The sequence below is a fragment of the Mustela erminea genome, chromosome 8 (assembly GCF_009829155.1).
Source record: "Mustela erminea isolate mMusErm1 chromosome 8, mMusErm1.Pri, whole genome shotgun sequence".
Taxonomy (NCBI): Eukaryota; Metazoa; Chordata; class Mammalia; order Carnivora; family Mustelidae; genus Mustela; species Mustela erminea.
In genome coordinates, this window is record NC_045621.1 from 17,599,638 (window position 1) to 17,872,480 (window position 272,843).

Consider the following 272,843-nt stretch of genomic DNA (forward strand, 5'->3'; position numbering starts at 1 on the left):
TGATATTGAACATCTTTTTTTGTGTCTGTTGGCCATCTGTATGTCTTCTCTGGAGAATTGTCTGTTCATGTCTTCTGCCCATTTTTAAATTGGATTGTTTTGGGGTGTTGAGTTGTATCAGTGCTTTATTATATTTTGGATACTAGCCCTTTATCAGATATGTCATTTGCAAATATCTTCTCCAATTCAGTAGGTTGTTTTTTAGTTTTGTTGATTGTTTTTTTCACCACGCAGAAGCTTTATTTTGATAGTTAATTTTTGCTATTTTTACCCTTGCCTCAGGAGACATATCTAGAAAGAAGTTTCTATGGCTGATGTCAGGGAGATCACTACCTGTGCTCTTGTTTAGGGTTTTTACTGTTTCAGGTCTCACCTGAATAAACTCAACTCAATAAAATAAACTCAAAATGTAGGTCTTTAACACATTTAGAGTTTATTTTTGTTTATGGTATAAGTAAATGGTCCAGTTTCATTCTTTTGCATGTAGCTGTTCAGTTTTCTCAACACCATTTGTTGAAGACACTGTCTTTTTCCCATTGGATATTCTTGCCTCCTTGTTGAAGATTAATTGACCATATAATTGTAGGTTTATTTCTGGGTTTTCTATTCTGTTCTATTGATCTATGTGTGTATTTTTGTTCCAGTGTGTATTTTTGTTTTGCTTACTACAGCTTTATAATATAACCTGAAATTTGGAATTGTGATACCTCGAGATTTGTTTTTCTTTTTCAGGATTGCTTTAACTATTTGGGGTCTTAGTAGTTCCATATGAATTTTAGGATTGTTCTATCGAGTTTTGTGAAAAATGGTTTGATGTTTTGATAGGGATTGCATTGAATGTGTAGATTGCTTTGGGTAGTATAGACATTTTAACAATACTTGTTTTTCCAATCCATGTACATGGAATGTCTTTCCGTTCTTTAATTTGTGTTGTCTTTAATTTCTTTCATCAATGTTTTCTAATTTTCAGAGTACAAATCTTTAATCTCGTTGGTTAAGCTTATTCCTACATATTTCATTATTTTTTGGTGCACTTATAGATAAGATTGTTTTCTTAATTTCTCTCTCTGTTGCTTCATTATTAGTGTGTAGAATTGTAACAGATTTCTGTACATTGATTTCATATCCTGTAACTTTGCTGAATTTGTCTACCAGTTATAGTAGTTTTTTGGTGGAGTCTTTAGGAGTATTATATATAATATCCTATTATCTGCAAATAGTTTAAGTTTTATTTCTTTCTTACCAGTTTGAATGGCTTTTATTTGTTTTTGTTCTCTGATTGCAGTGGCTAGGGCTTGCAGTACTATATTGAATAAAAGTGGTAAGAGTGGACATCCTTGTCTTATTCCTGACTTTGGGGGAGAAGTTCTCAGTGTTTCCCTCTTGAGTATGCTGTTGGTTGTGAGTTTTTCATATAAGCCTTTTATTATGTTGAGGTATGTTCTCTCTACCCTACTTTGTTGAGGGCTTTTCTCATGAGTGGATGTTGTACATTGTCTAATGCTTTTTCTGCGTCTATTGAAATGATCGGGGTGCCTGGGTGCCTCAGTTGGTTAATGTCTGACTTCCACTCAGGTCATGATCCCAGAGTGCTGGGACAAAGCCCCACATAACATCAGGCTCCCTGCTCAGTGGGGAGTCTGCTTCTCCCTCTGCCCTTCATCCTGCTAATGCTTTCTCTTGCTCTCTCTCTCTCTCACATAAATAAATAAAATATTTTAAAAAATGATCATATGGTTTTATCCTTTCTCTTATTGTTGTGATGTATCACACTTATTGCTTTGTGATTCTTGAACCACACTTCCGTTCTGGTAATAAATCCTACTTGATTGTGGTGAATGATTTTTTAAAATGTATTGTTGGATTTGGTTTGCTAGTATTTTGTGGAGAATTTTTGTATCTATGTTTGTCAGGGATATTGGCCTGCAGTTCTCATTTTTGTGGTGTCTTTATCTGATTTTGATATCAGGGTAGTACTGGTCTCACAGAATGAATTTTTGAAGTTTTCCTTCCTTTTCTATTTTTTGGAATAGTTTGAGAAGAATAAGTACTAACTCTTCTTTAAATGTTTGGTGAATTTGAGAAGCAGGGTGGGGGCTGTGGGGGGTAGGCAAGGAAAAAATGAAACAAGATGGGATTGTGAGGGAGACAAACCATGAGAGACTCTTAATCTCACAAAACAAAGGGAGGGCTGCTGGGGGGTGGAGGAGTAGGGAGAGGGTGGCTAGGTTATGGACATTGGGGAGGGTATGTGCTATGGTGAGTGCTGTGGAATGTGTAAGCCTGATGATTCACAGACCTGTACCCCTGGGGCAAATAATACATTATATATTAATAAAAATAAATAAGTAAATGGTGGAATTTGCCTATAATGCTATCTGGTCCTGCACTTTTGTTTGTTGGGAGGTTTTAATTACTAATTTAGTTTCATTGCTGGTAATTGGTCTGTTCAAATTTTCTGTTTCTTCCTGGTTCAGTTTTGGCATGTAATATGTTTCTAGGAATGTATCCATTTCTCCTAGGTTGTCCAATTTTTTAACATATGATTTTTCATAATATTTTCTTACAACTGTTTGTATTTCTGTGATGTTAGTTGCTATTCCCCCTCTTTCACTAATGATTTTGTTTATTTGAGTCCTTCCTCTTTTTTTCAAAATGGTTAGACCTTTGATATCCCTCCCTCAACCAGTTGAATGTGGATCATCCATGGATGTGTGATCTTGGGCATCCCTGGTAATGATAATACTCTCTGCCACTGAAACAGTCCCTAAATGGACTGACATCCGAGGGTATCTGCTGACACCATTCCCAACAACTAGGACAAAAAGCCCTTATTTAAGGGGAATTCTGGACATCCCAGTTTCATGTGAATTATACTATCTTTTTGCTATTTTTGTTTTTTAAAGTAAGTTCTATGCCCAAACTGTGAGATTGAAAGTTGTATGCTCTACCAAATGATCCAATCAGGTGTCCCTATTTTTGTTGTTTTTAATGTTGCTCTATAGCAATCAGAATCATAGAAAATTAGTTTAGTTAACTTTAGTACTACAATTAAGGTGAAGGTTATTTTCTTTTTCAAAACCAGCCTCTGCAATATTCAAATTCTGCATACAAAAGTTAACATGTAAGAATAGATCTTGTTCATTTCTTTCATTGTTGTCTGTTTATTAGTAAGAACTAGGAGGACGATATATTTGTTTTTTTCCAAGACATTTCTGGTTTAAGCCTCCTTTCTTGGCTTAAATATTAATAGCAACTGTTTCACTCTCAAAAGTTTCTCAGTTTGGAAAATAACTTTTCTGTTCTCCTTATTAAGATCCTCTTAGTGCTTCTCACTGCAAATGGGCACTATTCTCAACCGCTTTACAATGGGAAACAAAAATGCCGAGCTTTATATCCCTATAGAGGGACCTGCTCTCTTTTATTAGTTCCAGTTAAAAAAAAGTTCATACAAGGCAAGGAGGTCTCCTCTCCCCACTCCTTTTAAACATTATACTAGAAGTTCTAGCTAATGCAGTAACACAGGAAAAGGAAATAAAAGATATATGGATAGGGAAGGAAGAAGTAATACAGTGTTTGTTCACACATGATATGATCATCTATGTAGAAAATACCAAAGCATTAACCAAAAAAATTCTGGAAGCAAGTATAGCAAAGTTGCAAGACACAAAGTGAATATACAAAAGTCAACAGCTTTCTGATATACTAGCAATGAATAAGTGGAACTTGAAATTAAAAAACACAATACCTTTTATATTAGTACCTTCAAAAGTAAAATACTTAAATGTAAGTCTGCCTAACAAAATATACAATATCTATCTGAGACAAACTACAAAACCCTAATGAACAAAAACAAAAGAAAGATATTTCGTGTTTATGGATAAAAAGACTTAGTATTGTTAAGATGTTAATTCTTCCCAATTTGGTCTGTAGATTCAGTGTAATTCCAATCAAAATCTCAGTTGGTTATTTTGTGGATATTGACAAAGGTGTAATCCAAGAAAGAAATATGATAAGCTAGACTTCATTAAAATTAAGAACTTCGCTCTGCAGAAAACAATCAGTGTCAAGAGAAGAAAAAGACAAGCCACAGATGGAAGAAAATATTTTGGGAAAGATGCATTTGATAAAGGACTGTTATTCCAAATACACAAAGAATGCTTGAAATGCAACAAAAAGAAAACAAACAACTGAATTTAAAAATGAGTCAAAGACATGAACAATCATCTCTCCAAAGAAGATATACAGATGGAAAGAAATGTATGAAAAGATGCTCCATACGGTATACCATCAGGGAAATACAGATTAAAGCAACAATGAAATACCATTACACACCAATTAGAATGACCAAAATCTAGAGTACTGATAGCACCAAATGCTGGTGATGACATGGAACAACAGAAGCTCTCGTCCATTGCTGGTGGTAATGCAAAATGGAACATACACTTTGGAAGGCAGTTTGGTGGTTTCTTACAAAACTAAACATATTTTTACCATACAATCCAGCAAGCATGCTTCTTGGTATTTACCCAAAAGAATTGAAAACTTATGTTCACACAAAAACCTGCACACAGATGTTTATAGCAGCTTTATTCATGATTGCCAGAACTTGGAAGCAACTAAGATGTACTTCAGTAGGTGAACGGCTAAATAAACTTGTGTTTTCAGATGATGGAATATTATACAACACTAAAAATAAATGAGCTATCAAGCTATGAAAAAACATGAAGGAACTGTAAAATGCATACTAACAAGTGAAAGAAGCCAATTTGAAAGGGAAACACAATACAGGATTCCAACTACATGTCATTCTGGGAAAGCCAAATGTATGGAGATAGTAAAAAATTCAGTACTTGTCCAGAGCTGGGGCGAGAAGGGGTGAATAGGCAAAGCACTGAGTATTTTTAGGGCAGTGAAAATACTCTATATGATATCATAATGATGGATATATGTCATACATTTGTCCATATCCATAGAATGTACAACAACCAAGAGGGATAGTTATGTAAACTATGGACCTTTGGTGACTTGGTGTCAATGTAGGTTCATCACTTCTAACAAATGTACCTCTGGTAGGGGGATGTGATATTGGACTGCATGTGGTATGCATGTGTAGGGAGAGGGAGTATGGGAAATTTCTGTACCTTCCCCTCAATTTTGCTGCAAACCTTAAGCTGCTCTAAAAAAGCTTTTTTTTTTTTTTTCTAAAAAAGTCTTAATAAAAAAAATCTCAAGTAAGGACTTGATGAGCCATAGTAAACTAATCAAGTGTGCCTGGAAGGTGAAACACCTTGAGTGGTCCATCTTAGGGCAGGTACCTGACTCTAAATGAACAAACTATGGCTGGATTTGTAGAGGAACTTTGGGAGCAAGACGATGAAGTGTGGACATAATCTTGGGAACTGATTTCCTAGAAAACTTTGATAAGTGGGGAGATCTCGGAGCAGGGAACATATCCTCAGAGGGCCCACTAAAAATTAATTTAACACTATGTGATGTGCTGCTTGTTATTTGCACAGAATTTATCAAATTTCAGATGCTACCCCTTCATGAAGATATTTTAGGACTTGGAAGTTATGTTCACCTTATCCACATTGCTTATGACGTTAAAGTCTTTGAATACATCCTCGCTCATTCTTTATCTTGCCAGATGGTATGGTCCTTATTTTTTAAGGTGTTTTCTCTGGCAGCAGCTTGGTAATTTAAAATCTATTCGTGGATCACATTTAATTCCTTTTGAGGGTTTGTACACTATAGTTTGTTGTAATTTTGACAATATCAATTTTGTTTTGTTGTCATTTTTTTAAAGATTTTATTTATTTATTTGACAGACAGAGATCACAAGTAGGCAGAGAGGCAGGCAGAGAGAGAGAGGAGGAAGCAGGCTCCCCGCTGAGCAGAGAGCCTGATGCGGGGCTCGATCCCAGGACCTGAGCCAAAGGCAGAGGCTTTAACCCACTGAGCCACCCAGGCACCCAGTCCTGCCCTTCTGTGCCTCCTGTGAGGCTTGTGGGCCTTTGCACTCCACGGCTCGGCCCGATGTGACCGCATACTGTGGCCAGGTCTCTTGTAGCCCGTTACAGTTGGGGGCTGTTCCTGCAGCCTGACTCCCAGAATGAGGAGACACATGGAGCACAGCAGAACTCAGCCTCAACCAACCTGCAGCCTCTGTGTAGTCCGAGTAAGAAATAAATGCTGGTTGTTGTAAGCACTGAAATTTGGGGGCTGCTTGTTACCGCAGCAACCAAGCAACACTAGAAAGCAAAAACACAATGAATCTTCTCGATCATCCCAGGACCCTGAGATCATGACCTGAGCCAAAGGCAGGGGCTTTAACCCACTGAGCCACCCAGGCGCCCCTGTTGTCATTTTTTTAGATGAAATCGTTTTATTCAGGGGACAGTCAATTTCAGTCTGTTTCCCACATTGGAATTGAAGGAGTTTGTGTATGTGTGTGAGAGTGCGTGCATGGATCTGGGTGTTATTGCCAGCTATAATTTGGATAATATTCCATGTGTGGGGGGATATTTGATGGTAGGATATATAGCTATTTAGATATATAAATAGTTTAGGTTATTTATTCCAAAACTTACTTGTTGATAATAAAATCCTTTTATTAGTTTTTGTGGCCATGTCACATAGCCGCAGGAAATTTGTTTATAGTTTATCTCTGTTCGCCCAAACATTTTCTTACATGGAAGAACTCAGTGTTTTCTGCATGATAGGGCATTTCAGCATGCAATCTATCCCACAGATAATTTATCAAAATAGCAAATAAAAAGCCTTAAAACTTGTTTCTGGAGAATCCTTGAGTTTCTCTTTTCGTTCTGGAGAAGTGATTGTGTCTATCATTTGTTCTCTGTCTCTGACCACGTCTGTATCCATGACATGAATAGTCAAGCCCCATGATAAGCTAACAGAGATAATCCAGCCAGCTAGGTTTTAATTTATATGCTGGAGTATAGTAAATGGCAAAAGGTGAGCAAAACATGTTTTGTGATCTAAGGAGCTCTATAAATGTTAGCTGTTCTTTTTGCCTTAGAATAAATAACAGAAAACAAATATGTAATGACTCCTGATCAAGGTTTAAGCTTTTATAGTTATATCTTTAGAAACCTCAAAATTTTAATATGTTGGCAAAATCTAATATTGTTTAATAGGGTAGATTAATAACTGTTGCCAATTGTAATATTGATCAGATTAAGTCTAATGGGTGACTATGTGGTTAATTTAAAATTTAGAAAAAATTAAATTCTCTTGTAAGTAAGGATCTTGGCCCTCTCTTGTGAAGTGCTACTTCAATGTCAGTAACCGATGTCTAGACCATAAATAGGTTTTGTTTTGGAATTATGCAAATAATTGTATAGAATGTCTATATTCAGAAATCTCTAATGCAGAGTTACAGACATAATTCAGAATAGTTCTGTGTGCGGATCAATATATCAGTTTTTTTTTTTTAATGATTATTTATTTATTTGAGAGAGTGAGAGAGGGAGATTGAGAGAACGAGTGGGAGGAGGGGCAGAGGGAGACGCAGACTTCCTGTTGAGCAGGGAGCCCGATCCAGGGCTTGATCCCAGGATCCTGGGATCATGACCTGGGCCGAAGGCAGACGCTTAATGGATTGAGCCAGCCAGGTGCCCCTATGTCAGTGGTTTTAAACAGACAAAATAAAGTCTAAAATTGTATTTGTAGCCAAGTGCCATGACTTAAAAATATTATAGATTCTTTCAAGAGACTGTTGCAGGTTTTTTGTTTTGTGGCAGTTGTGGAATAGATTATGCAGTACCATGTTTTTCAGTTTCATTTTAAACAAACCAGTTGTTAATTAAATGTGGAACAGGTAGAAGATTGAATTTTAGTAATATTTTTGGTGAATTTTATTATTACACTTGATAGGTTGATAGTATTGGTGAATCATTCTGGTATGGTTGGCAATTTCTGCTTTGGAGTCGGGCTCCTGACCCAGCTCTGCTTCCCAGTAGTCACATGACGGCAGGCAAGTGAGTCTCAGTTCCCTCATCAGTCAAAATGGGGGTCATAACAGTAGATCCTTCATAGAATTGTATGAAATTAAATGAGATCATCCAGATAAAGTGCTTAACTCAGTATGTGGCACATAGTAGGTGTTGTATAGATATTTCTTCTCCTTCCTCCTCCTTGTTATTTTGTTATTATTTTGTTTTTATTCTTTCCTGTGTTCCTTTCTGTTTCTCACCAAATTTGGGACTCTCTAAAATAGGATTTAAGAAGCTGCAGCTGCTGAATTCTGAAGATACACTGAAGGTACTACAAGAAATTCACTAGATGAGAAAATTACCTCTTGGAAATATTTGAGACATGAAAGACAAGAGAAGTAGGAGAACAATAGCTATTCTATTTGGATGGATTACCTCCAGACATGTGTGGGACCACCCTCCGCAGTACTTTTCCTTCCTATTGGGCACTCCCAAGCTGCAGCGCGAGGCTCTTCTATGCAGCCGAACTATAGAACTGTGTGTAGAGGGACTGATCATACTGGGACCCAGATCTCGTAGCTAAACCTTCTTTGCCTTTACAAAGCAATGTCATGCGGGAGATAAGAAATGAATTACATTGTCGAATGACCAGGATTTTTGCCAGTTTTTGTTTTGTTTTGTTTTTTGTTTTTCATTTTTTAAAACAAACCACGTACAAAGCATGATGGAAAGTACTGGAAAGCCTGGAGAAAGGAAACCTGAATTCAGTCCCGGCTCTGCCACAGATTGGTGTGGTCTTGGCAACAAGCTGAAACTCTGCTCCTTTGTTTCTACAATTGTACGATAATAACTTTGAATTCCTAAAAGATCTCAAACATAACTTCTGGCTCAAATGTTTTCTAATTCTATATTTTCTTAGGTTCTGTGGAAATTATACTAGACTTCTACTTCTTCTTTTTTTTTTTTTTTTTTTTGGTATCCCTTCTTGTTCAAGGTTAACTTGTGAAAAGAGCAGATGTAGGGAAAAAGACCTTGGGAACAATACAATACAAGACTTGAAATCAGGGTTCTAATTCAAGTTCTGATGTGATCTTGGGAAACCCCTTGACCCACTGCATTTTAACCCTGGCTGCACATTGAATTAATCTAGGAGGATTTTAAAAATACTGATGTTGGCTTCCACTCTTGAAGGTTCTAAATGGTCAGGCATCGATAAGTCGTTAAAGCTCTCTAGGTAATTTGGATGTGCAGCCAGGAGGGAGACTCACTGCAAAACCAGTGAGCCTTAGTGTCCTCACACCTAAGATGGAGTGTCTAAAAAAATAGTAGTAATTGCCTTCACTATGTCACAGAATTGAAGATCGAATAAAATAAAACAGATGAAAGCACTTTGTGATGTGTAAATGCATAGTAATTATTAAAGCAGACATTATTAAAGGGCTTAGCTATTGTTATTATGCAAATGTTAGGGATTATCATTGGTATATTAATTCTGCTGCTGGAGTTCTAACCTTTTCAGATAAAATTCACTTGCTGTCTCTAGAAGTAGTTGAGGTTTCCGCCTACCTACTCAATTAGTATGTGGCAATTTCCTTCCACTGTTTTGCTCTGTGACACAGTGAGGGCTTAATGATTACCTGTTGACTCAGATTATTCCTAATAAACATAATTCTTCCAAGTTTTGCATGGCATATGTCATCACCACGAATCATCAGGACTTGGTTGTTTATCCCTTTGTGCTTCAGCTTGTAAATGCTCCAAACTGTGGGATAAACTAGCCCAGTGTTTGTGTGGTGGGGAAAAAAATTAAACTGTTTTTCAAATGTATCCTGTTCTGTCAGGAAGTCCTAATCATCCTTCATTTTAATGTCAAATCTGTGAAGAACTTAATTTTAGGTTTCTAACAGTGGTTACTTTTCTTTAGATATGTTCATGCTTCGACAGTCTGATACATTTTTGTTCAACTATTCCACCAGAAATGCCTGTGGCCATTGCAGTTTTGGTAATACATTCTTTCCTCCCTGCCCCAGGACTGTTGGAATAAGTCACATCTTGACTTCTGAAGTTGTCCTACTGTGGTCAGTCCTTCAGAATGAGCAGAGGCATATTTAACATAGACTTGTGGGCTTACTTTTCATGCACTTGAAGGTTGTCTGAGACATCAGGCGTGGCCCTGTGTCTGGAGACTGTACTTGCTACATCAGAGCCTCCTCAGGACTGACTTTTGAGGAGTACAGCAGGTCACGGATGGTAACAGGCTCCAGGAAGGGCTGTCAATGTGTGTGTTCCCCTGTCCCCTGACCTGTCATGGCTGTAGCATTTATTCAGCATTTCCCTGCTCACCAGGAAATACATCTTGGCAAAACAAGAGAGCAGTCTGGGATCTTTCAGTATCTGTATTTTTTTTTTTTTTTTGTGGGGTGGGGGAAGTGATTTCTGGTGTCCCCTCCATTGTCTAAGTCTAGGAATTATCTCTAGATGGAGGATTGCTTCTCTCCTTAGGAATCCCTTCAAGGGATGCGTGTGTATTAAGAATTAAACAATTGCATTGCTGATGAGATGGATAGCTAAATTCAGTGAAGAGGTGGCTTTTTGGGAGTTAGAACCATGTCTATTATTACACATGCTTTTCTGCTCCCAAGCAGACGAGATAATGCAGTTGATGAAAAATGTTAAGCTTAAGATAGATATTTATACACACATGTAGTTAAAAATGGTAGGTTGACAAACGAGAGCCTGCAGGCTGCATGCTTTTTACATTTTTAAGAGGGTTGTAAAAAAAAAAAAAAAGAATATGCGTCAGAGACCATATGGCACACAAGGCCTAAAATATTTACTATCTGGCCCTTTATAGAAAATGTTTGCTGACCCTTGAACCATGTGCAAAGCACTCATAATAGATCTCCCTCTTTTTTCACTTTCCCTGAGAAGCACATTGTCTTCTGTCCTTGGGGACAGTCATTTCTACTGGTAAGATCAGTATTCACAGCCATTCTAAAAAGAGAAGGAGAAACCTTCCAGAGCGGAATCTGTCTCAGGATCTGCCCCCAGCCAGCTCTGTCAAATGGGAGCTGTGCCACGCCTCGTCTGTGTTCTCGTTGTGGCTTCACTCCATGGACCACCCCTTGGCCTCAGTGCCAGCCACCAGTTTGCTGCGTGCCTTCTTCGACCTTGGCTTTTTGGCCACATGATTATTCCACTCTACTTGCTCTTGTAAATCTGCTCTGTTCCATCACCTCTTTTTCTTTTTCTTTTTCTTTTTTTCCAGCTTTCGCCCTCCGAGGCCCCTTTTATGTGATTCCTTTATCTGCCTTCTCCCTCAGTCTCAGCCCTTTAGGGGCAGGTGCCTTCCAAATCTAATATTTCTACCTCTTTCTTTTTTTAAAAAAACATTATTTATCTATTTGAGAGAGAGCGAGAGAGCGAGAGAAAGCACACGTGAGCAGTGGGGAGAGGGAGAAGCAGGCTCCCTGCTGAGCAGGACCCTGGGATCATGACCTGAGCTGGAGGCAGGTGCTTAACCTACTGAGCTATGCGGGTGCCCCCCACCCCTACCTTTTATGTGCTCCAAACCAGGCCCAGTTTTCTCACTGGTTACAAAGTGGGTCCATTTTTGCCCCTGCAACAGATTATAGCAAAGAGAGGACTTCTGGTGTCTTCCAGTACCAGATGAGCAGAACCATGTTTGTGAGCAGTATGGCTGTTCTTTCTGGGCACTGGTCACACACACCCTTATTTGTGTTCACTTGGTGTCCACATCCTCTGGAGTAATTTCCTTCCTTTGGACCTTCTGGCCTGTTGCCTTCACCTACAACTGCGGCAGTTTCTCATGTCTGCCACATGGACCTAGCCAGTCCAGTGGTCCCTGATGCCAGTGGATACTGCACACATATCTAACCAGAGATGTCCCAGCACTCAAACTTCTGGTATACTGCTATCTGCATTCGAGTCCAGCTTGCCGAATCCTTCCCTCTCCTGCCTGTGACTTGTCCCTCTACTCAACACACATTCATCAAATGCTGACTCCATTCTGGGTACTATGTCTTAGGCTCTGGGGATCAAGGATGACCAAGATGCAGCCCAGTTAAGCATTTTTTTTTTTTTTTTTTTTACAGGGGAAGGGTAGTATGCACAAACAGGAATATAGAGCAAAGAAGCAGGTGGCAATTAACAAAGTTATTAAATATCGGGAGAGCACAGAAAGTATTTGGAACAAAACTGTATAACCATAAATATTCCGAGCTACATAATGAAACTATTACTAAATCTAACATACTATCTACTTAAAGAATATTTGATTCTGTTTTTAACCTTCCCTTAAATGTATGGTTTAAGGATCAAACCTCTGGTAAATTTTTCTGAGGAATTTACTCTTTCTCTAACTCCCGATCTCATTTGCTGATACATTATCTTGCCTCCAGACATGTCTGCAAACATTCAAGTTCTACAAATAAATGCAGTCGTTTGATTACAGTGCAAAAGACAACATCCTGCTTTGTGAAAACTCCTGCTCCTTATTTGAAACTGAAATGAGTCCTAATGCTCTTCCCCAAGTACATGGAAGGGTGGCTTAAACTGGTGGGTGTTCGGTTGGTCCAGGTTGACATGTAGCTTTATTTATCGGAATTGGCTTTGAGACGCACTCAATTGGGAGACAGTCCTTTAAAAAAACAGGATCTCAGCATCTTTCTCCTTTCATTTCCTTCTTTCTTCTCATTCCTTGTATACCTCCTTTCTCCCAAGCCCTTGTTCAAGATTTTACTATTATATATATGTTATATATAATTATTATATATATGTAATATATACAATTATTATATTATATATGTCATTATATCATTATATCGGATATAAGCCAGGACATGCTTGTCTTGAGACACACCCAAGAACACTGATGTATAAGTAGGAACTATAGGAAAATGGGAGTGTTCACCAGCCTGCTACACTGTGACTACTGCAAGTTACCACACACTTCTGGTTTATTCATTCATGACATATTTTCTGAGAGCTTTCTCTGTGCCACAAATACTATGCTAGGTGCAAGGGACACAAGACTGAGCTAAAAGGAACATTATTGCTGCCTTCATTTGGGGGAAGAAGCATCAGTTACAAGCTTACATTAATAAACGTGTAATAGTTAATATCTTCGCTCTGATACAGAGAGGAAAAAGTAATACTAGTGTTTAGCCCCCACCAACTCTGTGATCTTTGATCTCTGTATATGTGTCTGCCTTCCTCTCTCCCTTTGGCTCTCTCTCTCCTCCCTCCCTCTTCCTTCTTTGTTTAGTGGGGGTTGTTGGGTGGAAAAATTTTCCCATGTACTTCAAAGGTTCCTCTGGCAGGTCTAAGAGGTACATTGACATGAGACAGATTAAAGGAGAAAAATAGATTTAATTTCATACATACAGGAACTCCACGTACATGAGAGTTCTAAAGACAGAAAGGTAAAATGAGATATATCTGCTCTCCTGGGCTAAGGAATGGGATGGGTTCTGGGGATTCAGAGGGTAGAGGGCAATTCTCAAGGCAATAAGAGTAAGAGCAGATATTTGGTAATGAGTTGTTTGCACTGCTGTACAAGGGGTCACTCAGAAAAAAAGTTATCCCTGGTAATAAATCTTATTCTGGGAAGGACCGCCAACTTAAATTCTTCTAGGCAGCTAAGGAAGATGCACAACTTTCTCTTGAGCCCACCGGTTTTCCAAAATAGTCCACATGCCAAAGCGGCACATTTTGAGAAGACTTGTTCTGACCCTTTTGGTGTGGAGAATATGGCTAACAACACTAAGCCCTGTCATCTCTATGGTGAGATACACACAACATGCGCACACACAATTTTTTTCTACTTGTGGAATTCTGGCTCCGCCACAGTATATGTTATAGTCTCCATTTTAAAGACAAATAGTGGAGCAAGACAATATTGTCACTTGCTTTCATTGGATGGATGAATAAACGAATGCTTGCATTGTGGGAATTTGGGGGCAGAACTATGCCACAGGCCCCAATTTGAAACCAACCATGGTAGTTAGTGCCTGCTAAACTTACCTAACTCAGGGACTTTCGATGTACTTTTTATGTACTTTTTTTTTTTTTTTCCCCAGCAGCAAGAGAAAAAGCTCCTCCTTTCTCTGCAGAAGTTAGGACTAGATCTCAAAATTTGAAATGTGTCCTCTCCAATGCATATCCACCCACATGGTTCTCAAATGATGGATTTGCCCAAATAGCTGCCACACACTTAGTTTCTAATCTCCGTATTTCTTGCCTACAGAATTTCTGAATCTTCCCAGATAAACCCAGTCACGCTTTCTGAACTTTTGAGCAAACATCTTCTGGTAATTTCTGCTTTCTGCAAAACCCCTAGGCACAGGCACAGGGGACAGGCGGGGGTGGAGCGCCCCAGCTCTGGGGATTCCTGCGCAGGAGGTCTGGCTCTCTGCGAAGCAGCCCAGCTCAGCGCGCCCTCCAGCCCCCGCCAGCCTGCAGCCAGCAAACGTGCCTCAAAGCCCTCACTTCACCCGCTAGGAGTGAGCTGAGTGAGAAGCAGCGCTATTTTTTACCTCCCTGGACGCAATCCTTTATATTTATTTGAAGAAAGGACATAAAAGATTAAGAAGGAAATGCTTGGCCTTACTTTCTCCCGGAGGAGGGGGTTGGAGTAGGAGGGGGAGTGGAGTATGTAAGATTTGCGGTGGTAGAAGTAGGTAGATTTCTCTGGCTGGTTGTTTTCTCCAGAGCATCTTTGTCTCTGGCCAGGAAACCCTCTCATTCTTTTTCTTCCCCTCTGGCTAATCTCTGATTGTCAGCCTTCCTCCTCTCCTGCCCCCACCTCTGAAGATGCCACCGTCACCTCTGATGCTGCCTGGGATGCTGCATCACTCTGCTGCTTCCCCCCTTCGCTCCCCCCGCCCCCCCCTTCCCTCCACGATAAAGCATGCGCAATGCGTCCTGTGCCTGGCAATAGCAACAGCATCAGTATCAGCATCAGCATCAGCATCAGCATCAGGAACCGAAGGCGCGCTCGGGCGCGCTCTCGAGGGCGGGGCGCACGCCCGCTCCGCGCGCCCCCGCGCCGCTCGCTCTCACGCGCCGTCTCAGCGTCCTCAGCCCCAGCAGCAGCCCCCGCAGTCGCTGGAGCGGCCGCGCCCGCCGCAGGGAGGGAGGAGCATCTGGGGAGGCTCCAAGTTGGCGGAGCGACTAGGACCCCCGGACTCTTCAGCGGCCGCCCGGGAGGGGCTGAGAGGCGAGCAGGGGAGGGGGCGCCGCCTAGCCTCTAGTCCCGAGCCCCGAGCCCCGACCCCCTGCCCGCGGCCGCACCATGCGCGCCGGGTCGGCGTGATCGGCTCCGCCCGCAGCCTCCCCGCAGCCTAGCCCGGCGCTCTCGCCCGCCACACTGAGCGGCGCCCGGGAGCTATGAGCCATGAAGCCGCCCGGCAGCAGCTCCCTGCGGCCGCCCCTGGCGGGGTACAGCCTTTCCCGAGCCTCTCGCGGCCCCTCCGGCGGCCCCGCCGGCCCGGCGCCTATCCGCGCCCTGGCCCGCGCGCCGCCCTGCCGCCTGCTCCTCGTCCTTCTTCTGCTGCCTCCTCTCGCCACCTCGTCCCGGCCCCGGGCCTGGGGGACTACTGCACCCAGCGGTGGGTATGGCCCCGGTGCCCTTTGCATTGCCTTGCCCGCGGGGCCCTGCAGAGGAAAGCGAAGGGCACGCGGGTCCGTGCGCTCCGGACACGTCCCGGGCTCGGCCTTTCCCAGCCACCCTGCCTGCCTCTCCACCCCTCTTTCCCCAAGCCCCGGTTCATGCCAGTTCACTTTCTGAAGTCCATTTCTGTTGCATTCACTAAAAACCCGTTCCAATTACTGCCGGTTCCACTGGAAGGTATTTAGTGGATGCGGGGTCCCTCAGCGATCTCTGCAACTTGGCAGAGGGGAAACCAGTGGCCGGGAAATGCAGCGAGGGAGCAAGTTGCTTCTTGGGTGGAGAGCCTGAATGCGAATGCGGGAGGACGTAATGATAATTAGGGGTAATGTGTTGTTTCCTCAAATCGCCTACTGGGTTTATTCACTGCCGTAGGAATTAAGGTGGGGGAGGGAAACTTTGGAGGTATAAACCTTTGGTTTGTAATTCTCAAAATGCTTGTCATTATAATGAACAGTTAAGATAAAATGATAGTCAATACATTGATGATTGGAAATCACTGGAAGCAGAGAGCTGGCCTTGGCAGAAAAATAAGGAATTGGAAAGCTGCCAGGATCTCCTTCCCTCTATGGCAAAAGATTTTTGCTCATCTCAAAGTTTAAAGCAAAAGGAATTGCCTGTTTTGTTTAATAAATAAATTAACAACCCATATCCATGAATTCAGCACTCAAGTTACCTCAGGAGCGAGCGTTCTTAGCTCTCGGATGGGATACTCCTAGTCAGAGTCCCATGGAGCTCCTGTAGACTTAGAGAGGGGGTGGAGATGAGGGTCAGAACCTCTGGGCATGTTCATTTAATGTCTTCTTCAAGTCCATGCCGCCCACCACCCCTATCCCCCATATTTTGAAGTATAAGACTGGTTAGAAATGTACATATAAAACACAAATAAAAAGAAATAGTACATTACTGTCTAAGCCTCATTGGCTGTTAACCTATCCAGGCCATTTCACTGTTGCGATAACTTGCTTTGCTGTTTCTCTACTTCTTACCTGCTTATACACAGAGAACTTTGTTTTTGCAATTAATGGAAAAACACATCGTAGTACTTATGTACTTAAAGGGTATATGTGTGTATTTGTGTATCTTTGTGCGCTCCCTCTACCTCCTCCCCCCAGCTCCGCATTGGAATGAAACTGCAGAAAAAAATTTGGGAGTCCTGGCAGATAAAGACAGCACATTGCAACAGCATAACAGCAGTAATATCAGTTACAGCAATGCAATGCAGAAAGAAATCACATTGCCTTCAAGACTCATCTATTACATCAACCAAGACTCAGAAAGTCCTTATCATGTTCTGGACACAAAGACAAGACACCAGCAAAAACATAACCAGGTAGGCGTGGGTCTGGGTATGCAAAAGGAGCTGCCATGAAGAGTTTTCCTTTGAATTGATTTTCTGCCAGAATCTGATGTCACAGATTTTACTGCAGCATTTTATTGGTAAATCAATTAATATTACTGTAGGGAAGAAACTGGAGGAAATAAACCTGGGATCTCCTGTGACAGGATTGCTGTCTGTTTTTTTCTCTCTGACTCTCCTGTGGAACTTAAATTTTCTCATGGCTTTTAAAATTCCTAGCTGGAATGTGGTCAGGTGTCTTTCAGGTGCATTGGGCACTGAGCAGGAGTTGAGTGAGCATGTTGATGGTCCTGACTTACATCGTGAGGCTTTATATAAGGGTGCAGGGTTCTTCCTCCCATGATGAAAACTGCTTTCAGGTCGCACACACAAGATTGCTGTAACAGGCTGTTTGCAGATTCCCTATCAGTTCCTCACTTAGAAATTGAGTGTTTAAATTTAATTTTAAATTTCTTTAATTGATCGGTAGGAAATGATGCTCTTTTTTTTTTTTTTTTTTTTTTCCTGATGTGTTTTCAGTAGGCAAACAATTTGACATTTGAAAAGATAATGGCAAACTGTGTAAATAATGTAGAGACCAGTTGGGGCCAGCATAGTCTTTCAGGACTTTATCTGCATTCATTGCAAGTGGTTGCTTTACTTTGAAGATGGTTCAGAAAGTGGCACTGATTTTTAAAAAGGCATTCAATGGAAGATGAAGGGGCTTCATGTTCAAAGAGTTTGAAGGATCTTTTTGTCTTGCTTACTGTTCTTTATTTGAGTTAGTAGTATTTTGGACAGATTTACACAATAGGTCAATCATCAGTGCCTCTTTTCTTCATCAGGACCAGAGAATAGAGTCTGTATGTCAAGAATTTACTCTGGGCTAAACCTGTCCAATGGTGAAAAGTACTGTCTAAGATCTAGAATTTAAGAGAAATATCTGTGGTTTATATCACTGTTTTTGTTAGTCTTCTGAAATATAGATAAGTTGTAATGGTATTTACTCCCATTTTGCAAATGGGAAATTAGAAATTTAAGGCTCTTGGGTGTGTTTCCCAAGATTGTAAAACAGCTAATATGAAGTTCAAGAAGCCCGAGTATTTCACTTTTATTATTTTCTACAAGTCAGGTTTCTGAGAAAATGCTTCCTTTGTATTGACTATTATTGGAGCAGATAATTTTGTTTCATAGTATTATGAAGTGGCTGTTACCCATCTATGACATCAGCCATGGGTTGACTCCTGGATCCTGCCTGCCCATTTGTCTTGTCGATAGGAGGAGTGGGTGGTGACTTTAAGGAGGAAGAATCGAAAAGCCTTTTGATAAATGCATTGGGACCCATTTTATGGCTTTCCTAATTAAGGAGATCTTCTACGGTTGAATGGCAGGTTCTCAAACCCCAGTGCCTTTGCATAGGGTGCTGGAGGAATTAAAAAGCAAACAAAACCAAAAACTTCCTTAAAGCCCATTTCAAAGAATGTTCAAGCCCTCCTGAGCTGATACTAAAAAAAAAAAAAAAAACCTCAGTGGAATATTTTTATAACTCAAATTATGGAAGCAATGGCTGATGCCTGCCTACTGGTGGAAAGTTACGTGGTTTGTTGGGTGGAACATGGTTTGACTACTCTACACTTAATTTTTATGGTAATAAGTTTTGTTAAACTTTCTCCTGCCACTTATATAAATTTCTCACTGTGAAACACGTACTTGCAGTTGAAATGATTCTTCATTTCCACCCTCCATGGGGAAGGGGGCTGTTCTTTTATCTCAGAAAAAAAATGTTTACATGGAAATGATATATGAGAGCATTTTTCTCCTTTTCTTATGAGTTTAATTGAACAAACAATTGTTGCACATTTGTGCAAAGGAGTAAGCTAAAGATTCAGAGATAAGAGATAAGGAGTACAAGGATGAACAAGACATGGTCTGTCCTTCAGGTGACACAAAAATGAGATAAGCAAGATTCTAAAAGGTGCTTCCATACAGGTATAAACAGTATCTTGTATCGTGGATGCCCTGAAATTTCCCTTTGTATTGTGATTTCCTTTTGTTTTTGTTTTTGTTTTTTTGTTTTGTTTTTAAGCCTCTCTTGAACTAGTTGACAAAAAGTATGCCATATGTTTTCTGCTGTATCTTAGGATGACTTGCCTAATAATAGTGATGAGAGATACTTGTCGGTTTAGCTGCTTTACAAATGTTTCAGCAAGAGAGAATCTATAGAATTTCATCATTTTTGGTTTTATAAAGGAAGTTTTGATTTTAATATCTGTGTATTAGGTACCTTTTTTCCTCTCCTGATTTCATTGCACTCCAGCACATTTTAATGAATGCCTTAGAAATGCTGAATCACTGTGCCATTCTCCTGGATCCTTAGATTGGGGGTAGAGGTGAAGGGAGAAGTTCCCAGATCTAGGTTGCAAGGCAGGACTTTGTATTTATTTCATAAATATTCAGGGTTGATCAGTCCTTATTACTTTACAACTGTGAAAGTGAAAATGTTATTAACTCTTTCAAAATTTGTGAGTTTAAAAACAGATTGTGCAGAGCACCTATGTAATACCAGTGTTTCTGAAAATCTGAAAGTTCTCTTTGTCAGAGATTGTCAGGAACCTTTTTATCTCTAGGCAGGGTGATGTATAACTTACTGTCCAAATAGCCACTGTGGAGAGTGACAGTAAGCATGCTTAATAATCCTGCTGGGATAATAGGCATAAACCAAGATGCTCCATTGCAGATGGGGCATGTGGTCACCTCGGAGCTAGATGGTTGTGTTCCTTGAGTTTTGGAGCTTACCGCAATTCAAGTTTCTTTGTAGACAGTTTTGTTTACTGATGAATTATTGTGATTTTTTTTTTTTTTTTTTTACTTGCCGGGAAGTCAGTTTACCACCTTGTAGATGTATAAGGATATGAAATGGAAAAATTCAGTTTTATTTTGTTACCAAGACTTGTCTTTTTTATGTGTAGAGATTTGTATAAGCAAAAATGGAAATTTATGATTGCTGAATGTAAGTATTTTTGAACCACTAATGCAATGTGTTAATGCAGTGGGCCATACATTTTAAAAAGAGGGAGAGACGATTTAGATTTATTCATTTATTCATTCACTCATTCATTCATCCATTCAGAGATAATCCTATGAGGTCTGTTTCTAAGGAAGTTAATGAGCTTGTAGTGGAGGAAAAATAATTTTCCTTTGACCCTTCTAAATTCTTGGCTGAACCTGCACCGTGCAATAAAAGATTAACAGGAGGAAAACAGACAGAAGTTTCTAACATGTGTATCTCCTCTATTTACTTGGGAGAGACCCAGGAAAACTGAGTCTCTCTCCAGAAAGGCCCACATCACTAGTTTAGACAACATCTCCAGCTAGAGACAAAAGAAGATGTTGGGGTGAGAGATGGGGGCCCAGGTGTGGGAGGCTGTCAGGAAAAGCACCGTAAGCAATGGCAAGGTAAGTCTCCGCCTTCTCCACTGATGAGAGTTCCTAGAGATTTAGAATCATTGTCTTCTTGATACAGAGAGAGAGAGAGTGAGCGAAATAGAGAGACCCTTACAAATGGAGATTTCTTATAAAATGTAAATGACTCTTACAGAAGGACTTCTACTCCCGTTTTCAAAACTTCTCCTGTGTCGGCTGTTTCTTAGAAATAATCAGCCTAAAATAATCCTTATGCCAAAGAAGCATATTTTAGGATGGTATATTCTCTCCCCCTCAAACCTTTTCCTGAAACTTTTCTTTAGTCAAAAATTACTTGCTTTGCATCCTACTCCCTTAGGATTCTTTTCTCTTCCTGTAGGGAAGGGATGGAAGACGTACCCTATGCACAGCACGGGGTCTAGGAAAGACAGAAGTCATCTCCTTTGACTTTAGTTGCCCTGCACACAGAGCTTCCCTACTGTGCGGGTGGGGGGGACGGCGAATTAATTAATTCTTAATTAATTAAGACAATTCTTAATTCTTTTTTTTTTTTTAAAGATTTTATTTATTTGACAGACAGATCACAAGTAGGCAGAGAAGCAGGCAGAGAGAGAGAGAGAGGAGGAAGCAGGCTCCCTGCTAAGCAGCCTATGTGGGGCTCTATCCCAGGACCCCAGGATCATAGGGGTAGACCTGAGCCGAAAGCAGAGGCTTTAACCCACTGAGCCACCCAGGCGCCCCAATTCTTAATTCTTAATGGAATTAAGAATATGCAGATTATGACCTGCAGAATGAGGGCGCACCAATCACCTGAATAGGGATCCTTTAGTACCTGAGCGGTCCTCCACCCCAGATCGTGGATGAACAGGAGATAGAGAGCAGAGTAGCAAACTCCTACTACTTATGAGGTGGTTGCAGCTGAGGTTTTTAACTTTTCCAGGTCTTACCTCCTAAGTGGCTATTTTAAAGATACTTATTTATTTTAGAGAGAGAAAGTGAATGAGTTGCAGGGCGGGGCAGAGGGAGAGGGAAAGAGAAACTCAAGCAGACTCCCAGATTGAGTATGTGGCTCCATCTCACGACCCTGAGATCATGACCCGAGCCAAAAGCAAGAGTTGGATACCCAACCGACTGAGCCACTGAGGTGCCCCTAAAGATTTTTATTTATTTATTTATTTATTTAATTTTATTATTTTTATTTTTTATCTCTGCACCCAAAGTGAGGCTTGAACTCACAACCCCGAGATCAAGAGTCATCTGTTCCACTGATTGAGCCAGCCAGGCACCCCCTCAGTGGTTATTTTAAAAGGTGCTCCGGGAAAAGCAAAGCAGGAACTAAGCGTGGGAATCCTAAACTCAAGGTCTTATCTAAATATTTGTCCAGACTCTGGGTGTGAGTTTGCTTATCATGCTGAAAAACGCCTAAGCAGCGACTCAGAAACAACAAAAAAATGTTATTTTTCTCATCCCAGTTGATCCGGTGTTAATCTTTAGGATATTAAACTTGAGGGAAAATTCTAGGCACTGTCAGGATGGTGGATAGTGAAAACCACTGTCAGAGTTTTGGTCACCCAGCACATAAAACATCTGAGCAGAGCAAAAATGCCAGTCAGCGGTATAAATGAAGGTTCGAAATCCTGTCCATTAACCATTTCCTTCTTTTGTTGAGATCTGGCCAAGAAAATAAAGCCCTTGGGTAAGGTTAAGGTAGTTGTTCAGTTACAGACTTGGGTGAGGTTATGAAACATGTGTTGGGCTGTCTTTCATAAGTTTCTCTGAATTTGTCCAGAATTATCAGTATACATGCAGCAGGTGGTCCCCTTTACAGCGCATATACCTTCCTTGGCCAGTAAGTAATCTGAGGCTAAACGGTTACCCCAAACCGTCTCTGCTCAAGAACCACGTTGTCACTGCATTAAAATTAGGCTTTGGGGCACCTGGGTGGCTCAGTGGGTTAAAGCCTCTGCCTTCGGCTCAGGTCATGATCCTAGGGTCCTGGGATCGAGCCCCGCATCGGGCTCTCTGCTCTGAGCCTGCTTCCTCCTCTCTCTCTGCCTGCCTCTCTGCCTACTTGTGATCTCTGTCTGATAAATAAGTAAAATCTTAAAAAAAAAATTAGGCTTTGGTGTAGGAGCCCAGTGTGTTCTGACAGGGTGGCTGACAGGCTGGTGTTTACCTTAGTCATTTGCTTTTGGGTGCCTAATGCAACGGCACCTAGCTCTCAGTCCTTGTGATGGTTAGTACCATGTCTGCGCCTGACAAAATGTGGGTGAATGCTGTACACTTTTGATGTCAGGGAGGCAGAAAGACAAAGTAAGGTTTCCATCCAGTGGTTTGAAAGGGTAGTCCCAGGGAGACTAAAGACAGATGGGATTTCCCAGGGGCCAGCGGGCATGCAAATGCGTTGGAAGTGGAGGGAAAGAGAAGTGCATATACGGAGAACCACGTATGTGTGAGATGCCTCAGGGCCTTAAGCCCACAGTGGACATCAACTGCTTGATCAGGGTACCTGGAATAAGTTGAGGTTTCCCCTGAATGGCGGGGCCTTGAAGCCCAAGACCATGGATATCGTGTTCCTGGGGACACAGTCTGGTTCGTATTCATCCACAGGGCACTGGTACCTGGGGAGATGGGAGGATTGGAAAAGGACGTGTGAGGGCTCCTGCCAGGTGCCACATGCTGCCTTGCAAAGTGTCCCACATGGGAGAAGCTGAGCACTGCACAGAGCTGCAGGACAGGCTACAGGGACCGGTAAAGTGGCTTCTGTGGCCAAATGGGGGCGGAGTCAATAAATCAGCTGTGTAGACCGCTAATGGGAAAGAGCCTTTGTGGAGTCCAGTGACATGCCCAGCAGTTACAGCGGCCCTTCAAAGTGAGCTTTACCTTCTGCCCATTGTATAACAGTATTAAGACTATTGGAGGGCTTGAATGGGAGCTGTGAGTGGGGGCCGTAGAGAGGTACCCTCTAAGTGTACATCTTCCAGAGGGTGTAGAGGGGTCTGCAGTGGCAGCGGCAGGATCTGCAGCCAGGAAGGGGTCCTCTCAGTGGAAATTAACTTCACAGACTCCCAGGAGGATGCATAGTGTGGGCCGATCTAATGGGTGTGGTGAAGGCAAGCATCTGAGCGAAGGGTTTAAAGGGGCCTCCAGAAGGGTCTGAGATGTCCACATACCTTGGCCTTCCCAAGCTCAAAGGTGCAACAGACAACAACTTGGCAGCCACAACTTCGCCTCACACCTGAGCAGCAAGCATAGCAATAAGCAAAGGGTTCGGGGTAAACATACAGTTAAGTGTGAAATGTCGCTCAAAGGGGTCAGTGGCAGGGAATTCATATAAACAGGTATCTGGTTCAGCAACCAAGTCCTGGGAAGTGCTTGCCCTCAGCAGCTGCTGCGACTTCCTGGGTTTCATCTCTGCTATAGTGGAATGTTGCAGTGTTTGGGATGAGGTTGTAGGTTTGGGCATTGTCACCTCCAGCATTGTCACAGGTGGAGGGAGCCATCTGGAGATGGGTGCCCCTCTCAGGAGGGGAACTGAAGGGTCAAGGGGTCTAGTAAGGTTGCATATATTTGGGGTGCCCAGATTAAGTTCTGCTTGAACCATCAGGAGCATTTATTGGTATCACAAATTCTCAATAAATTTTGGGGATCCCTGGGGTGCACCTCATAAATAATGAGGCAGTACTGTTCTCTAAGGAGGTCTCCATCCATAGATAGTAAGGGTTGGAGGGGCACCTGGGTGGTTCATTCAGTTAAGCGTCTGACTCTTGGGTTTTGGCTCAGGTTGTGATCTCAGGGTGTGAGATCAAGCCCCACATTGGGCTCTGCACTCAGCGTGGAGTCTGCTTTTCTCTCTCTCCTTCTCCCTCTACCCCTCCTGCTCATGGATGCTTTCTCACTCAATAAACAAACAAACCTTTAAAAAAAATAGTAAGGGTTGGAGGCACCTATGTAGCTTGGTTTAAAGAAAATTTAGTTATATGCTCCTGACAACTTAACGTTTGGCTCTATATTACTAGAGAAGTGTCTGAACTACATAAGCCAGTCAGCCAATTAGGTTTGAAATTAGGGCCATGTCCTGATCAGCGCCCAGAGGTCAGGATGCTGGTGAGTATGTACGCAAGGCTGGTGGGCTTTAATAAAGCTAGAATCCATACCTAGAAGCTTTTGAGTACAGCCCCTCTAAGGGCTGGCTTCCAAGTCTTGCTGTCCACCCCCCGATGCCGCACTAGGGTGCAAGTGAGCGAGTGCTGTATGGTCCAGCAACTTTCTCTGGGTGGAAGAGAAGCCCCATGATCCAGATGGCACACAAGGCGCAGAGTAAGGCCAGCAGTAGTGAGCATCTGTATTTTACCATTGTGCACCTGTCCATTGACTGCCCCATAGTAAAGATTTATTGTCGGTCAACAGTTCAGGGGTAGCTTCCTTCAAAGTGCGGCAGGGCTGAGTGGTGTAATTGTATTGCCATGCTGTCATCTTCTGATGTTGCTGGTGTCAACCAGCCTGAGTGCCTCTTGCCCTTGTAGAGCTCCACACCATCCTTCTGTGGGTCCAGTTGCAATTATTTTTACCTCCTTTGGGGAGGTATGGTTAGGAGAAATGAACCATCCAATAAAGCCACTATACATTGGACTTTCAGGAGGAATTTGCATATCAAGCTTGTAAGTGTGCGCCAGGAGCAGTATGGCGGGTCGGTGTTTTTCTAATGGGCCAGGACTATGACTAGGGTGTTATAGCTGACCACTTGTCCCTGATTAGGTCATCAATGAGTACTGGAAGGAGAGATGATCAACATTTTAAATCTGTAAAGAGACTCAAAAACAGTTGTGGAAAATGTAGATAATATTGTCCTGTAAGATGAAAGCATCAGATTCCCCCTTGATCACAATCACAGGCAGCATGGCCCAATGAGTCCACTTGGTGTGAGGATCATGGTGGCCATGTGGCCTAGAGTCTGAAGTGGTAAATGCCCCTGGCAGCCAGAAAGCCCATTTAGGAGTCTGATTACCGCCTTGTAACAGAAGGAGCAACTTGAGAGATGAAAGTACCACTGCAGCCCTGTAGGAGAGCCCAGAGCTAGCCCAGTGCTCTGATTCACGAGAAGTCAATGAGATCCTTGATCTGAGTCAATGATGTCTGCAGGGATGAATGGGACAGGATGTATTTAGAAAAGAAAGAGATTATCTGCTCCATAGCGATGTTCCTGGTGGGTGTAGCAAGCAATAGGCCAGTAAAGGGATCCACACATGCGGTTGTAAAGTGGATAGTGCCCACTGATAGAGGAAATGGCCCCAGTGAAAGCCACCTGTCAGAGACTACAAGGGCATAGACCTGAAGCATGACAGGACCGTGTGCAGTGTTTGGTTTGGGAGCATAATTTGCTTAGAATAAGCAGAATGCCCTGTGGTGGGTCCAGGTCACTGGGGCAGCAGCTCCCCCATAAGCTGAAGAGAATATGGGACCATTTGGCCAGGGAATAAGGAGCAGGGAAGTGGTGACTAAGAAAGGTCAGAATGGTAGAACCAAGGATTGATTGATGCATGTGTGTGGAGGGCCAGAGGAAGGCTGTGGTTTGGTGGTTCCGTGGTGGCGGTGGTGGGTGGAGCAATGGAGGCTTTGGTTGAGAATTGGTGGCAGAGAGCCCCAACTGGTGGTGACCTGGATTTGCACCAGGCCTGCCACTTTCAGGTAAAGATAGTCCCTGGAATCGTAGCCTTTGAATGTGCTGAAAGGCAGGTAACCTTAACTATAACTAGTGCCTGGCCAGTGTCTCTTCAAATTGGGTTAGCCCGAATGGCATGGTGTTGAATGAGAAAATTATTCTGCTGCCATTGCTCGATCAATAACTTTATTCTGTTAGCAACTTCCCATGAGTCAGTAAAAATATGGACAAGAGGCTTGTCATGGGCAGTGGTGCTCTGCACAACCGTTTGTATTGCTACAAGCTCAGTGAGCTGCACTAACTCAATTGGCCATCTTTGATAAACATGGTGCCACTGGCAGAATGGTACACTGCTGCTCTCCAGTGAGCTCCACTGGGTACGGTGATGGTGCTCCACTGGGTACAGTGATGGTGCTCCACTGGGTATGGTGATGGTGCCGCCATTGGGAAAAGACACAGACTCTCCTTCTCATTCCATCAGCTCTTCCAGGGGCTACCAGAGACTTAGGCAATGAAGACATTGTCCATCAGTTCTTCAAGGTCTGTGGGCAGGGGACTGAGGAGTGGGAAAGCCATATCCTCCTGTAATTTGGAAAGACACATCACATCGGGTTTAGCCTGTTCCTGAAGGTACCATGTCCATTTTATCAAAGAGGCATTTGTCGCTGTGTGAGCCATCGTTGGGAGGCATCCCTTGTCCATAACATGATGGTAAGTTGGGTACACAGGAGAATGGGCTTCATTACCACGAAGGCCTCTGTTTCTAAGAAAGGCAATAAGTGAACAAAATTGATGTTCTAAGGGGGCAGTGAGCATCTATGAAGGGCAGCTGTACAGTGCAGAAGCCCGTAAGGCAGCTAGGAGGTGCCATGTTTAGTCCATGGGTAGAATCCGAGATGCATAGTGCATGGTGGCCAGTGCCTCAACCCATGGGGATCTGGAGGTCAACTGATGGACTTGATCTTTATGTCAGCTGTAAGGCTGTTGAACTCCTCCCCCCAAATGTGGAGGATTTGCATGTGGTTGCGTAAATGTATTTAAAAATGATGGGTAAGCATGGTATGTGTTGTTTCCAAAATATGACATGTTGAGCTTGCTGTAGTTTGGTGGGGGGGCCGGATAGTTACCAACTGATGTTTAACCACAAGTGGAATTTTCCAGGCTTTAGAGGACCAATAAATACTCAGAAACTACACAGTTGTGGCTGGCTCTTGAATCTTATGTGGGGCAGTAGCCCACCCTATGTTGTAGGTGGATCACCAGCCTTGTTGGAGCCTCTCTCACCCCATCCTCTGAGGGGCCGTGCATTAGAAGGTCATCAATCCAGCGCCACATAGTGCAAGCATACCATTGTAAGGGTATTCAGGTCTTGCTGGCAAAGACTATGGGCAATAGTAGACTGTTAAGAGAGCCCATAGGCAACCAGGTGAAGGTATATTGGATGCCTTCGAACATGAAGGTGAACTGCCGTTGGGATTCCTTGGTGATTGATACTGAATAGAACCTATTAGCTAGATCCATCAAGGCCAAAGTAGTCTCCTGGAGCCCTCTGCATGTCCTTACTTAACTGGAAAATGTTGGGGATAGGATTCTGAGCTTCCACAATAGGAGTACCTGAGCACTTAAATTTTAGTAGTCAACTGTAGGGTGCTACTCATTAGTAGTGGGATTTAATATTGGCCAAAAGGGAGAATTGATAGGAGAAATGGTGTGTTTAATGACTTTTCCTTTAGTAAATTTTGCATTATAGACTACAGTCTCCCAGTCCCTTGTCACAAGTGATATTTGGGGACTATTTACCATCTTAATAGGGAGCTGGCAGTCATATGGACTCCCAATGTACAGCTCCCACTAGAAAGTTCAGGAATTTGGGATTATTCCAGATGGAACCACGGCATGTCAAGGCAACCATACCTGTAATGGGATAGGGTAGGACCAAAGAAGCCTTTAGCACTAAAAGATTTTTCATAAAGATTGTTCCAATAGTGACATCCAATGGAAATTGAATGCCTTCTACTCTTCTGTTATGCCTTATAGTTTGAAGGATGCCCCTGGCTTTATGTTTGGAGGGGTTCTTAGGTAGCACTGTAATTTGGGCTCCAGTGTCAGTGAGAATAGTAAAATGTTGCCTATTACGTGTGTCACAATGGATAATTACAGATGTTATCAGAGGGTTAAGTTCAGAGAACTGCCGAGGGCAGGGGCCTTGGCAGCAAGTTTCAGAGATAAGGATATGGGATTCCAGATCCTGCTGCAGGGGCTGGAATGTTCCGAGATGTGATGGCATCTGCCCTTGGTGGAATTGTGGGGAGGAGCTGACAGTCCCTTGAGGTGCCCTCAGTGCCCAAGCAAAGGCTTCTAACTTGTTTTTGGGCTGTCCACAAATTAAGTCATTATGGACACCAGATCTCCAGAGTTGCCAATACAGTGAGGCCTCTTGGTGACCTTGAGAGGGAGGGAGCTGGGTCAAGGCAACACTGGTCAGTAGAGACTGAAGAGGGGCCTAGAAACTCCCAAATTCCCAAAGGGCACCTTCATTGGGTTCCTGGCTGAGGGGTCAGCAGGTTCCATTTGCCTTTCCCAGCAAAAGATTTGAGCTTCAGGAACACTCATTTTCCTGTCTAGCTACAACACTGATGAAGTCTTAAGCCTGTTGTCCTGTATCTAACATTTTTATGGGTTATAACAGCATGGCCTTATAATGAAGGGGAGTGCCCTTTAAGAAGAACTTAGGTCCTGGCTCCAAGGGCATCTACTCTGGGTTGGAAGTGGTCAGGGGCTCTCTGGAGCATGATGTTCAGCAAAATGATATACTCATTAAACCATTTCAACTTTACACAAGAGAAGGTGCACTTTATCTGGAGCTGTCCTCTTACAGTGAGCCCAGACTCAGTAATAATACGACAGACTGACGGGCCCAGTGCCAAGCCACAAACATCGAAGTCAGGAGAGGCAGAGTGTCATTCTTCTTATCCCTGGGGGCTCTGGAGGTGTGGGGTGGTCTCTTCCTCAGATTCATCCTCTCTTGTCTGGCTTGATGTATTTGGGAGTGCCCTTGTTGTGGTGACAAATCTGGGGGCTTTCTTGTGCATCTCTCTTGTGCATCTGAGCTTCTGCAAGCAAAAGCTTGAAGCCAATCAGTGCCCTTCCTCCCTTCCCTTTGGACATATTTTTCTAGAAAATGTTGCATTTGTATCATGGCATAGTTAGGTGTCTTTGTTTTTCGTTCATGCTGGTTGTCATTGGATGTTTTGTTAGGATGCTAGGACAGAGGCTGTCTCTTCCCGGGCTCATAGTTGCTGCTTCCTTTTCTAGGGTGTCCAAATCAACTTCTGTGGGGTTGGGGTTCTCCTCCACTAGGGTAATATTAGCCGGTATATTTGGGAATGCCCCCAAGCCCCAAGAATGTAGCTCTAGTAATTAGGAATGAAGGTATGCCACTGTGCTAAGTAAAGCCCAAGCCATCTTACATCTTACAAGTATCTGGTAGTTTTTTGACCTCCTCTGGGAACTTAGGAAGAGCTGGTACCATGTGCTTGGGGGCCCTGCTTTTATTAAGAATTTTATTAAGAATTTGTTTTGTGGGGCACTTAGGTGGCTCAGTCATTAAGCATCTGCCTTCGGCTCAGGTCATAATCCCAGGGTCCTGGGATTGAGCCCCACATAGACTCCTTGCTCAGCAGGGTACCTGCTTCTCCTTCTTCTGCTTACCCTGCTTGTGTTTTCTCTCTCACTGTTTCTCTCTGTCATACAAATAAATAAAATCTTAAAAAAAAATTGTTTTCCCATACCATGGCAAGGGTGGGACTTCTGGTATCCCATGGAGTTGAGGGACAATCTGTGACGGCAGCAAGGAATGCAGCAACGTAGAAGAAGTTTGCCTCAGCAGTGTTTGCCCACCATGGTGCCATGATCCCCCTGGTAGAGCTGTCACGGGATAGGGCTGGTTTCCCAAGCTCAGTACCTGGTCCTGATCACTTGATGCAGTGGGTCCAGGAGCTGGCCTTCCCTTCGGGCACTGACCTAGGGAATCTCTCCTTGGTTCCCAAGACTTGATAGCTGGAGCCCCTGGTTCCTGCCTGAGGGAGAGGATCAGAGCCCTATCATCCTTAGTTATCTCACCTTGGCTCAATCCTAGAACTTTCCATGTAATTATAGCCAATCACCTCCAGACCCGAAGCCCCGAAGGTCTTGTTTAGAGACTATTGGGCAACTCGCCCACCTAGACTGAGTCCTGCTTGTTGGTCTGTGCAGGGGGGTCTGACCTTTGACTGCACCAACAATCTCGGTAGGGGATTCGAGGCAATACCTGGCAGGAGCAGTACACAACGGCACAAAGCAACAGCACAGACCACGAGCAAAGGAGTGCTTCTTTCCTGGAGAGGCTGAGTAGTCTGGGAGAGGAAATCAGTCAGTCATTTGCAGCTCAGTGGCATTGTTTTTTTTGGGCGGGGGGAGGGGCAAAAATTGCCCACAGTCCCAACCTCATCTCCAGTTGGAAATCCTACACTCAAGTCCTTACCTAATGTCCAGACTCGATGCAAGCAGGGTTATCACACTGTAAATGCCTGGCAGCAATTCAGAAAAAACAAAAATTCTTTTCTTCATCAAATCTACTCTCTACCACCCCAGACTGAAGGGAGAGAAAAGAGGTGTTTAAATGAATTTAGATCACGGTGATTATTATTGCACCCTACTCAACATCAGAACAAGATTGGTTTCACATTTCCTGACCATCCAGCTACTCCCTTGTTCTTGGTGTAGGGCAGCTGGAAGAGTTACAGGGTCCTTTCTCAGAACTGATAGAGTGGTGATTATATGGTTATACAGTAATACAAACTTTTACATTGGCCTCAACTTTCTTCCCAGGCTTTCCAGGTGTTCTGAAGCAGTCATTACAAAATTGTAGTGTGTAGAATACAGGCTTGTAATGGTTTTGCTTGTAATGCCTGGTATATAGGAGGCTGTCAGTAAATAGCTGTTGAATGAATTGATGATTGAGCACTCGTATGATAGAAAGAGCACAGTGCTTCCTGTGAAATTCTGTGTTATAATCAAATTGACAATTCAAAAGAGCCTCAAGTTACTGTTGAGAATTTTTGGCACAGTGACAGATCAGTAGGAGAGATAATTTTGATCTTGAGTTTTGAGTGCTGCATAAATTGCACTGTATGTTTACATTACCTAAAATAGTGAAAATATCTGTATTGACAGTTCTTAGATTGTTCCTATCACTGTCACCCACTATTCTTCATTAATGTGGAGCTGACCATGTGACAGTTTTGTGCTTTTTTTCTTTTTATTGCCATGGGTTAATTCTCAATGGTGGAACGAGAGGTGTGTCCACCTATATAGTTCCGGATAAATCAGATTTACGTCTGTGGTACATTAGTTCTGCTTGGTTCACTAAACGTTTATTGAATGCCTTTTGAATCAGGCACTGTGCCAGACTCTGGGAAAAGTGGCAAAGAGTATTACTGAGTCCCTACCTTTGCTCATAATTGAATGGCCTTCAGAAACAACGCAATTGGTGGTGTGTGGTTCATGTCAGTGCAGTTGGTAGTTGTAAGAACAAAAATATGTGGGCACCCAGGAAAGTCAAAGAAAATGTTGTGGAGGGAGAAACAATTGAGCTGGCCCAAAGGAGCAGTTAGGAGGTGAGTTTTCGGGAGGTGGGGAGAGGGTGGTGGGTTAAGGAGGGGAAGGAGACTTCCAGAGTGAGCAGCCGAAGCCTCCAGCCGGCTGAGAAACAGTAAGGAGTTCAGTGTGGTCAGTGTGAGAAGGGAAAGCCGAGGGTGGGAAATCTAAAAAAATTGGGCATTAGTGTTACATCTGTAGTCAGTTAAAAAAACAAACAAACAAAAAACTAGGGGCGCCTGTGTGGCTCAGTCAGTTAAGCGACGACTCTTGATTTTGGCTCAGGTCATGATCTCAGAGTTGTGAGATCAAGCCCCACATTAGGCTTTGCACTGAGTGTGGAGCCTCCTTGAAGTCTCTCTCTGCCTCTGCTCCGCCCCTCCCATCCCCCCTTATGCTCTTTCTCAGAAAAATAATAAATAAATAAATAAATAAATAAATAAATAAATAAACTAAGTCCTCCAGAAGCCCAGTAATGGACATGTTTATAGATGGGACAGTTGAGATTTATTTAATTGGTGTCTTCAAGAAGGATGAACAGCTGGTCAGCGGCAGACAGAGCCTGGATTTAAACCCAGGTCTCATCCTTTGCAAAGCCCATGCAGGAGAGACGACGGTCCATGGGAGTGGTGGGGGTAAGTGTGCAAGCCCGTGAAGAGTGTGAAGAGCTCAGGGGTTTAGATATTCTGATATGAGAGGTTAGATCTCAGAGGGTGAAGCCCCGAGAAGTCAGGAGGTGAGTGCATTATTTTTCCGGTGTTGATTAAGGGCCACTTCTATGGCTCCTCAGGGAACTTACCTTCTCTTACCTTATGGGATGAGACAGACCTTCATTCAACACAACGAGAGCAACACCAGCGACAGTGACACAAAGATGTCAGGCACTGACAAGTGCTTGAGGATGAAATAATGTATGTGTTAGAAGATGGTGAGTGTGATGATTCCCTTGACAAGTCCAAAGACTGGGCCCATTGTCTCGGGTGGGAGTGACCCACCTACGGTCCCTCCTCTACTGTTGACTTCGTTCCCCTCCCCCTCCCTCACCGCCCACTCAGCCTTCCTTGTTCTGCTCCTTGCCTGGCCCCAGGAGGTGTTTCTTGGATTCTTCTGTCCTGTGAAGTCTGGACCGTATTTGGTCACTTCACCCTGGACTGATGGGGCGGCCACTGGCTCTTTAGCCGTCTGAGCTAACGTGTACGTCCCAGGTCTGTCTTCAGTGCATGTTTCTCAGAAGCCTTCCTGCTCTTTCTGCTCAGGGCTTGACTCATTCCTGCGAACTATGAAACTACTATGTCATCCTGTCTTCACTTGTTCTCAGGTTTCTTTAACAGATCGGGCCTCTGTCCTTCTCTCTGGAGCCAGTCAAAAAATGATCCAGGACCATGGAATTGCCCCATGCAGTTGCCCAGGGGTGGTGGCACCACCCCCCAGTCTGGGAGTCCAGTCAGGCAGGAAGAGAGCTGTCCACCTGCCTCCCTCATTTTCCTCCGTGGAACCTTTGTTTTTCTAGCCACCTGACAGTGATCCTGGGGAGTCATCTTTGACTTTTTCTCTCCTTCATCTTCTGTCTATAAATAGTCACTTATTAAGTCTTGACGTTTCTCCCTTGAATACATTCTTCCTCCTCTCTCTGTATTGTGTTCTTGTCATTACCTCTTGTCTCTCTCTGTCAGTCTGTCAGTCCCACTGCTGACAGATGAATCTCGGAACACTGACTTCATCCTGTGACTCCCTTTACCGACACTCAACAAGCATGGTTTTAGCTTGGGGGATTTGTCTTGCTCAGTGAAGGAGAGAACATGAAGCTTTCTAGAGAAGAGCTTCCCTTCTGTATACTGTACACACGTTTGCTGTTCTGCAGTCCTTTGGCATTTTTCCAGGCCTGTTTATGCAAAGGTCAGCCCATGGCAGGAGGTAGTTTTGTCTGGATGGTTCCACTTGTATCTGTCCAAACTCCAGGGCTAGTTAGGGAAAATCCTTGTGATCAGTGGCCACAACTGAATCTGTCCGTGATGTGTCTCAGGCTTTTGTTGTAGGTTCAAATACTGTTAAATTCCTGCTTTAGAAGACCCTGTCTTCTCTGTCTTTAAGATCTGAGTAATGAATTGTTCCTAGAGTATAAGGTTTTCTGAATAAAAATTTTTTATTCCTCTCCAAAATGTACGTAGTCATAAGGCTTTATTCACACAAAGTATTCAATTGACAAATGACGGGGGTACCCTTTAACCTTATGATAGACTCATTCATTCACATAATTCATTCATTCAAAATCCAATCAGCATCTGAATTTTGTAGTTTTATAAAAGAGGCTTTGTGTTTAGAATTTATATAAATTTCGTACAATTTTAATCAAAGCTAATGCTAGGGATTCTATTATAAAAAGGATAGCTCCAGTTACTATGTTTTACTCAGAATAATGAAAAGTTAAGAACAATCATGTTTATTCATAGCCAATTAGGATAGTTTTTGCTTTTTGTAGAATAACATGAAAAGTGCATTCTTCAACATGGGACACCCATTCTGGGACGGAGCCAAACCTGGCTTGGTGCTCTGAATAAGGTTTTCTTGTTTTTGTTTTGTTTTTATTTTTGTTTTTATATATAGGTGCTTCTTCTGGCTATAGAGTAGACAGAGGCTACTTTCCCCATCTGGAACATAACAAATTAATGAATTGATGAATTAATGAATTAATGAATTGAAGGTCTACTTTCAATTCTGTTTTGAAAGATATTTAGAGAACACAAAATGTTCTCTATTTAAAAATGAAAAGGATGGAAATTCAAGTAAGTATCCTCTACTGATAGATACTAATTATAGAGAGTTAAGTTCAAAGAAACCAATGAACAGAAGTATAAATAACACCCTATAACTAATGACTATATTGTTCTTTTAAAATTGTTATTTATTTATTTATTTTGGGTAGAGGGGAGAGAGCACACGCACACAGTGGGAGGCGGGGGGCAGAGAGAGGGAGAGAGAGAGAATCAAGCTTAATCAAGCAGGCTCCACCCCAGCACGGAGGCCCTCCCGGGGCTCAGTCTCACAACTCTGTGATCATGTCGTGAGCTGAAATCAATGGTCAGCGATGCTTGACCAACTGAGCGACACAGACACCCTCTACTGCTCTTTAATTTGATCTATTTTTCTATAGTCGAGAATGTTCACTTTTTTCTTATCTACATGGTGTGTCCACTTGAGGGACTCAACCTAGCCCATTTTTAACCCTCGGGAGGTAGTGAGAACAGGCTAATCACATGCTCTTACATCACTTCCTTTTGCCCTCAGTGGGGCTAAAGATTAATTTTAGAAGTCAAATCTAAGTGCACCTAGAGGCGTTTCATAAAAAATATTCCAGCGCCACGAATACATTGATATTTGGATATTTGCAGATGGGCTCCATTAATAATATAAATCAATCAACACTTAGGGGAGTCCCTCATCTTCCATGTGTCTTCTCGCTCTTTACTGTTTCAGCTAAGTAGAATGCACTAAATCAACTTGCAATTCATGCTGCAACACACTGGTGATAGCAAAGATAATATATTACCTTTGTAGCGAATCTAAACAGTTTCTTAAAGTCATTTTCATATCTATTATCTCACATAGCTCTCACAACAACAGAACAGGTTATATTATTAGTGATTATTATTTCTGTGTTCTAGATGAGAAAACCAAGTCCAAAGAAGTCAGGTCAGTTGCTCTGGGTCTTGGTAATTGTTGGTGTGACCAGAATGGCTTGAACTTCCAGTCTCTTATTCTTTTATTACACAGTATTTGTGGGTTGAACAGGGAAGTTTCTGTCCCTTTTAGACAACTTTCCTCTCTATAAAAGGGATCTATGAACTAATTACACCCTAGTACACAATCACACATACCCTGGCCTTCTTCTGTAACCAATTGTGGTTTTTTTTGTCCTTTTTTTTGGCTCCCCCCCAAATGAGAACTCTAGATAAATAATCTTGTTTAAAATCCTGACCTTTTTTACAGTATGTTGCTTACCTGCTTACCTTTTCTTGTTATACTTCCTTGGCTTTCGTTTTTTCCTCTCTCAGATTTCCTTCCATCTTGTTAACTGAACCAAGGGTGTTCCGGTGCTCCCAAATTATAAGTTAGACATTTGACCATTTTAGAAAAGCTTTTATTTTTTTGGAAAAATATTCTCCAGCATAGGAGTCTTCAGCCTGAAGAAACAGGTCTTTGAAACAAGTTGAATTTAATAAGAACTGGTTCACTTACCCTTTTTTTTTTGTTTTTTTTTTACTAACATCCAATTTAAACTATTTGTCAGCATGTGGTAACCAGTGTTCCTACACAGACATGATGTTATGTCAGTGCAAAGCAGGAAAATTGGCACTTTAATGATACAGGGTAGGCATTTATTTGTGGGATAAATATGATTTCTGCTAGGCTGTTTCGAATGTCAGATAGTGACTTTCTTTACTAACTCATTTGCAATGTCGTGAGGGAAGAATGGTTGGGGAGTCAAGGGTCACGTCTGCTAATATCATCAATACTTATCAATAACATGGACATAATGATAGTGTTCGCCCCAGAGGTTGTGCCTGACTGAAGTGGGATGCCCATGTAAAGTGGTTGGCATAGTAGCTGGTATATAGGAAGTATATCATTTACTCAGTAAATGATACTCATTTATTACTAAGTACATGTCTAGGGAACCCAAGCTATGAACTGCTCTTTTATGAATAAAGATTGTTTTAGTCAAAAGAAGGTGGCTTAGAAGTCATTGTAAGGACATTTGTGGGGAAGGGTGACATTCTGGGTGTCCCTGGTGTCATGGCTGCAGGTGACCGTGACTGAGTCATCTCCAATGAGAGCGGCATACTTAGGTAGGAGCGAATACCCGAAGATGTGGGGTGGTGCCTTAGGGCTACAATCCTCTAAGCCAGGTTGAAGCAGTATTATGTCAGCATGGTGTTTGTACTCTAGGGGATAGAGGAGTCTTCCCTAAACCTCTGCTAACAATCAGGCCTGGTCGGAGCTGGCTACAATCAGGCATTTTGTTGTAAGGTCAACTGTTTTCCTTGTGGAGCTAATTACCAAGGTGGGGATGGTGTGGCTCCACATACTATAAATAGCATGAATTTGTATGATAATTTCCCTAAGGAATGTCCCAATTAGATAAACATCCTCCTCCTTCTCCTCCTCCTCCTCACTCCCCAAGTCAAGTCTCCACACAAAACAGAACCCCAGAAGTACTGTCATCTGCAGTTGATAGTTTTCTTGGCTTTAGAATGAAATGTAATAATTATAAAACCATGTCAAACGGAATAGTATATAGACCTCCGAACCAGAAGCATTTAACTGGGTGAGAATATCAGAAGTACAGTTCTGGTTCTTATTTTTTTCTTTTCTTTTTTTTTTTTTTTGATGCTGCGATATTCCTTAACATGCTATCACCAGGAAATGTGAGCTTTGCATCTTAGCTGCCTTTTCTTATTTTTTAAAGATTTTTATTTTTTGACACAGAGAGACACAGAGAGGGAGGGAACACAGCAGGGAAAGTAGGAGAAGGAGAAGCAGGCTTCCCCACTGATCAGGGAGGCACATGTATGTGGGGCTCGATTCCAGGACCCTGGGATCATGACCTGAGCCTAAGGCAGACACTTAATGTCTGAACCACCCAGGGGCCCTGCATCTTAACTGCCTTTAACCAAGAAGAATTCACATACTGACTCCCTTTCTCTTACAAATTATGGCTAAAAACAGTGAACCATTTTAACCATTTTGGGTGTATATTTCTGTGGCATTAAGCAAATTCACATTATTGCGCACCAACACCACCATTCTTCTCCAGACTGTTGTCAGCTTCTTCAGCTGTAACCCTGTCCCCATTAAATACTAATTCCCCACCCCTTTCTTTCCCCAGGCCCTGGCAACTACCATTCTACTTTTCCTCTCTGTGAATTTGACTATCCCAGGTACCTTATAGAAGGAAAATCACACAATATTTATCCTTTTGTGATCAGCTTATTTCACTTAACATAATGTCTTCAAAGTTCATCCATGTTGTGTACCATATATCGAAATTTACTTCTGTTTTAAGGCTGGATGATATTCCTTTGTATGTCTTTACCACATTTTGTTTATCCCATCGTCTGTTGATGGATGCTTGGAATGTTCAATCTTTTGGCTGTTGTGAATGATGCTGCTATGAACATGGATGTATAAATACCCTTTTGAGTCTCTGCTTTCAGTTCTATGGGGTGATACCCAGAAGTGGATTTGCTGGAGGTTACAGTAATTCTGTTTTTAATTTCTTGAGGAATCACCACATGTTGCACAGCAGCTACATTGTTTTGTTTTTTGTTTTTGTTTTTGTTTTTATTTATTTATTTGGCAGACAGAGATAAAACAAGTAAGCAGAGAGGCAGGCAGAGAGAGAGAGGAGGAAGCAGGCTCCCTGCTAAGCAGAGAGCCCGATGTGGGACTCGATCCCAGGACCCTGGGATCATGACCTGAGCCAAAGGCAGAGGCTTTAACCCACTGAGCCACCCAGGGACCCCAATAGCTTCATTGTTTTATAGTTTTACCAGCACTGCAGGAGATTCCAGTTCTTTTTACATCTTTGTCAACACTTGTTTCCTGTTCTTGTTCTTTTTGACATCAACCATTTTAATCCTAGTGGTTGTAAAGAGGTATTTCATAGTGGTTTTTATTTGCATTTTTCTGATGATTAATGATGTTAAGCCCTTTTTCATTTGCTTATTGACTCTTTGTCTATCTTCTTTGGAGAAATATCTGCTCAATCCTTTGCCCATTTCTTAACTGGGTTGTTTTCCTATTGATGCGTTGCAGGAGTTCTTTATAAATCCTGGATATTAATTTTTTATCAGATATATTTTCTCTTATTCTATGAGTTGAGCTTTCTACTGATAGTGTACTTGAATGCACAAAAGTTTTTAATTTTGATGAAGTTCAAATTATTTTGTTGTTGTTGTTGCCTCTGATTTCCATGTTGTATCCAAGAACTCATTGCAAAATCCAATGTCATTAAGCTTTCCCCCATATTTTCTTCCCAAGAGTTTTACAGTTTCAGCTCTTACACTTAGGCCTTTGATTCATTTTTAGTTAATTTTTGCATATGGAGTAAGTTAAGGGTCTAACTTCATTTTTTACATATGGATATCTAATTTTACCTTTACCATTTGCTGTAAAAACTGTCTTTTTCCCATTGAATGGTCTTGGCACCCTTTACCAAAACCATTTGATCATAGCATGAGGATCTATTCCTGGGCTCTTGAGTGCATTGGTCTATATGTTTATATTTAGTGCCACACTATTTTGATGACTGTAGCTTGATATTAGCTTTTTCAAGATTGTTTTGCTTACGTATAGACCCCTGAAATTCCATATGAATCTTAAGATGGACTTTTCAATTTCTGCAAAAAAAAGTCACTGTTTTTGATAGAGATTGCACTGAATCCGTAGATTGCTTTGGGTCGTATTGACATCTTAATAATATTGAGACTTCCAATCCATGGACCCAGGGTGTTTTTCCATTTATTTGTGTTTTATTTTCTTCATCTGTGCTTTTGTAGTTTTTCAGTGTCCAAGTTTTTTACCTCCTTGGTTAAGTTTATTCCTAAGTATTTATTCTTTCTGATGCTATTGTAAATGGAACTGTTTTCTTAATATCATTGTAGGAACTTACATTGTTCATGTATAAAAATGAAGCTAATTTTTGTGTGATTTTGTATTTTCTAACTTTGCTGAATTCATTTATTAGTTTTAGTAGGGGTGTGTGTGTGTGTGTGTGTGCGCGCGCGCGCATATGTACGTGTTTCATGCTGCTAGCGTTTCTCAGAATTCTGAGATTCTGGCATGTTGGAAGATGAGTAAGAATTATCCAGAAATAGTTGGTGTGAGGTGATTCCAGGAGAAAAGAGTTTTTGAAAAATAGAGTCAGGGAAGGGCCTAAGAATGATGTTCCAGAGAGATTCTTGCTGCTGGTGAGATCATGCTTGATGCCCTCTGATTTATCACCAAGAAGTCCTTGGTGGGAGTTTCTGGTCGGGGGTGGGGGGGTGTTCCAAAGAACAGTCTTAGGAATCAGAGGGAAAGGAATGTTACCGTAGGTGAAAGACAGATGACAAATTTGCATATATAAACACATACACCTTCACTTGTAAAATTAGTGTAAATATATGTGAAAAATTAGTAGTTACTCTACTCTATTTACATGGTTTAAGAATTCAGAGTTCATAAAAGAATAAAATGAAGAGTAAAACTCTCTCTCTCCCAGCACTCCCCAAAGGCTGCTAAATTTTTATTTTTAGTTCTTTTAACGTTGAATAATTTATTTCTGCCCTATTTTTGGACCCATCAACCTAAGATATTATCTTTTCTCTGCTTGCTATGAAATGTGAAGAATATATCACACTATGTTATGCACCTTCCTTTCTTTCCCTTACCTCTTGATTTTTATTTCTTACATATTTTTAATTTTTTGGTAGTTTTAGCAGTGATTTTACAGTCAAGACGGGCTCTGAGAGGCAGGGTTTAAGATTAGAATTAGTAGTAAGTTGCTGCCTTCTGCCTCTGGAGAGACCCGGGGGGACAGTGGAAGGACAGGGAAACACAAGTGCTCTCCTTCAGTGAACTGCTGGAAGTTCTTTCTCAGCCTTGGAAGGTTGATGGAGAGGGAAGGAGAGAAATTCTGTGGAGGAAAGATTGTGTATTTCCTCCGCCATTATTTTGTAAAGGTAAAAAGGGGCCAGAGGATGAAAGGCCTATTAGGATTTTGTTCTGGTTGTAATGGGAAGCCATTAAAGTGAATTTTAAACAAAGAAATAACATTATCTGATTTGTTTTTTAAAAAGATTATTCTGGCTGCATCAAAGACAATGGGCTATAGAGGGGCAAGCGTGGCAGCAAGGAGACCACTTAGGAGATGCTCACAGTTGTCCAGGACAGAGTTTCTGTGGCCAGCACTGGGATGGTTGCAGAGGAGTTACAAGGAAGTAGTTGGTTGGGGTGTATATTAGAAGTAAGCTTCCAGCTTGTTGATGATTTGAAGGTGGGTAGACTAGTAGAAGGGAGGAGTTGTGGAAGACAGAATAATGGCCCCCCAAAGATGCCCACATCCTTATCCCCAGAACCAGTGAATATAATTACCTCACATGGACAAAGGTGGCTCTAATCACCAAATTCCAGTGTGTGGAGGGATTCCCCACACCAACAAGCAATTCTCAGGACACAAGCAATTCTGACACTATTTACCCAGAGGTAACAGCAGATCCCACAGGTTAAAGGATCTGTCCTACAAGACGGCTTCACATCCTGGGTCACTCTCTCCAAATCCTCATGTGTTCACCAACCTGAAGGCTCTCTGAACTCTCTCTCTCCTTTTGGGTTTTTACTGAGGTTTCATTACATAGGTATGATTGATGAAATCATTAACTATCAGTTAACCTCCAACTTCTCTGTCCTCCTGAGAGATCGAGGGGTGGAAATTTCCAAACCCCTGTATGTGGTTGGTTCCCCTGGAACAAGCCCCTGTCCTTAGATGCTTTCCAAAAGTCATCTCATTAACATAAACCCAGTTGTGGTAGAAAGGAGCCTGTCATGAATAACAAGACATCATTGCACCTTTATGGCTCTGAAGTGATTTTAGGGACTGAGGACAAGAGACCAAATATTATGACAAATGGTGTTCCATTTGCTTTTATCTCAGGAAGTTCCAAGGGTTTTTGGAGATGTGAGCCAGGAACTGTGGATGAAGACCAAATGTATATGAGAAATATCTTTTGTTCATCTAAATGACTAAATATATGTACTTCTTATAAGTCATGATAGAAAGAGACCTTGTAGGTGTGACTAAGTTAAGGATCTTGATACTGGAAGATCATCCTGGAATATCTGTGTGGACCCAATGTATTCCCAAGGGTCCCAAAAGTCAGAGTCAGAGAAGGAGAGGTCATGATGGAGGCAGAGGTTGGAGCCATGTGAGGAAAGACCCAGGGGCCAAGGAAAACAGGTATCCTCTAGAAGCTGCACAGGTCAGGAAACAGATCCTCCCCTTGAGCCTCCAAAAGGAACAGCCTTGCTGACACCTTACCTTTAGACTCTAGACTTTGATTTTGGACTTTGGATCTACAGAAGTGTAAGATAATAATTTTTGTTGTTTTAAGTCACAAAATTATGGAAATCTGTTATAGCAGTAATAGGAAATTAATACAGAAATCAAGAATGACTGTAAAGCTTTTTCCTGGCATGAATTGTTATTATTTTCCAATAAGGAAAGGGCTGGAGGGAAGTTGAAAAGAAGGCTAAGAGAAAAGTCTGCCCTTCTGGCAGACTTGGTCATCTGTGTGGATATGTTGAAGAGTAAATTGGCCATGGTCTCAGGGACAGTTTGGAATGAGATGTCAATATGGGAGCCACCAGTATCTAAATGATATTTAGAGACCTGGGGTTTTATGCCCATGGAGAAAGCACATTACATTAATCATGGCAAGACGGCTTAGTAACTTCTAAACGGAAGCCACATACTGACTTATTCCCCCTCATTTCTTGCTGTTTAAATTACAGTTGTTTTCTTTTGAGTCACCAAATGACATTTCAAATGATAATAAGAAGCTGCCACTTTGAGAGGAAAAAAAAAAAAGCCACATTAAGCATCCTTCTAGAAGATCAAGTTTCTGGACTGTGTAGATAGTTGCAGTATTTCTTCATTATTTTTGGAAGAATACAAGTGAGCTCATTTAACAGATTTAAACCTAAGTTTAATTTGGGGGGATTTCTATGGTATCAATTTTAAGAATTTGCTTCTTGGTTACATAACATTTAACTTTTGAAAGAGCCAAACTCCCCTTTTCTGTTGGTATCAGCTGCTTCCTGCTGTTTTGTTTCAAGGGCTTTGGTGGCAACTGAAAATGAACTTTGAAATCAAGGTTAAATTTTGTATAAAGGCAATGCATCTAGAGGAATCTACATAAATGCATGTATTTCCTGAACAGACTGATCAAGGTTTCTCAACCAGGGGCAGTTTTGCTCTCTCCAGAGCACATCTGGCAATGTCCGGAGATAGACTTGGTTGTCATACTTGGGGTGGGATGATACTGACGTCTAGTGATTGGAGGACAGGGATGTTGGTAAACATGTGGCAGCACAGATTCATGCAACCTCAAATGTCAATAGTGCTGAGGTTGAGAAACCGTGTTCTAGAACTTTTGTAAGCTCTAGGCTAGGAAAATGGGAACAATGTTCTTTCTATCCTTTAACATAAACACTGCTTCCTACATAAATCTAGTTGTGTGCTGAGACTTTATCTTTTGTTGCCGTGACATAACTACTACAATATTCTTGCAGACTCTATATTTTCTATTTTATGAGAAACTAGCTAATTTAGTGTTACCTGGAATGGAAAGCAGAAAGAAAAGAGTTTGCTTGAAGTCTTAATTTAAATGGCTCTTTTCTTTCTTGGCTAAGATAAAACAGTGTTAAATGTTACAGTCTTAGATTTGTGGAAAGATTTTCATATTCTAAAAGAAGTTTTTTTTTTTTAAGACTATTTATCAGGTATTCCTAACATCATGCTCTCTCCAGTCATGATTAATTAGATACTTTCTTGGTAGAGTTATTTGCTTATTTTAGGTAAAAGAAAATGACCTAAAATAACTATGATTGAAATAAAATGAAATTTTAAAAATTGCTTTATCTCTTTCTTATTCTTTGAAACTATTGAAATTAAAAACATTGTGATTTTAAGAAAATATTGAAGAGAAATTTTTTCCCTGTCATTTGGTAATATAAGTAGCAGCCCAAAGAACAGATGTAGGAATGAAGAGATTTATACAATGCTCTTACGTCTTATTTCTAATTTTTGCAATATAAACTTTAATGCCAAATTGACTAGAGACTTTGAGAAATGTGCATTATCTAGTAGGGCATGGGATATACCTTAATTTCTGTGACTTAAGGTCAGGCCCCTAAGGTGGTAGATATAGTTAGTAAATTAAAATCAATAAATGCGTACCTTTAAAAATCTCTAAAATGAGGTGCAACAACAATTGTATACCTAAAAGCAGTGACACATTTAAGATATTAAAAGAAGTTAAGATAGAATGACTTCCAGAATATGGAAATCGTTTTGTGGGAAATCAAAGATCAGCATTGTGTTGTTTCTTAAGAATACTTAATATGTATTTATATACATCCATGCATGCAATCTGTGTGGTTTGTTAGTGAACTACCCTCTTCATTTGCTGATCATTCTTTTATAATTTTAGCACATACATACAAGACATATAAAAGTGATGCTCTTGGACTTGAATTCTTTTGAGGGAGTTTGTGGTGCATAATATACCTCTTGGGTTCCAAAGTGGCACTGTTTTAATTGAAAATGTTATTTTAAAACCCAGTGAGTGGGTTGCTTTGTACGGATCTCTACAATAACCCTCCCCCCCCAAGATATCTTATTTTTCTCCTTTAAGCACTTGCTGTTTCAGACAGTAAGTTATCTGGTGAATTATACACTCCTCACTAGTTCTTTTACTGGAATATTTTTGTGTCCCCAATATTTTTTTTTTTTTTTTTATCAGAGAGAGAGAGAGGGAGAGAGAGCAAGCACAGGCAGACAGAATGGCAGGCAGAGGCAGAGGGAGAAGCTGGCTCCCAGCCCAGCAAGGAGCCCGATGTGGGACTCGATCCCAGGATGCTGGGATCATGACCTGAGCCGAAGGCAGCTGCTTAACCCACTGAGCCACCCAGGCGTCCCTTGTGTCCCCAATATTCATTCACTTATTCACTCATTCATTTAGTGCTTATTCACTTACTTACTTATTACTTCTTTTTTTTTTTTAAGATTTTATTTATTTATTTGACATACAGAGATCACAAATAGGCAGAGAGGCAGGCAGAACGAGGGGGAAGCAAGCTCCCTGCTGAGCAGAGAGCCCGATGTGGGGCTCAATCCCAGGACCCTGGGATCATGACGTAAGCTGAAGGCAGAGGCTTTAACCCACTGAGCCACCCAGGTGCCCCTCATTTATTACTTCTTAATTCACTTAATCACTCAATAAACATTAATTGAAAGGTCTATCTTTGTGCCTTGTATCTATCTGCCTTCTCCGTGTCTCCACTTGCATGTATGTATAAGGTGCATATCAAACTTAGTGGTCCTGAACGGAAGTCTTGAATTCTCATTCCCACCTTCTCCAGAAAGTGTTCCCCATGTTGATACGTTGCTTATGTCTTCTGGTTTTTCAGGCCAAAAATCCTGGGGATTTCCTTCTCTCCTCTATTTCGTATCTCCTCTAACCACATCTAATCTGTAACCAACTCCCATTGACTTTGCTTTCACTGCCTACCCAGAATCTGACCTCTTCCTGTCAATTCTGATGTTACTCCCAAGTCTGCCATCACCTCCTACCTGGATTATTGCCACAGTCTCTTAACTAGACCTTCTCCTTGTTCCTTTGACCCTCCAACCCTCAGCCACTGGGTGATTGTCAACACAATAGTCTGAGTGAACTTTAAAAAATGGAAAGGAGATCATGTCACTCCTTAGCTTAAAATCCTCAGTGATTTCCTATTTCATGAAGAGTAAAAGGCAGAGTTCTTAACAGTGGCTAGAAGGCCCTACACAACTGACACCTCATTGCTTCTCTTATTCATGCCTGTGATACTCCCCTTAAGTTGTTCCACTTGACCCAAATTGGCCTAGTCTTCAACATACCAGATATGCTCCTGCCTCAGGGCTTTTGCAACTTACTGTTCCCTCTGCCTGGACTTCTCTTTCCCCAGCTATCCATGTGGATTATTTCTTCACCTCCTAAACTTTGCCCCAATGTCACCTTTCAAAATCCTCCTTTGTCCCCCCCCCACTTAATATTATCACATCTCCATAATATACAGATCTAAATTTTTGTACCTCTTACCTACTTTATTCTTTTTGCCTACTTGGTTAAATTTATTCCTAGATATTTTATTCTTTTTGGTGAAGTTGTAAATGGAATTATTTTCTTAATTTCTTTTTCTGCTTTTTTATTACTATGTAGAAATGCAACAGATTTCTGTATATTGATTTTGTATTCTGAAACTTTATTGAATCCATTACTACTAATAGTTTCTTTTTGTCTGTCTGTATTTCTTTCTTTCTTCCTTTCTTACAGAATCTTTACGATTTCCTATAGAGTATCATGCCATCTACAAGTACTGCAATTTTACTTCTTCCTTAACAATTTGGATGCCTTTTATTTCTTTTTCTTGTTTGATTGCTGTGGGTAGGACTTCCAATACTATGTTGAATAAAAGGGGTGATTTTCTTGTTTGATTGCTGTGGGTAGGACTTCCAATACTATGTTGAATAAAAGGGGTTAAAGTAAATATCTTTGTCTTGCTCTTGATTTTAGAGGAAAAGCTCTCCATTTTTCACAGTTGAGTATGATATTAGCTGTGGGTTTTTCACATATGTCCTTTATTATGTTGAAGTATGTTCCCTCTAGACCTACCTTGTTGAGAGTTTTTATCATGAATGGATGTTGAATCTGGTCGAATGCTTTTTTGTGTCTGTTGAGATGATCATATGGTTTTTATCTTTCCTCTCATTAATGTGATGTATCACATTGATTTTTGAAATATTGAACCATCCTTGTATCCCTGGAATAAATCCCCTCTGATTGTGGTGTGTGATCCTTTTAATGTATTGTTGAATTCAGCTTGCTAATATTTTGTTGACGATTTTTGCATCTGTGTTCATTAGGGATATTGACCTGTAGTTCTCTTTTTTGGTCATGTTTTTGTCTGGTTTTGGCTGCGGGGTAGGTCTGGTTTTTTTGTTTGTTTTTGTTTTTGTTTATTTTTAAAAGATTTTATTTATTTATTTGACAGAGATCACAAGCAGGCAGAGAGAGAGTGGGGAAGCAGGCTCCCTGCTGAGCAGAGAACCCGATGTAGGGCTCGATCCCAGGACCCTGGGATCATAACCTGAGCCGAAAGCAGAGGCTTTAACCCACTGACCCACCCAGGTCCCCTAGGTCTGGTTTTATAGAATGAATTTGGAAGTTTTCTCTTCTCTTTTATTTTTTGAAATAGTTTGAGAAGAAAAGGCGTTAATTCTTCTTTAAATGTTTGATAGGATTCACATGTGGCTCCATCTGGTCCTGGATTTTTGTTTTTGGGAATTTTTTGATTACTGGTTCAATTTTATTACTAGTAATCACTCTGTTCAAGTTTTCTGTTTCTTTCTGATTCAGTTTTGGAAAATTGTATATTTCTGGGAATTTACCCATTTATTCTAGGTTGTCCAATTAGTTGGCATATAATTTTTTATAGTATTCTCTTAGAATTCTTTATATTTTTGTGATGTCAGTTGCTATTTCTCTTCCTTCATTTCTGATTTTATTTGAGACCTCTCTCTGTTTTTTCTTGATGAGTCTAGCTAAAGGTTTATCAGTTTTTTTTTCTTTTAGACAAAGCAGCTCTAGATTTCATTTATCTTTTCCATTGCTTTTTTTCATTCTCTGTCTCATGTATTCTCCTCTAATCTTTTTTTCTTTTCTTTTCTTTCTTTTTTTTTTTTTTAAGTAGGCTCTGTACCTATTTTGGGGCTTGAACTCATGACCCTAAGCTTGAGAGTCACATGCTTCACCGACAGAGCCAGACAGGTGCCCTCTGCTCTGATTCTTATTATTATCTTTATTTTCTCTACTAACTTTAGGTTTTGTTTGTTCTTTTTCTAGTTCATTTAGGTATAAGTTTAGACTATTTATTTCAGACTTTTCTTGTTTCTTGAGGTAGATCTGAATCACTATAAATTTCTTTCTTAAAATTGCTTTTGTTGTGTCCCAAAGATTGGACTGTTCTGTTTTCATTTTCATTTGTCTCCATGTAGTTTTTGATTTTTTAACTTGATTTCTTCATTGACCTATTGGTTTTCAGTATCATGTTGTTTAGCCTCCATGTGTTTGTGTTTTTCCAGTTTTTTTCTTATAATTGATTTTGCAGTTTTAGACTGTTGGAAAAGATGCTCAATATGATTTATTAAATTTCTTAATTTATTCTTAAATTTATTGAGATTTGTTTTGTAGCCTCACATGTGATCTATCCTGGAGAATGTTCCATGTGCACTTGAAAAATATGTATTCTGCTGTTTTTGGATGGAATGTTCTGTATATATCTGTTAAGTCCATCTGGTCTAATGTGTTGTTCAACCCATTGTTTCCTTGTTGATCTCTTCTATCTGAATGCTCTCTCTATTGATATAAATGGGATGTTAATGTCCCTTACTATTGTTGTATTGTTGTCGGTTCTCTCTTTTTACCTATAGAATTTATCATCTAATTTATCATCTAATTTATTTGTTGATTGTATTACTCCCCACTGCTCCCCAACACACACAAAAATGCAAACTCTGCTTGAAACATGGTAGATACAATAATTATTTGTTGAATCAGTAAATTATTTCATATATGATGTAGATGCAAATGAGGTAGCACTTGATCTGAGACAAAGATATATTCCAAAGTACTACTTCTATTTTCATATGTTTTCAAGATTCCATGTAATTTTGGATTCTTATTTGGAAATTAAAATGGAGTTTTAATGAACCTAAAACATTCTGTAGATATGGTGAAATCTATCATTGCTTACTAAAATGGGCATGATATTCTGTGTTACGGTTACTATTCTAAATATTATAGTTTTAAAAATTACGTGGCTACATGCTGAATTGTTGGCATTTTTCAGAATTCTGTGAAAGATGAATGTTAGAGAAAATGAGGTCACATCAATATTAGTGTTTCCATATCTAGCTTTGAGTAAAGTATGTGTATCATACTTATGCCTGTTTTGAGTAAAACTGTGGTGCTTGACAACTGAGATTCTATGTCCAGGAATAGTTCTTAGTAGTGTTACTTAGGAAGTCTAACGGCACCCACATGTTTGTAAAATGGGAAAATCCATTTTTGGGTTGGCCCCTCATTTGATAGTTACTCTTACCATCCAAAAGAGCAGAATGCAACCCATCTATGGCCATAGCTAAGGTCAGAATTCAGAACAAAGGAAAAGAACCAGACACAACTGATAACCAGAAAACACAAAACTCTGTCTAATCCATAAATGTAGAAGGAGCTGGGTCCTTATAGACATAAGGAGGATCAACCCAGTAGCATACAACTTGTGACACATATCTTGCAGAGAATAGTTAAGGAAAACAAAGACTGCTTAGGAATACCATTGTCACAGAGCTGTGTATTTCTGACGAACTCATAAGTGTAGCCTGAGGGATTTCTTCAACTAGAAATAATGGGGTTGGTAGAGATCCAAACACAAATCAGCTCTGAGCAAGAATAGTGGGAGACATACCAATGAGGATCAATAGAATAAAAATATCTTAAGAGACCAGAAATCTGGTCTGGATAGGTCTGTTTAGCTTCCTTTGGTTCTACATTTTCAGTAGTTTCTTAGGAAAACTGGAAATTCGTACTTGAATTTATATCATTTGTGATTTGCTGGATTTAAAAATGCTCAAGTGAACTGTGTAATTACTCTATCATAATTTTCTTTTTGTATTTCAGATTCATTCATTGTTAACTAATCCTTGTGTGGTCATTATAAAAATCTCAGTTAAAGAATTTTCTTTCTCTCTGCATAGATATTTGAGCCCACTGGGCTCTTGTAGCTAGCATTCCAAGGACCAGAGTCGACAGACAGGAAAATAAGCCTCCTCATGAGGGCTGTCTTACAGAAGCCTTTCTTCTTTCAGGGTAGTATTGATGTTATATAAGCAAATTAAAAAATCTGTCATGTAATGAGTCACTGACATTCAGCGTGGAGCTTGGTGTTGTTTGTTTTTTAAAACTTACACTCTATTTCTATTCTTTTATTTAGATTATTTAGTGGGTGTTCAATAATTCTGGCTGGAAAGACAAAATATGTTCTTACTTTATGACAAAGAGCGTTAGCAGAGAGAGAATCACTCCTTGAGGTTGTGTGGTTTGGTGATGTAGGAACTGATGAGAAAAAAAGGTGAATCATACCTCAGCTACTAGATTAATGCATCAAATTAAATGTTACTATTCAGGAAGGCAGCAGCAAGAAACGGTTTCCATGGTAACTGTTGTCATAGTTGTATTTTACTCATCTTTCAGAAAATATATGAAAGCTAAATAACATAGCTGTAGTGATACTTTTAATGATTTGTCCATATTCAAAGAGCAAGAGCTCTAGTGGCTTATGATTTCGTCTTTCTCACGAGTTGGCAGTGTCAGCTCAGTATCCAGCAAACATTAAATACTAGGGATAAATGTATAGGAGACAACTCATAGACATGTCCAAAGATGTTTTGTCACTGAAGATATATTTTTCCCGAGTTCTTCTGAGTTACGAAATGATCACTAAGGAAGATCTTAGTGTGTCTCTTTAGGGCTAAAAAGAGCCCCCCTCTCAAATATTATTAGCTTCTCTTCTTTGCCTGGCCACAAGGAATTTTAAAAATAAATTTTTATTGCACCTAACTCATGATTTATTCACTGGAGTATCTGTTTGGATTATCAATGCCCATTTTCCTCTTTCTCTTCAGGATCTGTCTTATCACTTCAAACCCAGTGAGGATAGGTAAGAACAGGGAAAAAGGTGAAACTGGAATCTCTTTAAAACTGGTTTATTTAGTAAAGCACTCTTGGGAAAGATTTGGTCAGAAGTTAAAACTGAACATGCTGTCCTTTTTTTCTGTATCATCAGATTGGATAATTGAATGTTGGCTGGATTTCCCTCGGAACTAAAGTTCTGTCTTTCTTGGCTAGGTTGGCTCAGAGAACAAGGTCAAGCAGTGACATGCTTCCATCACTGGGAGATGTTGATCTGTCCGTGTCTTATGAGAACAGTGTGTGTTGCTGCTGTTTTGGTGATGTTTCTGAAATGTCCATCACGGTGGGGGCTCCAGCTTCCTAGTGTAAGGCTAAAGATAGCTTGGGTAACAAAATACACTAGTATTCTTTTGCACTTGTATGTGCTCACATGACTTACTGATCTCGTGAAATGCTGTAATTTATAATAAACTGCCGTGTTTTAATTCCTACCACAATTCGGACTGCAGTTTAGTGTTCCAGAATGGAAGTTCTCCTGCGTTTGACTTAAAAAACATGTTACTTAAGTCTCTGTTTGTTAGCAAACACTTAGACACACTCTGAAATTTCATCCTATGAAATCAATTTTAAGGCTATCTGAACTCTACCTATCTTTAAATGCCAAGAAAGACTTCACAGGAAACTTTTCTCAGCTGTCTGCAACTTTCAGTGTTCTGGCCCCTTAAATTTAATGTGCTTGTTACCCAGACTGTACATTGGGCAATTAATCATTCCTGAGTTTTACATGGCATCTTTACAAATAATATTCATTATTATATTATTTAATTGAAGTATTATGTTTCTTATTCTTTGTGGTTTCTCATCTCCTTCTCCTTACTGCATTGTAAACTTTGATATAAATACTAATTCTTCTTGATCTTTACCTTGGCCCCATTATCTCACACCAGGTTGGGATTCAGTGCAGATTTGTTAATGGGTTAACCTGTAATCCTGTGAATTGGAACACGCTAGAAGGAAACATGATGATATTCTCTCCCACAAGCTACCTATTTAAATGCATCTTGGGAAGAATTTTCAGCAAATTACCTTAATTTGTAAAATTGCCTTCGTGTAACATTTGCAGCTGTTCCACATCTCAGGAAAATGATTCATATTATTTTAAAGACATGACAACGTGAACAAAGTCAAAGCATAATGCCTAATGGTAATTAGCAATAATAAATATAAAATTTGCAAATTTTGCAGAGTATAAATGCACATTGGATTTTCTAGAAGGTGGCCAGCTCTTTTGGGAGGGAACTTTTAAGGTGGAGCTGACTGATAACCTTTCCAAAACAGTAATATAGTTTTCTTCTTTTTTCTCTTTCTCCTCCTACTTTGCCCACTTCTTCCTAAATTATTGAGCTGTTTCCATGTGGCCAAACTTTTCTTGGAACTTTCTGTTACATTATTATATAATTTGATCCTCATCCTCATCCTATTGGCAAGCTATTATTATTATTAATGTTTTAATAACAGAAAAACACTGAGGTTTGGAGCAGATGCGGACTTTTGGTGTGAACTTGGCACTTTTTCTCACTGAACTGAAGCAGACACTTCATCTTTCTTCTTTTGATGTGTGACCTTGAACAAAAAATCATTTAACTTCTGTCCTTCTCTAAAAATGTTTTTCTTCTATAAAAAGGCAATCAAATATCCGTTTACTACCTCAACTGCACAGGGTACCATATTATTCTGATTGGTTGAGATAATTAAAACACAAGAAATATAGGGCATTATTTTTTTAGTTATTGAGAGAGCAAGTGCCTGCACAAGCAGGGGGAGGGGCAGAGGGAGACAGAGAGAGAATCCCAAGCAGGCTCCATGCTCAGCACAGCGCCAGGCGTGGGGCTCGATCTCACTACCCCGAGATCATGCACGGAGCCGAAATCAAGAGTTGGACACTCAACTGACTGAGCCACCCAGCCTCCCCTAGGGCATTATTATTTTTATTATTATATATAAGAGTCTCGATCATTCTGGTGATCACCAATGTGCTAACTTAGGATAAGGGATTGGAACTAGGTATAATTAAAAATGGTCAGTTGATGTTTCCTTTTGGACTTTCAAACTCCTAAGGTATATTTACGTATTTGAGTTTTTACACTGTACAGGAAAAAGTTCCACAAGCTAGATTTCTGTGTTTCTTGAGCTGTGGAGGATAGACCCAGATTAGTTATTTATGGGAAAGCCTCTATGATCTAAAGAAAGGGATGCCTTTTCCTCAAGTTTATTCCAGTTTAAACTTGATTATTTCTTATTTTAATTTAATTATTCAGGTCACTGGATTCTGTGTCTCCTGTGACGCAGAAAGCGGAGAAAATCACTCTGTAGAACCACGTTGGTACAAGGCTCCATAATGAAGCTTCTTCCTTCAGCAACTCAACCCATTACAACAAAGCAGGCTCCTTCTAGGATGAGAGTAGCTGCTCTCATCCTACTTAGTTGGTGAATTTCCAAATCCACCTTCTCTGAAACACCATCTCATGTCCTGAACCTCAAAAGAAAGTGGTGTTTGAGAGTCTATGAAGTTTCCCCACTATATTTGAAGGAAAGGGAGTTGAAACTCTTGGAGGGTCTATTGAAAAGTCAAGAGTAGGGGCAAAAAACCAGAAGCAAAAAAAATAAAGGAAGAGGAAAACCGTTCCTGAAAAGGTTATGGTTTATATACACAGATGCAAACACACACTATAAGTAAACTATTTTAATGAACATAGAATGAACAACATTGTTGCAGTGAGGGAAAGAACAAAGAAAAAAATGACCTACAGTCTCACTAATAATCAGCTACTTTGCTGTTTTACTTTGTCCATGATTCTGTCCACTAGGAAAGACAGTTTATTAATCCTGTGTTCTAACTCTAATGACAGCATTTTGTTCTTTCTAGCACCTTCTTTCCTAGAAGCCCACGACCCTCTTCTTTAGGAGACAGAGCTGGAATCTTCCCACTAGTGTCTGCTTAGGCCTGCTTCATTCTCTTCAGGGCTTCTGCAGTCCATTTGTAAAACATGTGCTTGTTTTATTGTTATGCTACTCCAGATAAGTTTTCTTCATTACCTAAATAAGTGTCTCCCTAAATAAACTGAATATATGTTAAGAGCAGGAGAACTTCTTCCAAAGTTTCTTCTGTTTCCCACACCATGCACGTAATAGAGTGTACTAAAGCACATCACTTGCTCAGATGACGTTATGATTGATTGCATCGATACCTTAATTCAAGTTGCTCACTTTCTACTGAATTATGACATTTAGTCTCATAATATTTTCTGAATTCTGGGAAAGTGTAAACTTTCCACCCCCTATATTTAGTTTCAGTTATGTGTGCTCTCTGTAGAACACACGAATCCTTGCCAAGTAGTAAAAAATACCGATTGAACACTCATTATGTGTGAGGCATTTTTGCACTAAAACATATGTACTTGGGAAATGCCTGATTTCTATTTCTGTAAGTAGAGAGGGTCATCATTTTCTCTTGTCTTCGTGTCCATATTCACGTCAACTGTGTTAGAATATTAAGTCCCAAAGAAATGTAACCATGTCTCTTCAGCTTATGTAATATGCACGATTGCTCAATATCATAACATTGCTTGATGATAAGCTGCAAAGCCAGTCTTCACTGGGAAACTGACCATCTTCCAAAGTTATTTAATATGATATACCATGAGGTGCCATTTCGTAAAAGGGGGGGGACTAGAAAAACAAAAGCACATTGTTGAATGTGTAAATTGCTCTTTAGTGAAGGAGGTTTGTGTATATAATTGAGTTTAGTTGTTTTTGTTTATAGAACTCCTGTAATTTCCCTGTGCCAGATTCTGAGTCAAAAGAAAAATATCAAGGTGCTTAGGCAACAGCTGTTCTCAGCCCTTCAGGGTGGTAATTCTGAGCCCAGGGATGTGCTTATTCTTGTCAGGAAATGATGCTCTTTGACTGTAAAACCCAGCATTCTTACCCCAGTGCAATTACAGTGACTGTCCTTGTAAAAACAAGTGTTAGTCATCAAGTCTGTTTAACAGATATACCAAAGGAGAAAATAACTCATTATGACCTTATGTGTGGTTTGTGAACTTTTCTCTGAAGTATTCCTATGATCCAGTTGTGTGCTACTGAACACGTTTCTAACCCTCACTGGACGGTTCCTTCTTTGTAAAAGAAGAGCAATACTTGAGGTAGCCTTTGTATTTTCAAGGGTTTTAGTGGTCCTGGTCAGTTAGTCATCTCTAAAATATTTAATAAGCTAAGTGATGTGGCTGCGTATTATAAAGCTTTCTACTCATCTTGGCCATTCTTCTAATTTTTTTGGTCATTTGGAAGAAGTAGGTTAATATGAAGTAAAAATGAAGAATATCCAAAAATGTAATTTGGAAAACAATAATGAGGAGGACTTATTTTACCTGATTTGAAACATATTTAAATTTGACAATTGTCAAAACTGCATACTATTTTGTTAAATAAAACATGATCAGTTGGTATGGAACGCAGAGATTCCAGAAGTTAAAAGCTATTTTAATCATGTCTAAGACAGAGGAGAAATAAAAGAATGATAGAGAAAAGTAGCATTTGTCGGGTACTTATTTTGATATAGGGAAGAATCTATACTCTGTACAAATGCTGAATATATAACAATGGAAAGAGAAGGCAACATAAGAAACATAACGTACACCATTGTATTTATTGAAATTTTTAAACATGGATACAGATATATCAGATGAGTATACCAATTCTCTTTGAGGTATATGCAGGAGGATGAACGCTTGAGGAAATCTTCAGTCTTTTTATAGGAAAATGTGCTGCCTCTTTGCATTACAATAAGTTAAAATGTTAAAACCTTCTTACTGATGAAGGTACTACAATCGGATTTTTTTCTTTCCCTATGGAGAAACAGGGATGTTGTTGATGGCATTGTGATTATTTCAGTTGTTGTAGAGAATAGTTTGTCAGTATGTTTGTATCATAATTTTGTTGTTAATGGTGCTGACAGTGGTGGTGCTGGTGCTGATGGTGGTGGTGCTGGTGCTGGTGCTGGTGGTGGTGGTGCTGGTGCTGGTGCTGATGATGGTGGTGCTGGTGTTGATGGTGCTGGTGCTGGTGGTAATGGTGCTATTGCTGGTGGTGGTGGTGGTGGTGATGGTGGCGGTGCTGGTGCTGGTGGGTATGGTGCCAGTGGTGGTGGTGCTGCCGCTGCTGTTGGTGGTGAAGATGGAGGTGCCGGTGCTGATGCTGGTGATGGTGGTGATGCTAAGTCGTGTGCCACACACTGTGCAGAGTAAGCATGGAACGCATTTAGAGGCAAGCTTGCTATCTTGACCACACATCTGTCTGTGAGATCAGGCATGTCAATGAGCACATCACACAAAGCCCACCTTTTCAGATTCAGTGTTTGACATTTCCTCTAAAAGTTATTTTCTTTATAGGCCACATTAATTAAAAAAATTTTTTTAAAAAGGCTTTTTTCCCATACTCACTTTTAAAGCTATTTTTGCAAATGTTTTCCACCGTGCCCTGAACATCTCTTCTTCTCCTGGCAGGTGGATTCTTAGTCATCTTTTGGAAATTTTTTTTAAACTTCACCTTGTCAGTGAATGGTTCCTGTGGCCCCTGAAGCCTGCTGAGGGTCTCCCTGCTTCCCCGAAGACAGCCCTTGAGGGCAGGGGCTGTGTCCTAGACCTCTTTATGCACACAGTGGGACTTAATAGATAAAAAACAAAAGGAAAATCCCAATATTAATGTTATTTGGTAGCACCTTCGTTAAATTCTATTAAACTGAATCTTGTCACATTGACTCATAATCAACTTATTTAATGACAGTCAAATTGTGTTACTCCCACCAAGTCTAGAACATGGGGTAAGTGGTTCCCACAAGCTACTTTATTTTACAACAGGCTTTTGTTGGGGTTTGTATTTGTCTCATTGCTTATTTGATGTAAGGTCAGCCTTTTAGTGGTTACTGTCAGGTCTTTTTAGTGTTTATAAAGTTACTCAAGAAGGTACATTTATCACCTTTTTAGGGCCAGGGTGACATTAATGAACTCTAATTTGCTCTTTAATATTTTTTTAAAAGATTTATTTCTTTGACAGAGAGGGAGAGAGAAAGATAGAGAGTACACAAGCCGGGAGAGTGGCAGGCAGAGGGAGAAAGAGAAGCAGGCTCTCCACGGGGCCGGCAGGGGGATCCCAATGTGGGACTCGAACCCAGGACCCCAGGATCATGACCTGAGCCGAAGGCAGTCATTTAACCAGCTGAGCCACCCAGGCACCCCTCTTTAATATTCTTAAAAGAAAATAGGCCTAAGGGCTTATCTTATTGCTCAGGAAGTAAGTTTTCTTTTTTTTTTAAACCTTTGGGACTCAGAAATGGAAAAATTTCCCCCTGTACAAATTATTCATCAAAATCTTCATGTAAAAATTAAGGCTTCAAGACACAGAATGAATTTAGATTAAAGGGTATATGATATTTGTGTCAGAAGATAGAGGTTCTGCTGCTGCTGATGGAGACCTCATTTAACAAGACAGTAATTTCTTTCTCTGTCATGTAGTTGTCTGCATGCAGGAAGCCCAGATCAAGTGCGATGACCCTGTTCTACATGGTTCTTTGGGGTTTGGTGTGGTGTGCCAAGGTGTCAGGGATTTGGGCTGCTTCTTTCTTATTGCTTTGTATTTAAAATTTAATATTTGTTAATTTCCTTTTTATTTTGTATTTTGGTTATTATAGTGATTATCCCATCAGCAGTTGTGCTTGACTAGGGACCACGTCATAGATGATTTGTGACACCACTGAGCCTTAGGAATGAAGTCTGCAGGAAGGATGTTTGTGATTAGGGAGAGGGAGCGACTGTAGGTGTTGCATTTATCCTTCTTTGTTCGGTTGTTGTTGTTGTTGTTTTTGTTTTTTTCTGATGGAAGATAAAGGAGAATTTTATCCTGGGTGGTACTTTAACAAAGCTACATTGATTCATTAATTTGCATTTTTTAAAGATACTTCCATGAACTAAATTAATCTTCAACATTTAGTACATATGACTCATGTTTAGATGAGATAATCTTTGTATTTTGAGTTAAGGCACAATAACAACAGTATTTGTAAATGTTGACCCTTAAAGGGGACAGAAACTCTGAATATTCACAAGGGGCATGGTTCTAAGTGCTTTCCAAAGGGAAAAGGTTGCATTTTACTGACACATTCTGCTGATACACCATTTAGAGAAAGTTCCAGTTTCTGATGAAGAGCCGAGCACTGACATGATTTTTCACTTAGGTGTACAGAAAGAATTTATTAGCTTTGTGCACAAAAATAGGCTGAAATCAAGCCTTAATTAGTCAGCCTTTTGCATAATTCATCATAGTCACTTTGAAAGTCCAGCTGAATATGCTCTTGATTTTTATCACAATGGGTTCATTTTAAAGGACTGATTGTCTTTTATTAGTTCTTTGCTACACAGGTATTTATGTCTTCCAAGTGAAGCCACGACAATGTACCTAGTACCTTTTTAAAGAAATGGATTGTTACACAAGAATCTCAGAAGAAGTGCATCAATCCATAAAAATGTTTTTCTTATTTAATATCATTGATATCCATACAATCAGCTTTAAAGACAGGAAAGGAAGCTAAAGTTCTTTCTGTCTCTTTGAATCCATAGGCTGTCCATCTGGCCCAGGCAAGCTTCCAGATTGAAGCCTTTGGCTCTAAATTCATTCTTGACCTCACACTGAACAAGTAAGTATTTAGTTATAATAATCCTGCTAAGAAGCAAGTGCAATAAAACTTTACTTCCTAATGATGCTTTAGTCAAAATAGTGCCTTTGTTGAAGCAATTGATATTTTCTAGCGATTATGTCATATTGCACTTAAAGAAAAATATAAAAGCCTGAGGTTAATTCTTTTTTTTTCTTTTCCTGAAAGAAAAGGCATTTAACATTTAACTTGTTAAATATCTCAGATACAGTACTTAGTATGATTTTCGATGGAATAAATATTGAAGTAATGCTAGTTAATTAAATGTTAACTATAATGATTACTATATATAGGAAGCATGATAAATCACTGACTCAAGTATAATTAGACGTAAGTCTAGAAATTTCTTCCATTTTACTTTTCATTATGCAGTTTGCATGGCTTTCGTACAAAGAACAAAGACAGTGATAACTTGTAATGCTGATGTTGAGAAGGTTCTTTGCTTTGTAATTTTCTCTAATACAGTTTCTTAGGGATTTGGTCCTGATGAAAATTTACTTAGCTTTTCTCTGAGCATGAGTTTATGTTGATATTTAAATGCTGTTTCCCAAGTTGGAACCAGTTGTACAGATACCTTTGTACAAAGCACGAACAAGAGCTATTTACTTAAGCAGGACTCTTTAGCTTCTAATTGAGCGAGCAGTGAGACTTTCTTTGGTGAAAGATATGTCCTGTATGATTTTCTGTAACTGAGGGAGCTCCAATCATTATTTTACATTCTTAGCAGTATTTTGACCAGGACGGCATCTTTGCCAGAAAGACACCACGTAATGCTATCAGACACTGTAATGTAGGTGACCACAGTCAATATCTGAGAAATTGCAAAAGAGTATCAAGAACAACTATTAAATTTCTTGTATGCTAAATTCTGTGAGCTCTGCAGAAAAAAGTGCAGAGTCAGCATGGGTGCTCCTTACTCAAGTGTTATTGCAGCTTTAAGTCAGAATGAATCAGCAGAACTCAGAATTTCCTGCGGTAAAGGTGTTGCAGGTTTTCCTCTTTGAGTCTGCTGGGCATTGGTTGAGTGTCTTTCATCCTGCTGTGTCAGCACTGTACCTGCCCAAGAGATTCGTCTTGCCAAATCTTAAACTATGTTGAGTAGCAAGGAATGGCTAATTTTAGTTTGTTTAAGGCCCTCTATTCCTTTAACTTTTACTGCAATGGAGACTGCCATTCCAGGCTGAAGGGTGGTGATAGCAACCAACATTGCCATGTGTTTTGAACATGAAGACATCATGGCCACAACAGAGCCCCCCATGACCAAGGAAGGCTCACTTGGAGTGTCCATTGGACATAGAGGTCTGAAGACACCTCAGAACATTATTGATCTCTAGTATTAACATGCAGAGGAATCAAGTTGAGTACATACTCTGAGTGGCCCTTGCCTTGGAGAGCTTATAGTCTAGTTGGGAAACACTGATAGATAAATACATAATTTTAGAAGAGTGTGAGATTTGCTGTGCTAGAGATAAGCATGGGGTGCTATGCGAGCACCAAAGAGGCAGCTCTGCAGGCAGGAGGAGTGTCAAAAGTCATCCTGGAAATGGTGACGGTTGAGCTAAATCTTGGAGGGCAGGAGTTCATGAGGGAGAAGTGTTGGGGGTGGGTGGAAGAGGGAGAGGAAATGGAGAGCTGTGTGTAAACAGAGGAAAGAGTGTGTGCTAAGGAGGCAGGGGCATCTCGTTTTGTGGCATGTTCAGGAAGCATGAGATTTTTGTTGAACTTCTTGGTAAATTACAAGGCGGAGGCAGAGGGACATGAGTCAGGATAGGTAGGCCCAGGGACATCTCAACTCATGGAAAGATCTTGTATGTCATGCTTAAGATCTTGGTCATTATTCTCTGGAGTCTGAAAAATGAAGTAAGGGGAATAAACAGAAGTTCTGCTCTCAGAAAGTGCTAAGAGGCACAGAAAGGAAATGCTCTCAAGAAATCTTCAGTTGATAAAAATCATTAGGAAAACTTGGATGTAGATAACACAGCAAAATGCAGAGTTAAAGTTGGCAGGTGCCTTGTTTGGATAGCTAGGCAGAAGGTTGTATCCAGATGAAATGGGCAACACAGGGAACAACTGGCTAAATGATGAAGAGAAAAAGCTGTGAAATCGGAATTGATTTGAAGGGTTTGGGACATACATGAGGCCATGTTTAGGAGATCGGTGGTGTAATACTCTGAAGCTAAGGAAAGAGTTGGGGACTGGAGGGGCACATGGGTTGCTCAGTTGGTTAAGCTCAAATCATATCTCAAGGTCCTGGGATCGAGCTCCACATTGAGCTCACTGGTCAGTGGGGAGTCTGCTTCTCTCTCCCTCTCCCTCTTCTGTGGCTTGTGAGCACTCTCTCTCTCTCTCTCTCTCACTCACTCGGTCTCTCAAACAAACAAACATATAAATAAATAAAATCTTTAAATAAAAGAGAGAGAGAGATGGGGGCTGGAGACTGTAGGGAGTTATTCCCATATAATGTTAATAATGACCAGGACGGCGCCTGGGTGGCTCAGTGGGTTAAGCCGCTGCCTTCGGCTCAGGTCATGATCTCAGGGTCCTGGGATTGAGTCCCACGGTGGACTCTCTGCTCAGCAGGGGGCCTGCTTCCCTTCCTCTCTCTCTGCCTGCCTCTCTGCCTACTTGTGATCTCTGTCAAATAAATAAATAAAATCTTAAAAAAAAAAAAAAATAATGACCAGGATGGTTGTGAGTGAGGTTGCCCAGGGAGGGTAGGTAGAACAAGAACATGGGCTGGGAGGATAGTTAAGAGTTGAGGAGAGGAAGAGAAACCCATGAAGAGACAGAGACTGAGTGCTCAGAGAAATGGCGGGGGCGGGGGGGGGAGAATCAGGAGAAGGAATAAATCGAGAAGTTCACAACAAAAAGATGTGATTTATGGCCTCACATCCAAAAGGATCTAATGAGATAAGGAGCCGAGATTGCCCTTTGTATTTATCCATTAAGTTATGACAGGTCTGAAGGCAGTAAGTTTCGGTGAAGCTCTGGGGGTAGAAGCCACATCCCAGTAGGCTGGCAGTGACTGAGAGGAGGTGATGTGAAGACAGCAGGTGTCCACCGAAGAGGTTTGGGTGAGAGGGAAAGAGGAGGAGGGCAGTGGCCAGTAGAAGACACTGGGGCCAAGCAATGGGCTGGTAGGTGTAACACAGCAAGTTGACAGGCTGAGCAATGGGAGCTAGAAAGAGGGAGAGGTGAAGATGCAGAAGAGGCAGGAGTTAATTTACGGAGCCAGATCTGGGTGAGGACAAAAAGTCACGAGACCAACAGCACAAGGGCAGAATGTGGTTTTGAACCAGGAGGGACAGTGCATTCCCAACCTATGGGTAAATGCAGGTAGAGATTGGTTTGGAGGTGAAGGAATGGCATTTGGGAAATGCCTCTTGAGATTTCCTTCCTGAGGATAGCCTTATCTGCCATGGGGATTTGATGGTCAGGGAGGATGGGTTGAGGGTGAGGAAAATGATGAAAATTTAGGCTAATTGCTGGAGGGAATGGGTGAACAAGGTAGTGTTGAACAATGTATGAGCAACCGTCATCAGAAATGATGTGTTACATGTCAGTCTTTGAGTTATTCTTCCGATGGTGTTTTCTTTTTTTTTTTTTTCCTCCTTAACCTGGTGTGCTCCATCAGTTAAGCATGTGAAAGGAAAAAAGGAAGCAGATTGTGGATCAGGTTTTCTGGTGGTAGCATAGGGGAAGAAGAGTGGAGACACAGCTCTTTGAATACTGGTGAATTACTTGGGTAGTTAAGTATCCGTATTCGGGCTGGGCAAGAAGAGAGATGAGGTCAGGTGGAGATTAGAGACTGAGCTGGGAGAAAATGGAGGTCTTTATAGGGAAAAGTAAATGCAGTGGAAAGGAGGCATGAGAGCTGTCTGTACTTGTGTGATATCTCCCTGGTGCAGAGTCTCGGGTCTTCTGAGCTCAGCATGATTGTGCGATTCTGGTGCGACCCAGAGATGGGGAATTGTATAAAAGTATGATGTGTGTGGACTGGGTACGTCTCTAGTTTAAGTGACTTTCAATGGCTGGGGTTAACTAAAAAGTCTGATCCATGTTAGAGTAAACTAAATTAATCAGTCACAGAGGAACTGAAACAGCTTTTGAGGAAAGAGGGATCCCATTTCTACCATGGAATGGCCATGCTATTTACAACAATTTTAAATTGTTGAAGAATAGGAAAGAAGAATGTATATGGTAAGTATGTGGGCTCAGTGAAGGAATGAGAGCCTATGGATATCAACACAAACTAATCAAAGCGGTGGCCACGGAATCTAAATGGTTCATGCGTTTGCCAGGCCTGTACTGCCAGCTTATGAAGACTACCTGAGGTGGGTTCCTGACAGGGGGGACTTGCTGACTCTGTGCTTTTATAGTGTGGACAAGTAAGGCCCCGGCTTGCTGAGGCATCTCATGGCAGAGATGTGTTTGTTCAGCAAATGTTGAGCAAGCATCCATTGTATGCCTGGGACCACAGTGGTGCTGATGCTGCTGGGAGTAGGATGGGGAGGGTTCCCATCTCCTGCCATAGAGCTTCACTCAGTCACTAAAGACAGATCATATGTGATCAGAGGAGCCACACGTGGAGGTGGCCAACATGATTTGGATGTCACAGAAGCCAGAAGGTCTGTCAGAGGAGGGACATTGAGTTGAAACCTGATTGTCAAATATGAGTCACCCCCAAAGCTAGAAAGCTGAGGACAGTGGGGAGAGCAAGCGCAGTGGGGAGGAATGGGGAGGCGAGGCTGAGAGGAAGCCATGTAGCCAGGTCATGGAGGGCCGTCACCCACAGAGCATCTCCAGAGATGTGTTTGGTGGAAAGCCATTGGCGGGCAGTAAGCATGGATGTCACATCGTTGGATTTACATGTTACTTAGCTCAAAAAAATCCTTGCTGCGGCCTCACAGGACTTTTGGTCATTTTCCTTTTAGGATGGTCCCCCTTTCAATTTTGTTTTGTTTCCCTTCTAGATTAACTGGTTTAACAAGTTCAGAATCTTTTAGTTTTACTAGATTAACTGTGCTTAGTGTATATTGATCCTGGAAGTCCGGGGGAGTCCAATGATTGTCTCCTTCATACTTGTGATTGGAATTATGCCCAAACCGATTACCTACCATTTAATTTGCTGGTGTCTTCACCTGTTTTAGGGAATAACAGTAATCAGAGCTACATAAAGGTTGAGGGCACAGGTTCTAAAATCAGACAACCTGAGTTTGAATCTGGGGGCTGCCATTTACCAGCCGTGTGACCTTGGGCAAGTTTCTTCTTTTTAGTAACAGTTTAAATAACTCCCATGCCATAAAATTCACTCATTTAAAGTGTACCATCCAGTGGTTTGTGTTATATTCACAGACTTGTGCAGTTATATCACCATCTAATTCCAGAACATTTTTGTTTCTCTACAAAGAAACCCTGTACCTTTCCTTTCCCCTCTTCTCTAAGCCCTTGGCGACCACTCATCTACTTTTTGTCTCTGTGCATTTGCCTGTTCTGGGCATTTCATATAAATGAATTCATACAACTTGTAGCCTTTTGTGATGTCCCTCTTACTTAGCATAATGTTTTCAAGGTTCATCTATGTTGCATCAAATAATACGACATTGTGGCGCACTTAAGTGGCTCAGTCAGTTCAGTGTCTGACTCTAGATTTTAGCTCCAGTCATGATCTCAAGGTTGTGGGATCAAGATCCGAGTTGGCTCCATACTGCCTGTGGAGCCTGCTTAGATTCTCTCTCTTCCTCTGCCCCCTTGTGTATATGTATGTTCTCTCTCTCTCTCTCTCAAACAAACAAACAAATAAATAAGGAGAAGGAAGTTCCTAAAACTAAATAAAGAAATACATAATATTACATTGTGTGGGTATATTATTAACTTCTTAAGCTTTAGTTTTCTTCTTAAGCTGCAGGTTGTTGTAAGGATTAAATGAGATCATGTGTGGTACTTACATGTCTTCTAATTGGAAAGGGTGCATCCAATGCTGTGGACTGAATTGTGCCTCTCAAAAATTCCTGTATTGAAGTCTTAACCCCCAACATGACTATCTTTGGAAATAGAGCCTATAAGGAGTTAATTAGTTTAAGTGAAGTTATAGGGTAGATCCCTAATCTGATAGGATTAGTGTTCTTATAAGAAGAGACATCAGAAAGTCCCCCCCACCCACTGTGCGTGGGCCTGTGTGTGTGCGTGTGTGTGTGTTGGGGGATTCAGCATTAAAGAAAAGAGTCATTGATCTCATCGAGCTTCTGATCTGATGAGAACAGCATTAAGTCCATTTTTGTTTCAGTCAGCATTTTTTCTGACTTTGTAGATGAGAAGAGGGTGGTATACCATATGATCTTTTCCCTGCTGAAAGAGGACTTAAGAAAAAATTAGAGACAGTTGAGCCTGAGGTTGGTACGCACTGAAGGTAGTGAGCATGGGTGTGCAGAACCTGACATCCACTGGGCCATAATCTGGGTATTAACAGGGTTGCTTTTTCTAAAATGATGGAACTAGGCTTTGAGAGTGTCTCACACCAGCATATCTATTTTTGGAAAAGGTGGGGAATCGCTTGGTGCTTCTAGATTCCACTCAGTAGTGAGAACAAATATTCAGGTACTTGTTATGGTAGCTCTTCTGTGTGGAACCAGGTAGCTAGGCTGAGTCAGTCTACCTCTGTGGGCTCATGGGAAAGCCCCTTAATCCAAGGCTACAGCCACATTCTCCAATGTCACTTATTAGGAAAATTGTATTTGGGGTTCAAAGCTTGTCCCATACAGCCCCATTCTTTTATGTACATACTCTGTTGGATAGAACATGGAGTGGTAACTGGCCCCCCAACAAAGGTTAAGCCTTCTGTATCCTCCAACAAACCTATGAGAGACACTGCAGACCTGGATCATGATGAGATTTGGCCTTGAGATACATACATAGGTAGTGGTGACATTTGACATTGGGCCACCCCGAATCTCAGAAAAATCAGTGTAGCATGCCCAGCTGAGATAAGTACCCAGACCTCAACTATGATGCTCTTCTATGTGGAGCTAGGTGATGTTTCCCTTCACTTAGGGATGGGGTCTGTGTACTGATGAGTGTGTGCAGAATGTTGGGGCGGTGTAAGGATGCAGATGGTTAAAGTGGTTTTAGTGTCACCACATGGAAAGGGAGGCACTCAAAGAAGTGATAAGTGTAATGGCATGTTGAAAAACTCAAAGTAATGCATTCAGTAAGGTAGTTCTGGATTTAGGAAAAAGTCTTTGTTCTGATTTTTTCTGGGAATCAGGGGTGTTTGATTTAAGATGAATATTTAGAAAATGCTTATTTAAAGAAATACATGCACACAGTAATTTGCTCATTAAAAGTAGTTCATGCAATGCTTTTGAAAGAAGAAAAGAGCCACACTGATGTAGTTTCGTTTAGGTTAAATAAAGTGCCTGACTTTTGTGTTGATTATTATGGTTAATTTATTCTTCATTCAGTCAACAAACGTTTACTGAGCATCTTGTTTGCATAAGATACTGTGCTGAGCGACCCAGGAAATTCAGAGCTGTGTAAAAGAATTCTCCTCTTTGGGAAACCACAGTAGGAAAAATGGGATTAAAACATATACAAATAGTATTAAAACATGATAGGAAGTGAGGCCTTGGTGCCAAGGGGAGGCTTTATTGGGAAGGTGGGATTCGATGGTTCATCTTAAAGGATACTGTCTTGGCTTCAGGTGCCTTGGTAGCAGAACCTGAGGGAAACATTCCAGGAATACCTTCAGAGAGTGGGGAAGTGAGATGTGGAAGAGAAGGGAGCTGAAAAAAGCTGATTTCCCACTGGGGCTCATTCCTGCTGAGGGAACCCTGGCAGTTGGGGAATTCTTCCCTAGGATGTCATCCAACTGAGGGGTGAGAAACCAAGAGTTTTGTCCACCAACTGCCAGTTGTTGGTTGAGGACTGTTTCTGGGGGCAATAATTCTTGAGTACTTCTGGTGCCTCCTCTTAGATAGAGAACATGTCCTGGGGCCAGGATCTGGGTCTTCCCAGTCAGCTGCCTGCAGCTAGCCCCCAATCCCCTGATTCCCCACACTGCCCCATGGGCCAGGGCAGAGTCTGCTACATGCACATGCTTTCCAGCTGGGGGGATACGGGAGGGAGAAAAGCACAATGCACACGGGGAAGTGGAGGAGCAAAGGTGTGGGGAGCAGGAAAGCATCAGATTCCTGTAGGGAGTGAAGACTGGTGAACCCCTTCACTCGAAGAAGCTGAAACTATCAAGGAGTAGATGGAAGGCAAACTGCCCTTTTGGATTCATTGGATTCTAAGTGGAAAATTTAGTCTCTTTCAGCTCTGCAGATTTGGAGATTTGAACTTAAATTTGGTTTGTAAGAAGGAACATGTAGAGAAGAGACAGGCTTCCTGCCCCATTTTCCTTTCATGAGTGAATAGGACCAGGAGTGAGTGGCTAAAGAAGAGTATGAGGCAGATGGCCTGTATGCTAGTGCAAGAGTGACCTGTTCTGTCTTCCATCTCAGCTTGTGGATTTGTAGGACTTCTGAACCAAGATTGGCTGGTGAAGTGCGCCAGTGATGACCCCCCACTTCCATCTTATTTTCTGCCCGTCGGTCCTAATGCATAGGTTAAATCCTCTATTTCCTGACTTCTGACGTCTGCAGAAGGAAGGCTTTCTGCTACAGTAGCAATGATGATGATGGACCCTCCACTAAGCCTTTTACCCATTTTCTCCTATTTAAATACCTTTAGACCCTTGTGAGGAAGATGTGAAAATCCCTATTTTACAGCTGAGCAGCTTGAGGACTGGTGAGATTTAGTCCTGTGTTGGGATTCAGCATGGGATTCAGTCTGGAGTCTTATTCAGTTCTTCTTTGATCACAGCACTGGACTGTTAAATTACAAATGAGCTGGGCATAATGCTAATGATTGCTCATCTGTTCACATTAAGTAGGAAAAAAGAATTGAACTATTTTAGTCAAATTTAACAATGTAAAGAAAACCCAGACGTCCCCAGTAGGATTTCAAATAATCCCATTTGTTGAGCAGACCATCTGTGTGGGCTGAACTTTGTCCCTCCTGAATTCATATGTTGAAGTCCTAACCCTTAGTACCTCAGAATGTAACCATATTTGGAGAAAAGGACTTTATTATTATTTTTTTAAGATTTTATTTATTTGAGAGAGAGACAGAGCGAGCGAGCATGTGCATGAGTTGGTGGAGAGGCAGAGGGACAAGGAGTCTCCTGGCTGGGTGGGGAGCCAGATGTGTGGGACTTGATCCCAGGACCCTGAAATCATGACCTGAGCTGAAATCAGATGCTTAACTGACTGAGCAACCCATGGGCTACTGGAGAAAAGGACTTTAAAGAGGTGATTAAGTTAAAATGAAGTATTTAGGGTAGGCCCTAACTCAATATGACCAGTGTTCCTATAAGAAGAAGAAATTTGGACATAGACTTCTGTGTGCACAGAGGAAAGACCATGTGAAGACACGGTGGGAAGGTGGCCATCTGTAAGCCAAGGAGAGAGATCTCAGAGGAAACCAACCCTGTGTACTCCTTGATCTTGGACTTCCAATCTCCAGGACCAGGAGGAAATAAGTTTCTGTTGTTTCAGTCGCCAGGCTATGGTACTTTTTATGGTGGCCTTAAAAAATGAGCACACATCCTAATTCATTTATTACTTATTGCAGTGAGACATTCAGCATTAAGCTTCCACTTATTAATTGGTAGATCTTTCCTAGCTAATATTCCTACTATAATTTCCAAGTACTGTTTTGAGAGATTATGGTCTCTTTTGCATTTATGTACTTTAGGAAGGGTCAAACTATTTTGGTGGCTTTGAAGACATTTATTTCTGTGATGCTGAGGAATCTTAACAGGTAGAGGTCTTCAGAGTTGCTGTAAGAATTGATTGCCACTGTGTCATGTGTAGTATGATGCGGATGAATATTGATTTTCATATGTCCTAGAAGCCTTAGAGTGTTGTAAGTTTCCCATTGCTGTCAGGGATGAGCTGCTGCAGGGTTTCCTCTCCTGCAAGCATCTTTTCCTGTCTAGGTCTGAACATTTTGATTCTGTAGTGCTGGGTAGCTCTTCTTTTTGCCATATTTTCTCTGAGGAGGTGAGTACATTTTAGGTCTCCCTTGAAATTTCTGGTTGGAGCGTTAACCCCATATTACTTTGGATGCTTTGGATGACACATCTATATGCTGGTGGATCGGGTCCAGAAACTTGAAAAATGTATAATAAAGTAAATATTGCCTACATATTAATAGGTTCTAGTACCAGTTTTTAGGATGTGCATCTGACCTAATTTCAAAATAGTTTGAGAAATGACTTTCATATATATTTTTTAAAGATTTTATTTACCTATTTGATAGACAGAGATTATAAGCAGTCAGAGAGGCAGGCAGAGAGAGGAGGAAACAGGCTCCTCGCCGAGCCCAATGCGGGGCTCGATCCCAGGACCCTGGGATCATGACCTGAGCTGAAGGCAGAGGCTTTAACCCACTGAGCCACCCAGGTGCCCCCATATTTAAACATAATAACAGAAACATTAAAAATAAAATCTGAATTAAGTCACTGGTATTTATGTACTGATTCTTTATTTCCATAGGTAGATAAGATTTAGTATAACTCTTGGGTGGTTAAAGACAGTGGATGTTTGCCCTCTGCCTGTGGTAATTATGAGACTTTCTTATCCCATACCCTCTTGCATATTGACAATAATTGTTATAGGTGTTGGAACCCAGGGAAATGAAACACCAGGCTGAGGAAATAAGGAGGGTCATAAGGGCTAGATTTAGACTCTAAGTTCCCAGAGATAATACTGTGATTGGCCAGAAAAGAGAAATCTGTGGCTATACCCTCTAGTACCACAGAGAAAAAAAAAAAGTCATCTAAGAATTTTTAGCAAAATCAAAGGGATCTAACTGTCAGTGGGATCATATTGCACTATTTATTTAATTGAGGAAATAGAAGACATATCTAATGAATTAAGAGACTGTGTCTTCACTAATGATTAAAAAAGACCCTTTCCAGGTATCCACCCTAAGGCACAGTGTGGGCAAGTAAAACTTGAATCTGATTAATTCTTTGGCCACTTCTTGGTCTTTTTTATTTTTTATTTTTTTTAATAGGCTCCACACCCAGAGTAGGACTTGAATTCATGACCCTGAGATCAGGATTTGCATGCTCTCCTGCCTGAACCAACCGGACACTTCACTTCTTGGTCTTTTGAAGACAGATAAATTTATAAAAATTGTGGCAGAAGTTAATCTTGACAAAAAATTGAAAAGCAGAGAGGATTAGATGATACTAGGCATCTGAGATGAATTAATCATGGTAGTTACTGAATGTAGATCTTATTTTTCTGACAGGTGAGAAAAGCCACATTCTGGGGGGTATAATTACTATTATCTGATAAAAGAAGTTTATCTGTCTGTTTCGAGATATAAACTTTTTCCTGTCATGGAGGAACATCCCTTTTGCTCTGATGTTGCCACGACTTTAGATTGCATAATCGTTAATATCTGCAACCATGGTTTTGTGAATGACAAGAAATGTTACACTTAAATGGACATTTCATGTTGACGTTCTCTATTAACCAAGTGCATGAAGTTCTTTCTAGCCTTGGCAGATTTATCAGTAGATTTCCATGGATTGAAACTTTTTATAAACCATTCTGAGCACTTCTTATTTCAGAAATGCGTATTTAGTACCTGCTAAGTGCCAGACATTGTTGAAGCCATCAAAGAAAAGTCCTTGCCTCATGAAGCTTACAGAATAATGGAAGAGAAAAAAGTTTATAGCTGTTTAAGTGACAGTCTGAATTGTGCCATGGTGGGGTTCGGGGACAGGGCAGGGTTTGAGTGTAGGAAGAAAGGATGCTTTTTTCGTACGTAGTAGGGATGGGAATGGATTGGAAACTTAGATGTTAAGCTCAGATCTGAGACTTAGGAGTTGGCCAAAGGTTTGAGGGTTAGAATGTAAGGGTCTGAAGGTAAGCAAGAGAGGTGAGAGATGGAGTGAGAGAAAAAGCAGGCTTAGAGAAAGAAACAAAATCGCACAGCTAGTAAGTGACAGTCGGGATCAGAACTCAGTGGTGCCCACTATCACAGCCTTTGAGAGTTGAGACACTTTTTAGTGATGAAGGAATCCCACTGGAATTATGTTTGAAAAACTCTACAAAGGTGAACTCAGATAAATAAATTCAGCATCACTTGTCTTTTACATCTTGCTTTATTTTCAGTACTATTATACTTTGTGTATATCTAGCCTTAAACAATACTATATTAAAATTTCCTCTTACTACAGTATAGATTTATATAAAGTAAGAGCTTGACATTAGATAAAAGGGCTCATTAAGATTCTTGGCCATCTGATACCAATAAGAAGTGTGTTATTTCTAGAACCATTGTTTTTGATGATTCATAGGCTAGAATCATCATTTAGAGTCATTTTCCCTAATCCTTTAAAATTAATTGTAATATTAGAATCCCCAGTATTAGAATCCTAACTATTGTTTATTATGATTTGCTTATAAAAGTGATCTTTGTAAACAGTCAACCTAATTCATCTTCCATGATGATATCCATGTGGTTTATGTTTCAGTTATATTTAAAAACAAACCAATCTATAACAGCTTTTCCATAAGACCATTTCTGCAGTAGTTTCAAGTCCTTATTTCAATTAAGATAATTTTTAAATGAAAAATATATTTATCTTTCTTACAGGCACATTTTTTCAAGTAAGAGGCAGAAAATCTCTACCACATTGTAGAGTGCACATATCATTTCTTCTTCCTTTATTTTTTGCCCAAATGACTTCACACATGCAATAAATCAGGCTAAGCTATGTGACAGGCAGGATCTCGCAGCATAAGGACAAGACTATGTCTCTTATAAATCCCTAGAATTTCTTAGAGACTTCATTGCGTCTGAGGCTCTTCCTCATCACTGTTAGTATTTATTCATTAAGCACTGACTGACCTGGTACTTGACCCCGAGGAGATGCTTTGCTCTTTAAAGCTATTCAGATGATGGTAAAGGGTTTCTTTATGTGACTATTAGCCTCGCCAGCCCTCACTCAGTCCCACTGTGCTTTGTTACATTATGGGGAAACAAAGAAGAATGAGATATAACTTCTTATAATTCAGGGTGGGGTGAGGGAAAGTTACACAGAGGAAGAGATGGTTGAACTGAATTTTGAAGGACTAATTCAAGGATGAGTAGATAAAGCTTTCGGTTGGGTGTGGGGGCAGTAACTCTTCTGAGCACTCATTTTTTCTTGCCAACGAGTCAATGTTTGTTAAGGAACAGTCCTTACTGGGTACATATGAGTGACGGACTGTTGATACAGGGAGTTATTTTGCATCCTTCTCTCACTGGTATCTCTACCTGATCCAGCTTTCCAGCTAGGAGCAGTTTCATGAACTATAAAGATGAAGAACTGGTATTTCACCAAGGTTAGCAATGCAGATGTACATGTTTCCCTTTGTTTAGTTAACTCTGTTCCCGTATAATCACTAAGGTACTCGGGACTGAATGTAAACATTTAGTGACAGCGCTGCTATATCTGTCTTTTCACCAGCTTTGAATACCTGGGCTCTTTGTGTCCTTTTGATTTGGTGAACTATAAAAAAAAAGGAACAAACTCTAAGACATGACTAGATATTATTTTGATAAGAGCAGTTTGAGTCAGGGTTTTCAGGTGTGTGGATTGAAGGCAGCAGGCATCTCTGCACCCAGCACCATCACCACCGTGCCCAGACTGCATTTTCCTTGTTTTCACTTGATAGCTCTCCTCAAGAGCTGCTGTGTGGAGGTACTCTTTATGGTTAAAAATTGCCTAACTTGTTTAAAAAGTTATTTTTGGGGTGTTTTATATGAAGGCAATTTTTTTTTCTTCCTATAAGGCCCAGTCTAGAAGGTTGCTTAATGCCTAGTTATACTGATTAGGAGATATTAATGTCAGTGTAGAGAATTTCATAATGTTTTGCCCATTGTCCTATAGCAAAGCTGTATAGAAAGCCAAAAGAGAACCAATATTTTTGGCTTTTTCTTTGAAGTCCACTTCCTGATCAGTAATAATTAAATTACATGGCTCTCAAAGTAAAAAAAAAAAAAAGCCACAGATCCTTAGGTGTTACTGAGCAGGTGTGATGCACAGGTATGTGGGTGGTTAGCCGTCCTAATGGATGATAATTACTGCATTCACTTGGTGCAAAGACTTAATCTCTACCACAGCGGCGGATAGTACAGACCCTGGAATCCAAATGTTTTTCTCAGTATGATTTGACCAACAGCACTGTAAAAGTGCTTTTCCTAGAGCAGCGTTGAAGTCCGTCTCCTTCCCTTTGTGTGAAATTCAGAGAGTCAGTCTTTACTCCATTCTTGGCACTAAGGGAAGACCAAGAAGTTAAGCACGTGTGTCTTTGAGCTGAATGCACCGTCATCTGCCTTCACCTGGGAGGGGGATCTGGGTAGGTGGGGGATACTTTCCTGCCATGCTTCGCCATCCATTGACCCCTGGGTCATCTTCCAGTTCTCACTTAGGGCTTTGAATGTATCACCCTCATGCTTTTATTTATTTATTTTAAATAAATTTAAATAGAGGTGTTTTCTTGACACTTGAAGAAAGTGTAGTCCAAATTATCTTTTGAGACTTGGATTTAATTACAGAATATTTTCTATCCTGGTTGTTCTTCAGAGTCTAAAGTCAAGATACAAATGTCCTTTTAATTCTTAAATTCCACATATGAATGAATCATATGGTATTTGTCTTTCTCTGACTGATTTATTTAGCTTAGCATACTACACTCTACCTCCATCCACGTCATTGCAAATGACAAGATTACATTCTTTTTTATGCCTAATATTCCATTTTGTGTGTGTGTGCGTGTGTGTGTGTGTGTGTGTGTGCCATAACTTCATCCATTTATCAGTTGATGGACAGAGCCGGGGAAAGAGTAGGAGAGAGAGAGAGAAGCAAACCATAAAACAGACTCTTAACTACTGAGAAACAGACTGAGGGCTGACGGAGGGAGGTGGATGGGGATATGAGTTAAATGGGTATTGGGTGTTAAGGAGGGCACTTGTGATGAGCACTGGGTGTTATATGTGAGGGATGAACCACTAAATTCTACTCCCAAAACTAATATTACACTCTATGTTAATAGAATTTAAATAAAAACTGGAAATAAACACAAAATAAAATAAATGCCCTTTGAAGGGTCCTATTTCTTGTATTAAAGGAGAGAGAGTTAGGTGAGCTTTCTGCCTTTGCTGATTTGGCTAAAGTGTGCTACTTTTCAGTCTCCACTTTGAAATTGGAGGGATTTACAAAGGCTGTAATTGTGACTCTTGAGCGAGATTCCAGGTATATTTGTATATTTGGTTTCCAAGAACAACTTAGAGCTTCTTCTTGAACTTCCTTTGAATCATGAGAGATGGGACTTACATACATGGAGAGGCACGTAGTCCAGCTCCCCAGCTGATTTTCGCATCCCTTCTTACCCCACTGAGTTGTCTTCTAGAGTGTTCCAGAACACCTCCAGGCCTGAGGTAGCTGATTCTTAGACTGTGGCTGCCTTATGAAGCCCTTTTCTTCAATCTCTCTGTCATTTTTTACCTCCCAGTTTCACTCTTTGCACTTAAAAGCCTCTCAATCATAGAAACTGAGTATTAGTCTACTTCAATTAGACAGCAGTGTCTAGAAATTGGTCATGAGATTGCTATTGTCCCTTCAAAATAACCAAGGGTCTGCTTGTAGGTGTTCCCTAGAAAATGAACTAAGAATACAGGTAATTTTTCAAGAAGAAAAGATTGGAAAGTTATAAAAAGAATTTTTGTAATACTTGGAAAGTATTATTTTTTTAAACGTGTAAGAAGTTATTTATAGTTTTTCCCTGCCAGTGCTCAGTACTATTAAACAGCAGGAGCCTTTTGCAGTTTAAGAGAATGGTATTTTGAAGTCTGGAAGAACTTTCTGCAAGGTGAAAGCAATCTGAGGATGAATTCTGCCAGATTTTTTGTCTCAGTGTGTTTTACAGATGACTTGAACTTAATCAGTCTATTAAGAGAACAGTTAGTAACTACCCATTAGTAGACATAAGACCCAATGTGTTAAGTGTAATTTAGGTTTTTTTTTTTTTTCCCCTAAAATTGCACTGAAATATGTTAAAATGATTTAGTGTTGTGGTTAAAATTGAAATGCAGTAACTTAAAAATATTTTTAGTGTCTTCTTTGGAGATAATAGTAGGTTATTTTAAAAATCAAACTTGATGCCCCCAAATTAATTGGTATCTTATTCCATTATATTGGGGAGAACAATATCAAAAGCACACTGAGTTCCTTCTAGATAGATAGATAGATAGATAGATAGATATAAATATATTTTTGAGTTGACTCCACAGCCAGCATAGAGCCCAGGGTGAGGCTCAAACTTATGACCCTGAGATCAAGACCTGAGCTGAGATCAAGAGTCAGATGCTTAACTGACTAAGCCACCCAGATGCCCCTAGTATATTTTTAATTATAGCATAATTTTTAAAATAATTTTTAAAAATTTTTAATGAACATATAATGTATTATTAGCCCCAGGGGTACAGGTCTGTGAATCGCCGGGTTTACACATTTCACAGCACTCAACATAGCACATACCCTCCCCAATGTCCATAACTCTACCACCCTTTCCCTAGCCCCTCCCCTAATTATAGCATAATTAACATACAGTATTATATTAGTTTTAGGTGTATAATATAATGATACAACAGTTCTCTACATTACTCAGTGCTCATCACGATAAATGTACTCTAAACAATAGCAAAATTCAACTACTGGGGACTACACCAAAATAAAAAGCTTTTGCACCCTGAAGGAAACCATCGACAAAACAAACAGCCCACCAAATGGGAGAGGATATTTGTGAATAATGTATCTGAGAAGGGTTTAATATCCAAAATATATAAAGAACATATTTTCATATTTATTATTTTTTATATTTATTATTACTACTTTTTAAAGTAGGCTCCATGCCAAGCATAGAGCCCAACACCGGGCTTAAACTCATTACTCTGAGATCAAGACCTGAGCTGAAATTGAGTCAATGCTTAAATGACTGATCCACCTAGGTGCCCCTATATTTATTATTCTTAACAGATATAGTATCCAAATCTGATTGAATATTTTCTTTTTACATGCACACAGCAAGCCCCTTGTGTTTAAGGGTGTGCACTTTAAATTGGCGCCTGGGTGGCTCAGTTGGTTGGACGACTGCCTTCAGCTCAGGTCATGATCCTGGAGTCCCGGGATCGAGTCCCGCATCGGGCTCCCAGCTCCATGGGGAGTCTGCTTCTCCCTCTGACCTTCTCCTCGCTCATGCTCTCTCTCACTGTCTTTCTCTCAAATAAATAAATAAAATCTTTAAAAAAAACAAAAAAACAAAAAAAACCTAGGCCAACTTCTGATAAATTCATGTAAAAACCTTTCATCAATAACTAGTAATTTTCTTCTGTGTTACCTGTGAGCCAGCAAAGATATTTCCTCTGTGTTTATGAAATAAGTATTTTTTGAATGCATGTATTCTTTTCAATAACATGCTATTTATTGAATCTTTACAATGTACAACAAATATTAGTGGTAAAAATCAGTATTTCACATTGACTTGAAGAATAGTAGAAAAGAAGTCATGCTTTCATAAATAGCATGCTTTGGTGATTATGACCAATATCCCTTAATTTTCACATAACTTCAGGTGGAGAGGGCTGCTGTACACATGCCATTCATGCCGTTAATCATCTTTCTCATTCATGGCACACTGCATCATTGGCCTGGATGAGGCCCAGTACTGTAGAATGTTTTCAGTCTTGTCCCTCTCCTGTCATCTTACTCTCCCCACGCCTATCCTAATGAGGCAATCATCCTAAAGTGTTTGACATGGTCTTTATTTGTATGAGTTTTTTTTTTTTTAATAATTCTTTTTAAAATTATTTACTTGAGAGAGAGCTGAATGACAGAGAGAGAGAGTATGAGCACAAGAGGGGGGAAGGGCAGAGGGAGAAGTAGACTCTCCGCCAAGGAGGGAACCCAATGTGGGGCTCCATCCCAGGACCCTGGGATTATGACCTGAGCTGAAGGCAGATGCTTAACCGTCTAAGCCACCCAGTGCCCCAATTTGCATGTGTTCTTATAAACATAGATATTACAGTTTTAATGGCATTTAATTTTATTTTATAAATAATGTTTTACCACAGATCTCTACTCAAAACAATGTTTAAAAACCTATGCCTGTAACTGCGTATATCTCTCCCATATAGCTAACTGTTGGAGAGTATCCCGTGGAGGGTATCTAACACTCTTTCATTTCCTCATGGGACAACATCTAGATTTCCTTCAGGTCTCTACAACACAAGCCATATTGTAATGGACCTGTGGACCCACTTCCTGTGTAAGAGTTTCTTAGGGGCATAAACCTAGTAGCAGGATTGCTGGGTCATAGGACATGTGTATACATAGTTTGATGTAATACTGCAGAAGTGCCCTACAGAAATTCTGCCATAGTCCTCTTGAGCAAAGCATAATGCTCAGTAGAGTGTTTAAATCCCATTCATTTGTAGGGTAGGCTGAGTGTTTTTTTTTTCCTCTAAGCATAGTTATTTTCTGTATGTTGGAGAGCTATTGCTTATTTTTATTGGTTAATGATTTCAGAAATGTAAGATTAAACCTTATAAGGTAAATCCACATCTCCTTCGGTATAAATTGGTTCCCTTGGAATTGCATTAATTTGGTCAGGCTGCCCTGAGCCTTAGGGTAATGGAAATTTTACTCTTCTAGTGCACTGTGTTGTTTGGTGGTGTCACGGTGTTAATTTGAAAAGTTTGCATAATTACAGAGGAGAAGCATATTCCCTTTAAAGAATTGGATTCATATCTATTTACTTATTTTGAAGATTTAGAGAGAGTGAGAGTGTGCACATGTACAAGTGAGTGGTGGGGGCAGAGGGAAAGGGAGAGGGAGAATCCTAGAGCAGACTCCCTGCTGAGCATGGAGCCCCACTTGGGGCTTAGTGTCACCACCCTGGGATCATGACCTGAGTTGAAATCAAGAGTTGGTGGCTCAACCCACTAAGCCACCCAGAAACCCTTGGATTCATTCTTACTTGAAGTGTTATACCATATGCCAAGAGAGCCTTTGGTAACTGTGGGATAAAAAGAAAAGTTTGGATGGTAAGAAGTGGGAATGCTAAGACGGATGAAGGAATGCATGGCCCATCAGCATCGAGAACTGCTGGACGCAAGGGAGAGGTACAGTCAGGATTTGTGCAACGAGCAAAGTAATAGTGTGGCATGGTGGAAAGTATGCTTTCGGTTAGAGCGAAAGGTTTCAATCTGCATTCTGATTCTGTCACTTGGGGAAATCATGGCACTACTCTGAGCCTTAGCTTATCAAATGGTACATGGAGAACCAGCCAAGGGGCAGTGTGGGGGAGACCGGGCATGTGGAGCAGACCTGTAACAGGTGTTCCGTTCCTCCAACAAAGTACACTTTCTCCTTCCTGACGCTTCATAATCTCTTGCCCGATGTTCTGTCATCAGTTGATTCTGGGTTTGCTTGGTGTAAGGATTTCCTAACAGTCTCTTGTTTTCTATTTTTCTATTCATGGAAGCACTTGATTGAAAGCTGTAGTAAGGTTCTATTTTAAAACCGCTCAAAATTATCACAGCTTCACTTACCCAGTTGTGTATGCTGAAATGATGTAAATTTTCACCTATCTTTTCCCATTGCCTAAAACCTAGAAAGGGCTATTTTTAAAGGTCTGGTATTGTGAAACTTAGAAAATATAAGGTTGCTGGGACAGGATCGTTTCACATTAAGGCGGTTTTGAAGATAACTAGTTTATTCCTTGAAATGCTAACCTTAAAAAAAATGAGTTATTTTTGAAAGAATCCTTCCAAAATGGGTATTTTTTGTTTCTTTGATAGAATATATGTTAGATGTATTTTCACTTTTTTTTTTTTTTTTGACATAAAAGATCGTTTGCTTTCTAGACCAGCAGTGGACTATACATCGTGGCTGTTTTTGTGCTGTGGGCTGTAATTTTGGCTCCCAGTAAACCTGCTGTGTCAAAGGAACCAGATCCTTTGCTTTTTAATATGTTATAGCCAGAATAAGAAATAACCAAAATTATTAGCATTTTAGGTAAATCAAGAGTTAATAACCTTGAATAAAGACCTGAAGTCTTCTCTAGCCAAGTGTAAGAGATGCCCCGCCTTTAAAATAATGATTTCAAAGGCCACTTTCCAGGTGGTTAAGAGGATCAGGAATCTGAGGTCTGGAAAATAAGGGGTATTATTTTACTTGATAACAGATAACAGAATAACTTTAGAAACATAACTATCAGTCTGTTACATCCTCTGTTATTTATAGAATTTGCACCAAATTTTACCATTTAAAGATGAATACCCTGAAATTCAGTAATAGACTCTTGCCCAGGGTGACTCTGGTATGTGTTGAGTCCTAGAACCTAGAATTTCCAGCTGATAGCTCTTGTCATTTTCCTTTCCCAGTATGGAGTGTATTGCCTGGAGGGCTCTTATGTATGTGATTATAGATTATGTGCTTGGAATTATTAAACTGTACACTGTGTAATCAATCTTTTATTTTATTTATTTATTTTTAAAGATTTTATTTATTTATTTAGAGAAAACATGCATGCATGAGTCAGGGGAGGAACAGAGGGAGAGGGAGAGAGACAATCTCAGGCAGGCTCTGCATTGAGCACAGAGCCTAATGTGGGACTCCGTCTCAAAACCCAGAGATCATGACCCAAGCCGAAATCAAAATTCGGGGACTTAACTGACTGAGCCACCCAAGTGCACCTGTAATAAATCTTTTATGTTATTTAAATAGTGAAGATTAAATAGAAGGAAAAGTGAGTGTATCAGAAATTTGATGAGGGTTCTGGGGCTAAGAATGTAGATTTCAAGGTATTAAATAAATACCAGACTTGATTCCCATAAGGTTTCTTCTCCTGACTTGGTAGAGCCAGGTGGCTTGCAGATCAAGAAGGGCTATCAAACCTACTAGCACTTAAATTTCAGGTGGGTATATTTGCAACCATAGGCTTCTAGCAACAACAGTTTAGATCTGGTTTTCACCTCCGGAACTATCAGCAAAAAGATAAAAATTTTAACTCGGACAGACGAACTTAGCGAGATTTGGGATTCAGGCAAAAATGACAATAATAATTGACTTACTGAGAACTTCTAGTGTGGGACACAGTTCAAAGTGCTTTATGTGAACTGACTCATTTTTTTTTTAAAAGATTTTATTCATTTATTTGACAGAGAGAGAGAGAGATCACGAGCAGGCAAAGAGGCAGGCAGAGAGAGAGGGGATAGCAGACTCCCCACTGAGCAGAGAGCCCGATGCAGGGCTCGATCCCAGGACCCTGGGATCATGACCTGAGCTGAAGGCAGAGGCTTAGCTCACTGAGCCACCCAGGCGCCCCTGAACTGACTCATTTAATCCTTACTACAACCCAGGAGATGATGAACCCAGATGATGAAACCGAGGCACAGAGAATTTTTCATGTTAAGAACACACATCTAGTTAGTGGTAGCTGAGATTTAATCAATATATTAGCTCTAGAGCTACATGGTGTCTCTAAAGAGGTGGTCCCATCTATCTGCAGGGAAATCCAGGTTTTCATCCAGCTTTTCCTCTCTTGAGAGAGAGTTTGGTATCTCTGAGGCAAAGCAGACTCACATTGATTCCTAGGAGGGTCTTGCCTAGTTGGGTGTTGACCCAAAATGGATCATCATATTAAGAAGGGTTAGATTTAAAAGTTTTGCGTTTTCTCACAAGACTGCATTGTTTCTTTCCAAGTTAACGTATGCCTCTCAGAGACCACCAAAAATTCCTTGGAATTTCTTACGAAGGCTCTGGTTAAGCCATGCATTATTTTTCATCACTATGGTCTCTACAGACAAAAGGGAATCTTCATGTTCCCAGTTATCCCTTGTCCTAATTGAGCAAGTTTTGCAGAGGAAAGGGTTTCTAGGGAGGAATGTGTTACCATGTGCTGGCTCTGGCAAAGGCAGGATGATGGGGGGAATAAAGAGGGAACAGGGTAGGGTTGCGAGCAGTAGCAACTTCAGCTGAAAAGTAAAATGTGGTGGTCTTAAACTTCTGTTCCCAGCAAGCAGTGGATGATGTTTTTTTGCTAGGTAGAGGAAAATCTCAATTTGGTAGTCTTTCTCCTGGGCTCTTCCACCGGTTTACAATATAAGTCATCATGCACCTTAATATTCCTATGTTTCCACTCTCTAGCCTTCACTCTGTCAGACTTTTCCTCCGTTACAACTTGACATCCATATTTGCTTGTTCAGGTAAAAAGGCTATCTTCATTTGAATTTTACCTTCATTGTTGCAGATTCAATCTTTTTATTTTTATGGGTGTTTGCTGTTGGAAAGATAAAGCCTTCTATGCTTTCTAATCAACTGGAAAAAATTTTAATTTCTTTGTTGCTGACAAGACATTTAATTTCTTAACCCAAGTGCATAGTTATGACTCTAAGCTTTGTCTATGTGGAATGAAAAAAATCTTATTTTCCAGTTTGCCATACTTGTATTTAGACCTTGAACAGTAGACATTTGCCTGAATTAACAATCTGCTAAACCTAGAAGTATAAATGCAAGAGGTGACTTGGCCGAAATAATTTTCAACAATGTAAGAAAGTGTGCAGAATCTGAGAAACATTGTGGATTCTATATGATCTTGCAATAAAAGGAGATTCATATCTATTTAAGGGCATTTTGCTTTTTAACACTGACATAGTTAGAAATAAATACAGGGCTTTTTGTTTGTTTGTTCTTTAACACAAAGAAAGCATATTGAAAGCTTTGACAGTTGATAAAGTCATGACATTCTAGGTAACAAATGGAGTGAGATCCTTGTCTGATGGGATTTACTTTATGGAGTTTCACCAAGAGCTTCATTTGAAAGTGTGTTTTCTTTTCTTAGGGAGATTTTGTCTGAATGTCCAGTGTTGTGTATTTTCAAGTCATAATGTTACACTTGTGTTTGGTCTTGCTGATAGAAAAATGCAAACGTGATTTTCAGTTTGTAGGTGTCTTTAAACTTTGCAGGAATGTCCTTTATTTCATGATAGACTTATTCAAGCCCTTGATATCTAGGCTGGGAGGAGCTGGTGATCATAGAGCACAAATCTATAGGGCAGGCATCACTGTGCAGCCTGCTTGGAATGCCTTCACTTTTAGGTCTGTTTTCCAATAGAAATAAGGATATGAAGAGAATGGGTGAAGAAGAGATAAAAAAGGTAACTTTCCTGTCTTTTTTCTTTCATTGCATAGTTCATTTTAAATTGCTTTCCCAATAGTAGTTAGAAAAGTAAAGGGCTCAACAAAGTCCTCTGCTTTTCAGGTATTACTTCTTACAGTAGATGTTAGCATGCATTGAACGCCTACCAAGTTTCAAGTACCTTTGAGGTACAAAAATCTTTTCTTATTTCTGAAAAGTTAGGAACAGCATTGGACTTGTAACAAAGCACCTTAGTAGCTTGATATATCATTCTCTTAGCTTTTCTCTCCGAGGTCACTGGCAAAGGTCAGTCTTAGTGATTTCTTTCCAAAAGCAGACGCTCATTAGAAGGGTCACTTGCCGTGACAAAGTCATGGATATTCCAAGTTACTTCTATCCTCAATTGAAGGTGCAGACCTGTTGTTACTGAATATAAAAAGGAGCTAATGGAGGATGTTCAGATTAGTTTCTTTTTAATTGTCAAAAATTTTTGTACTTCTGAGCCATGGAAGAGTAGCTGTTACATCGACAGCAGTTTTCTGAAGGAAATATTTTGTTGTTTTTTTAAAAAAATGATACTGCTTATTATAAATGCAAAGTCAGGGCAAGAAAGTACAGAAGAAAAAGTTAAAAATTACCATTCAGGGGGCGCCTGGGTGGCTCAGTGGGTTAAGCCGCTGCCTTCGGCTTGGGTCATGATCTCGGGGTCCTGGGATCGAGTCCCACATCGGGCTCTCTGCTCAGCGGGGAGCCTGCTTCCTCCTCTCTCTCTGTCTGCCTCTCTGCCTACTTGTGATCTCTCTCTGTCAAATAAATAAATAAAATCTTTAAAAAAAAAATTACCATTCAGAAGTCACCATTATTAACATTAGTAAATTTAATTCAGAGAACTCTCTATGCATACAGATGGAAGTTTTGGTAGATCATTTATAAACGAGAGGTTATTCTATAATGACATTTTATTTTATTTTTTTTTAAAGATTTTATTTATTTATTTGACAGACAGATATCACAGTAGGCAGAGAGGCAGTCAGAGAGAGGAGGAGGCAGGCTCCCTGCTGGGCAGAGAGCCTGATGTGGGGTTCCATCCCAGGACCCTGGGATCATGACCTGAGCCAAAGGCAGAGGCTTTAACCCACTGAGCCACCCAGGGACCCCATAATGATATTTTAAACGTAAGTGATTAAATTTAACAAACTTAGAATTTAATAAGTATTAAATTTAATGAAAGAAGAAGTGAAATGAAAGAAATTGATGAAAGTCAGGTGAATATTTCTTCACAATGAAATGTTACTTGCTAAACAGTGAAGAACACTGTTTAGAGTGATTAAAAAAAAGGTTTCAACTGGATTGTATATTAGAATGAAGAAGAAATTAATATATTTATTCTTCTTCCACTTTCTTCCTTACCTGTTCATCATAATATTTTTTTTTACAAAGTCACAGTTTACAACACTTGTATTTTTTTCAATCCTTACAATTCCCCTAACTTAAACTTAAGGGGTTCAGCGCCCAACTTGAGTCCTTTTTTTACCATGGCTTCTCCATTCCTCCTGAACTATTTGTATTTTGCTTGACTGGCATTAACTGAAATGCTTGTTGTTCAGGATAGATTTTTGAGTGTTGTAGCTCGTGATTTCTTGAATGTGCAAAATGTTTGTTTATTGCCATTATACTTGAAGAATAACTTGGCTGGATATACAATTTTTGGAGTATACTTCCCCTGGCACCATATGGGGCTGGCCCCACCATCTCTGGACGTTGAGAAGTGCCGTGGATGGATGAATCAGAGGCAACCTCAGCTTCTCTCCTTAGAGAGACTGCTTCTTCTGGCTTAACATGATTATATGATTTTCCCATATTCGTAACTTCCCCAAGATTAATAACACTATTCAGTATAAATGATGTTTTATCAAGTTTTCCAGGAACTGAAAACTGATTTGTCTGAGCTTCAAACTCAAGGCTTTCTTTGATTTTAGGAAATCTATGTTCCATTTTTGTCTTTTCTTTCTCTTCCATTTTATTTATTCTCTTGTTCAGGAATAATAACAGTGTGTAGGAGTGGTCTTCTGTATCTGTCAGATCTATGGCATTTTCTCCTTGATTCCTGACTGTGCTTTTTCTGTTCTGGTTTTCAGCTTGATTTGCATCTTTAGAACACTTATTTATTTTTATTTCATTTTTTTCATCCTGATCTTTGCCAGCTTCCTTTTTATCTTTTTCAGGTTTTTTTTATGATGTTTCTTTGAGAGCCTTTTAAAAAAGAGGCCATGTCTACAGTTTCTTTGAGGTCATAAGGAAGTGTTTATGTGAGCTTTTCCTGTTTCCTTGTGACGTATATCCTTCGTCTCTCCTGGCTTGGGTACTTTTCCTTCTTCCGTATTTATGCTCTAGTCCCCTGTTCCTTTCTTTTTGGTTTCCATGGCTCCATGCTTGAGACCAACTGTTTGTTGAAGCATCGTCGGGGAGGAGAGGGAGTGGCAACAGGGAGGGAGCCAGGGACCCGCAGCCTGTTGGGGTTTGTTGCCCTATTCACGCTTCACAGTCGGTTCCTCTCCTTGGGAGAGGCCATCTTCCTGGAGGCATGAGGGGGTTAGCTGAGCTCATTTCAGAGCTCCTGGGAGCTCTGTGTGTTGAACAGAAGTTTGCCCTGTTACCTTCCTTTGACTCCTTTATTTCACATCTGAAAAGGTCTTTGAGCAGTTCAGATTCTGGGGAGATATGTGTTGGCTCAGAGTTTTCAGTATTTAGCTTCATGGTTTTTGGTAACTTGAAAGTAAGACCATTTCTTTTCATAGGGAATGTGGAGTAGTATTTTTTTTTCCCTCTATTTCTTTATTCTTCAGTTGTTGTGTATGAGGGGTTTAAAATCTGTGTAAGGAATGGGACATGGAAAAAAAAAACAATGATAGCCTTAAGACAGAAAAGGAGAGGGAGGGTCGCCTGGGGGGCTCAGTGGGTTAAGCCTCTGCCTTCAGCTTGGGTCATGATCTCAGAGTCCTGGGATCAAGCCCCGCATCGGGCTCTCTGCTCGGCAGGCAGCCTGCTTCCTCCTCTCTCTCCGCCTGTCTCTCTGCCTATTTGTGATCTCTGTCTGTCAAATAAATAAAAAAAATCTTTAAAAGAAAGAAAATGAGAAGGAGGGAAATATTTTCATTCTTGCAAGTATTTTGACCATTATGCATTTCTCTTGGGTATTGTGATCATGGCAGTAACCTTGGATTTGTAGAGTGGATGAGTTGGTAACAGTGAGGATCTATTCGCTGGGAACCTTCACCGAGTTATCCAATGCCGGGTGGAAATGCCTGGGGTGGGGCTGTTAGGATCATTGCTTCAGTGACACCTGTGGTAAAATTTGGGCAATTAGAAAATAGTGCAATGCCTGGAATGCAGATAAAAGAGCTGAAGAGAACTGATATCCATGTGCTTGTTATCTGAAGTTATGGGATTAAAAATATTAGGATTATCTTTCATTTTTAAAACAAGCTCTTTAATATCCTCTTAAAGAATAAGCAAACTAAAATTATTTTTTAGTTAAGAATTATAGGATGATCAGGCGTAAGGCACAGAAAGAAGGAAAAAGCCTCATTATGCTATTATTTCACTCATCCTTTCTGATAGTTTAGTGTGTGTATTCAAATTATTAGTCATCTCAAAAACATCCTCTGGTTTTAGATATTATTAGTCATGCAAAAGGCTGAGTGTCATTACATGGCCTCAGGATTTTTAAAATTTTGCTTAAAAATAGAGGATTGATAATACCTGATCCTCTGAGTATGCATGTGAAAAAAAAAAGTAGAATAACCTATTCCAGAATTATTGGATGTTCTAAGTATTCTAGCACTGTAATGTATTTTCTTTGATGAAAAAATAAGAACTCTGAGAAAGATTTTATCTTTTTGAGCAAAAAAAATATCCGGAAGTGGCTTTATAATATGAGTATATTACTGTGTGATACTGGTCTTGCTTTTCCTTAGATCCATTGTTGGTGTTACTGCTCCAGAGTTCCACCTTCCTGTGTGCGAATAAATTTCTTAAGCAATAGGAGAAAGTGGGAGTGAGAAAGGGAAGTTTGTTGGCATTGTTAATTCAGAAATTCATTGTGAATTCAGAAATGTGCTTTAAAATAACTATCAAAACAATGGAGAGTGATTTTTTTTCCAGCCAAGGCAGTTTCGAGAGTGATTGAAAAAACCAGTATTTGGTGTTTTTTTTTTTAATCAAATTTATATTTGTAGATTGTTACAGTGAAGGGTGTGGGATGGTATCACTTACCATGTTCTTTGAAACCAGTTATCAGCCACGGCAGCTCCCTGTGGGGTCTACTTAACCTTGAGCCACATACATCTTTCTCTGTCCTCATGTAGCTCCACAGAAAATCGGTGCATGGGAGAATTTTGTTTGTCTCATGCTTTTAATCTCCTGTTCCATTAGCTGTCTAGTTCGAGGGTTAAATGTTTTGGTAATAAAGTCATAGATATTTCAAATCCTGTCTGGTCTATTATAGTTTGTTATATTTCTGAACTTTTCTTTTCTGTACCTTGGTGTTCTCCAAGAACTTCTTTTTCCTTTCTAAGTTTTACTCCTTTAATAGAAATGGACTCCTACACGAACACTGGAATCTAAAAATGGCCTAATAAGCCTGCTATTTTTAGGGAAGGAGAAAGTTGTCTTTTGTTCTCTCTGTGCTTTTCACTTCCCACATGTTCTTTAGACATTTTTCCCCTCTGGTCTTGGTAGTGAGAGCTTTCTAATTCCAGATACGTTTTCCTTGGTCCCTTCTGGCTCCCTTTGTCACATATTAACAATATTTAATGTCAGAATTGGACTGGGCTCTTCTCTTTCTATTATTGACAGATATTTTGGATTCCTTTTCCTCTAATCTATTAAAGTTGTGAAATATCATACATGAAAGAATGAAAACATGTTTTTACAACTTAAGGAATAATAATAAAATGGACCTTCATATATACTCAGCATGCAGGTTGAGAAAGAGAACATTCCTAGTGTCTTAAGTTTGTATAGGAGATTTGGGAGTTGTTTTTTGTTTGTTTGTTTGCTTGCTTGTTTGTTTACCTAAAAACAAAACCAAAGAGAAAACCAGAAAAATAGTAATAAGTAGTAACAATGGAATTTTCAGAAGAAAATGAAAAAATGTGGATGCTCATTTATTCCTTGCATTTCGTAAAAAAAAAAAAAAGAAAGCTGTGTAGGATGGTAAGGAGGATTAGTACTGAAAGGGTTCAGCTGTTGATGCTGACTTACTGAAATTAGAAATAGAGTAAAATGAAGATTTCAGATGTATACGATGAAAGTATTCAGTGGACTGACACCTGGCTTACCTTTGTCTGATGTTCTAAGGAGTGATTAGAAATTTCCTATATTGGGCCTCAGCTAGAGAACACATAACTTCTGTTTACCTCGTTGACTCCTGGTCCTTAAGGATACATACTAGTAACATTTCCATGTCTTACAATTTGTTATAGAGAGCCCATTAAGAAGTTGTGTGTACACGTGTGTGTGCGCGGGCACACACACACACACTCCTTTCATTAATCTCCAGGTAACAGTTGAAATAGTAGATGTGTGCTCTTACAGTGATCTTACATCTGTTCTCATCTTTCCTCCCTCTCTTTCTTTTCCTTCCTTCCTTCCTTCCTTCCTTCTTTCCTTCCTTCCTTCTTTCTGAGAGACGGAGAGCATGAGCAGCATTTGGGGGGTGGTGAGGAAGGGCAGAGGGAGGATGTTTAGCAGACCCCACACCGTATGGAGCCTGACAGGGGCTCCATCTCTCATGATCTTCAGATCATGACCTGAAGTGAAATCAAGAGTCCCGGCCCCTACTCGCCTGAGCCACCCAGGCGCCCCCTTCCTCCTTCTTTTAGCCATACATTCTCACTCTTTGTGGGCAGACTGCCTGGGACTGGCTTTGGACTTATGGATACTTACCTAAAGACAGGGACAGAAAGTAGCCCGAGTCTCAGTTTTCTTGCTGCCATGCATTATCTCAGGCCTCACCTTCCTTACGTGGGGCTGAGCTCTGCTTGTAGGACCCTCAGTGCCTGTGGATTCCTCAGACTGGGGTGTGATGTACCATTTTGTCTTTTTTATTTCTTCTGAACTTCTTGGCTTGTGGACTCATCATCCACAGAGCTTTGTCAGGATACCTCTTCTGTGTAGGTGATAGTACCAAAAACTGTGATATAACATGGCACCTGCCATTTCTATGGGATGGTAGTTTGAAGAGTCTCTTTGCTTATCTGGTGTTCACATGCTGGCATAATCTCTAGACTCTATTCATTTCAACTCCTGAATATTCTTGGCCCAGAGTTTTGACTCTCCTGGATTAGTAGCTTTTGGATTTTTCTCTGAGTGTAGTCTACTCCATTTTCTACCCCTATTGTGAATTACCAAACCTGGGTATGAATCAGTTCATTCAGGATCTTTCTCCTTCCCTATCATTTCCAACTCGTGATTCTAGAACTTACTGTTGATACTTAGTGTATTTGCCACTATGGAGCCATAGTTAACTGTTAGAATTTTCATGAGGGTTCTAAAAATGCCTGTTTTTAAGATAAAACTAAAAATAGTTTCTCCGAAAGGACCTAAATAGCATAGTTTCTCCTTTTTTCTGTGTCAGTCTCCCTGGGATTTGGCTGGTTCTAGAATCTTATAAAGGTTTTGCTTTTGATCCAAACATTGAAGGGCACTTTAATTGTGGGGTAAGATTGTCGACATGGACTTAACATTTTAAGACAATTTAATGGAAGTTGTCTGGCTAGAGGAAAAGCCCATTTATAGAAATTGTTTTAAAACTCTGTTATTTTAGATATCTCTTCTGCTTTTTTCTATCACCGATTTGATTTTGGCACTGACACATTATGTACATTAAAATAGAAGGAATGTGTCTTCCCATAAATTATTTAAAGTGACTTTAAAGGCATATATTTAGAGAATCAAGTGTCAATAGTTAATGATTTGAGTAGCTTTTAAGAGATAAAAATTCAGTTTCAGCTTTATGCAAAATGTTCAGACTATGCAGTTAGACTGGAATAGATTGCTCACCTGTGATCACTATTTTATACCTATCCTTCAAAGTGACATGAAATTTCATCAGATTTTAAAGCTACTTAAGCAGGATACTTAGTATTCCCTGTTATCTTTGTTTTTTCAGTATCTTTTTTTTTTTTTTTTAAAGATTTTATTTATTTATTTGACAGACAGAGACCACAAGTAGGCAGAGAGGCAGGTGGTGCGGGTGTTGGGGTGGGGCAGCAGGCTCCCTGATGAGCAAAGCGCCCAACACGGGGCTTGATCCCAGGACCCTGGATCATGACCTGAGCTGAAGGCAGAGGCTTTAACCCACTGAGCCACCCAGGTGCCCCGTTTTTCAGTATCTTTACAACAAAGCATGTTAGTATGACTTTGAGTTTTTTTTAGTTACAATTAAGTAATGATTTTGTAATTATTATCTGGTTTTTAGCATACCACTTAAATAGGTTGGTGTTAACACAGATATAGCTTCAGCTCCTTTTTTTTTTTAAATTAAATTAATTTATTTATTTTCAGAAAAACAATATTCATTATTTTTTCATCACACCCAGTGCTCCATGCAATCCATGCCCTCTATAATACCCACCACCTGGTACCCCAATTTCTCACCCCCCCGCCACTTCAAACCCCTCAGATTGTTTTTCAGAGTCCATAGTCTCTCATGGTTCACCTCCCCTTCCCATTTACCCCAACTCCCTTCTCTCTAACACCCCTTGTCCTCCATGTTATTTGTTATGCTCCACAAATAAGTGAAGCCATATGATGGTTGACTCTCTCTGCTTGACTTATTTCACTCAGCATAATGTCTTCCAGTTCCGTCCATGTTGCTACAAAAGTTGGGTATTCATCCTTTCTGATGGAGGCATAATACTCCATAGTGTATATGGACCACATCTTCCTTATCCATTCGTCTGTTGAAGGGCATCTTGGTTCTTTCCATAGTTTGGTGACCGTGGCCATTGCTGCTATAAACATTGGGGTACAGATGGCCCTTCTTTTCACTACATCTGTATCTTTGGGGTAAATACCCAGGAGTGCAGTTGCAGGGTCATGGGGAAGTTCTATTTTTAATTTCTTGAGGAATCTCCACATTGTTCTCCAAAGAGGCTGCACCAACTTGCATTCCCACCAACAGTGTAAGAGGGTTCCCCTTTCTCCACATCCTCTCCAACACATGTTGTTAACTGTTTGGTTAATTTTGGCCATTCTAACTGGTGTAAGGTGATATCTCACTGTGGTTTTAATTTGAATCTCCCTGAGGGCTACTGATGATGAACATTTTTTCATGTGTCTGATAGCCAGCTATTTGTATGTCTTGATTGGAGAAGTGTCTGTTCATATCTTCTGCCCATGTTTTGATATGTTTGCCTGTTTCGTGTGTGTTGAGTTTGAGGAGTTCATTATAGATCCTGGATTATCAACCTTTTGTCTGTACTGTCATTTGCAAATATCTTCTCCCATTCCGTGGGTTGCCTCTTTGTTTTCTTGACTGTTTCCTTTGCTGTGCAGAAGCTTTTGATTTTGATGAATTCCCAAAAGTTTATTTTCGCTTTTGTTTCCTTTGCCTTTGGAGACATGTCTTGAAAGAAGTTGCTGTGGCTGATATGGAAGAGATTACTGCCTATGTTCACCTCTAGGATTCTGATGGATTCCTGTCTCACGTTGAGGTCTTTTATCCATTTTGAATTTATCTTTGTGTATGGTGTAAGAGAATGGTCGAGTTTCATTCTTTTACTTATAATAGCTTCAGCTTCTTAAATATTAGCTCTTAGATTAGTAATGAATAAAAAAAAACTTTCCCATAGAAACTAATCTAATCTGTAGAGAAGTTTACATCTTGGAAATTGAGGTGTTTGTTCTTTTTTGGCTGAGGTCCATAGGAACATGTAGAATTAACAAGAAAACTGTAAAGAGGTTTTTTACAGTACATATGGAATATGGGTGGAACTTTTCTTCTAGCACCATTCTTGAAAATGTTGGCCAAAGTCATCCCAGTATGTGGCAGCTGATTATTTCACAAAGTGTGTACCACATAGATGAGACACGTGCGTTAATGACCCCCAACTCCCAGTTTAGCACAGGTATATTTTTAGGGTAGAAGATGATGGTAGTCATACTCACATCACTACTTTAAATTCGGAAGAGTCCTTAGGGATCCTATAACGCAACATTCTTGTTTTTTTGTAAGAAAACTCACCCAGTATTGTTCCACAATATTAGGAACTTCTCCAGGGTCTCAGAGACAGTCAGTGTCAGAGTCAGGCTAGGAACTGGATCTCTGGATTCCCGTTTACTCACTCGTTCATTCATTGACGTTAATTCAGTCTACAATACATACATCTGGGTGCTTGTTTAGTTCAGGCATTCTTTCATAACTCAGGGTAGAACCCTGAGCAAAGTGAAAAAGGCCAAGTTAGCACTACAGTGACTTACACTGAATCTGAAAGTCTACACCAGTTGGGTGGAATCCCCTTTCCACAGAAGCTACAAATAGTTTTTCTAGTAAATTCTATACTCCTCAGAGGCCCATTATCTCGCTATTATGTCAAAATAGCATATAGTTTGGAAGTATGAAAAATTCTCTGGCCAGAGCCATTAGGTGGACCTTAGGAACTCATGATTTTTTTTTTTTTAAACAATCAAAGGTCCAGAGGGTCAGTTTTCAATGCCATGAAGTATGGGATGAATTTGAAGATTGTTTTTTTAAGAGGTAATATTAAAAATGGGTGCTATTTTGTATACTAGTCATTTTGTACTTGAAGAAACCCTTAAAAAGTTCTTGTTTTCCTCCTCTTGTTGCCATTCTGTGTTCTTTTTTTTTTTTTTTTTAAAGATTTTATTTATGTATTTGACAGAGAGAGAGATCACAAGTAGGCAGAAGCAGGCAGAGAGAGAGGGAGGAAGCAGGCTCCCTGCTGAGCAGAGAGCCCAATGTGGGGCTTGGTTCTGGGATCACGACCCGAGTTGAAGGCAAATGCTTAACCCACTGAGCCACTCAGGCGCACCTGTTCTGTGTTCTTTTCTGCCATCTTGGTTTGATATTACTGCAGAAGTATGTTTCTAGGTGCTACGTTGTGATAGTTTCTTTAAAGCATGTACTATTTAGGAAAGGCTATGGTTATGATCTCTAAACATCCCCTTTATATTATGTATGAAGGATCCACTATTGCATAGAATGTTGTTTCCAGCTTAGTACAGAGAAATCTAGGATGACAGTTTCAAATACCTTTCCTTTATAGGGAGGGCCCTGCAGCCCTGTTGTCAGTCTGTTCCGTGGGACCTGCTCTGCGGCTTGGGGCTCGGTCTGGCCAGCAGACACCATCCAGCCTCAGGATAGAGCAGCACCAGCGAGACAAAGGGTTAGACTCCTCCTAGACAGAGCAGGAAGAGGAAGAAAGCGTAGGAAAAATAACTGTGGCTCTTCTACAAAAATCTTATTGTCCTTGAACTATTTCTTTATTTGTAATTCTTTTAATTTTTATTTTTAAAATGTTTTTCAGTGTTCCAGAATTCATTGTTTATGCACCACACCCAGTACTCCATGCAATACGCGCCCTCCTTAATACCCACCACCAGACTCACCCAACCCCCCACCCCCCACCCCTCCAAAACCCTCAGATTGTCTCTCAGAGTCCACAGTCTCTCATGGTTTGTCTCCCCCTCCAATTTCCCCCAACTCCCTTCTCCTCTCCATCTCCTAATATCCTCGGTGTTATTTCTTGAACTATTAAAAGAACATAAAATTGCGAGTTCGCACTAGCATTTGGATAGGACAAATAGCTACAATTTACAGTAAAACCATTTAAAGAAATGGAAACATTTAGGTACAAATTACATAGTCTTTGTGAAACCTTTAGTTGTCCCACGCCTGTGTTATTTGTTTCTCCCTCGTCTTCAGCTGTTAATTGAATGAGTGAAGGAAAGTTAAGGCTACAGGTTTTCATCTGTGGAAGGCCTTTTCTTAGCGTTTCTGCTGGGCTTTTGCTGTTCTCTCCTGCTGCTAACATTAATTACTTTGCAGATGGCTCTAATTGACCCAGTAAAAGAACCTTATCTGTATTCAGCCCTTCCCAGGCCCTACAGTCTTTGCAGCTTCTGAGGACACAGAATGTACCGCCTGCTTTCCGTTTGGACAGAAAACCGAGTTTGGCCTCCGAAGTGCTGCGTTCCCGATTCTAGCGCGCCCTCCTTCCCCAGGTCACAGCTCCTTGCTGAACCCGGTGTCCTTCCTGGGCCCAAACCTCTTCCATGATGGATGCCCTAGCCCAGCTGGACTTTCAGCAGAATATGCCTCCCTGTCTGCTGGCCTGGTCCCTCTGTCTGTACGACCTGCTCTTTACCGCCTGTTTCCCTGACCCTATTGGGTAACAAAGGGGCCTTGGCCTTGCTTTCTTATTGAAAAGTTCCTGATCATCAGTGTTGAAATGAATTTCCTCCTTGGGGGTGGGAGTGGGGGCCGCTTGATGCTTTGTTACTCATCCCAGGCGACCTGTGGCTTTGTCTTATTTTAGGTATGAGATGATAAACACCTCCAGGGTAAGGACTGGGTTTTTTTTTTTTTTTTCCCCCTTGTGTCCTCACACAGTTGGTCTAGCATGAATAACCCCCAGTTGTTCACAGAACAGTGGGAGCACTGAGTTGGGGGACAGAGGCAGACAGCCTGGCTGATATTCCCCACATGGTGGCTGGTGGCCTTGCCAGTTGCTGTGATTCCTTTCCTGTCCCGAGCCTAAAATGAGTCCTTCATTAAATTCTTCCTAAAGGCACTGTGTTCCTCTTCTTTTAAAAAAAAAATATAGCTTGTATTGTGGCTTCTTATATTAAAAGGTAATATATATTCAAGGTTAAAAACCCAGGAATTCATGGGTGAGCCAAAGAAAGAAAATAAAAACCGTTCAAAGTTCCCCAGAAAACAATAGCTCACTGTTCTATTTGAGTGTCTATCTTTGCAGACTTTTTGCTTTCTGTAAATGAAACATATTTTTAAAAAGTTACCAAACATAATAATACTCATTTATTTGCTTTTTTCTCTGAACAATGTTGTAAACATCTTTCTAATTGTCTCTAAAACCACATATTAAAAAACCAGCTCATACCTACATCATCTTCAGGGAATCCCTGCGCATGCGTGCGTGCGTGTGTGTGTGTGTGTGTGTGTGTGTGTGTGTGTCTGTTTCTGTGTGTGTGTGCTCTTATTTAGTTATTTCCTCAGGAAACCTTTAACTAAGTAGCACTTAGGAGATTATGAAAACTTATGGATTTAAATGGTGAGTGTGTTTTTAGGACTTTGATAGCTGTTGCCAAATTGTCCCCAGCAAGATACACTAATAACACATTCCCAACAGTAATGCGTAGAGTGCTCGTTTTTCTAACTCTTGCCAGCTCTGGCTGTTATTATTCATTTTTACTTTCTAAACTGATGGGAAAAATTGGTCTCTTATGGTCGTTTTAATTTACAGGTCTTTTATTACTAGTGCAATTGTATATAATTGAGAACCATTAGTATTTCTTGTTTTCTTTTTCTGTGAACTGCATTTTGCACATTCTGTTTTGTTAATTGCCTGCCCACATCCTTTGCCCATTTTCTATTGAGTTGTTTATCTGTTTTTACGTGGTTTTAATTTTGGCTTCTTATGTAAAGGATGGCAATCCTTTGTTTTTCATGTTTTACATATGTTTTTTCTTAAGTTTTTCTTGAAATTTTGTGGTATTTTTTAACTCATGGAAGTTTAAAAATTTTTTTATAGTCCTATCTGTTGTTCTTTATAATTTCTGGTCTTAATATCATGCTTAAAAAGGCCTTTCGTTCCTAACATTCAACTGTATTTTTGTAACTTTCTTTTAAAAAATATAAATTTTTAATGTATATATTTTTACTTTGGTGTAAGATATGATTAGGGATTTAACATTCCCAAAAATGTTAAGTCACTTGTCCTGTGCATATTTATTCTTTATTCTTTTTTTTTTTTAACCAACTTAAAATGCCATTATTTTTATATAAATGTGAATTCCTTTTCTCCCATTCGGGCCATCTGTATCATCAGGTCAGTGCTCTGTATCTTGGTTATTATAATTGTAATATAAATAAAATAATAATATCCTATTGTAACTCCCTTTTTAAGAAAAATTTTGGGTAGTCATAAGCATTTGTTCTTTAAGATGAACTTTGGAATAATTTTGTCAAGTTACAAAAATTTACTGGATCTTGCATAAAATTAACATTAAAGTTATTGAGTATATGTACATCTATGCATATATACATGTATGTCTATATATCTACAGGCATAACACATATATGAAATTCATTTCTCTTTTCATCATTATTGGTAGAATCTTCTCCCCTAGACTACTTCTAGTTGATTTTTGCTGGTGCACATAAAACTGGATATTTTATTTTTGCATTCTAATCTTGTGACCAGCTACCTTATTTAATGCCTATTATTTCTGGTAGATTTTCTGTTAGTTTCTTTTTTATTCTTTTGACCATTTCATGCATACTTGGAAAGAATGGAACACTGTGTAAACGGATGTGCAGTTTTTCTGATAAACTGAAAAATGGAAGAAGCGGGGAGTTCTTATCTTACGACATGGCAGGAGTTGGACGCTTTCTGTCCTGGACAAGGTTACAGGAAGGCAAGGCGGATCACAGGTCCATACCCATTCTGCACGATTTCACTGCGTGTGATGCCATGTTTAGTAGCTGTAAAAAGAAGTGTGGGGCATGTTGGAAGAGAACTTGCATTAGCAATATTCAGCACACTATAGTATTCATCATTAGCTTAAATTATGCATCAAAGCATTTCAGTTACGTGTAATCGTGTTCAAGAGGTATGAAAAGGTGTGCCGTTTTTATTTGGATTCAGTTTTCCCGGTGTTTAAAAAAAATTTTTTTTTTTTTTAATGATATATGGGGGTAAAACCATGTATGTGAGAATACTTGGGACTCTATTATGGAGGCATCTCAGAATCACTGGTCTATACTTGCAGAAATATTGGCAGCCACACCTCGGAACGTGTTAGCCCCTTCATATGGTCTGACTTCAAAGCCAAGGAGGAAAAATTAATTTTTATCTAATTAAAAATATCTGTCGATGCCATCTCCTTAGAAGGGAACTCTTAATTGGCTACTCTCATTGGTCGATCAAGCCAGCTTGGGTGGTGGTCATCAGCGTTTACATCTCAAGTTCATTCCTCCTTTCTCTCCTGGCTTCTCCTTTGTCTGCTAACTTTGCAGTCCTGCCCGTGCTGTTCCCTGTTATATTAGGTAAGTATTATGGTGCACGGGCCCATCACCTAAGAGATGCAAGAGCGCCTCCACATTAAAATTTTGGCCGCAACCTTTTATGTGACTTAGAAACTCATTAAATTCCTGTTGTGACCCTCAAAGAGGTTTACACCCCTACATCCTGCTTCTGCTAGGACTTTTCTCCACCTGCAGCTCCCCTCCTATGAAATATGCCCACATTCCCAGCCCTCGCCTGGCAGGCTGTCTTTGTTTGACTTAACACAAAGCTTCTATTCAATCTGTAATTACTTTTACCCACTTAACATATCATTTCTACTCTTTTAAATTCCAACCTCTTCATGCGTCTAATCTTTCAGCACAGCTTAAAAGTCTTATTGTATTGTTTACATTCAAAGGATTATATATTTTCTAGCTGAAACACTTTCGGTATAAAAATTATTTTAGGTGGGATGATTAATTTTTTCCTAAACCCTGAGAAAAGTGGCTATTTAAAAACCATTTGACTTTTAAGCCTATTGTTTTCAAAAAAGGAAAGCAACATAAGGACAGAGGATAATTACAAGGTTACAAACTTAACGCTTGTATGAATGTACTGAGTTTAAATTCTGTGTCTCTCTTCATTACAAGTTATAGTAATTATTTGATGAATTAAAAACATGTATGTATATACAAGGAGAAAAGAGAAGCTTCTAGTGTAAAGAGGGAACAGGCAGGGTGCTTCATTGTACAATGCTGTTGTGCTTGAAGCCCCATGAATCAGGTGCTCATCTCCATAGTGACCAGCGTTGGTTATTAAATGAATGAATGAGACCGGGTGGAGAGGGCAGCAGGAGACTTCTCAGGTAGATCTGTCAGGGTGTCCCTGGGCATGATCAGCGCTCGCAACACTGAGAAGCTAAGCCTTGCCAAACAGATGATAATCAGATGAGTGAACATACATTACAGAACTAGACACTAGTGGCTGTCTTGTTTTTCTACACACAGTTTTTTACTCTTTGTTCATATAAATGTTGGCTTCTGTGCCAATCCCAGTCTTGAACACACATGGAAGTAACTTCTGGGTTTGCCTACTAAGGACTGAATTAAAATATTTGTGCTATCGCACTCTTAAGAATGAAGACCTCAGGTGTCAAGAAGCATGGCTGGTCGAGATCTGACAAGCCCAGGGTGCTGTGGTGAATGTGGATTTGTAGCTTCCTGACTTCACCTATCTCCGATTGCTGGCTCTCTCCTGATATTACGCACTCAGAGACGGAACCCAATGGCACTACCCAAGGTTGTCCTAAAATGTTGGCCATCTAAACATAATCACAGAGGCCAAAAGCAACTGGAGAAAGAGACATACTCACAGACTGCTTGCTTAGTAGCATCTCAGCTTTAGGATAATGTTCATTTCATAGACTAGCCTGACTTTCCATATAGAACTTGATGTACATACCTAAAATTTGACTTTGAGATAGGGTAACCATATGTCCCAGAACTTCTTGGTTTTACATCTGTTGTCCTGGCATAATTATTAACGAGCCAAAATGGCCAGATTTGGATGACAAATTATATGACCACTCAGTTGGTAAGCCTTGGTGCTTGCTACTATTGTTCTCAACTTTTCCTTAGATCTACTGATGCCCTGTTGGCCTCTAGGTCCTTTTAGAAGAGCTCATTCTTCTCCTAGTAACCCACACAATTTTTTAGTCAGGGGTATGAACTGTGAGGATTCAACAGATTTCAGTGTCTTTCAGTTTCAGGGAACATGGATTTCAGATGTGCACTTCTGGAGACTGTTAGTTTGACTTTTTTTATAAGGAAGTAAATGCCTTTGAACTCCTGTAGACCAGATAGTGTCCTTGTGGTCCAGCCTTTGTCTTTCCTAGCATTTCCCTCATAACCCAAGGCCCTGACCTTTATCTAATCAAAAAGTTTGGTTGATTTAGCCTTCAGCCTTTCATGACAGGGTTACCCAAAAGAAAGCATACCATTCTTTTTTTTTTTTTTTAAAGATTTTATTTATTTATTTGACAGACAGAGATCAGAAGTAGGCAGAGAGAGAGAGGAGGAAGCAGGCTCCCCGCAGAGCGGACAGCCCGATGCGGGGCTTGATCCCAGGACCCTGGGATCATGACCTGAGCCGAAGGCAGAGGCTTTAACCCACTGAGCCACCCAGGCGCCCCACCATCCTTTTTTTAAAGGAAGAGATTCAAATTATTTTCAAAACAAAACAAAAAACCAAACTCCTCCCCCCCCCCCCCAAAAAAAAAACAACTTAGGAGTCATCCACCCTTTTTGGTTAATAAGATTTTTAGTCATAAGGGATTCTTATTAAGTAACTTTTCCCAGTTACTAGGATGCTTGGCTTCTCCATAATGAGTCTAAGTGGAAGATACAAACCTTTGGGAGTTTTGACCACTTGGCTATTTGTGGGCTTATTTTCGTGAGACACATAAATTTCAAACTTGAGGACTCCAACAAATTATTTATGTATATACATATATATAAATATACATATATTTATTTATATAGGAAAAAATCTCCCCAAAGCATATTTCTCTCTTTGTTTGAATTTCCAATGCTTAGATCTTGTGGTGGCTTTTTTTGTATATCTGCTGATGATTCTGAAATTCTTTGAATATTAAATTTCTAAATTCTTCTCTGTGATAAAGCTTGGAGTTAGGGTAGTTGAAACCATGTCTCTGTAATGAAGATGAAATCTGAGATTTAACACTATAGAATTTTATCTCTTACCCACCTTATGGTCCAATACAAGTTGAGTGGTTTTCCTGAGAAGCTCTTCTTCAGATCATGATGTAGGAACCTAGGCTGCACCCATCTTGTAGCCATGCCATCTGGGGCACGGGGCTTCCAGAGTTGCCATGGAAGAGAGAGCTTGGATAATCATGCATGGAGTATAATGTCCACACTAGAAGGGTAGACATCACTTCCCACCATATCTTATGAGCCATAATTCAATCTCTTGGCCTTAACCTCACTGCTGGAGAAGCTTTGAAGCTTTGAAGCTTTGAAATGTCTTACCGTGCTAAGAAGGGGAAAGTGAAGTAGGATATGGTAGCTGCATAGCATCGTTTTTGGCACAGCTCCCTTCCTTGGTTTGATTCTCGGCGTCCTTGCCATGTTTTAATAGTCTTACATTCTCTTGCTCTTCGAGTTCAGGATCTTCAAGGTGTTTACCGTTGTTCTTCATATTTGAGTAAAATCACATTTAGTCTGACTCTAGAATTCATGTTCTTTTCACTGTACCTCAGTGGTACGGATTCACCGTCAAGTGCAGCGGATGGGGGGTTCAAGAGAATTTCCTGACTCCAGGTCTTCCTCTCTCTTCCACCTTGCTTTGAATTTCCATCCTACGGTTATTCCTTTACTTCCAAGAATCACCCCTTTCACCAGATAACTAGGACGAGAAGCATTGTAGTAGACCTGTAATAGCTTTTTGGTACTTAAATGATTGGAAAAAGGATGTTTATTTCAGAATTTAGGGTGTTCCAAAATTTTTTGTCAGTTTCTAGAGGTGGTCAGGCACCCGGTTGGCTGATCAAAAAAGCAACTTGATCATTTATGCTTGGGACCACAATTGCCAGATAGATCAGCATTTGCAACAAGAAGTTCTTCTGGGGCAACCAGTAGAAACAGAGGTGGGGGAAGGCCTTGAAGAGCATCTGCAAGCAGAGACTGCCGGACAACCCATCCTTGGGCATCCAGAGATGGAGATTACTGACTCCTTCCCCTCTGGGTGGGGCCAGAGACACACTACTTGCATAACTCTTCTTTCCACTGTTACTTGTCTGTCACTGAAAGATCTCATTTCATAATTCTTTAAGACTACTATAGTTAATTATGTTACATTTTGTTATTAATTCACTTTCAGGGAGATTACAAATAATACTTTAGGGTGCTTTAGAGTGAGATGACCAATCTCATACATGTGTGCTGATTTGGCTTAGTTTCAGTTTCAGAAAGTTGTGTCCTTCATCCCAGCACACAGTAGATGTTAGTAGATGTTTGCACACTTGGTGGGTGTTTATTAAGTGCTTGCTTTGCACTAGGGATTATGCCAGGTTTTGGGATGTTGTGGTGAGTGACAGCAACAGTGTTAAGGGAGGTGGTATTTTTTTTTTTTTTAAGATTTTATTTATTTGACAGACAGAGATCACAAGTAAGCAGACAGGCAGGCGGGGGGCGGGGGGCGGCGCGGGGAGCAGGTTCCCCACCAAGCAGAGAGCCCAATGCGAGGCTTGATCCCAGGACCCTGGGATCACGACCTGAGCTGAAGGCAGAGGCTCCAACCCACTGAGCCACCCAGGCGCCCGAGGTGGTGGTTTTTTATGGGAGGTGGAGGGTGGAATGGTCAGGTGAAGGAGCATGCAGTGTTATGTCCAGCTCAGTGTCTGTCACACATGACTGGAAAAGTCCCTGTTTTTCTTCTTTAAGACATCTTCAAATGCAGCATATGTTAGAAACAGTCATGTCCATGGTTGGCGGTTGGTGAAGGGAAGCCCTTTAAAAGGCATAAGTAGGATAATTAAAGTGACCTTTATCAGATTTGGCAATTAATGATTAGAAAGCTATTATATGCCCTTGTCATCACAAGCAAATAAATTTGTTTTCAATTCTTAGACGTACTCCAGTGATTGTGTGGTTGAGAATTTTGAAAATAATGAATTACCTGTAGAGAGAGGTAATTAGAAGGTAGTTAGTGAAACCTCTCTCTGCCTTGGTGTTGTGGAAGTGTTCCTCAGAGAAATATTACCATCAACAGCCCTGTTTATGTCTATTCACAGTGCTAGTTGCTGACTTAATTAACTAGGAGAAAAGAGACGTTTCTGTACCCTGTCAGGTATTTTCAAGTATATAGAGTTAAGAATTGTCGTTACTTGGAGTATTACTTAGATTTTTAAAATGAGTAGATGCACCACAATTTAGTTTCAGATGTAGAAACATCAGTAGACATATATTTGATGAGTAATTTCCATAGAATAAGTTGTCCAAGGTACCAGCATCTGCCTTACTTGTGTGTTGTAAAGCTTGACCTTCAGCTGGTGCAGGAGACCATGCCGGAGGTGCGCATGTGACTCTGCCTCTGCTGACTGGCCCCAAGCCGCCTCCAGCCTTCCTCACTGGAGCATGTTAGACCTGCATCAGATGCAGCTCTCAAAATGATGAGTTCTTCCATACTTCTGTTAAAGCAGTAGTGTCAAGATTTCCTAACAAGAAAACCTACACTTAGGCAGACGTGGAGAAACTAGAATGTCAGAGCAGGAAGGGACCCAAGGAGTCATCTTCTCCAGCCCTTCCTTTTGCAGAAGAGGAGGTGGAGGCCTAAATTTAGGGCACACATCTGGCTCATACATAGTAGAACCTACTTTTGTCCTCCTCTTACCATTAGGATGAAATGAGTTAACCTCATTCTAGTCCCTGCACAGTGCCTGCGACCTAGTAAATGTTCAACACATGGAACTTACCGTTTGTCATCACTATTTCTAGTGGCAGAGCCCAACAGCAACTCAGATGCCCCAGTAGTTGCCTGCTCTTTCCAAGGCTCATCGTTTGCATTCTTCACATTGTATAGGGAGAAATGTGTTTGGAGAAACTGAATTAAAATAAAAGCAGTGGCGCCTCATTCTCATTGCTGAGCACGGACTTAGTGCCGATTTCTGGGCTATGCCTGGCCTGTGCTTTCATGTCGCCTCCAATGTCCCATGAGATTCATGCTCTCTCTCGCCTTTGTTTGACTCAAGTAAAATCCGAGTTTGGTAACTGGCCTATGATCACAGCACTAAGGAGGGGCTGGGCTAGGCTTTCATTCCGACTTTGTCTGATTTCAAAGTCTTTATTGTTGGCTATTATTTTATTCCAGGGGTTGGCAAACTGTGGCCCCCAGGCCAAACCAAGCATACCTGGTTTTGCATAGTCCTCAAGCTAAGACTGTGTTTTACATTTTTAAATGGTTGAAAAAATCGAAGAAGAAAAAATGTCATGACACATGAAGATTAGGTGAAATTCAAATTTTAGTGTCCATAAATGAAGTCTTAACTGGAACAGGAACACAGTTTCCCTCGTTTGCTTGTATCACCTGTGTCTGTGTCTAGACTTGAGAAGTCGTGGCAGGGTCCATGTAGCCCAAAAAGCCTAAAATATTTACTGTCTGGCCTTTATGCTGTTCTTTTTTTCCTCAGTGATAGTTTTTGAGATTCCGTTACTTAGAGCATAACTGTGGGATTTTTATAGGGTCTGTCTGCTCCTTTCCCTGCCTGCCTTTTCTGTTGGTTCCATATTAATTAACCTATCAGTCAAATGATACATAATGTGTATAAACAGAGTTCACCCTTATAGTATCTATATTTTTGTCTTTTTCTCAGAGAGTCATAATTTGTTTAACAGGCATGATTTGTTATTGGAGAACGTGTAGGACTCTTGATGAGAACCCATTGGTGCTTGCCGTAGAAGGCCGCTCTGTGGTCTACACGCCCCGGGCAACATCTACTGAGCTGATTATTTTTAAAACCTCTAAGTGTCTCGGATGCTAAAATCACACTATTTTCTTTCCCCTGTAGTGGTTTGCTGTCTTCTGATTATGTGGAGATCCACTACGAAAATGGGAAGCCACAGCACTCCAAGGTACAGTTAAGAACATCTGGAAATCCTGTAGCATAAACATACTTGCTCGTAGAATTCTTCATTGCACACTGCTTTGTTTTGATGTCTCTCTCAATAAAATTAACTGTTCTCTTGTACTATGGTCCTATTTTAAATTTAAAATAACTTTAGGAGAAACTTATTAAAACTTATAAATGTTCAGGATCGCGTTAGAGAGTCTGTGTATTCAGGTCAATGAAGAAATGTTTATTGTTTTGGTTATACATACAGTATCTTCTGTAAATGAAAGGTATAAAGACTTTATAACTCCATAGCAATACCTTCAAGTAGGAGATCACCAGCTCATGGTCATAGAATCTGAATGATGAGACTAGAATGGCTGTTAAGTCTGAGAGACTTTGGTGTCCAAGGACAGGGGACAGGTGGGGGAAGGGAGATTCAGGAACATTGTTCTTAATCTTCACCAGAGTTCTGGGAGATGGATATTATGATTTGTGTTATGCAAAGGAAGGAAGACATTGAGGCAGAGAGAGAGGGCCAATAAACTTGCTCAAGCCCACCATGCATTGTCATAGAAAGCTAATTGGGTACTTGATTTCCTTCCATGGAGATTAACTATCCTCTTAACTGAGTGTCAGTAAGGAACCAGTGGGTTTAGATGCAAATAAGATTATTTGCATGTAAGGAAGACAGTGAACTCTGCCTGTCAGAATGAAAATCCTTAGGATGGCTACATTCAGAGAGTCTGATTTGTAGGACGTCCACAGAGTGCCACTGAGCCTAAGCAGGGTCCACGGAACAAATACCACGGGCACAGGAGAGCAAACAGGGACACAAAATATAATGGGAAACGTTGTTTTTCCTATGTTGCTAATGAGTATGGGCACAGAAGTGGGCCTTTCATGTGTGGGTTTGCTGGGCTGTGTGGCACAGAGAACTAGGATTTTTCAGGGGGATAGCTTCTTGCCAAATATTTATGGGTGGCCTTCATGGTAAATACTGCCCAGGGGGTTATGGGATTTCTCAGGATTTATAACTGTCCAGTTAACAGTGGGCACATTTGTAATTCGGTGCGTGTTTTAAACCTTGGAACTGTATGTCACAGGTTAAGAACTTCAGATATTGTCCTTACTCTTCTATCGGTTCTTGCCTCAGGCTAGGTCTTGGGGGTTGTTGAAGCTGCCTAACAGTGAATGCTGTGGAAAATGAGCAGAAATGCGAAATCAGGCCTGGGAACGGTGCTTTCTGGCATTTGCACAAACCAAAGCTTCAGTCCGCCGCGCCAGTGCCCTGAGCACTGCAGAGGCTGAATCATGAGTCTCGAGGAGGGACGATGCCATGAGAATTTGACAGACTCAGCAAAGGAGTCACCTTTGCGGGCTTCAGTAACCTGAGTCAAACTTCTCACTAACAAATTCAGTCAGGTTTTTTTTTTTTTTTTTTTTTTTTTAGAAGCAGAATAGCTAATTGGCCTCCAGAGGTCATTTGAGGTCCCAGAAGGAAGCCTTATAAATAAGGCCCATCAAAACTCCTATCAGTTACAACTAGAATTTAAAACAAAAGGTATTTCAGCTGTGGCAAAGGAAGTGTTTATTGTAGTTTGTTCTTGTGTTCATTGTTTTTCCCTTATTTATGCCTCATTTTCTCCAAACAGGTCATAGACCCAAACTTACTGCTTCATATATAATGAATTCATGGTAGCAGTCTTTTTATATGCGTCTGTATTTATATATACGCCCCTCAAAACCAAGATGACATGGTGCACATTATGTTGAAGCAGAAATTTTTTAACCTAGTAACATTATGAGCATTTTAAAATGTCTTAAATAATCTGCTAAGCTTTTATTTCTAAAAATGCATAATAGCCTTTCCTATTCATTTGCTATAATTTATTTTAAAATCCCATAGTAATAGACATTAGATTGCTTCTAGTTTTTTACTATACAAATAATTTGTAAGGAAAGGCCTTCCTGATACATTTTTAAAAAAAGATTTAATTAATCAATTAATTAATTTGAGAACAAGGGGGTGGGGGGCGCTGGGGAGGGGCAGAAGGAGAAGGAGAGAGAATCCGAAGCAGACTTCACAGAGTTGATGTGGGATTCGATTTCATGACCCTGAGATCGTGGCCTGAGCCGAAACCAAAAGTGGGACACCCAACCGCCTGAGCCGCCTGGGTGCCCCTCCTGATGCATTTTGAACACATCTTTAATAATTGCTTAAGGATCAATTCTGAGAATGGGATTTTTCTGAGTCAAAGAATTGGTACTTTAAAGGGTTTGATACATATTGGTAGTTTTTCTTTCTGAAAGTTTGTTTAGATCCACACTCTTCCTACCATTACACACATATTTTGTAAAACCTTTTTTTTGAACTTCAGATTGCCTTCCACGTTAGCAAAATCTTTGTACAGAGTACCAGTGAAGGAAATTAACGTGTAAGGATGCTTAGGCTAATTAAACCTGTTCAACCCAGTGTGCAGCCTATCCTCCAGAGATTTCACACTGCTTAGACAAAAGTACGTGCACACACACTGTGTTATTCATTAGAGAGGAAAAGAATTATTCCGGGCCTATTTGGCTTTAACGTTAAGTGCAGATATTTAAAGTATCCCGAGAGTTAGTTTCAAACAGAATGATGAGTCCACACTTTGAAGAAGCTTGTCAAAGTTTTCCCTCTTTACCACCACCAAGCCCCTATCTGGTTCCCAAGTCTTCCCAAGAGAGGCCAGTGTCTTAGGCTTTTATTTTTATTGGCTGAAAGTGGGTTAGAAGGACTTCTTTCCTTGTGAAGCAAAGATAGGAACTGGAGAGGTCAATGAATTAAGTAATCAATATAGGACAGGGGCCAGGTATCAGTGAATGAGTGTGGAAGGACTTTTGTTCTGCATTCTGCAGAGCAGTTGCTTTTGTTAGCGTTCCAACATGGTGCTCTGCACACAGCATGCAATGAAACAACTTTGGTGACTTGTTGATTGACTTTGTTGATGAACCTATTAAAAATGAGTTAATTTTTGGTATTTTAGTTCTTGTATAAATGACCTAGGTATCAATAGGACAGTGTAAAAATCCTTTTCAACTTAAATCATTTCTATTAAGTTCCTTTGAGATGAACCAATAACTTGGACTGCTTCCTAGTACTTTGGTTTCAGTTCTGCTTATGAAAAGAAGTCTCAGCTGGCCATCGGGGGAAACTGAACGGATAGATGCTATGCTCCCATCCCCACTTCCCTCTACTTTATTCCTCTTTATCATTATTGGGCAGGGAACATGCCCGTTCTCAGCTCTGTTTTCTCACTTTGGCTTCTTCCTGTCCCCTTGCTCACTTTCTCTCGGGAAGGAAGAGCCACTTACCTGATGGGAAGGAGTTGGGTATGTTTGTGTTGTTGTTCTTATACTCTTCTCTTATGAGATCCACCTCCTACAGGAAGAGCTCGTTCTCTGTACTCTTCTGTAATCTAAGTTGCACGGGGGCAGCCTGGTGTGTGTGTGTTGTTGGGGGTGGTTCTTGTTCCATGTTGTCTGTCCTCGGGTGGGTCAGTGTAGCCAACGCAGGGTGCGGCATTAGCAGGCCTGCAGGATTCTCAGCTGATCGTCTCCTTTGGTATAGTACTAGCAGAAATGAAGGTGAAGCTTTAATCTGTTTCAGTCCTGGGTCACTCTCTCATTTGGTTTTAAACTTGTGTGGCCACCTCCTCACATGCTCCAGGATGCCTGTTAATCTGAACAACGGACAACAGTAAGTGCTAGTGAGGATGTGGAGAACTAGGACCCTCACAGACTTCTGGTAGGAAATGTAAAATGGCGGAACTGCTTCGAAAACGCTTTGGCAGTTCCTCAAAAAGTTAAGCATACAGTTACCTTATGACCCAGGTGTTCTACTCCTGGGCAGGTATCCAACATATGTTTAAGCAAAAACTTGTACATAGATGTTCATAGCAGCATTATTTGTAATTATTCAAAAAAGTGGAAACAATCCAAATGGCCATCAATTGATGTATAAAAAGATGTGATATATCCACACAAGGGAATATTATTCAGTCATAACAAGTAAGGAAGTACATGATACAACATGGATAAACCTTGTAAACATTATGCTAAGTCAGAGAAGCCAGTCACAAAGAACCATATATTGTATGATTCCATTTGTTGAAAATGTCCAGAATAGACAAATCCATGAAGACCAAAAGCAGGGTACGGTTTCCAGGGCTGGGGGTGAGGAGGAGTGGGAAATGACTGCTCATGGGTGCAGAATTTCCTTTTGAGGTGATGAAAGTATTCCGGAATTAGTGGTGATGGTAGCACACCTCTGTGAGTGGACTAAAAACCACTGCATTGGACTTTTGACAAGGGTGAATTTTATGGCTTGTCACTTATATCCTAAAGGAAAAATAAACCCACAGGTGGGTTTATTTACCCATCTTCTCAACAAACATGAATCCTTTGCTCCTTTCAGATTGGTCTTGTTACTCAGGCTCATGAATAAGTCATTCGTATTCATTAAACAGATAACTGATTCAGCTTACTGTGATCTAGTCCCTGTTCGAGGTACTGGGTGTACATCAGTGAACCAAGCAGAAAAAAATAACCTACCTTTATTCTTTGCTTTTTCACTGTAATCACATCACTCTCTTAGAAGTTTCTGTACTTTTTTTTTTTTTTTTTTTTTAAATCGAATCATCACCATGGCTCAGTTGAAGCTCACTCCTTCCGTGAAGTGTTCTTGGCAGGGTTGCTATTGGAGGAAATGGGCCTCTGTGGGTATGACTCCTGGCTGGGAAATTAAAAAAAAAAAAAATCAAGAGAGCAGACAACACTGGTTCCTCACAAAGCTATTTTAATTTTGAATAGGATAATTTTGTATGAACTATTAAAAATTTATATAGTATTGGTACAGCTAAACTGTTCTAACACTTGAACGTTCATTTTTTTCCTATTAAGTCTAATGAAGGTAAATAATTAAACTGGTATTGGGGGTCTCAAATTCCCTGATTGTCTGATATATTTTTTTTCATTTCCTTATGCTGCAGTATTCAAATTCAGGTATATGTGTCTGGTTAAAGGGATCTTTTTCTCTTTTGCTATCAGCCTTCTGATGTAGTAAATAGATTAATAGAACCAGATGATTGAAAAGTTTGAATTTAAAGATATGCATGTAGAATAATCATTTGAATATAGTGTTCTATTTTATTATTACATTCAGAAGTTGTAATATCAAAATATATATACACATTTATGAGCTAAGGCCTGTGTATTTTCTTTTCAAATGTTTATCCAGATGTTCAGGAATTTATGAGACTTTTTTTTTTTTAATGATTTATCTATTTATTTGAGAGAGAGAGCTAGAGTGGGGAAGGGGTAGAGGCAGAGAGAGTCTTAAGAAGATGCCATGCTGAACATGGAGCCCACTGCAGAGCTCGATCTCACAACTCTGAGATCATGACCCTGAGATCGTGACCTGAGCGGAAACAAGAGTTGGATGCTTAACCATCTGTGCTACTCAGCGCCCCAGGAGTTTATGGGGGTTCTTAAATGATGAATACAATAAGGACTGGCTGGTTGAACTTCACTGAAGAGCAGATGAGATAATTAAACAGACACAAAGGTGGGGCAGTTTTAAAATAAATCAAACTGAAACAGTAGTTTCTGTTTTCCAACAGGTTGTATTGAAATTGAGTAGAAAGAATCAAACTGTTTCTGTCAATCGATCAGTGATACCAGGGAACCAAATCTGTTTTCCTCTTTAGGTCGTTGGCACTGGACGCAGACAGGGGTATTCCCAAGCCGCTTCTGATCAGGAAGTGTTTGCAAAGATGCACATTCAGTCAGGGTTCCGTCATTTGCAGGGGTGGCCTAGTGGTTTTCAGTAGGATTCTGAGCTCCGCAACCTCGTGGAACAGGGTTACCATTATTTGAACATCATCTGGCTTGTGGAGAGTTCGGATATGGGGAAGTGGTAGGATTACGAGGTAGATTACCAGGATTTTTAAGTTCCTGTAACTAGCCAAAAACTTCTGCTTATTGGATGCTCCATTCTGTTGCATTTTAAGTAACTCACTGAGAGTAATGAATCCAAAAACACTGATGCCTGTGTGGACACGCATCGACGCGTGTCATGTGCTGAATGAGCCCCTTTTGTTCTTCTGCCTGCCACTTGCCTGGTCACAGATCTGTGATGCACTCCTTGATTGCGAACTGGCTGGCCAGGGCTCCTGAACTGTCTGTGGCCTTCCCTGTTGGGGAAAGAAACTCTAACTGGGGAGACTGAAAATGTGTCATTCAGTTTGGCTTTTTGCTGTCCTTATCAGAGCCTTTTTGCACTTTGTCACTGTTTCCTTCTCTGTACATGGAGGTAGTAGTTACTATGAGATAGTGACTGAGTGTTGCAGATGGTTAGATCCTTAGGTGGAAGGCACCCCCAGAGCGGACTCTCCTAGCATATCCATAGCTTAGGTTGTTTTTTTTCCCATTCCTTTTTTTTTTTAACATCTTAATTTTATTTTTTTCATGTCCCAAGATTCATTGTTTATAAACCATACCCAGTGCTCCATGCAATACGTGCCCTCCTTGATACCCACCACCAGGCTCACCCAGCCCCCCACCACCCTCCCCTCCATAACCATTTTTGACTAGGATTTTTTGAATACGAAATACTTTGAGAGTTTATTTTGTGGTAATATTTATAAAATGCAGCATACATCTGGAGAATTCCAAATAGTATTTTTCTGGTCATGCTTTCTTAAAAACTTGTTATAAATTTAGTAATAAGAAACTCAGAAAATCCTCTAATACTACAAGATACTAAAACTAAATTAGAGCCTGCTGAATTTCTCAGAGTGCTTAATTATAACCACATAATCCAGATAGTCAAGCTTTGTTATGATAATAGATTAGGGATTGCATGTTACCTCAAGTCTTATTTAAGGTTCAGAAAATACAGTGGTTTACCTTCAAATATGCAGAAAATTGAAATGGTTTCTTTAGATAATATCCTACCTTAATTAAAACAACTAATGATGACATTTATACTGAGAGGCCATCAATCTTCAATTTCTAATGTGAATTAAAATAAAATCTAAGAAAGGACCTGGAAGTATTTTCTGGGAAAAAATATTTTTAGGAAAATATACCTTTTTTTTTTTAAGAAAGGTAAAGTAAATATGACCTTGTTTGCTATGCACTAATAATAATCACCTGACTTAAAAGAACTTCTTGGTGTGATACAAAGTGCTAAATAACCAGTTTGATGGAATTTACAGTTACCTATGGCTGTTTTTAGAATCATGTGAAGAGTCTGGAATTTAATTGCGGAATATTGACCTGGATTTGCAAATCGCTGAGATGTGTGATACCATTTGTCCTTATAAGTTCCAGAGTTAATATGCAAATAAAACTTCTCATGTTGCATACAAGTCAATATTTTTGTAAAGGATTGCCTTTTGAGAATCAAGCCCCATACAAAAGCAAACTTTCACAAAATACTAACAAAGTTATAATACCAAATTTAGACTGCCACCACTGAAAATGTGTATTATTATACTTTCTAAGAGGGAAAAAACTGAATTGGTTGGGGAGTGGTCTTTGATATATGGGTAGATGTCCTTATCACTGTAAATAACCTCTGAGGCTATTTTAATACACTACAATGAACAGCAATCAAAATGACCGTAAACCATCAATGAAAAGTGATCAGTATATTCTATTTCAGAAAACAAATAAGAAGCTTCTGGTTAAACAGTGTAGATTCGATGATTATATTTATCTCTATTCCTTCCCAATAACCTAGTCAAATACCAAAGAATAGAAAAAGGATATAAACCCACAAGGACAAAGACAGAAGAAAAGACTACAGATGAGAGGTAGTCATACAATTTTAGGAGAGAGAAAGCAAAAGGATGAGGAGTAACTGTCAAGTTTGAGCTTTTCCTGTTCTGCTAAGTGCCGTTAGGGGAAACCCAAGAAGCAAGCCAATTGAAGATTCAGGAATTGAAGGCACATGAAAACGAAGAGGTTGGTTGAAAGTCTACATGGAGGGCTTTTACATCCCTGATGCATTTCATACCCCATATAGCCCGGCAGCCATCCCTTTTGTAGTAGAAGAGCTCTGTTTATAGACAAAAATGGAAAGGAGGGGATTTTCAGAGAAATAAGTTTCCTAGCAATGACCTGTGTACATTTTCTTAATCAAAAGCTTTGTCGAGTGGCCAGCCCAGTGAATAAGCCAAGACGCACATTAATGCATGTCTTGAAATTTCATGAAAATGGAGATGAATAAAAGTTTTCCTAAAAGAGAAGAATTATATTTTATAGGCAATAACTAGCATCAGAATAGCTGCCATTTCTCAGCAGCAGCATTAGAAGCTGTGCACAATGGTGTTGAAATGCTGAGAGAAAATAATTTCTAATCTAGAATTTTCGATCCACCAAATGGTCGATCTAGTGTGAAGATAGAAAAAGAAATTTTTCCAGTCAATAAAAAAAAAAAAAAAGAAAAAGAAATTTTTATATATACAAGTTTTCACCAAATTATATTCCATGGTGACTTTTCCAAGAAAGTACCGCAAGATGTGTACCTTCACAAAAGGGGAGAGATCATGAGATCATGTAGGGAAAAGATGTGGGGTGTAGGATTATGTATGGAAGGGAGCAGAAGAGTTCCCAGGATGACCCTAAACAGAACTCCTGGCTGGTGGCTCTGTGTCAGGCCCCGTGGGAGGCTGAAGGGGGACAAGAGGACTGTCTCCTGGAATAAAATAGACGTGATAAATTACCTGATATGTTTAACCAGGATGTAGCAGTATAGATATTCCATCCAGAAATACATAGGTGAACAGCAAAAGAAACAGATAAAAGAGCCACACAGGCACCCTTGTGTTTTTAAAATAGGACTTTCAGTTACTACTTGACTTTGAAAATTAAGTTCATGTAATACTTCTAAGAAATTTTTAAAAGGAATTTTAAAAGGTAGGGAAGCAAACCATAAGATTTTAGGTAGTTTTCTATTAAACAATTATTTTTTAAAAAAATTTAAAATTTTTTAACATTTTAAAAAAAATTTTAACATTTTATTAATGTGTGTGTGTGTGTGTGTGTGTGTGTGTGAAAGAGAGAGATAATGAGACAGAGCATGAGCTGGTGGGGAGAGAGGGAGAAGCAGGCTCCCCGCTGAGCAGGGAGCCCAAACCAGGACTCGATCCCAGGACCCCAGGATCATGACCTGAGCCAAAAGCAGATGTTTAGCCGCCTGAGCCACCCAGGGACCCCCATCAAACACAGTTATTAACAACGCTTCTGGGGTTTCTCCTCAGTTTGATAGAAGACCTTATTCCATAGCAATATCTGGTAAGTGTCTACTCCCTTACATGTTTAAGAAAGGTATGTAGGTGGTACCAGTTACATTGGTGGCTTATTCTTGTTAATAGCCTTTTCTCCTTTATTAAATTTAATAACACAGTGTCATTGTAGAAAAGTTGAAAAATGGCCTCGTGCCCTTTGAGACGTCCTGCCAACCAGGAGGAGTTTGTAAGACCATCTTTGCAATTCTTTTTGGCTTCTAGGAGCATCGGTAATAGTGAATGAGGACACAGAGAGCATTGTTTATCAGCAAAACCTTCTTCTGTGTTGTAGGGTGGAGAGCACTGTTACTACCACGGCAGCATCAGAGGAGTCAAGGACTCGAGGGCTGCTCTGTCGACCTGCAATGGACTTCAGTACGTGCGAGTCTCCCGTGGGAGCGTGGACTTGCTTTCGGCCATGCGCTGTTCCCATCTTTTCTTCCCCAGACGTTTGTTGTGGGGACTCTGCTGTGCCAGTCGCACCTTAGGGACTAGATATGGAGTCATGAACAAGGAGGGCATAGTCTCTGCTGTCTTAACATTTACAGTCTGCAAGAGACTCAGGGATTAAACAAATGATTGCAGAGATTAATATTGAATTACCTTTTTGGTAGGAACTGTGAAGGGGAGTGTCAGGGACTTATGGGGGTGACCAAATCTCGTCTAGGGAGATTTCCCAAAGATGCACACCCGAGAATGTCGCAGACAGGTGGTATGGGCCATGGGAGGTTGGGAGGGTCAAAGAAAGGAGCTTATATATTGGCATCAAGGCAGGCTCTAGAAAAACCTCTCTAAGCACCTTTGAGACCCAAATGGTAACCCTCGATGTAAAGACCTGGTTGTGGCCATGTGATGCAAAAGGATCTTGAAAATCTTATCTTCCTATATCTCTCAAAATTATATGCAACACAGAGTCATACTGCTTAATGGAAATTCAGAGGTGGAAGCCACAAATATGCTTGTTTGCCTTTGCAGAATAAGATGGTTTGAGATGATGGTAATGTGCAAAGAAACCATTTTCATATAGGTGGTACTGGATTTGTGTAGCAAGAAATTTGTACTAGTTGGGGAGTGTCTTGGAATTATAACGGGACACATTGGAACTGCATAAATAGTCCTTTCCAAGTTCATCTTCTAACGTTTCCATTTTGTTTCAAAAATTAATGATAACATTTATAATTTATATGCTCATGGTATACCCTTTAACACCTTTTGTAGCTTAGCTGTTGTCTAGGACAATGCTGAGACCACAATGGGATTCCACATAGGTAGATGAATTGGGATTTGGGCAGTATAAAGATAATTTGTTCAGGTATAGTGTTCATTTTTAAGGATGTAGTGGGAAGCTCATTTGCTGGTTCTTCCTCTTTGCCTTATTTTGTTAATTTTCTCCTCGTGCGGTTTCTTGTCTTGTAGTGGTATGTTTGAAGATGATACCTTTGTATATATGATAGAACCGCTGGAGCTGATTCACGATGAGGTAAGTCTGTGACCTCAGTTTCCTTATGGTGTTTCATTCTTTTAGCATCTTTGCCTTTGAGCCATAAGGAACATAATGTAGATGTCAGCGTACATTAGATGTACCTTATTTCAAATGTAGAATGACACTGTGAATTTTGAAGTTTAAATGGCACATCCCAGGTGTGTTGAGAAGCTGGTGCTTGTGTATTGAATTTAGAAATGTGCAGGCTATGACCTGCTGCATGGGGGAACATGAGCCACCTACACGGATGGGCTCGGCAGGTGGCTCTGTCAGCATCCAAGCTCCCACTTTGGGGAAGTGAAGCCCATGGTTCTTTTGATTGAACGTGCAGTTTCAGCACACTCGCACAGGGAAAGTGAAGTCACGGGATTTATTACATACAGATTCCAGAATCTGGGGGGGGATCCGTAAGCCAGAGGAAGGCAGTCCTCCATTCCAGGTCACGAGGGAGCAGGAGATAGAGAGCAGGTAGCAAGAACCTATTACTTGAAAGAGGGTTAGAGTGGAGGGCTCTAACATATAGTGGGCTTAATTCTAAGTGGTTTTTAAAACAAGATACCCTGGGAAAAGCAAAGAGGGAACTTAGAGCAGGAATCCTAAACTCAAGTTCTAAATCGAAATGTCCAGACCCTGGATGTGAGCAAGGTTATCATGCTGTAAAATGCCTGGGCAGCAGCTCAAAAAAAATACAAGTTGTTTTTCTCATCACACCAGACCACGCACCAGTAAGGAATGATAAGAGGCAAGAAATCTAGGTTTTTGGAAGTAAAGGCAGTTCTCTCCAGTCTACAGAGCAAAGAGGACATTGTGTTTTGTACCGACCCACTTCTTTCCCTTTAAACTAGCTTTTATGCTCATTTCTTCTTTAGATAATTATATGACTTATGCTTAACTTTTATGGGAATCTTCAGTGGGAAAATTTGTAGTTGAACTGCAATTACATTAGACAGCAATTAGTTTTTTTAGAGATAGAGAAAAAAAGTAATGTTTAGAATCGTGCAGAGGCCAGCAACCCAGATAAGAAACCGTAAGGGCATTATGCTAAATGAAGGAAGGCAGACAATGGAAGACAAATGCTGTATGATCTTGCCTATATGTGGAATCTAAAAGTACTGAACTCAGAGACAGAGAACAGATTAGTGATTACCAGAAGCCAATGGGGGGAATTCATGAAGGTGGTCAAAAGGTACAAACTTTCAGGTATAACATAAATAAATTCTGGGATGTAATGTACAACTTTATGACCATAGTATCTTTGTATATTTGAAAGTTGCTTAGACAGTAGATTTTTAAAAAATTAACATGTAACATATTATTTGTTTCAGGGGTACAGGTCTGTGATTCATTAGTCTTACACAATACACAGTGCTCACCCCAACACATACCCTTCCCAGTGTCCATCACCCAAGACAGTAGATCTTATAAGTCCTCATCACAAACAGAAAGAGTAATTGTGGTGTTATGGGTGTTAACTACACTTACATATTTTGCAATATATACATAGATCATTATATTTCACACCTTAAACTTATACAATATTACATGTTATTATATCCCAATAAAATTGCACAAAAAAGGAATCGTATACTCTACTACTGTTGCTCACTAATAGAATCGAAACAAATCTGAAATTTGATTTGTATTCGTTAGGTATTGTAATGAGGCTTACTGCATGCTGGGCACTATTTTAGGTGCTAGGGATAAAGTGGTGAATAAGACATAGAGCCTGACCTTTATGGAGCTTATAGTCTACAAAGGTAGATGGGAAAAAAACCAGGATGAGTAAGTAATTGCATACTGTTTGTTAGCTAGCATGCTAAGGAGAAAAAAAATGAAGCCAAGGAGGAAGAATTACAAGGAAGGGCAAAATGAGGTGGTACTTTTGAAGGAGGACTTTCAAGAAATTAGGGAGCTGGAAGAGCCTTCTAGGAGAAGAGAAAATGCAAAGGCCCTGAGGTAGGAGTGTGTGTTATAGGAACTTTGAGGAGTCCAGCTAGGTTGGATAGTAGTAGCTAAAGGGGAGAGTTGTAGGAGATGAAGGCTCTGAGAGGTATCAATAGGGAAGTCATATCAGTAAGAAGATCTGCTAATGGGAAAATAGTATTTTGACAGTGATTGAGTCAGAATATTGCAATCATTTGATGGGGTGCAGAAAACTTTTAAAGGATCTTTTATCTTTTTTCACTTATAGATAAATTTTGACCTGGGCATGAGCCATTTAGACTATTGATCGTCACAGTTGAACACACTTTTTTTTTTTTTTTTGCTGTGGCAATGTGTGTGTGTATGTACACACACACACGGTGTAAGTTTCAAATTTGAGACAGAGGTGTGATTAAATTTTAATGTTTAATGTTTGCTTAAACCTGTATCATTTTTCAACCAGTAAATGTGAAAATTACTGGATAACAAAGACAACCACCCCTAGATAAAGATATTTTGATTCAGTAAAATGTTTTTCCTCTATTTTAGTGATAGGTAAATAACTTGTATACAGCAAGATTATTTGACTCGGTCAGCAAACAATTGACTTTGATTTCTTGTGCTGATTATGCTAAAAAAGAAAAAAAAAAAAAGAACAAAACAAAACCCCCAAATAATGACTCCCTAAGACTCAGAGTTTTTAAATATGCAAAATATGTAACTATGTAAAATAAGATGTTTTTTTCAATGCATCCCCAATAGGGCAGTTTTGCAGGTTTGATGAATTAAGAAATGTATGTGACTGTGTTTAATAAACTGTTAAAGAAATTTATAAGTACAAACTGTTACTGTCATAGTATTTAAAGCATCAGTTTTACATTGTTATACCCATAATCATGTTCTTCAGGGGCTGACTGTTCCATGCCTACTCCCTTTTTTCTTGCTTTCCTCTTTGCTCCCTACCTTTTTGTTCATGTAACAATCTGTCTTCATCTTCACCATGGGGAGAGGAGAAGGTAACAGGGCTTGAAACTTTAGTAGCTTTTAAAATTGTATTTCTAATCCAGTTGGGAGTTTCATTGCTCTGAGTATCATTTTACCTGTTATCAGAATTAAGAATTTACTGAAGTTGAATTTAGATTTGTTGATGTTTAGTTTATTATTACTGGTTTTATTATGCTTTACAGCAAGTCAGGTAATATGGATGGAATATTTCTAATGAATTCATGTTATCTCTCAAGTAGTGAATAGCAAAACTCTTAATTATTTTGAGTTTCATATGTAATCTATTAAGAACACTTTTTTGATAACTAGTTTTCTGCTTATGAAACTAATACAGCATAGGAAATTTGGAAAAGCAAAATAAGCAAATACTTAACCACATTTTAAGTTTTCATGATCCCATCCTGGAGAGAGAACTTCTCTTCACCTTTCAATACACATTCTTCCAGTTTTTCAATGATATGTTCTTCTATATTTTTAAAATAAATTGAATCATTATTCTGTAATAGAATTTTAGCTCAATGGTGGATCTCTCTGAATCACAGTATTTTTATATGTAAAATAAAGATAAAATATGCATTATATAGAGTTCTTGTGAGGATTAAATCAGGTAATGTGTAGTACATTAATGGTGTCTGGCTCATACTATGCGCTCAGTAATGGAAGCTAATAGTAAATAATAATAATAATGGAAATAAGATGTTTCTAGAGGTATGGCTTCTAGGGCAAAGGATATGAATATTTTCAAGGTCATTGATAGACATTGCTAAATTTCTTTTTGAACTATGCTCCCAATTTATTCTTATCGCAGAGTATGAGAGTGCTTTTTACTTTGCAACCATAATTAACTATGGTTATCATAATTTTAAAACCTTTGCCAACTGGATGGCAAAAATTGGTATATCTTTTTTTTTTTAATTTGCCTTTTGAAGGAGTATTAAAGCATTCATCATTTTTTAATATGTTCATTGGCCGTTTGTGTTTCTTTCTTGTGAATTTTCTATTCATGGCTTTGAAGAAAGCTAAGGTTTCAGAGTAGCTAATAAAACTACGTTTTTATCTACACTGGAGCAATTGGATAGTGCTCTCTTTTTTAAAAAAAAAATTAAGGTTTCGATAAGACATACTAATCATTTTTGATAGCTAAAACATTAACATATAAATGTTCCCATTTTAAGAAGGATATTGGAGAAAGTTCTAACACTCTTCCGTAGAAGCTTGATCACATCTTGCTTTTTAATGGCCCACAACTGCTTTTGTTTCAGAAAAGCACCGGTCGACCACATATAATCCAAAAAACCTTGGCAGGACAATATTCTAAGCAAATGAAGAATCTCAGTAAGTTTGAATTAAGATGGCCATTTTATTTTATGTAGTAGGAGCCGGGACTTGGTGGAACTGTATGCACATGCAGGAGGTAAAAGTTCTCTGCAGGGAGCCACATGGGTGGGCAGTGGCGTGAACTGTGGCTGGTGTAGAATGAGGCCTGGAGAGTCCTTGCCGATGGAAAGACTGAAATATGAAACCCAGGAGTAAACTGTTAGGAACCAGACAGTGTGGCTAAATTTAATGGTGTTTTGCAATGAGGCTCATGCTTAAATTTCTCTGGCAGTTTCCTGCTTTTCAGACAATTTGTATTTTCTCATTCTTATGCTCTGATTCTGAGGCATCTTAAGCATGTTGATGTTGACAAAGCTTCTTTTGGATTATTGGAGTATGCGATATTGCTTCTGTACGTTAATGCCAGAAGTCTTAAAAATTCATTCAAAGTCTTATGCCATACATTATTTTTAACCCTAAAATCAATTAAGCATAGTGAATTTTAGATATTGAGGGTCAAGAGGTATTAGGTCAAATATGCATATTCTAATGACTCTTGAATGGCTCGTTACATTTTTGATGATGTTTGGAAGAAAATATTATTTGAATTACGGATTAGAATTTGTACATTACAGATAGGATTAGATATGTGACCATGAGAATGTGAAATGTTTAGTGATCGGAATACTTTTTTCACCTTAGTTTATTTTGATTTTGAGATAATATATGCTATCGATGTTGCTGTTTCTTCACATAATATTTTTATTTTATTTTATTTTATTTTATTTTATTTTATTTTATTTTATTTTATTGTTTGCATCATGATAAGTATATTCTTTAATCCCCATCACCTATTTTACCCATTCCCCCACCCTTTACCTCCCTTATAGTAGACATCAGTTTGTTCACCATAGTTCAGAGTTTCCTGGTTTGTCTCTTTTTCTCTCTTTTTCTTTTCCTTTGCTCATTTGCTTTGTTTCTTAAATTCCACAGAGGAGTCAGATCTTATGGTATCTGTTTTTCTCTAACTGACTTATTTTGCTTAGCATTATACTTTCTAGCTCCAATCTCTGTTCTTATAAATGACAAGAACTCATTCTTTTTTATGGCTGAGTAATATTCCTGTGTGTGTATGTGTATGTGTGTGTGTTTATGTGTGTGTGTGTGTGTGTGTGTACCACATCTTCTTTGTCCTTTCATCTGTTGATGGATATCTGGGCTCCTTCCATAGTGTGGTCATTGTCAGTAATGCTGCAATAATCATAGCGGTGTATGTATCCCTTTGAATTAGTGTTTTTGTGCTTTTTTGGTAAATACCCGTGGTGTGATTGCTGGATTTTAGGGTAGTTCTGTTTTTAACTTTTGAGGAATCTCCATAGTTTCCCACAGTGGCTGCACCAGTTTGCATTCCTGTCAATAGTGCAGGAGAGTTCCTGTTTCTCCACAGCCTCGCCAACTCTTGTGGTTTCTTGGGTTTTTTATTTTATCCATTCTGACAGTATGAGGTGATAGTTTTGATTTACATTTCCCTGATGATGAGTGATATTGATCATCTTTTCATGTGTCTCTTGGGCATCTGGATGTTTTCTTTGGAGAACTGTCTGTTCATATCTTTTATCCTTTTTAAAAAATTTATTTTTTTAGGGAGAGAAGGAGAGAGTGAGTGCATGCATGTACAACAGGGGAGGGGCACCTGTCCCTCTTCTGTCCATTTTTTAATTGGATTATTTGGTTTGGGGGTATTGACTTGTATCAGTTCTTTATATATTTTGGATACTAGCCCTTTATTGGATATGTCATTTGCAAATATGTTCCCCCATTCAGTAGGTTGCCTTTTAGTTTTGGTGATTTTTTTCCTTTCCTGGGCAAAAGCATTTTATTTTGAGAGAGTCCTAATAGTTTATTTTTGCTTTTGTTTCCCTTGTCTCAGGAGACAGATCTAGACATCACAGCTGATGTCAGAGAAATTACTGCCTGTGCTCTCTTAAGGATTTTTATGGTTTTTAGGCCTCACATTTAGGTCTTTTTTTTTTTTTTTTTTAAGATTATTTATTTATTTATTTGACAGAGAGAGATCACAAGTAGGCAGAGAGGCAGGCAGAGAGAGGAGAGGAGGAAGCAGGCTCCCTGCTGAGCAGAGAGCCCGATGCAGGACTCCATCCCAGGACCCTGAGATCATGACCTGAGCCGAAGGCAGCGGCTTAACCCACTGAGCCACCCAGGCGCCCTCACATTTAGGTCTTTAATCCATTTTGAGTTTATTTTTGTGTGTGGCAGAAGAAAGTGGTCCAGTTTCCTTCTTTTACATGGAGCGGTTGTTGAAGAGATTTTCTTTTTTCCATTTTATGTTCATTCCTCCTTTGTTGAAGATTAATTCATCGTATAATTGTGGGTTTATTTCTGGGTTTTCTATTCTGGTCTGTTGATCTGTGTGTGTGCTTTTATGCTAATACCATACTGTTTTAATTACTACCACTTTGTAATATAACTTGAAGTCTGGAATTATGATACCTCGAGTTTTGTTTTTCTTTTTCAGGATTTCTTTGGCTATTGGAGGTCTTTTGTGGTTCCACACAAATTTTAGGATTGGTTGTTTCTAGTTTTGTGGAAAATGCTTTGATATTTTGATAGGGATTGCTGTAAACCTGTAGATTACTTTGGGTAGTATAGATGTTTTAACAATATATGTTCTTCCAGTCCATGCGCATGGAATGTCTTTCTATTTTTTGGTATCATCTTGAATTTGTTCATCAGTGTTTCATAGTTTTCAGAGTACAGGTCTTTCACCCCTTTGGTTGAGTTTATTCCTAGATATTTCATTGTTTTCGGTGGAATTGTAAATGGGATTTATTTCTTAATTTCACTTTCTGCTGCTTCATTATTAGTGTGTAGGGAAACAATAGATTCCTGTACATTGATTGTGTGTCCTGCGACTTTACAGAATTCATTGATCAGTTCTGGTAGTTTTTTGTGAAGTGTTTCAGGTTTTCTATATGTAGTATCATGTCATCTGCAGATAGAGTTTTACTACTTCCTTACCAAGATAGATGCCTTTTATTTCTTTTTGTTTTCTGATTGCTGTGGCTAGGATTTCCAGCACTATGTTGAATAAAAGTGGTGAGAGTGGACATCCCTGTCCTGTTCCTGACCTTAAGAGAGAAGTTCTCAGTGTTTCCCTCTTGAGTGTAATGTTGGCTGTGGGTTTTTCACATAATGCTTTCATTATGTTGAGGTATGTTCCCTCTAATCCTACTTTGTTGAGGGCTTTTCTCATGAGTGGATGTTGTACTTTGTCTAATGCTTTTTCTGCCTCTATCCAAATGATCATATGGTTTTTATCCTTCCTTTTATTGATGTGATGTATCATGTTGCTTGTTTTGTGAATATTGAATGAACCACACTGGTGTCCTGGAAAGAAATCGCACTTGATTGTGGGTTTTTAAAATGAGTTTTTAAAATGAGTTTAAATGCATTTTTAAAATGTATTGTTGGATTCAGTTTGCTAGTATTTTGTTAGGGAGTTTTGCTTCTGTATTCATCAGGAATATTGATTTGTAGCTCTCTTGTGTGGTGTCTTTATTTGATTTTGGTATCAAGAGTGATACTGGCCTCATAGAATGAATATGGAAGTTTTGTAATTGTTTGAGAAGAATAGGTATTACCTCTTCTTTAAATGTTTGGTAAAATTCGCCTGTGAAGCCATCTGGTCCTGGGCTTTTATTTTGGGGGAGTTTTTTGATTTCTGATTAAATTTCAGTGCTGGTAATTGGTCTGTTCAAGCTTTCTCTTTTTTCCTGCCTTAGTTTTTTTTTTCATATATTTTAAATACACATATATATGTATTTAAATATATATATAAATATGTAAATACATATAATTTTCACTTATTTTAAAAACATAACTCCCATTGAACTGCAGTCAAGTATAAATTTCTGTATTCCCTTTTCCTTTACACAGGTATGGAAAGCAGTGGCCAGTGGCCCTTTCTGTCTGAATTGCAGTGGTTGAAAAGGAGAAGGAAGAGAGCCGTGAACGTGAGTGTGGCGTTGAACCACGGAGGGGGCCACTTCACACGATGAAATTGTTTGCCTGAAATCACATGGTATCTGAGCATATCTAAAACAGTTTATATTTGGACAACATCTTCTCACAAACCAAAACGACAAACCAAACTCTTCCTGTGGTTTGAGTCTTACAGGCATATTGCATTTTAGTCAGCTTTTTCTATTTGATATAAACTGGTTACAGTGTCCTGTGAACCCTGATGTCATATAAGGAATGTATTGTTTTAGCTTCATTTTCAAAGCATTTTCTTATGAAAATTACAGTGCATTTTTTTTTCTGTTAAAAGTACAGCAGACTTTTTCATATGGCTTATATAACATTGTTTGAAACATTTTTGTTCAGCCAGAAGGGTAAGGGGAAGTGTTAGGTTTTGAAATGTTGGCTAATGATGCTTGCTTGCAGTTCTTTCAGACTGAAAGCTCTGTTTTACCAAAATTTGAAGCTGGATATGTTTTCCTGAGGATCTATTTGACCATTAGTGTCATGACAGTTACTAAATAAGAATCGTGTAATTATATAATCAGCGACTGTAGTATAGCTCCCATGTATTGATAAATGTATAGGAGCTTTATAACTGGAATTATGTTCCTCGTCTTTTTCATAATAGATTAGAAAGCTGTAATGATGGGGACTGTTTCGTAATTACATAGTGAATGCTATGTAACCGAGAATTAATTCTACCGCATATAGATTACATGGTAATTTACTAGATAACTTAATGAGTAATTATACTGAAAATTGCACATTTTAGATAATGTTTTGCTGCATGTATTTTTTTGTGAAAAAATTAGACCACCAGTCGTCAGAAACTTAGTTACAGGTTAAATTATCCTCTCTTTATGCTTATGGATACAAATTTTGTTTTTTTACCTAGAGATCTTTTTTTTTCTTAGTCTTAAAGATGTGGTTGGTAATAATAAGTTTTATATAGAGTACTGACCATTTCACTACATTCCACCCCTATCAAATATAAACTGATCGGTGACCTTGTGCGTAAAGAAATAGAGTCATTGTTGGTTTTTCAACTGTGAAAAAAGAATTAAAATGCTTAGTACTTGCTCTTAAAATTACTAAGGATTAATCAAAATTTAGAAGCATTTAGAAAATAGTAATTGTCAATGTTTGCTCCTTTGAGAAGTCGTGTGGTTAAGATTTAGTACGTTATTAAAATTTCACTCTAGTGAGTTAATGCTTCTTTTGACTATATTGATAGTTATTCCACATGTACTGTGCCATTCTTATTAAATGAGTTTTAAGTAGATTTCCTTTGAAGTTTTAAGTAGGCAGGAATCGTTTTTATCACATTTTAATGCCAAAGAAGTTGAGATTTATTTATTTTAGCAGAATTATACTGTACACTTTTCTCTAGAGTATTTTTATATATGAAAATCATATAAAAATAACATGACCTGGGGGTGCCTGGCTGTCTCAGTTGGCAGAGGGTGCAACTCTTGATCTTGGAGTCGTGAGTTCGAGCCCCATGTTGGGAATAAAGATTACTTTAAAAAAAAAAACAAAACTTAAAAAAAATAGGCTTTTATCTTGATGAGTATTTTAATGATAATTAAATACAATTCTTCTCTGAATACTTGAACATTTATCCACATTTTATAGTCACTGTTTTTGATTTTGCTGACCAAACTTTTTCCAGGGTGTTTATAAAGCAGGCAACAAAGAGTTCTTTTGAAATTCAAAGTCAGTCCACAAGTTCATAGCATCATAGATACATCCACCACCATTCTGACCATATTTTTATTTTTCACAGCCATCTCGTGGTGTGTTTGAAGAAATGAAATATTTGGAACTTATGATTGTTAATGATCACAAAACGGTAAGAATATGAAGAATCAGTGAGGGGCGCGTGGGTGGCTCGGTTGGCTGGGTGACTGCCCTTGGCTCAGGTCATGATCTGGAAGTACCAGGATGGAGTCTCACACTGGGCTCCCTGCGAGCAGAGGTCTGCTTCTCCCTCTAACCCTTCCCCTTCTCATGCTCTCTCTTACAAAGAAATACAAAAATCTTTAAAAAAAAAAAAACAAACAAACCAGTGAGTTTTAGACCTAGAAGCTTGCTTAAGAAAGAGTACATTTCACTTTATATTGAATCATTATTTGTTTCTTATTAAGGCCAATATATTTAGATGCTTTATTTCTTTGGAACTATTGAATGCCTTGATTTATTTCATGTGTTTGGAAACACTGGGCTTTATAGAATTTTCACAACTCAAATAAACAGATGAATATTTAGTGGTTATAATGAATGGATTTAACTATTTGTTTGACATCTTTTACGTACCTTCGTTTAAAATTCTTATGCTGTACTTTTCTTTATCTGTGTATTTGGTCACTACTTTCTAACTTTATTCCATGTCTTTGTTCTGAGAACATTTTTTTCTTACAAATTATTATGACTTGTGGCAGATGTAATTATAGGAAGTAAAGATGTATAATAAAAGCATGTCCAAAGAGACAGTCTTTGATGACTTATCTCCTTTAAATTTTGGAAAGATGAGTAATATTGTGTTACTTAATGTCAAAGTAAACTGTGATTTAATATGTCATCTCAATAACATTTAAGAGACATGAAAAATAATTACTGCCTCCATTGGCTGTTCTTGAAAATTGAGTAGAAAGTTTCTTTTTTTAAAGGTTTCATTTATTTATTTGAGAGAGAAAAAGCAAGCATGAGCCAGGGAGAGGGGGCAGAAAGAGAGGGAGAAGTGAGCCCAGGGATCATGACCAGAGTTGAAGGCAGATGCTTAAGTGACTGAGCCACTCAGGTGCCCTGAGCAGAAACCTTCTTACCCGTGTTTTAGTTAATTGTGTCCCTTGTAAAACAGGTTGACTGAAGCCTAGAGCTTTCTAAAGAGTCTTGTCCAATAGGATGTTTGCTAGTATAACCAACACTTGGGGTGTGATTAAATGTTTAACACCTAGCTCTGTGGGGAAAACAGCCTTGGTTTATAATGTTTGCTGATAGCTGTAGTGTAAATACTACCATCATGGCTGATTTCAAGCTACTAGAGTAAGGTCACTAAATGAGGAGGTGGGAGAAGTTGCATCCATTTGGCTCTTGTGAACTTTTGGGAGCTGACTCCATCACCCCATTGCTGAGCCTTCCAGACTGTGTAGGCTTGTTATACTTCTTGTAACTGTATAATTTAATGTAAGAAATTATATAAACTAAGAGTGTAGCTGTTTTTATGAAAACTGAGTTGTATTTCTGGAAAGATGAGAATATTTTAAGAAATATTTAAAGTCAGCTATGGGTTAAAAACTTGTAAAAGATTGCCATAAGAATTCACATTGCTTTGCATATATCCTGAAGTCCTTGTTTTACTTTAAGGAGACAAAATTAGTTTAGTAAGTGATAGGGTAAAATGACAGTATGCAATTCTAATTAGTAGACACTACTCAAGAAAAGGCCTTGGAACCATAAATTTAAAAAATATGACTTAATTTATTTTTAAACTTGTACTTGACTCTCTACATTAGCAGACATTTTCTATTACTTCCTAAGTACTGGTTTAGTTATGCTGAATATTATTAAGTGGAATACCTGTTAATTATATATGCAGATTTATTTTATTTACCAGTAGCTTTTAAATATATTGCTTGATATATGTTAGCAGAAGGAGAGGAGAGGTCCTCTCTGGTCAGAAGGAAAACCAAATATATAGACAACCATTTTAGATAATAAAGGCTAAACTAAGAGTTTCAGAAGGACATTAATTTGCTTGAAACCCCAAGAAAATTTTTCATCTGAACTATTTTTGTTGATTGGGACATTGAGATTTCTTGTAGGTACTTCTCAGTCCTTAGTGTTGTGGCATGTTGTAAAACTATGACATTAGACACATCCCCTTTTTCTAATATCCATTATGCAAATACTTTTTAAAGTCATGGAAGGAATAATTATGATTCATGCAATGCCTTTAAATTCACAAAGTACATTCACAAAAAGCTGGGAATGAATAGAACACTTCTCCAACCCATGACTTGTATCTCCGCATCTCCTGTTCCACCATACTCTGGTAGGAAGGTACATAAAGCTATCAGTCAGATTAGGTATCAGTAACTGTATAAATTGGAAACATCAATTTTTTATAAATATATATACTTTGGATTTATTTTTTAATCCTTTTAAATGGAAGTATTTAAATAATCTTGTCATTATCTTATGAATATAAAATAGCACCTTCCCATTATAATATCATTTTCATATGTGGAAATTTTCTGCACATTATACCATATATTCTGTGATAAAGGTACCTTCTTTATACTACCAGATTTGTTCACGATAAACCTTGGTAATTGTTTTATTATTATTGTTATTAAAATTGAGTGAGAACTAGTCATGATATGTTATCTGTCTTTGAAACTAGAAGAAAAGAACTGTAATTTTCACTGATAAACTTGGAAGAAATACATAGTGAGAAATGAAATAAAAAGTTTTAATTTTGAGTAGTAATAGTACCTAAAGTAGAAAGAAATTACCTAAGGTGATTTCTACTATTTAAATAAATATTATATCTTGAGTAACAAGACAACATATTCCTTTTGCTTTGAGGCCAGGATGCATCCAACTCCCACATAAGTATGTCGTTTTATAAGGATTTTTTCTTTTGAGACGCGAGAAAAAAAGTTTTTTTAAGGTGTGCTTTATATGAAATGAAGAAAATGAAGGTTGTTTTTGAATTTGATTACCACAAAGAAGTAGTAAATCAGAACATGGATTGGAGTCCTGAAGTTCACATTTTTAAAGTAAAACTGAACTAGAATAATTAACATCTGTTTTTTTAATACCTGTAGATTTACTGTTGGGTTTTAGAGTGATCATCCTTGAAATGACTCATTATACACTCTTTGTGCTAAATGAGGCAGCACAGTTGTTTTGATAACTGTCACCCTCAGATGGAAAATCAAGCACTAGTTTTATTTTATTTTTTTTCAAAAAACAAATTTCTTTAAGGGTTGTAATTGTTCGGGAAGGCAAAGTAAAATTTGGCACTTTAAATGTAAATTATTTTCAGTGATCACAAATTGCAAAAGTAAGTTTTATCATAAATGGAGATTGCACATCTTTCTTTGTATGCAAAATTATTTCTTATTCATGCAGGAAATAGAAACATTTTGCCTACATTCACATTCAAGCTAATCTCTTTAATTCAGAGTAACCTAATATTGGCTTCCTGAAAAAATACAGACACCTTATTTTGAACAAGCATCATGTTATCAGTGGCTTTCAATTAGGAAAGGAAAATCCCTCAATTTTGTAGAAAGCATCTTGGTAGTTGGCTGGTGGAACCCAATTTGTGAGCCAATTATAGCCTTGATAAGGGTCTGCAAATATTTCTTTGAGTCACTTGAACTAAATATAAATATGAAAAGCCTTATTCTAATAGAAAATTGGTTGAAATATCTTAAAGTGCATGAAAAAAGTTTTGCTTACATTTTGCTGTATCCATACATATAAGTCCAAGTGCAAGTATGTTATAGCTCAAATATTTTTCAATTTAAGCCTCAATTTAAACCCTATTTAAAAAACCACTATCCTTTATGGGCACATTAACAAATTATGAGTTCTCATCAAGAACCATGATTTCTTGGGAATATACATCAACTATTTTATCAGAATTGTTAACTGAAAAAGTTGATCTCCTATCTCAACCCAAAGTAGGCATTGAATTCCAGCTGTGTGACCTTGGATAAGTTCCTTGTCTTCTCTGAACTTCACTGTCCACCTTTCTAACATGGTCTAATAACACCCACCTCAAAGAGTTGTGAGGAGAAATATTTGCTGTAGGAGAAACACCTATAGATCCTGCTAAATCCTAGCTGCTCAGTTAAGTGGAAGTTCAAGTGAACAAATCTTGTGAGTATCCTGGGTGTCGTCTTTTGTGCTGTCTCAGCAGCACAGTTGATTACGCTCTCCTGTGTGAAATATTTTCGGCTTCTGTTTACACAACAGCTCTTCTTCCTCACTGGCCCTTCATTCTTAGGCTTTTGCATCTGGCCTCTAGATTAGGGGAGTGCTCATAGCTTGGTTTTGGGCTCTCTTTTCTCTCTATAACTCGTGCCAATGTGAACACTTCCAGTTTCAACCTTTAAGTAATATCATGACATTAGCGGTACCTGCATGGCTCAGTCAGTTAAGTGTCCAACTCTTGGTTTGGTCTCCGGTCATGATCTCAGGGTCGTGAGATAGAGCCCCACATTGGGAGCATGGAGTATGCTGGGGATTCTCTCTCTCTCCCTTGGCCTCTGCCCCTCTGCCCTCAAAATAAATAAATAAATAAATAAATAAATAAATAAAATCTTTAAAAATATGTCATGACTTTAAATTCATCACTCTCTACTTTATGCCTCTAGCCTCCTGAATCCATACTTAGGTAACCAACTGTCTACTTGCTTGCTAGGTTCAGTATTGAACAGGCATCTCTAACATTTCTAAATCAGCACTCTTGATTCCTTAGTCCTAAGCTTCTGTTTGCCTAGTCTTTCTTATTATTTTAAATGACACCTCTACTCCCCCAGCTATTCAAGTTCAAGGCCTAGGAGTCATCTTTAATTCTTCTCTTTCCTATTTTTCACATCCTATAACATCAGCATGTCCTGTGAACCCACTCACTTCTCTCTGCAGCTGTCCAACCTTCATAATCTTTTACCTGGACTCTTGCTTCCATGCTTGACCTTTCTCACTCACTTACCCCACAGCGGAGGGAGCTTTCTATAAAGGAAATCAGAGGCATGGAGATTACAAATATGAAATAAGTGAAAAACATCACAACAGCAAAAAGGACTTCATTTTATTAATTTTTAACTTGCATGTCCTATTTTCCCATGATCATTATTCTACAAAAAGAAGTCTCCAAAATGGACAAATTAATGTTCCGAAGCACAGTAAAGTTAATTGTCATTAGATATATAATACCACAACCTTAGAATAGGGGTCAGTTAATATTTTTCCTTTCTTTTTGTAATGTGTGCTTCTTAATGTTTTTATATTATTTTCATCACCCCAAAGGGACTTAATGTTGAGGCTTTTGCTTTTACTTTAAAAAATATCTTTGAAATTTTTTAGCATGTGGAATTTGCTGGACAACTTAAAATGCTTAGCTCTTTATAGCAACTTCTTTGTGCAAGGTTTGAAAACCCTGTTAAAGTGCCCGAAGATACTTAGATCAATATGATGTTTTTGGCCCAGTTAAATGCACAGATTGATGTTTACTATAAAAGAACACATGGAGACAGTTTGGATCAGATTATGATGCATGGAGACAGCAGTAACATCAAGTTTGAGTTCATTCTGAGTCCAAGTCCATTCAGGCCTTGATAATAGAACACTGTAGACTAGGTGGCTTGTGAATGACAGAAGTTTATTTCTCACCACTCTAGGGGCTGAGAAGCCCAAGATCATGGTACCAGCAGGTGGCGAGGACCTGCTTCCTGATTCATAGGCAGTACCTTGCTCTGTGCCCACTCCCTCTGCTACAAGGAGCAAGGGAGCTCCCTGGAGTTTCCTTTGAGGCACTCATCCCCGTCATTAGAATTCCACCTTATGATCAAAGTATCTCCCAAAGGTGCCACCTCTTAATACCATCATTTCAGGAGTTAGGATTTCAACATATGAATTGGGGGGGATATACACATTCACATTATAGTAAATGTTATAAATGAAAAATGGTGATAAATTAGTGAATACTACCAATAACAGTACTGATTTATTGCATATCTGTTATGGGTTGTCAGTGTATAAAGTATCATAAAAAATAAATACCAGGTACGTAAGCATGAAGACATATAATATTTGTTTTAAAAACCTACTACCAGGGGTAGAGAGAGAATGAAATGAAGGGAGCCTGACAAATTTATAGTGTGAAAGTGGGCAGAGGAGGAAAAAAAAGGATTTCTTGGATTTCCAGTGTAGAACTGTTTTTAATCTTTATGAAAGATGTGTTATTTTAGAGATTATGATTAAAGACAGATTTTAAAGATTTATGGTGCAAATCTGATTCAGTAGTTTTGAGTATGTTTTCTTTTTTCCTCAGTAGAGGGCGTGATCCCCCTATGGTTTTCAATCAGTTTTCAAATCAGTTTCCGATTGTCCTCTCAAAGACATACTGTTCAGTATTCTTTGCTAAAACCGTAGCCCTCCAGATGTTGTTATGGAATTATTTTATTGATTTATTTTTATTTATTTTCTTAAATAATCATAAATAACCATAAGCAGTCTTAAAGTATCCATGCACTTCATTTTTACTTTGGTCCCTCCTTTGTTCTGACTTGGAACAGTTGAAAGGCAAAGGCTCTGTTTGGCCTCCTTGGAGGAGACATTCTTCTGAAAGAATATATGAATGTGTATAAGAAATGCAATCTATATCATTACTAGTATCTAAAGTGTTGTCTAAGATATTTTCGTGATCTGTGTCTGGTCTTGAGTTTAAAGGGAGAAGCGTGTCTACTTGGGACTAAATTTCTTAGCTAAGCCCCTTGTAAACTGTGAAGGTTGTTTCAGTGAACACAAGAAGATTGCATTTGTAGACATTAAGACTGAGTGAACAACTCATTTCTCAGGTGTAAAGTTTCTCACACAGATTTCTACAGATTCTCTCCATACTTGGAACTGGTACAGGTGTTTTAGATGGAGTATTGCTGCCTAATAAACACCACCATATCCAATATGGTGGACTTAGAATTGTCTATTTTTAATCCCCATATGCACTATTGCTTTCTTTGAAATGTCTGCTTTTACTGATATGTGAAACTTACCATTAAATAATGATTTGGCAGTGACTGGTTTATCCTTTCCCCCCCCAGTATAAGAAGTATCGTTCTTCTCATGCACACACCAATAACTTTGCAAAGTCCGTGGTCAACCTTGTGGATTCTGTAAGTATCCCAGTTTGCTTGAATGTACTTTTCCAAGATGGGATGGTTTATATTTCTTTGTTTACTTTTTACTTTAGTTCTTTCTTGGGCAAAAGTAAAAACACCATCCTTAAGCTCATCTGGCTAAGAAATTATAGAGTGTTCTGCTTCACGAAAAATAGTATTAACAGAGTTTTGGGGATGGTTGCGTCATTCTTGGTATCCAAAAGATGCATTAGTTTTGCTTCTAAGTGATGTCTAGACCTCTTTGTCACCTAGAAGGTGACAAAGGACAAAAACACTAGAGAAAATTAACTGCTAAAAAGAGCATAATTTACACTTGATCTAGAGATTTTGTTACTGATGACCAATTGAGCTTATTGTCTTAAGTATAAGAGAGCCAATTGATTCAAGTGGAGTAGGTTTTTTTTAAGAACTGAGATTTATTTTCTTAGTAGTGAAGGCTTCAGATTTTATGTCTAGAGGACAATTAAGCGCAGTCCCCCAAATAAAATTAATTTGGAAGAGTAAGTTCTATATCTCCTTATAAAGACTTCTAGCTCTATAAATCATTCATACGGATATTTTTTTCTTTCTCATTTTTAAACTACAGAGAATAATGGTTAAGATTTTCTTCCTGTTTCCTGATTTAGGGAGAATTACGTAGATGTGAACGTTATTTGTTGTGTTCCAGTCAATAGTTCAGTTTGGCTGGTCCTAGATTAAATGCAGCACACTACTTTGTTTTCTAATGTAAAGTGCTATTTTGTTCAGTTAAGTCTATTTTTACCTGATATTTATGGTATGTTCCCTCTTAACTGGGAAAAAACCACAACTTTTTATGAATTGCCAACTGTCTAAATGATACTCATCTCCTCCAAAGAACTGCCTTCGAAATAGTCCCCAAATCTTTCATCATGTAAATACTCACAACATGTCATACCTGTAGGCACAGTTGAGTAAAGGTGTAATACAGGCGGATGGGCAGAGTCTACCATATAGAGTTGGGACTGAAATTCTGAGAGCCAGTTTACACCTGGTTTATTAATCTTCTGTAATTTTAGCTCTTGTCAGCAGTCTTCTCAGAGGAGGCTATAAGTGAATATGGAAAAGAGAAGTTGCCAGAGCTGATGACTTGGTAACATCTCTGTGTTGGTCATTCTACCGATTGAACAGAACCACCTCTTGCAAAGTGGAATTTTTATTTTGGGTTGCCACACAAGGTTCTGAAGCTGGCCAACTAATTTTTAAAAAGATATTACATTTAACTAGCTTGTTGTAAAATCATTATAGCCTCAGGTTGATTTAGGCATGATGATATTCCTTTTCTTCAGTGTGTTCAAAGATCACCCATTATTTTCTTAATTAGCTTGAAAATAGGACAGCATGACAGCAGTCTTTGAAATTGCTTAATTGTGTGAATTGTTTAGCTACTGGACCAAAAGTCAAGAAAGAGAACAGAAAAACAGTTTAAATATTGGGAGTAAGGCCACCAGTGAGGGGGAAGTGGGTGATATGAATCTGCTTTTCCTCTTTTGGCCCAAATCTAGGATTTCCTCCCAGTGTTCTTTTACATGTCATGGCAGAGGGCCTCCAAGGACAAGCCAGCCATGTTCCCGGGTACTGGTGCAAGGGTTTGATGGTCTGTTTCAATCCTGCAGGACTGACTGGTGGTACTGCACTTACTCAGAGCCCATAGGTCAGGCTCAAGCCACTCTTTGTGGGTGATTTTACTAACGCCTGCTCGGAATTTATATCCAGACTGTAGAATCTTGACATCCCTACTGTCCACCCCCTAGTGAGATGCCTGGCCAATGAATATGCTGATTTGGGATTAAAATAGTCTTGTAGGAGAAGCTGAATTTTGTGATTGGTTTTTTTTTTTTTTTTGTCTTTATTTTTTTCTTGGAAATGAGAAAGTTAAGAACATTCTTTATGAGGAGCTAATTGTGGCCTCATGTTCTCCTCTCACCTCCCCTCCTGTCCTTCCACTGATTCTGAATCACTGATTGTGCATGTTTGACCCAGTGTTTTCCTCCTGCACCTGTCCTGTGTACCCTCAGATTTACAAGGAGCAGCTCAATACCAGGGTCGTCCTGGTAGCAGTAGAGACGTGGACTGAGAAGGATCATATTGAGATCACCACCAACCCTGTGCAGATGCTCCATGAGTTCTCCAAATACCGGCAGCGTATGAAACAGCACGCCGATGCCGTGCACCTCATCTCGTACGTACCTGCAGTCTTTAGGTTGACATTGGTCTTTATCCCCTTACTGTATCTGTTAAGTTATACGTCAGTGTACGGATCTTGAATTGATTTCCTCTCTCTGGTTATATAAGTAGCAGGGAGGTAAGCTGTCTGGTGCTGGCATGGTGGTTCCATGGTCGTAAGATTTACTTTCGGAACATGTTCTTACTCTAACACTTTTCATCCTCCGGGTCAACTCATGATTCAAGGTGGCTGCTGGTGCACCAGCCTTTATTACAGGCACCAGGAATACAGGCAGGGAGGATTGCAAAAGAGCTCTCTTTCCAGCTGAGTCAGGTCTTTGAAAGCAGATTTCCTGAAAGCATGCACATATCCATTTTACCAACGAATCATTTGCTGGCTCGTAGTCACATGCCACACAGAGCTGCAAGACCGTTCAGGAAATACAGTCTTTGGAAGTGAACCATTGAATAAAATTGAGATTTTATCAGTGAGGAAAAGGATGACCATACTGTCTTTCGATATATTAGATGGTTTTCTTCTCCATTCATGGCAAAGCTATTTTCAGACAGTCGTCCAGTGTTCTGTCCTGGAATCAGACCCACCAGATTCTTCCTTCCTTGCCTCACCTTAGTTCCCTACTTCCTTGTCTCTCAGTGGATAGTCAGCAATGTATAATAACTTAGAAATGTATCGTAACTTATAATAATCAGCCAGTGCTTAGTAGGTGCTCAATTAATGTTTGCTCAACTGAGATTTCTTCACATAACATAAATCTAAAGGTATTTAAAATATAATTTTCAATTTCTTGAGAGAGAATGGCTTTGGGGTGTTCAGTGTAGAAGAGTGAGTAGGCATGTCTTGGGAGGGTGTATATGATGGTCATTACATTGGTTTCCTGGAGCATTTCTTTTTTTTCTTTAGGCGTATGACATTCCACTATAAGAGAAGCAGTCTGAGTTTCTTTGGAGGTGTCTGTTCTCGCACACGGGGAGTTGGTGTGAATGAGGTAAATTTGATCAATTTCTTAAAGTAGAGCTTTATCTTTGCATCTGACCTCTTTCTTCCCTGTGGCCTAGTTTCCATCCCTCTTAGGCTTGTTTAAAATAACAATGACATAAGAATAAAGTATAGAGTGATTTATATTAGTAATTGGAACCCAAAGTGGTCTTTGGTGTTAGAAGAGAGGTATTACTTCATTTCATAATTATGGCTTTTCATGTTTATCAGGCAAATGCATGCCAAAGATTGGTCCAGATATTTTTTTCACCTCTGTGGATAAACTTTTATAAACTTATTATTCCTTTCCTGATAATTTTAAGCTATAATGCTCTCCTACGCCTGTTAGATTTAACTCAATTAAATCAAAGAGTTTATGATTATGTTTAATCAGTATTTTTGTTTTCTCTCTATATAAATTTTCCATCTTTATGCCTTCTACCTATCCCTCTGTAGAATTCATTGAAACAAATATTTCCTTAGTCTCTTTGTTTGGATTCTAGTACCTTCATTTATATCAAGGAAATCCTTACACCAGCTGGCAACAGCACCCAAAAAGCCAAACCAACTGTATCTAAACCCTGATCAATGCCAGAATATATTATACCAGCTAATCCCAAAAGCCAACATTCAGTCGAGACCTTTCTTGGCATACCTGTAGTAAGTTGAGTTTATTCTTGGTTTGGTATGAGTTGAATCAGGGCATGGCCTTTTATGGCTTATATTTTATGTTTCCATGTGAGAGCATCAAGTTCTGAGAGACGTCACATAGGAAGAGAGGCTTTCTGCTTCTTGGGCCCAGTTGCAAGGAAGAAGTGATAAGGAGCATATGCCATCTTTTGATGCTGTGAGGCTCTACTTAGGGAACTGAGATGATATGTGGTGATGATTAAGAAATAATAACTAGCTTTGTGCACTCTCTCAAATGTCTCCCACACACTTTCAACTCTGAAAAACAGTATGGTCTTCCAATGGCAGTGGCACAAGTATTATCGCAGAGCCTGGCTCAAAACCTTGGAATCCAATGGGAACCTTCTAGCAGAAAGCCAAGTATGTACATTGACCTTCTTACTCACTTTCATGTGCCATTCTGTCTGTATAGTGCATGTCCAGTCATTAATAAATAAATGATTTTCATTCCTAAGTCATTAGAGCTTGATTGTAGTGTACCTCCTTCCTCTTCAAAAAGGTGATCAAATGAGCAACTGCAGGTAATTCGCAATCTGTTTGGGTTGTAGATATTCCCCTTTGAAATTCATAAAATCATACTCGCTTTTTTTAAGAGAGAGGGTGAACTGTCACCCTCTGTGCTCTAAGCAGTGGAGTGTAGACACTAGGTGTCAAAAAAGTTCCTTTGGGAGTCGATAATAAAGCAGCTGAATACTGTTATGCTGAAAAGAAATAAAAAAAAATAATAATAATGCAGCTGGATCTGGAAATAGCTTAGATCTAGTGTCAAAGAGGACCTCCAACTCTAATTAAACTTTCCCACCTACCTATCTCGGAACTCACCCACATGGTCCCATCAGGAAGGTTCAGGAAGAAGGCTCCCCTATAGGCAGCCCTGCTTTGAGGGCCCTTTAAGCCTGGAAACAGGTGGTAGAGGATACCCCTCTCATGGGCAAGTCTTGCCAAGGGGAAATCCAAACAGGGCCGCAGATCCCATCCAGTAGGGAAATGCAGGAGTGAGTGCTCACGGCACTTTCTTCGTTAATCAGAGACAGGAAGATGGAAAGACAGGGCTGAGCTTCCAGTGGCAAAGTATCCAAAGCCCACAATAGTTTTAGGAATCCATGAAAAATTTCAATTTCTTTAAAAATCAGAATAAAATCCAACCTGGATTATATTTCTCTTTAGACCAACAAAGGAGTAAAATACGATTTCTAATACATTTGTTGTGGCATGGGGCAAAAGTGCCTCGGACCCAAAAAAGTCATAATGGGATGCCACGGATGGAAGGACCAAGGTATTCCCTCAAATTATTCTCTTAAGTGGAAGTCTGCTCCCCTCTGTGAAAATATCAGATGCTAAAAGTAAAGGTCTCCCTGACCACCTCAGCTCCCCAAGGAAGAAAAGGACAAAAACCTTCTGTAACATTATCCTACATTTATTTTATACCTTCTTGGTGACTATCAAATAATTATCATTAATTCATAGTGTTAGGGAAATTTGAAACAAAATACATTTCCGGGGCTTCTCAATTCCCTTTATGGGTATATTAAGTCATCACCTGATGTGTATATTAAGTCTGGTGGCATTTAGCAAATATCCACAAACTTTCATTTATTGGAATCTTGTTCAGAGTATTTGCTTTCCAAGGAATCACATAGTACACATTAAAGGAGGTGTTTTGTGTTTCATCAGCTGAGATAGATGGCCTTAAAATCAGAAGGGAGTAGCGCCAGGTTTATGACCTTGATTGGAAACCCCCTGGAGCCTGAAAGAGGCCAGCGCTGGGGTCAGCTGGGAGATGTTATGGAGTTGGGTGAGGGGATGGGGTGAGAAGTAGGGGTTCAGGACCAATGCCTGGAGTAGGTCCTTCCTAAGATGTTTCATTCCTTCGTGACTTGTTTGTTTAGGTGGATAGTTCTTTAGTTCTGAACTTTGACTTTTAAAAAATCTATCTGGAAGCCTTTCTTTGAAAATATCTTTGTCTATGATAGAAAAGAGAATAGGAAAAAAAAAAAAATGAACAGCCCATTAACAGTATCAGTATGTCAGTCTCTGGCATCTCGGTTGAGTTGGCGATTGTTGTTTAGTTTCAGTGACCATTTACACTTATATTTTAGAAAAGAATTCTCTTTTCCTAAACCTTTGAGCATAGTGTTCTGCAAGTCCCTGGCCAAACCTCGCTTTGAATCTATCAAGTGATTTCTCCCCTGTAACTTCCGATGTGCTCTGTTGGGGGAGGTTTCAGGAATGATTCACGACATGTGTGCAGTAGAGCTTGACCGCTCACAGAGTGCGTGCTGGCGCTCATCTTGAGTGAGCCCTCGAACCACTCTGGGCGATAGGCAGAGAGGCTGTTCTCCATTTTCAAGGTGGAAACACTAAAACCCAAGAAGTACTAGGTCATTTGCCTGCAGGACTTGCCTATCAGGGAGACCTTGAACTAGAACTCAGGTAGACCTTGGTCTAGAACTCAGGCTTTTCATTTCCAGATCAGGCTACTTTTCATTAAACATTAGAACTAGGAACTCAGTTGTGTTTTCTGAGTTACAAAAATGAAGAGAGTGACAGTTTGATATCTTGCCAGTTGTTGTCTTAGGAAATAACCTATACTTCTGGAAAGGATGTAAAGAAACATTGATTGAATGGAAATAGATTTTGTTTGATGAGATTTCACATTCTGTATCTACGTGACATGGAATTGGTAATAAGGACTTACCTCAAAAGTGGAAATGCAAATTAAAGATGTGACTTTTGTTGTTTTTCTTTTCTTCTGTTGCTTTTTATTATTTCATTGGACTAGAATGTGACTGCACAGAATCCTGGGGCGGCTGCATCATGGAGGAAACAGGGTAAATTTTCATTATACATGCATTTGATTTATGCCTTTCACTGACATTGCCACATGTAAGTGCTACACAGTCTCTTGGGTACTGGTCTTTTAGGCTCAGCACTCAGTATAAGTTCAATCATAAATTTTCTGACATTTTAAAAATGAAAGGACTGATTCACCTTATATTTTAATTTTTTATTTAAAGTTGTTGGTAACAGTAAAGTATAATAACAACTTCTATTTCTATTAACCTTTAGAAGAAGCCCATTATTAAATGCTTCTAAGTTTAGTAGAGGCATTGATTTTTTTAGTGCACTTAGAATACAAGCTTGTTGTCTGCCTGAAGCAGTCGTGAAAATCAATTTCTTCATCAATTCATATTTTAAGGAACTCACAAATAAACATATTTGGTGTAGTAAAAATGGTACCATACTGCTTATATAATCGATAGAGCTTTTTTCTTATTGAGACAGAATTATTGTGTCTGAAATAGGTATCATCTATTGATAGACATTTGAACATTTTCACACCTATCTTCTCTCTTCTTGTGAGGATACTTTGAGAACTAGAGTCATGCCCGGGAGGGGTTGGGAGCCAGGGCCTGGAAACATCACCCTGCCCCAACCTGGCTTCTGCCCCCATGAGAGCCACTAATCCAAGGCTCCCAAGCTAGAGCCCACTCCTACTAGATGGAAGACATTGTTTCACCCGTGTCTGTCCTGCTTCTTCTGCCCATGCCAGAGATCTGCTCAATATATGGCCCATTTCTGGTTCTCCTCCTCTCCTGAGCAATCCCAGTGGCCGGAGGCCCTGACCTACTTGTACAGAGTCCCTTCTCTACGTTCCCACCAGGAGTCGGGCTCATGGGGAAAAGAGGAGTGTGAAAACGAGGATTTGCAGAGATGTCAACAATTCTGCCTGTTGCTTTAGAATAGATGTTTCTAGAAATGCACTTTAAACCTGAAACCGTTAACTTTCATGCTCCCCTTACTGTTCTGCCATAGTTTGGTAAAATTATGGCTTAAACAGCATTTTTGAGGACTATTATAGGAAGGTAATGCCATTTATAATGTTGCTTCTAGAAGGAGGCACTTTCTGTCTTCTAAACTCCTGATTTCTGAATGAATTTTCGGACTGGCCACCGGAGGATAGAAAAAAAAAAAAAAACTAAAGTTAATATATATATATTTTCTTGAGTACACATTTCTACATAGTCCCTTTAAGAGATCACTGTCAACAATGGCAAAACTTTTTCCTACTTGCATATACTACCCTCATGGATCAGGATACAAAAAACTTTTGGATTGCATCCTAAAATCAGTGGCCTGTTACTCTCAAATCAAGTACTATGAAAAATATGCCCGAAGAATCAGTGTGTATGACTCAGCTTAGTCTTAATCATGTGTATAATATTTCCCTATATACTGATGTAGAGATAGTAATTGGATTAATTAAATCACAAAAAGGCTCATATCATATTCCTAAGTCATGAATATATTTGAAGTTGTGCCCGAAGAACTATAACCTAATTCTAATTCAGAAGGAGCTGACCCTCATTCTGTTTGTACTAAGTGTATATGCGCTAAAAACACGCATACATATATATGTATATGTATATTCATGCATGTATATGTGTGTGTGTATAGTATAATACTTTAGAATTTCCTTGTTTGCCTCATTGGTGGTGCTGCAGCTGCATTATGTAATCTTTACTAGATTGTCACAATTCCTTCCTCCAAAGTAAAATCTAATAGGTTCCTTTGCATCTTTTATTCAGGACAGAGGCAAAAAAAAGTGCTTGCTTTACTGAGAGAGAGCAAATAAAAATGACCACACTTTAAAATATAGCCTAGGTGGCGAAGTTTTGTGATAAGCTTTCCAAAACCCTTCTAAGCCCAGGCATAGAAGTGTTTGGCTCTTGAGGAGCTTATAACCTGGCTCCCAATCTGTGGTTTTCTTTGACGATCTATTTTTGCAAATTCTACCACACATACTTATTTGGCAATTTGAACATAAATGAACCCGTGCAGAATCGTCTAGGTCCAGAGTGAACATGTTGCTCTAATTCACGGGTTCTAATTTTCTTCTCTGATGACTGCTTTTGGAAAATTATTTACATAATTGAATTTTTATTTCCTCAGGGTGTCTCATTCCCGAAAGTTCTCAAAGTGCAGCATTTTGGAATATAGAGACTTTTTACAGAGAGGAGGTGGAGCCTGTCTTTTCAACAGGCCAACAAAGGTTAGTAACTCAGGAAGTGTAATTATTTATTTATTTATTTATTTATTTTTTTACTTCTAAGAAATTTGTTTAATGTACATAATATTCATGAAAGCAATATAGCCCTAGAAATCATATACACCTCAGATCTGCTCACAATCATCAGTCACATATCTCTTACGGGAAAAGATTGAAAAGCCATGTTTGCATTTTACTCAATGGGAAATGTTGAAAAGTAGCTCATGCCTTAGTAAATGAGATGCAAATATCTTTTTATATCTCTTCACATATCTTTTTACAGTGGAACACTGGAAAATGCCAGATACTTGTCTTGGAAAACAGGTCTTTTGGGGAAAGAGGGGATTCGTCAGACTGATTAGTATTTAGTCATAAAAGCCATTATCATGTGAAATCTGATCCTGTGTAAATGAGTGACAAAACCATAGTTTTGCTGCGGTGAGTCTCTGATTTTTCAGTGCTAGTTGAACCCCTCCCATTTCATCCTCCAAACAAAGAAACAAACATACTTCAATCAAAATATCTTTGAAATTTACATGTTAGGATTTTCAACCTGCTGCTTAGAGATTGTGGGTTAGATTAACATATATCGCTTTAATCTGCTTCCCTGACGAAAATTCCATTTTCCATTGACATTCTCTCAAAGAATACAACTAGTTCTTTGGCTTTTTTTCTTTTCTTTTTGAATGATCTATTCTCCCCCCTCTAGGATATCTAGATTATAGATACAGATATAGATATAGGAAATACCCACAGAAGCTAGCCAAAAGACGGTCCAAAGTATTTATGGATCTCATAAATACATATGCATATTTATTATTTATTATATATTGTCTCTTTATGTGGGAAGGTCCATGGTATCAACTGTCATCTCATCAAAATTCATATATGCATTGTTACAATCCTTATCCATTAATTCCTTAACTCAAAAAGCTCTGAAAATTGAAGTCTCTTTTATGAGTTTGCAGAAAACACATTAGGCAGTAAAACTTCTCTTAGACTAAAAACCTTTATTACACCTCATAGTATAAATATTCGTAAGTATTGCTGCAGAAATATAAATGTTTGTGATTATAGGGTATGCACCAGGCCCCTCAGGGCTATTACATAGAATGTGCATCATACCTTTCTACAATCTAGCAAAGGCAGAATTTTCAAACTCACTGGCTACAAAGCTTTTGCATAAGGCACTATAGAACTCTAGTAACATATTTGGAAATGAATTATTCAACAGGCAAAAAAAGCAGGATTGCTGCTAATTAGCAGACAATATAGAAATTCTAACATTGCACATTTCATGTTTCTTTTGAAAATACTACTTCGTAAGTCAAATATAGTCCTTTTGCTATACAAAATGTGTAATCCTTTATAAATTGAGAGAGTAATGAAATCATGTTAACCTTAAGGAAAAATAATCACTGACTAATGCGTGTAAATGACAGAATAATTTACTCCTATCCTCATAATTAAGTGATACTTCTGTAGTCCGGGGATGTTAGTTGGATGCCTGACATCTGTATAAAATCTCAGTGAGTCTGCAGAAAAAGAAACAGGAATTGTGAAGTGACCTTGCAACCATTAAATTCAACTGTCTGCCTTTCATGGCATTGACCCTCAGAACAGAAATCTGAAAACTTCCAAGTGTTCACAATGGGGGAAAGGAGTAGTAATGAATTGATGGGAGCTGCTGGCATTAACGAGTTGAAGTTTCCACGACTCATCTCACCTGCCTCGTGTCTCACCAGCCAATCAGAAGTATTGTGCCTGAGAGCACAACAGTGAGTCCTAAGGTTTCTAGTGTGTGTGTGGAAGGATCCATCATTAGATTTCTGAAACTGCCTATCAGTAGAAAGAAAACTGTTCAGGTAACTTGAAAACTAAATAAAAATAATGATACATCTTCAATTTTAAAAGTAAATACGGATTTTTTTTTAAGCTACGTGGTAGAATGATTTTTTTTAAAGGCCCCTGTGTATTCCAGTGGAATAATTTGTACGTATGTATCAAAGAACTGACTTTTTTTTTCTAAGTGCTTTTCGTCAATGAATGTGCGCATGTGTGACTCTCATGTTATTTTCCACATTATCTGCATGCCTCTTTTTTCTGTGCCGTGGGATCCTTCCCACCTGCTGTGTTTTCCACCCAGTTTGTGATCAAGGCCTGCTGCTGGTTGGAAGAAGGCTCCTAAGAGCGAGATCTCGCAGTTGGTTCCACGCGAGGCCTGAAGGAAGTGCTAGCCATGTTCCAGTCCGAGCTTCCCATTTCCATTTTCTCCTGCCTGCTGATCAAATACCACAGAGATTAGGACTGTTGATTTCACTCATTGGACTTTCCTGTGGAGGAGTCTCACCCAAGTACCCTGGAGAACTTTCTTGCTTTGAATAAGAGTTTTCTTTCCTGGAAGTGGAAGGATAATCGGGTTGGCCTCGGTGGAAGGCAACCCTTCCTTGGGGCTTCTAGAGGAGGAGTCTCTCTTGCCCTCTCATATTCCTGTCTTTGAGCGTTTGGGTTGGAATGTGCTGTTCCAGTCCTCATGTAAGAGTAATGGGCATGCAGAGGGAGATCTTGCCCCAGCTGAGGGAAAAAGGAATGTTTCTCATAAATGCTCAGCTGCCTCCACAATTGGCTGCAACATAGGTTGTCTGGCAGGGAAGTTCATAGCTCTAGTGGAGTGCATTATTCTAGAAATTCGACTCCTCCAGTGTTCCAGGAATGATTGAAAGATTTCTATACCTCCGTGAATATGTCTGCACATTTATTTAATATACTTTAGACAGGATAGATTTCTTTTCAATGAGAATGATGGGCATGGATTTCCCAGCGGCACCTCTTCTACAATTATTTGCATTTCCTTGATTGTATTCATTACATGTGGCTATGACTGAAACATTTTATCTGTTTGACAATTTTTATGTTTTCTCAGCTGCCTGGAGAGAAGTCAGTAAATTAGGTATCTGTGAGCCTTAGCATCGCATCTGAGCTCCATTAGCAAATGTAATAAATGATCTATTCCTTTTGATAGCTCATTTCCATTAATAAGTAATTCTAATGGTAGAGGTCATCTCTGGAGCCCACCTCCAGAGAATCCTCCCAGAAATACTACCCATAGGGTTATTCGAAGTGTTATTAATAAGTGAACAGTGTTACCACACAGACATCATTTGTAAGATGCCGTTAACAACAGATCACAGAAAAATGGCACATGATTACAGGACCCTGTATGTAGCCCTATTTGCGTGTTGATTTTCTGTGATAAATTAAAATGTTTTTCCTTTCTCTTCCTAATCTCTTTTAGCTATTTGAGCCCACGGAATGTGGAAATGGATATGTGGAGGCTGGAGAGGAATGTGACTGTGGTTTACACGTGGTAGGTGTAAGAGATCCTTCCTACCTTTAGCGCAGCTCCTCCCCAGAGCAAGCAAGAATAGCAAGAAGTCTACAGGGTGCTTCTCTGGGGTCTTACTGTCTATCTTTCTCATGTCTCTCATCAGTGCTTAATCCCAGCTCAGACATGTTAGAATTCATCATGTCCCTATGACCTAGTTTGAAAAAAAAACCTAACGGATTCTTCTAATCAAATCTCCTACCTCTTAAAAATTCATAGTCCATATTCATCCCATTCAACTATTATCAAATCACAAAATAGTCTTTCTGTGGTGTGTATTATTTTTGTCTTTATGAAACTAGATAGAGTTTGGGAGCCCCTGCCTGGCTCAGTCAGTAGAGCACATGACTCGTGGTTTTGGGTTTATGAGTCCAAGCCCCAGGTTGGGTGTAGCAATTACTTAAAAATAAAATATTTTTAAAAAAGAGTCTTAAGAGAATGTTGGAACTGACTGAAGGTGAGGCGCCTGCTAAGAAATAAGCTGACTTTTTGGTAGGGAAGCCCTTTCACAGAAGATCATACTTGGCTGAAAAATGTGGCAGGAAGGAATATTATCATTGTTTAAAGTGATGACTTCCTGAAATATTTGCTTGTTATTGTTTAAGTCTCCTCATGTGGATTATACGTACATCCCGTGTGGAGAGTGGGGTGAAAGACCAGCCTGTAAGCTTTCTCACTTACGCACGTGAATGTTCCCTCTAGGAGTGCTATGGACTGTGCTGTAAGAAGTGCTCTCTCTCCAACGGGGCCCACTGCAGCGACGGCCCGTGCTGTAACAATACCTCATGTCTCGTGAGTCCCCCGACACTTCCGTCTTGTTGGCTAAATCTCTCACAGTGTACACAGAGCATTTGTAGAGCTTGCCAAACATTTGTTGATTGGCCTGTGCTTTCGCAATTGTGTAGAATCAGTAAAGCTACCTAAATTCTGTGGGTCAAACCCTTTACCTTTACCAGGATGCACTGTCAACTATCCTGTCTTTCAGCGCCCCCTTAAGAAAATATACGTAAACTCCTTCCAAAATAAACATTGAGAGTTGTCCTGCTAAGGCAGATAAAAACCACATTAAATGACTGAATAAATGGTTGAATAGAAGAAGTGCAATTCCTGCGGTCTTTTTAATAATATGACCTACTTACAACATTTTTTTTAATTTACTGCTATGTATATGTACATTTATTTTGGGCATAATTTACTTTGGACCATAAACCTCAAACCTAGTGCTCACAATTTTTATGCTTGATTTTTTAAACCCCCTATAAAGGCAATAAAGCTACATAAAGAAGTAATCTACATGTGTATATTTATATGCATATATATGCATCTTATGTGTGTATGGACATAGTTTGCTTTTATCGGTAGAACCTCTAGTCAATTCTTGAGAAGTCGTTCATTAAATCCTCCTTTTTCTCATTTACAAAACCTCTAGTATTCCTTATAACCATAATGTTACATTATTTTATCCTTATAATCATAAAGTTACATGATTTTATTATTTTATTCTGTACCAAGAGGTATTAGGCATTATGGTACTTTAAGAAATTCTAGATTAGTTGCCTTACGCTTCCCCCCTCCCCAGATTATAAATTGCTTGACATCAGTGATCTCTTTTCTTCGTCTTTCACCCATTCCCTCAGTGTGACTGGTGTCACTGAAAGAAGTTCATATGAATTCTCTGAAATTTGATTGTATGTATTTAGCTAAAGCACAGTTAAGATCCAAGCTGATAGGGACAATTAGTGAAGGTTGGGTGTATCTGTCAATCTTCAGAGAGATCTTAAATGTTTACATTTTAGTGATTTGCTCTTTTGTTTTAAACCATACTGCTCTATCTTCTTTACAGAATTGCTGTTACCTTGTTTTCCAAAAGTAATACTCTGAGACCATGGGTTTTAAAATATGAACATTTAATGCCTTGGTTAATGACTCATATTTACTACAAAGAGTGGTATCTGGGCCTTGACTCTGTTCTGCAACCATCTTGTTAATTCATAAAAAGAGTGTGGTAATGGCTTTGGGATAGTATCTGAATTATTGGTGAATATAACAATGCTAGGTATTTGAAATACTAATTAACAGTAGCTCCTAATATTGAATTTTGATGTGCAGTTTCAGCCACGAGGGTATGAATGTCGGGATGCTGTCAACGGGTGTGATATTACTGAATATTGTACTGGAGACTCTGGCCAGGTATGACAAACTTGAGTTTTTAAATAATACATTTTACTTGCAAATATTGTACACATTGGAAAGCTTTCAGTTGGGCTACATGTGTGAATATGATTATTTGGTTTCTTTGTTTTTTGTTTTGTTTTACTTTATTTCCTAGTAATTTCTAGATCTCCAAAATGCCTTTATTTTAGGAATATTTATTGTGTTTCCTGGACCTAGATCTCTTTTTTCTTCCAAATTTCTGCTTCATAATTAGTTTCTTTATATGGTTTCTACCCAATGAATTGATTTTTCTTTCTGTCCCCACATCTAAAATAGCATATTCACACTGATGAAGAATTAATGTACTGTTTTCAAACATTTTTAAGCCACCAAACCCTTTCTTTTAAGAAAAAAAATTGGTTGGATGCCCACTGTAGAAAGCAGAGAACAAGGAATACTGCTCTGATTAAAGAAGGGACCGGGAGCAGGTGTCCACCTCTCTTGGTTCTGTCACCAACTCTACCCCACTGGCAAGGTCCTAGCATCATGCCCCCTATTACTATAACATAATTAATGTTGCCTACTAGCATTCCTTCTTTATATAATTCTTATGTTTTAGAAATTTAAATCACATTATTTTTGAGTCTTCATTTTTCATTCAAATGGACATTTGCTGAGCACCTGCTGTGTGCCAGGCAAGCACTGCTGTAAATGTTGGGATACGGAAGGGAACGAGATAGTCAAGGCCTTGCACTTGTGGAGCTTACATTCTGCTGGGTGGAGAAGTAAGTTAACAAAAACATCTGGTGGTGTTAAGTGTAACGTAAGGTGGTGTGGGATGTGGGGTGGGGGGCTTTAGTTGGGGTGCGCAGGTGTATTTTCCTGGAGGACTTGGCATTTATTTATTTATTTATTTTTATTTTTATTTATTAATTTTAAAGATTTTATTTATTTATTTGACAGACAGAGATCACAAGTAGGCAGAGAGGCAGGCAGAGAGGCAGGCAGAGAGAGAGGGGGAAGCAAGCTCCCCGCTGAGCAGAGAGCCTGATGCGGGGCTCGGTCCCAGGACCCTGAGATCATGACCTGAGCCGAAGGCAGAGGCTTAAACCCACTGAGCCACCCAGGCGCCCCAGGACTTGGTATTTAAATAGAAAGGCACAGAAGGAAGATCTAGTCTGAAAACAGCAAGTAAGGAAGCTTGGCTTCTTCAAGAAATGGAATGAGAGCAGGAATTACTGAAGAGTAGTGGGGGAAAAAATCAAGAGGAAGTCAGGAATCAGGGCAGTTAGGGAATAGGTAAGAATTTTGAATTTCATTCTACTTTTATTTTTTATGACTTCAAAAACATGTTCCTGTACCATTCCACAGTTTTTATAAATACGCTTTTTACAATTGCATGAGTCTGTCATGTGGATTCATTAGTTGACTTGGGACTTGTTATTCATTGGGGGATATTTAGGTTGTTGACGGTTTTTCATTATTATGATTAATATGGCAGTGAAGATCTTTACGAGTATTTCTTGTTCAGGGTTTTCTCCTTAGGGTAAATGGCCCAGAAATGGAGTTGTCTTTTGCCAGGTATTATGGTTTCCAAGGGGCTCCCCATAGTAGAATACGGTTGGAGGTCAAAATACCATCTTTCATTTTGAATGTGGCCAGGTTGAAAGCTGTAACTTGGTGTGAGAGCTAAGTGAGCCTCTTTATAGATCCTAGATTCAGGCTGTAGGAAAAGCTTATTGACAAAAGTAGGTCTTGAATGACTTCTCCTTGCAGGGATGGGCCCTTGTCTTACATGTCTTGGAGGAACAGTGAGGGTAGTATGATTTATGTCACTAGGCAAGAGGAGAATGGCGGAAGCAAGCCAAAGGGCTAGTAATTCTTCCCAGGTTGGTCAGTCATTCAGTCACTCTACCTGGCTCAGGGGGAGGCGGGGGCGGAGTAGCTGGAGGGAGACTGAGTTCCCTTCACTGGGAAGGAACAAGATTAGGGGGAGACAAAGGTTTCTCACTAACCTTTTTGAACATTCTTGATATATTTTCTGAGATTCAATTCTCTGGGACACTTTTAAGGATGTGATACAGTGAAATATGTTCACACTGTTCTGTATTGATTTTTATGCATATCTGTTTCTTCTATTTAGATATGTAAATAGGTTTCTTTGCGTTTTCCTAGAATATAGTAAAAGTGTTAGAATTGTGGGTTCTGTGTTTTGTGCCAAGTTTTATGTTTTGTGACAATCCTGGTGTGCTGTTTCACTGAGTTCTATTTTTCGTTTTGTAGAATACTACTATTCTTATACCCATCATATATGGTTTGGGTTCTGTGTGTTCAGCTATTTTCGAAGTACAGTTTTTTCATTTCAGCCTTTCATTCCTGACTGGAAGTGAGGTTTTTTTATAATGAGGGCTCTGTGTTCAACTTAATAGTCTACTGTCTAAATTTTTAAAACATTTTTTTAAAGATCTTATTTATTGGAGAGAGAGAGAGTGGGAGTGAGAGCAAGAGCGAGCAGGCTCAGAGAGGGAAAGGGACAAGCAGGCTCCGCACTGAGCGTGAGCCCAAAGTGGGGCTCGATCTCAAGGCCTTGAGGTCATGACCTGAGCCGAAATTGAGAGTTGGATGCTTAATCAACTGAACCACCCAGGCGCCCCAAATGTTTTTTGCTTCATGTATGTAAGGTGGAAATTGAGCTGTTAAATGAATTTCTCAGTGGTATATTAGAATAACATGTTCTTTTAGCAGTAATTTCCTTATAGGACCAGAATGTGCCTGAAATAGATAATTGGAGTAGAGGGAGTTAAGATCCCCCAGAATTCTTCTGCTTTGTAATAGACAGTGAGCCTTGAATTTAATGATACTAATTATGATTAGGAAGAAGGGGCTCTCAGAGACTATCTGCATCTTTGAGAATCGGCACCATTGGCAACACTAGGGCTTTTTGCCTTGTATCTCACGTCTTTGCTTTATTTTGATATTAGCCTTTACTGAGGCCTCTGAGCTACTTTTTAAATTCACAGTTTATCACAGAATAAACAGTACTTGTGCAACTGAGAGAAATCCTTGGCAAATGATACTGGATGATATAATAAAGGTATTTTTGAAAGCTGTGGGAAATGTGTCTTTGCTGCGATATATGGTGACATAACACAATTAAAAATAAGCACATTTAAATGCTATTGCACTGTTGAAGCCTGCCTCCCGTGAACTTTCCTGCACAGCCTGAAACCGGGGGCTGGAATGGCATTTAGAGACTGAATCAAGAGCTCTACTCACAGGCAGAATAAAGCACACAAATTTATGGTTCTTCTGTTTTAAATGTCCCCAGAGAATGTAAGACATTCCATAATTTCCCATGTTAAATATTTCAGTGATAAGCAACTTGCTTTTATTAGCCTATACAAAAAATAAATGGATTAGAAATCTTGCATGTAGCTACAACAGTTTATAATTGGGGCTTTTTTTTAATTAATAAAAGTTCTACAAATGACTTTTTTATTGAAACATCACAAAAGCCAACTGTGATCAATGAATTTTAGACCCTGATATACCTATTCCAGTAGCAACATTTCTTTTGAATTTTTGTTCAGTGTGATTGTATCGGTCTTGGAGTAAGTGAATAATTACTGTTAGTTGATGAATAAGATACTGATTGCATTTGGAGTGGATTTGGTTGGATGAAGAAGGCCACAAGGATCTGTGTTTCTGTGCGGTTGGCCCAGTGGGCCAGGTGTTGGTACTGATAATTATGTCTTTGAATAGTCACCATCAGATTGATTGAAAAGCTGTCAATGAAAGCTTATATGAAAGTCTTTAGAAAGATGTAGAACTAAAGCATTTTATCTCAAAGTGTTCTTTTGTGAGTTAGTGCTTCTTAGCAGTTACAAATTCTAAATTAGTTCTATTACCTTTCTGTAGTGAACCTGATAAACAGTTTGATATGTGCCGAACAGAGTAACATTTTTAAAGAAGATTTTATTTATTTATTTATTTGAGAGAGCACAAGTTGCAGGGAGGGCCAAAGGGAAAGGGAGAAGTAGACTCCCCTCTGTGCAGGGAGCCTGATGCAGGGCTCGATTTCAGGACCTCGAGATCATGACCTGAGCCGAAGGCAGGCAATTAACCAACTAAGCCACCCAGGCACCCCAGAACAGAGGAGATTTAATTGTGTCTGTGTGGGTCATTCATTTATTTATCCAGTTAGCCAACAGTAAATGAGCACCTCCTCCATAGCCATCGAGCCCAGTTTTGTTCTAGATACGATGGGGGCAGCAGGGAACAACGCATACCATCCCTGCGTGTGTGGAACTCACATCGGGATGCGGACCATAGACAAACAAATAAGTAACATACATGAGTAAGAGGTGGTAAGTCCTATGGAGAAGAAAAACACCCAGGCAATGGGGAACAGAGAAGGCCAACAAGGGAGGAGTTCCAGTTTTGAGAGCAAGCCATGTGGAAACCTGGGGGAAGATTGAAGGAAGAGCAGGGCAAAGCCATAGGGTAGAAGCATGCGTGGCACGTTCGCAGAGAGTCAGCTCGGTCATGGCAGAGCATGGATGGGGTCAGAGAGAGGATGGATTGGGACGGAAATATGCCTATCACGTTGAACTCTGACATGCATTGAGGACATTGGAAAGCCATCAAGCAGAGGAGCAGTGTGATGTGATTTATGTTTTGAGAAGGACGCTCCAGTCACTGAAACAGATGAGGGCAGAAGCAGGGTCATCAGCTGAAGGCTGATGCATGATTCAGGTGAGGAATGATGGCGGATTGGACTGGGGGTTGGCAGTGAAGACGGAGAAAAGTAGTCAGATGTGATTCTGGTTGGAAGGTAGACTTGGTAGGATTTGTTGGCCGACTACAAGAAGGGTGTGAGGGAAGGAGAGACACAGAGGCTTCATGGTTTGGGGTCTGACCAACGGGAAAAGCAGAACTGTCCTTTACTGAGAAGGCAAAGACTCTGGTAGAGACTGTGGTGCATATTACTGTGTTTCTTCCTCACTTGCTTTCCCTGTATATTGCTTTTTCTTTGCATATTTTCTTTGAACACTGTACTACAGAGCCTTTGACTTGAACCATCTCCAATTCTCTCAAATGTGGCAAATTAAGTGCATGGGGAGCAAAAATTTTAATTCATTCAGGATGATGTTTGGGAAAATGAAGTGTACTTTTAAACAAAGACTCAGTAAGTAGACCTGGAAAGAGAAATAACCATCCCATCACAATTGTTTTAGTAGCACATCAGACAGGTCAGAGATGTAACAGAGAGGAGCACTCACGTTGAGTTGAAAGAGTGTTTCTTCTTTTTCAGTAATGTGACCTAGAAGTGAGCGTCAGGGGTGTCAAATGCAGATTTGACATTTCCCAGGTCCGAGAAAGGTCCTGTGAGTTAGAACCCAAATGTGTCTACTCCCACATAGCAAGCTGATTCATGCCCTTCGTTGTCCATTTTAATTCCTTCTGCTTTTGACTCTGTAGCCAAGTGAATGCAAGCTCTTATTCTAGTCCACCTCAAGGAAGACAGAGAAATAAAAAGTACTCACTGTGTGGGTGAATTTATTATTTTTACCAATAATAGAAGAAATTGGTTTGGATGATCTATTTAAGAGGTTACTTATGTTTTTCTAAACATTCCCAATTATATATTCACCATGCTTCCTTTTTTTTTTTGCATTTTCATAAATTATACACATAATGTGAAAGTACTTATGTTGAACATTAACAAAAAACATTCTATTTTTTCAGTGCCCACCAAACCTTCATAAGCAAGATGGATATGCATGCAATCAAAATCAGGTATGCTGAGCTATAAGTTTTTTCTTTTTTCTTTTTTTAAGATTTTACTTATTTATTTGAGAGAGAAGGAGAGAGCATAGCAGGGAAGAGGGAGAAGCAGGATCCCCCATGAGCAGGGAGACTGATGTGGGACTCGATCCCAGGACCCCAAGATCATGACCTGAGCCAAAGGCAGTTGCTTAACCAACTGAGCCACCCAGGCACGCCAGGCTATAAGTTTTCGATGTAATTTTAAAAGGACTAGTTTGTGAGGGTTTTTTTTTCCTTCTGATGAATATATTTTCGAAGGGAAATGACATCTCAGAGAACCATACATTATTGTAATGGACTTCCAATTCGAGGTGGCTTCATGACATATCAAATACTAAATAGAGTATGATATTAAATTCTGGTGACTAAATATAGAATGATATTAAGTTCTGGTGACAAATTGTCCAGACTGAAGGCAAGGGAAAAAATATAATGACTAAAGAATTAAGAATCTAATTTATTGAGTTACGACCATCTTTCAGTAATGTCAGCCTATTGTGGGAAAATATGACTGTTAGAATGTGTTATCATATGTATTCTTATGGGTTTTGTCTTTTCTGAAGCCATGTTCTGATAGAACATTCATACCCAAAAGAAGCTAAAAATCATTTTGGAATCGGCCAAGGAAGTGTACCATCATTTGTTTTCTGTAAAATTTAAAATTTCAGATGGTTGATTTTGACTTAAAGAGCTGTACTACAAGATCTGTTCTGAGTTTTAGAATTTAACTGTCTACTCTGCTTCCCTTAAGATGTTTGTGATTTTTATTCTCACTGTGAAAATATTGGGGTGTGGAGTGAAAAACGAATCAACTTATCTAAAAACAACAAAAGGAGACCTTGCAGTCCAAATCTGGGGGCAAGGAAACTGGCTGTGTGGGCCTCCTAATGTGTGTCCTTGTCCCCAGGGCCGCTGTTACAATGGGGAATGCAAGACCCGGGACAACCAGTGCCAGCATGTCTGGGGGACAAGTAAGTTGCATTTTCCTGCTTGGTGATGACACATGGGCTTCTCTGATGTTATCCTGCTCTGTCAGTCTTGCTGAAGACATAGCTTGGAGAGGAGTTTTTATTTTATTTTATTTTATTTTTTTAAGATCTATTTATTTTAGAGAGAGAGAAGGTGGGGGCAGAGAGAGAGGGAAAGAAAGTCTCAAGCAGATTCCATGCTAAGTGCAGATCCCAACAGAGGGCTCAATTCCACAACCCCCAACCATGACCTGAGCTGAAACCAACGGTTGGATGCTTAACTGTCTGTGCCACCCAGGTGCCCCTGAAGTGATGATTTTTTAAAAACTCTAGGAAAGGGTGAGAATAAAGAGAACTGCGAATCTCAGTCACGGAACCACAGAAAACATCTGTTGAAGCTGGGGACTGGTCATTCAAAAAAAGCCATGTCACACTGTGACGGGGATGTCACATGCACATGCAAAGATTGAATTCAGTGTAGCGGTCACATTCATTATCCAACCACTTGTGTGATTCACTCTGTACCTTGGATTTAACCATTACCCCTCAGATTAGCCTTCTGTTCCTTTACCCCGGGGAAGTACCAGACTTATTTTTTAAATTCTGTAGTTGTATCGTCTCACTTTGAAGAGAAGAAATGCAGGTCCTTCCTGAGGTGCAGACCCAGAGATTTGCATCGTGGTCCTTGCTCTCAGTATGTTCCGTGAATGTTAATGCACATTCTCTCTCTCTTTCTCTCTTTTTTAAGATTTACAAAAAATAATTTATTTGAGAGAGAGAGAAAGAGCATGAATGGGGGTAGGGTGAGGGGAAAGAGAGAGGGAAACAGGCTCTCCACCGAGCAGGGAGCCTTGACTACATGGGTCTTGATCCCAGGACCCCAGGATCATGATCTGAGCTGAAGGCAGATGCTTAACTGACTGAACCACCCAGGCATTCCAGTGCACTTAATCTCTTCCTGACATTTATAGTGCCTGACCTGTGAACTTTGGTTCATGGGGACCAGATGACAGAGAGGAATGGGTCTGTCTTACTGGCTAAGACTAGGTCACCCTCAAAGGAAAATAAAGCACGCAAAAGAACAGAACCCCTGCAGGAGTGATTTCCATGTTTGGCAAATATCATTTAACTGAAAAATTTACTTTCAGTGCTTCAGTTTTGACAGAGGAAAGATAATAGAGGCGCATTTGTCTTTTAAAATGTTTAAATACCAAAACCCAAGTGTTGACATAAAATCTTAATTGCCTAAGACTTTATAATATCTTTTAATACTTGTATAAAACAGGCCTAAGAATCTTTCTTCGTTTTCTACCTGCCACCTCCCTAATTCCTGCTGATGACCATTTCTCCTTCCCTCCCTCAAACCCACCATCAAGAATTCGGAATCAGTTTGTGTCTCAAGTTAAAAACAGCAGCCTGTTGGAGCTGTCTTGGAGTAGCTTGCAAGAGCCAAGTGTTAAATTCGGAGGAATTTCAGAAACCTGTCACCATCCCATTGATAGCTTAAAATTAGCCATATGTTACATCATGGAAATTGACAAGATGGTATTTACACCATGGAAATTGGCAAATGCTATATGTCCGGATTTTTTTTTTTCTTTGTCTGGAGAATCAGCTGTTAAACATTTACATGCACGCTGCTGGTTGTGCATAACAAAGGCCACTAAAACACATGGTCTTCGTGTGTTCTTCTCCAAGAGGCTTCCGGGTCTGACAAGTTCTGTTATGAGAAGCTGAACACAGAAGGCACTGAGAAGGGGAACTGTGGGAGGGACGGAGACCGCTGGATCCAGTGCAGCAAACAGTGAGTGCTCAGCTTTGGGGGCATGAGGAGTGATTTGGAAGCCCTGATTCAAATGTGACTTGAGCACAAAATAAATGTTAATGATTTTTTTAAAAGATTTTATTTATTCACTTGACAGAGAGAGAGAGAGAGAGAGAAAGTACAAGTAGGGGGAAGGTGAAAGGGAGAAGCAGACTCTCCAATGAGCAAAGGAGTCTGAAGTGGGACTTGTTCCCAGGTATATATTTCAAAAAACACATTAGTATATCTAGAAGCACATGGCCGTGGTCCAAGCTGTTAACCATAGCATATACTCAACAACATTTCTGTAAACTTCAGAACATTTCTCATATGTCATATTTTACTTGATGCTTGTTTTGAAAAGACACTTTGCTAAGGTATTATGCAATGCTGTCAGGTCTTAATTTTCTACTTTTGCTGGAACATATAACCTATGAATGTCCTAGTATGCACAGAGCTCTACAAGCAAAATATGTAGACTATGTATCTATTTGGGGGACAGTCCAAAGTAATATATATTTTTGATCATTCCATGAGTGCAACACCATTTGATTTCATTAAACATCTAATGTCCATATCAAATTTTTTTCCCCTTCTAAAAATCATCTAGTTAGTGCATTCCAGAGGAATCTTTTTTTTCAGGAAATGAGATATTCAGGAAATGAGAAAATGAGATATTTTCAGAGTACATTGGTAATATTTTCCCCGGATTAGTTGAGGAACATTAAAATTGTGATTTAGTAGTTTATTAAGGTTATCTCAATGGCATGGAGCTATGGGACCGTCAAGTTATGGGCCAAATTTCCTTCATTATCCTTCCCTAACAGTGAGGATTCTTCTAATTCGGAGGCCGAGGAAGGATTTAAGGAAGGTTTATTTTTTTAGTTAATGATCTGTCTCTTGTGCTTCATGAAACTTTGCTAAACTTTGCTCTTCCAGGCAGTCCTTGATGGTGGATGAGGTCTGATGAGGCAATAAATCTTTGACCATAGTTTCTTAAAAATTAAACAAAAATAATAGGACAGAACTTCCCACCTCATGTCTCACGAGTGAGGCACAGATGTTCCAAAATATTGCTCCTCTTTCTGAGGTGCCAGAGACTAGGAGGAAGTGGGGCCTAAGGTCGTAAAAATCCATGTGGTTGAACACCTGGATTTCATTAGCTTCGTTCATTAGCTTAATGTCCTAAACAAACCTGATCATTTCTCTGTATCTTTGTTCCTTCAAAAAGCTTGGAAGGCACTGGATTGGGTCATTGTTAAAGATAGCTTTTGACTAGCTATTAACAGAATATCCAACCACCACTGAGTTGAAGAAAATGAATGTGTTTTCTGAAATGTTCAAAAGTTGGGAAATAGAACATAGAAGGAGAAAGTGAATAATACACAAATGGACAGTCTGCCAAATAATTATCACATGAGCTCTCATGTCATCCCTTCCTGGATCAAGAAATAGAACTCACAGCATTGCAGAAAATGTATCTTTCCCCACAAGGTGCCCTTATTTGCTCCGGGAGGTACTACTCATCCTGACTTTTATGACAATTATTTTCTTGCCTTTTAGAGTTTGGCTGCCTCAGTTTTCCTCCCTAAACGATGTATTTTGCCTAAAAGTTTGGTATAATGTTTGGGAATCAAACTTCATGTATTATTTTGTAATTTGCCTCTTAAGTTGAGCATTTTAAGCATCTGGCATGGTGTGTGTCACTATTCATATTTATTGTTCATTGGTTTTATTTTCATTTGTATTCATGCTCACATACCATGATGTAGTCCCCACTCTGCAAAAACAGGCATTTAGGTTGTGTCCATGTGTTAGCTGTTAGGAACCACGCAGCCATGGGTATTTTTGTACATGTAACTTAGTGCACATTTGTAGACATTCTTCTAATGCCTACATCTAGAATAAAATTTGCCAAGTCAAAGGGTATGTGTATTTTCCGTGTCACTGTATGATGTCACAGTTTTCTAAAATGGGCTTGATAGTAAACCTGACCATCAGTAATATGTACCTGAGAATGTTGTGGAGTTACATACTGAACCAGCACTCGGTATCATCAAACTTTCTAGTTTCCTCCATCCTGGTGGGTATAAACTGCTACATTATTGTGGTTTTATTGCATTTTTCTGATGACCAATGGAATTTAGTACATTTTCATGCATTTATTGGATATGGATCTCTCTCTTTCTCTCTCTCTCTCTCTTTTTTTTTAACGTGTCATTTCAATTTCTTGCTCATTTTTAAGAGGGGAGTTCATTGTTTACTTAGCAGAGAGGCTGGACATAGCTGCTCTCAGGTGGGCTGAGTCATTTAACGATGTCACTAAAGATCCAGATGATTTCTCCCCTCTGCTCTGGAATGCTTAGCATGTTGAGTGTGTATCTTGGGCTGTGAGCTCACTATAGCAAGGTGGATGCCAAGGCCGCACATCCAAAGGCTGATAGCGTGGGAGTCAGAACAAAAGGTCTTTCTCCCCGTCATGCTCTAACCTCTTGTCCAGAAGCAACATTCTCCCCTAGCAACTTCCTAGCTGGCTTCTCCTCACATCTCAACATCCAGAGGCCACTTTTAGCTCTATTAGGGCAGGGAGAGTAGGACGGCAAGGACAGCGGGTGTAGGAGTCCGGGCTGCCATGACTAGCTTCAACCAGCCATGATCCGTCCTTTGAGGCTGTATATGTTGCTGCCCAGACAAAACTGTGATCCTGTTAGCAAGGAAGGAGGGGGGTCATAGCCAACCAACGAAATCTGAACACACATTTTTATTTAGGAGGAGAGAAAATATTTTCAATTTTTGAATATATGCAGACTGAATAGTTTTGATTATTTTGAGCTTGATTCTTCCTGTCCTGTTCTGTTTGTTTTTATTTAACATGCTCAGTGATGTGTTCTGTGGGTTTTTACTCTGTACCAATCTTACTCGAGCTCCGCGTATTGGTCAGCTTCAGGGTGAGATCATCCCAACTTCCTTCTACCATCAAGGCCGAGTGATTGACTGCAGGTAATATGTTAAATGTTTGAAAACCTAATGAATCCCAAGAATTACAAATTCAGAAAAATCCGGTGAAATTTTTCTGTTTCACACAAGAGGAATGTTAACTTTGATTTTATGATCACCTTTCACCTTTAGAGTTATTAAAAAAACAACAACAACAACAACAAAAAAAGTTGTATATTGATTTGCAAATTACATTTGCCCAAAAATCAGACCACTTTTAGTAGTGAGACGCTCAGTGATCATGATCATCAAGTAGACTTAACAGTACCCATTTGGACCCATGATTAAAGCTTTGAGCATTGGAATAGGTCACTATTTGAACACTATGTGTATTTTATTTTTTATGACCAAAAAAAAGGCAGTTTAAGCTATACTTCATATAACATATTTCTGGTTTAGATGATGGCTTAATGAGTAGTCAATCACAGAACGCATTTATTAAAATACTATTTATACTGTAGGCAAACATTTGATATCCAAATATCTGTGAGAACAAGGCACAGGGTGTATGAAGCTGTTTTTAAAACCAGGAAGTCATATCATGTTCCAAGTAAGTATAGTTCCCTTCAAAGTAGTCATAATTCTAAGATGCTATGCTTTCATTCAGATGGTATTGTTGTTGCCCAAAACACTATTGGGATTCCCCTACAGAACTGCCTTTAGCATCTGCAAACTTTTATCTGTAGTATCCTTAGAGTAGCAAACCTTCACCTTATGTGAGTGAATGTCAAATTTGGAAACATGCAAAAATTTTTCTGAACAAAATTTAGGAAATTGATTAGGTAAACAAAATGAATAAAATTCTCTTGGTGTAATGATTGCTTTTTTTTTTTCTTTTTTTTTTTAAACATTTATTTATTTGAAAGATAGCACACATGGGTGTGCAGGAGCTTGTGGGCGGTGGGGGGGCACAAGGAGAGAATCTTCAAGCAGACTCCCCACTGGGCGTGGAGCCCGCTGATGCCCTGAGCTGAAACCAAGAGTCAGACACAACCAACTGAGCCACTCCGGCACCCCTGTTTTTTTCTTTTAAATTGTTCTGAACACTATTATAACCAGTCTTAGACAATAAGATCCTTCCTGGAATAAATGTCATTTTTTTTCCTGATGGCATATAGTGTAATAATGATAATGAGAAGTGTTTCATGTCAATGTGCTCTTTTATTAAGGGGAAGTGGGGACAAGGGAAATAAAAGGAAAAGTGGAGAAATACTAGGAGCCATTCATGTCGGCTGACAGCCTCTTTAGTTTCCTGAAGAGCAAGCCCTCATTCATGTTGACTTTCTCTTTCTAGCTATGGTGCTAATGGTTGTATGACTATCTCTCTCCTTTTAGTGGTGCCCATGTGATTTTAGATGATGATACAGATGTGGGCTATGTAGAAGATGGAACGCCATGTGGTCCATCCATGATGTGCTTAGATCGGAAGTGCCTACAGATTCAGGCCCTAAATATGAGTAGCTGCCCACTCGATTCCAAGGGTAAAGTCTGTTCAGGCCATGGGGTAAGTAAGCATCTGTGTTCCGGTTCAAACCTTTATGGGCTGGCATCCTCAAAGTTCACAGTGGTTAGACTTCCATTCTAGCCATTCTCCCTTTGTGAGTGTTGCCAGTCTCTATGCTCTGACTATAATGATTTCCTTCATATCCTTATCTGCTAAGGATAATACCCATATGTGTTGATATGATTTTATCTTGTTGTTTCTTTTATCACTGGCTATTTGTATTTACCACATTGTCTATAGCTTGACATCTAAAGAGTTGGAAGAAAATTGATATAGTTCCTAAAAGAGCTGTAGACCCCATGTGCATTACTTTGTACCATTCAAAATAACTTCATTCCTCCCAGTAATTCCCTTTTAGCTACTCAGCCTGTATCCTGTATGCCAGATAGCATAGACTAGAGCTTGGATCACTGATAGAATTCACATGTTTCAAGTCGAATAGTTATGCTCAGACCATTACCAGCTGAAGAGAAGAGGCTGTCTCTACTCAAACCTGCATGTATTTCTAATTCCGTGAACTATGTTTCTAGTTGAATGAGTTATATTTGTAATTCTGTGGAGCGGTTGGGCAGACACTTCCTGGCAAACCTAGGCTTAATATCTAGAAACAAATTTTAATAATTATTTAAAGTGGCTTAATCAAAGAAAGATATTTCCAAAAAATTAATACAGACTTTAGAAATAGAAAAAAAAAAAAGGGACATGAAGAAATTTTGAGAGTGCTGATGTAAAAGGAAGATGCTGGAATGAAGGTAAACATAATTCAGAATATAGCTAGCAGACAATGTGGAGGATAAAGAGGCAGAGAGGCCTAAGGAGGACATGCCCAGTGACTAGAGTTTCACGTTTGGTTGAATACTAGGCTTGTGGGACGGAGGGAGGACAGGGTAGCTTAGTGATTTAGAGCATGGATTTGGAGGCTAGATGGAGCCATGGGTTTGAGTCCTGGCTCTGCTTCTTGTTCTCCTGTTGACTTTGGATAAGTCACTTACCCTCTCTCAGCCACTGGGCTGCTAGAGTGAGGATTGAATCAGATGCCTTCCATAAAGCGCTCAGCATCGTCAACGTGCAGCAATCACTCTGTCAAAATAAAAGCCCCAGAGAGACTTTCCAGTTACTGTTCTGAACACATCATAACACTTAACCCCTAAAAGGGCCTTCATTCTCTACTACCCCTCCCACTTTTTCGTCCTGTTAAATAAAAGTTCAAATTCAGCCTCGTTAATCATAATTGTGATATTATAACATTTCAGATTAAAAAGCTTCTTATAGCAATAAGCTTATGTTCAATTTACCACCTCTAATGATTGGTCTCTGAATGTATATCACAGAGAAGAGTTTAAGCCCCTCTGTCTCTGGTTTGCAGATGGTGATTTATTTCATCTAAATTACAGGCCTCTTCCAGCATGCTGCTTGGTCTCCAGGACAAGCAAAAGGAGACAAAGATCATGCTAGAGGGTCTTCAGCCTGGCTGACTGAGAGAAGGGTGGTGGGCGGGGTGCTCATTTGGTTGGGACAATGCCACCAAACAAATGTGATATTGGACACAGTGAGGTAAAACAGGGCATTGGTGATTTATATCTTCTGGTCTTTAATCACTGGCCTTGCCACTGGAGCCCAGGATCTATTAATTTCTTGAATTAAGCTTATGTTTCTAAAGTATGTTCCTTAGAAACAACTACTTCTGAAAAAAACTACATCATCAGACATTTGTGCACTTAAATAATTTTTCAACATCAACAATTAACATTTAGTTGAAAGTTTCTTCTTTTTAATGGATATATATCTCTCTCTCTCATTAACAAGAAAACACCAACAATTTAATGTATCCATCATCTCTCCTTCTCAACCATGGGGGACTTAAAAAATTCAAAATGGTTTTTAAAAGTTTCTGCCCTGCCCCATGTCTCTTTTACTGTTATTGCCATTATTCAGAAAAGCACAGCAAAAATGTGCCCTCTGTGTTCTTTGTTCTTCACAGGTGTGCAGTAACGAAGCCACCTGCATCTGTGATTTCACCTGGGCAGGGACAGACTGCAGCATCCGGGATCCAGTCAGGAACCTTCACCCTCCCAAGGATGAAGGACCCAAGGGTTTGTGTGATTTCGGTTTCAATTCATTGTGTACTGAATTTGTTGGTACTCTTTCAGTGGTGCCAGTATAACAACTTAATAGATGTGAAAGGAGACACATCAGAATATCTTGGTTTTTTGCCACTCAAATATATAATTCATGTTGCTGCAGAATTAAGGATTCTAGAATGATGTGTTGCTTTCAATACAAATACCAATACAAAATACAAAAAAATTTAAATTTCCTCTTAGTTTAGAACTGAGCTGAGGAAGAAGTAAGTATACCGGTTTTCTTCCTTCCAATTTCCTTTCTTTCTTTTAAACCTTCTTTTTCCATAATTACATATGTTAATCATTTTATAGTTTATCTATGCTATGCCAGTTTTCTAATAGATAGAGTCTTTTGGCTGATGTAAGACTACTCATTCCTCAATATTTGAGTCCTTCCAGAGGGAGATGGCAGTTTTCTGTGCTCTGTTTAAACACAGCTTTTATTAGAAAGAAGTTGAAAATCTTCACAGAACTTTCATTCTTCAAAGAGAACATGAAAGATCTGGACTTTGTCTTAATCAGCCATCAGACGGAAAGAAATTAGAATTTTATTTTTTTTTTTAATTTTTATTTTTTAAAAAGAATTGATTTATTTCTTATTTATTTATTTAGGGAGAGTGAGCAGGGGGAGGGGCAGAGGGAGAGAGAAAGACTCTCAAGCAGACTCTGTACTGCCCTCTACCCAGGACTCAATCCCATGACCTTGAGATCATGACCTGCGCCAGAGTCAAGAGTCAGATGCTCAGATATAAAGGAGCCATCCAGGTGCCCCTTAAAATTTTAGAATTGGAAGGCGTCTCAATGGCCATGAGAACCACCCTCGTTTTGTGGATGAGAAAACCCAGACCTTGAAGTCAGGTGACATTCTATAATTACCCAGGTAACCAGACACAGGTCTGGGACCAGGACCCAAGGGCCCAGTATCAGGCTCATTGTCTTCCGTTACGTTGTGTTATAGTGTAGTCTTTGCCATCATGAACATGGTAATCACTTTCTCATTATTCCCCCTATTCACGATCCCTCATATGATTTTCAAAGATCTAAAAAACGCATCCGTTGCAATAGGCTTACTACAGCATCTACAGCATTGTACCTGAGAAACCGCAGTCGCTAGGACAAAAGGTAGATCCCAGTGACATCATACATCATGATGTATGATGTCTTCTTCTCTTACATGGTACCACTAATGGCATTTTATAAATAATTATCATGATGCTTTCCCTGTAGGTAGGAAAAACACATATAGAAATAGTATCATTTGATCTGCTTAGTTTTGCATGAAACTCATTTAAACTCTCTGAATGGTAGCATTGTCCATATGGGAAAATATGACTTTAAAAATGTATGAAGCTCCATGGTCCTCGATTCCTGAAGAGATGTAGCTGGTCCGGGTGCATGTGTAATGTTCAGTAATAGTGGGTGTGTTTAACACTCTCCGTGCATTTGCAGAATATGGCCATGAAATTAAAATTCTGTAGGAATCATAGTCACGCCCTCACAGTCTATTTCTGTTCTCCTTCTTCTATTTGTAAAAAGGAACCAGTTCCACTTTTAAATTCAGTCTTTAGTTACTTTAGAACTGGAACAAAAAATTCTTGGATCCACCTTCAGAAGTTAGATTTAGAGCAGATTTAAGGCTCTTACAAGGGAAGCAGATGTTCACGCTTTCCAGAATTTCTCTCCATGGCATGTTAGTTTCTCTTTATTCTCCTAAAGCTCTAGATGCTGTCTCTTCAAGTGATATATAAAGATGCCTGAAAAGATGATCAGAGCTCAACTGGCTTAGCCTCTGTCCTCTTTCATTAGGTGAGGCGGGGGATTTATCAGGTGTCTACTTCTGTCTGTTCCCCATTCCCTCGCCCACCCATGCCTAGAAAGCTTAGTTGGAGGCGTCAACAGCTGCCATCTGAAGAAGAGATTCACAGTTGGCTTCTGTCTTATTTTCCTTGTCTCTGTGGTACTCTTCTATATTTTAAAAATAACTCTTAAGACCATTCAAGGAATACATGCTTATTGTAGAGAAGTTTGAAAATACAGAAAAGATTAAAAAGAAAATAAAAATCATGCTTAATTCCACAACTCAGAGGTTATCCATATACACACCCTGGTATGTTTCTTTTCTGTTGCATGTTTTCTTTTCTCATTTTTAATGAAGACAGTGGAGTCACTAGGGGAAATAAAGGTCCCCACTGGTTCTAAAATTGTTAAAATCCTCGTGACTCTGGTAATCTTGATTAAATTGAAAAAGCCATTAGTTACTATAAATGAAGAACAGTCCTTATTGTAAATTATTAGATTTCTGGAAAAGGCAAACAATTTTAGTATGACTAAATAATAGCTCTGTCTATAATGGTTACTAATATCTTTCTAGTCTCTATAGAAAACTCCATTAATACTCTAGTAAAGCGAGAAACAACAGAAATGAAAGTTTAACACCTTGTAGTGAGTTTATAATTTTATTTTTGATACTCTGGTTAAAAGAAAATGGTAATAGAGAAACTGAACTTTATCTCTAATTTTATCTAGATAGCAAATATTTATTGACTGTCTACAATCAAACGACCACATATCGTTGGCATGCTGTAGGCTCTCAATAAACGTTACATCCTTTTCCATTGGGAACATGTGAAGGAAATAAAATGGTGCACGTTTGGGCTGATTTTCAGTTTATCAGTAATCATGTCATATTGCCTTGTTGAAGAGGAGGAGGTCATGAACCCCAGATACTGAAACAATCTGTACTTTCTTGACTGTAGGTTCAGTAATTTGTGAAGTACCTCGGGTTTCCTCTAAATGCCATATATTCTTTCTCATGATGGAATTAGTTTGGGTGGCACTTACCTTACTGATGACAGTGGGTGCTTCTCAATTGCACTGTGGACTGTGGATAGGACTGTGGCCAGTCCTATCCATAAATGAAGGTTTTCTGTATAGATACAGTGACAGCATATTAAAAAATAATTAGTTTAGTGTGCTTTCTTGTTAGGGAGGAAAAAAATTCAAAAAGAAAATTGAAAATGTTGCCTTTTTTATTCCTAACGTGGGCATAAAGGATAAATTGTCTCCAACTGCAGGCCTCTGGCTCAAAGCCTAATTAGTAAGAATCAAGGAGAACTCTGTGACATTGCTTCAGTTGATTTGGGGGCATCAGAAATGAGCCAATGTGGTTTGCGTATTTTATTTTAACAGTAAGTTTCTGGAAGAATAAAAATTCAACCTCTCCATCTGAGTAGGGACAAAAAAAGCACATAAAAATAATGCCATTGAAGTCACTCTGCACTTGTTGACCCACCGTTTAAAGCACACTGGTTTATTTCCTCCAATTTCTCAAACCAAAATTATTAAAGACAGGAAATAGCATTTCAAAGCACAAACCATGTGAGCAGGGATTTTTTTTTTAAATATTTTCTATTGCATATTACTTCACTCATCTTCTCCACATTGTCATTTATTTCACATATGAAGAACTCTTCTGGTGCTTCTTCTCCTGACGTGTGTCCACTGAATTCACAGAGAGAAATTATTTTGGTTTGTCCTCATGGGGTACAAGTTTGCACCCTTTAAAGGGCCTGGAAGTCCCACCTGCTACAGGGAGAACCAGTAGAAGTACTGGTAATTTTTGACAATTTATGGACATCTTTGCACGGTGCTTTAATGCAATACAATGGAACATCTCTCATTGGATGATTCACATCACTATTATGGGGGGGAGGAGAAGAAACTGAAACATATCGCATGTTGTCATTGATAAGGAAGGGCAGAGACCATTCCTGCGAGCTTTGGTCAGCCCCTCTCATTATGTCCGTAGTCATCAAATCAGAGACAGAAGGGCCTTAGTGGCCATTCAGTCCAGACCCATTGCTCTGCAAAGGAGAAAACTACCCTTAATCCAGGTTAACTGCTAGATGGGGACAGAGCCAAGAATCAAACATAGATCACCTAATCTTGAGCTGATTGCTTTTTCTGTTTCTGTTTTTCTGCCTCATTTAAAGCTGAGTATTCAGTTATTCTGCTGGTTCTCACAGCATAGCAATAAGTAGAAGAAGTGAAACAGTAACCAGGTAATGATTAAGCTGGCTAGCTGATCCATTACCTGCCAAGGGAGTATTATGTTATTAGCATTTAGTATTTTGAGAACAATAATTTCTAAGTGTTAATACTTAGAAATTATTAATAAGTGTTAATACCTTGAAGGATATTATTTAGTGTTTCCATGTACCTTTTCTATATATCTTGTTGATAACTTCCTTTGTGAATGCACAGGTATTTGATTTTGTAGTTCAGACCATTAGATATTATGTTACTGTATATGGTTATGCCCATGTATAATTATATATCACTTATGTATTCTTCTCATTAATAATGGCCTCCTCAATAACCTAAAAATTTACCAGGTTTAAAATTTTTTTAGTAGCTGAGTTTGAGTTCAGAAAAACTCCATGACATTCTCAGTGACAGTGTGAACTGACTGAAATAATGTTCTTATATGAAATAATTTGTTTTTCATCTTTTTTAGACATTTGTCCCAATGTACCTGAAAAAGAACTTAATTGTTTTTTTAATTTTATGGAGAAGAGTAAAGAGATCTGATTATGTGTTTAACATTGAAATACGGAGCTAGAAAACACATCTGCTCATCATGCCAATATTATACTCTTAAGTATAAAGAGTGTATTTAGTATTTATTTCTAATCTTAAATTTTAGCAAAATCATAAATCCCTGCAGAAAGAATTTTGGCTTATAGAGTACAAATGATGGCTTTGATGCCTCCTGCCTTTGAAGTATTAAGGGATGCAGGATTGTAGCCCCTTTGGCTCTTTAGAATCACATGGATGAGATAATGCACATTTTTGTTTAAGAAACTCTCTAAAAGTATGGAAAAAAAAACCCCAACTCTTCATTTTCAAAAGCACAGTTTCACACTATCTGAAGCATGACTTGTCTGTGGAAGAATTCTACATATAATGTAGAGAGTCTCATGGAAAGGAGGAAGGATATAGTTTGTACCTTAATATTACATGCTTACTAAAAATTCTGCCTTTTTAGCATGAGTGATCCTAGATAGCAGGGAACCCAAGTGAAAAACAGTGATAATAATAAACCACAAACAACAGAGATTAATGAGGAAACAAAAATGAAGACATACTGCTAGGTAATAAAGAATTTCCACAAACAACTTATAATGTGAAGGTAAGTACTTAAAGAGTTAGGGAACAAAGGCAAATCCCTAATGGGGGAATTGCGTTCGCGGCTGGAGTCTTTCCAAGTTCCATCTCCAGGTTTGGTGGGATGCAGAGAAAAATAAGCTGTGTCATCATGTGCCTGCCGGAGCTCCTGGAACACAAAAGGACAGTTAATAGACAAATAAATGAAGGAGTAAATGAATGAACAATGACAGTTAAGTCATTAATAAATTAGTACAGAAGCAGAATGACAGCAGAGGCCCCCAAAGGCTCAAGGGTTGGTTTGTTGGTTTGTTTTAATAAGAAGATATCTCCTTTGTAGCTGTGAGGAGCAGCCGAACCCTCAGTTTTCAAAGTGGTCCCCTGTAAAAATCTACCCACTTGCAAGCCACTTGATTAATTCATGTCAGCTTAAACACAGCTTGAGTCACGACCCACTGGAAAAGATAGCGCTGTGAAGTATCATGATACAGAGTCAAGTGTACTTTACATACGTTTGCAGTATACCAGCATGAAAGGTAGTGTGGGAGAGAAGGCCAGCAAACGGGGAGGGGATACTTTTGAAAAAGTTCTTTTCGCACTTATTTTATCTTGCTTTGCTCTTAAGAGTGGCTATCAGTTAAGAATTTGGAGATCATCATTCTTGTTTGGCAGAGACTGTAGACTGTATCTGTTTATGTGGAATGCGTATTTGAAGCAACTTAGCAATGCCTTGCTCCTCTGGTTGGTTTCTAAAACCCGCAGGACAGATTGCCTCATCTTGTTCTACAGTGAACAATTACATCCAGAGCAAACACAAAAGCCTCCTTAAATTGCTATTCTATTCATCATTCATGCAGTTATAGTTTTTAAAATTTAACAAATATTCATTTAGCACCACATTTTGCTGGTGTGTGTGTGTGTGTGTGTGTGTTTTCCTACAATTCAGCATTATAAAGAGTTGTAACTTATATAAAAACTGAAGAGGTAATAGGACTTTCACGACTTTTGGCTCTGAGGGCCAATGTCCAAATCTTAAGCAAAATCAATCATTCAATCAATCAATTACAAAATAATATATCCTTGTTAATTTAGTATTCTGAAGGCAGTGATTTTTACGATCTTAAAAAAAATGAGTATTTATATCTGTAATACTTTTCATTCCAGTATTAGCCTCCACAATTTAGAAATCTGAGATATAGTTTAGGTTATTTTGGATTATAATGTATTGTCATATTAGGAAAATACCGCCACCACCTTATATGTTGGTTTTCTTAACATTCCCCTCAGTGCCCTCAGTAGACTTTCTCTGTTTTTTTTTTTGTTATTGTGTTTCCCTTTTTTTTTTTTTTTTTTTTTTTTTTGCTTTTTAAGAACAACTCAGCTCATGCCTACCCAACTAGAATCTCTCCCTCATACTGTTTGCCCTGTGATAAATTGAAGTACAGCTGCCCACCAGAGTTGGAGATCCAAGGTTCTCTTTCTTCTGTGGGAGCACAGTAAGACAAAAAGGTCAATGAAACCAGTATTACGCCTTAAAAAAACTGTGAGTTCAGATTGTGGTTCTTTGTTTTGCTTCACTGTCTCATGGCACATGGTCTGTGTGATGCTGCCTCTCTTTTCATTAGTAAAGTGATCTGAAGCCAGTACTTTTGATTCACATGGAGAAGAGGTAGAGTGTGTGTATGTCCACATGCTTCCATCTCCCTGCCCCCCCCCCCCCGCCCGCACACACACTCAATCTTAACTAGTCTGCTTCCTGCCTGAACACGAAGCTTCATCTTGCCTGTGTGGAGAGCATCTTGGGGACCCTTTTTGCAGTATCCAAAATCTCTGCGTGGAAGCGGTGATGTGCGGGGATGGAGTGTCTCCACTCAGTCATCTACCGCTGGGCCGTCCCAAGCTTCCCAGTGACCCTAACTTACTCTCAGTGAATAGTTTATGCACTGGAAACTGTAAACAAAAAACCTAAATGCCCAACTAATGGGACAGAAACCCAAACATCGCAGAGTTAGGTGAAATACATTCTTCTATATGAAAATACTCCTAATTTTAAAGATAATTCTGTTTTAAATTTGTAAGGATTTTCACAAAATTGGGTAAAAAGTTCTGAATTTTAAAAATGCATAGCTCTTTAGGCTTATTTTGCAGTTTGAGAAGTTTATAAAGTATATTAATGGTTTGTTACTTTGTAATTAAAATCCAGACTTGCTGTTACGCAATTTAAGTAACATTTTAATTCCAACTCATTCCTTGTAGGAACTCTAATTCCAGTTAGGTTATTTATGTGTTTAAAAGTATTTATAAGAGATGATGTTTTTAAGAAGGGTTTGTGGAGTTTGAGGTTTAATTATCCTCAAAATCACCGAAATTATCCTCAAGTATTTTCAGTGTGTACGTAGACCTTCGTCTCAAATCTTAAAGGAAAGATGTCAGTATGTAAATGACTCTCAAAGGATTTACTAAATAGATTATTTTGTGTATTAACAAAATCAGTGTGTAATTAATTTCCTATGTTAAAAAAAATCTCCGTTTTCCCTCCACACAGTGAACATGGCCACAAGCAGGCTGATAGGTGCTGTGGCGGGCACCATTCTGGCCCTGGGGGTGATTTTTGGAGGCACAGGGTGGGGAATAGAGTAAGCATCTTTGTGAGTTTCAGAGTGTTTCTCTTTGGTTCCTGGTGTGTGAGCTGACCCTTGGTACCTGACCCCTACTGTGTGTTGTCTCGTTGATGTGATTCCCATGCTAGTGCAACTTGTGGTGTGGTTTGGATATGTTTGTGTCGTGTGGTTTTCTTGTGCAGTGAAGAACCTTCTCCTGTCTGGAACAATGTGGGGCATAAAATAATACTGGGGTGCTTATGATGTCTTCAGAATTAAGATGATGGTCCAAAAGCTTTCATTGCTCCTCTATTTACCAAAAGCCATTTCAAGGTACAGACCTTTTATTGTCATTATTTTTTATTGGCAAAAAAAAAATGTTTTTATATGAGTGTTTGATTAGGATTCCTTTAATGAATGTGATCTTCACCAATCAAATAGATCCACGTATCTAAATAAGAATTATCAACAGCTGTAGCTTCTTTTTAAGATAATCTGAATGATAGTCAATAACACATTTTCCATTTAATTAAAGTGATAGGGGAGGCTTTGGCTTAATTTTTTCAAAGAAGATATGTAGGATATTGCCTTCATTTTTTTATATAAAATAGATAATTCAAATTAGAAATTTACATAAATATTTGGGACCTAAGAGTATGAAGAAGAAAGAGGTATTTATCCAAACCTGCAAAACCTTCAGTGAAAAGTTGCCAATTATCTGGTGGTTTTGTCTTCAAAGTAGCCAGTGCATTAACTAGTAAATTGTGTGTCACTTGCCTGTCGATCTCTGACAGAAATATAAGCTCTTTTGGTGCCTTCATTTAGGTTACTCTGTACTTGATCTACAGCCTCAAAATAGGTGTCAGTTCTCCATGGGATATTGCCTTCATGAGGTTGCTAATCTGCAGACTAAAAGATTATTGTGATTTTTCCCCCTCTCTCTCTAATTCTAGAGAACACTTAAAGACGACAGAAATACCCCTTCATGTGCTGTCTTTGTGTTCACGTGGGCAGTGGTAACACTTCTCAGTGGCCCAGGGATGAAGTACTAGTGTCTTAAGGAATCACCGGATACCCTCTACTCAACTGGTCCAAACTACGGGCGTGTTGATCCTATTACACAGTTTCCTCCTTAGTCCCAATAATGACAGCCCACGGGTGCTCTTCCATTCAGGGCCGAGGAGAGCCGGGCACTGCACATCAGTAAGGTCCTGCTCTGTGTTAAAGAGTACCTGAACTTTCTCTTGCCTGGTTTAAAGGACTTTGACTAGACTTGTAACCTGCTTACTCACATCCTTCTGCTGGGGACTGTGAGGTAGTTAACTCAGAACAGCTAGAAACACTGGGAAAGATATTTTGTTTCTCTCTACTTGTTAGAAAAGAAAGTAGTATGGCAGAGGGAATACCTTTAGAGAAAACAAACCCTGTATTGTATAATCTCACCTTGGATCTGCAGACTGGATTATATATAGAAGTAACTTTCCTTTTCCAGGGGAAATTTTCTATATACATTTATGTGAAATTCCTCCTTAAAGAAAGGTAGTTTTCTAAAACAAACAAACAAACAAACAAACAACCCCAAACTTTCCAGTGGTGTTTTTAAGATTATTTATTGACCATAATTGTGATGTGCTGCAGTGTACCAACTAAGGGATGCATTTTAGTAATTTTCCCTTTGAGCCTTAGAGATAGGCAAACCCCAAGGCATTTGTTGTAAAGCAGGGCCCTTGTTACCAGCCTTTGTTCTCATCCTCTTTTCCAGTCTTGTTGGTTTGTGCCTATTTCTGGTTGTGACAGGTAAGTCCATATGAGTGTATTTTTTCCCTAAAAATAGATTTGTTATTTATTATCCTTGGTTGATGCACTATTTTTATTAGCTGATTGTTTTCCTTCTATATCTAAATTTTGCCATAATTGCTAAATCACAGATGTAAATTTTTAAAAATCCACAGTGGTACAGTACAAATTGTTTTAAAACTTCCTAGCTTAGCTGATAGTGTCATGTTCATTCACTCGCTAAGGATTCCATGGACAGAGGTTTGGGTTTTTTTGTGTGTTTGGGATTTTCTTGGGGGGCGGGGATGGGGGGCTTTATTTTCTACTCTGTAGTTTAGAATTGTAAATCAGGAATCATTTCTCATGAATTATGTATTAATTCTAACCCAGCCTGTTTTCTGAGCTAGTAAAGGGCAGATCATGCCTAAAGCATAATGTACGCGGAAATATAAATATTTTCTCCGTGTTTGTTTCAAAATGTGTTTCCGTATAAAAGGGTGGGAAGGAAATACATATAAATGGAATGTTTTGTTAGAGCAGGGGTTCTCGAACTTTCCATAAGAGGCCAGGGGGTAAATAGTTTTGACTTTGCAGGCCACAGGATGTTTGCCACAACCTGTGACTCTGCTGTCTTCGCACAAAAGCTACTTGTAAACAACATGAAAAGGAATGAGTGTGGCTGTCTTCCAATCAAATTTCTTCACAAAAACAGGAAGTGGGGCCAGATTTGGGCAGTGGGCTATAGCTTGCTGACCCTTGATTTATAGCATAAGCTTTGAGTCAGACAAATCAGTCTTCAAATCTTGCCACTGTCACTACGTTCTAGAAGGCATGGTTTCTTCTTCTATTAAACAGGGATAGTCATCATTCCTACCTCGTACGGTTTTTGTGAGGATCCAGTGAGCTAATATTTGTCACGTGCTTAGAACCACACCTGACACATAGTAAGTGCTCAGTGCACAGTGACCAGCCTACCTATCTTGCTCTCTTATTACTAGTTATTATTATTTGTGCATTGCTGAAGGCCACTGAGATGTGTGTTTTGTAGGACTTCAGCCGTTAGTCTTAAGAAGGTGTCACGAGCCCGCAATCCTGAGGAGACCACATCCTCAAACCCCCATCGCAGCTCTCCTCCTACCTTTCCCCTCACTCGGACAAGCACTGGGTGGTCTCTGAATCAAAAATGTGTGATCACACCATTTTAGTGCTGCTCAAAGTGGCATCCATTTATGTACACAGTTGAGGGCACCAATGTGAGCAGAAAAGAGAATTTTTTTTTTCACACAGAAATGAATATAGTCACAAAGTCGAGGGGTTTAGGGAAAATACCAAAAGGGACTTTATGACTTCCGGAACAGGATATTCAGTCAGGCCTGGAAGTATGCTGCCGATGGGGGCCCTGTACCTATGTATCAGCATCCCGAAGGATGTGATATTCAAAATAATTCTTGTAATAAAGTCAAAGTCACTTACATTGAGAACTCGAGGTAAGGCATTTTCCCCTGTGAGTGGAGAGGATGTGCTGTCCTGTGTATCACCTCTGACTCAAACGGTTGATGGAAACTCCACCTTGGGTTTTCTGTCTTACTGTCCTTTCTGCTCCCTTTTATCTCCAAACCTCAACTTGCAAATGGGGACTCGAAAGACAGTCTCAACTGAACCTGCAGAATCTCATTTCCGTTTCCCACAGAATCCCCCAGAGGAATTTTAGGGTTCCTCCCTGTCTTGCCTTTGGAACCACCCGCCATTGTTGTTTCAATACTGTGTGGATCCCTACAGTGAAGAAATGCCTCTCTGAGAGCAAGGCTTCAAAGTCAGATCTTTATTAGTAACCTCCTTCTAAATTTTAAATGTGAACTGTTTCCACATGGGGGATTTAAAAAAAAAAAAGTAGCCTTTGGACCCTTGGTGCGGGGCTTGAAAGAGCACTTGATTAGAATATTTGCCCCTCTTTTCCTGCCCTCATGGGCCAGTCAGGTCAGGCTAATCCACACCCATCTGTGTTCTTGATGTGCTCTTTTGCTTGTTTGATTCATGATACTGGGAAGGAGAAGGAGAAGAAAGACGGGCAGTGCCGGCTGTTGGGGGGCATTTGCTTCCAGTTTGGTGGCAGGTGAATTTAAAGGAAGCTCAGTGTCAGCAGTGCGGACACTCTAGATGTGGAGGCCATTCCTCTCCAAGCAGTAGCTCTCTGTAACAGCAGAAGGGCAATTAAGCTAAGTCAATAAAGGTGATTGACGTGTTTAGCAATTTTTTTTTTTTTTATGCAGGGTATTTACTTCCTGAAACCACTTAACTGCCTTTCCCTTGTGGTAACGACAGGCGTTGGCTCATATGACTTTCTTCCCATGATCCTTTGTCACAGGTCCTAGTGCCACCAATCTCATAATAGGCTCCATCGCTGGTGCCATCCTGGTAGCAGCTATTGTCCTTGGGGGCACAGGATGGGGATTTAAGTAAGCAACAGCGCATGTCTGCTTCTCAGTGGCTCTGGCACTTCTCTTTTCTGCTTACATAACCAAGTTTTGAGTTCCTGCTACAAGATTGCCAGGTTTAACACTAAACTGCTACAAGTAAATATTTTTATTGAGAAATGGGTTAGGAAAGAAGAAACATGGATCCACAGATGTCGTCTTCAGGCTCGTAGGAGGACAGGAAATGTAGAAGGCATTCCACATGCATAAGCTTCAGGAGAACAAAGAGGTTCTTCAGGAGAAGACACTCCAACTTTTAGGAGTAAGCATCCTGAGATAAAGTTTTTTATACATGATGATTAGGAAACTAGATAGTCGGAACTAAGTGGATATAAATCCTTTGCATTTGTTTAAAACTGGTTTAGAGTCCACTGACATTTTGAGGTTTTCACAATCTAAGTAACTATTTGTTCATTATTTTTCACACATAACATTATACATAACTTTGTGATTTGAAAAGCTTCCTTATTTTATAAAATACAGTTTTAAAAATTTTACTAATTCCCTAACCAACTGAATTGGTTTCACATTGGAATTTGAAATGTGTGGTGTGGTGATACCTGAATATTTTCTAAATAACTGCAAATTAACTGGTATGTTTCCATAGTAACCTTTTAGTTCGGACTGTGCATGGATCACTGAACTAAGTTTGTTCAAATACACATGGCAGAAATTTATAAATCAACCTTAATTATCATCAAAATCTGTAAAGCTATCTTATCAAGTTTAGGTGTTTTCATAGCTCAGATTCATTGGATAATTACTTTTTATGTCTTTTTATACTTTGGTGGCTTGGTTACTATGATTTATAGATAAAAATTCCTGTGCCAAATACTCCCTGTGATAAATTAAGTCCCAACCAGATCTATAGGAACAAATTTAAGTGGGAAATAAGACCATTACCTAAATTCAAAGCCCACTCTGCCTCCATCTGGTTACTCAATAGAGGAAGTTTTTTTACTTGAATTATCTGAATAATTGCATCAATTATGAACTTTATGCTATTTTACATTTTGAATCCTGAATTCAAAATATTGAAGCCAGGTAAAATGTTATTAGAAACTGAATATGAAGGAAAAACAAACCACATGATGATTTCAATACATTCAACATTTTCTGCTAATTTTGTTACATTAACATTTAATGAGTAAGCTTACAAGTTGGCTTCAACTTGGAAAGTAGTTACCAAATGGCACTTCCTTTTTACAGAGATATTTTTAAACTTGAACTTGTTTGCTGAAACTGTAGTTTTGGCATCATTGTGTTTTCAAAAACACACACAAAATGGGCAGCTCAAACTTGAATTTCTCCTTGTGGTATTAACAAAACGTTGCCCAGATAATGAGTCAGTCATGATACCTAACAACAACAACAAAAGACATATATGTTGTTGTTGTTCTTTGGTTTTGGCTAACCTAATTCAAGCAAAAATTTTTTCTTAGTGCCATATTCCTGTTAAAAAGTCATTGCATATTGGTAGTTCCATGATCTGTTATTATTTTATAATGCTCCCTTGAACTTTTTATAAATATGCTTCAAGAAAAATAAATTTGGCTTGTGCCCAAACTTAAGCCTTCTTGGCATCAGGAAGCCTCAGTTTCAAGGGCTGGAAAACAGTCCTCTGCATCTTTTGCTATCCAGCCACACACAACACCAAATTGACCATCTCGGCCTTTGGAGACAAGAGCACTGTTCTGTAGCAGGACCTCAAAACAGTGGCCTGGCCTAGCGCACAGCTTGAATTGCATGTTTCTTTGGGGAAAAATGGAAAAGCCTTCATCACTGTGTATATAAGTGGATTAGGCCCTGTGCACATTATTTACACGTGAGAAATAAGTCTGATCATCAGAAGAACAGAGAAAAGGAAAGGGAGATGGACACCTAGTGAGGTGATGGAGAGGGGGGACTACCATGCAGACATGCATACTGCTGTGCTAAGCCAATACCTCTTCCCGTGCCCTACGACCCTAACAGTTACTGTAAAGGAAACCATTATAGGGAGGCACACGATAATGTGAAGTATCTTTACCTAAAGCAAAGAAAAAGCAAAACCAGAATAATGCTTTAATTTTAGAAGTTTAAACTTGGAGGAGCCACTGCTCTTTGTGATGACTATTGATTGCTATCTGAATTTGCTTTAGATTTTAACAGTCGCCACATGGTTTACATTAAACGTTAAACCACTACTTCCACTTTGCAAGAAAAGGCTTTGGGTGCCCGATGATGCAGGTTAGGTTTTCCCCCCACTTGGGGATTTTGGAGATTCTTGGTCTAGAAGCTATTTGCTAATTGAACTGAAAGTCTTTGAGATTTTCACTGAGTTCAGTGTAAATACAAAAGAAGGTCATTTAGGATCAGAAATAGAAAATAGTTTGTAAAAGAGATTGCTCTAAATCTGGCCATTGGAAATCCTTCCTGGAATCGTGTTTTACTAAAAGAGAAAAGCAAAGCAAGTAGCAAAGTTGCCTGAAGAATTGGAGGGTCCTTAAACTTTTAGGTCAAGGGAAACCATGTTAACTGCTCAACGGAAGTATTGCTTTTTCCTGAAGTCACGTTTCTTGGGCTGGAACACCGTGAGTCATTAAAATGTAGAAGAAGTGTCATACCATACCTGTCCCGTTCAAGTGTAAGGGAGAAAACAGCTTTGCTCTGACCCTGACAATGTCTGCCATTCTCTACAGACTTTTTCTTAAGCCATATTTCCTCTGAAATAGGTGGTAAAAAGCATGAGTCTCTGTGAGTGTGCATGCACGTGTGACGGTGTGCACCTTTGTGTGAATAAGTGATAATGAAGTTTGGTCAGGATAATTGTGATAAAAACCAATACACATCTAGATGACTTTTTTCTAGCAGAATAGTAGTTTGCAAGCTTTGCTTAATGCAAAAAAGATTTCCATAAGCAATGTTGTAAAACTCCCAAGAATGAAAAAAAAAATACTTTACTTGGTAGGCTATTTTATTGAACACATCCTGATACATAGGGTAATGTGTAGTAACACATACTCTGGAAGTAGTTTTTATGGATTCCCAGTCTTCGGAGCATTAGTTCATTTCTCTGAGAAATTCTGTGAAAAATGAAGGTAGCTTCTTGGCACACTGAATTGTCCAACTTTTCTCCCAAATTTGCATCTTTTTACAAGCTCAGTGCCTCCATGTTCCTTTTCCTCTCCATCACCTATACACACAGACTAAAGCTAAGGGTTGTGCTGCAGAGTATTGCAAACCTTGGTCCTGGTTGACTCACAAAGACTCATGGCCTCTGTTCAGTTTTGAATAGTAATGCTGCTTGATTCGATTTTTAGGGTTGTTGCTTTTACTAGACACTAGATGTAGACAAGTAGATGAAGGGCCATTCTGTAGCATCTTCTCTAAATCTTAGGAAAGGTAAAAAATACATGAAAAGACAATTTGAAGTTTCTATTTGAAAATGAACAGAATTGCCATTGCCACCTTGGACCTGGCTTTTTATTGGATATTCCCTAAATTTGAATATAGGAATGAGATGTGAGCGATATAGCTATTTACATGCCAAAGAAGTATGTGAACACCATAAACCACGGTGCTTAGAAAGAGAAATTCTAGGTGATAATAGGAAAGGAACGTGAAGGTAACAGAGACAGCTTGTTGATTGGATTTGAGGATGAGCCTTGAGCTCTTGCAACCATGTTACCACGCCTCAGACTATGGAGACCTGCTACCATGTCCCTTTTCTACCACTGGCTCTCTCAGTGTAATTCAGTGGCAGTAGTGGTCATACGTTTGGCAGAGCTGCTCTTGATGTTAAAAGTGTTACTTTACTAAATCTGTATAGTAACCGTGATTTCCTCTCTATGAGAAGTTACTTGGGTTACAAGTTCTTACTGAGCCTGATCTCGACCATAAGCAATTCTGTTTGTCCTGTGTTCATTTCAGAGGACGTGCTAAAGAACAGGTTAAAGAGAAGGTACTCACAGGAATGATATGTAAAGGATCATATCTGGGTTTGTCACAAGGAAAGTTGAAATTCTGAATATCAAATTGGATGAAACTCGGAAGGAATTTAATATTGCTCATTCTCTTTTCTCAAAAGAGTAAATATCTTTTGTTTTTTTATTTTTATAGAATTAGGAAATGGAATTAATTGTAGGTGGTCTTCCTATGAGGAAAACCAAGCTGCTGCATATCTGAATCCCATGACCATATCCCAGTGGGGAACAAGGAACCTAATTCCTTAAACCCTGCAGCTCCTGGGTTAGGCACTTTCTCACTCAGACTTAGCGGCCTGGCCAGGAAGATCCAAGATCAGCGCCCTGACTCAGCCCTCTGGGGAAGTGAGCGCTGTCAAAGGTAGCTTACAACAGTCCCCTAGGAGGGGTCATGAGTGATGGATTCTTGGTGAGCAGTGATAACTCATTGTGGAAAGATAAGAAGGTGATAGCAGTGGGTAAATAACTTTGAAAGAACTAGAGGCTTTACAGACCAGAGATGGCTGTTGTTACTTAAAGAGCTTTGTTTTGATGTTGTATAGATATATAGGTATATAACATATGTTGTAGAAAAAAGTACAGGTTTTTCAGACATCATCAAGATTGGTGAAAACTGGGTCAAAGCAAAACTTATGGATTATGTGAATATTATACAATGATCCTGAAATACCTTAAGGGTTATGATGAGAAAGTTTGTTGCCTTCCCAATCCTAGTGAGCGGAGGGAATTCAGTTGAAACAGTGTGTAAGGGAGACAGCAATTATCTACCTGCGATAGTTGCACTTTCACATTAAAATGGAAAAAAAAAAAAGATTTTTTTCATGTAGAAAATTCAGGGCAGGCAGTTCTCAATATATGGTGAATTCTTACAACTCACCTTAGTAGTTTTGCCATTGATAACGGGAGGAGCCCTCACGGTCAGCCTGCTAGAGGAGGGTTCCTCTCTGTGCTCATCACAGGGCCCTGCCTTCCTCCCTTTGGGACGTCTGTAGGGGAAATACAGTGCCCTGTTGGTAGTCAGGGTCCATTTTCCCATATAAATACATGGTTCTACAGGGTGGCATGGCCTCCTGGTCTGACCTGGGAACTCATTCACCCCGTAGAATAGATTTTCTTTAAAATAATGCAATCTGAACTTCCAACACTGACTTTGAAAAGGAGCACAAGCTTTTGGACACTGGAGGTTGACTGTGTGCCGGGCTGAAATGGGAATTCGTATCTCCCTTTAAAAATGAGCTGGATTGCAGTTAAGACCTGTACATGGCTAGTTAGCTGCCATTCCCTGAATTTGAATAAGGGAATTTAGACACGAACAGTGGAGTCATTTACACACACAGCACTAGCTGGCTTGAGCTTTCCTCTGTATTCGTTTTTAATTGAGGGGGCATGAGTTTCACATTTCTCTTCATTTCCAACAATAGATAGCTAAATTGGCTGGAACCCCTGGTCCTTCAGGGTCATTTGGCAAGGTCAAGCAGTGCTTGTTTTTCCCCATGTGATTCACGGGTAGAGCTGTTCCTTATACACCGTATACCTACCCTTAAGGGCTGTGAGTGTGGGTAGTAGGCACAGGTCCAGTGCTCTGAAGCAAACACACTCTGCCAGATACATTATGGGAGAGGTCCCTTTTGGAACCCCAAGCAGCAGCAATCAAGAACATTGACTCAAAAGAAGGTTGTTGAAGGTGACGGGGACTGGGGAAAAAAGGAAGTAGCACTGTTGCAAATACCGGCTAGGCCAACAGACCACAGGCTTAGGCCATTAATGAAGCCATTTTAATGAAACCTTCTAAAAGCGAAGGGAGATTTTTCTTTCAAGTTTCATTTTTTAAAATTTTTGTTCTTTCAAAAGAGAACTATCAAAGTGGTCATCTAGGGAGAAATGAGAACTTTGTGGGCTGCCTTTATACATATTTTGAGCTTTGGTATTGTTTTTATTTTGAATTACGTGGCGGGGAGGAGGAGGAGGAGGAACATGCGGTAATTTTTTGGCACTTAGGAATGAAAGGAGATCCGGCTGGCCCTGAGAGGGCAGAGGAGAGAGGAATCTCGGGGCCTCCCCAGGCTCCAGTCTTGCATGAAGCCCCGATGGCAGCGCTGCACCCGCCCAGTGCGCAGACTAAATGCATGAGCCCCTTGCTTGATGCCCCACATGAAGCCAGACCATGGGGAGGTTGCAACCAACTTCTGTTGTTGCCTTGTAGTGTCTTGCCAGTTCTTTTCTTTTTTTCTTTTTCAACGTAGGAACCACTTTTTAGGAGACTGGACACTGTGAGCGAGGCGTTTTAACTTGCTTATTTCCACTAGGCTTAACTGCTGCATTTGCTTAACTAACCCGAGCCTGTGTCCATTCTCCTTGGAGTGTACTGTCTTACCGTGCACTCTGGTTTTCAACTTTCTAGATATGAAAAATGCTTGTTCCATGGTGGGGTAAGAGCTCACACATCAAGGCAGCATGATAACTGGTTCTCTATCATGCTATCTCTAACATGATAACAAGGCTCTTGGCCCTCTTGGCAAAGGCCAGTCCACTGATGGAGATCTCTCAAGTCCTGGAAGGAGGCAGCTAAAAGCCCTTCGGAGTTTCATGTAGCTCCCCTAATAAGCCCCTAGAATGTGGGAAGAGCGCTTCCTGTTATGTTCATCTGGTTAAAATTAGCCCGTAGCCTTTACTTCTGAAATAAGAGACTGATTGGGCTGCGGAGGCTTCCAATGATTTAAAATGCACAACTCGAAGCTTCCTTGGGTCTTTACAAATGGAAGGACTCTAGCAGAGATGTTGTAAAGACACTCAGACATGTGAGCTGTCCCACATCTCCAGTTATTTTGGGAAGGCCGCCCCCCGTGTGAGTTGATTACTTTGCTCTGGAACTAGCGTTGTTGTCATTCTCATCATCCTGCTCTCATCACGATCTGATTAATATTGTGGATTTTTCCCTCTCTGCCTGCATCTCTGGAAGAAATGTCAAGAAGAGGAGATTCGATCCCACCCAGCAGGGCCCCATCTGAGTCCGCAGCGGCAGCGGGTGAGCGGTGCCTCGCACCGTTGGATTCTGGGTGCGACAGACCCGCTGCACCGTTGCCGGAGCTGTTCCATCTGTAAGCAAGACCACTGGGTGGTAACGACCACAGCACTGAAGTTGGGGGACAGGGATGGGGGAACAGGAAACTGTCCTTTGGGGAAATCATTTCAAAGAACCCCTCTTACCACCTGTCAAGAAAAGGGGATCAAAGACAATGTTATAAAAAGAACTATTTCAGAATCTTGTTTTTTTCTAACTGAAGGAAGAAGGAACAATAACGGAAAATTAAGTGCAATAAAAGAACCATTAAAAAATAGCAAAAGATTTTTTTTTTTTTCTTTCCTCAGCCTGCTGGCACTTACTACCTTCTAAATGATTTGGCATGATTTTTTTTTCTTTTCCTACCAATGACACACTCCAGTGGCATGAAGATCTAATTTTCGAAAGGGTAAAATCCGCATGGCCTATCTACAACAAGCAGCTAGCAAGCCATCCACAGCAAAACCTGCAGCTGAATTCCCGAGGTGAACCGGCCGGGGAACAGGGGGGTGCTGTCCGGCCCTCACCCCCTTGTCTAGGCCAGCCACGAGAGACCCCACGGACCCCTGCTCATGTTGAGTCCTTTTCCCCGTGTGCTCGCCTGGACCAAGCATCCTTTGGAAATGGGAGCTGGAATTTGAACAATGATGCTATTGTATAGTTCTTTTATAAATGTAAATATGGAAATAAGAGATTTTGACATCATTTTCACTTGTCTGTACTGGAATATTTTTCTTGTAAAAGTTCTCTGTAGATTGGAGTTTATTGTTTGCTCCCCATCTTTTGGGTTCTTTTCGCTGTTTTCTCTCTCTCTTCTCTGGTAACGTGTTGTTCAGTGATTTGGGGGCTTGCTTCAAAAAAGACAGATGTAGCCACCGATGCAGGGAGTTTGGGCACAAAGCAGGTGCAAGTGAACAAGGAAATGCGTGAACAAAATGAAATGCTTGAAACCAAAAATAAGCAAAAGCGGGGCGGGGGGGGTGACACAAACAACTAAATAACCCATACTAAAGACACAAAAATTATATAAATGCAACTATATGTACTGACAAGTCTAACATTTTGTGACGTCATTATACATGTATGTATATAATGTAAGAAAGTAGACACCCTCTCAAAGGAATCACAAAAGTGCCAAGCTCATGATTTGCATTTTTGGTTTTGACAGTTTTCTTTCCCTGTCTTTAATGTGAAAGGAGGATGAACTTAAAGCCTTAAATTAAAAAATAACTTTTCAATGTTAAAAAACTGGGGGGGAAAGTTACACTTTCCATTTCGTTCACAGCTGTTATTGTCCATATCTCATCCATGCTTCCTCTCCCCGCCTCGAAAGACGTGGTAGAACCCCGCTGGCAAGCTGGTAACGGACACACAGCAGGGGCTGCCTTCTTGTGAGTGTTGCTATCGTGGGCTTTACGTCTGTGTGGTGTGTTTTCAGATAAATCTTGTCAGGAGCCCGTAGTGTGTTACCGGTCTGTGGAATGTTCTGGATTGCGATGGGATTCTGCTGTTCACAAATTTGTTCATCTTCTTTGGCCTTCAGGCAGATGTGCCGATGTAATCTGGGTTCCCAAGTCCCTCTTGAGTTTCCTTCACTGACACCACTTTCTTCCATGTAGGGTCAAGATAGTGTCCGTTCAAGGGCATAGTATATACAGTGAATAAAGAAATCTGGTCCTGACTTGGTTTTGAATGTAGAAACTTGTACGTGAGTCCTTCACTCAGCACCCACTTAGACACTTGCAGATGAGCTTTCCTGAAGCATCCCCAGCCCAAGAGCCTGCACTTCTCTCACGCCCTCTTTTCAGGAACAGGACACCCCATCGTCTCTTCGTTTCATGACAACCGAATGAATTGCTAGATTTGGCTTTCAGTCCCTTTTCAGCAAGATTCATGACACCAGTCTCACAATTTTTGCTTCGATTTTGGAAAGGATAACGTGCTAAAAATGTACTGCTTAAAACTGTGAGGTTTTTTTCCCCCGGTATATTGAATTGTGGCCATATCACAGTCTCAGAGCAGAAACCTTACTTTCAGTATGCTCCAGGAGATCAATACCTAACCTCAATCCTGTTACTGCTTTCTGAGTAATAGGTGCTACCCAGGTCAGCAGTCTTTCTCTAGAACTAGCTGTACATTTGTGTCCTAACAACAGGGCTGTCTCCAAGGTTTATCAGCCTTATCCTCAGCTTCATGAGACACGGGCTGTATCCCTCCACCTAGTGGCGATGGCTCTTTCAGTCCAGAGAAAACTCAGATTACTTGGCATCTCTTCCTGTCACCGTATTGTTTATGTCTTTGTTGCTGGATCCTACTTGCTGGTGGAATCCATCTGTTACTGACTACACCACGCACATTTCACTGCTCTTTGGGAGGCACCACATGTGACTTCACAGAACCAAACCATAGTGGTTACAAAACAAGTTAAATCTCTATTATTAACTTTTGAGCATTTCACAGACAACATTGTAAGTGTGCGATGTTACGTTTTAAATCAGACCACAGTGGTCCCCAAATATTATGTACATAATGGCAAATGTCAGTGTAACTTTTTGTTACACTGGCAGTTTCATAGGTAACCACACCTATGTTCCAATGTTCAATTATCTGTGTGTATATGTAAAATACACAAGCTTTAAGCTACCTGTGTATGAAGATGAAAGATAATGCAACCATACCAACCGTAAACAATGGATTATACTTACTTTGGGTGGTATTCGGTTATGTCGTTCCAAACTCTTTGCTGTTTTTTCTCTTGCACATGCCATTCATTTGCTGATTTTTGTGGTAAGAATAGTTCTTTTTATTAATTTGAGCTCAAAATCCAAATGTGTCACTGTCTTACTGTTACCCAACAAGAGTTAGTGTTCAGTGATGACAAGTTCCCGTTTCATCTGCTCTTCTTTGCCGCATTAATTAACGACACCTGGATGAGGAGGTGTGCGCTAACTTCATTGCTCACCTGGGATCCTGCATGAGCCCACTGAATTAGTGCTACTCCTATTAGATAAATGAGCAGTACCCATAGGTGCATGTTATGAAACATGAATCACATAGAGCTGTGGAGTTTTACCAAGTAGTATGTTTTTTGTTTTCATTTTTGTTTCCACTATGCAAAGATGGGAAATGCACAAACTTCTCAAAGACTCCAGTGTCTGAAGAACTTTACAAATAATACTTGAACCTTTCTTTAAAGTCATCCCATCATATTTTATAGTCATGGTTGCTTCCATTGTTAACTTTTGTTTTTAAATGGTTTGTAATTTTTTAAGTGTACAACCTGAAGTTTTGTTTGAAGTTAATAAATTCATTCATAATCTTGTTGGCTGCCTATGAATGGAGATTCAGTGGTCATTGTACGCATCTTTTAGTCCAGTGTGTATTAAAATCGTTGCTAAGATAGATTGTTGTAGCTTTATGCTTCGACCAATTTTCTTAGCCCCCTTTTTTGTGTTATCTTGTGGTGTTGATGAAATGGCCACATGCCTGATATCAAGAGTTTTTTTTTTAGCACGGGCTTCTCAATCAAAGGCTCACTGAAAATTAAAGCAGTCAATGGAGCCAAATAAAATCTCTGATTCATGAGAAACATATTCCTGATTAGATCAGTTTCATTGGAGTTATTAGAAATGCTCTGCCTCTTATAAATGGGGGGAGCTCACTTTAGGATCATACCATTATCAATTTTTTTTTCTTTAGTGTCTCTCTTCTGCATCTAAAGGGGGTAACTAGGGATAAGATCCACACTTCTGACCTGGTACAGAATTTACAAACAAGCTACAAAGAAAATAGAAGTATTTGGTTATACAAATAGTTTTATCAAAAACATTCAAAGAAAGAAATTTCCTCACACCTTACATGAAATTGGTTACCAAATGATACTCCCTCTTTACAAGTGTCTTTCAGTCTGTCTCCTCCATTCTTGGTTTGACCTCAGCTGACTCAGGTAACTCAATGAATATCTACCACACTGACGTGCAGAGAGGCTGATCTGATCACATCGTTCTGCTGAAAGTTTGCAGGGAGGGGTTCTTCATATCCTCTAGGATGAAGTTCAAACTTAATAGTGTAACTAAAGCATCTGCCTGCCTTTCACAGCCTCAACCTTGTTTATTTTTCTATTGGCTTATCCTCTCAGTCCCCTAACTTAAGATTCCCCTCCAAGAGCCTCTGCTACCCAAGCTGAATAATCTCTTGGAAATTTTATGTCCATTCACCATAATCTCTTTGTTTCTATGTCATTTCATGTAATAAAAGAAATATAGTAACACTTTAAAATAACACAAGTATCATACTTTAAACCAGAAGAAATTTTAGAGTATCATTTTAAGTTTGACTTTAGAAAAGTTATCTGATTTTTTTGATGTGTTTTCCTTTAAGTCGTTCTGTTTTTGAGGTTGACATTGAAATGAGTTCTACCCCATGCTCCCTTGGATGCTGACTGAGAAAGGAGGTCTGAAACCAGAAACTTCCTAGACACAGAACAGCAGCCCTGGAGTGAAAAGTTTGATGTGAATAATTAAGTAGATGATCCATATGCTCACAATAGAATTCTTTTTTTAAGATTTTATTGATTTATTTGAGATAGAGCGTGTGTGTGCACATTCGAGTGGGGGGAAGAGGCAGAGGGAGGTGCCAAGGGAGAGGGAGGGGGAGAAGTGAACTCCCCACAGAGCAGGGAGCCCCACGTATGGCTGGATCCCAGGACTCTGGGATCGTAACCTGAGCAGAAGGCAGACACTTAACTGACTGAGCCACCCAAGCACCCCTTAAAATGGAATTTTTTTTTAAAGGTTTTATTTATTTATTTGACAGAGAGAGATCACAAGTAGGCAGAGAGGCAGGCAGAGAAAGAGGAGGAAGCAGGCTCCCTGCTGAGCAGAGAGCCCGATGCGGGACTCGATCCCAGGACCCTGAGATCATGACCTGAGCCGAAGGCAGCGGCTTAACCCACTGAGCCACCCAGGCGCCCCTTAAAATGGAATTCTTAAGTCACTTGAAATTTAAGATAGGCACCCTTTAGGTTAATGTGCAAGGGTTAGGGACTTCCATTTATCAATTTACTCATTCAGGAACTATTTCGGAAGCCTCTATGCCAGGAACTCCTCAAGGAAATTGAAGGAACAATAGGAAATTCTTGGTCTAAAGTTGCTCACAATTTAGAAGAGAGAGAGACAGGATTAACGTGATGCAAAATATCATGATTGGGGGAGCTGAGAACTGATGCGGGGCAGGTGGGAGAGGGATGCAGGAAGGCTTCCCGAAAGAAGTGACTTTTGAACTACCTGGAGAGATGACAAGGGTTCACTAGTCTAAGAAAGTGGGAGGCATGCTCAAGGCACAGGAAGCAATGGGTCAAGACCCAGCAAGAGCTGCTCACACTTTGGTTAAGGAATGCTACGTGTCCATGTTTCCTTCCATTCTTTCTCCTTCCCTTTTTCCTTCTTTTCCTCCTATGTTTCACAAACACTTGGTCTCTAAAAATCGTACAGTGTTGTGCCAGGTCTCAGGGACACAACAATGAGCTCTTAATCTTGGAAATAAAATGCAACATGTAAATACAATGTGCTAAGTGTCCTGGCAGATGTTAAGTATTGGGTACTTCAGCAGACGAGAGGAGGGAGACTCTATCGCTGCCCTTGAGATCAAGAAGGGCTTCACAGGGGAGGTGGCGTTTGAGAAAAAAGCTGAGCCATTGGACCTGATGTCATCATAACTTATTGTTAGGTTAACCAGGACTCATTTTGGTTGGTGGAAGTCCACTCAAATTCCTTGAAGAAGAACAACCTATAACATTGAGTCTAACTTGCAGATATCTGAATTCTTCCAGCTTGTGTGGAGATAATGACTATAAGATTCTCTGCCAGAATCTTGTATTCTTTAAATATTTTCCCACTGTGTGCTTGCTCACCATGGCTCAGTCTTAAATGTTTGGGGCTGTCAGTGATGACAATGAGGGCTTTTTGACCTGACCTGTAAATTTCTAATATTTTCTTCACATAAAGATCCCTGGTTTAATTTTAGTCTAGAGCAGGGGATGGATAAAAACCACTAATATTTTTAAAGCATCATTTAGTGGGTCCTTTGATTAATGAAGGGTCAAAATCATTTTCTAAGTGTGGGTGCATTTCCGGTCCAGTAAAGTTCGTGTTTATCTGTCTTTTATGCTTTGGAGAGATTGCCATTCCTTGAGCTTTTCTGAAACCTGTCAGCAGGTCTGGCTCCTTGACTAGAATAAGTTCTTGGCCACGGATGTGACTTCTGGAGAGAAAGCAAATGCCATGATCTCTCATTACCAGAAAATTGTCCTGCTGGGGTCTACTGATACTCTTTTGTCAGAGGATTCTGTGCATTCATACTTGCCCTGGTGTGGCTGCAAAGACTACACTTGTGACCCTACAGAGTCCACTCTTAGGAAAACATTTATCTGACTGTGATGATCATTGAAAGCCGAATTAGCTGAGTCAATCAATTGGTCCTATAAAAACAAGGCAAAACAAAGCAAATAAAGCAAAATAAAACAAAACAAAAAATCTTTGTCCTGAACAATCAGGAGTATTTCAAGGGTTCTTCAGATCTCTTTGGAGCTTTAAATAGCTTCTAGTCTTCAGGGGGTAAATGAGCTAGCAGCAAAGTTCCTTGCTTCTTCAGGCCCAGACCTCAAGGTAACTTGTATTGTAAATAACATCAGAGACACCTCTAGTCTGCAGCAAGACTATGGGGCCATTGTAAGTCCCACAGAGATAGCGCATGGACCGTATGCAGTAGGTTTTGCAAGACTATGGGCCATTGTAAGTCCCACAGAGATAGCGCATGGACCATATGCAGTAGGTTTTCTATGGTGATGAAATGGCCATAAAGCAAGGGCTTTTTTTGGGAAATTACCCAAATGAGCAGAACAGTGCAGCCTAGGAAACAAGAGGGGTGGGGAAACCGAGCTGGTCTGGAGAGCACGTGCCCTATCTCTCCTCAGTTCTAGCCATTTATTACAGGTGGAAAATTGGCTCCTGATTGCCCTTTCCATTTATTTTTCCAGAGGAGCTAGAAATCCAGACATATATACAAAATTTCCTATTTTTTACATGGTGCAGCCAATTCATACTTTAAAAATATTGAGTGGATCCAGGTGGTACAGGCAGAAACTATCTTGGTGTAGGATTGAACCTCTTGGCCCCTAGTATGGAACTTCTCCCTAATTAGTAAGACATTTTCACGTGTGGCCCCCTGAAATCGCCTGATCACTCCAGGGAGTACCCAGACATGGCCTTGCTTCCAGTCCGGGCAGCAGGTTGCCAAGTGGAAGTCAGGCAAGGGATCACATGAGTTGCTACTTGCAGTGTTGACTTACAGAAAGTGGCCCGTCCAGGGGTCCTTCCTTTTGGTGGTGTTTTGTGAGCTAAGCTTATGCAGATGTGCCTGTTTGTGAGCAACTAACTAATAATACATCCGCAAATAGGCTTTGTCTCAGTGCTCACTAAGGCAGCTTAGTGGCTGTCTGGATGCTAAGCGATGTGCGCCAATCTGCTGGAGACAGTGCTGTGATTGATGATGAATGTCTGCTACCTGGCAACCCGAAGGTCCAGACTAGAGCCACACAAATCTTAAGACAGTTTTTCTTTCAGTCTTTGACTCTCAAAACCAATTGAATTTAGGGGTGAATCAGCCAATCGAGCTAATTCAGAGGTCCTACGTAATTTTCTGGATCCAGGGGAATAAGAAAAATATTGTTTAAGAGGATATTTTTAAAGATTTTTATTTATTAGAAAGAGAGAAGGATGGAAGGGGGGAGGAGAGAGCACTAGCAGAGGGGAGGGACAGAGGGGGAGGGAGAAGCAGATTCTCTGCTGCGCAGGGAGCCCTATTTAGGGGCCAATCCCAGGACCTATCCCAGGACCTTAGGATCATGACCTGAGGCAAAGGCAGATGCTTAATGCACTGAACCACCCAGGTGCCCCATGAAAAAGATTTTTTTTTGAGCAAAGAAATGCAGAAGCTGAAAAATTCAGCAGGAAGGAACAACTTACATTTTTTTTTCTGATTAATTATGAAAATTTACCTGGCTAGTACAGAAAAATTGAAAAACAAACAAAAATTTAAAGAAAATTAAAATAATCATAATCTAATCAGCAAGCTATAGCCCCCATCTATATTTTGTTAATTTCTTGAATCTTTCGTTTTCTCTCGCTGCTACAGAATCAGCCCACAAAGATAGGCAGCAAGTGGGTCTCTCTGAGGATCTGTGTTTTCATTCTCCTGCTCGTGTGCATGTGTGCATTCGTGTGTGTGTGTGTGTGTGCACACTTGCATGCCCACTACTACCATGTTTTGTATCCTGCGGGCTCCAGAAAAGGATGAGACAGTCAGATCATTAGGACAAGGTAGTCCTTTCTAATCTCTTGGGCTTAGCCTGTTTCTTCTGCTAAGACGACTTCTCCTTCCTCCCACAGCCCAATCAAATTCCTCTGCACCCCCAAGCATCACCTCAAGTGTCACCTTCTTAATGAAGTCTTTCCTCTTCCTTCCACTGCTTTCTAGGTATGCACGGACATGCACACCTACTGGTGGAGCTGGAATGAAACTTCTAGGCACTCTAAGCTTCAGAAGCCCATGGTCTAAGCACATTTTATTGTCCCTCTTTTATTCCCATTTTATGGTTAAAAAACCCCTCTATGTTGAAGAGGTTGAACACCTTCCTTAAAGATCACCATTCTGTAGTAAATGACAAGGCCAGACTCAGGACACAGGCAGTCCAGATCTGGATCTTTCCCTGAACCCAAGAAAGCATGGAATAAAGCACTTGTAACACAAGACAAGGAGGAGGAGGGTGTTAACAGGAGATCCTCAGAGAGAATCACTTGCTGCCTACCTCTGTGGGCTGAGCCAACCAGCAGAGCGGCTGGAACAACTAACTACTCCACTACTCACTCCCACCCCTGGGAGAGAGGGAGTATCCCAGTTCAGAGAACCTGTTTGGTAAAATCTTCTCTTCTCTAAATGTAAATATTAACCTCTTGTTAGAACTAGAGAGAGAGAAGATAGCAGCAGGACTGAGAACGTATTCCTATGGCACTCCACCCGAGAGGGAATATGTAAACCAGCTTGAAGTCTGTGTGGGGCATTGAGTGAGAGAAAAAAAATGGGATTCTTTGTTACTTCTGACAAGTGTAACAGCTTTCTGTTACAAAACTGGTGAGTGAAAGATTATAGAAATGCCATGCTCAATCCGATATGAAAAAGAGCTCCATTGAGTCCATGAGTACTATGAACATCTCCCAGTGAAAGACCTTTGGCTAAAATTATGGTGGATCAGGAACTCCAATGCTCAGATGTTGCTCTGCAGCATATCACAGTTTATAGAGGAGTTGAGAACTAGGGAAACAATGACTATTTGTGATGACTATGGAAGATCAGCAGAGGAAAATGCTCCTTCCTGCTACAGAGGTGAAGAAAGGAGATCCACACACTTCTCGGGGTAGAGTAGCATTTGAACTGGTTTTGAACAATTGGTGCACTATGGACACATGGAAATGAGGAAGACAAGTGTCATTGCTTGAACTAGATAGGATGTACAAGTTCAGCTAAAATAACAAAGACTAAAAATACCAGTGGCTTAAGCAAGACGGGAATTTTTTTTTTTTTTCCCTTCCATGAGCAGTCCGGAGATGGTATGTTAACTCCAAACCCCGTGCATCCTCCCGCGTGCCATCCTTAGTACATAGCTTGTGTCCCATGAAACACGTGCCCTGTGCCACCGTCCCCCACCTTCCAGGAAGCAGGAAGGAAGATGGAGACATGGACAGAGTACCCGTTCCGGATACCAATCTGGCAGTTGCACAGATCACTTTTTTTCACAGGCACTGGTTAGAACTTAGTCATAGCCCTTTGCAAAGGAGACTGGAGAATGTAATGGGTGGGGCATATTATCCCTAAAGAAACAGGTTGGTGAGTCATGAGAGTGGATGGCGGCCCCTCAGTTGTGTGTGTGTGATGTGTTGCTCACATCCACTTTGAGGAGTAAAGGGAGTAGAAAGGATTTGTTCCTCTAACTGCTGGGAATGCCACCAGAAGATGGGCATCAGCGGTTGGCTGTTTTGGGGTTTGCCTCAACAGAAGAAAACTGCCTTTGCTGAGGTGGGCCACGTCCAGTGGTAGATTAGTGAGGGCTTATCAAGGCCCAGAGCTCTAGCCCTAACTCAGGACATCTCTCAGGGCCTGACCACCTCCCAAACCTTCTCCTCCATGGCCTGCGAGGAAACTCATCTCCTGCCCAACCCTACTTCCTTCCCTCCCTAGTAAACCGCTTGTCCCTATTCTCTGCCTCAGAGTCTGCGTCCCAGGAGACTCCATCTGGAACATTCGCCAAGCAGCTTGGTTTTATCAGAGAATAGAGTATACAGAAAGGAAGGAAGTGAGGAATGACCTGTAGCCTTGGGTAAAGTTGTCGATTACAAACTGTGGTGTGTGGGCTCGATTCTTAGACAACTGCAGGAAGCAGTTTTCTGAGGACCAGAGTAGTGGAAGCTGTCTGGCAGTATATAAGACGGAGTGTGGGACAGAGAGCCAGGAGGTAGTATCCAAACCAGTTAGGACACCAGGCCTCTACCACAGGTCTAGGATCAGAAGGAATTGAAATAGGGATCTGGCAAGGCAAAAAAGAATGAAAGGGACAGATTCACACAGGTAGGATCAACAAAAGTGAGCAGCTTGTTGTGGGAAGCAAGAGAAAAAGAAGGGTTAAAAATGAAGGCCAGGTTTGATACCTAGTAGTTGGGAGGATGGGGGACAGCCTGGAGGAAATCCTGATTTAGGAGGCAAAGAGGTATTCCATTTTGGATCTGTTGAATTTGAGGTGCTTGAAAGAAATCAGGTGAAGATGTCCAGCATGTTATTTGAAACAAAGATATAGAATACCTTGGAGGGTTTAGGATGGAAATACTTACTTCAGAACCATCTATAGATGTAATAATTTAAGCCATGAAATTCAAGGCAGATTCTTGAAGAGGTACCACGGAGAGGGAAAGGGAGAGAGCAGGAGAGAAGAAGACCTGATGAAACTGGGCTGAAATATGGAGTAAATGTAGCAGAGGGAGAAGATTGCTTCTGTGAGTTTGGCACCATGTGCTCGAAGATAATACTGGCAGAGGAACTGAATTCTGTTAGTCCCAAGTCAGAACTTAGCAAGAAAACGTGAATCCAGTCTTCCTGCTGCGGCCATGATCCCAACCCCCAAGAAATCCATAGTGGCTTTCCATAAAGGGCAACATCAACTTCCCCAAATTCTGGGAGCTTCACTAGGATATATTTGAATATATTTAAATTCTTCACTAGGATTTATTTATTTATTTATTTATTTATTTATTTATTTATCAGGGAGAGAGGGAGAGAGAGCGAGCACGCACAGGCAGACAGAGAGGCAGGCAGAGGCAGAGGGAAAAGCAGGCTCCCTGCCGAGCAAGGAGCCTGATACAGGACTCGATCCCAGGACACTGGGATCATGACCTGAGCCAAAGGCAGCCACTAACCAACTGAGCCACTGAGGCATCCCATTCACTGGGATATATTTAAACTGGGATATCCAAACCTGAAGAAACTTTTGACAATATCTCTGTATAACAAGAGAATGGGTTTTAAAAAAAAAATCCTTTCATTTCCATTACTATAACCGTAATTATACTTTCTTTAGTCCAAAACTGAAATTATAAACATTTGGCATTCCAGGAACAAGAGATGAGCATGACACTCCCCTACTTATTAGAAGCCAAATATTGATTTATCAGCAGAGTAGCTGTTTATTAATAACACCATGGTAACTCTTAACAGAAAAGTATTACTTCTGGGCCACAATGATTTAAGAGCAAGTGTTACAAGATGGAACACAGCAAAGGTGGCAACTGTTCTTGACCCCAAATTACATTCTCAGTACCACACAGAGGAGAGGTAAGATATTTAGACATTTCATCAGACATTTTGAGAAATGTGATTTGGACAAAAGAAATAAAAGAAGCCAATCTAAGTAGGGAATCATGGTTACAGATCATCAAAATGGCTCTATGTTTCATTGAGTTCTCAGAAAGTTGCACGACCCCTCCTTTCCTGGTGACATATTGCCCAGAGCCACATTTCATTAGCAATGGTTAGAAATGAAGAAATAAATTTTTCTTTATTAATGTTAACAAAAACTCTGAGAAGGCCTTGTACTCAAATATTTATATGAGACCAAACACTCAGATGGGAGGAGGAAAATCTAGTCAATTCGGTCCATTTTGGCTTTGTTCTCAGGACATCGATACCGAGTAGGTAGCTGTCCATATAAAATAAAAAGCCTTTCGCTTTTTACAGATGAATGAATTACAGATGAATGTCCCTGGAAGAAGTCCTTTGACTATCAAAGTTGGTACAATTTCCAGTTAGTTACCCGGAAAGGCAAACAATTCATATATCCACATTTCACATATCACTTATATTAGTGGACTATTACAAATATTTTATAACATAGATCATCTCTTTGTTTGGCTGACTTTCCCTTTGTTGGGCTATAACATAGATCGTCTCTTTGTTTGGAAAAACCTTATTTTGAAGGTTAGTTAAATAGCTCTGAAATTAGTTTGGTTGGAACACTTTGTGTGTATTTACTTTTATTATAGTAAAAGAGAAAGATAAATTTTGAATTCCTTGCACAAAAAGTGATCGATATCTAAAACTGAGTTCCTTGCACAAAATGTGATTGATAGCTAAAAATAACATTGACATCTTGCTTTTGAAACAAGTAATTTTTTCCCATCATAGAAAAATTAAAGCCTGGAAACACTCCTAACAGAATAGTCCCAACCCCTCCTAATACTCTTTTCCCCATCTAGATTTTATGAGAGCCTGAGAATGACTCCATCTCCCTTTTCACTGTGAGGGAGGCTATTATATAGGATGTGTTCTGGGGTTAACCCTTCTCATGGGAACCATTTTAGAAAAAGGTAGAAGTGCGGTGTAAACAATCTACTGGGATCATGGTTCTGGACAGAGTATGGTTGAACTATGTTTATTTAGAAATGAGGGGGGCCATGTTTATAAATAGAACTTTTCAAAAATGACCAGAGAGACAGGGCATGATTCTCTTAGCAGATGAGAATGGATTTAACTTTGTTTGCTGTTTTGATTTCCTCCTCTATTTTACTGGGGTTTTTTGTTTTGTTTGTTTTTTGATGTCTGAAACATTTACATCTGAGGCAGGTAAAGAACAGATTCAATAGTTGTTTTATTTTTTATTTTTTTAAGAGGAGAGAGGGGCAGAGAAAGAAGGAGAGAATCTTAAGCAGGCTCCACACTGAGCACATATCCCAATGTAGGGATCGATCTCACAACCCTGAGATCATGACCTGAGCCAAAATCAAGAGGTGGACGCTTAACTAACTAAGCCACCCAGGCACCCCAGTTCTATAGTCTTTATGACCAGCAGCTCACCACAGTGTTTCAAAAACTGCCAAGCAGGGGGCGCCTGGGTGGCTCAGTGGGTTGAGTCTCTGCCTTCAGCTCAGGTCAGGATCCCAGGGTCCTGGGATCGAACCCTGCATCAGGGTTTCTGCTCGGTGGGGAGCCTGCTTCCTCCTCTCTCTGCCTGCCTTTCTGCCTACTTGTGATCTCTGTCTGTCAAATAAATAAATAAAATCTTAAAAAAAAAAAAAAAAGAAAAGAAAAAACAACTGCCAGGTAGTTGATGAAATGTTCAATATGAATGCTGCTTGTATGTGAGTTGTTGCCTGACATCTTTCTGGTCTTGAAATGGGTCAATGCAATGGTTGTATAATAGATCTTCTAGAAAATTCTCTCTCTCCTGTTACCTAGTGAGCAAGAGATGTTGAATTAAAAGCTCAAGAAATTTGTTCCAAAATCAAAATTTGCAGCTGGGGATGACAAGTTATGTTCGATATCAAATGTACATGTCATATATGAGAGCAGAGTTGGTCATTTTTCTGATAGCAACTCTGGGTCAGGTTTACATGTTGAAAACAATCACAAACGTACACATGGGAATTGGTAAACTTCTCGCTAAGATTTAATTGATGTCTTGGCTGATGTCACACTTTCGTTAGAGTCTAGAAGTTTTCTACATGGATGCTAATTCAAAACTGTGTAGGAATGGGTGTCGCAAGGTGTCAGTTAGGTATGAAACTTCATCTGGATAGGGAGTCCCAAGATGAGACGGATATATGTATACATATACACACATATAAGCAAGCAACTATACATGCATATATATTTGAATATGTAACATGCTTTTCCAAATCTGTGCCTATATAAATTATGCACAAATTTAAATTCCCTTAGAATATAAAGATTAGATATGTCAGAAGCATGGGTCCTGTTAAAAGACATTTATTCTTCAGGAGGTGCTGGTCATTACAGAAGGGGTGGCTCTCCTCTCCTGTGAAAGGTTTTCAAGGAAGAGGTAGGGAAGGGGTTAAACGGAGGCCTGATTGCAGAGTGGCCGACTGGCAAAGAGGCATATGCTCTCCACATATCTTGATAGATTTCAATAGTTTCACGTGTGTTTGCCTAATAACACTTAAATTTGGTTGACTGATACTAGCCAATTTTACAAGCCTAAGGGGCCATGATTTTGTTCTAATGAATACTAACGCAATCTCAAAGTTTCTGTAGATCGAAGACCTAAAAAGGTTAGAAGACTGAAGTCAATTGTGCATTAAAGCCATGTTTTTCTTCTCAATCTCTATTACAATACATGATTTCATTTCCTTCATTTCACTCTTGTGCTTAAATGATCTTGTTTACGTGTTTACTTCAGTATTGTTAGTGTTCTCCAGTAGAATGGAATTTCCACAAAAGCAAAGATTCTTCTTATCCTGTTCAGCGATACATAGATATATATATCCCCATGCCCATAACAGTGAATGGCACTGTGTGTGTGTGTGTGTGTGTGTGTGTGTGTGCGTGTGTGTGTTATATTGAACAAATAAATGAATTGCTTGGGTTTGGGTATATGTGTTAGTAAATTTCAGTTCCTTGTCCTTTGCCTCATCTACCGTATTCCTCATTAACTTGTGGATTTATGAGTAGTTTAAAGCATATCTTGACAGCCTGATTGCACCCAGTAGAGGACATGCTTTGAAACAGCAAGTATTCATCTCAACAATCTGCTTTCTGCTCAGGAAGATGCCGTGGATGGACCCTCACATTTCATCGTCCTGACTTTCCTCCTGAAGGAGCACAGGAATGAGACTGGTGGTCAAAGAGAATAGAATGTGGTCATCCCAAGAGGGACTAGGGTTCAGGGCAGGTTGTTACGATACATTTCTGGTTTCCCACCTTGTTTTATTAGCACTGGTTAAATGAGTAGGTGCTCTAGTAGAAGACATTCTAAATAACAAAGAAATTCTGTTTTTGGTGAACGAAGTTCTGTATCATTTGTTCTATAGGAGAAAGGAAGAACATAGCTTAATAAGGTCTTTATCTTAAAGACCTCCTATAAGTGGTATGGACTTAAAATTTTTTTTTGCTTGAGGGCTCCTGGGTGACTCAGTCGGTTACTTGATTGCCTTCAGCTCAGGTCGTGATCCTGGAGTCCTGGGATCGATTCCCTGCCAAGCAGGGAGCCTGTTTCTCCCGCTGACCTTTCTCCACTCATGTTCTCTCTCTCTCATTCTCTCTCTCTCAAAAATAAATAAATAAAGTCTTTAAAAAAGAAAAAAAATTTTTACTTGAAATATAAATAATCAGAATCAATTCTTGATATACTTTATCATTAGTCCACTGGACTTTTGTATGCATGTACATATCTATTTACTTACCTACATATTTATTTAAAATCCTATAATAAATATCCATAAATCTACTATCCAATGTGATAACTAATATTGTTTGTGTGAAACTCCTCCATCTTGTACATTGAACTCTTCCCTCCTAATGTAATTACTACCTTGATTCCTATAGTAATAATTTCATTGCCATTTGAAGCATGTAGTTATATTCTTTTACATAGTCCTAATAATGTGTTGTTTGGTTTTAGTTGTCTTAACTTTATAAATATGGTATTGACATTTTGTATATAAATACAAAATGGACTCATCTTTTCATTCCCAGTATTTTATTTATAAAACCATCCATAGTGTTCCAACTAGACGTACTTCATTCATTGTAACTACTGTGAAGTAGTAATTGAAGTAGCACTACAATTTATTTATTCCCTACTCTTTAGACATTTGAGTTGTTTCTGGGTACTTGCTATGTGAACAGTGTGTCTGTGAACATTCTTATACATATTTATTAGTGTACAAGTGCAAGCATTTCTCTGGTGTTTATGTTGAAAAGTATATACTTACTCATGGGGTATAGAAATCTGTAACTCCTTTCTACAATGATATTACCACTTCAAATTTTTTAATTTCAATAATGTTCTAAGCCCCAAGATTTCTAGATACTTATTTAATAAATGGATTATTACCACAAATCATAGGTAATTGATAAAACAGAAAAGAATTTTGGGATTATCTAATTGGACTCATATAATTTTCAGAAAACATTGATGCATAGGACAGCTGAAATGGTTAGCTCAAAGTCCTGGAAGAAGGGGCTTTCATATACATCCCCAAGTAGTTTATATTACCATCACTGCATTCTTACTAACATCTTCTCTTTCTCAAATATGTAATGTTTGGTGAATAATAATAAGAACTCCTTGTTTAAGATAAAGACGTTAAGACCTAAGAAAATAAAAAATAAGCAGCCAAAGAGTTATCCCAATGTAGGGTTAAGGTTGCATGGTTTTCCATCAGCTCATGTCGTCTTCTGGGGCTGCCTTTGCTGGTTGCTTCCCCCAAAGCCATTCCCAACTCCCTGGACAAATTACCCCCTTCCACTGGAGTTCTTTCTCCCAAACTTACCTGCATTCATAAATGACCATATGACCTAGGTGAAGCTCATGAATTGAGGTCTAAGTCTGTTGATAAATGCTTTAGAAATGTTTTCATTTTCATTTTCTTTTTTTTAAAGATTTTATTTATTTATTTGACAGACAGAAATCAAAGTAGACAGAGAGGCAGGCAGAGAGGGAGGAGGAAGCAGGCTCCCCGCTGAGCAGAGAGCCCGATGCGGGGCTCCATCCCAGGACCCTGAGACCATGACCCGAGCCGATAATTTCTTGATTAAAAAGTAGGCTGGAACAATCCTTCTACTGACATCCTACCTTAAATGTAAATGTGATGCCTGGAGCTGTGGTAGCCAACCTGACAGTCTAAGGGAAGGTTAAGGGAATAAGAAATGTAGGAACCGATATTTTGGGCCACTCTAGGCTTCCTACTGGATAAGAAAAATAAATCCCTATTCATTTAAGCTACTATAGACAGGCTTTCTGTTACTTGTAGTTAAAGGCATTTCTAGCTAATACAGCATGTTACAAAAATGGTCTCAAACTAGGTTTAATGTTTCTCATTTTCTAATGACTAAAAATTAAAATCCTATGATTGAATGGGAGATGTTTTTTCCTCAGGGAAAATGATTTTGTACTTTCATCCTTAGGATTTACCTTTAGATTATAGTCTTTCAAGCAAAAACTTCATTTCAGAGGATGTATTCATAATCATCTCAAAGTAATAACTCCATTCAGCAAAAGCATGATAAAAAACTTGAAGCTCTGGATAAAGGAAAAAAAAAATTGGCTGCTTGACATTTTAATTTCTTTGTCCAGACATAAGAAATTTGACCAGTGCTGGGCACCTTGGTGGCTCAGTCGTTAAGTGTCTGTCTGCCTTTGACTCGGGTCATGATACCAGCATCTTGGGACTGACCCCATGTCAGGCTCCCTGCTTAGTGGGGAGCCTGCTTCTCCCTCTCCACCTCCCCTGTGCTTGTCTTCTCTCTCCTGCTATTTCTCTATCCTAAATACATAAAACCTTAAAAAAAAAAAAAAAGAAATTTGACCAACCCAAAGTTGATTAATGATACTCGCTGCTGTAGTCTCAGGCTCAAAATGAGACTATTCTCATAAATAAATTAAACCCACATTGATTAAGAAGTTATTATGTGTGAATTGGGCTCTGAAGCTGAGAGTAGTTAGACCTGATTCCCATTCTGAAGGAATGGTTAGGGTAGGAGTAGGAAGGTGAGGAGAAACAGATAAGCATGTATGTCAATTAAAAGATGGTAAGTGCATAATCAAGGTATGAAAAAAAAATTGTGGCAGAACAAAGTATGACCAAAATCTGGTGCAGAGAAGAGCTAACTTAGAGGCACATGAGTCTAGGAAAATTTCCTTATCCCAAGAGCCCTGCTCATACCATGAGAGTGAAATATTTTATGCCTTCAACATGTAGGTCTATGTACTTATTTGATCTTTTCACAGAAGTTTTCTTCTTGGCAAAAATGCATGATTGTTACTGGGCCCTTGACTTTCTGGTTGTGAATCCCTCTACTGCCTGCCCCTATGTGTGAAGTAGCATTTTTATGTTGTTTTTTGCTACTCTGCCATAATTGAAGCCTTAGAAAAAGAAGCTTACGATCATTAAAACCTTAGATTTTGGTATTGTTGCTTTGGTGATAAACCAAACTGAAAACAAATCACTGGTATTGTCGTCTCCTTTGGAAATGAGTTGCCCAAAAGACAGGCCTTACTATGGTCACTTTTGAATGACTAGGGTTATTGCAAGAGAAACCCAACTCCCGACAAAGCCATAAGAATCCCTAGGGGCTTTGCAACCTAATGGAAAGGATGAGCAAAGGATAGATATATCTTGAGAGGTACCTTTGGAAAAAACCACCACCATGCCCAGGATCACAACTTGTGTCTTTATTTGTACAAGCAGGAAAACCATGAATGAACTATTCCTGCATGCTGAGTAACTTTCCTTTTCTGCACATTTTAGAATCAATGTCCAATATCATCTGACTACTTCACTGCAATGGGTCCTTATGAATCTGATAACACTTAAGAATGACTCACCCACGTACCCCATTGGGCATTCCAGGAAATGGTCCTTGTTTATGGCCATCTCCAAATTATGGAAAAGCATAAAAGAATGAGAGAAAGTAATTATTTTTACTATCTGATCCTAAATGTTAAAGAAGCATCCAATTCGTAAAGGCTGTCCCCATCATTTGCAAATTAATGTACCGTTGAAGATGCAAACTACCATATAACGGCTCTCGAATTTCATTAAAATTAATCGGAAGTCCCTTTTAATGTCTTTGAGAATTGCTTCAAGTGGCAAAAATCAGGAAATCGACCCATGGGGCTCATTCAGCTAATTGCGATTCACGTCTCAACGAGTCATTCTTTGGCCCTTAGGCGGCAACCGCATCAAACGGAAATAACTCTTTGGATGACAAATGGTAGTCGAACCAATTTTTTTTTTTAAATTTTTTGGCATCATGTAATTTTAAATGACCCGTTGGTTTCCTGAATATTTGTAACAAGTTAGAATGATGATGTTATAGAGTGATTCCGGATGTAAGCTTATTAAAATGATTCTCTACGTTGGACCTGCCATATGCTCCCCCCCCCAATTGGTACTGGGGAACAAGTAGGGGAGGAGGATAGACTATCCAATGAAGAGGACGGAGAGCGCCAGAGAGTGCGTGTGTTTGTGCAAGCGCGCTATGTAAGACAGATAAATGACGATGAATAAGGCTAAGTTTTGGAACAGACCATGTTCTAACTTTTACCGACTATGTCACCCAGAGAAAACCCCTTCTCTTAACAGCAGATGGGGAAAGAAAGGGATAAGATATGTTTTCCTTAGGGTCACGTGAAACCAACTATATGAAAATGATGTTTTGTAAAATGTATTTGCTGACAAGAAGTCAGCGTTGTTAGGGAGAGTTTAGTTTATGGAAATGACGCCACAAGGGTAAGATACCCAACGAAACATTTGTACAGGTTAAACAGAGTATGAAGTGTTTTATTCAAATCATTTGGTGGCAGCTTTTGTTTTATCTAAATTCGAGAATTAGTCTGCTGTTTTTCTCCTGCAATTATTGAGCTGATGATAAGGTTCAGATGAAAGACATATGTTTCTTCCCAAGAATCTCTCCAGATTTCTCTGTTAACGAAGGAATACTAAATAGACGTTACAACAAAGTATGTAGTCCTCAGGATCCCTTTCTAAATAAAAGTATTCAATAAGATGACTAATTTTCGAGTGCACGGTGGCAAATTGTGTTTATGAGAAATGTTTCATCAGGGCAATGTTTTCCAGTGTGGTACTGTGAAAGTTTTACTGAAGGTCAAAACATCTAGTCCCAAGTAATTATATCTTTAAAAAAAAAAAAAAAGTATATGAATAGGCACAAGCTAGACTTCTAAAAAATATATTTTTAAACCGGTTCCTCTCATTGTAAGAGTGGTACAGGCCACCTCATTGGGACAGCAGTGTTGCACACCCTCAGCTTCTCTAAATAGGGGACCGTTTCAGTTCATTACCTCAGACTGAAGGGAAGGTGGAGCTCCTCTATAGTGTCTCTACTTTTACTCCATTTCAGTCCCTCGTTTCAGTGGTTGTGCTCAGAATTCAGAGCTGTTCCACCTCTAAAGTGTGAAACATAAACGTCCCTCTCCCCGACTAGAACCTTCTTTATGCCTCTCACAGCTGCCCTTCTCCCCCTCCCACCAGACCTCCAGGTTCCTCCACTTTCTAGTGTTTCTTCCCCCGTCCCAGCCTCTGCTCCTCCGCCAACTCGCTTTCATGATGTTTGGTCCTTTGCATCCTTTTTCATCAGCATTTGCTCCACAAAATTCTAACACTAAATCAGTGCGATCATGACCATTCTTTTCTTCTACGTTCAGCTGGATGAACACAGCAGGAGAAAAGTATTAACCAGCATTTTTCAATTATTTGCTACATGTGGCCGCCTTTTAACTATTTTCCATGTATGATCTAATTTTACTTCCACGAGCCATAAGAGAGATTTTTGCCCATTTACAGGCAGGAAAACTGATTCACAGGAGTTAAGTTGCCCACAATTTTACATCAAATCAAAGATACAATCAGCTGTAGACATCCCATTATTTCGAAAAAGCAAAAGAAAATGCTGCAATTCTAATTGCAAGATACCATCAGCTGATAGATACATTCTGATTTCAGCAGTGTTAAATGTGAAAAAAAAAAAGCATCTAAGAATCAATGAAATACGGCAAGTGAGAAAGATACAGTATAAACCCAGGCAATTTGGATACAGAGCATTAAAGTCTTCATTGTTAAGTTATTTCACTTCATAAAAACCAGGGATGCATACAAAATTGTTTGTTACAAATTTATGGTCTCAAACTTTGCCTGAGCTTTTACTACTTTATTAGTCTCCCTTTCTGTCTTATCTCCTCTCTTCTCTTCAATAATTATTCCGAAGTCTTTTCACTCTTCAATTCACTCCTTAACATCTCCCCTCATTCATTCTTATGGATGACTATGCATCTTAGTTAATTAAGAGAATTGAGACCATCTCTCACCATCTCTTTCAACTCCTGCACCTCTCCCCCCATACTACCTACAGACATATCCATATCCAGAGATAGCCCCCCCCTTGTTCATAGAGCAAGTGATGCCCCCTTCCGTTAACCACTTTTTAAAAAAAATTTCTTATTCCCCTTGCTTCTTATTTCCTCTGAGATTTTTAGTCGTCCTTCTCCCCTGAATTTCAATTTCCCTTCTCTCTAATGGTTTATCTCCCTCAGCCTATGAATACAATGAAGATCTAATCTCTAATCTTCCATTCCAACCCTTCTTTCTCTTCTTTTCTAAACTTCACAGAGCGCTTCATAGGGGCTGTCTGCATTTCTTCATTTCCATTTCTCCTCAGCCCACTGCTCCTCCCTGAACACTCCGTTGAAATTTTCTCCTTAGGAGCAAACTTGGCAGCCTCCTATTTTGCAGATCCAATGGAAAATTCTTGGTCTTCATTTTATTGACCCCTTTTCTGAATCTGTGTGATATGGCTGATATCTTACTTCTTTGTGAAAAATCTCTATCTCTTCGGCTTGTAAGGCACCACACATTTCTGGTTCCCTTAACTCTGTTTCTTAATCATTTAAGATACTATTTTACCTACTATTTTACCTACTTTACATACTTTTCTGTGAACTTTTAACTATTGCCTACAGGTAAACCTAAATCCCAAGTCTAGACTTTTTTCTTGAATGTTGTATCCCAAGTGTTTATAGTCTCCATATTTGCCCTGCCTATTCAGCATCTCCCTTTGGATGACAGTCGTTTCAAACCTGACATCTTGAAAACCAAATTCTTGATTTTTTTCCCCCAACTTATTCCTTAAAACACTTTTCCTCTCTTGGCTGGGGTAATTGCAAACTTCCAGTTGGTTAGCCCTCAGAAGTTGAAGTCATCTTCAGTTTCTCTTTTTTTCTTGCACTCTGTATCCAGGACATCAATAAGTCCTGTTTTTTGGTTTTTTAAAATCATCAAAATATATTCAGAATCCACTTATTTTCATCAACTCCATTGCTACACTTTTATTGAATTCGCCATATCTGGTCTAAATTGTTGTAGCAGCTCCCAACCGTACTCCCTGCCTCTGCCCTATCCCATATAGTCAGTTCTTTATTGAGCAGTCAGAATCGGTTTTTGACCACCTTTCTGGCCTCACTTCCTACCACTATACCCAGAAAACACTCCTCACAACACACTTGTTCCATTCTTCCCCTGTACCTCACGTGGAGCATTTGTTCCTATGTTTATGTATGACTCACTCTTTCACCTTAATAGAATTTATTCAATATTTCCTCACCAGGAAGGGCTTCTCAGCTTCTATATAGAATAGTTCTTCTCCACATCCTTTTCCAGGCCTGTTTTAGTTTTTCATGATCTTTCCCTTTTTCTCACCATATCTGACACATTTCACCAAATGTACATTTTGGAGGGCCTCGGAATGACAGACCCTCATTATGGACTCATATGTGGCACTGTTTGTTTATTAAATTAGCTAGTGAAGTGTATTTGACATATAGCTGTAAACTCAATGTTCGACACAGAAACTGGAAACACAAATCAGTATAAATATATGTAATTCTTTAAAAGAGTTATCCACTTATTTTAGAAAGAAAGAGAAGCATGAGCAAGGGAGGGGCAAAGGGAGAGGGAGAGGGAGAGAGAGAGAGAGAGAGAGAGAGGGAGAGAGAGAGAAGCAGACTCCCCACTAAGCATTGAGCCCCAAGAGGGGCTCAACCCCAGGACCTGAGACCGGCACCTGAGCTGAAATTAAGAGTCAGATGCTAGGGGAACCTGGGTGGTTCCGGTGGCTAAAGGCTAGACTCTTGGTTTCTGCTCAGATCATAATCCCAGGGTGTTGAGATCAAGCCTGGAGTCGGCCACAGGGTCTGTGCTGCGTTTGGAATCTGTTTGTTCCTCCCCCTCTGCTTCTCCCCCACCCCAATCTCCAGCTCACTTGCCCTTACTCTCGCTCTCTCTCATAAGTAAATAACATCTTAAAAAAAAAAAAAAAAGTCAGATGCTCAACCGAGCCATCCAAGTGTGTGTGTGTGTAATTTTTAACTTAAAATATAAATGTTCTTTCCCCACTCCTTCTAGAATGTAAACTCCATGAGTGAAGGGACTTTGTTTTGTTCCTTCTGCATACATAGGATCTAGAATAGCACCTGGCACATAGGCACTGGATAAAAAGTAAGCACTGCATATTTATATACCAGTATTTTCAAAGGAAATGTCAACATGCCCCAAACCAGAATTAAATCCTTAAACCTGACTTCTGTTCTTCCTTCTCTCTCCATACTTCTTTCCTTTCCTTTTCTTCCCAGAAACACAGAACTGCTGGATGCTCCCTCCGCGTCTTTGCTCATGCTGATCTCCTTGCCCAGAGGAGACTAGCCCCTCTCCTCTTGGCCCAGGACACCTATATAATTTCTTCTTCAAGAAGTTCATTGATCACTTCCTCAAAAATACCTGCTCTTCCCTCTCTTTTCCCTTTCCTCTCCACAAGGTTCTCCCTGTGCTCCCACCCCTGCGTTTCTCTCAGGAACTTCTCCAGAAGGCTGAGAGCATGTTGAAGTCCAGGAAGCAAGTTCAAGACCTCACCTATTATCTTCCCCCCCATCTTTAGGGTATAATTAGAAGCAGGCGTTAGCATGCTCAGTTCATAGATTGAGAAACTGAAGTACACTCCATCTAGTTTCACAGCAGGAGAAAAACCCAGAACCCCTCAGGAGTCCTTTTTGGAGCTCTGTTTCTATCCCCTGGGTAGCTGGTCAGTTCTTGTCTTTAGTAAACCTTGCCACAAGCCTGTGCTCCTCCCTGTGCCCTTCTGGAAGGTAACCATGGATACTACTGAACAGGCACAAAAGCCTTCAGTTAATGGAGACTACAAGTGGTTTTTAGGACACTTAGAAGGTTTTGAGGTGAGGGGCAAACCCTGGAAACAAACGTAGAAAGCAAACATAGAAAGCAAACGTAGAACTTTTGCTTCAGGCCCCCAGGCTGGGTGTGTTTCAGTTGAATTGGAAACAAATATTCTACAGGGCCCTGGACTCTTGACAGTGTTTAGCCCCACAGTAAGATCTTAACTATGAGTGGAACACCAAAAGGGAGTCCCAGGGGGAAACCAGGGACCCGGCTGTGAATCTGGAGGGGTGGACTGACCTAAGTGATGCCCGCAACAACACGGACTCCTGAGGGGATCCAGGCCACAGAGCCTGGAGGTAATGGAGTCTCCTGTCCCCAGACAGGGAGAGCCGCCAGCAAGGCCATGTCCTTTCCTCCCTCCGTCTTTGCCCCAGGTGCGTTTTTCTCCTCCCAGCCGAGGACTACAGGTAGGCAGGAGAAATTCACACCCAGATGTCTTTAGGAGGCGCCCTATTTCCTCAGAGCCCTTTCGGACCCCATGAGTCCCGGGGTTTCCCTTTTTATTCTCAAACAAGGCACGCCTGAAGCGTGGGGAACTGGGGAGCCCCACTTGCGTCTAGACTGTCGCGGAGCTAAGTCCCAACTTTCCAGTTCCTGCCGGGAGCTCCGCGCCTTCCGAGGTAAGACCGGGAAGCCAAACCGCATATAGACTCAGTTCCACTGGGTGGAGGGTAGGTGTGCGTCAGGGTCAGTGCGCCTAAGCCTGCTGGTTACCTGAAGTGAGATCTCCAGGGGAAGGGGGGGGGCGGAGGAAGAGGGTTCCGGAGATGGACTTGGGGGCGAGAGGTGGCGGCAGTTCCCGGCGCTTTGACGTAGACTTGGAGAGGCGCCGAACACTCCCACTGCTTAAGAGGCACGGTATCCTTCAGGACGCCGGGGCTGGGGACCGTCACTCGCTCGGGAAGCAGCCTGCGCTTTTCCTCTTCACACACTCCAGGGAATCCGGGGAGGGTTGAGCAGGTAAGTGCGAAGGGGTGCCCTCCTACAACCTGGGAGTTGAGCATCGGTGTAAAGAATATAATGGGGCACAAAAGACATAGCCGGTCCTTGGCATCTCCGCCCTAAAGAGGATTATTAGGCCATTGAACCAGGTGTGGGATCGGGACGCAGGGAGCCCAGCGCGGGGCTGGTAGCGGGACGCACGAAGGACCCCAGGGTTGAGAACTTCCAGGCTCGGGGAAAACTGTCCTGAGAAGGGAACCTAAAAGAGCCAGTAAGATGAGTGCTGTGGTGCGAGCAGACAGGGAGTCCCGGACTACACTAACTTCAGCACAGTGGACAGCGTCCCGCGCTCTGTTTTCCAATAACCTCTGACGACTTGGACGTGTCCCCGAAGGATAAACAGCCTTTGGGGCAACTTGACTTTGATATTTTAGTTCAGAAGAGGACGTATTGAATACAATTTTGTTCAGGGAGAGATCCTGTGTAAGTGATCTGAAATATTTTTGAATAGCCTTGAATCTCAACTTGTCTTTTCCAAATGGGAAAGAGCATGTTCAAAGGCATTTCTGAAATACTGATTTAAGGGTGCCTCAGTATGTTCTGCTGCTGTGTAGAAGAGAGGATTCAATCCTACGGTGTTATCCTTAAATGTTCCAGGATAGACGTATTCCTATGAGCTGTGCCTTGCTTGCTTTCGTGATACTCACATCTAAGAGGTTTGGAAATACAAGATAAAACCGAAAGGGAGCTGTGTATGTCCTCCTGTTTTTCTTTATGTTAGAGTTGTTTAAGTGTGATTTTGTGTGGTCTTAAAGAGTCAGATAAGCTTTTTTCCTCGGAAAAAAGAAAATTTAGATTAGTATTATTTTAAGGACATTATTTCTCGTTGCACTTGTTTGAAGTGTAACATCATAATTTCAACGTGTTATGTAGTTTAAGTTTTTAAGGATTTATTTCTTTAATAGAGAGACAGAGTTGGGGCGATGGGGCAGAGGGACAGAATCTTCAAACAGTGGGGGGCAGGGCTTGATCCCACAACCCATGAGATCATGACCTGAGCAGAAATAAAGAGTGGGAGTCCCAACCAACCGACTGAGCCTTCCAGGGGCCCCTATATAGTTTAATTACAGGCTTTGAGAGCCAGAAAAGTTGAATGAGAGGCAAATGTTTTCACTAAAATTCTTGAGATTCATAGCAGGAAGAAAAAAATGATAAAAACATTATCTTTATGAAAATTATATCAGAATCATGGAGCATTTAAGGTGTTGATAAAATGTCAATTGATTCTACTCTAATGGATTGAATACATACCTCTTGGCTTCCCTACTTTTAGCACACTACCTTATGTTCATTTTTATTTATAACATTTTACAATTCTTACGCTTTCTAAAAATTGAAAGTCTTCAAATAGGAAAACCTCTATGGATAAAATAGATTAAAATTATTAATTGAATGGGGGTCCTGGATTAGAATAGGTAGGCTAAACTATATTATAAAATAATTAAAGCCATGCAGCAAAATTTTAAATTTTTACTTAATATTCTTTTAAATTATGTTCCTCTGTTCTAGGGAAAACAAGTTCACTTACTCATCTCATAAAGGAACATGTCTTAGGAATAAGTACTTCCTATCTAAATATTTTGGTTTTATAGTACATGGCTTGGCAATGTGTCATTTTAGATAGAATGGGACTTAGGGGAGGTATGATAAGACTATTCCTAGGGACAATGGTGTATTTCCTTTGCTGGCACCAAGGTTTTTAAAGGCATAATTATTTTCATTACTGAGTGGAGCTCAAGCAAGGATTCGTAATTTATTTCCATTCTATGCAGTTTCAGTGCCATGGCCGATCCAGGGAACAGAAGAGGGATCTACCGCCCCTTGACTCTTACCTGCTCCTTGCTCATTGTGGGAATGTGCTGTGTGTCTCCTTTCTTCTGCCATAGCCAGACAGACCTGCTGGCTCTTAACCAAGCTGATCCGCAGTGTTGGGAATCTTCTTCAGTGCTCCTCCTGGAAATGCGGAAGCCTCGAATTTCTAACACTGTTTCCGGTTTCTGGGATTTTATGAACTACCTGAAGTCTTCTGAGAACTTGAAGCATGGGGCACTGTTTTGGGATCTGGCCCAACTCTTCTGGGACATCTATGTGGACTGTGTCCTCTCCAGGAATCATGGCTTAGGAAGGAGGCAATTGTCTGGGAAGGAAGAGGTTTCAGCAGCGCATCCACAGCACGCAGGGAGAAATCAAGGTGGTCACCTTTAGGTCCCATGTCTTTCAAAAGGGCCAATGAAGTATGAATGTGCTCAGTTGTGAGGAAGGGGGAAATTGCTTTAGAGGAATTAATTGTGTTCTCAGGAGTGAACCCAAGAGCATACAAGAGCACACAAATGATAGAAGGATAGCACTTCCTTTTGTATTTCATGGTAGCTGTTTATATCCACATATTTTCCTCATTCTCATACTTCATGTGAACAGCAGCAAGGAAAAGTAAAAATACAAGTAAGGAAAAGCATGATTCCCAAAGTACAACACAAAACTATAAAGTGATTAGCCTGAATATTAGCAGTCATAACCTGTCTTTACATGCTGTGGATTTGGGAAGATTTGAATGTAAGTCTGGGGAATATTCACAACACACAAGCTCTCACCCTTTTTAAATAGAAAAAAAAAAATGCTCCCTGTAAATGGAGGGTCTCCTTGTGACATATTTAGTTGGTGAAATGAAGGGCAGAAAAATTGGCTGGCTTGCAGATTTACTCCTTGTTGCTTTTTGAACAAATCTCAAATATGTAATTAACTTCCAGCAAGTGGAGTGATTAACTTTTAGTAATTTGGAACTTCCAACAAATTTAGAGATTCTCACTGGTGCAAATATTATATTCAAAAACAGTCTTCTCTGGGGGCAATAAAAAAAAATGTCCTTTATGGAATTAGGATTAGAACAAATGAGCTACTGTGAGTAAGCTGAGAAATAGATAACTTAGCCCTCTTCAAATCATTTTTTTCTGTTTTTAATGTTGTTTCAACCAATAATCTTCCAGTCCTGGCAGCAAAGGCTGTTTGGGTGGTAGGGACTCTTAGAATTACTTATGCACTAGTGCAAAACTGAGGCATAACTAATTTTTGTATATTTTATTGTGAGAATTGTTTGTATATTTGTATATTTTATTGTGAGAATTGTTATACATCCCTATAATTATATATCCCTATAATTGTTATTTAACCCTATAATTTCTCTATTAGGATAGCACTTAACAGTAATAGTTCTAGGTCAATCCTTTCCAAAGATATTATAGAGCCTTTATATATGTAGTTTGTTTTAACCTCACTAGCTAAATATCCTCATGCTTTGCTGATCCATTAAACCAGATAATCCACTGCTGTTATTTATAGATAAGTTTATTATTTTGGCAAGTGTTATTGTAACTTAAACCAATTTCCATTTTTAGAGGAAATATTCTTTTACCAGCTTAGCTACTAAAGAAACACAAAAATAAGTGTCCTTCAGTGTTTGTTACCAATATTTAGAAACCATTTTAAGCAGAGGCTCTTCAGACGTCAGCATCCATAGAATTGGATATTTTCTTCCTTTGTAGTCTAGGACTCATTTTCCCATTCTTAACATATTTAGTTGTCATACTCAAGTCACCACCAATATTTATTGGGGTTTTTTGGTATTTCGCACTCACTTTAGATTACTAAAATATCTATGGAATAAATGAAAATCGTATTTTAGTTCAGACAAACATGAAAATAATTATATACATACACAAGGTCTTTTTCTAAAAGAGCTTCCAGTTGGTTTCCTGCAATGTCACTATCAGAATCATCTGAAGCTATGTGCATTTTTTGGGAGCATATTTCAACATAGCATTTCTATCTTTTTTTTTTTTTTTTTAAAGGTAGTAGATTTATCTTCAGCTCCAGGAGCCACTTCTTTTCTCTTGCTACAGAATTGTTGTTGACTCAGCTGGTCTGCAAATTTTAGCCAGAGTGGCTATGTAGCAAGAAGGAATATTTCACTTTATTGAAGTTATTTTAATGTTGGCCATAAACAATTGTTTGCAGATCAGGAAACAAAACTTTCCATTTCGATTGTATAATCACAGTCAAAGAGGGTCTTGGGTCAAGGAGACACCATGTCTAAAAGTTAAATAGTTGCTGGAACATTGAGATTTCATCTCAAGAGGTTTGATTAAATCTCTAGTGGCTCAACTGGGCTCTGGATGTACCTGCACAGATTCTCCACTAATTTTTTCTATTGTCCTTGGGGGATTAATATACAGGTTAGGATGGGGGTGAGGGTGAAGAGATGTCTGTCTCTACAATTCTTGGGGAAATCAAATCACCAGAACAGAAGGAAAGAATGAATGTGTCTACATAATATGCAAAAAGTTTTCTGTTATTTTGACATCCTCAAATTTAAATAGTTTAAACACACTTGAGAAATGTTATGAATCATGTTTTGTTAAAAACATAAAACTCCTATATAATTTTGTATGTTAATATATCATGTTTGTCAATATTGGGCCAACAAATAGGAAAACAAGATATCATATATATCTATGTAACCTCAATTAACTTCATTAACTTACTTAGACTTCAGTTTCTTCATCTGAAAAAGAGGGGTGAAGAAAGAATTAGAAGGCCCTCTTTATATTCTCCATTCTAATATTCTGTGATTCTGTAGGAAGGAATTAATGAAAGGCATGTATTTAACTAAGGGTAGAATCTGAGAGCTTTACCCCAAAGACAGCTTATTGAACTGGGTGGTGACCTGGATACTGTAGTTGTTTATAACAGTGCTTGTCAGGAACAGAGGGTATCCAGAAATGAGAATTCCAAAAATTCTGAGGGCTAGAGATAGCATCACTTGGGGAAAGACTAAAAGATCATCATTACTTAGTCTAGAAAGATACAAGTCAATAACTGAATGTTAAAATGTCCAGAAGGTGTGAAGAGGGTGTACCCAGCTTAACCACTAAATTATGATACATTATGTCAAGGCAGAGAGAAAGAGAGAGTGAAAGAGAGAGTTATAAATTGAGGAAAATTTAAAAAATTAAAATTAAAATTAAAAAAAATTACAAAAAAAATAAAAAAAAATAAATTGAGGAAAAGAGTAGACTGATAACTCCCAAATGGAGAATAACAGAGTTAAAGTTAACTCATGGGTTAATAAGGGCTTCAATGCAAATGAAGGGATTTTGAAGTATATCCCTGTTTGTGTCAAAAAATAATGGCCTTTTCCTTCAACAAACCTCGCTCTGCCAGTGAGAAACAGAAAAATCCGCCTGCCTGAGACTGGCTGCTTAATGTTCTAGAAAAATTGTGAATCTTTGCATTCCTTCATGTTGAGAAAATTAAAATTTAGATATATAATTTGATGATGTTTGCAGTTGATGTGTAACTAGCTGGCAAATGTTATTTTGTTGTTTATTTTTTAAACACCAAGCATTAGAGAAAACAATACTTCAGGAACATGTATGTAATTAGTTTCACAAATGCTTGATTTTTTTACTTTGCTTATTTCAAGAAATTTCCTAGTAACATCTTCAGAAATTACTCATCTAGAAATCGATCCTAAGGAAACGTTCAGAGATGTGGCCAACAATGCAGTACAATGCAGGATTTCACTGCAATACTGTTTATAACAGCAGAAAACTTGGAAATGATTTAAAGTAATGGTTAACTAAATTATGGAATAAAGTACATATACAAAGAACTTTAAAATAAAAATCATACAATGACCATTTTTACTTTTTTAATCAGAAAAAAGTCTTAATACATTAACAAAGAACTGTATTTATTATAATTTACTTTGTTATTTAAATTACAAAGGACACATAAACAGAGTTTTTCATATACATTCTTGCAAAAAATTTATAGAGACATAGAAAGTGACAGAAACAACAGACTTTCTTTTATTTTTAGAGATTCATTATTTGAGAGAGAAAGAAAGAGAGAGAGAGCCTGTAAGAGAGTAGGGGGAGGGGCAGAGAGAGAGAGAGAGAGAATCTTCAATCAGACTCCCCACTGAGCATGGAGCCCGTAATGGGGCTTAATCCCAAAACCCATGAGATCTTGATCTGAGTCAAAACCATGAGTCAGGTGCTCAATTGACCGAGCCACCCAGGTGCTCCAACAAACTTTCTTTAAAAACCAAGGTGTTGATATTTAATTAACCTGAGAATAATTTGGTGCTCTAATAATGAGTTCCTTTTCTCTACTTTCAGGTGCATATTCTCAGCAACTAAGAACACCTTTCCTAAAGAAGAAAGAGTTGATTGAAGGTTTGATAAGCATGCACTTGCACAGGAGTGGGTCTAAGTTCTTTGGAAAAGTCACCAGTGGCCTGGAAATAAAGAGAAAATAAATCTCACCTCATAGCTATCTCACATCTTGGAATTAAAAAACAAACAAACAAACATGTTTTTCTTGACTATTGATCATTTGTTTAATTGAAATGGTGGAAATGTCCATAGATAAATCATAAGCTACATTCTCTTAGAGTACTTCCTAATGGTTTTATTCTTTTAGCCTGCTAGCATGTTCCTTCAAATGGTGGCTTTACTGTCAGATCATGCCACTGTCTGAGAGTTAAAATAGCTTCCAAAGAGGACCAGATTATTTGTCAGATTGTTTGTATTCACTCTGACAAATTGTTCTGGGATGCTGGATATTATTAATGAACCAGAGGGCCATACATTTAACTTGAATACACTGCATGACTTCCAAGCCATTAACCACTGCTTATGTATAAGCATACAAAGGACTATACTTATTAATTACCAGTTACTGACTGTAATATATAATTATTGTTTGAAATAATATTTTTGAATAAAGCATTCTTCTAATGGAAACAAAATTAATAAAAGCTCTGGACCGCAAGTAACATTATTGGAGTATCTTTATTTCGACATTTGATGTTACCATTACTGATAACCTAAACTCTAATAAAATAGCAGTAAGTATGAGTATTTTATAATTAGTATATTTTCTATTTTTTAAAATTTTATTTATTTATTTGATAGAGAAATCACAAGTAGGCAGAGAGGCAGGCAGAGAGAGAGGGGGAAGCAGGCTCCCTGCTGAGCAGAGAGCCCAATGGGGGACTCGATCCCAGGACCCTGAGATCATGACCTGAGCCGAAGGCAGAGGCTTAACCCACTGAGCCACCGATGTGCCCCCGCATATTTTCTGTTTTGATTAGATATTAAAACTCTGTAAGTGGTTAGTTATACTTTGCATCACAAAACAAACTAAAAAGTAAAACGAACAGTATTATGATAAAAGAATTCATAAAAAATTTTTCCCTGAAAAATGAACAGACCTGATGAGGTTCACAGTTCAGAAGTCCAATGAGCAAATGTATTTGAGATCCAGACACAATGTGATTTTTTATCTCTAATTACTTCCTCTTTCCAATTGTTCTTTCACAACCAATACTGGACAATCAGTTTGAATTTCAGATAGCAATTTACTTGCTTTTTCCAGATCTAAAGGAAACATGAGTAAATGCTTTTTCATGGAAGGTTGAGGGGACTCCTTAAACTAAAAACCTCATCTAAATGTAATGGGAATGTATTTATTTAGATATTCCTTAGATAAAGATGCAAAGGCAATTCCATGGAGAAACGGTAGTCTTTTCAACAATCAGTGCTTGAAGAAATTTTGGGGAGTGATGAGTATGTTCATGACTTGACTGCGGTGACAGTTTCATAAGTGTGTAATATATCAACACTTTGTGGATCGTAATTATATGGAGTTTATGTCAATATACTTGTCAGTTATTCTTCAATAAAGATGCTGAAAAAACAAAACAAAACAAAAAAACCCAAAAAATGGTTATCAGAAGACGCAGCTGCAATTGAGAATTAACCAAGTTCTAACAACAGGAAAATGAGTCTGGGGAAGGAAGTGGGGACGGGAACCAGCCTCAGCTTTTCTTGGTTGGGAGAATGAGCACGTTAAAAGCTGCCACATTGTATTTTCACGTGGGCTCCTGGTTTTACTTTCCTGCCACTTTCTCTGATACCTTTTATCACGTTCCTAAAAACCATCATGTAAACTTATTATCTCTTACAAATCACGGAAGAAATGCCACGCCTGCTCACAGAAAAGCCTGCCCTTTGCTCTTCCCTCACCTGGGTACTATACAACAGAGGCTGCCGAATTTTTCTGTAAAGGATCAGATAGCAAATATCATGATTGTAGGCTGTCTGTCTCTATTGCAACTAATAATCAATTCTGCTTTTGTAGAATACAAGAAACCGTAGACACCATGTGAGTGAGTGAGCATGGTTGTGTTCTAATAAAACTTTGTTTATGGACAATGAAATCTGAATCTGTATCATTTTCAGGTGTCCCAATATATTGTTCTTTTGACTCTTCCAACAATTTTTTAAAGATGTAATGACCACTCTTAGCTCATAGTGTGGACAAAACAGGCAGTGGGCAGGATTTGGCTTGTGGGGTATGGCTTGCTGATCAGTGTTTTAGGGGTTGCTTATTAAACTCTTAAGGAATACATTATATGTTAATAAAAAACTCATAAGGAACAAGTTAGGATAAAGTGAGAAGGACAGTGAATAAAGTAAAAATAAAAAATTTGTAATGGGCTGAAAAGCAAATATTATGAGATTGAACAGGGATAACCTAGTCCTAATCCGATTCAATTGGACGTTATTTTCTTCTGGAACAGTAATAGAAATTACAGATCATATAAATAAAAATCCACATAAATAAAAAATGCCCTCTCTAAATGCAGCATGGATTGCACATGAAGATAATATGCAAAAGACTAGAATCAGAGCAATAGTTATTGAGAGACAGTACAGAGCAGAGTACAGACTCAACGTCATCAACTACTAGCCAAGAAACTTTGGAAAACTTACTGACCCTCCTTGTGCCATAGCTCCCTCATAAAATTCGATATCTACTTGCTAGTTTTGTCTTGAGGATTAAATGAGTTAGTGCTTATAAGGTGCTTAGAAGCTAAGTGCTCTAACAGTCAAACAATTATCAGCTATATCTTTGGACATTATGGAATTAAGCATCCATACTGCAGTCATACATGCAGAGAAGGGAGGCTGACAGTTACTTTAGCCAAACTCACCACATATAGGATTTTATTTTATTTTATTATTTTTTAAAAAGATTTTATTTATTTATTTGACAGGAAGAGATCACAAGTAGGCAGAGAGGCAGGCAGGGTGGGGTGGGGAGCAGGCTTCCCGCTGATTAGAAAGCCAGACTCAGGGCTCGATCCCAGGACCCTGAGATCATGACCTGAGCTGAAGGCAGAGGCTTTAACCCACTGAGCCACCCAGGCACCCCACATACAGGATTTTAGCAAGAAATATTCATGACTTCAAAATACATTTATTTTGAGATCATTTGTTGATTCCTATACAGTTATAAGAAACAATACAGAGACATCCTATATACTCTTCATCCAGTTTTCCTCCATGGTAGAGCCCCCTTGCATAATTACAGTAGAGTAATGCAACCAGGAAATTGACGTAGGTACAACCCACAGAGTTTATTCGGATTTCACCAGTTTTGCATCCACTCAATGGTGTGTGTGTGTGTGTGTGTGTTTAGTTCTCTGCCTGTTCTCCGTCAGGAGCATCCAGATAGAAAATTTGGTCATCAATTCAATAATTTAAATGATATTTGAAGAAGACAGTAGCATGAATTCATGTAAATCACACACTTGGACATCCCTACCAAGGTATCTAAATTGAGAAGAGCCCTCTGCTGGAAACTCAGCACACCCAGGTTCAACTCGGCCTCTTATTCCATCTCCCTCTATCACCTCTCACTCCCAAAGATTTACTCTGAACTGAAGAACTAAGACACATGAGTAGGGAGATTAAAAAAAAATAAAACTTATCCTCTTCATGTTTCACACCAAATTCTTGAGAGGCAAAACACTTAATTCTTTAGGACAGATTATGGAAAATATGTTTCATCACCATCCTAAGGGGCCTTGGAGCCTGGACTCCTACTAATCACTTCAAGCTGGACAAGGTGATTTGATCAACAAGGGCACAGAAGGCCTTGGACAGCCGCTCAGCTCCACGGTACAGGTCCACGTTTACTGAAGGCTGCAGGCCTGAAATCAACAAATGGGAGAGTCCTTCAGAGAAAGCACCTGTAGGTTTTCAAGCTGATCTTGCTAAAGCTCTAACACAGAGAAGATATGGAAGCCAGCTCTCCCCAGGTCCTGATGACAAGGCCCTCTTTCTACCAGCTGACAAATAAGACGGCTATTATTTGCCATGAACGATTCCTAATTGCACTTGGTTGTGGGTTCTTAAAGGGCATTTTTCCATGATTCTGAGCACAAATCTGAGTAGCCATAAAGCCCACTCTCGAGCAGTGGTCTTCAAACTCTGGTGTCTAAATAGATTTAGAGGGTGTAAAGACAGATTGCTGGCTCCTACTCTAAGAGCTCTGATTCAGTACATATGATGGTTAATTTTATGCCTCACCCTGACTGGCTACTAAAGCCCAGAGGTTTGGTCAAATGTTATTCTGGGTGTGCTATGGGGGTGTTTCCGGACAAGATGAATATTTGAATCTGCAGGCTGACTACAGCTAATTGCCCTCCCTGATGTGGTTGGGCTTCATCCCATCAGTCAAAGGCCTGAATTAAGCAGAAAAGCTGAGTAAGAGAATTCCTTCTGCTTGACTGCCTTGTGGCTCCCACATCAGTTTTCCTCTGCCTTCAGCTTCCAATCAAAACAGCAGCTCTTCCTAAGTCTCTAGCCTGCCAACTTTTGCACTGGTTCTTTTAGTTTTCCAGTTTGCTGACAGTAGATCTTGGGGCTTGTCAGCCTCCATAATCACATGGGCCAATTCCATAAAATAAGTCCCTTTCTGTATCTTCCTATCTCTATCTTATTGGTTCCATTCCTCTGGCAGTCCCTAACTAATATAGGGTATCAGGGAGGGGGCCCAAGAATTTGCATTTCTGGTATGGTTCCAGGTGATTCTGATGCCCTTGATCTAGGAACCACGCTCTGAGACCCTCTGCTGTATAGTTACTGATGAATGGTTGGAGTGGCCCCCTATGATCCGTTATAATAGGGATTGTGTTGTAGAAAGATTTACAGTGTGGCAGTTCTCAACCAAAAGTTTGATATGCATAATTTTTAACCTAAGAATTACTTTTCTAGGAACTGACCCTACAAATGTATTCACATATACATACAAATATATAGGTCCATAAAGATAATCACCAAACCATTTTTATGGTCATAAAAATTGGAAGCAACTTAATTACAGGCCAATAAATAACTTACGGTACATTTGTACCATGTGGTAAAAAATGAAATTGTTCAATGTCTAAGGTATATTGTCAAGTGAAAAAAAAAAAGCCAAAAGAACAATCTAAGTTATGTTGAGAAAGGAAAGACATAAAATGTACAGAGAAAAGTGCTGGAAGGAAAACTCACTAAACTGTTAACAGGTATTATCTTTGAGAAACTGGTGACAAGGAGGGAAGGGCACAATGAAACAATCCATTTTTTAAAAACCCTGTACACGTAGACATTTTAATACTATGATGAAGGTGTAGTATATTATTGGTGTAATTAATAGAAAATAAAATTGCAGGGAATGAAAACTTAGAAAGACTGATTAGTTACATAATTTAGTTACATGATTTCTATAATGGCTTCCTCTATGTGGTTTTCTGTTGAACATAAGAGGAGAGGAGTCATGACTTTTAAATCTATTTTCTAACATTGTTCCAGAATTATAAGAATCTTGAATAAATAATATTTTATTGACTGAATACAAAACCTTGTCCAGAGACAAACTTATTTTAGGACATTCTGCTTCTCAGCCCCTGAAAACTTAAAATACAACAATAAAGAAATAGAAGAGCAACCATCCATTTCATTCATGGGAAGTTTCTCTTACTATTTGGCCATTTTCTTTTTAAGCTTCAGTCCCTTGAAATGTTAAAAAAAAAAAAGCCAGATATACGTTCACTTAGCACCTAGCATGATGCGTGGCATACACCTAGGATTCCATGCATATCGGGACTGAATTAATGTACAGCACAGGTGGTAGCCTAATGAGACGTTAGAAATATCTGTGAAATTGACAGTCCAAAGGAAATTCAAATGGGAGAATAATTCACTTCAATGTATTAAAAAAATCTATCTGGTCTCTGAATGAATCAGTGACGTGAGAGGAGGTTACCAGAATGATAGATATAGAGATTAAAACGTATTACGTGATCTAGTCTAGATCTAGTCTAGTCTAGATCAAGTTTAGTCTAGAATTACTGTGCTGGAAAACAGAAATGCTGTGTCTTCCTTACAACAATAACTAATTAAGCAAACCCATATACGTTGAATATCCACTCTGTAGTAAGACTTCTGTGACCTCCATATTGTACATGTTGATGGACACTCGGATATCCCCCATTTCGATGTCTCTCAGGAAACTGACACTTAATGTGATCCAAACAGAACTACTGATGTGCAGTCCCCCATCTCAGCTCTCCCCATTATAATAAGTGTATCCTCATCCCCCCGGGGCAAACTACTACTTCCTGCCTAGATTTCAACAGGTTTTACCCAGACTCTGTGCTCACCCCCTTGTCCTTCTCCAAACCATTCTCCACATAATGCCAGGGTACTATTTTTAACGCTAGAGTATCTTTTTTTTTTTTAAAAGGTAACCAGGCCATTATATATATATTTTTCAAAGATTTTATTTATTTATTTGACAGAGAGAGAGATCACAAGTAGTCAGAGAGTCAGGCAGAGAGGGGGGGAAGCAGGCTCTCTGCTCAGCAGGGATGCTGAGGCAGATGCGGGGCTCAATCCCAGGACCCTGAGACCATGACCCGAGCCAAAGGCAGTGGCTCAATCCACTGAGCCACCCAGGCTCCCCAAGGCTAGAGTATCTTAACAACGAAATGTACTCCTTTCAAAATGAATGTCCAGCATCTAGCACAGAGTAATGTTGGATGAATATTTGTTGAATGAATAAATGAGTGAATGAATGATGAATTCATTAGACTTTTTTTTCTACATTCGTGGAGCTTAGTTGCTGGAGGTCTGTATCTTCTCCCATCAACAGTAATTGCTTCTACTTTTACATACATACATACATACATACATACATACATACATATGTCTGAGAGAGAGAATGAGAGAGACAGAGAAAGATTCAATACGATTTCAGTATGCCCTTCCCCCGACCCGGGATCCCCAGGCAATTATGTGAGAAGACTACCTTCTTAAATGAGTGAGCTCGAGTGCTGCATTTCTCTCTCCTGAGCTTGCACTGCCTTTATTTTCTTAGAATTTGCTAAAGTTCAAGCCTCATTTTCTGGTTATTTATAATAATAGTGCTGATGATAGTCTCACGTGAAGAAGAAAGGGACAGGAATAAGCCTCCCACACCCACTCCCCAGCCCTCCCTTCTCATCCTTCAAACGTACAGTGGCAGACAGATGACAAAGAGGATGGGAGAGAAGCTTGGAAAAGGGTTTCCGAGATGACACAGGACATTTCACTCACAAATGGAAGGAAAATCGTTTAATGAGAAAATAAACCTGGAGTGTTATGTCATTTTTTTTTCTCACCACAGAAGCAAATAGTTGTTAGACGCTTTCAAATTGAATTCCTTTACTGCAAATGTAAGCAAAATGTTTGCTACTGATTTTCAACCCAACATTTGGCATTTAAAGAGGCTTGGGGAACCTCTTCTACATACTTTCTATTAAATTCTCATAGTCCTGTGACATCCAGTTACCTTGTCTTGGTACTGAATGACTCTATGCAGTAAATGTGTACAACTCCCTGCAAACTGACCATCACGCTTGCTGTTTTAGTCTTATTAAGCTTTTAAGTAACGTAAGGTTCATCTTAATTTCCAAAATGTATTGAATCCTCAGCAAAACTCCAGTCTGGAAGGACAGTCAGCTACAGGGAGGCAGGGAAACCGAAGGGACCTGTGAAGGAAAAAGCTGTTTTTTTTCCCGCTTTGCTTCTTTTTCTACTTCTATTCTTGCTACATGTATCTCCAACCTATACACCCCTTATTGTCTGTCCTCCTTGGAAGGGACAAAGAGGTATGATATTTTGGGGGTCTTCCAACACAATCGATGGGAGGGCATGACCAGGCAGAGCCATCATGTGCCTATTCCAGATAGACATCTCCATGCCGAGACCTCCTGACTCCAGGAATAAGTGCTTATGATGGACACCTGGACCCTGTCCTTGTTCTGCCTGATTCCTGCGAACCTGAGAAGACACACGCACCACACCACAATTGCCAAGAAGAAGCCCAGACCCCAAGCAAAGACGAGACTCCCTCTTTTCCCTTCTGAGTCTCCTGGACACTTGTTCATCTCTCTCTCTATATATATGTATCTTTAATAAATTTTGCTTTTGCCTCCTGGTGGGTTGCATTTGATTTCCATTCTAGGACTCCTGCGGAATCACTAGGATGATCACAGCACCGGCTGGAGACAGCACCGGCAGGAGACGTTGACACTATCTAAGTAAATCTTGGCGTGTTACAAACAGTGGAACTTTCTAACTTTCCAAATAATCCTCAAGTTAAAAAAAAAAAAAAAGAACTGAAGCAGTAAAATGACCAAAAGCTTCCTGCTGTCATTGGATGCATCTGAGACAGAGAGATAAAACAAAGGTTGCCAAGATCCTATTTTAGTTTGTTTGCCTTTCCTCCTCTTCATCAGTGTGGTTATGACACTTCTGGTTCTGATTAGGTTTGGTGTCGTTTTGGTAAGCGTGCATAGAATGTGCATAAATTATGGAGTGCACTTTTATAATCCATATTGCCAATGGCTGAGTAGAATTTGCAAAGAGGATCATATTCAAAACCAGACCGAACAAAGATATAAACTTACTTAGAAATATTTGAGTGAGAGGTGACAGTATTTATGAAACGCAAATAGCTATGGAGATTAACATAGATGCTTAAAAGCATTAAGGAGGGGCACCTGGGTGGTTTAGTCATTAAGCATCTGCCTTAGCTCAGGTCATGGTCCCAGGGTCCTGGGATGGAGCCTGGCGCCAGGCTTCCTGCCCAGCAGGGGAGTTTGCTTCTCCCTCTCCTTCCCCACCAGTCATGCTCTCTTTCTCTTTCTCTTTGTTGCTGGCTAGCTTTCTCTCTCAAATAAGTAAATAAAATCTTTTAAAAAGAGCATTTTGGAGGGGCGCCTGAGTGGCTCAGTGGGTTAAAGCCTCTGCCTTCTGCTCAGGTCATGATCTCAGGGTCTTGGGATCGAGCCCCATATCGGGCTCTCTGCTCAGTGGGGAGCCTGCTTTCCCCTCTCTCTGCCTGCCTCTCTGCCTACTTGTGATCTCTGTCTCTGTCAAATAAATAAATAAATAATCTTAAAAAAAAAAAATAAAAAGAGCATTAAGGAAACAAGGCTGATGTAAGAGAAATAAGACTGTTAGTTTAAATCTTATCAATTAGCATTTGTTGAATCATCACAAAATATACATACTATAATAACAAAAAGGGAAAATGTGCACCTTCTTGCTAACATTGTAAGCACTTTTGTATAATAATGCATACTTCTAACAGAAGCATCTCATTGGTTTTGTTTAAATTTGAAGTGGAAGAAGAGGTAATTTTTTTAAGACTCTTTTTTTCATTTCCTACAAGACTGGACAATGCTAATTGCATCTTTATACATTATTGTGTCATCTAAATGTAGAAATAAGCTTTATCCTTTCCTGATTTCCCTTTTAATAATATAATCATGTGTGTATGTATAGGTATATAGATTTTTTTAAATAAATAGACTTGATAAAGTAACTTAAAATATGCATGAATCTTTCAGTTTCAGATATAAAACTGCGTAAGTGTTGGGACAATGTCTTCCCAACGTGTGTAGTCAATGTAGCTTATTAGCATACTGGAATGTGCAACACAGCCCACTGGATTTGTGAAGGCTGTGAGGAATCAGCTCAGCTGGAGAAACCTAATGAAAAATAAAAATGAAGATGTTAAGGACTAAAAGACTTTTATAAAATAAAAGTCAAATTTTTATGTGAAATTTTCCTAAGAAGTTCAAGTAGATGTTGACTTTGCTTTGAGTGCTCATCATGACCCCAAAGAAGTAAAGATAGAAACACAGTGGGAGGAAACTTCTGTCGGCCTCGGAATTAGGCACAAGGAGTTCCCATCCTGTCTTGGTCTCGGGCAGTCTGAGCATGCGTCTGACATTTTTGTGATCTTGTCTTCTCTAATACAAAGACTGTAACTCCAACTCTTCACAGCACATATTTTTAGAATCACCAAATAATGATTTCATTGATTGGGCTCTGCCAACTTTAATACACAACTGACATTATAATGTCCTGATTCTATAGCTCTCCAACTGTTATGGGATAGATTGTGTGTCTCCCTGCCTAAATTCATATGTGGAAGTCCTCACCCTGGCCCCCGTACCTCAGAATGGGAATATGTTTGGAGTAGATTCTTTAATGAGATAATTAAATCAAAAAGTTATGTGGGGTGGGTCCTAATCCAATATGAGTGGTGTCTTCATAAAAAGAGCAAATTTGGATACGGGGCTCCCACAGAGGGACACCTTGATCTCAGCCTTCTAGCCTCCAGGACTGTGAGAAAATTAATCTGGGATGTTTAAGTTACCCAGCCTGTGGTAGGTACTTCGTTATGGTAGCTCTAGCAACTCATCCACCAATTCAGAAATATTCTGGGAAGGCCTCCTCCCATTCAGAAACACATGAGAATGCTATCCTTCATTTTATCACAAATCTCTAGATGATCCCTCAAATATAAAAGATCTGAGGCTTTCAAAAAAGACATGGATATATGTACATAGATATATTAAGGTAACAAAACACTATAAATAAGACAGTCGAAAACACAAGAAATAACTATAGTTAAAAAACATTTTTTAAAAGAGCCTTCAGAATTTAGCAATGAGCTATATCTTACGAAGTAGACGGTGGTGCTAATGATGGCACTACTTACATGACAGAAACCTAATCAATGATCCTCTAGGAAGAGGGTCCTTATTACCCCCACTTGTAAGTGGTAACATCAGGCTGCACAGTTACATTTGTTGTAGTATTATTGATAATATTAACTGCAATAATAAAATCATCTAATATTTGTTATTTATTTTATATTTTATAATTTAACATTTTGTAACGTAAATGCTATGGAATTTAAATTTCACATAAAACTTGACTCTTTTTCTAGAAAAGTCTTTTAGTCTTTGACATCTTCATCTCATTTTTTTGGTTTGTTTTTGTTTCTCCAGTTCAGCTTCTGAAAGCTGCTGATTTGTAAAATATTTGTAGTTATTTACTATTATTGAATGCTTGGACTGTGTCAGGTGCTGTGGTAAAGCCTCTTATGGTCTATCAACATTAATGCTCACAAAAACACTGTGAACTGGGCAATACTAGACATCAATTTCACCGATGCTACTTATGTCCAAAAGGTTCCCAACTCTGTTACTCACTTGATAAATTACACTGTTAGGATACTGCTATAAAATCAAGTATTTAGGGACACCTGGGTGGCTCAGTTGGCTAATCACCTAACACTTGATTTCAGCTCAGGTCATGATCTCAGGGTCGTGGGATCGAGCCCCATGTAGGGCTCTTTGCTCACCAGGGAAATCTGCTTGAGGATCCTCTCTCCCTCTCTCTCTCTCTCTTTCTGCACCTCCCTGCTGTAACAAAAATTAAGTGTTTATAAAAGGCAGCCTCAATCCCTGGCCATCACTATCTCCCTTGATTGTGAAAACCTTACCTGATGGCATTTCTAGAGTGAAGGCATCTGTCAGTTTTGACAACAGTTCTTGCAGTTCCTTTTCCTCGAGCTCATCCTTTCCCTCCTGGATGTTAACTGTCTCTTTCCTTTTTGCCAGTGCCAGAGTAGGACTGTTCATTTCAGTGGGAACAATCTGGGGGTTGTCCCGCGGCAGTCCCTCCTGAGAACTGGTTGGGGAACTAAAGATTTCCTTTGAGATCTTTTGTGCTTGGCTTTGTGCCCTGGTGCTTTGTGTTGACTTCAGCTGCGAAATGGCCTCTGGTGATTCTGAATTTGGTAGAGCTTGCTCTGCATTTGCTTGACTTTGGTGACTTTTAGTGACTTTAGTGTCAGTTGCGATTGGGGAGGCAAGAGGTTCCCATTCTGAACAATCCTCAGTGGCTTTTGTGACCTGGGAAGAATCTCCTCCCCTGCAAAGCCTTTCAGCCTTTCCATGGTCACCCTTGGAAATCATACTTTGACAGGAAGACGAGGAAGGAGGGAGTGACTGTAACACTGCCTGAATAAAGAAAACTTGATGAAGAAACCAAAATTTATCTTACCGTTTTCATAAATGCGTTTAGTTTTAATCTCATACTAAGATATTTAATGCAAGATTTTTCTTTCTCCTTTCCAAATCCATTATTATTGATTTTATTTTATGCCATCAGTTCAATGTCCATCTAAAACTATCCACAAAAGAGACAACAGCTCAGATTTAAAAATATCACAGGGAGTAATCACGAAGCATTTGGGAAAAAAGAAATCTAGGTCCTAAATGTTCAGGTTCCAAAAATATCATAAGGAATTTCTAAGAACATCAGCATCTATTGAATTGGTAGCTAAAATGTATTACAATAAAACATGTTCATAAGAATCCACCTGAGAAGCTATGTCAGGGTGGGGGGCAGTCATAATAAGGCACAGGTTTAAAATCTAGGGCACAATTCCCAAAGTGTGGTCCACAGACTCCTGGAAATCCCTAAAACCCTTTCAGAGGTCTGTGAAGTCAAAATTATTTTCACAAGGATACTTAGATGGTCACTATGTTGACATTTGCCCAGATAGTGAAAAGTCAAAAGTAAGTAAGGCTAAAGGAGTTAAAGCACTCTTGTTGTCTTAGTACAAATCAAGGCAACACCAAATAGTGCTAGTGGTCATGGTACTCCTCACCATCACGCTCTCACAGCTAAAAAACAACCAAATAACAACAATGAACAGTTCCACTTAAGAATTCCCCCCCCCTTTTTTTAAGATTTTATTTACTTATTTGAGAGAGAGATAAAGCTAGAGACAGAGCACAAAGAGAAGAGGAGGGGCAGAGGGAGAGAGAAGCAGAATGCCTGCAAGGCAGGGAGCCCAACATGGGGCTCAACCCCAGGACCCTAGGATCAAGACCTAACCCAAAGGCAGACACCTAACCAACTGAGCCACTCAGGCACCCCAAGAATATCCTTGATGACCTTAAAATTCTCGATTTTCTTAATTACAATTTGTCTTTTTAATATTGTATATGATGACATGGGAACCGTGTAAAAGACCTCTAATATTATTGAAACACAGAAGTTGCCTTTGGTGTGAAAGAATGACTTGCAAACTCTAATTCAGACTTGGATATTTGGTAAATATTTTCTCAAAAATGAGTGAAGTGAGATTGGCACAGTAAGGAAATAATTAACAACATGTATTGCCAATTTTAAGAGTTGAGTTTGTAAGCAAAAATCAGAATTTCAGAAAACACATTCATTACCATGTGCCTAACAGATTTCCAATTCCTAAAGACTTTCCCAGTGAGGATAATGGTGATATTAATGGATATGATTTCTTTGTCAGGGTGGGGGGTGGATATGTATAATGAGCATTAGGAAGCTTGGCATAGCTCAGAGAACTTCCACATTATATCACACTACAAAATCATGCATAGGTAGAAAATCCATTCAAAGAGCACAACAAAACTTTGTATTTTAATGGAACAGTGTGTGAAGTGGATACAGTTTCAGATATAATGCTGCAACTATCCTTTAAGAAACGAACACTTACTATGTGTTGGTGTACTACAAAGAAAAAGATCTTCAATGATGTGAACAGACTATTAAAATATTATTCTCTTTTTTGGGGTGCCTGGGTGGCTCAGTGGGTTAAGCCTCTGCCTTTGAGTCAGGTCATGATCTCAGGGACCTGGGATCGATCCCCACACTGGGCTGTCTGCTCAGCAGGGAGCCTGCTTCTCCCCACTCTCTGCCTACTGGTGGTCTCTGTCAAATAAATAGATAAAACCTTTAAAAAATAAAATATTATTCTCTTTTTCAACAGCAAATCTCTGAGGCCAGATTTCTTCATATACTTCAACTACAACATCTTGCAACAGATTGAATGAAGCAGTTATGAAAATCTGTCTTTCGTTAAGTCAAATATTAAAGAAATGTTTAAAAAAGTATAAAGCAATGCCACTCTTCTAAAATTTTTTAAAAATATGTAGTTACTGTTTAAAGCTGTTCCATATATAATGGGCTTATTTCATGTTTAAATTAATAAACTTTTAAGCCACTACTCACTTTTAATTTTGATCAAGGTAAAGAATAGCTATGACTCAAAAAGGCTCTTTGGGATCCTCAAAATGTTTTAAGAATGTAAAAGGGTTGCATAGACCAAGAGGCTAAGCATCAGTGCTGTAAAGGACCGCTTTGCCCTAGATCTATAGTTTCTTAACCGGCACCGGTATACTACCACCAGTTCTCCTAGTGGGTCTGAAGGAGAAGGATAGAGTCTGAGGGTGAATGTGGGAGGAGGTGAGGGTATGGAGAGAAGAGGGAAAGAGAAGAGGCTGATCACAATGAGGTGAGAAGCTTCAGGCTGAAGTCCTCCCACGGCTAGTGGATTTGAGGTCCGACTTCCGGACGTTCCACACTTCCTACCTGGAGATCCTGCCCCATCTGCTGTAGCTGGGTCCACAGGCTATCCTGGTTGGCTGTAAGCCTGTGAATCTTGGTTTCAAATCTGCAACTTTTTTCTTCCTGCGAGGCATAGATGGCTTGCAACTTGTCTTTGCATCGTTTTAACTGTTTTTTAAGGAATCTGCAAAGAGGACACCTTTGAGTGATTTGAAAGGGAAAGAGGTCAGCTAACTAACTAGCTCCCTAGCGACATGGGCTGTGAGTCTTCTTTGTGGGAGAAGATGCTGGAGAAGTCCATGCCTCCACTATTATTTCACATTGATCAATGCTGTTTAATATTGTTCAACCATTCACTACGCACCGCTGACCTTCGTGCCTCCTACGTACGTGACTCCACCAAAAAGTTCATCGGCATTGGAGATGTTTTACAAAACTTATCCTGCCTGTTAGGGAGTAATTTTGGCAACATACCTTGACTAGCTACCTAAATTTGAATATTGATTTGTTATCCTTTGGTCACTCTGTTTGGAATGAAAGTATACATGTCCTGGCCAAACACCTCACACCTGACCAGGATAGGGAAGGAACAATGAGACAGGCAGTTCATGGATTGTGAATCTGTTTTGGCTCCTCTTCCTAAGTCTAGTTATTCATTGGTTTAAGAATGAACCAAGCAGTCAGGGCAATTCTTTTAAAGCATTAAAATAAACACACAACCATAAACCAAATAATGATAAATAAAGTAAAATAAAACAAAACAAAACAAAACAAAACAAAACAAAACGCAGATCATGTTACTCCTCTGCTCAAAACTCTCCAATGGTCCCCCCTAGTTTAGAATACGCCAAAGTCCTTCGGAGGCAGACAAATCCCAACAGTTGGCCGAGACCCGCCCCCTGTCTTCTTTCCCCTGCTCTCTGCCTCCTCTTGCTCCCGCACTGTCTTGCAGCCACACACAGCTCTTGGCTACTCTAACACACCAAGCGTGACCTCCCCTGAGAGTCTTCTCTTCGGCCCCTCTGCTTGGAACCCTCCTTCTCCAGGTTCCTGCTCCCCTTCTCACAATTGTACTTTCAATGAGACCCTCCCTGATTGCCCTTCTGGAAACTGCAAACCAGGACTCCGAACCTTGCCTCCCACACCTCCCATCTCCTCCCTACTTTATTTGTCTCCGGGTCTAATTGTTATAGACCATGATACGATCTGAGATTTTGGACTTCACCTCCAGTCTTCAGACCTCTGGACAGTCACATTATAGGACACATTTTACTTATTATTTTAGTTATTTATTAATTACTCTATTGTGTAATAATTGCTCATTGCTTCTTTATTCTGGCAACTTTTTTCTTCCTTTTTGCTTGTTGTCAGATTTCCCCAGCCCAGGCCTCAAATAGTCCCTGTTACAGAGTACATATACAATCAAAATTGGCTGAGGAAAGTACAATCTCACCTTTAATCATTGTGGTGGGCATATTTGTGGAATTTGTAGACATTATCTCACCGGTGCGAAATGCAAACGATTTCTCAATGTTGGAGCCTTTGAAATTCCTAATTACCAATTTCCAAGATCTTAAAGAAGTCTTGGAATCTGGGTTGGGTTTCCACCCAAAGGGAGCGTCTCTGAAGGAGAGCCCTCAAACTTCTAGACAGTCACACTCACGTAAAATGGGAGTCTGACTCTAAAATCCTTGATCATAATTGGAGTTTCAAATATATCTTTATGATGGATTTTTCAGAAAGGAATCAGCCCAGGGATTTGATAGCAGATAACAAAGATACATTCTTGTAAGTCATCTCTGGCTGGATTTTTAGGCAGCGTTGTGCTCCTTATGACCACCAGTGATAACAGTTTCTCTCTTTTTCCTAGGATGTTCTCCATCCCCCAATCTAAATATAATTAACCAGATTATGTATGTTATCCTTAGCTACTCAAATAGAGCCAAAGCCCTCTTTTACCTTCCTATTGGGCTATTTCTCTTTTTTAAGGAATTTCTTCTAAATTAAAAAAAAAAAAGGCATGGTGATAACTTTGTAGAATTTTTTGCCATAAAAGCAAAAATGAAATGCTTTTGGTTTGTCTCTGCTGTCAGTGTTTGTGCATTCCCACGTAGGTCCTACCTTCTTTCACTGTGGAGTGCATTAATGGACTCATGAGTTCTCCTCAGCTCATTCCTGAGGCTGACCACAGTCTAAAGCAAGAAATACAGAAAATAAATCTTTGGCTTTGGGTTTGAATTTAAACCACATTCCTAAAAATTCACCATAGGCATATGATAATTATATATATAAATTAAATATATAATACATATTAATTACATATATAAAAAAGTGAGTCCTATTTGGGTTTCGATTCAGGTATGATGCAGATGTTCATATACTCACAGAGAAGTTTCATGATCTCATATTTACATGATGCTTTTCTTTAAAGGATTTCAACATAAACAAGATCTTCAGATTTTAAAAATCCATGATAATAGTCCTTTGCCTGAGTTAGTTTCCTGCCCAGAAAACCTCCTTCCTCCAAAAGCATCTACAAAAAGCAGCTGGATCACTTTCTCCTCCTTGGCTCAAGAAATCTTTCCTTTCAGGGCACCCAGGTGGCTCAGTCAGTTAAGTGTCTGCCTTTGACTCAGTTCCTGATCCCAGGATCCCGGGATCGAGCCCCACATCAGGCTCCCTGCTCAGCGGGGTCTGCTTCTCCCTCTCCCTCTGCCCCGCCTCCTGTTTGTGAGCACTCTGTCTCAAATAAATAAATAAAATCTTAAAAAAAAAAAAGAAAAAATCTTTTTTTGTGAGCACTCTGTCTCAAATAAATAAATAAAATCTTAAAAAAAAAAAGAAAAAATCTTTCCCTTCTATCCACCACCTTCTATTTATTTTTTTTTATTTATTTTATTTATTTATTTATTTAAAGATTTTATTTATTTGACAGGGAGAGACACAGCAAGAGAGGGAACACAGCAGAGGGAGTGGGAGAGGGAGAAGTAGGCTTCCTGCTGAGCAGGGAGCCCGATGTGGGGCTCGATGCCAGGACGCTGGGACCATGACCTGAGCTGAAGGCAGAGGCTTTAACCCACTGAGCCACCCAGGTGCCCCAACCACCACCACCTTCTATTTAAACTTTCTCAACTTTCCGTTGCTCTCCGCATGGGATGTGTACTGAGAGCCACAGCTTATCTCTTTGAAATCACCAAGGCTCTTTGCGTTAATAGTGATCAGCTCAGCAACTCTCATTTGGGGTTTTCCCACCAAACCTTGTCACTCTTCATACCACGTTCTGCTCCCTGAATGGCACCCAAGTGCGAGTCCTGACCTGATCCAGCCTGGCCCAGCTTCTGGGACACCAAGAACTGGCCCTTGGCTCCCACGTGTCTGGATGGGAGATTGGATTTCATTACTCTACATTTATAAGCAGCTGTGGCTACACTCAGTGGCCTCATCTGGTTCCTGCAAATGATCTGAAGAGGGATTGGCCACCTTGGGAACACGGGTCTACAGGAACAGCCCGAGAAAGGAAGACGGAAGGGCAGGAAGAAGGAGCTGAACTACAGACACAAAGTCACGCCATCTGGTTGGGGTGTCCTCCGTGGCCCCTCCGCGTGACCTGGGCCCATTTGCCTCTTCATTCAAATGCTCAAGCAGCTTCCAATGCCTCACATAGCCTTTGAACCAGTGAACTTTATATTATTAATATCAATGTTATCCTGTGGCAGGGGTCGTTCTGCAGTTGAGAAGCATTTCAGGTTAGCAATAGGTGCTATGCTTTAGGTTGTCATTCTCAATTGACACACATGAGTCTGTTTCCAATCTTTCAAAGTACAGGCAATGCTGCAGTGAACCAAGCTGTACCTGCTTCCTTGAGCAGATATGTGTGGGCAGCTTTCTCAGCTTTCAAGATTAATAGATACCAGACGTTTGCCCACATTGGGCACGCACAGGACACATGCCCACGCACGGATATTTGAAAATGCATAAATACACCACAAACAAATGCAAAGATCTACCCCAAACAGATTACCTCTGGGGAAGTAGGAGCCCGCCCTGGGTTGGGAATTAGCGCTGAAAATAACTTTGTCATTATCCGAAATATCTTAACTTTTTATAAGGCAAACAGATTGAGGTCCTATTTGTATAATAAAAACTTTTCTTTTTCTTTCTTTCTTTCATTCTTTATAATTAAAAATGTTCTCCCTTCTTTCTTTCTAGATTCTATTTATTTATTTGACAGAGAGAGAGCACAAGCTGAGGGAGAGGCTGACTCGTCCCTGAGCAAAGAGCCCAATGCAAGGCTCAGTCCCAGGACTCTGGGATCATGACCTGAGCCCAAGGCTGATGCTGAGCCAACGGAGCCACCCAGGCACCCCTAATTTTTTTTTTTTTTTAATCAAAGGAAGAAATGAACTGCCTGAATAAACATGAAGAACGTGAGATAGAATGAAACGAGAGTGAAGTAAAGAAGAGAAATCCAAACACAGAACTTCTGTTAAATTTCCTCCTTCGGAAAGAAGAAACGTTAGTTTATAAAGGGGAGTGCTGCATTGTGAAAATGGCTCTTATTCAAAGCAGGAGCTAGAGGGCTTTTCAGGGCGACTCCGCCCGTGGAAGCCGGCCGCTCTGCCGGGCGCCCACGAGGGGGCGTGCGAGGTCCGCGGAGCGGCCTGCAGAGGCTCCTCTCGGGCCGCTTAGGGTTAACGCGCGCATTGGCCGCAGGCGGCGCAGCGGGGAGGAGGAAGTGGCCCCAGGACCTCTGCACGACTGCGGCGTGGGAACTTTTTTCTTGGGTGATTGAAAAGCATTACAGATACGATTTTGAAGACCTTCCTTAGGGTCAGACTATACTGATTGCACTGATTGGAGGGAACGCCTGACGGTGCTGTCGCAGAGGGCAGGGCAAATAAACAAGGGACTGAAAACGTGATAAAGTGTTTGCAGACCTTAGAACACACACACACGCACGCACACACAGCCCACATGTCATCTCTAATTCCTGTGATGGAAAAATTTCATTGGAATTTTTTTTTTTTTTGGTTAAGTTTGTTCTTTCCCTTATGTCTTCTCTTCCAAATTTCCTGACAGTTTCCTTATTTGTGGACGTACTGGTTCCCCCCCCCCCCCATTTTTGAATAGCATCACATTGTGTGATAGCGAGTTGCCATAAGACCCCTAAGGGGAGAAGGAATCTTTATTTATAAGTTATATGGGCACGTTTGGGGGCAGAGACTTTGAATCTATGGACACTGGTGTAATGTAAAGAGCCGGGTGCAGCTTACCTGTAGGAGGTAGACTTAGCCACAGTCCCCTCAAAGCTGAGCTTGGTCTGCTAAGTGGACAGTCCAGGTGACTGGCTGCAAAGGGGACTTGTACTGTGGGAGTGAGAACTGACCACTTTGGAGAGCAACAGGTAAGAGAAAGTTCATGTTGCTCAGTTACATGTAGATGAGGGTGGGTTTTATGTCGTCTTAAGGGTGTTAATATTGAGTCTTCTAAAACATGCCCAGACAACAATACAAATTATATTTAATTGTGTGGACCACCATAGCCATTAATTCATGGTTTTTAGCTGAAGTACTTTTTTACAATGAACTTCATGCTTGCCAACATCAGATTAACCTTATACATGCTACTCTTCATGAAAAACTAGGCAATTGATTATGTGAAATAGGCCAAAGACTGACCAGGAGTTATGTATTTTGAGAATATAGGTTTTCCTAATAGATACTGATTTGATCCTTCTGATACAAATGTCATTTTATTCTTTTGGCATAAAAGTTGAGCATATTTGAGTTGAATTAAAGTAGAAATGTGAAGATTTGAAAAATAAAATAGTTTAAAATACTTTAACTAATTTGAAAATCTTGTGAAGTAAGTAATTTTCTCAAGAAGATTAAATTATCAAAGTTAACTGAAGAAAGCATTAACAGATGATCAATTTTGAAGAAAGAGAAAAAATTATCTAAATATTATAAAGGCTCCAGTGTCCTAGGGTTTTACTCCTAAATTCTGTCAATTTTTTAAAAAGATTTTATTTATTTATTTGACACAGAGAGACAGTAAGAGAGGGAATACGAGCAGGGAGAGTGGGAGAGGGGAAACAGGCTTCCCGCTGAACAGGGCACATATGTGGGGCTTGATCCCATGATCCTGGGATGATGACCTGAGCCCAAGGCAGACACTGAAGGACTGAGCCACCCATGTGCCCCAAATTCTGTCAATTGTTAAGATACAAATAGTTCTGGGGCTCCTGGGTGGCTCAGACGGTTGTGCAGCTCTTCATTTCAGCTCCAGTCATGATTTCAGGGTCATGGGATCGAGCCCCACATTGGACTCTGCACTCACTGGTGAGTCGGCTCGTGGATTCCCTCTCTCTCTCTCTCTCTCTCTCTCTGCCCTTGCTTACACTGTCTCTTTCAAATAAATAAACAAATCTTTTTAAAAAATAAAATAATTCTTATCTTAGATAAATTGCTTCAGACACAAGAGAAGATGAAAAAAGGCGTAGCTGCTGAAAATGCGCAAAACTAACAAAGACAGCGTTGAGTGACAGAAAGAGAATATTCTGACTCATAAATGTTGCGATTCTAAATGAGAAATAAACAAAGCAAATTTAAGTCATATTTAAAAAGGATCCACTGTGAACAAATATAGGTGTTGGTTTCAGCAATGCCAGGAAAGTTTACTCTCAGGGACTACTGGTGCAATGCTCCCAACAGGAAAAAGCATGAGATCATTTCAATTGAGGCTAAAAAGGAGACTTAAAATAAATAAATTCAAAATCACTTCTGATTGCCTATTTCCACAAAAACAAGACAAAACAAAAAACAAAAAAAGTAAAATAGAAAAAGGACTTCCAAAAAATTAAAAGGAGTTTCAACCCAACAACTAACACCATCATATTTAATGGAGAAGCATAAGAGAAGTGCCCTCATTAAATCTCCTCCCATTTAAAGGAAAAGAAGCTGCCCGTCATCTCTTGCATTATTCAGTATTGTTCTAAAAGATCTGGATTCTCTCGGGAATGAAGACATGCAGTAGATATGAGAGGTTTAAATATTGGAGAGAAAGAGACCAAAATATCCCTCCCCCCGCCCCACACACTGCATGATTGTTTAGTTAGAAGGAAGAGAGTCAAACTAGACCAGTATTTGAAATTAAGAGAGTTCAGAAAGGTTTCTCTTTATAAGAACACCATTAAAAAATCCATAACTTTCCAGTATACCATCATTAATAATTAAGAAAAAGGTACTTTTTCTTTATTCAAAATAAGGGAAAGGTCTTTATTCAAAATAAGAACAATAAGCATAAAAGAGCCAGGTGCCCTCAGTGAGAAACCTAGACTGAGAAGTAAGCCACATACAGCCATTACTGACAGATGTTTGCACCTCAAAATACAGGTATAATGCAAATCAAACCAAAATACTCGTAAGATTAACCTGGCATCTTAGAAATGATTTTAAAGTCCTTCTAGAAGAATAATTGTTTAATAATAGCTAACAATTTAAAAAATCAAAATAGCAATCATGTCAGCAAGACACCAGAAGAGGGAGCCCTAGACCCTCCTAGCCATCATCCTACCCCAGCCACACCGATTAAACATCACCTCAGTTCTTGTTTCTGCCTGGGGAACTCAGGGAGGGACTAGGCCGAATGTCCAAGCCCTGATTTCACTGGAGGTTGCCTGAAGAATGGGCTATTTCAGTAAAAAAGCAGGAGTAGGGGAATATCCTCACCTTCTAACGTGCCATCCACAATAAATGCCAGGTAGATTTAAACCTTAAATGTCCAAAAAAAAAATTAAGTCACGTTAATTCCACCCCCACCCCCAAATCAATCCATGTCACAGCAATACAGCTGAAGGCTCATTTGATTTTTTTTAACACAGAAAAATTTTCCAAGCATAAAATTGTGTGAGAAGTCAGAAAAGGTTAATAATGTTTCCATAGGAATTAAAAATGTCTATATATAGCAAGTCACATTATAAATTAGACTAAAAGGAAACAATCATAAAGAAAGGTTTCCCACAGCTAGAGTTTTAAAAGCTCAAATACATTAATAAAACAAGCTGATGCATCGGTAAAACTGGGCAGAGAACAGTGACAGAAGAGCAAATACAGTCACCTTCTAAGTGAAGAAGAAATGGACATTAAGGCAAATAAAACATATTCTGCTCATAAAAGTACCAAAGTTCAAAATTTGATGATAGTAACAAGTTACAAGTAAGAGTAACAAGGATCAAGAGAAATAGTTATTTGAATTCACTGGGTGCACAGTTTGGTATATCCTTTCTAAACAATAATTTTTCAGTAAGTATTAAGAGTCTAAAAATATTCCCACTTCTCATCCTAGTTATCCCACTTAAAGAAATAAACCCTACTGAACTATCTGGGAAATCATGCACAAAGAATAATGTACAAGGATTTCAATAGTATAATTTCAAGTTTTAGCAAAAATTGGAAGTAATTCAAATATCCAACAAAAGAAGAGGGGTTAAATAATGTTACATCCATTTAAATGAAACCTGCAAAACAATGTGTCAGAAGATTTGTAATGGCAATGGGAAATACTCAAAAACACTGATATAGAACTATATCAATAATACATTCTGCAGTATGATATAAACTATATCAGAAGTATTTGCAGGGAAAGAAGCACACTAAAATATTAACATATTAACATTAGTAAAGAGTACACTTGTCACAATGGGCACTGAGTAATGTATAGAATTGTTGAATCACTATATTGTGATTCAACACCTGAAACTAATATAACTCTGTATTTTAACTATACTGGAATTAAAAGAAAAACCTTAATAAAAATATTGAAATAGTGGTTATATCATGGTTTATAATTTTAATTTTGTTCTTTGTTGGCTTTTCCAAATTTTCTGTAATAAATATGTAATGCCTTATGATTGGAGATAAAAAATTATTTTAAACAATATTTTCTTTGATCATGTTAACATCTTGAAAATATTCCATACACCACACTGAATCTCACGGCATCCTTACAACGTGGTCCAGATTGTTTGTGCATTGGTTCCTTTCCCTTTTGGACTCACCTGAGGATGTGGGTTGCTGTTGTCGGTTTGCTGAGCCCGAAATATTGTTGGAGATACTTGTCTGGAAGCCTCTGTGGCTACAGTTTCCACTGGTCTAGTCCATCTTCCATGTATTGGTACTTCAGAGCTACTGTACGGAACCAAGATCCTGTTATAAAACAGAGGTTTATAAGACATTGTAATGATAATTATCAGGCATGACATGAGGAAAGCCTTTTTAGAAAATGTTAAATCAGATATTAACTCTGATATTCAAAATAGCATTAAAGTAGCATAACTTTTTTTCCCCCCTGTGCCTTTTCCCATCCAACTACTTAGGTGATAGACAGCAATTGGCCAATAATGGAAATGGAGATTCTATTTACTGCCCTGCTTCTTGATGATCTAGGAATAAGAATGCAAAGAAATTAAGGAATGACTGCATAAAATCTCCCAAGGTCATCCTGTTCAGGTCAGATACTAGGGGTTTTGAGCACAGATGTGTGCATAATTATTGTGTCATACTGGAAAGAACATAGAATAGAGCAGTCAGTTTAAGGGCAGGCATATTCCATTTTATGTAGTTCCACTTAGTTTCATTCCTTTATTCAAAAATGATTTTATTTTTTGTTTATTTATTTTTTAAAGATTTTATTTATTTATTTGACAGAGAGAGAGAGAGAGAGATCACAAGCAGGCAGGCAGAGAGAGAGGCAGAAGCAGGCTCCCTGCGGAGCAGAGAGCCCGATGCGGGGCTCGATCCCAGGACCCTGAGATCATGACCCAAGCCAAAGGCAGAGGCTCAACCCACTGAGCCACCCAGGCGCCCCCAAAAATGATTTTAAAGCATCTCATCATCTTGAGTTATTGAAGATAAAAGATGGAAAACAAAAGCAGAGAACTCCTCGCTCACAGAGATTTCATATTTAATGAACAGATGAACATACGATTTTTATTGACATGATGTGATTTTATTTCTACAGAACGTGATGGGCTCACAGGGAGAGAAGTGATTATTGTGTGGTACACTTAATTATGCAGATAAGCCATGGGGCATTTGGGGATAACCCTGGACTTCCTTGTCACATATCTTTGAGTGACACATTCTCTTTCTACCCTATGTGAGATCATTTTGATTCCTTTGGGTTGTTGCATACTGTTTTCGGTACTCATCGAAACATCAAATATATATACTGAATTTGTTTTTGGAACAAAAATGACATTTCATGCATACTGTTCTGCCACTTACTCTTTTTGTTAATGGAGGATGATGAATGCTCTCTACTGTCATAGATGGGTGCTTAAATTTGTTCATTTAAGTGGATTCATTATATTCTGTCGTCTGCCTGTATCACGGGTGTTCCACCATTTTTCTACCGGTAGACTCTTAGGTTCTTTCTGGTTTATTACTCCACCCCTCCAGTGCTGTTATGTGTGTCCTTATTTAGTATTTAGTGGTACTTTCATTCCTATAGGATCATCCCCTTCAGTATTCAAACATGCTGTTACTTTTCCCATCATAACAAAACATTCTCTTCAAGTCAGGTACCCTACCTACACTATCCCTTTGTTCCCTCTACTGTAACAAATCCTGGAAAGAACTGGATTTGGTATCTTCAATTCCTCAGCTCCCATTCTCTCCTAAACCATCTCTAGTCTGATTTTTTCCTACGATCACCGTCCTACCCTGCTCTTTTTGAGGTCATCAATGATTCCCTCGTTGCAAAGTCCAAAGGCCAATTCTTACTTGCCCTCGCACAGCATTTGACAGAGTAGACCACGCCCTCCTCCTTAAAACACTTTATATACCTGCCTTCCACGATTCCTCATTTCCTTGGTTTTCTCCCGGATCTTTCATCTTTCTTGTCTCTTCTAATGGCTCATCTTCTGCTCTCCAGGTGTGTAGTGTAGACTGTTGCAGGGCTCAATCTTCTATTCTCCTCTTTCCTGTCTATACTCTCCTTGGTGATCTCATACAATCTCACAGCCTGAAGAGCCCTCATGCCAACAACTCCCAAATTTGTACCTCTGGGAGGCTTTCCTCCAAATTACAGCCACGAATGGGGAATGGCCTATTCAACATTTCCATGTGATGTCTGAGATATCTCAATCTTAACATAGCCCAAACTGAACTTCTGATCGTTCCTCCCAAATCTGCTCTACCTACAGCCTCGCCATTTCAGATCACAGCTGCTTTCTCCTTCTACCTACTATGGAATACTATACTATACAATAGATTAGAGTAGATACAAGATACAAGAATTGACCCATAGATCTGAGTATGAGAATATAAGTTATCTTAATTGATCCAAGTATATAAGGAAATCTGATATGTGACAAAGTTGGCATTTTCATTAACTGGGGAAATGTTAGCATAATTGGCTATGCATCTGAAAGAAAGCAAAGCCAGACCCTTGCTGAAATAAATTCCAAATGGATTGAAATTCAAACTCAACATTAAAAAATGAAACACTAGAAGAACATTTAGAAAGTTACGTGACCTTGCTTCTACCCTTGCCTCCACCCTGCCTTCCTTCTAGACTATTCTCAGCATCTCCACTTTCTTGCACTCTGCCACACTGGCTTCCTTGCTGTTCTTTGGACCTGCCAAGCACACTCCCAGATGGATAGCCAATTATAATTATGCTTTTTTTTTTTTTGTGAATGAAAACACCACATTTATCATATGTTGGGTTTCCATTTAGGCTTATATCAATCATTAAATTTTGTATTCTTGTCCTCAGATCTATATGTCTATTCCATTTTTTTAGAGAGAGAGAGAGAGAGAGAGAGCAAGCAGGGAGGGGCAGAGAGAGAGGAAGGGGGAGAATATCAAGCAGGATCCATGCTCAGACCAGAGCCAGACAGAGGGCTCGATCCCATGACCCCAAGATCATGAACTGAACTGTAATCAAAAGTCATATGCTTGCAATGTCCACGATAGCCAAACTATGGAAAGAACCTAGATGTCCATCAACAGATTAATGGATCCAGAAGATGTGGTATATATACACAATGGAATACTATGCAGCCATCAAAAGAAATGAAATCTTGCCATTTGCGACAACATGGATGGAACTAGAGCGTAGCATGCTTAGCGAAATAAGTCAAGCAGAGAAAGACAACTATCATATGATCTCCCTGATATGAGGAAGTGGTGATGCAACATGGGGGCTTAAGTGGGTAGGAGAAGAATCAATGAAACAAGATGGGATTGGGAGGGAGACAAACCATAAGTGACTCTTAATCTCACAAAACAAACTGAGGGTTGCTGGGGGGAGGGGGTTTGGGAGAAGGGGGTGGGATTATGGACACTGGGGAGGGTATGTGCTTTGGTGAGTGCTGTGAAGTGTGTAAACCTGGTGATTCACAGACCTGTACCCCTGGGGATAAAAACATATGTTTATAAAAAAAAAATTAAAAAAAAAAAGTCATATGCTTAACCAACTGAGCCACTCAAGTGCCCCCCATTCTTTTTTTATATAATACTATTTGGTCTTGGTTGTTTATAGTAAATTTTAACATCTGTTGAAGAACATCCTTTCCCACTAGTCTTCAGTTTCATAATTTTAAATGTTCTTGTTTAATTTATTATTCCAAAAATGTCTTCAAAATAATTATTTCCTATTTAAAAAACATCGTGACTCTATTTGGAAATGCACTTAGTTTAAATACAGTTGATTCTCATTACTGATGGCCATTAGACTCTACACAGTCACTGTTAACAATGTTAGGGAAAATTGACCCATTGTTTCAAGGGGAAATAAAAGGTTAGGTTCTTGCTAGTCTCTGGTCAGATTATTTTTGTCATCCAAGCAACATATAACTTTGTTTTATGCGTGTCTTGTCTATGGACACCTTATTTAATACATACTGTCAATTCGTTCACATGGAACCTATGGTCAATAGCACTATAGCTCATGCTTGAATGAAGGTTGTTTAACATACATATTTTCTTCTTAAGGTGCTTCATAATCTTTCTGTGCTTGGGAAGAGCAGACAACATTTCAGCACGGTGTTTGGGGGCAATTTGCACTAGTGAAATCACCATTAAAAAGCACAAAAATGTGAAAAGGATGTGTTTATGGTATGAGAGCTGAAACAAGAAGACAGAATGATTCTCCGTTCGACCTCAGGGGTGCATCAACAGTTCGAATATTTTGCCACTCTGTGCCTGTATGCAGATGACCAGGGAAACATCACAAGTATTGATTTTAGGGTTATACATAAATTTTCATGAGTAAGTGCATTCATAAATACAGAATCTGTGAATAATGAGAATCAATTGTATTAATTTTTGGAGCACGTACAATTCTTATGCCAGAGTCTTCTCTTCCAGGAATATGGTATGTTTCTCCTTTCATTCAGGTCTTATTTGATGTATTCTGAAATATTACAGTTTTTGAAAATGTGGTTTTTGTATCCTTTTTGCTAAGCTTTTTTTCCCCCCTAAGTTTCTCTTTCAAATAATTTTTACAGGTACTGTAAAGGGGATTTATATAAAATTTCTAGCTGACGACTACTATCATAATGAAGTAGTTATATCATATGACTATCATAATGAAGACCTACTAATCTGTGTGTATGCACTTTATTTCCCACCACTCCAAGCCTATTTATTCTAGTTATTTTTACTAGAGCCACCTGAGCTTTCTTGGGAACTTAAAATCATATTAGCTGCAAATGAAAGTAATTTTGTCTGTTTCACTGTTTTAATTTTCTTTTTTATTATCTTTGCAAGAACTTCCAAAACTATTTAATAACAGTGTTGCTATTTGGCACCTAACTTTCAGTTATGTTTTTTGCAAATGAAAGTGTTCTCAGTGTAAACTATTATATGTAAAGTAAGTGAAACCACATGAAAAGGAGGCTTATTACCTTGCAGGATATTTGCTAAATCAATGAATGAATTTAGTATCATCACTTGGCAAAATCACCAATCTCTTAGAAGATGGCCAGTAGTAATGTGTCAACTTAATAGATATTAAGGATGTGTTTTGCTTCTTACCACATTGTTAAATAATAATGTCCCACATTCCTTTCTCCTAGATAAGACACTAATCAGAATTTCTGAACTCATTAATATCTAGGTGAGGCTGAAAATTATTACATAAGAATTTTACTTTGGAGAACACTGTTGTACTCAGGTGGACAGAGTAGAACACACTGACATTCTAAAACCCTTTAGCTTTGCATAGCGATTGAATTTCCCTTTCCTCCTCTTATCTCTACTGATGCCACTCTGGGAGTAGGACAGGTCATCTCTACTATCAGGTGAATTCACTGAGTCACAAAAACATGAAGCCACTTCCCGAAGGCTACACACCTGAATGAGGACAAAGCTCAATCGAATTTCAACACTTTGTAATCACTCTTGTGACACTTTCCCATGCTCCATTCTATAAGAGTTCATGTCCTACCTTATTACCCCCATCAATCTCTTCACCACACATCCTTCATTGTATTATTCAGGCCATTGACCCATCATTCAATAAACATTTATTGAGCATTTGTCAAATTTAGACATTAGTTATAGATTCTGGAAATATATCTGGAAACAATAAAAATTTCTCCAGCCCTGCCCCTGAGCTTACATGATACCAAACAAACAAAAAATAAAAATAAAATATATAGGGTGTAAGGTATTGATGAAATGCTCTGAAGAAAAATAAAGCAAGGGAGAAGGATTGTGAGTGCCAGAGGGGGACAGGGGCTGAAGGGTTAAGTAGTCACGAATGGACTTAAGGATGAGATAGCATTTGAACAAAGACCTCTACGGGTCTTTATTACTATAATAATAATTATTATTATTTCTATTATTTTTGAGAGAGAGAGAGAGAGAGAGAGAGAGCATGTGCATGTGTGCAAAGTGGGGGAGGCGGCAAAAAGAGAGGGAGAGAGAGAATCTTAAGCAATCCCCATGCCCAGTCTGGAGCCTAACTCGGGCCTCTGTCCGATGACCCTGAGATCATGACCTGAGTCAAAACCACGTGTCGGAAGCTTAAACAACTGAGCCTCCCAGGTGTTCCCCCTCTAGGTCTTTAGGAGTGAGGCTCAAGCCATGCAGGTTGGTGGGCTTGGGATACTTCCTTGAGGTAAGGGTTTACGGCATTAGAGGGGCCGATCTGGCTTAGTCTTGTGGGGCGGGGGAAGGAATGAGGACTGGAGCACAGACAATGTGGGGCTGGGGAGATGAAACTGGAGAGGTTTGGGGGGGGGATATGCAGAACTTTTCTTTCTTTCTTTTTTTTTTTTAAGATTTTATTTATTTATTTGACAGAGAGAGATCACAAGCAGGCAGAGAGGCAGGCAGAGAGAGAGAGGAGGAAGCAGGCTCCCCGCTGAGCAGAGAGCCCGATGCGGGACTCGATCCCAGGACCCTGAGATCATGACCTGAGCCGAAGGCAGCGGCTTAACCCACTGAGCCACCCAGGCGCCCTATGCAGAACTTTTCTAAGCCATCATGACTTCTAGTTTTTAGCTTTAAAACAATGGGAGGAGAATGGAGGAATTTGAGGCTAGGAGTTTGGGGGAGGTGGGCACATGAGGGATGCATCATATTTTTACTTCCAAAACATCAGTCTGGCTTCAGTGGCCAAAAGAAATCAAATTAAGAGTCTGAATCTTTTTGTTCTAAGTATGAGAATGTAGGAATTTAGACAAGATCTCAAGTATTCAATAAATCCAGATGACTAATCGGCACATTGTATTGTTTCTATGCTAGGGAAAGATGAAACCTGCCTTGAAGAAGACAGATGAATTGGTGCCTGATATCTTTGTTCTTATTTTTAAATTCCTTGTACTATATTAAAGATACACATCAAATGATAAATTCCCTAACTTTGAAGATATATTGATAACAACCTGCTAAGTAAATGTGATATGGGTATAATAAATGGCATCTAATTGGAATGTCAACATATACTTTTTCCTTTAAAGAGCTATAAAAACTTGTTTAGATTGGAAAGTGACAAAAGGACCCTAAAAATTAGGTCTGGGATTGAGACAGAAATATGCTGGTGGGTGTCTGAGAAGAGATTAGGAATTATAAAAGGAATTAGTAAATGAATACCATTCTGATTTAAATCTATCTGTTCTACTCTCACTAGATAAAATGGTAGTGAATTAATATTTCTGGGGTTTTTTTCCTCCCCGAAGTTTGATGATCATAAGCCCACAGAAACATTATCTTTTTGCTTTATTTTCTACAATTTTTAATTTTGAAGAAGTGGTTACTTCCAAAATTAACCTCACAAAGACTTTTGTAAAAAAAAAAAAAAAGATTTAATTTTAAGTAATCTCTGCACCCAGGGTGGGGCTTGACCTCACAATCCACAAGATCAAGAGTTGTATGCTCTACCTACCGAGCCAGCCAAGTGGCCTTATCACAAAGACTTTTTAAAGTCCTCTTTAGGCTGGCAAACTTTTGGTAAGTGATGGGTGACCTCATATACCAGTGATGTTGGGTATGTTTTGGCTTAACCCTCTGGAGCACAATTTAGTGTTCTGAATTTTGAGAGTTAACAGAGTTAACAACTTTTGATCCAATGATTTTACTGGAGTAAATTTATCTTAGTAAAATATTAAAACTATAGGAAGATGCATGAATAGGGATGTTGACTACAGAATTTCAGGGGGCAAATTCTAAAAATAACCAAAATGTTCAATGATATAAGGGGTTCCTTGTATGTTATGATACTTCCTTATAAGGATGGGAGTGAGGCGATTAAAAATAATACTTTGGAAACTAATGACATGGGAAATACTGTCCATACGGTAAAGAAAAGAAGAATGTATAAGAACTGCATAATTCCTGTTTTGGTAATACTAACACGTGACTAGCACTCGTCTGTGAGTGATAGGATTCTGAGTGTCTTTCCTTTCCCTTTTTAATAAAAATTCAGTATTCATTCTAAGTTAGGCTTTCAAAAGCAAACCAATAGAAACTAAAGATATAAAAACAAAAAACAAAAAATAAACAACCCAGGGATATAAAGCAGTCATTCAAATACTTTAATATTAAGTGTCTTCTGTGTTTGATGCTTTAGTTGGAATAATTCTAAAAGATAGGATGGGCCATTTAGAAGTATTTTTCACCTTTTGTTCTGTTTGAAAATTAAGGATCATTTCTGGAGGGGAAGTGCATCTTCAGTCCCCAGCCAGCCCAGCCTCCTGCCTTCTTTCTGACCAGCATTAAGAAACCAGGCCTCTGGGCTGCCGCTCTGCAGGACGGTCACTCACAGACACTCACCCGGCCTGTGTGTCATTAGCCAGCTTCCCTGGAGTTGCCTGGTCCAGCAGCCACCGCCTTCTCGAAGTTTCTTTTCTCCTACTGCGTCCTCGGAGCAGGTTGCTTCTGAGGGTCCTGACCAGGCATTTCGTATTCTCCTTTGCCGACATCTGCTGGAACGGCCACCCGTAAAAAGGAGAGTCCTATCAGAGTACCCGGGTCTTTTTTCCTCATTTGGGCAAACTGGCCACCATGAAAATTTTTGGAATTACTTCACTCACTTTTATGTCCTCAGAAAAATCATCTTCCTTCCGTACTACCTGCATATCTTGCCACTCTCTCTGTTTGTCCACAGAGTGTAAGTTTCCAAATTAAATACCACTCGCTTACAATTGACCCCTCTTCCTGAAAGTGATCCAGGAACGTGGAATTCTAAAGCAAGAAGGGGTACGGTGCAGGGCTAAATCCAGGGCTGCCAACAGTTGGGGTGTGGATTCTCTTCAGAACTGCATGATCACGGGTGGAGTTATCTCCAGAAAAATGCTATACATGTAATTCTGTATAAAATTTCAGTGGATTCGCAGACCCTCTGAGGTCCACCCGTCAACCCCACGTTAAGAACCTTTGCCAAAAGAACAAAGGAATGAGGTATCTTATTAAAAATTTTCAGCCCTGGAAATCTGAAGTGTAATAACAAAATGACCACACGGTGTCAGTCTAACATCGATATGTCCGATTCCTCCCCTGAGTTTTAGGAAAAGGGAGCTGATGGGCCAATGAACTTGAGCATCTGGGTTATCCACGTTCTGCAAAACAATGCCCACTGGGAATTTTTTAATACCTCCAAGCACTTGACTTTAGCGGACCATTCATGTTAAAGGGAAGGAGGGAAATCTGTCCTTGGTAGGGATAGCTAACCAACACCCTTCACTACTGCCCTGTTTGAGGGTGATACCTCTGTACAGAGAAACTGAGTAATGGGAACTTAGTGAAGAGAAGAAAGTGTTCTTTGGGGAAAATGAAAATGCTCTTCACTTAAAATTGACTATTCCATTTCTCTTTTTTCTTCAAAAGGTCTAAATTCCCTTGCTGAGTATTTAGAATTTTCTTAAAGAACATTTAAAAGGCAACTATGAAGTCTTAGTTTTCTATTCCTTCCATCCAAATGCAGATAGTAATTTTTCCCTTTCATTTTTCCTAAAGAAAAAATACTGGAATTTCGGGAAGAGACATGTGAAAAGAGAAAAGTTTTCCCAAAAGATAGTAGTAATTGGAAATCTGATTTTCTCATTTTTACCAAACCAAGCCTTTTCTTTGAACCCGTACTCACTTCCAATGTTTCTCCCCTTTTATTCCTCAGATATTTTCTGCCATATATTGTGGGACCAGTCCCGTGAGATTGAACTCTGTTTGGCCTTTTCATGTCCCCAAAGGTTCTATTAAAATCTATGATGTAGAGAAAGCATATGGATATTGAGAGGTATTTTCGGTAAAGTTTGTTTCTTCCTTGTTACTTCCTTAAATATTATCGCGAATGAAAGGAACAGAATCTGTGGTTCTATCTAGGGAAAGTTCTTTAGTTGCTGTAGCTGGCAGCCCTGACTGGATTCATAAATCACTGGTGTGCAGTGGGTTAGAGGTTACCTGGACGCAGACCTCCATCACAGGATGGACCTTCTGGGGAGATCCTCTGTGAAGCCCAGCAAAGAAGCACGCTTGGCAGAGGTCAAAGTTGAGACACTTCAGACAGCGGTATCTGCCAATAACAGTGGAAGTGCGGATAATGTCACAACCAGCCCGTGAGCAGATCAGGTGTACAATGAGCACCCCAAAACATACAGGACACATCTACGCTATCAAGGAAGTGCAAAACTTCTCCCAAACTTTGTAGGGATGTTAAATGACTCTAACATGTTTATTTACTCAAAGAATTAATCTTTTGGTGGTACTTTTTTATAATATGGCATTATATTAACATAGTTTCGCCTAGCAGACTACAGTCTGGAAGTCTGATTCATGCCCCCCGCGAATATACCAAGCACGTTGCCTACGCAGGGTACTGTGTGCCACAAACCTTGGGATAGACCCCTAAGTCTGGGGCCACCTCTTCTGTGGCTGCACAACGCATTCATATATTTTGAATTTAGTTGTCCACTTAAAAAATAAAATAAACCAGGAGATTTTTCAGTATATTCTGACCTTTGACTCCTTTTGAAAATTGTCAACATCTGATAACACTGGACCTGCATTTCCTGCATGGTACTGGGGAAGATAAAATTGTGGACAAAGAATCTGAAATAAAATGTGCGATTTTCTAGATGTCCAGCTGTAGGAAAGAAACGGGGTGGAGGAGAGTTAGTTCCTCTAGCCAGTGTGTGGGGGAGAGGGTCGGGGAGAGACCCCTGCATCCAAGTTTCTTAACACATCAACCCTGAAGTCCTTCCCATACGAACAGTGGCATCCTTAAGTCTCCGGTGGTAACAGGGGGGGGAGAGTATCTTGAGACACGGTGGGAAGGAGGGGTGTCTCATAACACTCAGGGAAAATAGGGTGATACCACACCTCTGTGCTCTTCAAATTTCATGTCTTGCTGCAGAAAGAGGTTAGGGAAGCTTGCAGTACTAACTGGCAAAGTTAAGCAATATGTGATTATACGCCACGTGTGAGGCATTGGAAGGCAAATGCTGTAGGACGGAGAGAGGCAGAGACACCTGGGGGTGGGTGAGACGTTTTCATGGAGGAAGAGCGCCTTTGGGCTGGAGACCCAGGAGGAGGAAATCACAAGGAGAAAGAAGAGTGAGGGAAGAGGCTGGAGCCACGAAGGAGGGTTCGGGGCACCGCACCTCTGCCGGACCTGAATTTCAGACATTTGGAGTATTCTAAAGAACACAGGAATCCAAACTTGGAATGCCCCTGAGGCTGGATGGCAGAGCAAGAGAATGTAAGTCTGTGCAATCAACCGTCAGCTGCCCTTGTTCAAGGCTGTACCCCAACACCTAGTTCCACGGTAAGGTATTAATAAATAGTGTCCAGCGGCTAGAATAGGAGGTAATGTTTTGGAACACTTACTAAAGGGCAGGCAGTATACATGTGTTGACCCATGGGTCATCACCATGAAAGCTCTTTAAGGGAAAGTGTTCTTATGATTATCGTTTTTCCAGATGAAGAAACTGAATCAATCAGATTTTAAGCGGCTGACACCAAGTTACACAACTTCTTGGTCCGCGGTAGAAGTAGGCTTTGAGCCCAGGGATACCACCCGAATGGAGAAATAGCTATTTTAGCAACTAGCATGGGCCACCAGTGCCAGAGGCTTGAGGCAGAGGCACACACCACCATTCCTAGTGACCATGAAGTGGGAACGTCAGCTCGGCTGTTCAGAGGATACCTAGTTAACGCTGCAGACTTTTCGATGACCATTAGTTGAATGAAGTTAAGGGAGTGACTTAGCTTATGCACAAGGAAAATGGGACTAGTAAACTCTGCCTTCTTGGCTTTGCAAAGTTTTACAAAGCTTTGAAAATTACTCAACATGCGTAATTGGGAAGACAATTGCTGTTTGCAAGAAATGTATAATATAATGTTTTAAATAAGGATTACTTATAAGTACTGATTGCATTATCCAGCATTACCGTATGGCTGCCCTTGACTTGTCTGGGACAATACACTGACCCTAACCTTGCATTAATTCCTTTATGCTCAGAAACTAACTACAGGTATACAAGGAAAGGTATAGTATGAATAATGAGATTGGTCTGTTGATGTCTTTACCAGGAAAAATCAAGTTGGTTTTTTTTTTTTTTCCCAATCTCATCTCAACTTACATGGTTATGAGAGAGCATAAATGTGATGTGTCCAGCTAAAATATAACACTGGCTTAGCACCGATCTCTGGTCTTTGCACTTTTTCTTATTTTAGGTTAAGCCTTTGCCTTCTTCCTGTTACCTCCAGGTCTGCAAACACTTCGGCTCTAAAATGACTTTATTAATCTCACTTGAGGTTATCGCTGGAGTTTGGGAGAGCCAAAAACACAAGTTTAAGGTAAGGACTGTCATAAATTCCAATAATTTCTTTTTTTTTTTTTTAAAGATTTTATTTATTTATTTGACAGAGAGAGATCACAAGTAGGCAGAGAGGCAGGCAGAGAGAGAGAGAGGAGGAAACAGGCTCCCTGCTGAGCAGAGAGCCCGATGTGGGACTCGATCCCAACACCCTGAGATCATGACCTGAGCCGAAGGCAGCGGCTTAACCCACTGAGCCACCCAGGCGCCCAAATTCCAATAATTTCTAATAGACGCAGAAGGTTACAGCTAAAAGAAGCCTAGCGCTCCAATGGGCCCAGCCCTCCTTATTTTACTTATAAAGAAACTGAGGTCCAGAGAGGTTAATGGCCTTGTGCAGGTATCCAGGTGTCTGCATGCATGAGAACTTTACATTGACTTGGATGTCTAGGACGAAGGATGGTTTGCACAGAGGCATTCCTAAGAAGAAGAGAATTTCATTCTCAATACAAAGGGAACTGAACTGAACTTTAAAAATTGCACTTCTTGCCCTCTGCCTTGGCATGACCTGTGTCATTCAAGCTCTTTGAGACTCCTTTATAAAATAGGAGCAATAGGGGTGCCTGGGTGGCTCAGTAGGTTAAATCGTCTGCCTTCAGCTCAGGTCATGATCCCGGGGTCCTCAGATCGAGCCCCGCATCGGGGTCTCTGTTCAGCAGGGAGCCTGTTTCCTCCACTCTCTCTGCCTGCCTCTCTGCCTACTTGTGATCTCTGTCTGTCAAATAAATAAATAAAATCTTTAAAAAAAATAGGAGCAATAATATCTGCTTTATGTTACACATAATAATTTTGAAAAAATATTTCAGTGTAAAAGTTGTATTTTATATAATTGCAAAGTGAATCCTGTACCTGGTCCAGGGCAGGGCTTGCAGTAACTACTCAATTAGTGTGTGTTTGTTGGTTAAATGATCGCAACGTGCATATAACATGATAAATCCTATTCACGTTCCTCCACGGTCCAATATAAAGAGAGTTTATCTTTCATTGCGGTGTGGAGATTTCTTTGGTTCGGTTTGCTCAGTTTCCAAAGGTCCTTTCCATTTATGTTTTATTGCTTAAAGGATAGTTATTTGCAGAGAGGTTTTCCTGAGTGAAATGTCACCATGTCCTCAGAATTCTCTGAAAACCCACTTCGTTTTCTCGGCAAAGCTAGAATCTTCCAGCTTCCTAGCGGATCCAGCAGATGTATTTTATACCCACGGGGGGCATGTTTACCATCTGGGTTAGTTAAGATCTGAAAGTATAAGATGAGAAGAACAGAGTCCCCAAGTCCTCACTCCTGCCCCTTCTGGGCACCCCGTTCTTTGACTTGTTTTTAGCAACCCAGCTGTCCCAGCGAGTCAGTCCTACCAGACCTTCAGCCCCTGCCGGCATTCATTCACCAGGATAATGGCATCCCTGTGCCTGGTCTTGACCTGCTAGTTTCCTTCTTTCCTCCCCAAGTCTATCTGAGGTTAATTTCACTTCCTTACTGTTTTATTTATGAGATACCAACAACACCCTTTTCCTAAGGGAGGGTTTGACTGTCTTCAAAGATATGGAAAGATCTCCCCTAGCTTCCCAGTCTGCCCTTTCCTCTAAGCAGAGTGAGGATCTGGTGTAAGCTGTGCCCCTCCCTGCAAACCTGATTTTTCCTTTGGTTTCTGAGACCCTGTTCCCAGTTGTCTACACTGGGAGGCAGCATGGCATCATGATGGCAAAGCGGTGCCTGGGGATTCAGTCTGCCAGTAATTACTTGCCACCATGTGCAAGTTATTTAGCTTCTCTGCAAACTGGGGATAGTAATATCACCTTTTATAGAGGTTTTAGCAAGTCCTTAAATGATATGATCCATGTGAACCACTCAACTTAACACTTAATAAACTATTATTAGTACTATAATTCTTATGCATGATTCCAAAGTATTTGGAAGTGGGTTTTTTTTTTTTTTTTTTGTAACAGAAGAAAAAATATTTTTCTCTTAGAGGAATAAAAACGTTTATTGATCGGACCATGTGTCAATGGAAGAATTTAATATTCTATTAGCTGTAGAAGATAAAATATAATTTATTGTCAACCAAGATGCCCCATGCAGAAAATTATTGACCCCAAACTAACAGCTGAGTTTCAGATGTGTGAGGACCACGGAAGAATCTGGAGGGATGTAGCTCCACCCCTAGACCCCGTTGGAGCATGACTGTGTGAAATATTGATGAGTGACTGTACCTCAGTCCTGTGATTGGAAAGTTCCTGCAGATTCTACACCGGGCAGGGTGAGTGACCATTTCTGTAGCAGATAACCGGTAGCAGGTTGGGAGCCACAGGAGGATGGGAGGCTCAGACTGCAACCAAGACAGGAATTTTTCTTCTTTGATTGTTGGGCTCAACACCTGAAAAACAGTGGCTCACTCAGATAGGTTGCCAGGCATGACTCTGGTCTCTAGTGCAGAGGAAAATGTAGTTTTATCTTCTTTTCTGGCTGTTTCTGCCAAAGAAGTCTGTATCTTATACTAGGTTGTCTGGGATGCTGTGCCCAGTCACTGTTCTGTCATTTGAACCAGTTAGCACACAAGTCTGCCCCCAACTCCGGGGGATATTTGCATGGCACTCACCCCTTGGAAACAGCTGCGGGTAGCACTTTCCACAGAGCACAGAGCGCGACTCTCCCCTACGACCGCTGGGATCTACAAGAGGCAGGAAACTGCGAGTCAGCTGTGAGAAGCTGGAGAAATACATGACCCCTGGAATCAGCACGCCTGAGTCCTGGTGCTTCCAGCCACAGACTCACAAGTACTTGGTGTATGACACTGGATGAACTGCCCTCATTCAAGCAGACAAGAAATGTGTGGGTTTTGTGCAATGTCCGAATGGGGAGAGTGAATGAACATGGGAGAGGAAGGCGACCAGGAGGAAGGGGGAGACGGAGAAGAGTGTCCAGCAATTGGGGTAGTACTTACCGGGGGACGGCTTCCATTGTTTCACTTCTTATGCTCCCAGGGATGTTATGTTCACCCTCCTTCACTTGTGAATTAATTATATGTCACAATGATACTGTATTCATGTTCAGAGCTGTTTTAAGAAAAATCTTTCCAAACACTTTCATAGCATCCCATTTTAACAAACACCAATTTCGGAGCGAGGGCAGTAGTCATTATCCTTGTTCAAAGCAAGGGGCACTTGAGATTTAATATTTTGCTCCGGATAAAAACAGAACAGGATTTAGCTGCAGAATTGAGATCTCACTTCATGACTCCTTACTCTGTTGAGGGGTGGGGGGGAGTCACAGAGCTTTGTCCTTTGGACTCACATTGTAGGGGTTCCAAAGGTTCCATCTGTGCTGGTTTCCACCTTTCAATCAAGGTGACCAAAGTAGTTTCACTTAGGGACTAAGGATCCCTTGTGACTGCCAGGAGGGCCAGGGTCTGACATATCTAGAGGCACAGATGCGTGTCCCTGTCACCTCCATCTATGCCCATGTGGTCAGGAGTCCTCATTTCATGTCTGATGTCTTCTCCAGCACAGGCTGTCAAGAGGCATCGCCTGCAAGCTCAAAAGTAATTTGACCAAAAGACCCCCCTGCTGAGTCCATCAACTCGAATAAACATTCTTCTAATCAGGAAAGTGGCACTTAGAACCACTTTGCTGACAATTAGCCAGGCAGGAGTCAACAAACATTTGCGTAATAGTGACAAGATGGCTGTACTTTAAATTGATAATAACCCCATCACCAGCTGAACAGAAGTAACTACTCCCTACGTCACTTGGCCTTTGTCTGAAAAACTAACTCATTATCCATACTGTGGCCTGTGAGTGTGGAGGAACTAGCTGGACACTTATTTAGAGGGTGTTTCTGAGCCCTTGGAAAGGGGGGTTAACTTCTTGTAAAATAAGGGAAGGGGATCAGGATTCAATTGAATCAATGAATCAATCAGGATTCATTGCCGGCTCTGCGATGTTGACATCAATCAAAAGAAAACTCACTTCTGTAGTGGATTTTAGCCTCCATATTTGGCTTTAAGTATGTGCACAAAGATTTTGTGGATTAATTGCCCATTTGACTAATTTCTTGCAGGTGGGCTATAGAAGACTGCATGTGGCTTAGATGGCATGCTACCCCAGACAGAACGCCACTTGAAATGATAATTAGGATTCTTGGGGGAGTGGTTTGAATCACATGGTGAGGCCTGGAATTTTCTATGGGAATCCATCTCTGAGTTCTTAATGGAAGTCAATGGGAGGATAATTTGCTATGCAAATTTCCACCTTCCTAAGAGTTTTCTCAGGAGCGTCCTAATGTGGGAGACAGAGCCCTGCTGGAGCTGCCATTTCAGCGGCTCATTGACCTCAGTTGAGCCTGGAACAAGAGCACATTTTTAGGGCTTGTTGGGTAGGGTGCTGGTCTGGGGCTACAGTAGTTACAAAGTGAGAACAAGGATTTCTCCAGGAAAAGGAAAATGCCCCTCAGAACACCTACTTTCATAATATTCACCTAAGCTCCCCGCCCCCGCCTTTTAAGTCCTACTACATAAATAGGTGGACAGACTTTGCCACTCTCTCTGGCTCTCCACCAGCTTGAGTCCTGAGCCATGAGGATGGTTGGGTAGTACCTCTGCCTGGCAGATATGCCTGAGAGTCAGCAGAAAGCTGGTAATGGGATCTATGTGCCACCACCACCACCAGAACAGCTCTGAAATAACTATGCCTGATGTTTAGCTTTCTAAATTTAAAAAAAAATCATCACTCCATTTGAAAAAATATGAACATGTTGAATATTATTGGGAATTTCTAGAACTAATGAAATATTAATTATTATGATCAATACAAACATGAGATGTTAAGACCAAATCAAAGCACAGGTAACTTTGGATAGGTTTTTCTTTCTCTCTCTCTCTCTTTTTTAAAGATTTATTTATTTATTTATTTGAGAGAGAGAGAGAGAAAGAGAAAGGGAGCAAGTGCAGGAGAAAGAGACAGAGGGAGAGGGAGAGAGAAAGAATCTCAAGCAGACTCTCCACTAAGCTTGGAGCCTGACATGGGGATCAATTTCATAACCCTGAGATCATGACTTGAGCTGAAATCAAGAGTCAAATGCTCACCCAGGTGCCCCCAGGATTGGTTTTTCTAAACCATACCCCCTGTCCTAAAGTTCTAATAATCTTCCTCTTTACCCAGCTCCTTCATGACTATTCCTAGTTCAGAATTCTTGGTCCTGAAGAGTACCTGAAGAATAGAGTATCTGAAGTACCTGAAGAGTACCTGAAGGTCCTGAAGAATATGCCACCCCCTTTGGCATATGGATTATTTTGAGCTAAAGGCCAATGAAAACTGGCAGATGCAGGAGAAGCTCTAAAAGCAGGAAAGAAAATGTATACTTGTCAACAAAATGTATACTTATGAGGGAAATTTCAATTTGCCAAAGATGTCTCCTTCTTCCTATTAGCAAGAAGAGGACACTAAACAACTCTTATCAATGGAGAAGGGACCAACCTAAATCCTCACAACAAACTTTACTAAATAACCCTTGCTCATCATACTTTTCCTGGTAACCTTTTCATCACTTTTCTTCCCCACTGGGAAGCCCAGAACCCATTTGCCTTTGTTTAGCTCAAGATTGTATGTAAGCCTGAGTTCTAGTCATCCCTTTGAGTTACTCATCACTGGGCACTCCCATGTGTACGTGCCATATACATGCTAATAAACTTCTGTTTGTTCTCCTCTTGTTCATCTGTCATTTGTCAGTCTAATTGACAGGGCTCCAGCCAGAGAACCTTATAAAGTATTCTTTCTTACAGCCTAGATACAGGAGAAAAATGACAGAAAGTTATTATTGCTTCACAGTGCAGAAAACTCACTGTGGGGACTTTACAGGAGCTGGAAGAACAGCAGAGGCATCTTTGAAGCAGGGGTAAAAGGCACACTAGGACAGCAACCACTTCCACACAAGACAATCTGGAGTGTGCTCCAACCATTTGTAGATGCTGGGATGCATCATTTAATATCATCTTAACAGTTAAGTAATATTTTTGCTTTAAGGGGGTTACATTCCCTTGATTAGCAAGGATAAAAACAATATTAAATCTGTATGTTCTTAAAGCACAGGAAATGATGTGCTTAACTATTTGAGTCTTCAGCACTGCATTTCATTTATGCTTTCATTAATCTTTGGTCGAAGGCCTTACAACCAGGCACTTTGTAAGCCATTGGAGACATAAACATGAGTGCAATACAGTCCTTCCCCTTGAGAAGCACTCTAGTGTAGAAGGCATACATCTGATAATAATGGCAACAAAATTCAATGAGTGCTATAACAAAGTTATGCACAGGAAGTTAAAGAGCTTTCAGTGAGGAGGTGACTAACGATTTGAATGACTTGAAAGAGGAACAGTGTTTTCCAAGTGATAGGCAAAGATATTGCTGATAGATGGAGCTGCACAAGTCAGGGAGGAGAACTCGGCACATGTTGGGCAGAGCAAGGATTTTGATATATGGAAGTGAAATTGGCATAAAAAATGCAAGGAAAAATTAAAATCTGTGGAATAAGCAGAAGAAACCACTGGCGATCTTTTCAGGGGTGATACCTGAATGTATAGAGATATGCATCATTTTTTTAGCTAGGCTATTTTACAACTCTACAAGAGAATCAAAGTTAAAGTGCAGAAAACAGATTGAATTGTAAATAATTCTCATCTATAGACATGCAAATAAATTCTGGCCTGGTTAGGGACTCACTCCCAACTTCCCCCAAAAGTCAGTCTTGCATCCACCTGCAAGTTCATTTTAATATTCCTTATCTATCAGTTTGTCCATTCTTTGGTTATTTCTTTCAACTAGTTTCAGCACCTTACTGATACCCTTTTTTAATTCATAAATTAAATACATTTTTGGACTGGTGTTCATTTTTATAGTCCTATAAAATCATGATTTTATCTCTTTTTGAAAAGAAAAGGATTGGGTCCAATCATGAAAGCTTTTCATATGATGCATAAATTCTTTAATTTAGGCTTTGTTCTACAGACAAGCATGGGCAGTGAAGAATTTTAAGCATGAGGGTGACATTTGCATTTTGGAAAAGTCACTGACTGCAGTGTGGGGGCAGCGTTGGAGAGAGGAGAAGCTTGAGTTAGGAAGTGATTATAATGGTCACATCTATGCTCAGGTAACAGCAGTGGCTGTAGAGGGGAGAATGGCATGGAGAACTGTATTAAGAGAGAACTGACACTGTAAAAACCAGGTTCTTTGATAATAAAGGTGACTAATATAACTGGAACGAATTTAGAATTCTTAAGTATTAGAGATTTACCTGCTGTAGATCTGTTAGTAGGTTTCTCAAAATGCTTCGAGTCATGCGTGCCCCAGAATCATAAGCTCCCCTGGTATTTTCTGCATAGAGCTGAAAAAGAGCTAGACATACAAAGGGGGAAAGAAATCTTTAAAAGGAACACTTGCCATACGTCTTGGAAGACTAAGTGCCTTGAATTCTAAGCAGTTTATTTGTAGGTACGAAGGGAAAAGGAAAGGAAAGCCATATTTCTCGATTGTTTGCTTGCTAGTTTGAAGACTTCCCAAATGAGGTAATTTGACAACTAATGAAAACCAATTCACATTTCAACCTCCTGATAATTCAGCACATCAGTGATGAAGACCACGAGGTTGGTAAATGGCATTGTGAGGAGAGTCCCGGTCTTTAAAGGAATAATAACTACTTCTGTGCCTGAAAAATCCCCACACAAATAAATAGCGAGGACGACCAGGTTATGAATAATTAGAAAGAATAGATCGACACCTTGAAAACTTTCTTCATGCTGACTGCGTATCGAAGAAAAGCCACATGGCAGGGGAATAGGAATGAGTGAAGAAGATAGTGCTTTGGAGATTTGGAGGTCACTACACTTGATAAACTCCTCGGTGAGTTACCTCTGTATTTTGTAAGAGGGCTGTCCCCGGACAAAGCAATCAGGGCAGCAGCTGCAGGCACAAGCTTGAGCAAACCCGTTCCTGTGCTACATGGCAACAAAACACAGAGACAAGAATGGGAAAGGCAGGGTGATTCTGGGTGAAGTTACCTTATAAAGACTTTAACTATTAACAAAGACTTCTGACATCATTTTCCAAGTTCACACTTTCCTTCTTTTTTCTTTATTTTCTTTCTTCTTCTTTTTTTTTAAGTTCATATTTTTCGTGGTCTGTTTTCCTATATCTAGGTTTTGGCAGACTAAAAATTGAATTAAATTTTTTCATTATTCATTCACTCATTCATTCATGTGCCCAACGCATATTTATTGGATGCTTTCTTGGTGCTAAGCACTGCACTGGGCCCTGGGGAAACAGGGATGCACCCTGTCTTCACGGAGCAGGCAGTGTCACTTCCTTAGGATGCACATACCTAGAAACCAAACAAAGATACAAGCACAGAAACATGTACATAAAAGATCCACAAGCTCACAGGCCCTCACTTAGAGCCTAATCATCTGTTGGTCACTGACTGTGCAGATCCAAGCCTGCCAAACAATGCCTCAAAGGCAAGAAGATTGTTAGAAGCAGGGGTTGAAATTAGAAATGATGGTCAAAAGCTTAATGTTGGAGGTGTTTTTTCTCGCAAAAAAAAAGTTTTTTTTTTTTTTTTTTTTTTTTTTTGGTGCGGGGAGGGGCAGATGGGGAGTGAGTGAGAGAATCTTAAGCAAGGTCCAAGCTCAAAGTGCAGCCCAAAGAGGGGCTCGATCTCACGATCCTGAGATTATGACCTAAGCTGAAATCAAGACTCAGCTTAATTGAACCATCCAGGTGCTTCCTCAAAAGCTTAATGCTTAGCTAAGGGCACCTGGGTGGCTCAGTCAGCTAAGCATCTGCCTTTGGCTTAGGTCATGATTCCAGGGTCCTGGGATCGAGTCTCTTATTGAGCTCCTTGCTCAACAAGAAGCCTGCTTCTCCCTCTGTCTGCCACTCCCCCTGTTTGCAGTCTCTCTCTATGACAAATAACTAAATACAATCTTTTTTAAAAAGTTTAATGCTTAAGGAGTCTGAAATAATGAAAAAATAGCTTGAGAACATGTTTATATATTATTTGTGTGATTAAAAAAAATAATAAACTAAAAAAGGAAACACTAGGAATTTGCCAGATGGCTAAACTGTGCTTGCCTCTGAGAGGCAGGATTTGGGGTAACATTCCTTCTTCTTTACTCTTTTCTGCACTTTCCAAATGTTTTATATTTACTATGATTTTTAAAAATGCATTCTAAAAGATGAGCCCTCCTCGGTCAAGACCACCCTAGGAAAACAGAATGAAGTGCGGCAGAAGAAGAGCCAAGAGCCACGGGAACACACAGTCACAGACACACACACACACACACACACACACACACATCATTTACTTTGGGGCATGCATAATTAAGCCTTTGATATGGTCTAAATTGGCTTACAGGTGCAGAGGACTGAATGTTTGGATCCCTCTGAAATTCACATGTCAAAATTCTCACCTCCAATGTGATGGAATTTGGAGGTGGGACTTTGGGATGATTAGGTCATGAGATTGGAACCCTCAAGAACTGGGTTAGTGCTCTTCTTATAAAAGAGAACTCAGGAAAAAAAATTAAGTAAAAGAGAACTCAGAGAACTCCCTCACCCCTTCCACCACAGGAGGACACAGCAAGAAGATAGTTCTCTGTGAATCAGGAAGCTGGTCCTCATCAAACACTGAAAAAGGCCGGCACCTTGACCTCGAACTTCCCAGCCTCCGGAACGGTGAGAAATAAATGTTTGTTGTTTGAGCCACCCGGTCTATAGTATTTTTGTTGCAGCAGCCCAAACAGACTAAGACAACGGTTAGCCACGCATGCATAGGTTTATCAACCTTATTGTACCTGAGAAACAAAACAAAAACCAGTAATTGGTTATAAGAAATAAGCTACCAGGGACCCAAGAAAAAAGTTTTCTTAGTTTTTTGTATGCATAGCTAGATAACCACCTTCGCAAAAGGTGGGCATGCCTCCGGAGTGGAAACGAGTTTGTGTGAGACAGAAGTCATGTGGATTTTTTTCCCTTTTTGCTATTCACGGGTCATTTGTATTAGTGAAGCTGATAAACATGTACTTCTTCCTCCCCCTCCTGAATGAATAATACATTTGTGGAAAACAAAGAAGCTTTCTTATGTAACAAACCTTGAGCAGACCTTAGATGACACTAGGCGGGCCAATGACCAGCGGTGACTAAACACTGTCTTGAGGTCACAGGATGACCTTCACACCCTCACCTGTCATACATCGTTGTGAGAAGGCTCAGAGTGAGTTCTGAAGCTCTGGGATGCACCTGTCCTGGTTTGTCCACCACGACTCTACGAAAAAGCTCCTGAAGAGCCCGAGAGAGCTGCTGCACAGGGAGCGGGTTCTCTCTCGCTTCCCAGAGGCTGCCACGGAGGAGGACTTGCTGAATCAGAGAGCTGTCCATCAAGTCCACTGCGGAAAGCAAATAGGAAATTATCTTATTTTCCAATAGGAACACAGGCTTCAAATAAAGGCTTCAAATAAAGCAAATGTCTTCTAGTGTTTAATTAAGACTTTTAAAATAGCAACTATTTTCTTTAAAGGGAATTAGAATATGACCACTATTTGGATGAATATCTCTTGTGTAGAATTCAGACCTTTTTAGGGGGATGGCAGATTTGATTTCAGAAAAGCGCATCTGTTGGGAAAGCCTAGTTATAACATTATTCCCAACGTAACCTCTAGGATATTGCTTTGCAGGATGACATTGAAAAGGGAAAAAAAGTGAGAAAATTGAAAAGCAGCCTTCTAAGGAAGTTAGGGCACTGTGCTGAGAAGTGGTGAAAACAGTTCTTTGACTCTTGATTAAGTGAATTGAGCAAATTTACCTTTCGTGTTCAAATATAGTTTTCCCTGTCCACAGCCTTCTGTCCAGAAGGAATATTGTGTTAAAATGCAATTGCCCAAGTTAAAAAACAAGTGATCTTTATAAAAGTGCAGTTGCTGAATTATCAGACTCTTCGGGTCCGCCCTTGGCTCAGTGATATTTCTTTTTGTTGGTCTTGGTTCCATCGGTATTTTTATCTAGGAAAGGCACTTAATAAAGCGAACGTTGCTTACCAAAAATAATGGTTTATTTCTTATGTTTTTTTTTTTTTTACCACCTCCTAAAAATTTTACAAGGCAATGAATACAAGGAAGAATGAAATAGAGCTAACCCTATGGTTTCTTGCAGACAGAGGATAACAGACCCGATTAATAAACACCCACTTGCACCATCTGAGAGATGAGGAAGTCAGTGGCGCCCAGAGCTGCTGGCCTTGAAAATGCTTCAGTCTGTGGAATGATAAAACCCGGCGCTTTTCTCTACTTCGTAAATCAGCCTCACAGATAAGAAATCTAGCAAGTATAATAAAATTTTTTATTTGTTCTCTGATCCTGCTTTCAAAGGGAGAGCGTGCAGAAGCAAGGAGTAGGTTTTAGGTTGTGACTTTAGTAAAAACCTGGCTGCAGGTGGTGGAAAGTGCAAACTGTTTTATCGTTATTCAGTCACAGAACTCATCACGTTGGCCGGCGCGCTGTACACAAGGCGCTCTTGTCCTCCGCGGCGAGTCCTGTATTACAGCGAAGCAGATGACGGTGGTGTGCGTGCGTCTGCCCGCAAGATTTATGCGGGGCCCTGGGATCCTGCCGCCTGGAGCTCACCGTGTGCTTTATCTCAGCCGTTGGGACTTTCTTGTTTTCCGATCACTGTTTGGATCTCTCTTCTGGGGAGAGCTGTGAACTACTGGTTTTGTGTATTGTTAATATTCCCCCTGAGTATTATCCAAGTTCTAATGCCAGGGGTGATAAAAAGTTCAAAAAGGTATATCCTCAAATTTGACGGTTAGTCCACACCCCAGGCACTCATGAGGGAGGCTTACAAGAACATTTGCCACTAACTTTCTTCGATGGGAGAAATTCCCCAGGAAAATAGCAGAATCGAGGGTAAATTTTTGGTGAGCGTATTCCACCTTTTATTGATCTCTGGAATAATAAGTAAGAGTTATACGTGAATTTGTAAAAAAAAAAAAAATTTTTTTTTTTTTTTTTTTTTTTTAAACTGGGAGTCTCTTCTTCAAAGGGCCCTTTTGCAGTTCGGAAAATAGAGAAAACGAGTTGCGTTGGTGGAAGAGATGGTCCTTTGTCTCTCCCTCAGTTGTCTCTCCTTCCTTTCCTGCTGAACTCTTACCCTTAGGCACTTTGTGAAGCACAATTTGAAAATCACTGGTCTAAAGAACTTATTAGGCAGAAGGCAAACTATGACAAAAATTGCAATCTTCAGGACAAATGTCATAGGTGTAACACTTCTTTAAGGTCTGATCTGATCAATGTCATAAATCACTTCACATGAAATTTTTTTTTTAATGCAACTCAGTACTTACTAGAAATCAATAACTTTAGGTTGAATCCCTGTTGTTTTTCATACATAGAACCCAATTTATTTCATTTTGAAGAATTTTTACTAAATAAACACTTTTACTGTATTTTTATCTTATTTTGCCCATGATAATAATATAGGAAAAGAAAATCATGGCATTCAACCAGATATAAATTTAATGCAAAAAAGCAGTTCTCAGGGAATTCTTGAGATCGTTTTAAGATTTGTGGCCCAAGGGTGATTCAGCTGAATGAACTTTTGCATGTTCAAATAGAGGGGTATGGCTTCAAGATGCAAATCTTACATGGTAGAAGGAATTTTTAATTTTCATGCTTAAATCTGCACGTGTAGATTCTAAACTAATTTCATAATTTTATTTTGTGTCAATATTGGTATCCTGAAAAGGAAACAAATAAAAAATGTCCAGAAACCAAGTAGGAAAAACAAAGAAAAATTTAAAACCTCTTCCACAAGTTCTTTTCTCTTGTCGGACAGTGAAGCTACCCGTGGGTAGCGCACAAAGGCTGTACCTTTCGCATTCCAGCATCTCTGCTACTAATAGGGTAAATGCATAGACCCAGCCTTCTGGAGCTAGCAGTCGCTCGCATGGGGGGGAGTCCTTGTTTTCTCTGTGAATTTTACATCAGACATCAGGATCAGATTATTTCAAGTTTTTAAAGAGATTCTGTACTTACACTGGCACAGAGTTTGCACTGATCGTAATTTGAAGGCTGTTCTGTAAATGGAATTCTCAATACTGTTAAGGGCATCTGGAAAGAAAACATGAAATATCATGGATAAAGGACCATCTCATTAGATAAATCCCACATTAGAGAAGGGATCCTAGGGATCATGTAGGTAGCCATGTTGTTATTTCTGCTGGTGAGGAAAACGTCTAGAGCTTTCTTTCCTACCTGGGAACAAAAAATAGTGGTTGCAGTGTCCTAGGCTGCAAGTGACCCTACAGGACATCCTCTGAGTCTACTAAACTTTTTATATAAAAAGGAAACAGCCTTGGGGCACCTGGGTGGCTCAGTCAGTTAAACCTCTGCCTTTGGGTCAGGTCATGATCTCATGGTCCTGGGATTGGCCCTGCATCGGGGCTCTCTGCTCAGCAAGGAGTCTGCTTTTCTTTCTCTCTCTGCCTGCCCCTCCCCCAGAACTCATGCATGCTCTCTCTTTCAGATAAACAAAGAAAATATTTTTAAAAAGTGGAAACAGCCTTGTGAGTCAAACAGGATTAAAAAAAAAAAACTCTGTAGAATATGAAGTCAATTTTGTAAATAAATTCTAGTCAGATGTACACACAAAAATTTATGCATATAGGAAAATGACACAAAAGCTCTCCATCCATTCATTCCTTCAGCAAATATTTATTGAGCTCTTACTATGTGGTCCCAGCATGATTCCAGGCCCTTGAAATATAGCAGTTAACAAAACAGATACGAATCCTTGCCACGTGGAGCTTAATTTCTCAGGGCAATTATCAAATGGTTCATAGAGGTTATCTCTGGTTGTTCGAATTCTTTGTAGAGTTATTTTCATTCTACTTGTTGATATCACCTCAGTGTGTTTATGGAGAGTGTCCGTTATTTTTACGATCAGAAAAGAATTATTATTATACCTTCTTTTGAGAGTTACCACCACCGAGAACACTACAACAATGGTTAACATTTCTGAGCCCTTACTGGGTCCTGAGTATTTACCCATCCCTTTCACAGTGTGGTGGAGAAGAGAAAGCTCTGGAGTCATAACTAGTTCCTTTTCTTTTTGGGGAAATTAGTTTACTATTTGATCTTCACTGTCTTCATCAGATAAGTAGATATGTGTGCTGGAGACATGTTTGTGAGTAGAAACACAGGCAGCCCTTTAGCTCCTGCTAAGCAAGCCCTACAGCAAAACACAAACAAGGGGCCTGCCCAGTGGCTTTCATCCATTCACATCCATGTGGCAGGATAATTTATGTTGATTTTAATTTCTTATTCTTGCAGAAATGGGAGAATTTAGAGGATGAAGAGGCAATTTTTCCGTGTCCCTTCCTGTGTGTGTTCCAAGGTCTAAACTCTTCATTCCTTTGGAAGATTGAACAGCTTCTTTGTGTTTAAGGGGCCTCTGTAGAGTCAGCCCACCCAGGCCTTTGTATGAAAGGCCCATCAAGGAACTAAAGCTATTCATGGAAATGGGGGTTTGACTCAATACTAATAGAGTTTCAAGGACCAAGATCAAGGGCAAGTTGTTCTTCCAAAGCAGAACAGGTGCACTGGTTCAACAGAAGAAGGCTGAATGGGGGCTGGATGGACTGAGGAAGAGGTTTTTGACATAAATACCACTGCGATCCCCCACTTTCTGTGTCCACAACCTTGTCCCCTCTCCTAGTTCCTCCTCCTTGCCCCATACACGCCGTCTGGACTTCCCTTGCTTGGAAAGCCAATCTTGATTTCAGGGTCACTCTAGCTATGGCTGTCTCTTTCCTGAAGCGGGAGAGGGGCTGATGCCTGGACAGGAAGTCCTGAATAGTTCAGATCAGATGTTCCGTGGAGGAACCTGAAAAGGTTTTTATCATGTGTTTAAGGAATGGCTCCTTCCCAAACTTAACTGAGTCTAAATTTCATACCAAGCTACAAAGACTTGGTTTTGGTTTAGAAAATAATGTTTCTTTCCCTGAAGTGTTGTGGCGGAAAAGTCCTAGCTGTTATATATGTGGGGATTGAGTACCAGGCACTGTGCTAACCCACTGAGGGGCTTATGGCGTCAAACCAGTTCAGATCCACACCTGGGGAGTGAGAGCACAGCAAAAGCTTCTCCCGGAACATACCCTAATTCAATGATTGGTATGTGACCATGACTGGAAGACACTTACTTCAGGTGAATGTGCCTAAAAATGTCATTAAATAAGCAATCTTAAGAACACTTTACATCTTAGTTCTCTCTCTCTCTCTCTCTCTTTTTTTTTTTTTGAACAGATGCAACTATATCAAATAAGCTACAATCTGCTCTTAATCTTTTATTATTTAACATTTCCCTATGTTTTGGAAATACTTTTCAGTTTTCAGCTTGCCAACATTAGACTATGGAGAAGTTAGAAGAAACACCTCTGCCCTCTATCTGGAGAAGGGAAAACACATCGAGAGTAGCCAGAATGGTGCGAAAATAGTTTTACAGAACTGTAATGCCCAACATTTTCTTTCCTCCTGGAAATTGGCCAGTTTTTGTGCCCTGGTTCCTCTCAGATGCACCAAATGAATCCAGAGAGTCAGCAAACTCGGGCTCTGCAGGTTTTCCCAGATGCTGCCGCTGGTGCAAGAGCGATTCTGTACCTGCCGCACCATCTGGCCACGGCACTCCTGTCAAATTACGTTTTGCAGTGTCACCTGACGCAGTTATGCAGCATAACACGGCAAGCTGTGATCGAGTACAATGTGGAAAATGAATGAGCATCCCAGGTGATTCACTACCAGCTTTGCTTCCTAAGGACTTTTTTTTTTTCCTTTTCTGCTGGTGGGGGAAAACTCAAGAAAGGAAGAAGTCGTTTGATGTATGAGGCCCACAAGTAGGCAGAAAGCAGTTTTAGATGCTTAAAGAAATAATAATCCAAGCTACATATGGTCTTGTTCATGAAAGCAATTTGACTGGGAAACATGTTTTGCTTTAAATGATTCTTATTTTGTCACTTTCTACAGATTCTACAGATTCTGAGACTCTAAGGAACAGGCTATCATCTCTGGTGGGATGATCCAAAAATAGATTTTTGGCCAGTGATTCTCAAAGTGGTTCTGGGTGAGGAGCGTCAGCATCGCCTGGGAACTTGTTAGAAATGCATGTTCTTGGACACCTGGGTGGCCCAGTCAGTTAAGTGTCTGCTTTGGCTCAGGTCACGATGCCGGCATCCTGGGGTCCAGGCACCCTCCACGCTGCATTGGGCTTCCTGCTCAGCAGGCGAGTCTGCTTCTCCCTCTCCCTCCCCCTAGTTCATGTTCTCTCTCTCTCAAATGAATAAATAAAATCTGTAAAAAAAAAAAAAATTACAAGCCACTCCTGGGCTTACCCTGGCATTCAGAGGTATTGGTAGAAAGGAGAGTTAGTGCCTTCATACCCAGTTATCAAATATTTATACAGTGACAGCTGTGAGACCTTTCACCCAACTTTGGGCCCGCATAGTACTGTGAACCTACCCCTGATGTTAAAATATCTGCAGTGATGTCATTTTAACAGTAAACCATGAAGATATACAAAAATTAGGTAAGCTACTTTTTGTGTATTTGGGTAGTAATTTAAGGTGTAATTGTATCGAGAACAAGTCTTTTGCTAAGTACCTGTTGGTGCTTTCGGGACAACAGACCAAATGCTCTTCCATATATTACAAATTTCTGTTTAGAAAAGAAAGAAAATCTTCTTAATAACCCACTAGTTTCTTTTTCTGCCAGATGCCCTGTTTTGCACCTCAGAAGTCTGAAAATAGAACATCTGGGCCTCAATTTTTTGTTTACAAACTATGCTCAGAAACTTGAGAATGATACTCACCTTGTTTACCTGGGTCCATTTCAGGAATTTCTTGGAAGGGCAGATGGCAAGAGGGTCCCTGCAACAGAAAATAAACCAATATTTTAAGCAAAAGGTTTTGCAGTTGGAAGGGGGAAGATGGGAGAACAAAATGACAACGAGGCAAAGTCATTTCACCTGCGGAACGATGAATAAAAGGTGTTCAGGGAGCCTGTGTAATCTCTTGGGAGGATAAAAATAAGGAATGTGGGGCTAGATGCCTCTTACACTTATATCCTCGAGGGGATTTGGAGCTGTATCTCTGAAACTGCGAGCAGCTCCTGAAACTAATATAGTGAATAGTTGGAACTGTTGAGGCATTGTAATTTTAATCTCACTTCAAAAAAATATAAACTTACTTGAATCTTTAAGCACAAAATCTGAAGCTCTCAATGTTTAAATTTCTAACAGCACTATGCTAAATAATCTACATATTAAATTCCTGACAGATACTATCCATTTGAACACCTTATCACATATATGTATATATACGTGTGTGTACACAGATTTCTATCAATGTTTTATTTTAAGAAGAGTAGTCAAGGACGCCTAGGTGGCTCCGTCGGTTAAGTGTCTGCCTTCGACTTAGGTCGTGATCTCAGGGTCTTGAGATCCAGCCCCTTGCTCAGTGGGGAATCTGTTTCTTCCTTTCCCTCTACCTCTCCCCCTCCCTCTGTGCTGTCTCTCAAATACATAAATAAATAAATAAATCTTTTTTAAAAAAAGTAGTCAGTCACCTGTTGTTTCATGTTGTAACTATTATTCAAATTACCCATGTGTATATGTATATGTATGTACATATATATTTTTTTACTGACAACAAAAAGATTGGATTAATGGGTTACGCTATGAGAAACCTTCCACGGTTCTAAGAAAAAACATTTTTTCACATAAGCAGTTGAAAACTGTTTTTAAAAGTCACATGATAATTAAATTTCAATCATACTTTCCTCCTCTTCCAATGAAGGGATGAATTAATGGTAATTTTACAAACAAAAACTGACTACATTCATTACTTAAAAAAATGGCAGCTCAAGTGATAATCCCAGACTTGCCCCAAACTAGGACGGTTCCAAATATATCCAAGTAAGATTTGTTTTGAAAAGTTATAGCAAGGACAATCAGATCAGAACTCTTTTTGGTGTAGAAACTTCTCCCCTGAGCTCTCCCCAAAGCCCCCAGGTGGGTGCAGGAGGGTCCAGCCTCCTGCTCCATCCACAGTGCAGCCAGAGATGAAATTGATTTGCCTCTTCGCCAGCTCCTTACCTTTTTTACTTGACTGGGAAGCAGGTTAGCCAAACAGCCTATATAGGTTACTCGGCAGTTTTGGAAGAGGGAAAAGTTGAGTAATAACAGATTTCCAGATGTGGCACTCCTATGGAGAGTTGATGACTTATTCTGACTGCCCAGCAATTTCATGCAGAGCAGTGACATTGAGGCTACAACCCTTTTTAAGGCCTCACAAAAGTGCATTCATTAGTAATAAAGATCTTGAATAATTTAAAGCCACTCCTACATCTCTGTTTCAACGGGCTATTTCTGTATTACTCTCATGTGTAGGAGAGGCAAGTAAAGCATCTTCTGGGTGTTGTGGATAGTAGGGGTTGCCATAGAGATCAGGATATGGTAAAAAGGGCTCCATTTCCCAGGTAATGGCCACCTTACTAACCATCCCAGATAAGAGTGACCTAGAAATGGAATCTAATTTATTTGATTAATTCTCTCATAAATACAGAGGTACTGCTACACATTTTTAAAGGGCACAAAATATAAAGCAAATGTTCAAAATGGTAATGATTTGTGCATATTTCCTCTGAAGTTTTTAGTATCGTCTGAAAATGTCTCTATTTTTGAGAAATTCAGATTAAAAATAAACCTTTTGGAATCCTAGTATTTTATAAATAAAAAATGGTGTCTAATGAACCAAATGTATTAAAACTTTACCACTAGTGTTTTCAGAGTGCTGGAGAAGTAAAGAGCTGATTTTAATGTCTCTCAAAAGCGTTAGAACCCAAAGCACAGGTATATTACTTCATAAATATACTACTTCTCTGTGCCCTGGAAAGCCAGAATGTCTGGGAGTCCATGGTCCCAACTGAAGCATTTAAAACAATTATGACAATTGGTCACTAATCCACTCCAGAATGTCTCATAATAAAAATCAGTTTTCAAAAGTCAGTATGATATCCAAAGACAGCCAATGTATTCCTTTCTTTAAGAGAAGTTTTAGTATCATACTATCGGTTTCTTAAAAAACAAACTTGGGACATTTTAAAGAATGAAAAATGGATTAACAGTGGGATTAGAATGGATCAAGAAGAGGGGAGAAAATGACCCGTCATGTGCCTTCTCCTATATAAATTATATTGACTTTCTGGGACCAGATAAGACAGTGTGGGAAGAGAGTAAGTTTATCTCACATGAAATCTATGTCTTTTGAGTGTTGGAGACTTAAAGTTGAAATCATATTTGTAAGTTTTATGTTCCATTATATCTTGGCAATAGGGGGCGTTGGGATGTTTTAGTGAATGCTGCCCTGTTGAGATTTGTGCAACCTTCTGGTGCTGATTAATTATGTGTCTCAAGAATCTTAGCAGAAAAAAAAAGTTGTCCGAAGTTTCAGTCAAAATGACATAATTACATAGATAAATATTTAAGTACATACCAATGAACTAAGGTTTGTTGGAAAGTAACTTAAGCAAATGGGCAATTGATCATCTGAGCTTTCTGTCTGACTGTTTCAGACTGACTGAGATAAAAGCTACCAGGACTGGGTTTCACCTACTTCTGTTAACTGGAAAGTCTTAGTTACTGTTGTACTTCCTGGTTCAAGCTCAGGTAGACTTAGCCACATTGAGACTTTTCTCTTTCATAGAATGTTTTGGGTTATAAATCAAAACCAATTACTACAATTTTACTACATCATTTATAACCAACTGGGAGGCATTTTTTGTGGACATGGCAGTAAGTTCTGTAAATGGTAATTTGCAATTATCAGTCTTTACCTTCTGAATCAGAGCAGCCCCACCCTGAGGAAACAGGTAGGAAGAGGGTTCATACTTCCTATTCAATGTGCCCTGATTTGGACCTAACAGGATCTACACCAACCAGAAACTCGGTCACCATTGCTTATTGTGCACAAGTACTGTTTTTTGAGGCAGCCAATGTTCTTTTTACCCTCTATCTGATAGCTCTTTACATATACATTTGAAGACTCAACCTCCCAAGTGAGGAAGAAGATTCTTGACACATTGTACCCTAAAATGTGTAGGTAGCCTCTTATATAAATTACAGGATAATTTTATATACATACTTATATATGTATGAACGATTTCAAGAAAAAATTAAGTTACTAAAATTGACTCAAGATAAAATAGAGGAAAGGGAACATTTGTACATTGTTGGTAGGATGAATTGGTACAGCCATTATGGAAAACAATGGGGAGATCCCTCAAAAAATTAAAAATCAATCTCCCATATGATCCTGCAATTCTACTTCTGGGTGTATATCAGAAGGAGACAAAATCAGTTTCTCAAAGAGATCTCTGCTCTCCTAGGTTCACTATAGCTTTATTCATGGTAGCCAAAATATAGAAACAATCTAAGTTGTTTACGTGCTAAGGGATAAAGAATAAAGAGTATGTGGCATGTATATACAATGGAGGACTATAGAACCTCAAAAAAGAAGGAAATCCTGCCATTTGCAATAATGTGGTAGATCCTGGAGGATATTATGCTAAGTGAAATAAGCCAGACATAGAGACAAATATTACACAATCTCACTTATACATGGACTTTTTTAAAAAGAAGAAAAAAGTTGGCCTCGTAGTAATCAAGAGCAGAATAGTGTTTACCAGAAATGGGGGAAGAATGGGATGGGAGATTTTGATCAAGGGTATAAACTCATGTTTTAGGCTTCATTGAGGTCTTCCATGACCACCCTATCTGAAGTAGCTTCAATACATTACTTTATTCACAGCTATAAGCACAAACTGTGGTCATGTTAATTTGTTGATTATTTTTCTTCTCTACTAGAAAGCAAGTTTCTCAAGGGCAGGAAAAAGAACTCTTCTCTCTTGTTCGTCCCTGTGTGACATTGTGATTTATAATAAGTGATATGTATTTGGTCTTTGTCTCTCTGGCACAGAGCTCTTAAAACCCTTGTAATATCCTGCAGCATCTGGGTGGCTCAGTCGGTCAAGTGTCCAACTCTTGATTTTTGGCTCAGTTCATGATCTCAGGATCATGAGATCAAATCCCATATTGGGCTCTGCATTCAGAGTCTGCTTGAGATTCTCTCTCTCCTCCCTCTGCCTCTTCCCCTGCTTGCACTCTCTAATAAATAAAAAACCCTTGGAATTTCTTAAGGGGTGGGAGAATTAACATATGTTTCATTATGTAGATGGGGCAACTTTTGGCTTCCTTTGAGGAAGGGGGCTGGTTGTCAGGGGAACCAACCCCATGATTAGAAGGTTGGAACTTTCAAGTCTTACCCCTGATTTCCAGGGAGGAGAGAGGAACTAGAGGTTAAATCAATCACCAGTGGCCAGTGATTTAATCATTCATCCCTATGCAGTGAAGCTTCCATAAAAATTCAGAATGGTGGGGTTTAGAGAGCTTCTGGATTGGTTAACATGTAGAGATTTAGAGTGACTGGTGCACTGGAGAGGGTATAGAAGCTTTGTGCCCTTTCCCCATACCCTGCCCTATGCACCTCTTCCATCCAGCTGCTGAGTTATATCGATTTGTATCAAACTGGTAATCTGGTAGGTAAAATATTTCTCTGAATTCTGTGAACCCCTCTAGCAAATTAATTGAATCCAAGGAGAGAGTTGTTGTGACCTTTGATCTGTAAGTGGGTGGGTCAAAAGAACAGGGGACAACTTGGACTTTGGATTGGTATCTGAAGCGGGATGGGGGGGCAGTCTTCTAGGACTGAGCTCTTAACCTGTGGGGTCTGATCTTATCTCCAGGTAGATAGTTTCAGAACTGAGTTGATCTGTAGTATACCCAGATGGTGTTGGAGTCTTGCTTGGTGGTGAGGAAACATATCTCAGAACTGTGAGCAGAATTGTGCTTTGTATCCTCAGGGTTCACTTCCCACACTGTATGACCCATCATAAGCACCCAAGAAATGTGTTGAAAAAATGAATCAGGAGAAACTGATTGGCATTAAGCAGGAAGAGAGTGCCCTGCTCATCTCAACCAGTCTCTGTTGTATATGGCTTAGAGTCTAAGGTCATCAGATTTCCAAATCATCTAAATAATTTTCCTTGTTCTGACTAAGCCTTCTGATAGTAATTTTGTCTTGCACATGAAGTGAATTCACTGTTAGGCCTGTGGACATGTGGTATCCTCAGTAGTTCTATTTTAAATCTCAGATTTATAAATTGGCATTCTTGTTCCACCATTAGTCTTGTTGTCTTGGTTGTGTGAGGATCACTAATGGTGCCCACTAACTACACTCCTAATACTGCAAAGATGAAGAACAGGTTTTGGTGGTGGTTTCTACCAAGTAGTGTCACCCTAATAGTAACCTTTCTGCTTCCTTGAGGGACTCACTGGTTTTTCCTTTTCTTCTATACTTCAAAAGTAATAATGGATATTGTCAGAATTTAGAAGAGAGGCATCAAAATGATCAGAGTTGTATGTCAGACATTGTTGTAGATGTTTAGAAAAAATCAGAATAGATGAGGATCATTCATTCTAGTGTGGGAGTTGGACAATATAAGTATAACAGAACAAACAACATAATTTTAGACTAAGTGCTATGGAATAAAACAAAGTATAGGCTTGAGATTGCTAATAAGGGCTGATTACAGGATTAAGTAGCATGGTACAGGTAGGCTTCATTAAGAAAGAGTAATTTGAGTGAAGACTTGAAGTGAAGATGCTTGTTAAATGCCACTTGGGGAAATAGTATTCCAGGTAGAGGCTCTCAGGTGGAGGGGTGTCTGGCAGATGTAAGATACAGCCAAGAGGCCAGTGTGGCCAGAGCAGAGTGTGATGAGAATGGGTCTCTCTGTAGTAGAGAGATGCAAAGGTGGGGGTAGAAACATTTTATAAGGCCTTTGGGGCCATTGTAAGGACTTTGGCTTTTACTCTGAAGTAAATGGAGAGCCTCAACAGGCTTTTAACACAAAGACGGTAGAATATGATTCGTATTTTAAAAGAAAGCACCACTTTGGCCACCATCCTAGAATAGTGTATAGGAGGTCAAAGATAGAAGGGAGTGATAATGGTGGAGATTGGCTTCTGGAGAATCCAGAATATTTTGAAGGTAGAGCTAACAGAATTTTCTAAGAGACTAAGTGCAGAATGTGAGAGAAAGAAAAGTCAGGGATGACTCTGAGGGATTTGGCTTGAACAAGTGGAAGGATAAAGTTTCTCTTTAATGAGATTTTGTGGGAAGAGTAGGTTTGGGGTGGGAGATGTTGGAATTAAAAAGCAAATCTGGGACTTGTTAATTTCCTTGCCTATTAGCCATTTGACTGGAAATATTAAGCAGCATAGATGGGTCTCGGCTTTGGAATAGATGAATGCCTGGTAATACAAATTTGGGAGTTACTTACATATAGATGGCATGTAAAGTCATGGGACAAGTTGGGATCATGAATAGATGAATGTAAATGGAGAAGATAACCAAGGACAGATCATTGGGGTCTCTTCAGCATTATGAGGGGAGTAGAGGAGGAACTAGTAAGGGATACTGGAAAGAATGGGGGGCACTTCATGGACATTCAGTAAGAAGAAAAAGCATGAGGGTGTCATGCCCTGGAAGGCAAGAGAAGTGTATCAGAGAGCGTCAATGATCAGTGTTAACTATGTCAAACACTGATGGTAGGTGAAGTCAGCATGGGGACTGAGAGCTTATAATGGGATGTTTCAAACATTGAGGTAGCTCTTGGGGAATGAAGATGAAAACTTGCTTGGTGGACTTACTTGGTTGTGACCATTGTATATTGTTCTTGAGCAAGACACACTCCAGTTTGTGGCCGCTGTCCCAGAGACAAGTAGCATACCTATCAAAAGGAGGAGACTATGTATTCTGCAACACCCCTGCTTATGACCCCTTTGTATAGAAATTGTGCTTCTTCGTACCAGTGAAGTGAGAAAGTTGTGATTAGATGTCCCTGTGGACTCATAATTTCTGCCCCCAAAAAATTAATGTGAGGGACAGAGCAGTTGCTTACTCTTGGGAGGGTTACTAGTTTTGCTTCTAGCAGCTCAGCTATAAGCTTACATAACCTTTCTGTGTCCTCTGCAGAATGAGTGAGCACTCAGCTTCGGGACAAGGCAATTTTAGGGTTAAAGATGTTTTGATTTTGTTTGTTTTGTTTTTAGAATTAAAGTTTTTTTGTGTTAAGGCCAGCAAATGTGCAAATGACAATTATATAGGACATCATCCCCCACTTGTACCTGGTAGTGAGTAGAGGGAGGAAAAAAGATTCTTAACCTATTTCTATATGTTGGAGTCCCATGATTTTCATTTCTCTGAGATAAAAAGAAAGAAATAATGATTTGGCCAAGAGAGGGAAAGCCACCCGCTGTGTCAGACCTAAAGAGGCTTCAATGAGAAAAGGTTTGGGGACACTCTAGGCAGAGCAGACGATATGTATAAAAGCAAGGCAGGCTGCAAACCTAAGGTTCATAGGATTGTGGTGGACCAGTTTGGATAACATTAAAGAGGCCCAGAACAGGTTACTGGTAAGTATGGAGAGGAATCCTGTGGTCAGAAAGTGAAATTCAGACTAAACTATCTGGGGTATAGGTGTAAGTAGAAGGCACTAGGGATGTGGCTGACTTAGGGCGTGACTGCCCATAGGCTAGGCAGTGTTGTTCAAACTATGGTCCCCAGATCAGCGACATCAGCACCACCTGAGAACTTGTTAAAAAATGCAAATTCGCAGGCTCTACCTGAGACCTACTGAGTTAGAAACTCTGGAGAGGCGCCCAGCAATCTGTTTTAACAGGTGATTCTGATTCATGCTAATGTTGAAAAACATTGGTCTAGGACTGAACTAGGTATTTACTAACTGGAATTGGGGAGAATATTACAAATATAGGAGTCAATAAAAGTTTTGAGCCTGGCTGAGTGGAAGAAGTCAGTTGTTTAAATTATCTAAATGTATTTCTTATTTGTTTTTTTTTGGAAACAAATAATAATAACAAATTTAAAGATATTTCTCTATCAAGTTATATAGCTGTTGGCTGTAAGTGTATACGGTTTTATATGACTGTCATAGTCATATAAATATAGTCATATATATATGTGACTATCTCCACTGGCTAACAACTAACAGGGGCCTAAACCATAGTTGTTTATTTTTTATTTGACAGAAATTCTGAAGTTGGTCCCGAGTGGGTTAGAGGCACTTTTAATTCATCAAGGTCTCAGTCCCAGGTGCCAGGTTTTTCCCAAGTGGCAGGCTTTTAGTCTTTCCAAAATGCCAGCCTCCTGGTGGCACCATACTGGTGATGTGTCTCTTTAGATCCACAAAATGGCTGCCCAAGCTGCAAGCATTATATCCTTGTAGAAGAGCATTTTACACGGGAGGGAAGTTGGTGGAAGCCAGAGTGCTTTCTTTTCCTATGCCATTCATTCATCTCCAACCCCACCTGCCCCTCCATCCAGAAGACTTCTTATGTATCACCGTACAAAACAGTGATATGCCCCCCAGACCACCCACCAGCACATGGGATTAGATTAGATCTAGCAAGATCCATGCCCTGGGTTTGGGCCTATTGTACATCCTAATAAAATCAGAGTTCTATTAGTCAGGGTAATGGGACAGGGCTGTTGGGAGAGCAAGTAACAGTGCTTGCTATAGTTATAAGGACATAGACACTTAACCTATATTTCTGTGATCAGTAATTACTTTATTTGCATACTGCTTCTATCTGAGTAATCTAAATTTTCTATGAATATTTGGCCCTCATGCCTTTATCATGACAGTTGCAATAATAGAGAGAAATTATTTTTAATAACCTCAAATTAAAGTTATTTCTAATAGGAAGACTGGACTTGAAATTTCCCAGTTTGGTCTGTTATTCACATCTGGCTGTTATGACAACTAGTGCATTAGCTGAAACAAAACAAAACTCTCTGATAGATGTTTCTGAAATGGTACCAGCATTATTTTTAAACAAATAGCAATCACTAATACTTTCCTTTTGGTGTAATTCCATATTTTATATTAATTTGGGACAAGTGTGTGATACTATGTGTAATGATTAGTAACAATTTGTTGTGTGCTCCTATGGGAATTTATCCTAGAGTATCCTGGTCATCCTGTAGGGTTCAAATATACAATAGCTCATATTCATGCTGGAAAAAAGCCTGCTGGGGCTGAATGGTTCCTACAATGTCTCTACAAAGGAGAAACTGCCCCTCTCTCTAACCCCTTCTAGACATCTACCTAGAGAAGGTGCTAACTATCTGAATGGTCAGGGCTCCCCCCACTGGAAAGCAGATCACTAAAGGGCAGGGCCACTGCCTCGAAAGGTGGTGGATCTTCATAGTTATATTCTCTATTCCAGCTTTGCCATCTGGTTTCTGCTGGTACATGATTGGCATACTGGATTCAAGGGGGAAGAAACAAGATTCT

The 272,843-nt window shown here is 39.7% G+C and overlaps 3 protein-coding genes across 5 annotated transcripts; 2 read left to right on the forward strand and 1 right to left on the reverse strand.

The window, feature by feature from the left end:
- The first annotated feature begins 15,026 nt into the window (after positions 1-15,026).
- ADAM23 (ADAM metallopeptidase domain 23) lies at positions 15,027-182,310 on the forward strand. Of its 3 annotated transcripts, none has more exons than XM_032354551.1 (26): positions 15,027-15,589; positions 16,764-16,981; positions 57,934-58,010; positions 102,197-102,260; positions 111,866-111,948; positions 112,990-113,053; positions 117,247-117,319; positions 121,259-121,335; positions 123,132-123,197; positions 130,186-130,257; positions 132,300-132,463; positions 133,370-133,454; positions 134,404-134,494; positions 136,917-136,965; positions 139,088-139,187; positions 142,480-142,551; positions 143,272-143,361; positions 144,679-144,759; positions 150,472-150,522; positions 151,460-151,523; positions 153,219-153,324; positions 156,205-156,324; positions 157,657-157,825; positions 159,807-159,918; positions 167,660-167,750; positions 178,889-182,310. In XM_032354551.1, exons 1-26 carry the CDS (start codon positions 15,376-15,378, stop codon positions 178,935-178,937), a joined length of 2,502 nt encoding a protein of 833 aa, XP_032210442.1. In that variant the 5' UTR covers positions 15,027-15,375; the 3' UTR covers positions 178,938-182,310. The 3 variants fall into 3 exon arrangements, with proteins under 3 accessions (XP_032210442.1, XP_032210441.1, XP_032210440.1); XM_032354550.1 differs by lacking the exon at positions 167,660-167,750 and adding an exon at positions 171,856-171,946 and having other exon boundaries at positions 15,028-15,589; XM_032354549.1 differs by lacking the exon at positions 167,660-167,750 and having other exon boundaries at positions 15,028-15,589.
- Positions 182,311-204,241: 21,931 nt separating this feature from the next.
- Positions 204,242-210,679, forward strand: FAM237A (family with sequence similarity 237 member A). The gene is made up of 3 exons (XM_032353965.1): positions 204,242-204,318; positions 206,133-206,551; positions 210,540-210,679. Exons 2-3 carry the CDS (start codon positions 206,143-206,145, stop codon positions 210,677-210,679), a joined length of 549 nt encoding a protein of 182 aa, XP_032209856.1. The 5' UTR covers positions 204,242-204,318; positions 206,133-206,142.
- A 3,455-nt stretch (positions 210,680-214,134) lies between these two features.
- DYTN (dystrotelin) lies at positions 214,135-263,263 on the reverse strand. Its single transcript, XM_032354612.1, has 12 exons — positions 263,218-263,263; positions 259,392-259,466; positions 256,547-256,748; positions 254,215-254,300; positions 253,601-253,701; positions 248,913-248,984; positions 248,527-248,690; positions 243,905-244,016; positions 242,282-242,430; positions 225,018-225,177; positions 222,103-222,622; positions 214,135-214,423 (listed from the first exon to the last, which is right to left on the reverse strand). The coding sequence occupies exons 1-12, from the start codon at positions 263,234-263,236 to the stop codon at positions 214,320-214,322; spliced, it is 1,764 nt and encodes a 587-aa protein (XP_032210503.1). The 5' UTR covers positions 263,237-263,263; the 3' UTR covers positions 214,135-214,319.
- Between the last annotated feature and the right edge of the window lie 9,580 nt (positions 263,264-272,843).

Bases quoted from the DNA above. Each gene is read 5' to 3' on its own strand.
- FAM237A (XM_032353965.1), top strand. From the start codon at position 206,143: ATGGCCGATCCAGGGAACAGAAGAGGGATCTACCGCCCCTTGACTCTT. The intron at 206,552-210,539 runs GTGGTCACCTTT...CTCTACTTTCAG, and splicing joins GCACGCAGGGAGAAATCAAG to GTGCATATTCTCAGCAACTA.
- DYTN (XM_032354612.1), bottom strand. The intron at 254,301-256,546 runs GTGAGGGTGTGA...GTTGCCATGTAG, and splicing joins CTCACAACGATGTATGACAG to CACAGGAACGGGTTTGCTCA. The intron at 248,691-248,912 runs GTGAGTGCCATG...ACTGTTTTTCAG, and splicing joins CCCGCAGCTGTTTCCAAGGG to GTGTTGAGCCCAACAATCAA.
- ADAM23 (XM_032354549.1), top strand. From the start codon at position 15,376: ATGAAGCCGCCCGGCAGCAGCTCCCTGCGGCCGCCCCTGGCGGGGTAC. The intron at 132,464-133,369 runs GTACGTACCTGC...TTTTTTCTTTAG, and splicing joins GATGCCGTGCACCTCATCTC to GCGTATGACATTCCACTATA. The intron at 139,188-142,479 runs GTTAGTAACTCA...AATCTCTTTTAG, and splicing joins TTTTCAACAGGCCAACAAAG to CTATTTGAGCCCACGGAATG.